Source organism: Rhinopithecus roxellana, chromosome 14, assembly GCF_007565055.1.
Source record: "Rhinopithecus roxellana isolate Shanxi Qingling chromosome 14, ASM756505v1, whole genome shotgun sequence".
NCBI lineage: Eukaryota > Metazoa > Chordata > Mammalia > Primates > Cercopithecidae > Rhinopithecus > Rhinopithecus roxellana.
In genome coordinates, this window is record NC_044562.1 from 100,290,850 (window position 1) to 100,579,207 (window position 288,358).

At 35.2% G+C, this 288,358-nt stretch overlaps 1 protein-coding gene and 1 long non-coding RNA gene across 14 annotated transcripts; one reads left to right on the forward strand and one right to left on the reverse strand.

Annotated features, from left to right (window-relative positions):
* Positions 1–44,975: 44,975 nt before the first annotated feature.
* IKZF2 (IKAROS family zinc finger 2) lies at positions 44,976–201,802 on the reverse strand. 13 transcript variants are annotated; one of them, XM_030916593.1, is made up of 9 exons: positions 200,471–200,777; positions 199,203–199,269; positions 197,614–197,662; positions 196,723–196,827; positions 105,393–105,659; positions 97,582–97,749; positions 67,410–67,547; positions 59,247–59,390; positions 44,976–53,388 (listed from the first exon to the last, which is right to left on the reverse strand). In XM_030916593.1, the coding sequence occupies exons 2-9, from the start codon at positions 199,203–199,205 to the stop codon at positions 52,664–52,666; spliced, it is 1,599 nt and encodes a 532-aa protein (XP_030772453.1). In that variant the 5' UTR covers positions 199,206–199,269; positions 200,471–200,777; the 3' UTR covers positions 44,976–52,663. The 13 variants fall into 13 exon arrangements, with proteins under 13 accessions (XP_030772453.1, XP_030772463.1, XP_030772457.1 ...); XM_030916603.1 differs by having other exon boundaries at positions 105,471–105,659; positions 199,166–199,269; XM_030916597.1 differs by having other exon boundaries at positions 199,166–199,269.
* Positions 201,803–236,629: 34,827 nt separating this feature from the next.
* LOC115893193 lies at positions 236,630–238,187 on the forward strand. Its single transcript, XR_004053141.1, has 3 exons — positions 236,630–236,770; positions 237,328–237,402; positions 238,024–238,187. It is a non-coding gene; the product is annotated as an uncharacterized LOC115893193 (long non-coding RNA).
* The last annotated feature ends 50,171 nt before the right edge of the window (positions 238,188–288,358 follow it).

Below are 288,358 nucleotides of genomic sequence, written 5' to 3' on the forward strand. Positions count from 1 at the left end.
AAGAGAACAGCAATAATTACTCAAAATTCCTGAAGTAGGCCAACCATTTGTCCAGAGGGCAAAGAAATCCTGCTTGACTGGCTTCCACCTGAAACCAGTGTCAAGTTCCTGACCTTATGAACTCCCCAGAACAATATTCAGTGGAAAAGGAGGAGCTGTTCTCTTTAGCTTCTTTTCTATTTTTTTTTTTTTAATATTAAGAGCAAGCAATGTGGTTATGTTTTTATTGGCACTCAAGATTATTTCTGAGAGGAGAATTGCTATATTTAAAAATGGATTTTTATCCTTTATAAGTTGGGTGATATTTTTCTTAGTTTCACTTTCTTAAAAAGGTAGTATTCATTAAGGGAACCCTTCCTTTCCTTACGGTGGGTGGTGCTGGCAGATGAACCAGCCACGATTATGCATGTAGTCAAAGAGTTTGCTTTATAAAATGTTATTCTAGACATCAAATACATTATACACATGTCATTTCAAAAAGCTCAAAGATAAAAATACATTTAGCAAATAAGAAAACAGCCCAAATGAGAGGGAGTCAAGCTTTTGGAAATGAGAAATCAACTTAAGTGTGATTAGTAATCTAACGCCTTTTTTTCTCTAAGTGTCTTCTGAGTGAGTCTGGTGACAATTGGTCATAGACCCATTCTTCCCAGGAGGAAAGAGACTTGACTATCTAAAGCAGTGGCTCTTAAAAGGTGGGATGTCATAGATCTCCTTGAAAATTAGATAAAAGCTAGGAAGGCACACCCTCAGGAGAGAAAAAAAAAATAGTTCATTAGCTTACAACAAAATTTATATAGAATTTCAGGAATTTCATAACTCCCCTGAAATGCATCAATGGATCCCCACCCCAAAGTTTATGAATAAGTCTTGTATAAGGAAGGGGTGGAATTTTCAGCTCTATTTCACCAAGTTTTGGGAGACTGTCTACGCAGCCAACCCCAACCTATCACTGAAGTCTTTAGTTTCCCCTAGTCAGCTCTGTTGCTCTGAGCTTGGTGGCTATTAGAAATGCAGGTGGGTCAGCATTAGCAATGACTGGTTCTTCATTACCACTAGTTATGAAGCAAATGCTCTACCCTATCTTCCTCAAAAGGTTGAGTTCTGAAAACTTCAACCACACACAAGGCATTGCAAAACTCACTTGGAGAGCTCTGGAGGTCACTTAGGAGAAGACACACATGATTTCAAAACTGATTCTAGCTGGGTGGTTTTGCATTTGCCTGAATGAAATGATCTGTCAATTTTAGCTTTGTTCTTAGGGGAAACATAGCCCCATCTTGAAACATTCTTTATAATCAGCTTGGATAATCCTCCTACTCCCAAATTCAAAGATTAAAAGTACCTGGAAAAAGAACTAACCTTTCTCTTCTTGAGACATTCCCTCCAGGGCAGGCCGAAGGTATACTGGGAAAAGCAGTGAGGGAAAGCTTATCATTTTTCTATCCATAGTATCCTGAGCTGTCAACTCAGCAGCTTTCACAAGAACTAAACCTACTTTTAAAGAAAGGAGAGCTTGAAAGTGTTGTACCATTAGCTATTCTGATTCTAGTCCATGCCAGGAAGCAAAGGTTCTTATTATACCATGTTCTATTTTTGATCTAATCCGTATCAACAGCCTGAAGTCTCAGCATGGTAATGCTGGGGAAATTCTTTGATGATAATTGGAAACTGTACTGCCTTGCCCCTTAAGTTATACAATCTGACTGTCACTAGGAGTGTCATTTGTGCTATAAAGAGTCAGGGATAAGAAAAGTGGGCATCTGAAATCTACGTGGAAGGTGCAGTAGCAAGTCAGAGCCTCTTGTGAAATTTCTGTTGGTTAGGTTGGCATATAGAAAGAAGATGTGTCCCTACCCTGATATTTTAGAGCCTCAAGACACTCAGTAAACCAACACTCAAATTCCTGGACTGCATCACCTTTACTTTTTGTGCAGACAACACGATATGGGAAGAAAAGTCATACTACATACCAGTTATATAAAAAGTTTAATGTAACACCAGGCGTTAAAACCTAGTACCTTCTTGTCATGATAAAGATTGTAACAAGAACAGGAAATGGCACAGCACAAATCCGTTTTCATGATAATGATCTCGTGAATGTAAAGAGCATAGGAAATGGAACAAATGTAACCCTATTCCATTACCACCTTCAAACGGTAACCTCCTTTTCCTAGTCACATGCCCTACTTATGGTCCTGATTAAAGCACAAAAGAAATGATAAGACTGACTGGGACTCTGGGGGAGCAAAGCAGCTCCCACTTATTTGTGTGTGTGTATGTGAGCATACGTCTTTCCTGCTTTGAACTGAGTTGCACTAGCAATTCCTTACAGCTGATTCCCCGACTTTGTCCTGAATAAAGCCAGTCAGACATGGGAGGGACAAAGACAGCTAAAAACCAAAGAGTCATCTGGGAATAGATGTTCTCTTTACTACCCTTTATCAGAATGAGGAAATGATGACCTTCCACCAAATAAAGGCAGTAAACAGTGAAGATGACTGAATGCTTTTCTTCTGTCTAGCCTTCATAGCACCTCAGCTTACTGAGGAAAATGGAGCTTCTATCTCATAGTGAGTGTGTTCTCTCTTCTCCACCTAAAGAGGCTGCAACATGATTAGGGCTCATCTAGAAGAACAAAGGAAGATCTCAGGGACACAAGGAAGCCAGAAATAGTTGAGGTCAATCAGGCCAGGTTAGGGTTGGTGCTGCCATACTATATTCCTCTTTGACCTGGGCATGTTTTCCAGGAGGATCTGTTTCCCTTGGAAAGCTCTTTAAGTAACACTATGTGAAATTTATAATAAATCCTCTCACCCCAAGATGACTGCTTCAGATATGAGGGGGAGTAGTGAGGAATGATGGCTGAGTTTGCCAAATAAATACGAGGGAAGATGAAAGCCAGATTGCCTGGAGTACTGTGCCCACACCCTGCCTCAACCAAATGTCACTCACTCTGCCCAGCTGGCTAGTAACTCCTTACATGGCATCCAAGTAGCTGTACTATCCATTTTCTTCTACTGGGGCTTTGTCCAGGCAAGCAAGTCTGAATGCACTTTACATTTCAGGCATCTCGGATATCTGTTCCTTCCAGATGATATCCCAGCTACCAAATGGCCCTGATTGGTTAATGAGGAATGCCATCGTGTTCCTTGCCCTGGTTATTTGTCACTTGTTAAATGATGTTAGGAGATTCCCAGGTGATTTCATATCTGAAGACTGTAATTTGTGGCCTCCTTATCAGATGCCATGCAAAATGTTTTCTGTGGGTCACAACAGTTTCCCAAGTATCCTAGCTTGATTCCCAAGATAGATTACACTGGAATTATCTTTTCAAAGAAAGGAAGGAAGCCCTACATTTCAAACAGTCTAAAGTAGGTTATAAGGACTGAAAAATAATTATTTGGGGACAATCTTACATGAGAAAAAGAATATATTGTAAAAACTGGCTAAGTCAATTCTAATCTATCATGTCTTTTAGAGGTTTTTAACTGTATAGGATTGCAGTGAATGAAAACCACAGATCTGTTTTCACTTATTTCAAAACATTCTGTAATGCTTTTTAAAAATCATATTATAGGATAACTGGTATCTAGGTAAGATGATTATTAAATACATTGCCATTCTCCATTTTGTTTTTACTATGTTTACCTTTGCCTTTTTATTCCCAAATGACTAGTTTATATGTATATTTCCCTTTGCCGCACAGCAATTTATTTTCATTCTTTCACTACTCTACGGGAGACATTGTGTTAGAACAGAAATGGAACTAAACCAGGAATGGTGTGAGGAGGCAGATCTCACTAGCTGTGAGGCCTGGGGGTAGGCCCTCGATATTTCTGATCCTCAGTGTTTTTCCCTTATAAAATAGAGATTGGTTTCATTGATAATGAGGGTCTCTTCTAGCTCTGAAGTCTAAGAGACACTGGATTTTCATAAAATCTAAACCTATGACATAGATATCATCCATATTTGTTGTTGTTGTTCTGTGAATTTTCAATAAATATCACACTGAATATTTTTATTAAAAGGATATTACCTTTTCTTTCCACGAATATTAAAGTTCCATGTCTCCAATTTCTTGCCTATAAGTTTTCATTTTTACAGGGGAGAGTTACTTTTCTTCAATGTTTTTAGTGTCTACTATTAAGAAACAAAGACACCGAAGTAGGGAAGAAGTTATGAAGTAAATGATATGGAAAGTTTTAAAGCATAACCTGGACCTACTGTAGAGACAAGGAAGAGGGAGGAAGGCTATTTCCACTAGGACACTGCACGTGCAATCTCTAAAGTAAGGGACTTTTTCAGAAGTGCAACTGACTGAATGAGAGAATAAAAATAATCCATATATACAAAGTTCTGAATTTTATTTGATGAGGAGACTTTTGACTTCTGCTAAGCTATTAGACCCCCGTTTTTAAAGAAATAAACCATTCCCGGTACATAGAATTAGAAAAAAATATGTGAGAAATCATTTTCCAACTCAGAAGCATGAACCACAACCAACATTCCTACTACAGATTAATACTATCTATACATAATCCTGAAATACACCTAACTAAAGAGCTACTGACTGGCATGCCTGACACTGTCCTCTGCTATCTGCTCTGTTCCAGTGCTCTCTTGGGTAACCCAAGTCTGTTTCAAAGGCTTTCACACTGTGGTACCAGAGATAAGAATTGTCTCAGGCTTTTGCAGACAATAACTACTGACCACAGTAAGGTGGATTTCCCACCCCAGAAGTGGTATCAACTGAAAAGGGAACGCTCTTTGATCTTATCCAGCGACTTCATGCCATTTCAAATTACTTCACTTTGGCATCTTATTTCCCAATTCCACAGTCATCTTAGTTGTTTATTCATTTGAACACTTAAAACTACTTTACTTGAAATTATTTCCTACCTAGAAAAATTAAACAGGGATTTAAAGGACTCATCCTGTAGTGTACAAAGGATAGATATAGAGACTTCCTCATGTGCAAAGACGAACTGGTAACAACAATGTCATTTCTAGCATGCTTCTCTGTGAATCAAGGGATGTCTTCTAATGAGACTTCAGACTTGTGCTTTTATTCCAAGCTAGGCTCTGGTGTCAAGATGCCCTTGGCTAAATTAAGAAACTGTTGATCAAGCAGATGTGACTTTGTTACCAAAGATTAAGAGGACTATGGAAAAAGTAAACCAAACACTACAAGCTATAACACCATCACCTAGCACAGAAACAACAACTAAAAGGATAAAGAACATAGAAAAATAGTTTTCCCCAAGACTGTAATTTTACTGCCTCCTTTGTTAATGCAAAAATAACAGACTCCTACTCATCTGGTAATTCTTACCAGTCCTTTAGAAAGATAGGTGACAGAATTATTGCCACTTGTAGTGGTGATTAGACAGCCATAGACATACAGGAGGTAAATGTTTCCTATCTCAACTACAGATGTATGCACCTGGTCATAAATCAATATATGTTTTATTGTGAACCACCAAAAATATGTTGAATCACGTGTATGTTGCTTATATCCATGCATTTGAGCTATGGGGAGCAGTTTCAGGAATATGCAGGGCAGTCTCTACATTTGAGAGAATCTGATAAGATAAAAACCAGATGAAATACATGTGATCAAATTCATATGCTTGGATATAAGATCTATCATAGGGAAAAGGATACATTGGTCAAATTGAAACCGAGTATGCAATGATATCTCTGAAAATGGCCCAAGGACTCCATTTGCCTTTACTAGGATGGGAAAGGCTTTGTGAATAGTGTGGATTTGGGGCTCAGTATTGAAGAAACTTTAGAAATGAATGCAGATGAGTTTGTGGGTAAATCATGAAGACGCAGGGAAAAATCGAGCTCAGTATGACCATGAGAATGTTGATAGATGATTAAACCCAATTTAGGTACTTGAGGGATTTTCAGAAAAGAATTATGTGATCCCAGCAATGAAAATTAGTTAGCAGTATTTAGGTGAACTTACCAGTGGAGAAGAGGATCTTAAATATAAATGGTAAACCAAGAAATAGTAGCTAAGACCAAAGATACTCAAAACTCACTTAAAGAATGTAACTCAAAATATGAAGTAACAAAATGTCATTCTTACAGTAAATGCTGGCATTATTGGGGAATGGAATTTGCTGGGGCCAGACTACACTGAATTTTCTTGAAACAGGAAAGACTGCTTTTATGGAAGTCAAAGGCAGGCTCTATCTTCAGGACACTGAGTAGTGTGTTCTTCCCCCTTTTTTCTCCTCTCATTTACACCATTGAAAATGAATTTTAAATGATTTTAAATGTGGAAAGTGTAACCTATGAAATTACATGTTATGGAATATAATCCTATCTTTTTTCTGACTCAAAAGGAAATTTGATTTCTTATAATATCTTAGGTTATTATTACAAATGTTGGCAGGGATGAATATTTAACAATTATTGGGGATCTTCTACGTTGGGTGTGCTGCTAAGGGTTTTATATGTGTTTTCCTACATACTAAAATAGTATTCTCTACAGGTATTGCAAGGAATCTCTGTTTCAAATAATAAACTTACTTCACATTGTATATAACATTTTTCATCAGCTGAATTGTTTGAAGAAATAAATGATTAGGGCAAAAATATAGTGTGTAATGGCAGCTACATGAGAATAGGTGTGTTGAGAAAAATTAAGAACTTTATGATTTTTTTAGAAGTTTAACATTAAGAAATATACATAGATCTCTAGATAAAGGTGTTACTAAAAAAGAAAAAGATCCAGCAAAGAAACAATCTTATACTGTTAAAACCAGAAAGTTCTGTAGACAGGTACGCATGGCTGAATTTCAGGGGAAATATTAAGACAAAAAAAAAGCTAATATTTTGAATCATTTGTTGCATTTCTGAGGCAATGTTGCAATGATTTTAATTTACTTCTGTTTCCATGTGGATGATGAGCAAATTTTGCAGACAAATAGGAATCTTGAGCAATATTAGCATAGGTACAAGATAACCTTAAGCAAGGCTCATATTTCTGTACATCACTGGCAAAGCCAGGCCTTTATCTTAAGATAGCCCCTTTGGAAGATTTACTGGTTATAAAGTCATTTTATTTTGACTCCACAAATATTCAGTATTTATAGTGAATAGGTTTCTAAATACATTCTCAAGAAAGCATGAAGTTGAAAGCCCTGAAAATGCAGTTTCTGTAAGGTGTTTCATATTAAATTTAAAGATAGCTGTTTCAGAAGAGAAATGCCACATGTATAACTTACTCTATGTTCATTAGCTCTTTTGGTGGAGTCTCTCTATGTAGTACCATCGAATTAGATAAGATATTCCAAGTCAGGCTAAGTGAGTATGAAATGTTTGCTGTCTTTCAAATTAAATAATAATAGAACTACATTGTCAGGTATTGCAGGTGAGAAAAATATAGAATATCTCAATGCCTGCCCAATATAATACTATATTCTGTCTTAAGTAATAGGGCAAAATGAATTGAAATTTCTAAATTGTTAGGAATAATTATAAAAAATCAACTACAGGTATTTGATATTATGGTATTGTATTACTATTTGTAGAGCAGTAATTTTTTATACATTACTCATTTTATAAAGCAGAATAAATGGTGTAATAATATGTGTATAAGTAGGAAATTCCTCTAAGGGAAGGCTGTAGAGACCTAGGTGTTTACCAAAGTATTCTACCTCATATATTAGAATCAATGGAAACAAAATACAAGAAAATTGTATAGTTATTTCATGTAACATCAAATGATACATTGCCTTGAGGATGACAGAGTGTATTTATAACAATATATCAGCTGGGCAAAGTGGCTCACTCCTATAATCCCAGCAATTTGGGAGGCTGAGGCAGGTGGATCACTTGAGGTCAGGAGTTCAAAACTAGCCTGGCCAACACGGTGAAACCCCATCTCTACAAAATATACAAAAATTAGCCAGCATGGTGGTGCGCACCTGTAATCCCAGCTACTTGGGAGGCTGGAGGCAGGAGAATCACTTGAACCCAGGAGGCAGAGGTTGTAGTGAGCCGAGATGGCAACACTGCACTCCAGCCTGGGCAACAGAGCGAGACTCCTTCTCAAAAAAAAAAAAAAAAAAAAAAAAAAAACTCTATCTATCTATCTATCTATCTATCTATCTATCTATCTAATTTACAGGCATATTTACAACTGCACTCCAGCCTGGGTGACAGAGCGAGACTCTGTCACAAAAAACAAACCAACAAAAAAACTCTATCTATCTATCTATCTATCTATCTATCTATCTATCTATCTATCTGTCTAATTTACAGGCATATTTACAACCAATATCATTCAGTCAAAAATAAAACTTTAACTCAAGATACTCAAACTACAAATGGCATCCCAAATGGGAGTTACTAGAGAAAACTTCTCCAGAAAAGTTTGATTGGGCATTATTGATACTTGGCAGCTGGATGAAAAGTCCTTTAAATTTCTCTTCACTAAAATATATCCCATTACCTTTTTAATGATATTGCCTATGGTCCCTTCAGATTTAATTAAGCATAAATATTCAACATGTAAGCATACAATTTGCGACTTGAAAATGTACAGAAGCAGAAGCTTACAAATTGTCAAAAAAATAGAATAACATCTGGCATTTGGATGAAATGTTTTCCTTCTGTGTACTTTCAAACCCATTAACGCCTTATTTTATTTTAGCAACAATCTTATGATATAGGTGAATTTGATCTTTAGAATTACTCATATTTTACTGTAGGAAATGAGCTTGTTACCTGCCCAAGGAATGCAGATACGGAATTTCTATTCAGATTAAAATTCTATCACCTTGATGTTCTTTCCAAGAAAATTGGTTGCCTGTCAAAAGGAGAAGCAGGATGGACTTCAACTGAAAATTGGAAATAACCCTGGAGAGAAGAAAGAACAATAATAATTTTTTAAAAGATGGCTTGGCAGATGAAGATAATGCAGCATTATAATCCCTTGGAGTTGGTATGGTCAACAATTGTAATCTCACCCCTTGCTTATGCTACTTGGTAAAATAACATTTTATCTTACGGTATTTTTTACATACATTACTTGCTTTCAAAATTATTCTACACCACATAGTTCAAAAAGAAGCTTTAAAATATCTAAATTGCCATGGATGATGATACAAATTCCTCTTGACCCCACCCTCATTCTTTCCCTAAAATCACAATTTTTATCACTTCCAAACTGGAAGTGTAATATTTGACAAATGAGATGACCATATTTGTACTATCTCCTCTGTCCACTTTAGAAATATTGTTCATAGATGACATAACTTCTATGTGCTGTATAGTGTTAATTTGAACATTCCTGTCTTAAAATGTTATGGTCTTTATGCCACATAGGACAGATACCGCATTGTTAAATAGCTGTAGTAGTTTTAGCTAAAGGCCATTTTTGTTTTTATTTATCTGGAGGAAGAAAATGACCTATATGTTAAAATTTTTAAAATTTAAAATGATGAGGCAGTGGTGGATCTTAGCAATTTTTAAGACATGTATTATACTTTTGGTGTGGGTATGTAAGCTCTTCTAGTGAGAGACTAAAATTTCAACTGGCAATGCTTGTTACTTCTGTTTCAAAATTTCCATTCATTGTTTGAAATTTTAATAATTACTGCTACTTACATCGTTTTTGGGGAAAAAAAAATTTCCTTTACTGGTTATTTACTTACTATTTCCAAAGTTTTAAAGTAATCCAGGCAAGTTAAATCTAAGCTAAACAAAAAGTGAACTTTATAGTTCAAGCTCTGAACTATTTTTCAAAATTACTTCAATAGCAAGACTGTAAGTACTTTAAGGCTCACGAGTGGTGATATCTTACATTTCTATGAACCTTCCAATGGCATCTATTAGTGTTCTGGCCAAATAATACATGTCTTACAAATGTCTGATAGTTTAACAAAAACGTGTGTATCATTGACCTCTCCTTTGCCCTCTTGTTTATTTTTGCCAAAGTACACTCATGGGAAGTTATTTCAATGTTTTTCAATTAAAATATTTAATAATTAAACATTGAGCTTAACAGGGAAGGAGAATGCAAGAACTGGCCCATAGGAACAAGTGATGAATACTGAAATAATGAACAGGTGCAGCAGTAGCAGCAACAGTCAGTTTCGTGCTTGCAAGGAAATGATGAGTGGGAAATTTGTGACACCTGAGTTAAAATCAATGCTCCTGGAAGGTGATATAATAGCTCTAAGCTGGAAAAAAAAAAAAAAAATAAGTACAAGGGGAAATCAAAGCTGACACAGTGAAACTGCACAGAAAGAAATGGGTAGAATAATGACAATGTCAAGCAACTAATGGAGCTAATGAGGTATAACGTGATGGTGCTAAAGATCTCATGTCTTCCAAGGCAACTAGTTAATTTAGCTGATTAATTTGCTTACTCACTTTTTCTTCTTAATCTCTTAGGGAGACCCTGGTGGTCTCCTTGTATTATATTTTATATCATGTATCAAAGAATATTCAAACTACTACTTAATATTAGAAAGATACACTTAAAAAGAGGAAGTAAATGCTAAAAATAAGAGCTTTAATTTAATAAAGTGATGATCGTCTAACTCCAAAACAAAGCCCAGAGTTATTTCTCTCAATGAGAAAATATGAAAGTAAGACAAATGAAGTAAAAATGTGCACTACTATTTTTTTCTGGCTCTAAGAGAAAAAAAGAAAAGAATACCTGTAATTTGCACTTTAAGACAAGAAACCTTACCATTTGAGATCTTAAAAGTCTGCGTACTTGTAACACTGTATTTTCTTTGTTAAATTATTTCTGAATTCTTGTCTTGGTTGTAAGGAGACTTGTCAATGGCTTTCTTCATATTCTTCTACTTTAAAAATAGTAGGAGATGGGTGTAAAAGCGGCTAAATGAGAACATTAAAGAAAGGGCTTCTAAAGGTATTTGGACCTGCCAAGCAAACTGTGTAAAGTTGCAGTAGAGTTGTCTTCAAGGTAATAGTCAGCGTCCTTCTCTGAAAGCTGATTTAACTTGGCTAGGTGATAGGCATCTCTTTGGGTAAGTTAAAGGGTCTCAAGCAATAAAGTATGTTTTATCATGGTTAAGCTGATAATTTGTCCTACTTAAGCAAGTAATGCAAATTTCCTTGCAAAGCTCTGTGCTCATTAGCTCACAATTAGGGCAATAAATCTGGAATCTGAAAACATCATAGTACTGTAAATGTGGGAGTGAGGTTTTCTTCTCCTGCAGAAATCAGTAGAGAGTTTGCCGAAATCTATTCAGATTCTGACTGTGACTCTACATGTGATTATCATAAATTTAACTACTAGGAAGAAGAGAAGGAAAGGAAGTCTGAGGGGCATACACATACTTTAACAGTCCAGGTGACAACCAAAATTTTAAAGACATCTCTTATTATGAAGACCACTTATAATCCTAAAATATATTATGTTTATGAATTATATTTAAGTAGGTCTTTCACAGTAATTTTCATACATGAACATTTTTGCAAATAAGCACTTACTATGCTGCTGGTGGGGAAACCAGTGGCCTGCAGGTACTGAGCAATTAGTCAGAATTCACAGAGTAAGCCAAAATATCATGTCAAGTAGAAAGCCCAGAAGAGAACTCTGCAAAGTACAAAAGCCTGCATTCCACCCTTAGTATACAGAATTCTGGTGTGGACAGACAACTTGAACTACTCTAGAGATGACAGAGAAAACTGTGAACTCATAAGAAACCAAACAATTCTGCTTTATTTTTTTTTCCTTTAACACAAAAATGTTAATTCAACACTACTTACTTGTACCACAGCACCTCTTTCATTCCACTTGCAAACTGTTTACAAATACGCCCCTTTCTCCCTCAAAAGTCATACTCCCTGATATTGGTCTAAATCATGCCTGAACATGCTATGTATTTTCTGTTTATTTCTGAGCTCCACCCAACTTGCTCATTTTCCTCATCGCTCAAGATTTAGAAAAAGTTGATTCATGTCAGTACGACACCATGCAGATTGACTAAAACTAACTTTGAGATTAGGGGAGACATGTCTTTCTATAAAATAACCTGGAGTTACCCTTAGACTTTATGTGTTCATCCTATTATATGTGACACTTGAGCTAATAGAACTGAATTTCTTTGTGGTTTACGTTATCTAGTGAGAATATGTTTCTTCTTGTTTAAAAAGTGATATGTTGAGACCTTAAATCTTCCCCGTTTTAGCAGAGGAGACAGGATGGGCTCTTCAGTGATCTATATTCTCCAATCAAATTGTTACTACTAAAGTGGAAACTTTTCTTCAATTATTTAATTGGGTCTCATTTGGGCCCAAAATGCAGACTTCAGCTTAGATGAAACTGTCAGAAATTTAGAAAATTTAAAGTATCCAACAGCAAAAAGCTAAATAAACCGAATATGGCATCTATTTATATGTATTTAATCCTTCGAAGACAAGCTTCTAAAGAAAAAAACCACAGTGGAATCTTAGCCTATGCTAATAAGTGAAGAGGAAGATACTCACCATGTAATATTAGCTAAAACACCAAATGTGCATGGTGGGAACAGATGGATTTTTATTTTGGATTTAACTCATTAAAGGTATTTAGTAGTCTGGCTGCAATTCAGACTATTTAGAATGATGGAGATAGGTATTAAAACTAAAACAACCCAGCTATTGTTAATATTAATAAATCATCTTGGAACTTGCACTTTCTTTTTTTTTTTTTTTTTTTTTTTTTTTGGAGACAGAGTCTCGCTCTGTCACCCAGGCTGGAGTGCAGTGGCCGGATCTCAGCTCACTGCAAGTTCTGCCTCCCGGGTTCAGGCCATTCTCCTGGCTCAGCCTCCCGAGTAGCTGGGACTACAGGCGCCTGCCACCTCGCCCGGCTAGTTTTTTGTATTTTTTAGTAGAGACGGGGTTTCACCGTGTTAGTCAGGATGGTCTCGATCTCCTGACCTCGTGATCCGCCCACCTCGGCCTCCCAAAGTGCTGGGATTACAGGCTTGAGCCACCGTGCCCGGCCCTTGGAACTTGCACTTTCTTCTGGCTGTTATCTTTAAACAATCTATTTAAATATTTCTTTGGTCTCTTACCTTTCTTTAATTTCTCAAAGATATGCATAGCCACTATCATATCCCTTTCCTATATGCAATCCTTAGCACTAATTTACATTTTGCCGATATATTTATACTTTGCTTCTTGGTCTTTCAGTGAAGACTAAAGTGCTATAACACGTAGTAAATATGTTCATCCACTACCTAGAAGTCTCCTAGACAAATTCTCTAATTTAATAACCATCAATTTTTCAAAAAATATCAGATATATCCCACCATTTTCCAAAAAAGCTGCAAGCAGTATTTCACCCAACAGACCCTAGGCACTATCAGTGGTTAAAGGGCTTAAGTCTAGATTGACATTTAACTAAACTGTAATAGGAGGCAAATAGCAATATGATTTCCAGAGATAATGCAATCTAGGAGAGGAATTGCCTTTAAGTGGGCTTAAATACTGAAGGCAAACCATAAACATCAAGAAAAACAAAAGTATAAAGGTGATAGAAATGATTTAGAATTTTTGTAGATTCCTAGGGGAAAATAAATACTTTAAAAGGAAAACAGAAACAAACAAACAAAAACCCCCAAAAAGCAAATAGAGAAAATATCAAGATATTCTGAATCTTGTAAACTTGAGGACTTTATCAGCATTCCATTTTACCACACTTTTGAAGAGACAGCCCTACCTGTTTGTCCAGCCTTCTCACACCTTAGTAGAATATCCTTGAATTCTGAAGTCACAGCCTGTCCGTATTCTAATCTCATCCCTACGTGTGCTCAGGGTTGTTGCTTAAACAAAATGAGGGGCTAAATCCTGAAAATACACCCTTCCCATCATCAAATACCTACCCCATCTCAAGTTGTCTTTCTTCTAGACTTTTATGACACACAGTACATCATAGGAAAACAGAGAGAACACACTGAGTTTTTATTCTAACTTTGGATGCTTCGTATTTATTGTGGGGAAACTGGACAATGAGGTGTAGAATAATATGTTGGCTTCCTACAGATTCTATTAGTAGTTCTTTTGGCTGCCTCTCCATTGCTCTTTATGAGACAAAATAATGCGTAGAATTATTTCAGTTTAGTCTAGAAAAATAATTAAGCACACAAAATTTGTGTTTAGACCTTAGCCTTGATTCTGTCCTCTTTACTCCTCTTGTAATCTCAACCAGAAAACTCTCTTTTCCTTCCTCTCTCATGTATACTTTCCTATGAGTGTCCAATCAGTGTGCTGCTTTTATTAGCAGGATTTGCATTTTAACCCTTGCATCCAATTCTAGAACATTTTGTCCCTAAGACATTTCAGTTATGACACCATGTTTACTTATAAGACTATTAAGTTTAAGACGGAAGAAGTGGTAGTGGTAGGTGATTTGGCCTCTGCTCTTCTTCCCATGCTCTCGTGCTCTCTTTTGCATTAGAGAGAGTGCAAGAGGCTGTCTCAACGGCAGCAGATGCACATCTATGTCCAGGAGTACAGATGATAATGGAGCTTGGGGCTTTTTCAGTACTCTGGGACATGGAACTCATGGTGAACAAATAGGGTTTTATTCTGTCTCTAAATCAGGCCTCTTCCTGTCTGGTGCCCATCTTCCCTCAGATACTGAGGCAGCTGGGTAAGATCTGGAATATGCATGTGTCCTACAAGGCTATATGTCATGAGCTTGTAACAGAAAGAGCAATTTTCTTTTTTATTTAGACCAATTCAAGAAAAATAAACTTGTTTACAGGCCACCTTAAAAAATTCAACATGGGGATAGCTTTATTTGGGCTTTTGAGAGAGTGGATGTATTCATTCAACCTAGATTATCCATTTAGTGTCAGTGAAAAAATTGCAGGCACTTCTTAGTCACCAATATATTAAGGTTTGTAATAATCCAGAGCAATTTTCTAATTGTATCCTGAAAATAGGTCCTTTATCACATGGAAAATATGGGAAGATTGCAAAACTGAGTCATGGGTTGCTCATTACTGACCTGGAATCTTATTCTCTCTAAGTTATTCAAAACACAGAACAGTTGGTGCCAGAGTTTCTCTAAAGGGAGCATTCATCTAGAAGTGAGGACAAATAGCTCAAACTTAAGCCATGTAAAAAGAGTGGGAATTGAATATATGAATCCAACACTTAATTTTTAACATAAGGGCAAATGTCAAGGTGCATATGTGAGAGAGATGAAGAACACACCATCACAAAATAGGGAATGTTAGGGCCGGATGGAAACCTTGGTGATGATCTAATTCCACCTCCCAGATTTTTACAGACAAGGAATCAGATAAGTGACATGGTGTCTTAAGACATTCCATAGCAAAAGCTTGGGAGTCAATACTACTTAAGTTTGATGACTGGTCCAGCAATCACTAGCTGTGGGGCATTAAGTATGTTACTTTACCTCCCTTTACTAGTTTCATCTGTGATATTGGGATGATTCTGCAGCACTAAACTAATAAGTTGTTTCAAGAAACAAATAAATCTGCTTATACATATAAACCACTCAAATCAGTATTTACAACTGACGTGCACTCAATAAATGATAAATTTCTTTTCACAACTGTTCATCTGCTCTAGGTTTTTAAATTGTTCTCCATGACTTTAGAATAATTTAAAGAATATATTGATATGTTCCATTTACATACCATTCCTGGAAAAATAGTATTCCTACGAATTTTATAATTAAAATATAAAATATATTCAATGTTAATTCTTGAAATTAATGCGTAAATTAATTTATAAATGGATCTTTAGTGTGAACTTAGGCAAGGCTTAAGACATGTAGTACTTCAACATGTTGGACAAGCATTTCGGGTCTCACTAAGCCTTGAGGAAAGGGAAAAAAGGAAACGGAATAGCTTTCCCCATTCAGAGATAATACCTCCCCACCCTGCTCATAACTCAGACAGCACTGCACTTTGAAGGTAAGGGGATGGGGCACATACAAGGAACAGATAAGAAAAATAAGACTTCTCACAACTCTACCTTTCTTCTTAGAACTTCTCTTACCATGAATATCTTTCTTTCTCTTTCCAGTTCTCTGCCTATCCATCAAGGACAAGCTTATCCCAAAACTTTCCCAGTGTTTCCAGCCCACAGCCTCCTCTTAGTCCCATAATTTTCTGGCACCTGTCTCTCTACCCACTTGTATGGCTGTTAATCCCAAGCCATACTCTAACTCTTCTGCTGCTTTCATGTTTTGCTATTATATTTCTTGTGTTTATATTTTGTTTCCTAATTAGATTGTAAGTAACTTGAAGTGCCTGGAAGATGTCTTTTCTTTTAAAATTAATTAGTTGACCAAAGAAAGAAAAGGAAAAGGTAATGCAGAAAAAGAAAGTAGGCCGGGCGCGGTGGCTCAAGCCTGTAATCCCAGCACTTTGGGAGGCCGAGGTGGGCGGATCACGAGGTCAGGAGATCGAGACCATCCTGGCTAACATGGTGAAACCTCGTCTCTACTAAAAAATACAAAAAACTAGCCGGGCGCGTTGGCAGGCGCCTGTAGTCCCAGCTACTTGGGAGGCTGAGGCAGGAGAATGGCGTGAACCCGGGAGGCGGAGCTTGCAGTGAGCTGAGATCCGGCCACTGCACTCCAGCCTGGGTGACAGAGCGAGACTCCGTCTCAGAAAAAAAAAAAAAAAAAAGAAAGTAAACACTGTAACTCAGAAGAATTTGCCCCAACAACTCAAATACCAGCTCCACTCCAAAGCTCCACCCCAAAACTAAGCAGGACTGAAACAGCCAAAGCAAAGCCATAACAAAGCTCAGTAAATATTTAGCTTGTCCTGAACTATTCCAATAGAGTCCTAACTAAATTCTTTGCCACCAGTCTCTCCTGTCCTATCCATTCCCCACACAAGTGATCAAATGATCTTATCTACATGAGGCACCCAATAATTGGTTTGTTAACTCAATTTATTAAACATATATTTCGTGCAAGAAGAAAAAACAGTTACCTTGGTGATTCAAGCAATTATATCAATGCTATGTTGTGAGTGAAAAGGCACAACTTTGGCAATTTAACAAGCAAGAAACTCAGAAAGCAAAGTTTGGTACAATGTATGCAGGTGGTTTCTAAATTCAAAGGTGATCCTGCAACCATGGCAAAATAAATATTATTTATCTACATACAATTTATGACTTGATCACTAATTGTCTTACTGGAAAACTGTTGATGTTGAAAACTGTAATTCAGGAAATATTATACATTACATAGATTAATGCATTCTTTCAAAAAGCAGATATTCAGTGCCTACTACATTCCACACACCAAGGCTGATAAAATACAACACAAGCAAAACAAGAAATACTGGGATGTTACAATAACATTGCTTTTTGTTAACCATGACAAAATAAATGCTTATGGGTGAAATCATATCTTTTGAATCAGTCAGGGTCCAAGCAGGAAGTAAACAGCATATTCACATGAAAAAACTGTGAGAAGAGTTGAATGAGCCTTTCACGAGCTGAGTAGAAGGAAACTTCAGGCCAGTGCAGGGTACCAGTGTGATAGGAGGTTTCTACATAGCCCTTAGGCCTGAAGGAGCAATGGGGACAGGGTGGTTACTGGGACCCAGAGACAGAAAGGGTACTTGGATAGAGCAGAACCTCTTGAGACCCCACAGGAATGAAGCCTGAGGAATGCATATCCCCCTCCCTCTCTGCACTCCCTTCTCTGCCTGCTTGGAAGTCAGACAGTGAGGAAACTCTGTGTATGGGGTCCATATATTAATATTTTAGTCTCTCAGGCTACAGAGCAGCGTGGGGAAGAGTGAAGCATAGATCTACACTCCATAGCGACTTAATTCAGCATCCTTTAAAACTTTCTAAGTATCTATGCAGTCAGCGTGGGTTGGTTAAACAGCACAAACCTGTAATGAATGAGTGATTTTGAGTACATTTTTAAAACAGTACCATAATTTTCTGCTGAGCTTCCTAAGGCAAGGTATCAGAGAAGCTGTCAACATTAATGCTGTTTATAGAAAATGGAAAATTAACAAAGCAAGAAGAAATGATCAATTTGAACTTGGTTTGGCTGTGTAAAACTTCTAATTTCAGTCATATATATTAATTGCTTACCATTTATGCCTAATTACCATGTAGCACAATGATATGTATCATTAAACATGTGCCAAATTAACTTTATAATACTAACTTTGCAATGTTAGCATTATTAGCTTTTTTCAAGTTTGGACAGTTTTTGTAGGTTTTGACTCATGGTGCATGCTTCTCCCTCTTTTAACTCAAATAAAATATTTACTTCAATGATATTCTGCCCAATGTTATACTCTCCAAAGACCTAGGAAATGAAAAAAATATTTGTGGCAGATTCTTCAGATGTAATATATGAATTAATTTAGTAGTGCTTAGAGCCAAACCATAACCAAGGATTGGGTTATCAACGAATTCCAGCCATGATATAGAGCAGGAAAAAACTCATGCCAGACCCTTTATAGCTCTTAAGTCATAGGACTCAGTATGCGGTGAACTGCCACCAGGAGGATCAGATGGGCGAGAGGTGTGCTATCTTTAGCAAATGTATCCTGATAACTAAGACCACATTCCATTTTTGCACTTGAACTAATTCTTGATTGTAGTGTAAAGCTTGAAACAAGCTGACCTACCTACCACAAAATCACTAATGATTAGGGTCATCGGGATATGTTCATACTACATATTTGAATTTCCAGTCATAATAAAGAGATCTTATTACTGAGTTTATGCATTCATTCTAAGAATTGATCAAGAAATTTCTCTTTTGCCTTGATGAATGAACATTAGATGTAATCCACAAATTCTAGATCCTTTAAATTGCTAGACAGAGGATGCCTGAAATATATTACAAGTTGGTCTAAAAAGCCTCAGTTTAAATCTGTCAGAAAACCATAATAATTCAGCAGTGGGCCTAATACTGTAGTTAAATTAGACTCAAGGTACTATGGGGTATGCATTTTAAAGGATTAATTTACTTAAAACACATGTTCTCTTTGATTTCAGAAAATAGTTGAGTTACTTTATTTCACTTCTTGATAAGGATTTATATTCAGAAATGTAAAAGTAATACTCATATTCTGGAAGATTGGTCCTATTTTATAGCCTTACAAAATATCCTGCACTTGAGGGATTCCACTGGAGATTCTTCCTTGAGGATTCATCTTCTAGGGTCACAGGACCCCTCTCAGTTACTGACCCATCATTGTGGGCCTTCACTGGTGACAAGAAGGGAGAATGGTGGTATTAAGTCCCAGTAGGCACCAAAGAGAAAGCAACATGCTGATATGGAGAAAGGCCAATTGTTTGCATTCACTTCAGCCTTGCGTGCTGATGTGTTATCTGACCTTTAGTCAGTTTGCCACTGTTGTACAAAAAGGACTGCTAGATTAATCACTGAAATGTTAACAGGCATTAATTGAACATACACGGTACACAATCATGGAATTACAACACTTTGGGGGTATTTTTATGGAAGAAGAACACCTATATATTCACATTAAAATAATAAGTATAGCTACCCTATATTCCTTTCCTATGTTCTAATACATACTTAAATCCATCAGGTTATTTAATTCTTTGAACAACCATGTGAGGTAAACAGTATACCCACTGCATGGATGAAGCAAGGAGATGAATGGGCATAGCATATGCAGGAAGGGGAGGCTGGACTTAAGATCGAGTCTAATTCCAAACTTCATATCCTTTCCATTAGTTTGTAAGCCTTAGCAATGCCTTCCAGTGATGGTTGTTTTGTTTCTCCATGGAGATTTCTCTCATTACCATGTACACATAAACCCACAGTTTATCCCTGACTCTTCTCCTGCCCTCTTTTCCTTGTGAAATGTCTGACTCAGAGTAATCTTCCTGAAACAGCAAGAAACTGCAATCAGCAAAGCAGAAGTGCTATTGTGCATTGGGCTTGGGACAAAGACCTATGGTCTGTGGTCAGCAGATTACAGCAGGGAAAAGTCACATTTGGGGGGTTAGAGTTGATGATTAATGTGTGTTCTTTTGTCAGAGATCAGTTTTAAGAAATGTCAGAATGTTGGATTATCCAGGTTTTCCATGAAGTCTGCTGGCAAAGGAATTTATTATTATTTTTGTCTCAGTGTTTCAAATAATCCATGCAAGGGCTCTGTAAGCTGTCCTTTTGGGAGGACTGTCAGGAGTTAACAATTACAGCTTTCTCCTTTCCAAGGCTCACTCTGGCACCTGTGCCTTAGATCCCATCACTTCCAAATTCCTCAAGAATCTTGTCCCTACATGTTTTACCTTCATCTCTGGAATCTTCAGTTTCTTTTTCATTCCTCTTTTACTTTTCTCTGCTTTCAAACTTCACCAAAAAGCTTCAGTTTACTTGGCTGTCCCCTCTAGCTACTGTCTTACTTCTCTCATTTTCATTTCTGAGCTTTTTAAACAAGGGGTCTAACCTCGCTGCCATCCTCTCCGTTTCACATAGCTTCCCTTCAGCCTCTGACATTCTTGCTGTCACCCTACTACATTTCCACGGATGGCCAGTGGCTTTCTCTTTGCCAAGGACCTTGGACTTCTCTCAGTTGTCAGTTTTGATATCTGTGTGTCACGTTATTTTAACTGCACACTCCTTGAAACAACGGCTTCATTATTTTGGTGGCTTTTTGTCTCTTCTTAAAATTTTCAGTAGCTTCCCTTCCTTTTTTCCCCCTTTTTAAATTTTTATTTTAGGGCTTCTATTGAGGGGTGGTTTAATGTGTTTAATTTTTTAACAGATTTATTGAGAAATAGTTAACATATAATAAACTGAATGTACTTAAAGTATACAATTTGGTGTTTTGATATATTTGCACACCCATGAAACCATGACTACAGTCAACATAGGGAACATATCCATCACCCCCAAAGGTTTCCTCATGACTCTGTGTAATCACTTTCTCCTCCCTCTCCCCAATCCCCTGCTTTTATCCCTAAGCAATCATTAATCTGGTTTGTCACTATAGATTAGTTTTCATTTTCTAGAAGTTTTATAAATGAAATGACACAGTATTCACTCTTTTTTGGTCTAGGTTTTTTCACTCAGCATAATAATTTGGGGATTCATCATGCTATTTCCTGTATCAATAGTTCCTTCCTTTTATTGCTTAATTTGAATCCATTGTATCATATACAATTTGTCCAGGCCTTCGATCCTCTCTGCTCTTTGATGGACATTTGTGTTATTTCCTGTTTGGGGTTATTGTATATAAAAGTTTCTATGAACATCTGTGTGCAAATTTTCTATTGAACAAATGCTTTCATTTCTATTGGGTGGAATGCATATATCATACGGTAGTACATCTTTTAAAAAACTGACGAACTGATTTCCAAAGTGGTGTACATTTTACATTCCCATCAGCAAATGTATGAGAGTTTCAGTTTCTTCATATCCTTACTAACGCTTGGTATGGTCAGTATTTTAAGTTGAGCCATTCTAATATATACGTAGTGATATCTCACTGTGGTTTTAATTTGCATTTCTCTACTGACTGGTGATGTTGACTATCTTTTCATGTGTTAATTTGTCATGTGTATTCCTTCCCTGGCAAAGTATCTTCAAACTTTTTGCCAGTTTTTTTTTAAATTGGATTATTTGTTTTCTTACATTGAGTTTGAAAGTACTTTATTTATTCTGGAGGCAAGTCCCTTTATCAGAAATATGATTTTCAAATATTTCCTTCCAGTTTTTGACTTTCTTCTTAACAATATCTTTCAGAAAAATGTTTTTAGCTTTGATGAAATCTTATTTTCTTCTTTGATTGATCATGTTCTTGGTCTTATATCTAAGAAATTTCTGCCTAATTCAAGATTAAAAAATTGTTTCCTTTTAGAAATTTTAGTTTTAGGTTTTGTAGTTATGTCTGTGAACCATTCATAGTTATTTTTTATACATGGTATGAGATATGAATCAACATTCATTTTATGACATATGTATATCCAATTATTCCAGCATCCTTTGTTGAAAAGACTATCCTTTCTCCATTGAATTGCCCTTGCAACTCAGTCAAAAATCAGTTGTCTATATGTGTATAGATTTTTTAAATATTCTGTTCCATTGGCTTATTTCATTCTATTGGCTTTTTGGTGTAATATATACTATTGGTGTAATATAGGTGACAATACACCAATACCACGCTATCTTCATGACTGTAACTTTCTAATAAGTCTTGAAATTAAGCTGTGGTAGCCCTCCAACATTCTTCTCCTTTCCCTTCCTTTATAAATCCCCCAAATGTGGTTATTTCTGTAGATACTATTGTTGACTTGAGCTTTTCTCTCTAAACATGACTGGCTTAGTGAACTCTGGAAACTCCTACAATTTTCATAAACAATTTTATGATAAAGGCTGTAAAAAAAAAAAAAAAAAAAAAAAAAAAAAAAGCAGAACTGCTAGCCCCAGCTTCTCCTTTGAGTTCCAGGCCTGTAGCTCCACTAATTTACAGACAGCTATCAGAAATCTCATTTCTTCAACCCCTGAAATTCTATGTCATTCTCTTCTGATACTTCCCACCAACTTCCCCTCCTCACTTCATGATGTCAGCCCCATCCCCATTTTTCTGTTGCCCAGACTTGAAACTTCATCTTTGATTTAGCTCTTTCATTCTTTTTCTGATTCAATAAATCACTATATCCTGGCCTTTTATTTTTCATTCAAAACATCTTTCATGTACGTTTTCTCCATTCTCCCATTGTCACTGTTACTAAATTCATACTATCATTTTCTCATGTGTGAATGGCTGACTGAAAGCCAATTGGCCTTCTCACTTCCAGACTTTCCTTTCCCAGACCCAAACCAATCCTTTGATTTATCTTCTTAAAGCAAATTTATACTCAAGTCAAACTCGGGCTGAAAGTTTTCCATTCTAGTTAGGTTTACCCCTCCCTCCCTCTTTGTAATTTGCTCTAGTCTGTGATTTTTTTCTTTCACTCTCATTTGCACATTAATCTGACTAGTTTTAACGTTTTCTGGGTAGAAGAGAATTTTAAATAACATTTATTTAAAGGCTTTTTAGAAAGGCTATAAAATCTATGTACTATCATATAATTTGTTTCCCAATCCCACTGTTGTAATTTAAAGTGTACTTTCCACGTTTTCACTGGACTTTAAAGATACGCCATCATTTGACACTGAATAATTTTATTTATTTAAACCTAACCCTTGCTTTATAGTCATATAAGGATCTACTATAGGTTAAAGACAAACCTAACAAACCAAACAAACAATACCTAAATACCTAACCAAGACAAGATATAGTGAAAATGAATTCCTTCCATGTCTGTAAGACAAGTACACCAGTTCTAATAGTGTCCTATAAAAATGGGGACAAATTCCTGTGACCATAGGCAACTAAGAATTTTCAGAAATCACAGATTATTAGAAATCCCCCTCCTTCAACTACAAGTGCAACAAGTTCAATTACCCCGTGAGTTCCCAGCCCTAACAGAGTCATGGGAAAGATGCATTTATCACAAATGAAACAAGCTTTAAAGATTTACTTGCCTATGATCTTTTGCAGAAAAGATAAGAAATGAAACATCATATTTGCTAATAGAATAAATTTCCTTTAAGGAAAGTGATACTTGAAGATCAATTGTTTTGATAATAAAATAAACCTTAGAACCTTGTTTATGGATACTGGGTGACATAAAACTGAGAAATGTGTGTTCTGCTTTGTGAGAATGTAGTATCCTTAAAATGGAATCATTAATATGAGAATGTCATTGTTGGAGTAAAATATTACAGTTCATTATTCTGGCAAAAAATCATTTCTTTAAAGGCAGGTATTTATTTTTTACCCATTAGTATCTAAGGAAATACCTCATACATGGTTAAGCATGTGATAATGTATTTATAAATTAAATTCAGTGGCACTATTTTCCCAATATTGATAATACTTTGACCGTTAAACAATTGGTCTCTAAGGGTCAATTAGATTTCTAATTTGCCAGAAGAAAATGGAAAATGAAAAGAAGCAGTATAATTCTGGATTCAACCTTTTTTAGGCTAAGAAAATAAAATGGAGGACCTGAATCAAAACACGGTATCTATCAGATCATTTTCTGATGTGTAATGTAGACTTAAATGCTAAAAAGTAAAAGTTACAACAAAACACCTTATATTAGGAGAATGGTTTTCTTACAAGAAGTTCAACTTCTTTTGAAAAGACTCCCATATTTTCAAGGACATGCAGGTTCAAGTGCATGAGTGTGTGTGGGATAAAGGTGTCATAAACCAGATCATGGTGTTTACAACACCAGCAAGCACCCTGTGTAATCTCACACCGTTCAACTTAATAGCTGTCTCAAAATATAGGACAATAGAGTTTCCTAGGATTCGCACATACAGAAGGAACCTAGCTTATTTTTCTTTTTCCCACTCCATATATAAGGAACGAGGGTCAAACAAGGCTAACCTCACACAGCAAGCTAGTCCAAACCTAGCAGTTACATTGCCTGACTGCTCAAGGTCTATATTGCATTAACTTTCACTTGCTCAGGAAAGAGAAGTGCAATGCTTTGTTTGGATGAAAGCACAAAAATTCAGGTATCCAAACCAAACAGCTTAGGTGAGAAGATGATTCAGCTTATTCAGATCTAGGCAAACAAATGAGAAAAAATAAAAGGAAGAAAAAAAAAAAAAAAAAACCCTTACAAAACCTATTATTGCTCAGAAAACCTAATCCCACAACCAAAAAAATAACAACATAAAACTTTTAATTTTTAGGAAAAGATATATGTGGCAGCATAACATGGAAAGAGTAAAAGTTGGAAAAGAGAGATTTAGAAATATATCAAGTTACAAGTAATGCACACAATGTGATTTCTGATAATTTTGGAAAGATATTTTGAATTGACTTTAAAGGGAATGGAGAGTGATGTGAGAGAGTGAACTTGTTCATTTAAGCATGTTTTTCCCCCACTCCTTACTGCTCATCTGAAAACAAGAAGTAAAGCAGGTCAGGAAAGGGGTTATGGTTAACACTGCAAGATGAAAGATAAGCAGCCAGGCAGTTAGAAGCCAAGGCATTTTATCTAGAAGAGCAGGTCTGGCCTTGTTTCTATCTTGATAAGAATTAGATTGGAGAGCTTGTTTGTCTATAGACTAGGATGGGGTGGAGGGGTGTCGGGCTGAAGAAAGGGGACAGGGAAGTCGGGGGCTGAGTTATGGAGTAGTGGCAAACCACTAATGTAATGATAATTCCCTCTTCTATGTTCTATGTCTACCTGAACTTTGAAATTGCTAGACTTGTCTATTTAGATAACATGGCTGTGTTTCTTCCAAATGTGGAGACTTAAATATCTAGAAAGTTTAGGTGACCTGAATAGGCTAATCGTCCATGAAAGAAATGACATTTGAATTTAAGCAACTCTTTAAATGGTGTGTTTATCTTTATTCTGAAGCATATGCACGATATACTCTGACTTGCTTTTTAAAGTTGTGTTTCCATTTCAAGTTTTTAAAAATAGATTACAATTATAGCAGCTTCCACTTTCTTATTGCTCTGATTTGATGATACAACTGATTTAAAATTATCTTTTAAAATATAATTATTAAAATTTGTAAAGTTGTAAGGTCACCAAAATTTGTTCTGATTATGGCCATGACTGTAAAAACAGCAGGTTTTCCTGGGATTTTATTTGCTTTAACCCTTAGAATTTTAGTCCATAATAGAACCAAGAAATCAGAAATTCAAAATGAAACGGGTCATCTTTTTAAAAAATAAGCCCATAAAATTATTTGTGGCTGTGTGAAATGATTCTTAATCATGGTAGGTTTATGTTGCTCACGCCCTTAGTTATTCAAGTAGAGTTTGTTGAATATGCAAGATGATGAGCAGAGGAGGAAGCATTATAGGATTAATATAGTTCATACACCTTTAGGGGCTTATAGCCTCTATGAGAAATAAACCAGAGTATTTTTAGCCCAAATGATTAGATACCAAAACAAATTTGTAAAAATGATAGGTGGGAAGACAGCATCTTGAAACAATATATTTTTCTTATTATCTTGGCCACTGTATAGATTGTCTGGTACCTTGAGTCTTATCTTCTCTGTGGTCCTGAGGTAGTCCCTATATATAGTTAGCTCTGAACCTGACCTGACCTCCAGAAGCAATGTCTAGAATGTGTTCATTACAGTGCCTGGCACATAGGAAGAGTGAATTGAGTGTTTGTTAAATGAATACAGATAAGAATAATCAAAATGCTCATTGGTGAGACTTATTAAAATAAATTATATATCCATGCACTGGGATACTATGCAACTGTGAAAATTATGTAGTTAACTATTTAACAACATGGAAAGACAATGACATATTATTAATCAGAAAAAAGTCATAAATCATATAAATAGAATGATGCCATATGTGAATAAACAAAATGTACCTATGTATTAGATATGTATGATAATTTTTAGAAAGATACATACCAACATGCTTGTATGTAGATGATTGGATTATGAGGGTTTTTTTTTTTTTTTTTGAGACAGAATCTCACTGTTTCCCAGTCACGCCCAGTGCAGTGGCGTGATCTCGGCTCACTGCAACATCTGCCTCCTGGGTTCAAGTGATTCTCCTGCCTCAGCCTCCTGAGTAGCTGGGATTACAGGCCCTCACTACCATGCCTGGCTAATTTCTGTATTTTCAGTTGAGGTAGGTTTTTGCCATGTTGGCCAGGGAGGTCTCAAACTCTGGACCTCAAGTGATCCACCCACCTCAGCCTCCTGAAGTGCTGGGATTACAGGCATGAGCCACCACAGCCAGCCGGATTATGAGTTTTTTTTTAAATTTTACTTTAAAAACTTTGCACATTAAAAAAAAAATTTATATATATATATATATATATATATATATATATATAAAAGATTGTTTTTATAAGTTTTTTTTAACATCCTAAAGGTAAGGATATAGAAATAGCAAGTGATAATTATTCTTTGGTAAAACTTGTCTGTGAAAGAAAGTGGACTGAAAGCCTAGAAGCTACAGCTTATTTATAACCAATGGAGAAGCAGGATGTGTAAAATGCTGTACAGAGTGCTGCTACCTGGGAAGCTTCTGATAAACAAGGGTTGCTATTGTTATTATTGTCATTAAAATGTCTTCAGTTCTCATAGACTTTCAGCACCAGCACACTGTCCACGAGCACTGTCCAGAATGTTCTAGAAGGACAGTTTTTTTTTCTAGAACGCTCTCCTTTTTTAAAGTTTCTTCTCATATTTACTGCTCCTTGGCTACTCAGTAGAGTTGTGCTGGTGCTGAAAGTCTATGAGACCTGAAGGCATTTAGTGTCAATAATAATAATAGCAACCCCCATTTATTAGAAGCCTCCCAGGTAGCAGGACTCTGTACAGCATTTTACATAGTGTTATATGGTTATAAATATGCTGTAGCTCCTATGCTTTCAGTCCACTTTCTTCCACAGAAAAGTTTTGCCAAAGAATAATTACCACTTGCTATTCAATACCCTGACCTCCAGGATGTTAAATTTTTTATCATAAAAATAATATTTTCTATATAATTTTTAAATGTGTAAAAATTTAAAAGTAAAATAAAACATTATTAATCCAACTACCTATACATATAAGCATCTTGGTACAAATCTTTCTAAAAATTATCATACATATCTAATACATAGGTACATATTGTTTATTCACATATGGAATCAATCTATTTATATGATTTGTAACTTTTTTCTAATTAAGAGTCCATCAGTATCTTTCCATATTGTTAAATAGTTAACTACATAATTTTTCACAGTTGCATAGCATCCCAGTGCTTGGATATGTAATTTATTTTAATCAACCTCACCATTGAGCATTTTGATTACTATTATCTCTACTCATTTAACAAACAATTCACTCGTACTATGTTCTAGGCACTGTAATGAACACTTTAGGGTATTTACACATTTAATTACTGTAAAAACCAATTAGGACAAGTAATCTTATAGGCTAACAGATTGCACAACAACAAATGCTGGTGAGGATATGTAGAAAAGGAAGCTCTTGAACACTGTTGGTTGGAATGTCAATTAGTATAGCCATTATAAAGAATAGTATAGAGGTTCCTTAAGAAAACTAAAAATAGAACTGCCATACCGTCCAGAAACTCCACTATTGGGTATTATTCAAAATAAAGGAAATCAGTATATCAAAGAGATAGCTGCACCTCCATGTTTATTGTGGCATTGTTCACAATAGCAAAAATACAGCATTAAACTTAGTGTCTATCAATAGATGAATGAATAAACAAAATGTTTTATATAGATACAGTTAAATACTATTTGGCTGTAAAAAATGTCACATCATTTGCAGCAACATGGATGGAAATGTAAGTCATTATGTTAAGTGAAATAAGCCAGGCACAGAAAGACAAATATTGCATGTTTTCACTCATATGTGGGAGCTAAAAAGGTTTATCTCAGGGAGGTAGAGAGTAGATTCGTGGTTCCTAGAGACTGGGAACAACTGAGTAGGGGATGAAGAGAGGTTGGGTAATGGGTACAAAGATACAGTTAGATAGAAGCATTAAGTTCTAGTGTTTGATAGCACAATAGGCTATATATAATTTATAATAACTTATTGTATATTCCAAAATAGCTAGAAGAGTAGATTTGGAATGTTCCAGTCACAACGAAATAATTAGAGTTTGAGGTGATGGTTACCCCAATTGCCCTGATTTTTTATTATGTAACAATAAAAAACCAATCAGGCTGCAACAACCTTATTAATAGTAGTAATCCTCTTACTGTTCCTATTTTACAGATAAAGGAACTGAGGCACAGAAAAGTAACTTGCCCAAGTTCACAGAGCCAATAAGTAGCAGAACTGAGGTTTCAACTCCGTCTGGCTCTACAGTAGGTGCTCTTAACTAGTGTGATATGGTTGCTATCAGAAATAATGCTGCAATGAATGTCTTCATTTCTTGTTGTTTCCTTAGAAAAATACTTAGAATGAAAATGCACCCTTTTTAAATGCATTGGCAATTGCCCTTCAAAACATTTGTACTTTTCTGTCCTACGACTGTTTATTATCAGACCTTAGATGATATTGGCTGTTATTAAAATTAAATCTCACACTGTTTCAACTTGTATTTCTTACTCACAATCCTCTGAATCTACTGAACTTTTTTCTGTCTTCATCTTTCGTGACCACTCCGTAGCATGGGATGATTGATCACTCCTTTCTCTTGCTGTTCTTTCCTGCTTAGGTTTGATATCACCCTCAGCTACTTCCCTCTAACTCATATTAACATTCCTCCCCTGGCTCCCTCACTGATACTTCTCTCTGACCTCCTTTTACATTTTGGTGTTTCTTCGCTCTCCACTTTATCCTCTTCTCATGTTGCAATCTCCCTGGGAAATCTCATCCATTCCCATGACTTTCACCACAATTTAAATGCTAATGCCTCATAAATCTTTATCTCCTTCCAGACATCTCCGTTAACTCTAGACTTATATATGTAACTGTCTATTAGACATCTTCACCAGGGATATTCCCCAGGCTTTTAAAAACTGAATATGTTTAAAATTGAACTGGCCATTTTTCTCCTACACCTGATCTTCATCTGGTATTCATCATCTGAATTTGATTTTACCATCATTCAGCCAAACACCTAATGAGAGAGTCATTTTAGATTTGAGTAATGATGATAACAAAGGTTTTGAATCTGACAGCCCTGGGTTTGAACCCAAGGTATGCCACTTAAAATCTGGATGGCCTTGAGAAAGTTGCTCAAACTCTCTAAACTTTATTTTTGTTATCTATAAAATCAGAATAAAAATACCTACTTTGCACTGTTGGGAAATTGAGATGGGATGATGTTATGTTATACTGTGTATGTTCTTTTGGGAGTGCTTGACATATTAAAGGCATTCAATAAAGAGTATTGCTATTTTGGCAATGATGTTTCACCTTTCACATCCAATCAGCTTTTGAGTCCTATTGTTTCTAATTCTGTAACCTCACTCCAATAATCTTCTTCTCTTTACCATCCCTGCCAATAATGCCTAATTAAGATCTTGTTATCTCTGCTTTAAGGGTTGCAATTTTCTCTAATTCAGTGGTTCTCAACCTCTTTTTTATTCCTGACATCAACACACAGAATGGATGAAGTTCACATACGTGATGCTCCGTCAGGCATACTCCATGTTAAGTACAATTCTAGAAGTTTAGGCGATAACTCCACCTCCTTGTTTCCCATTCCAGTAGGAAATATACTAGAATATACTGGGGAAAAAAGTAAGAGTGGAATTAGCAAAGAGGGAAACTTTGCTAAATCCGCTTGTTTTTTGTGCAAATGTGAGTACTGTATTTCTAGTAGCAAACTGCTTGCAGTATACCTGTGTGCCAGTATACCATGGGTGAGCTTTGCCCTAGCTAACTTCCTTTACTAACCTTCTCATCCCACACTAATTCCATTCCCTACACTATTGTCAAAGTAAGTAGTTTCTATTAGATAGACGTTACTCTGTGCCCTGAATTTTCTATGAGAAAAAATACAACTCCCATTAGCTTGGCGTTTAAGACCTTTTAGACCTATCCTTTTCAGCTTTTTCAGGCTTTCCTTTTTATATACTCCACCAGGTATATGTTTCTTGAAACAACAAAATAATGGCATTTTCCATCTCCCATTTCTCCCTTTCCTCTCACTCCTCACCCCACAAAAGTTTGCCTTAAGCTCCAGACCCTCCCCTGAATGTGCCCTCAAATATGGGCATCCACGACCCATATACTCCTGAATCCATTGGGCATTTTTCACTTAGTAGCAATGAACACGTTGAACACTTCCTTTCCTCCTAATTCTTTGGCTGCTCCTTTATTAATCTCCCTTTCTGGTGATTTTTCTTCTACTTATAGTTCAATATTCTGCCCCCAGGACTCTTTCCTGAGCAGTTTTCTTTTCTTCAATTATCTTTATATTCTACTAACTCTCTTTGGGATATCCACTCTAGTCTTTATGGTTTCAATTACTATCTATGTGCAAGTACCAAATAATCCTCTTCCAAGCTTACCTCTTTCCTGAACCCTCTATATACAATTGCTCATAAGACTTTCCAACTTAAGGGTCTTGTACATGATATAAACATAGTGTTTTCAGAAGGGAATTCCTTATCCTCCAACCCTCTCTAGCCAACCTCTTTTTCATTAAAGTTGTACACTTGTATAAATGACACCACTCAACCAATTTCTTCAGTGAGAATTGAGGAGATATATTTGACCTCTCCCACTATTTTTGACCCCTACAACTAGTTACCTTATCTTGTTGATTATATCTCACAAATATCTCTAAAATTCATCACATAACGACAATCCCATTGCAGCCATCTTACCCCAGGCTGCCATCATCTCTTACTTAAATTAATTAATCTCCTGGCTCCAATGTTGTCCCTCATCAACCCATCCTGCTATAGGCTCATCTATTTTTCTTCAAATCTGATAATATAACCCCCTAAATCAAGATAAAGTTCAAAGACTTATTATGACTTTTAAGGCTTTCTAAGATCTAGTTCTGGTTCCCACTACCAGCCCAGATGATGTGCCATGTGTACTTCCACACTATATGGTCCGGCTTGTATCTGGACCTCTTGTCTCTCTCTCTCTTTTTTTTTTTTTCTTTTTTTTTTTTTTTTTGAGACAGAGGCTCGCTCTGTCGCCCAGGCTGGAGTGCAGTGGCACGATGATCTCAGCTCACTGCAAGCTCCACCTCCCAGGTTCACGCCATTCTCTTGCCTCAGCCTCCCAAGTAGCTGGGACTACAGGCGCCCGCCACCATGCCCGGCTAATTTTTTGTATTTTTAGTAGAGACGGGGTTTCACCGTGTTAGCCAGGATGGTCTCGATCTCCTGACCTCGTGATCCGCCCGTCTCGGCCTCCCAAAGTGCTGGGATTACAGGCGTGAGCCACCGCGCCCGGCCTCTTATGTCTTTTTTTTCTCTCTGTTTTGCTTACATTGAATGGTCTCTTGTCCCTACCCCTTTTCTTTGCCTGACTCAATCTATTTCAGAGTTCCTGTTCTCTAGGATTCATCATGTCCTCCAATGTAGATTTCCAAGGTCTTAATACTTTCCATACCACAACATATATTTCTTTACTAGAAGCCCTCTTATCTCATATGATTGCTAATATTAAAATAGACTCAAATCTAAGAAGCATAGATATTTACATTTCTTAAACATTTATTTTAATATAATACAGTTATACATTCATTCACCTATTTTTAAATTTAAGGATATAGCCTTTAATTTGGAAACAGGTCCATTGACTGAAGATCCAGGCAGTCTTTCTTTACTATAGTGTACCATCCATAATTTCTAATTTCACTTTCTTTAAACTTAAAAAAAACATATCTGCAAACCAATCTAAATGTGAACTTTCTGGATTATGAAAGGTTTTTTTTTTTTTTTTTTTTTTTTTTTTCTGAGTCTTTGTTCATTGTATCTCCTCCACCTAATTTCATAGGAAAGTTTTTAGCAATTCTCCTTTTTGAGTCTCTCCAAAAAATTAAAGTTAATTTTCAAAGAAGCAACTCTTTCATTTTATACTCTATTTCATTGAATTATTGAAGTAATGTTATTTTTATTACATGTTACAATACGAAGTCAACTGGCAATGATTTGGAAATAAACACAACTAATTCTTTTTTTTTTTTTTTTTTTTGAGACGGAGTCTTGCTCTGCGGCCCAGGCTGGAGTGCTGTGGCCGGCTCTCAGCTCACTGCAAGCTCCGCCTCCCGGGTTCACGCCATTCTCCTGTCTCAGCCTCCCGAGTAGCTGGGACTACAGGCGCCCGCCTCGTCGCCCGGCTAGTTTTTTTGTATTTTTTAGTAGAGACGGGGTTTCAGCGTATTAGCCAGGATGGTCTCAATCTCCTGACCTCGTGATCCACCCGTCTCGGCCTCCCAAAGTGCTGGGATTACAGGCTTGAGCCACCGCGCCCGGCCCTTAAACACAACTAATTCTTGGCAAGCATGCAACAGAACCAATGAGAAAAATGTGTAGGCTTACTGGAGCGTCATCTACTGGCTGTGAGCTTTCCCTGAGCCCTGAATATTAATCAGAGTGTTTTGCAAAGGAAATTGATCATATTGGTTAATTTGCCAACTCAGTTAAATGGAGATCTATTAAGAGCACTTCTGTTAACATAGTTGTTTTTCCTTCACATTGACTGTAAGTACTGTGACAACGGAAGAAATAAGCATGTCTTAGAAAGGACCATCTCTTTTTTATTCATCCCTACTTTCACTACCATGTACTGGGCACACAATAAATATTTGCGGAAGGAATAAAGAAATGAATAAATGAATATATTAAGAAATATCTAGAATAATTACATCCTTCCTCCACTGTAGCTCAAGTGTCAACCCTTACTACTGCTTGATTTTCCTGAATGATTTCTTTATCCTCCAAAGTAAAATGTGTAATTTCCCTTTTTCTGCCTCCAATATACCTGCACTTACTGCCAACATACTACTTTAAAATACTCTAACATCTGATTTTTTTTATTTCCCATTAACCTATTACATATCTCTTGAAGGCAAGAAATCATTTGTATTTTTATATCTTGTTTTAATATATAAATGACACATGCTATTTCCATTCCCAAATTAATTGATAAATACATGAATAAATAAAATAGTTGTGCCATATAGTTATCCTTGATATCACTTTAGATGAGGAAACTGAGGCTGGAAAGATTAAACAGCCTAAGTAATATTAACAAAGCAAATAACTCTTGGGACCTCCTTGCTTTGTATGTCAAAGCTCATGCTCTCTTTCAACTCTATTACGTCTCTTTGAATCAGCTAGTAAGATGAAACCTCTTCTAGGAAGTAAAGACTTCCGGGCCCCAATCAATTCTTTTTACTTGCCACCTGCTTGTGAATATTAATATTGCTTTTGCTAGATTTTAAAACATAGACTCCTAGGTAAACAGTAAACAAGAGAGGCAGAGGCCAGAATGCTCAGAAAAAAGGATACAAACTGGCATAATAAGGATTATGTGGTCTGAAGCAGAGGTATGTGGAAGCTGAGGTGGGAAAGAGATGGTAAAGCAAACCAGACCCAAGGATATTGGTTTACCTTATGGTAATACTTAACCCATGCAATGAGAACATTTGTATGAATTATCCATGCCATTGTCTTCCTCCATAGAAGATATCATATTTTCCATATGTGGTTTGGAGAGACTTCCTGGAGTATAGACTGATTCCAAGTGTATCTTGAATGGTTGGGAAAATATGGCTTAGTGTTTGGTAAAAGGGGTCTAATTTGCAGACTTCAAGGCCAGTGAGATTGAAGGAGCAGATTCAAATAAAAAATAGGCATACTTGAAGGAAGAACAAGCCATTGTGATGTTATAGTGAAGAGTAGAGAAACCCCATAGAATGATGAGAAGGGCAGAACATCTTTTTGTTAATGATTTTCCTGGACCTCCAACTCCATACCACTGAACACCACATTCATCTTTAGTTTTATCCGAATCAGATTGGCTAATTTTCATCTGAGTTCTTCAGATGTCATATCTTGTGCTGAATCTCTTAGCTCTCAAATTCCTAACTTCGTATTTTAGAAAATTCAGACCAAAATCAATTCTCTAGTTTTCCAACCCTTGTCACTGATTTTCTTTCCATACACTTAATAATGTAGAGGTTCAACAACTTAGTGCATTGCATAACATATTAATTGTCTATATCATCTCATTGAAACGCATCCAGGATATACTATTATTCTTCCCACCTCTATTCATTTTTTTGGTTTTATTTGGCAAGGAAATAAGGCCCTGTGGCTACTTTATTCAATATCATTATCACTGCAACATAATTTCTTTTGTTTATTTTTCTTCTTTTAGTATTTATAAATTCTCTTACTGTTCTACAAGTTCAGTGGGGCAGTGGTCTAACTTTTCCAACTATCAAATCACTTTACCACAAGTTTACTTTCTCCTACAACTGAATTGGCTATCTTTACTGAAAAATTATAAATATGAAATCATATAAAAACATAAAATAATAATTTTAAATAACATTTTATAATAATATAATAATTTATACACCGTATTTCAATGTACATATAAATCTTTGTATTTGAATCCCTGGTCTATCAATTGTTAATTCCACAGCTTTAGGCAAGGCCATTAAATCCTTTGAAGTCTCCTGTTATTCCATCTAGAAAATATGGGTGACAATGGAATTTCCATGATAGCTTTGAAGATGAAATAAGAAAAACATGGAAATTATCATAGTGACTACCACATAACAAGGACTCAATAAAAGGTAGCTGTGGTTATTGTTATAAAGCAGGAGTATTTATATAGTTCAATGTAATTATTAGGATAGACCACAGATCTGCTTTCGAGCCCTTGAAATGTAGCCCAAATTGAGATATGCTATAAATGTAAAATACACACTGGGTTTCAAAGACTTAGTATAAAAAACAAAGAAGGTAAAGTATATCACTAATAAGTTTTTATATGCATGCATGCATGTTGAAATGATATTTTAGATATATTGGATTAAATGAAATACATTAAAATTAATTTTATATATTTTAAATATTTTTAACGTGGCCACTAGAAAAATTAATTACACATGCAGCTTGTATTTGTGGTACATATTACATTTCTACTGTACAGTACTGCTATAAATAATAATAATTATAAACCCATGAGTGGGTTTAGTTTTACTTAGAAATCTTGTCATAAATTTTCTCTTATGTGAAATGTTGTCACCCATAATGAACTCATAAAAATTCTTATATAGACATTTAAAATATTTTGAAATCTTTTATTATAGGATATGCAGAAGATGTTATCTCTTAGGATTATTAATTTGTAATGACATTAATATATTACAATTTGATATAAAGGCTCTTTTTATATCATATTTGCAAGATGTCTTCCTTATGTAGCCTGTGAAAATAATAATAAAGATTTACTTGGGCATCATATATTTATACACCCAGTTAATTTACAAATGTGGGGGTAATGACCTGTATGATAATAGATGGGAAAACTTAGTTAATTTTGCTAAAAGGAATGCAGTTTACCAGAAGATCAGTAATAGATTGTGGTTAAAAAGTGGTCCTAGAGAAGTCTGTGTAAGTGAAAGAGATTGTCTAAAAGTTGTGTGGGGATATAGGGTTGTTCTATAACTGTACATCCTGCCTCTCAGTGTGACCTTGAGCATCATGGACTATGATGAAACCCTAGTTTCCAGTCATGTGGACCAACTAGTTGTTAAGAAAACAGGCTTGTATAAATAAATTCACCCAAAGACTCATGCTGAAGGCCTCAGATTCCATTTCTATAAATTGAGATGCTCTCTGATAACCTCCAGCTCAAAAGGAGATGATAATACATGACACATTCAAATAGGTAAGTGCAAATATATACCTACTTTTTACATTTGTATATACCATATTTATAAAGAGAATAATTTTAAATACTACTTTACCCTATACCTCACACACACACACACACAAAACTCTGAACATTTATGACAGAAAAGACACATGTCTAGATTCCTCAGACCCCCGCTGAAGTATTCAGGGACTCTCTGACCCAAGCTGTGCTCAGTGGAAGTTTGGGCTCTCTGGTTCTGCTCTTTGTTTCTGTTTCTAATACACATTCATACTCAAAGGAACTGAAAATTGAGGTACATTTCTCTTAAAATTACTCTGTACTCTGATTTCCACCTAAGTCTTTAGTTGTTTTTCTGAAAACTTCCCAATACAATTTTAGAATCTTTCTTCAATACCCCTGTTTCCATGAGTCTATTCTTTGCCACCCAAACCTTCTCCTACTAGGAGTCCCAGGTAACTTGTACCTCTGGGTTTTTTTGTTTGTTTTTGTTGGTTTTTTAGAGATGGGGTACCACTCCATCACCCAGATTGGCGTGCAGTGGCACAATCATAGCTCACTGTAGCCTCAAATGCCCAGGTGAAAGCGATTCTCCTGCCTCAGCCTCTGATGTAGCAAGGACTACAGGTGTGCACCACTGCACCTGGCTAATTTTTAAAATTGTTTGTAGAGATGGGGTCTTGCTTTGTTGCCCAGGCTGGTCTCGAACTCCTGGCCTCAAGTGATCCTCCCACCTTGGCCTCCTAAAGTGCTAGGATTACAGTTGTGAGCCACCACGTACTGCCAGTACCTATATTTTGACCCTCCGTGACAGCTTTTCTTTATACTAATTTTCACATGAATCTTATTCCTTCTACTGAAGGAATTCCTTGGTAGAACTTTTCTTATACTTTACAAACTCCATGAGTTTGACTTTAATGTTTTCTATGTTAATGTACTCTCCCTAGTTGATCTCATCAAATCTGTAGCTTCAATTACCATAAATATACGTATGTATATATAGTCATACCTTGTATAACAGCATTTTAGTCAACAACAGACCACATGTAGGATGGTGCTCTCATAAGATTATAATAGAGCTGAAAAATTCCTATTGCCTAGTGATCTGTATTAAAATTGCCTACTATATTCCATATAGTAATGCTTAAGGTCTCACTAAGAGGCAGGTTATACAGTTATAGAACAACCCTATATCCCCACACAGCTTTTAGACAACCTCTTTTACTTGTATACGCATCTCTAGGACCACTTTTTTGTACAAGTTTGTAGCCTAGGAGCAGTAGGTTATACTATCTAGGTTTGCATGAGAACTACATACATACTCTGTACTGTTTACACTGAAATTGCCTAACAACATCCCTATCCTTAAGCAACACATGACTGTATATGCATTTATGTATGAGTGTGTGTGTGTGTGTGTGCGTGTGTGTGTGTGTGATCTAAGCCCAGATCTTTCTCTTGATATTAACCTGGTATCTCTAATTTCCTACTAGATATCTTTACTTGAATGTGATACTGGTATTTCACACTCAACAGGTTCAGCATGTTCATCACCTTTCTACTCCTTAAATTTATTTTTCCCCTTGTGTTTTTTGATCTGAGTAAGTGGCACCACCATGCACCTAACCTTCCCAGTCAGAAACCAGGATATCATCCTTAATTAACCCCCCTTCCTCACTGCCCACATACATCCAGCATAGAGCAGACCAGTACTTTCCACCTTTTAAATATCTTTGGAATCTGTATCTCTCCATTTCCAGAACACTCCCATAGCACAAGCCACGATTATCTTTTTCTAGGATTTACTGCAGCAGCTTCTACTTCCAGTATGACATCCCTCCAATCTCATATTGAAGCCCAAGCAATTTTGCAAATCTAATCATATCACTTCCAAATAGGGCCTCTGTTGGTCCTTGTTTCCCTTGGTATGAATTCAAATTCCTTCATTTTGAAAAACAAAGCCCTAATATGCAACTCTGCTCAACTCCCCAATTTCATCTCTTGTTCTCATCTTACACTCAAGCCATACTGAACACGCAATTCTCTGAATGTAACCATTCATATTTATTCACTCTCTGTTTCTGTCATTGTCTCTCTTGGACTCTTCTTTTCTTTCCCTGTCTGCCCCACTGTGTCTTCCAGGACTTTGCAGATGTTCTTCCTCTGCTTAGAACATGTTTTCCATTTTCCTGTTTTATCTTTCCCTCTTTGTGAAATTTACTTTTGCTTATCTTTTTGGACTCAGCTTAGTTGTGACTTCTACCAGGACGTATTTTTCTTAGTCTCAGGCTGAATTAGGTTCCCCACCCATTTGTTTCCATAGTATTTTTCTTTTATATTTATGGTAATAATTATCATGTTTTATGATGCTTAATTATTTGTTTGCTTCCTCACTGTAAGATTTTTGTATCCTTGAATACAGGGATTGTGTCTTATTCGATATTATGTGCTAAGCACCTAGACCAGCACACTGGAAGTACTGAATAAATGAATGAACTTCCTACAGTATTTAGTCAAGGGGCTTGCATGCAATACATACTCTACTTCCTAAATTTTAGATATTTTTTCTTGTGGACACTGTAACAGGAGCCAGTCATTCAGAAAGAAAGAGATAGTATCGAAAGAAAGGACAGAGCTTATGATCTACCCAATTTTCCAAGTAGACTCAAATTTAATGTTGAGAACTAAATCATCTGCACATTCTATCCTCGTCTCATCCTACAGGCTAATTCTGCAGACTTTACTTAAATTTCTCCAAGGACACAAAGTGGCCTTGCTAGGAATCCTAGAACAAATAATGTCACTGAGCCAGAATCCTAGAAAGAACATGTGGATATGTTGTTCCCTACTTGTTTTTTATACTTCTAGTACTACTTACCAGGTAACGTTTTCAGGGTTCTCAAAAGAAAAAAAGGAAAAACCTTACATCTTTAAAGGATAATATTTTACTCCCTTCACTTTGAACTTAAGTTTAAATTAAAATTATCTTGAATTTAGGTTTAAATTTAGGTTTTAAAATGTGTGCATTCTTTCATAATCTTGAGATACTCTATGTTTTATATTACTCAATAAAATGATAAGGTTATTTTTTTACACTTAGGCCCATTATAGTTTTACTTTACTTATAGTAAAATATTCAAAGGCCTTGCTGTCATGAAAGGTGTTGCTACATATAAATCAGGCCTGCTTGGTACATAGCGATAAATGAGGTAGGATAAGTCATTCACTCTTACTGTCATTCAGATGGCCAATGATGGAGCTGTCCTTGTTTCTCCAAATAAGTTTTATTATGGAGTTCTGCCATAATAGTCTTGACAAATGGAATGAATTTAGGTCTCATGGACCAAAACAAATTTAGAAGTGTAAAACTCACTGGGCCAATTCTCCCACCTATAACATTTGTAATTTACATGGTTCAAAATATTGAAAATTAGTCTTACAAATAAAAAAAGTTTAAAAAAAAAGGCTTTGCTTCTGAGAAAAACGAGGGTTATTTATAACCCAGCATACAGAGAACTAAAGAACAAACAGCAGATACATAGAAATAAAAAGTCTGCAGATTTAAAACATAGCAAGTGGCCAGGCGTGGTGGCTCACACGTGTAATCCCAGCACTTCGGGAGGCTTAGGCAGGTGGATCACCTGAGGTCAGGAGTTTGAGACCAGACTAATCAACATGGCAAAACCCCATCGCTACTAAAAATACAAAAATTACCTGGGTATGGTGACGGGAGCCTGTAATTCCAGCTACTCAGGAGGCTGAGGCAGGAGAATTGCTTCAACCTGGGAGATGGAGGTTGCAGTCAGCCAAGATCGTGCCATTGCACTCCAGCCTGGGCAACAGAGCAAGACTCTGTCTCTAAATAAATAAATAAAACATAGCAAGTAAATAAATTATACTAGTTGTTCCCTAATCCTGTGCTGGTATTATAGGTGACACTTGCTGTCCAGTGGTAGGCTGACAGATTGCCATTACTAATACATGATGCTTGGATGTGCCTAATTACCATGGGACACTAGTATTGTCCAAAGCTACTTATAAACTTCCATGTGATGACTAATAATTGTACTTGGGTTATACACACATTGGAAATGTGGCTGGCAAGACCTACTGATACTCATATGAACCATGTGAGTACAGAAAGGAAAATACATACCCTTCATTATCTTGTTCATTTCTGGGAGTTCTCAAGTGCTTCTTTTTTTTGAACGGGGCTGATCATGCCATGTTTATGTTCTAAGAGTCAGATAAAGGAGTATAATATAATTAACCCAAACATACAGAGTATCCTAACATACTTATGACAGATTGCTCATTTAAAAATCCCACATCATTAAGATAATCTACATTGATGGAATGACATGTTAGTACGTTTTTTATATAGCTCAAACTCACTTCACTATGTCAAGCTCTTTAGTGTTAAGATTTTGTTTTCTATAGATTGGAAACTATGAACCAGGATAAATTAATCATTAAAAATATGTTAACACAAATGGGCATTTAGTTAAAGCTGAGAGATATCATATTGAATATGGTGGCTAGTCTCTCAATATGACACTTAATCATAATTTTTAAGAGTCAAAATGACTTTTTTTCTAATTAGAGCAGACAATGTGTCAGCATACTGTAGTGTGAATTGACTATATTATTGTGCACTCATTTTTGGAATTTCAAGTAAAAACAGGAAAAAGCATAAGGGATCTAATACAGAGCTCATCTTTTTTTCAAAAGCATTAGGTGATGACCCATTTCATATATTAAAGACCCAAGAAAGCTACTTGAATTCTTCAAGGCAAATAAAGGATAAATTCTTTCCTTTACCCTTGCCTGCAGCAGAATTTTTCTCATGCTTGTTATGTGATCAAGTGATCACTTTCTTAGCTATAATCAGACTTGTCAAGACATTAAAGAAGAAAGCAGCAGACTCTGGGCTTCTACTTGCAGCTTGGAAAACATATTAGTGTTATGGTATAGCCAAACTCCCATTTGTTAGGATGCCTGAAAAGTAATTTGGCTAAGAGCTTGGAAAAACATGAGTCATTTGCTGCCCCACTTTTTTCCTCTTGAGTGTTATCAAATGATAGTAATATATATGCATTACAATCTGAAACAAATAAACAAACAGTGAAGGGAGGTGGAGTGGGGAGGGGCTGTGTAGAGGGGTGGGGTGAGGAGAAGCAGGGAGACAAAGAATAGACTGTTTGAAGGCCAAAAAAATGTTATTTACTTACATTGGAGAAGTAGGACAAGGAGAACATAATGCTAGGTGTTACTACAGCAACCATCCCTTGAAGACTGAAGAAACTTGTCTTGGCTTTGACCAAATGGTAGTACATGTCTCATTCCTAAGGATAGACAACATAAGGTTGGATTTTACCATAAATATATCACTCATTTCACAATGAACAGAGTTGGGGTTGAGGGTGAATCTTGATATTGCTCTGTGTCACAGAATTAACAGTAGAGAGATAACTTAGTAGATAGGTTTTAGCACCCAAGAAGAATAAGCACCATCTCCAGGCTGCTCACTGAATTTGGAAGACATAATGGCAATGATATCACTGAAAACACTGGGATATCACTGACAGTACTGATAAACTTCCAGTACTGATAAATTCATAGATTTAATGATAAGTCAGGTGAAGGTTTTCAAATGAAGAGAAGGCAAAAAACAAAGTATAAATATTGGAAAGTACATTGTGCAATGAAAGAACTAAGGAAAATGAGTATGGGGATGAGATACAGTGATTTAGAAAACGGCAAAGAATTCCATCAACTCTGAAGGAAATTTAGTAAGTAATCAAAAGCCCACATTTATTTAAATTGGGTCACAAAGGGGTCTTTAGAAGACCAAGCTAGGATAATTTATTCATTTAAAAAATGTCTGCAACAATATTTTAATTTCAAATGATTTTTGCCTTGCTACTAACTGTATTTCTCAGTCCTCATGACAGTGCCAGTGAGTTCATTTGGGATAATTCTATTTAAAAATTAGAAAAACAAAACACTAAAGTATGCCTGCTGATTCTCTTATTAATTAGGTTTATCAATCAAATGGTGGATAAACTGGTTTAGAAATTAAAACACTAAACTAAGTATATGTGGAATTATCAATCAAATGGTGGATAAACTGGTTTAGAAATTAAAACACTAAACTAAGTATATGTGGAATTAGAGTCTAGTTTTAGCATTTTCACTGATTGGGGTGCTTGTGAACAAAATCACAATCAACCTGAATCTGTTTCCTTGCCAACAAAATGAAGATAAAGTATCAGATACCCTACACTTTCCATAAGCATTTTGAGAGTGAATTAGATAAAGTCAGGAACAATTGTGCTCATTTGCAAAGTACTTGTAAAAAGGGGTATGGTTAAAACTCACATATTGTAGTTGTTTTAAATTTCTCACATTGAAAAATATTGTGTTTTATTTAGAGTAATTAGAATTGTGACAGGGTCAAGGAGAACAGATAGATATTGATCAAAGTCTTTTAAGCTTTTATGTCCACAAAACCAGAACCAATAAGTGGGCCTAGGGTATTGATACAATATGAACTCTGTTGCCATTCCCTCTTAGCTAAATTCTCCTACTTCCTGATCAAAGGGTTTCCACTAAGTATTCCCAGTGGAATACTGATCCCAGCTCCATCTGGTGAGGTGAAATGACAACACAGTGACTCCTCCCTCTTTCATCACAGACTTACCAAAGGCCCAATGAAATCCAACACAAATACTCTTAGGTTACTTCCCTTTTACCTTTGGTTCTGCCTCTTGCTTCTTCACAGACATTCCATTTGGTTTGATGATCAGGTTCATGCAGCTCTTCTAAGGATTTCTAGAACAAACAACTCAACACCAATATGGGCAGTATCCGTTTGTACTGCTTTGAGGGATTTGTCCTTTGCCTGACAAATTTCAAGTTAGAAGCACTCGGTCTGATTGAAGACAGTTTAGGATTATAAAGCAGCAATAAGAGCAAGAAGAAAAAGGCTAACACATTAATATTTCTCAGACTGAACACATCTTTATTTTCCCAGGTTTTACCCATTTTTATATGGGATATTGGAAGTCCATATAACTTTGTCTTCTTTGTTGATTTCTCCCATTTGCCAGTTAGGCTATTTTATTGAAATCTCTCCCTTGGGTATAGTGCCAAATAGGAGAAAAGTAGGAAAATTCAAATTCACCAATTGTTACCTTCATTGGAACTTCTAGTGAGAAGTTAAATAAACACACTGGGACATTTCAGTAAGGGTATTAACAAAAAAGGGGATTTTCCTGGACGTTTAACGGGTCCATTTGAAACCCCCTAATAGCAGGAGGGAGGGTTGCTAAAATGCTAGATGAAATCCTTTCACCATGTGGTTCACACCCCAAGAACAGTCTTCTGGCTTGGGCATGCTGATAAAAAGTCTTACAATCATATCAAGATTTAAATTATTTATAATTTCTCTGACCATATTGCAATTGAAAAGTCAAGAGCATATGGCACATTTTTTAAGAAATCCTTTTCATTTGGCTCCTGTTGATATAATACACCAGGGGAATTTTATATTCCTTGCTGATCTTGAAGGAATCCTTTATAAACTTAATACTGGAGGATGATTTGGTAAGTTTTTCTTCTTTTTGCTTTGCCATTTCACTTCTTTACATCTTCCCCTGCCCAAATTAGCTTAGTATTTTGAATTATGATACAGTCAAGGCAGGAAATTTTTATTTGAATTTGTGGTATTTTTAATTCTGTGTGACACGTGGAAGTGAAATTATTGGGGAATGTGATAAGTATCCATGAAAGTCTATAAATGTGTATCAATGAGGAAAAACTCTAACAGCTATCTCAACTGTGATGGTGGAGTTCAAATTGGCCTGAAGGATAGTGGATAGCTAACACTCAATAAAATGAATCTGCAGTCATATATGCCCTTTTGCATTTCTGGTTATGAAGATGTTTATAACAGAACAAACTTCTCATGGCAAAAGATAAATTACATTTGTAAAATCTAAGAAACAAAGAGATATGTGTGACTCACGTAGTTAATGTACTTCAGGAAACAGAACTGGCAAACAGTTTTTGCTAGTGTGACTGAATAATTGCTATGAATTCTTAATTTTATCTTTGTCTGACTTCTAAGAAATGCTGGTTTCTATAGCAGTAGTGTTATTCTAGTAGTGTTATTGACCATATCAGAGCACTCAGACCTCTTGTGTAATTTCAGTGCACTATTATGTGCTTTGGAGTAAGTCACAATTTTCTTTCCTCAGGTCTATTTTCTTCTGTACAAAGGGGATAGGCTCTGATGTACACTCCTCTATTTGTTTTATAAGTGAAATAAGACACGTATGAAAGCTGTCTAAAGAGCAGAGATGTCATTCTTAACAAATCATGTAATACTTTGTTCTCTGCTCTGGTGGACTACATAGCAGTGATGGAGATGACTAATGATTGAGATGTAGATTGTGGATATCACATGTATCCAAACCTCTGGAACCGGAAGTGTGACAAATACACAATGGGAATGGTAATTTAAGCCTGGTATAGTCAACAGTTTAGTCTTCTGTATTTGGAAGACATGTTTGCATACAGAATTTTCACCAGAAAGTTTTTATAGCAAACTTTTTATGTCAGAAGTTTATTTTATTGGTAAAATATTAAATAATATACAGAATTAAAAACTGCACTTACACTTCTGAGAAGAAATAAATCTTGGACAAATTATATGCTTGTTCCTGAGATTCCCTAAATTTATTCCAGTAGCTGTGCACTCAGACAGTACAAACCTTTATAATATAATCCTTTTCACAAAGTATTACAAAGTTTCTGCAGCTTCTTTAGTTGTACACACATACAGACACACACTCACACATGCATACACAACACTCATACACATATACACAGTAACCACATACATGCACAGAACATGTATGTGTGTGCATTAAAAACAAAGAAAATACAAGTCCCACATTTTAGTCTGCAGTGATAAAACTGTTTAGCGGAGGTCTCCAAATCAGTATGTAGTAGAGTGACTTGTCACACAGCTGCAAAGACTGTTTCAGTATTTCCATAGTAAACCTCATTTTCTGAGGTATGGTATTTGAGCCTTAAAAAAACTACATTACACTTAGCAAACCTGACATACAAGGTCTGGAATTTTAACTTTACATATATATTTATATATATATATATATATTTCTTTTTTAAACAATAGTTTTTATTTCCCCAAATTATTAGTTTGAAAAAAAATGAGGTTTACTGGTTTGACCTATTTTTTTTTTTTTTTTTTGTTTCTAAAACACAAAATATCCTAGAAACTGTCAAGCAATTAGTCTTTAAAATAGTCTAATTACCTTTGGTATTGTTAAAGAAAAAATATCTAAAACGGCCAAGACACATACTGTACAAATGCAGAAATGCAGTAACTGCCTTTAAAAGAAATGCCAAAGAAATGTTATCTTTTAAAAAAACATGTATTTATATTACAGCAGTTTTACTACAGGGACACAGGTATAAAAAAAGAAAATTAGCACACTACATATAAATACGTATAAGAAAAATACTTCTTACTTAAATTTGTATGAAAACAGGACTGCTCCAAATATTTTTAAAAAATTTTTCTCCAATAGGTGATATGTAAGTGTTTAAAATTCAGCTAAGTGCTTTGCTTTTGTTTAAAAGTTTATTTCTAAAAGGAGAGAAGTGAAATAAAAATATTAAGTATTAGGTTCTTAATTTAGAGCATTGGGCGAGGGTCTAAGAAGGTTCAATCTGTAAAAAGTTCAACTTTAGGACACATTTTTCAAGCAAAAGATTACTAATTTCCATGGAAATTTAGCCTAAATAAAGATACCATGAGATCAGACTAGTGGTTTCCACATTCTGTAATCTTTTGATTGTGGAGTGTTTTTCTTTTTGTTTGTTGTGTCCCTTAACATACTATGACTTTTATGAGTTTCTTTTTGCCATTAGCTAAAGGAAGAATAGATCAGAAAAGAAAAAAAAAAAAATCACCATAGTTTTTAAGACTTCAAGGGGAGTATTGCACTTGTACAGAAAGAAAAGAATAGGATCTTTTTAACTAATAGCAGAAGCAATCATTCTGGGATTGCAAATAACACATGGTCTAAAAGGTCCAAGTATTAACAGCAAATATGGGGCCTGGAGACCCCCTCCAAACCTGGAATATTATTATAGTAATGTTAAAGCATTTTTCTCCCAATTAGGAGAAAGTTAAGACTCTTTGCTTTACATTTTTAACACCTTTCTAAACACTTGCAAATAACTGTCTAGTCTTTCATGATATACATTTTTTGAAGGAAACCCAAATCAGAATGTAAAATCCAACAATAAAGGAAAGCAAACACACTATAATAGGATTACATAATCTCTGAAGTAATGTTTTAGGTACCCAATATTTGAAAGTGAAAGTAACATGAGGGTTATATAGCTTACTATTTTTAATCCAACCACTTTTCTTTTTAATAGAAAACTACACTTGAGTATAAAAATACGTCAGCAGATTATACAACCAACAAAAATCACGAACAAAAAAATTAAGATTAAATTACCAATGAACTAGAAATAAGAGTTGACCTAATCTTCAAACTTTCAGGAGAACAGAGAGGTAAAGACATCCATAGACAATGACAGAAGGGAGATGGACAAAGAAAGAGGCTGGGGGAGATGTAACAAAATTTAAGAGATAACAGAGAGACCTTTGTTACACAGAAAGGGAAGGGAGTTATGTGTAAAATCAGAATGCTTCACTGTCAAAAATTTTTAAATCACAGTTTCAGAATTTGAGCTACGTTAAAAAGCAAGAATAAAACAGTAACAACAAAACCCAGATCCCTTCCCTTGTTACAGTGTACTCATTTTTTAAAAAAATCCATTTCCAGTAAATTAAAGTAAGTAAAATCTTGGTAAGTGCATAGTAGGGGATTCAGTGACCTCCACCTGCTCAAGAAGCTTTTCTTACTGTGTGTCATTTGAGGTAATTTGAAGGCCCAATTCACTGCAAACTTGCTTATTTGTACCTATACGAAGTTATGCTGTACTTTATGTGGCTTAGCAGAGGGCCTCTAGATTTTATATTGTATTCACAATAAAAAGGACATCTTAGAAAACTAGTCATTCTTGTACCACTCTCTGTATGGGATAAAGGTTAATACACAACACATTTATACAGAAAATATACAAATGCAGTATTATGGGAGGAAAGCCCCATAAACAGAATTATGAACTTATTCCTAAGAGTGCGTGTGAAAAATATCCTCAAACTTCCAGTACAGCAAGATAAAACTAAAAAGCTAGAAATAGAATACTACATAAAAACTTTATGGAAATTCCAAAGTTTAAGGTTTCTGCAATAAATGTAAAAATATTCAAGGTGTCATTATTTGGCCTAGTAATACACTATGATAAAAAGAAACACTAGCATATCACAGCTTCTTGGTCATATGCCATTTGTTTTGTATAACCAGCAGCTCATTTTTTTTAAAAGCTGTCATATCCTAACACGCCCTTTGCAAGTAATACACAACCATGGTATGAAACCATTTGAAATTATGCTTTGGAGAATAGCAATGTGATATGACTGTTCAGTTTTGCTTTGTTCAAGGAGAATTAATTACCTGCTTTTTCACATTATTCCATCAATTTTCAATCTCTATTTTCTAACAGATTAGAAAATACAGATTCCAAGACTAGAACAATACTAGTCTGGAGATGAAAATCCAAATCAACACTGTATTCTATTGACCAAAAAATTATCTAATAAATTCTTGTTTGATACAGGACTTATTCTTCCTTAAAAACAAAATAAAAAACAAATTATAATTCAATTCACAGGTAAAGTTGCACTCTATATTTTACCTGCATAATCTTGTAATCATATTCAGAAATACTATGAAACTAAAAAGGTATTAAAGTCTAGTTTCAAAATTTCCTTTTCCTTTTAACAGCTGAGCTGAAAATTTCTCTATTAGAAATTGCTCTAAAAGATTTGCCCTAAAAACACAGAGATGAATTATACAGTGCTCAATTTTAAGTGATTTTTAAAAACGCATATTAAAAGTATTGTAGAGCTGTGACAGCTAACCAACACTCTCAATGCATTTTAAAAAGGCACCAATATAAAGAAAATAAGTATTCAATACATTAAATTCAGGATTTAGGAGGCCAGTTACTGTATATTTTAATTATTTTGCAGAAACTGGAGAATTAAAAATATTTCCAAGATAACTTTCATATATACAAACTTCAATTTCACCCCCTCCCACATTTTTTTTTTCTTTTGGATTTGGGGAATTTTCTGGTTTAGAATAGTCTTCATTCAGATAGTATTTATTAAAATAATATATAAAATATAATTGATGATCAACACAAATGTAATTTATCCATTTTTGGACGTGAACAATCCAAAGTTCAAAAACAAATCATGTAGCTAGTACCTCTGACAGTTTAAGTTCTGCCTGAAACTAGGGGCACACAGTTTTTTGTTTGTATTTTTACAGACCCTTCTGCTCTTTTTCTACCCTAAGAAATCATTTTGGAGATAGGATGAAATAAAATTTGGAAGATAGTGAGAACATAATTTTCATCTAAATGCCTTAATTTGATGTAAATTTTGTTAAACATTTATAAAATACCAAAGACTGCAGGGTTTTGTGAGTTGTACAACCGAGATAAAAACTATAAAAAACAAAATACCAGGCTCACTAAACTATTCTTGTCTTTCTCTATTTGCTAATAGGTAACTGTTGATAATATTTATTTTCTGTATTTTCTTCCTACTCCAAAATACTTTACATTAAATATCTCTGAATTTACATCAAGTCAGTTTAATCATTGCTTGTTTCACTTTGTTCTGTAAGTAGATCATAAGGACCCAAAGTTTTATTTAAGAGTTGCCACTGGTCCTAAAGACACACTAGTAATTTCTTTAGTGATTCCTATTACAACCTGATAAAGTAAACCCACCTACTTTCTTAGTATTAACTGTCATTTAAATTCTCTGTATGTTTTTGCAATAAGTCTGATCACTCCAACTGCTTTTTTTTTTCCCATGAATTCTCTTTAAAAGAATGTGTGTGTAATACACACACACATATAACCTATGATTCATACATATGTATGTAGGGGAGATACTTTCTACTATGTAGCCAAATCTAAGTCATAGTTTCTTATTTTCCCAATTTTGTCCCTTTAGGAAATCTCAATGGAATATTTCAATGACTTGAAATGTCTTCCAATCTGCCTACTGGTCCCTTTCCCTGTCTTAAAAAGGTCCAATTAGAATGGCTTTTTAAGCATGATTCATCACTATTAGAGAGAGGCTAAGATAAAATTCTGGGCAAAATTAGGGCAAAGCAATGTGATAAAATTCTGAACTTTTGCCAAACTGGGAAATACAGCAGATAACCCATTTTCATGCTCCTCAAATACGTTCTGTAATGTGAAATCTCACCTAAATAAATTGGGCATACAACTGTTACATAAAACTTGATTTATTTGGTGTCTGACTCTTATATTTATTTTTAGATGCTACAACCTTGCGTATTTCCTTTTGTAAAGGCATGCAAATATAACCATCCAGAGTTTCTCCAAAAACACTATGTTCACAAAAATTCTTTCTGACCCACAAATTTGAATTGACCTTGTCCTCATTTATGCCTGCCACACCCTGAGCCATATCCACCTCTTTCTGTTCCTCACGAAGCTAGGAAAATACATGTACATGCTTGTAGCAAATGCACTCTCAGCTACTAACTACCTTCAATAAAACAGATTCCCAAAAAGATGAAATCAGAAAAGCAAAGTGCCTAGCACTGTCTTCATAAGGAAACTACACAACTGTTTAGGGTCCACCTAAATTCAGTTCCCTCCCGGGGCAGGTAGATACATGATTGTTCATATACTGAAAAAAAAATAAGCAGGAAGAAAACTCATAGACAATGCCAGCAGAAATTTGCATGCAGTCAAAATTATAAACATATTGACTGACATCCAAATGTTTCCTTAAATTGCAGTAAAAGACAAAATTATGAACCTTAAAATTATTTACCTCATCCAAAAGGAAAAAAAAAAAGCCATTCCAATTATTATTCAGGAATGGTTGGCGGTGGGAGGGTGAGAGAGTCTCAAAAACATGCTTTAACTTTGAATAGGTTGTATGTTCACAATGTACCAAGGCATGCAGAAAAAAATGTAATGGTTGACATTCTATATATCTCTGTTTTGGTGCATTTCCTTAGATTTAAAGGGGCAGTTTGGACATTTTCCCAAAAATAATTACGATACGGACTGGTAGAAGAGGGCTGAGTTCTAACAATTTTTGCCTAGTTCTAGCTTTGTTAGTGCTTAGAAGTGCTTAGCTGGTGCTTACCATTTAAATAGCAAATGATAAGCTGGAAAATGAGTTAAGAGCAGTATTGGGGCCAAACTTGCTTATGTCCACAATTCTCTTGACTTGGTAATTCTCATACCACACTGTATGAAGACACATAATTTCAGCATCCTATTTAATGATCTTTTAGAGCAGTTATCAGTTACTGCTTAACAGAATTTCAGTATTCACAAATGGTTATCAGATAATCCAGTCACAGTCAGGCCTGTCCTCCCTAAACAGAAGCAGCAAGTTCTGCCTTCCAAGTATGTCCCCCTAAAATGACTTGAATCAATATCACTCGGTTCCTCCCCTCTAATGTGGTTGGACTGCAAAGAAAAAACAGAGCACCCACATAAACGAAATTAAAATCTGCACATTAAATATGGCAACCTATGCCATGTAAGGGGAATTCCATACTAAGGGACTGAGATTCATTTCTAACAAGGGCTTACAGAGTTAAATGTTTTGGAAACAGAAAAATGTGCAGGACCTTCCTTTGGGGGTTCTGTCACATTCTAGACTCCGAGAAGGGTAAAAGTAAACTTTCTTATTTTTTTGTATCTTTTATCTGTTGTCCAATGTACAGGTTACAAAGAAGTCCCATTCCCTTTTCTTTGCAGCACGAGTAGTAAATACTACTGAAGAAATACTAAAATAAATAGCCCTAGTTCTATAACCTTGCAGGGTTCAAGTTACCAGATTTACGTCAAATTAGCAATTGCTCTGAGGAGATTTTGAAAGAAATAGCCAACAGCAAGACTTTTAAGACCTTCTACTCGAAGAGTAAAAGATGAATGAACTATGGACAGAACACTGGGAGGTCACATCTTGAAAAAAACTAGTGAAAAGAGAAATACCAGAAAATGGATTTCTAAGTGGGTTTTCTCCCCCTACTGTTAGCATAATTATATTTTTCTGCTGACTGGTTAACACTGATCAAATGCTGATAAAGTGACAATCATAAGCATACTTTTAGAAACAAATACACATACTATGCTGCCATCACATTACAACTTTAAAAGAAAACCTCTCAAACAAATTTATGAAAGTAGAAGTCCCTCCCAGAAATTACTGACTGCCTTTTATCCACTCTTAGACCATATGTTATTCTGAAAACTACATAAAAATACTATTCATTAAAGGTGTTAAAAGTAAGGCTGCCAGGGTGTCTATAAAATGCCAGTCATCAAAACTATGGAAAAACAGTGCTTACGTTTAGAAAAATAAGATCACAGGACCTCAGATGTATTGTAGGTGGCCCTTAACTACCTGTAGTTGAAAAGTTTTGCTATATGATACAGTGTAAAACATATTGAATTATAAATTCCATAGGGGAAGTAAACATAGAACCCACAACAACAACTCAGCTCATCCTAGGAGTTATCACTGAAAATAACAATGTGTTTTGTGTTCCATGATGTCTGAAGAACAAAAAATTGGTTTACAGTTTGAAACACATTCTTCTTTCAAGAATAAAGTTACTTATATCATTTTAAACCACCAAAGTCCTACCCAGAAAACTCTAAACTTTCCTGTCTTCCATCATAATCCTGAATATCAGTGGCAAATCAGAATCTCTTAGGTGACAAATCTTTATGAATCAAGTGATTTTTTCAAAGCATGATCTGCCTTAGTAGAAATGGACTGCTTTTAAATTCCCACAAAATAAACAAGCCAGTGATAAAGAAACAATATTTCCATCCCTTCTCTCTTCTGTTTCTTCCTTATCGTAATTAGGCAGAGCAAATGACACTGCGTCCATAAAATAAGAATTATCGACAGTAATAATATTAAAAAAAAAATAAAAGGTATGTCAACATCTGAGGGAAGGTGGGATTGTAAGTGCAGTATTTCTTCATGTGCAGTTCTTTACTTCATAGGGGTCCCCTTTGGAATGAAAAGGCCTAGTGGAATGTGTGCTCCCCTCGAACAATGTGTGATGAAAACTCATAACGGTCCTGGCTTCTGTAGCCACAGATGTTGCATTCCAGTGGGTCCCGGTAGCCATGGCAACCCATGTGAATGGTGTACATGACATGGTCTAGGAAAAGGACTCGGCAGTGCTCACACTTGAAGGCCCTAATCTGTTCTCCTTCTCCATTGAAGACCTTGTAGATGTCCTTCAGAGAGCCCTTAGGAGCCTTGGTAGTATCCAAAGCTTTGACATCCTCCTTCATGTAAGCTGGGCTTTGTTTCCTCTTGGGATTTAAGGCAGGGTTTCCTTGGTAGGACTGGTGGTCATCATGGCTGCTTTCTGAGTCAGTAGAATCCAGGCAGCTATTGCTGGGAGAGGCCTCTCTTTCCTGGGGTCGACTCTTTGGTCTGATGAGAGAGATGGGGCCATCCATGTTGTTTTCATGACTATCAGCAGTTTCCCTGCTAATGGGTCTTTCTATCCTATTTGGATGATAGACCTGAGAATAAGCTGAGCTTATAACTGGGGCCACTTCAGCGATTGTGCTTGGCGGGTGCTGCATCAGAGGGTGAAGGGCCTCAGCTCCAAGGTAGGTGATTGCATTGTTGATGGCTTGGTCCATCATATGAGACTGCATCAGCTCAGCCTCCTTCTCATATGTTAAGTTCATATCAAAGTGAATATCTGGGTAGCTGAATCGCATGAGCTTTTCCCCTGGAAGGGAATGGGAGGTGAAAGAAGTAAAAAAAAAAAAAAAAAAAAAAAATTAGTATCAGATTAAAAATATGAAAGGGTACGAAGTGGACTGATTGCCTCCATTTTTCATAATTTGGTATATATTATTCTATAAGTCAAGTATTTGAGCAATTCTGCTGATGCTCACACATCTATTTATTTATGTATTTATTTATTTATTTATTTATTTATTTATTTTTAATTTATTTTTATTTTTTGAGATAGAGTCTCACTCTGTTGCCCAGGCCAAAGTGCAGTGCTGTGATCTCTGCTCACTGCAACCTCCGCCTCCCCAGTTCAAGGGATTCTCATGCCTCAGCCACCCGAGTAGCTGGAATTACAGACATGCACCCCCATACCTGGCTAATGTTTGTATTTTTAGTAGAGATAGGGTTTTGCCATGTTAGCCAGGCTTGTCTAGAACTCCTGGCCTCAAGTGATCTGCCCACCTTGGCCTCCCAAAGTGTTATGATTACAAGCATGAGCCACTGGATCCGGCCACAAATATTCTTGACATGAAAAAAATATAAAAGCAATACAAATTTCATAAGCCCTTTGCATTTGTTCTGATGCCGTCATGAGAATGCATTTAGTCTGAAAGAGATGACTGAGTCTATTATATTTTCATTTTCTTTTAAAATTCTCGCTTGAACAGAGTTCAAGGAGAATAGGAGGAAGAATAAATACCCAGTAAAAATAAGTCAGAGACTATGATTGATTTTGCATATTTTGAACATTAGCGACGAAGCTATAAAGATCATAAAAGTGAGAGTGATCTGGTTATAACAGATGGCACCTCACTGTTGTGTAGGGTTAAGTTGTTTGATTCAGCCACTATTTTAGAAAATATATATATAACCCATATATGTCATTCTGGAGATTTTTTAAAAGTCATTATTAAAATACTTTTAAAAGTTGTACCACCTAATAAAAATGAATGAAATTTAGGGTTATTTAAAAATAAAATTAGGAGTTACTTCAAAAAGTATTTGCTTGTAAACTTGGAAAATCTTGTTTTATTGTTTTGCTTCTTGAAATTGATATTCATTTTTATATCATCCTTTCTTATTTAGACATGTGTATGTGATGGTGCTGGTATGTACACCCACTGCTATCTTCCCATACCTTTTCTTGATTGAAGTATGTTTGTAGTTTTTCCTTAAATATACACCTTAACAAATATAATTTTATTCCAGTATTTTACATCAACATAATGTCTGACTGATAACTATAAAAGTGTTTTGGATGCTTGCAACAGGAAAAGCAATTTTGATTTTTAGCCATATATTGCTGGTTTTGAACAGAATATTTCGTCTTTTAAAAATTCTGTCCATAAGACAATGTGGTCTCTATTTACCAGTTACTTTTATAGGTAAATCTTACAGATAAATGCTTCTTAAAAACATATGTGGGTTTCCTATAAATGGTTAATATGTTGTTGTGGATGGATGCTTAACTTGTAAGCATTTTGATGGAAAAATGTTGATCTACAGGTTTGCATTCTAGAAAAACACATTAAAGTAGATAGTATTATTTCAGATTTGAAGAAATGGCCCCTAAGTGAGATCTGTGTAATGATTAGAGTAATAAAAATGGAAAGATAAAATGAGGAGAAATTATTTCATGGCATTCAATTTAAGATATATGCAATGTCAAACATTTCAAAATTAAGCTAGACGAACCTGATCTATATTCTCAAAGAGTTTACAGTTTGGAAGGAACAATAGCAATTTAAGGATCATTTATGACCTAGTGTGATATGTGTGATGGGGTCAAATAAGAGGAATATTTAGCACATACTAGAGGACTAAAGAAAGACTTCTTGAAGGAAATGGAATCAAGGACAAGAATGTGATTGTAAACATTAGCCAAGTGAAGAAACATGAGGTGGAGCAGCTGGTAGAAAGGATCAGAGGCAAGAGGGCATGGCTTATAAATGAGGAATTACTTATACTTCAATAAGGCTGAGAGTGGAAACAAGTGAGAAAGACAAGTTAGATAAGGCTAAATATGCTAAAAAATTGAATATTTCCCTAAAGGAATACAGATTGAAGAGGATAAACAGGGAAGTGCCCTTAAGGTATTAATTTAGCAAAGGAGTTTAGGAAATTGTTGCTGTAGGTTTCTGGCCCAGGTTTCTGGCCTAGGAAATTTAGTGGATGACAATGAGATAGAAAAGATGATGAATTCAGTTTGGGGAAGACTATGAGTAATAGTCATGTCCAGTAAGATTTAGTCTCAAATTCAGAAGAGAGACCTGGGCTGGAGATGTAGAAATGAGTCATTGGTTGACAGAAAGCAACCTCTGAAGCCAAGGAAATAACTGATATCACCCAGGTAGAGTGTGAAGGGGATGGATCAAAAATAGAACCTGGAATAACACAAAGATTTTTCTGCCTACTCATAGATCAGGGAAAGTGGGGTTTGCACTGGGCCCCCCGTTTAGGGAGCCCTGGGCCCTTCTCAGGAAACGAAGAGCTTGTAGGGCCAAGGGAATGTGCTGATCTGAAGCTCACTCAGACCCCAGAATTCCTTGACCAAATGGTTCTGAGCCTGCTTCTAGGGTCTACACATTCCTCTTCATAAGGTCCATAATACTTCATACCAACTGTGCTACTGGTAAGTACACACCTAGGCCTGATGGCCAAGGCACTGATCTTTATGTACAATGTAGAAAGAACCTGGATGTACAAACTGGGGTGTCCATACATGTGTGTGTGTGAGACCCCCTTTGGTAATGGAGAGAAATAGCAGTGGGTCTAAGAGAGCAGCCTCGCTGTAAGCCAGTGGGTGGTTCTTCTCGTTCTGCCAAGGTGTAGTGTAGAGCTACAAGAAATCTGAGAATTGCATATTTATTTGAACTTAGTCAAGTTGGAAGGGTAGAAAATAAATTTTACAGTTAGATTAATAATGTAAAAATATTTAGGCATATGAATGGGGGCCTCCATTTGGACTTTGCCCAACTTGCACAGCTGTTAAGGATAAGTCTATAAGGAATACTGAGCACAGTCAGAGAGAGAGAACAGTGTTATAAAAAACAAGAAAAGAGTGTGTTTCCAAAGGAATTGACTATTCAATAGTGGCAGACACTCTCTAGGAGCTGTGTAAGACACTGTCTTAAAAGAGTCTACTGGATTTGGCACTACAGAAGCTAGTTGTGACCTCAATGAGAATAATTTCAATGGAGTGTGGGAAATAAAAACAGGTTACATGGACTTGGAAATGAGTAGGAAAAAAATCATATACAGCAAGCATAGAGATTCTTTCAACAATTTCATCTTTGAAGTAAAGGAGTCTATAGGTGTACCTGGAAGGAGACGGGGCTTAAAGGAAGATTTTTTTAAATTATGAGAATTTATTGCATTAAATGCTGATAGGAAATGGCCAATAGAGGGGAGAGGTTAAAATGTAAGTGAGAAAGAGGAAAAATAATAGTGTGAGGTATCTGGGGGGACAGGATAGGAGAATTCCTGTGACAAGAGGAGGAATGAACTTTAATTAGAAAGAGGGATAGTTCTTTCATTGAAATAAGGAAAAAGGATAAAAGTATTTACATGGATGCATACAATCCTATAGAATTGAAAATATTATGTTGAAATCATTTCCAGTGATTTTATCCCCTGTGAATATAGATATAAGATCACCAAGGAGTGAGACAGCATGTTGCAGACAGTAGAGAAGGTTGGCACTGTCATGGTGGAGAGTAGGAGAGATGATTGTTCAGGGATGGGTTAAAGGAGTGCTGCTCCATAGGATGGATGGGCCAGCTGATATTTGGGATCAGTTATTCATTTATCTATATTGATGCCAACTCATCAGCCTGTGGAATTTTCTCCAAAAGTACCAGATGTGCAGGCTGATGCTCAGTCAGCTTTACAAGAGAGTGGGGTTTCACCAGGAGAAGGGGATGACAGATCAGCCAACAAGGCAAGAAAGGCAAGAATATTGGCAAGAGAGATGTAGATGTGATGAACCATGGAATCTAAGCTGAATAAGAAAAGAGAGCGAGAGACAAGTTGATACACAGGAAGTTCAGGGATCATTAGCCTGGAGAATTTGATAAGGTCAAAGAATAGTATTTAACTGAGGCACATGGAGAAGGCAATTTATAGTAAGTGTGGAATGATGAAATTTTTTGTTTCAAGAACAATAATAGAAGTAATAACTGTGGCTACTGTTTGTTATATATTACTAGGATAGAATCCAAATAAAGAAAAATATACTCTCAAATTCTTAATAAGAAATATAATATAAATATTTTAGAATCATAATGTAATTTTCTAAAAATCTGTCCCCTTTTCTAAGGAATGCAGTGAAATAAAATTGAGAGTAACATCTCTAAGTCAGGAAATACGACAAAAATGTTACAAAGAGTAGACTATATAAATTCAGAAGACAGAAAGAATGATAATATATTTTATATTTTTCCAACTACACTAGAGTCTAGTTAGATTTAAACATTTAATGATATCCATCAAAAAAATCAGTATTAAAAATAAGTAAACTGGCTGTTTATTTCTTTTTTCTTCATAGTCACCCACAAGAACAGAAAGAAAAGTTACCTAAAGCCTGAGGCAGTCCTTTGTGTATAACTCAGGGGCTTCAACTGACATAGTATAAACTATGGCCCTTACAGTCACCCTTCGGCCATCGTTCAATGAGTTCTCAATAAATCCCTCCAGCTAGTCTTAGAGTACTATTTTGGTGATGTGTTAGTTCCTCAATTTCAGATTAAAAGGAAACCTTCTTTAAATGTTTATTGAAGTAATGGAATTGTGTTATTCTCTCTTTTCTGAAATAACCAAAGCAAAGATTTTTCTCTCAATCATCATTTAATCAGGATGTCCCACAATGCTGACACTAGAATGTGAGAATCTGTTTGAATATTTTTATCCTACATTAAGCCTGCAAGAATAGATATACTATACATACAATGAATAACAATTCTTTAACAATTCTTTTTATTGAATCTCTATTATTCATATTTCTTTTAAAAAGTCCATGCTTTTTGTATCCTCAGAGACACACTATGACTTACAGCATGCATTCAGAATGATGCCAACATTGGGCGTATCAAAGAATATCTAAGGGTTTGGAAATGAAAAGGGAAAGTCTAAATATATGATATTTAATCTTTTCAGTTCAAAATCATAGGCTGGATGAAAAAACAAAGATCAAAATATAAAATAAAGATCCAAATATGAAACATCTCGAATGTAGGTTGCTGCATTATTTTTCCAATGCAGAATTTTGGGGAAAAAAAAAAAAAAAGAAAAATTCTCTTCGTTCCAGATAAAATACTAAAATAATTAACCCATTTATGCCTGAGGTTGAATTTTTTTTTTAATTTCTGCAATCAGACCTTGGTGATGACCTTGAGCAGTCGGATATAAATAATTCCCACATGCTTAGCTTTCCAATAATGGAACACTACGCATAAATGTTGACAGGTTAAAAAAAAAAAAAACAGATAAAAGCCTGGCACTAATGAAAATTTTAAAACAGATTACAAAACTGGCCAATAGGCTGGACCATTTCTCTTCTGTATGATTATTTTTAAAACAAATTAATATTTTCTATTTTACATGTGATTTCACTGTATCATCATATTTTGAGTGGTGACCACTATCAGTCTTTATTTCTCTTTGTGTGTTTGTGTGTGTTGGTGTAAGTGTGGTGCACATAGAGTGGCAGAGAGTAGAAAAGAATAATGGAGAAAAGAGATGGGTATTGATTTCATGAACTGAAACACATCATATATATTTCTAATATATGGGAATTTGCCTTTTCCTATTAAAATCGCCTTGCAAAGAAACAAAAGCATTTGTAATGCTTACCCACAAACTTTTGTGGAGTGGAGCTTTTACGTTTTCCCATATTCCCCGTGAGCTTCTCTATGACAGCAGGTCTCTCAAAAGGCACCAGAGAAATGTTGTTGTCCATAATAGGCTCTTGTTCCTTACAATCTTCCATAGGAGGTACTATACAAAACCATAGAAAAACGCAATCTGATAATTTCTTCAACATTTTGGATGATACAAAGCTGGATTTGCCATCTCAATATGTGTTATAAAAGCTAGTATGCTTGAATAGAAGCAAGTAGAAAGAATACCCTGTAGTGTGAAAGTATACTCTTTAAATTTGCACACACACATATACACCAGAGGATTTATTTTTATTTGAGTCTCTCTTAAATCCATGACATACACTGTTGCCACTATTGGTGGCAAACTTGTTCATGTGGTTTCTCATCTTATTCCCCTGAAAGTGTTTTTAGCATTGACTAAAATCAATACTACTTTTAAGACTGCACTATTTTCAAGGCTTTTAGAGTTTATTTTTTAAAAACAATTTAAAAACACGTCAACTTGTTTTAGAGAAAAGCTTAAACAGACATACAAAATAACAGCATGATATTTAACTGTTTTTCTTAACCCATGTATTTTCCTGGAGCATATTTTCTATTTGATGGGCTGTTAGCCGTATTGGCAGTAGCTTAAATACCTGTACCAAGCAGCCCTCATGAAGGAGAGCCAATTCTAAACAAGTCTATGCACAGTAAACTGTGGCAGCTTTATGATTGTAATTTATTTTTAAAAGAGTTCTTCAGCAGGAAGAAGAATCCATTTCCAAATTGGCACATTGGCTCACTAAACTACTGCCCTAATTCATTTGACATACACACTCCAATGCTGTTCCCTATTCATCCCATTTGTCTAAGTTGCTACAGGCTAATATGTTAGCCCTTAGACACTGATATTCATAGTGCAAAGAACTTACAACAGTTGTTTTTTGAGTAGAAATACCACCCAAGGATGTTTAATTAAAGATAGGGTAACAACTCAGACACGGCAAATCAGTTGATTAAAAACAGTGTTCTCAGGAAAGAACATAACTTATTACTTGTTGATTATTGTTGCTTTCTCCAGTTGCATTTGTGCCAGTACTGTTTGGAAACCTAAAGCTTTCATTTCTTAGAATAATTTTACTTGTTCAGTATGCACTGTAAAAATTATTTACTCTGATCTTGTCATTTGTATAAGATAGTCCCACTGTGTACAAAAAATGTCTTCTCACTTATAAGGGGATCCTCTTGGCAGACACAAAAATAAGTGAGAAAGCAAGAGATGAAAGTTAGGAAAACTGAGTGCACAATTCAGTTGACGTATTTAATAACCAATAGGTTGCTAATTTTGAAAAAATGAAACATAGTGTGAAAAAATGTTTTCATGATTTGGACATGTTTAAAGAAATCAACATTCCATCCAAGTTTTGATTAACCTATAGATGGGTCAGAAAAATTGAATTGTAATCTACATTTAATAAGAAGTCCTCTGGCTATGAAGAGCAAGGGATTGTGCAATCACTGGATATTAATTTGGAAAAAAATTTCCAAGGTGACACTGAGGAACAAGGAAACACATCATTGTCTACAATATATAATTAATGATGTTATCACATTGAAAAAGTATGTCCCAAGATATTATGTATAAAACATTATATTCTCTTTTAGTAACAACTAAAAAAGTTACACAAAAGCCAAAGAGTCAACAAAAAAGCAAAGAATTTCAAAAACATTCAAGGATGACCATACAATTCACATAAGGGGAGTCAGAAGGATGGCACAGTGGTGGTGGTGTGGTGGAGAACCAGGTAATGAGATACAAATTATGGTCAAAATCTTAACTTTTTGTTTGGATGGTAGATTTTCAAACACTTACTACATTATTAGAAGTAACTATAAAACTAAAAAGCAGTCCAAGTATGGACCAAAGATGAAAATATGTCAGAGACCAAGATCCAAAATGAAAGAATTTGGAAAGAAAAAAAAAAATGTTGCTGTAAATTTTGCTAAAAAACTAGCAAAACTGGTTAACGGGTTTGCCCCCGAAATTGAATATGCTAATTTGTTCTGAAATGAGTAGTCCAAAACCTGGCAGTTTTGTGCTAAGTTTCACCCTGAATTTTCATATTTGAACGCATTTAACACTCAAAATGAAACCCGGGTGTGGGAACTGTCCCACACCACATCCACCTCAATTCAGATGATTTGTCCCCAGTTCAATGAAGCTCATGTGAACTGAAAATGATGACTTTGACAGAGTTCTGATCTAATTTCTACTTTACAATAGCCCTTTTCATGTCAAAAATTGATCTTGTTTCTACCACATCGGCAATAATAATAACTGACGTATACTATATGCTATGTGCTGTTTTAAGGCTTTGCATTTAATAATTTAATTCATCCAGAAACTCCATGAAATAGGTGTAATGCCATCTTCACTGTACAGATGAGAACACAAAGACACAGAGATGTTAAGTAATTTCCTCAGGGTTTACATCTGGTTAGTACAGAATGTTATTACTACTAGGAGTCTGGCTCCAGAGCCTGGCTCAACCATTATGCTATACTATTCTTTGTAGAGGTATTTTGGGCATTGACTTTTTATAAACCAGTCAGACATATTTGTAAGGTCTACCATTGGGTAAAGATCTGATACATTTTTCCTTAATTATGTAACCAATCTGATTTTTTTTGCTTCATGGATCTGGGTGCAACTCATCAAAATATTTCTGTGTATATGTTGCTAGAAATATAAAACAAATTCCGTAGATATCTCAATAATGCATTAATCACACAGACATTAATCTGGGCTAAAAATATACCAATAAGGTAACTTCCCCCGTTTGAACAAACTTCATAACCAAACATCCTCTTTGACCTTATATTTGAGGTTATAACCAAGATAAAAACATAATTCCATTAGATCACTGTTTCATCACACTGATAACCATAAAGGCAGAACCATAAGTGTATTCCCAGTATCCTTTTGAAAAACCAAACAGTTCACCCAAATTCAAATTCCAGGAAGAGCGTCTGAGGTCACATGTCTAGCCCCGGGCAGGAGAGGGCAGAGTACCTGGACTGAGGGTCCCACCACAGCTACATGCAACAGGAAAGTTCTCTAAAGGTAAATGGGCACTCTTGTTATCAAGAGAAGGAGGAAGGGATGTCAGGCAGGCAAAAACAACAGATGTCTTCTATATTGTTGCAAATTTTCTCCATGTTACCCGATCTAAAAAAACACTTTACAGTTATCTTAGTTATTTTCTTGACAGGATTTGGCAGTGCTGACACTTGCTTTGGCTTCTGTGAAATCACTCTTTCCATGTCCCTACTCTGCTCTTACTCATCTTCATGAAATTTTTTTCCTGCTAGTGTGTTCTTGGCCTTCTTGATGTCTCACTCTGTACTTATCCGTACTGCCTTATTAAAAACTACTATGTTGGGCCACTACATAAATTATGATGGAATCCTGCATCTTTGTTTACTACTCAGACCCCTCTCAAGAGTTTGAGATCTATATATTTAACTTCTTCCTAGACAGTTTTACTTGGCTATTTCATAGGGACATAAGAGAATATAGTAAAAGAAGTAAAATCTCCATTTACCTTTCTTTCTTCTATTTTCCTAATTACCATATCAGTGAATGACACTACTATTTACCCCATCAGCCATGCTGGTCACCTGTGGAAAATCCTAGATTTCTTCCTTTCATCCAGACTTCTGCCTCTCCTCCTCCCTACCACATCTCTTTACAAACACACATGGAGGTACCCCAAGTGTTTTAGATGCTACATTGGTAGCTGTTCACACATGTTGTTCTTTCTTCAGGAAACACCCTTCTCCATTTATTAGTTCACATTTTTGCTTTTCAAAACTAAGCTCAAACATAAATTTCGTGGGAAATTCCTCTTGGATGTCCTGCTGATTTAGGTATGTCCTCTCTGTCTCCATAATGCTTATCACATAGTACTATAATTGTTGTTTTACTGGTCTATCTTCCAATAGCTGGCAAATAACCTCAGGGGTTGCATTCTGTTGTATTTGTGTCTCTAATACCTTTTATGATACAAGAGAGATATAATATTCAATGGATGTTCACTGAATGATGTCACCCAATGGAAATAAGTCAAAAAAGCTTACTCCAAAGTTTGGGGGTGCCCAATAATGCCTCTATACTTAGTGAAAAAGAATCTCCCTTTCCCCAACAATTCAAAGCATAAACCTAATAATATATATAGATTTTAAGCTGGCTATCCTTCTGCTTTGCACTTTCATTCTCATCTTTAGGTTGGGGTAAAACAGGTAATAACATAGTTTGATTTTAAAGTTTTTTCTTCAAGCTGAATAGACTTGAAAAAGCAACATAAAGATAATATTGAACAAGATAATCTGCCATAAAACCTAATTAAATAAGATAATTTGCCCTAAATTCCAATTAAATAAATAAGCTCATCAAACCCAATTAAATACTTTAATTATATAAATTATCTTTCATAAAACTCAATTGTTATCATTATTTCCAAAACTGTGAGTCATGATATTCCTCCTTTTTCCTCAAACTCAATCAACTTTTCTAAGAACATTTTATTCTACCTCCTAAATATGTCTTCAATATTTCACCTTGTTCTCTTCTCTTGCTGTTGCCTTTTCATCTTTTTCTTGGCATTCTCATTTCCAGTCTCTCCTCACAGCCTACCCCCTGCCCGAGGTAGGCATTTATCATGTATCCTCATTGGAGACATTTTTCTTGATTTGATTACCTCAATAACAAATTTGGTTACCCTAGTGGCCCCCCATCAGTTACACAATGAAATTCAAACACTAGATTAGCAGAGAAGACTCCGTCTTTGCATCATAACCTACTAATTCAGAAGCTTTATTTCCTACCACTCCTTAAACTGCAGTTACACTCAACATCAGGGAAGCTGTTAATTATCTTTTATATTTCCAAGCCTCTTCTTCTCCCTGAATATACATTCTCTGTATCCTGCCTGATTTATGCAATTTTTACTCATCTCTCATGTTTGGATTGAACACTCCTGCATGTAAGAAGCCTCTCTTGACTTTGTTCCAGAGTTAGGTTAATTCTACATCTATGTTCCCACAGAACTGTGTAAGCATCTTTATTAGAGCTTTTGCTCCATTGTATTTTATTTTCTTAAAGTATGTATTTCCTACCAGACTATAAAGTAAGTGTATTAAAAAACTGTGTCCATTTATTTTTATACCCCAGAATGTTCCATATAACTTGGCACATAGTAAGCTCTTGATAAATGTTTTCTGAGTAAAGTGAAAAATGCCTCTTTTTCTTTAAAAAATTCCATACTAGAAGAACAGCATAGGGAAAAACATGTTTTGGAAAAGACAGACTAGGAAATATAACTATGTCAGATATTTTTTAAAAACGAGTAATAGTTAAATCATTTCATGGAGCTAATGGCAACCAAAATGATGGCAACTCTCATATCTACCACAAAAAAGGAAAACAAATAAATAAGATACAGCAAGAGAAGGGGATAAATATAAGTTTCATCGTGGTTCTGTTTAAAAAGAGACATATGCCAAGCTATTTATATGAGACATATGTTAATGATGAACTCTAGCAGCATTTTACAGAACCATGTTTTTCTCTTACAGTATTTATCAACTCCTACCTCATATGGCCAGTTTCCCATTAAGCATGTTAATAAAAGGAAGAGAATATTAAGGATAATATCAAATTATTGTTACAACAAACCCAGAAAAAGTACGGTATGAAATGGCATGAATATAAAATTATGTGGTTAAAACGATATCCAATATTTAAGAATATTTGGTTCTATAAATGGTATCTATAAATGGCCACCCTCAACCCCTTCTCCTCTTTGGTTTTACCCTCTGCTCTACCTACCCAGTGCCCCTGCCTCTTTCCCACTTTCCTCCACTTGGTTCCAGCCTTCGCATCACCTGTAAAGGGCCTATGCCTGTGGAGGGCTAAGCAATCTGGGGAACAGGGGTTAGGACTGTTAAACTAAACTAGTTGTTTAGAAGACATGTCTTTGCTTCTCCCAAAATGCACTTGTTTAAATTTTTCGTTAGCATTTGATTCTCTAAAAGTTCAATCTGTCAACAGATAATTAAATGTTGATTATAATAATTTATTTACATTTTACCTCCCTATTACCATATAGTCTTTTAGGAGTATGTATGCAATACAGAATTCCATAAATAACTAGGAATGCAAAAATAATAAATAAAGTTGGAAATGCATAACCCCATCAAATGTCAGAACTGTAATGGGAGAACATCATATAGAAAAACTAGTAGCAACGCTGTAAGGTGTTTTGGGGAAGATTTGGTATTCCCCTAAGCTTCCATCAGCTTCCTGCCTCAACTTACCCTTAAATCCAGCAATTTAAATAGTAACAATGTGTTTGGTCAGCAAATGAAACCTCTAATGCTTAAGTTATTGCTGGTAAATAACAAATTTATAGGAAATAGCACATTTACTGTTACTGAGTTATTTAATGTTCTCAAATGTTAGCGGTAAAGTAAACCATTTGTTGGGCATTTATTACATATCCCATCACATTTAATCCTCAAACCCAGCCTGTGAGTGACACACCCAGACACCATGTAGCCAGAGCAGGTTTGGCAGACTCCGACACACACCATTTTGTAATCTCTATGTTCTAGATCCTATGCTATCGTCATCAGCCCAGGTAATGCAAGCTTGAAATATCAAATTTACCAAGACTTGATACACAGATAGGTTTGTAAAAAATGTTAATGATGATAATATAAAAATAAATGGACTTGATCACAACAATCAATAGAATTAGATTCTTTAGATTATAGAAACTAGAAGGAAACACTTCAGTTGTTCAGGATAACAAGAAAAATTTTAAATTAAAAAAATTCCCAATTCAACAACACATAATCACTAGCTATCCAACAAACACAGTTCCACAGTGTATACTCTATAAAACAAACAGAAAACCCCAGAAATAATCCTTGACCTGGCTATGTCTAAGCCAATACATAGATATTTATATTTTAAAAGTGACTGTGCAATCCCCAACTATACCATCTAATACTGGGCAAACCTTTTTAAAATAAAAGATATACAAGTAGCCAGGTGCAGTGGTTTACACCTGTAATCCCAGCACTTTGGAAAGTCAAGGCGGGTAGCTCACCTGAGGTCAGGCGTTTGAGACCAGCCTGGCCAACATGGCGAAACCCCATCTCTACTAAAAATAGAAAAATTAGCCAGGCCTGGTGGCGCATGCCTGTAATCCCAGCTACTCAGCAGGCTGAGACAGGGGAATCGCTTGAACTCGGGAGGCAGAGGTTACAATGAGCTGAGATCGCGCCACTGCCCTCCAGCCTGGGTGGCAAAGTAAGAGTCCATCTCAAAAAAAAAGAATAATAAAATAAAAAATAATTTAAAAAAATAAATAAAATATATACATGTACTAATAAGTTGAGATTTTTGTCTTTGTATAAATAAAACTTATCACTATACAAATCTAATTAGTAAGACAAGACAGACACTACAAATCTTAAGAATTGAAATTCATCATTTTCCTGTATAAGGCTGATTATTAAAATTAACTTTTCAGGAACAGAGAATCCTTCCTACCTGCCACAGTGTAGTTAGAGATGAGGATGTTTTGCTTGGAGAATGTTTTTATGGAGAGAGATGGTATCTAATTTTGGTCTAGATTGTTTTGCACATTGTAGAAACCAAAATCAGCAATTTCTCAGAAAAATTAAAGGGCCGATTGGAGAAATTTCAAATTATATGACTGATCACTTAACTAACAGATATGAAAATATTCAAATAATCAATGCATTCTTTTAGGCAACCTACAAACTAAAGTGGAACCAGCTCTAACTATCTGGTTAGCTAAATGAAAAAGAAGAGTAAACAGCACCTGCCTTTGGTATATTAAAGGTTGGTTGCCATTATTATGCTAAGTCAAATGTTATCAGAAATAATTTGGGAATATTGCAAAATTTCAATATAGATTATTTGCAATGTACCCCAAAGCTCAACTCATTTAAGTTAAAGTGATCTAAAATAGTTTTAAACAGCATAAGATTTTATCTTCATATTGAACTACAAAAGCAGTAGGGGGAAATAAAAATGATGAATCCAATTTCTACCCACCATGGTGACTCATGACCTGCCCAGCAGCCTCCATGCTGACATTCTGGAGATAGTTGTGGCAGCGTTCCTTGTGCTCCTCCAGTGAACTGCGCTGCTTGTAGCTTCGTCCACAGTAGTTGCACTTGTGAGGTTTACCCACTGTGAAGAGAACTCAAGGTCAGTGTGCTGTCAGTCCCATCCACATTTAAAGCAAAATCAATAGCTAACTTTTGATAGTCTAGGGGGAAGCACTCATATAATTTTCAGACTTAAATCTTTTCCTCCTTTACATTCCCATTTTGGCAAGAAAAGAAAATACATTTCTACCAAGACTAAAAGACAACAAGAAGACAGGCGGATCATACCTCTGGCAACAGGGGAAATACTGAATCAAATTCTTGCTCTGACTGTATTCTAGATCTTGAGGGCCTGATGATCAATCTTCAAATTATCTGACTCTTAATACATTGACTCTCAGCTTTGACTCATTAAAAGACAAATCAGGAGTATCCTAGATACATCATAAGTTTTTTTTTCTTTCTTTCTTTTCGGGTAAGGGCAGAGAATTTTACAGAAGAAAACTTAAAATGCAACAACTTGAAATGTCACCGTTTAATAAACAGATTATTCTTGGGTACCAAGAAGATTAAAAAGAACTCAAGTGGTGAGAAAAAGTACAGATGAAAGTAGTTTCCTTTCTTTTCACTTTGGTAACAACTATTCATACATGCAAAATTTTGTGGCAGATAAGTATATTCTCCCTCATCAGCTTTTATAATACCAAGAATTAACCTACTAGGTGCTTTGAGTCAGGATTATTATACAATATGTAGTTATGAAATGATAGTAATAGTTTCCAAAACATCTCACATTCAGGAAATGAATTATTCCCTAATAGCTAGGGAGCCATTATCTCAGTGTCATTATCTCAGTACATCTGTTAAAATACGAAGATGTTCAGTAAAAAAAAAGAACTTTAAAAAACAAAGTAAGAAGAAAAATATAATCTCTACAGAAAGAAGCACGTTTTAACGCATGACTCTTCATAAGGACATCACAGAGCACTTTTGACTCTTGGTTTTGAATGAATATAGAACAACATAAAACCCCAGGTGGTCTGTGCCAAAGCCCTCAGCAGTAAAGCACAGTGTGATCCCCGCCCATGTCTCTATTTGACTCCCATGGGAATTACTCAGTTTTTGCCCAGAGAATAACAGACAACTCTTTTTCACGACCAAAGATAGCATCACTAATTCGTCATCTTATAAACCCATGCTATGACATTGGTCACGGGAGGAAATGAAATACTGTAACAAGGCAAGGTATTCATGGCCGCCTAAAAGTTTCACAGTACTGACAAAAAAGAAAACTACACCAAATCTTTTTTTTGGGGGGGCAAAATTTTAATAGAATGGAATTGAGGTACACATAAATTAAGATCAGTTATTTCATAATCATAATTGTTTGCAAACTATCGTAAAAGCTATTTATGGAGTGATTATTCAGTTTTTAAAAAATGTTTGGCAAACTAGCTTCTATTTTTTGGAACTATGGATTTCTGGGAAGTAGCTGAGAATACTGTGCAGAACTTATATCACCATGTGACAGCATTAAAAATACAAGAAAATAAGTTTTGCTGAAATCATCTAGTGTAAATAATATAAATAAATTTACATGTAATTATGTTCCAAGATATGGGACTACATAAGAAAAAGTATCTGTTTGCGATTCGCATTACTCAATTTTGGGTTGTTCTGTAATATTTCTCTAGAAGTAGTAACAAATTTACACTGAACAAGCTTATTAACCGATTAATATTTATTAAGCACTTACACTGAAGCTAATAGCCCACTGTAAACTACTTCAGCCATTTTCTGGTCTTCCCTGGTATTAGTCCCATCACATTATGATGCCTCTGTTGTACCATGAGCATATTCTCCAATACTTTCTTCCCCTTATTTCTTTAAGCAATCATTGTATCTTCTCAATTTAATTAAAACATGGTTTTTCATTCCTCTGCCCTTGGCTTACAACCCTCTAAAAGTCCCAACTTACCTGATAAGAAAGAAGAGACATGAAGTTTTTACTGTTTTCTACTCATTTTTTACTACACTCATTACTATTGCATCTGCTTTATTTCAGCTTCTTCCATTTTGTCCTCTATTTTAAAGCATCACTCCTTCCTCTTCATCCCATCATTGAATCCAACAGGGATTTGAGTTGGGCTTTGTTATAAAAGTACAACTTTAATTTTCCCAACTCTTCATCTCCATTCTATTCCAGCAACCCAATTATTAGGTGACATGTTGGATTTGGACATTTCTTACAACTACTCTATTTCCAATAAATTTGTTCTGGAGACAATCTATCCTTTTAACTCTCTCATTCATTCAATACGTATTTAGTAACAGACTACTGTGCATCAGTGCTGACGAGGCTAAAATGTAAAGTGGAAAACAAATTCCCATGGTGCCTATCCATATGCAACTGACAGTCTGGTGAGGAAGACAGACATTTAATGAATACACAAGCAAAATATTATAAATTGTGGGCGGTTACATGGAGCAAAAGAATGCTGTCGTAGTATAACATGGGGAAACTAGTTTGAAAAGGCTGAACAAGGTCTGTTTGAAGTAGGAACATTTCAGGTGATAACTGAAGAAAAAGTAGTTATTATACAATTGGGGAGTGGGGGTGGAAAGGCAGGATTTCAGGATTTCTGAGACCTGTAGTCATTTATTTTCTTCTATATACTTAGCTCCTTCAAAGTCTACATTCTGCCCTTACTACTCTTTTGAAAATTGTTTTCAGACATCACCAACAATCCCTGCAAATTCAATGGCTTTACTATCTCCACAAGACCATTTCCTATCCTTTTCATACTATTTCTTAAAAATAAAGTTTATAAAAATATTTATACTTACTCCCTATACATGTATTTATCTGTATGAGTTTATCTTTAAAGTAATACATAATTAATATGTATAACATATATATTCATATAAAAGGACCAATATTTCACTACCTTTATTTTTATAATAGTTACTACATATTGTCACCAACTGAAGCAGACTTTTTCTTGTATTATGGAAACATTTTTGAAAAGTCAATGGTCTCTGAATCATTAAATCCATAGACTTTTATTAATCCTTTATCTTCCTAATCTCTTGGCCACTATCAAACTTTCTTGTGTCTTGGGTCTCCTGTTTTAGTGTCTGAGATCAGATCCAACATTCCCCCCCACTGCTTCTCAGTTTTTTCCTAACTTGCAAATATGTTACATACATCCCTTCAGATATTGTTCTCAGTACAATGCTCTCCCTCTTTGCTCTCTAAATGAAGTGCTCATTTTTATGAAACATCCACATCAGGTCAAGAATAATTTCCCATGTTTGTAAGCTCCAGTTGGCCATGTACATCTTTGAATATCTGAGTGAATCCCTTCCCTACAATGAAAACAAAGAGCATCAGGACACAGCTGTCTCCTCTGCTCTCACAGAACTCTGTTCATACTCTGTTGATTCATTACTTTTAACAACTGTGTTGTAATTATCAATTTGATATCTATTTATTTCCCTAGTCCAAATGATGAGCCTCATAAGGACAGAGATCTTGTTTTACTCAATTTTAAATTGATAATACATATCAAGTTATTAAACATAGGAGACAATATGTATTTGCTGAATGACTACTTCAAATCCATACTTTCAACTGCCCTTTGAGTCTTGCCTCATGGATATTCCCCCAAAAGCAAATCATTCAAGATACTCACAACTATCTTCCTCCACAAAACTCCCTCTTTGTTCTGACTGCCCTCCTTTGCTAGCATTACCACTGTTCTAATACTCATGATTCACAACAGTGCACCACTTTTGTTACCTTCTACCTCTTTTCCTACTTCAAATCGCTGCTAAATTCTATATACTGGACTCATAAAATGATTCTCAATTTGATCCCTTCTTTTCATTCTCACAATCAATATCCTAGTTCAGGCCTTCATTATTGCTCACCTGGGCTGGCATAATAGACTTCAAATAGGCTTTCTCTTCCCATGTGTAATTATTTTATTCCTCTCTCCAACAACCTTCACTAACTGTTAACTTTTATTGAACTAAGTTGAAATCCCTTTACCTGGTATTCAGCACCCGATACAATCTGGTCCCAAAGCACACGTCCCACTCCTACCCCAGGCTCCAGTCAAAATTACTTTGCACCTACACTTCTGAGTCTTGTTTTTTGCTGTAATGGCCTCACATGATTCCTACCTCTTGAAATCGTCTGCATCCTTCCACTTCCAACCTCCTTAACTCTGTTCCATTTTAAAGTGATCTTTCTCACTAAAGAACTATTCCAATATTGACCCTCATGCTTAGAACGCTTCCAAAACTCTATCACTCTATCTTATATTATTTGTGACTTTTACACTGGTATTTACACACCAATTTTCATCTTCATGTTAGATCTTGACCTTTTTGAGAAATTTTAACCATATCTTACGTATCTTTGTAACCTCCAAAGAGTTTAGCAGGGTGCTTTGCTCATAGAAAGAACTAATAAGTGCAGTTTTTATGAGTGATACCATCTTGAAACTCTTTAAACAGCTTTCTCTCATTAGTTTTTCTAAAATCTTTTTCTAATTTCAAATGTAAAACATTCATATAAAAATTTTTTAATCACCAGTAAAATCCATAATTATATCATTTAGAAATAACTGTCTTTGGTATTTTGGTATCATACTCTTATGTTTTTTTTAATGCATGCAAAGATAAATTTTGGTATGAAAATGAGTTATTTTATACACTGTATTTTCTAACCTGTTTATTTTATTGAACAATATATTTTGAACATTTCCCCATATTATGAAGTGATATTTTGGTTGCTGCTGTTAGGTAACATTTTCTCCCAGATTCTAGAGTTATGGTAATGCTGAATTATTCAGTTTGCCTAGCATTCTAAGTCCTTTTCTTTTATTAGTTTAATGATTATTTTTCTTTTTACCATAGTTAGATATGCCTACAAAAAAAAATCAGATAGTCCCAAGTGGCATTTAATGAAATACACAGTCTCTTCCCCGTGCTGCCCTACCTGCCCCCAAGCAATCTAATCAAAATCCCAAAAAGCAACCATTTTCAGCTCCTTCTTCTGGCGATTATATTCATATTTCTAAATAATATATAAGTTATTTTTATTCATCGGGTTTAGAGATAATCTACTGCTTCTGTGTCTTGGTAGTTAAGGATTCAGCTCTTACAAACACCCTCTCAATTCTCACTTCTGTGGTCTTTCAATAGTTACATAATCATTTCTGATAATAGTATAGAAATGGAAATTTCCAGTAGTCACAGAAATATTAATCATAACATACTATTTGGTTCAACAGTGATTACATTTCCTTTTTTGTGCAGCTTTTAATTTTTCCTAGAGTTAATAATCATCTCACTTTTTATTTTGCTTGTGTTTCTGTATCCAGTCCACTTACCCCCCTCCTCTGAGGTTCTCACACCTTACTGATAACTGTTCTAAACACTCAGAGTCCAAAACAATGTCATAGGTCCTTGCCAACCCCACTTTCCTCTTGCCTTCTCACAACCATTGGCACCCCTTTCCCCAGTTGGAACTGATGGTACCCTGGGTTTATTACAGAGCTGTTATCCAGAACTTTCCTTTCTCTCCCTTATGATTAGTCTTTTGCTGCCTGAACCCCATGTTTTCCTCTTTGTTGGGTTTAGAATTTCCAAGTTGAAAGTCATTTTCTCTTAACATTTTGAAGACTTTTTTCCACTGGGCTACTAACCTCCAAAGTTTCTTTTTAAAAGTATTATATAAATGTAGCTTTATATGTGTCCTGTTTGTCTGAAAGCTCTTAGTAACTTCAGTTTGTCATTGATGTTCTGAAATTTCTGAAATATGAATGTATATCTTCGGTCTAAAGTCTCTTATTTGGATGTTTGTCCCTTACCTCTCAAAAAAACATGAGTTTGTACTATATATAATAAGCATATACTATTTCACATATTGCAGAATATTTACATATATACAGATAAAACATATAAATATGTGTTTAACATCTCTTCACATTATTACTATAGTTGTCAAAAGTCTATGGCTATTTCAACTTAATTTTTATATATGGCAGTAAGAGTCTTAGACCATTCTTTTCAAAAATATGGGTATTCAGTTGTTCTAGACCCATTTGTAGAAAACATTATCCTTTCCCCCCTTAAATTATCTCAGTACCTTTGTTGAAAACCAACTGATCAATTTGGGGTCTATTTCTGGACTCTATTCCATTCCATTAATCTCTGTGTCTATCCTTAAACCAACAGAGCAAGTCTTAGGATAAAGTTGGAATCAGGTAGTGCAAGTCATCCAAATTTGCCTTTTCAAAACTATTTTGGCTATTTTAGGTCTACATTTCCAAACAAAGTTTGAAATCAGTTTGCCAATTTCTGTTAAAAAGTCTGTTGGGATTTTGACTGAAATTGCCTTGAACTGACAGACTCAATTTCAGGAGAAACCAACATCTTAACAATACTGAATCTTTTAAATCATGATAATGTCTCATCTCTCCATTTATTGAAGTCTTTAATTTATCTCAGCAATGTATTATAACTCTAAGTGCACAGTTCTTACACATATTACTAAATTTATCTCTAAGTAGCTCATACATTTTGGGATGTTATGATCAATGGCATTGCTTTCTAAATTCCAATGTACAACTATTAATTCCTAGCATATAGAAATACATTTGATTTATTCTCAGTATGTCAAATAAATATTTGCATTACCATGTTTATTACATCATTATTCACAAAAGCCAAGATATGGAATCAACCTAAATGTCCACCTTTTCTTTTTACATTCATCAAATGATAACCTTCATCATGATGAGGAAGTTCTTTTCTTCTCTATTGTTGAGAAATTTTATAATACGTGAATGCTGAATTAAGTCAAATACTTTTTCTGCAACTTTAAAGACAAACTAAAATCTTTTCTTTTTTAGTCTGTTAATATGGAAAATTACATTGATTGGTATTTTTTTTTCACCCAATGTTAAACTAATTTTAAATTCCTAAGATAAATCCCACTTCGTCATGATATATTATCCTTTTTATATATTCTAGATCCAATGTGTTAAAATTTTAAGGACTTTTGCATCTGCATCATGAAGAATACCATTATGCAGTATTTTTTTCTTGTAATGTCTTTGATTTTGGTGTCAGAGTAATGTTGAACATAATAATTTGTTTGGAGGCCTCCCTCCCTCCCTTTTCTATTCTCTAGAGGAATTTGTTCTTTTAATGTTTTTCTTAAATTACATTTTCCTTAAATGTTTGACAGAATTTATCAGTGAAATCATCTGGAGTTTTCTTTGTAGGAAGGTTTTTAACTTCAATTTCAATTCCTGGAATAAATATAGGCTATTCAGAGTATGTATTTCTTCTTGAATGAGTCAATAATTTCTATTTTTTATTTCATCTAGCTGAATTTGACATAAAGTTATTCACAATATTCCCATATTATGCTTCCAATGGCTACAGGATTTTTAGCGATTTCCCGTTTTTATTCTGGATGATGCCAAATTATGTGATCTTTTTATACTGATTGGTCTTGCTAGAGGTTTATCTATTTTATTGATCTTTTCATGTAATCAGTCTTTGATTTCACTGACTTTTCTCCATTATTTTTGTTTCACTCTTTCATTGGTTTCAGTCTTTACCATTTTTATTTCTTTTCTTAACATACTGTGGATTGATCTTGTTCTTTTTAAATCTCTAAAGAAAGCTTAAGATCATTAGTTTGAGATTTTCTTCATTTCCAATATAAACTGTCTAAATCACAAATTTCCCTCTAAGCACCACTTCTACACATCATGTTCATGTTTTCCTCTATATTCTTGAATACATGGAGTATATATATAATGGTTGCTTTATCAACTTTGTCTTCAAATTCCACTATTTTGGCCATCTCTGGATCTATTTCTATTGCTTGAGTATTCTCCTGATTATAAATAATACTGTCTATGTTTTTGCATATCTGTTAGTTTTTTAATGGAATGCTGGATATTGTGAATTTTCCTTTAATTGATTCTAGATTTTACTGCATTTCTTTACAATGTGATTGACTTATCCCAATATGCAGTTGTTACTTGGAATTAGTTTGATCCTTTCAAAATTTACTTTAATGCTTGAAGGCAGGTCCAGAGCATGCTTTAGTCTAAAGACTAGCTTAGCTCCAGTACTAAGGCAATACTCTTCTAAGGACTTTACTCAGTGTCTTGCATATTACAAGACCTTCTCACTTTGACTGGTGAGAATTAATTATACCCAGACTTCTACGTGTTCCAGAAATAACTTGGCCTTCTGCTTCCTAGTGTTTCTTTTCCCAACTTCAGGTAGTTACCTCGTACAGATAACTAGATAACCATTTAGCCAAAGAATCAAGGGAACCCTCTACTCTGCAAAACTCCAGAACTTTTTCTGTGCAGCTTCCTCCAATCTGTTACTCTGTTTTGCATGCACTAAACACACTGGTCTCCCTGGTCTCTGATCTGTCTTCTCAATTCAGCAAGACTACCTGGCTATGGGTTTGATGTCCTTGAGCTATGGCCTGGAAATCGCCTCAAGAAAGTAAGTTGGGGGCATAGGACTCACAAGTTTGGATTTTTTTATTTTTATTTTTCTCTCTCAGGGACCACAGTCTTGCATTGTTATTGTTATTGTCTAAAATTTATCTAATATATTTTGTCTAATCTTCTAGTTGCTTAAGTTGGGAAGATAAATCTGGTCCCTGATACTTCTTCATGGATTAAATGGATTTTTTTAATTGGATTAAATACCAAGAAGTCACACTAACTTTTAAAGTTTTAGCACCAATACAATTCAGATAACTGAAATAGTTTCCTATAAATATAATTTTAAGATGTGTTACAATACTAAGGATTCTACGACACAAAAGATAGCAGTGTTTCTCAATTGCCTCAAAAGTTAACATATAGTCTTTTCTTTGACATATTGTCCCTCACCAATAGCCCTATAGTAACAAAAATGAGAGAATTACTGGTGTAATCTGTCAAAGATACAGACACAGATTCCAGATATGAGGAATGAATTACAAATTAAATATCCAGTAAAGAAAACTTGACAATTTGGCCAACTGTTCAATTAGCAAATAGTTTGCTGGCATTTACTAGCATTTCATCTATCTGTCTTTATGTGGAATCAGAAATACAAAATAATCTGCCCTCATTCCCCTAAGAACCTATATACCTACCAAAAAGTAAGAGCAAGTCAAATTGCTATAAAAATTTTTTGAAATAACATTTACCATACATTCATAGAGTACTATGAAGAAGTTCATAGAGTACTATGAAGAACCAAGTCTTGTTCACTTATATTTTCTTGAAATATGTCACTTCAAGAGTTATCCTAGTGAAATCTATAAAACAAATTACAATAGCACTAATACATGTGGTAAAGGTTTTATTCTTTATATAGTGTATGTACATTTACACATACAGAAACATACAAAGCAATGCATTTATATATAGAAAATATATTTACCATTTTTCATAACATAAATTTAACATTATGCATATATCACATTTATTTTTCTTTAATAAAATTAAATGTACCTACTTTCCTATAAATACTGTAAGGCAAAAAATAGGAGTCTGAAATCTAATTTACCTTATAGAATTATAAATTACACTGAAGAAATATTAGCAATGACAATATGGCACAACAGGCATTTAAAGTTTTTCTGTTCTTAGTACTGGTAAGTTTTACTATGTCTTAGTGGTCTGTTACAGTGCATGAACTCTGTGTATGAACAATTTTAAGGTTTCTGATCCCCATTGCTACATTGCTGCCTCAAAAACAGTGTTGCAAATTCATATTCAAAATAGAAGTGTATAAGAAAGCCATTTCACCATGCTGTCACCAACAATAAATACTACCTTTAAAATAATACATTATCCACTTATGTGCTAGCCTATATCCTCAAATTGTAGTAAGGCACTTGGAGTGCTGAAGCAAACTCTTAGGGATACTGTATATTTTCCATTTTTAGGGAAATAATAATATTTGATACCTCTCAGACATCATGCACATTACTTATTCAGTTTCAACATTGTATCACACTACATTCCTTTCAATTATGTCATATCTTTGTGAAGCTGGGTTTCAGTGGTTGCTGCAATACAAAGCAAGCACTGCATGACAATCAATATGGAACAGGAAAAGAGAGTGGCAGTGTCCAACTTGATTTCAAGGTTGGGGAAGCTGTACCATGCCCAACAAGGCATACAATCCCATTAGTAAGTAACTGTGGCCATCTAAGGATGAAAACAAAACAAAACAAAAAAGCAATGTTTTGGGTTTCAATTTATATATTATAATTTTCCCAAATGGATAAAAAGTTGTTAGGGCACAAATCGTTACTAAGTTGTTTGGACCTTATTACTTAATAAAATGAAACTGTTCAGTATTACTTTTAGCCATAAATGCACTTTGACAAAATTATTAAGACACTAGGGTCACAATGAACCAAGAAAGTTTGGGAAAACTGAGCTAGGTAATAAAATGTAATTTGCATTTCTTTCACATTTGCATTAGTGAAACTAAATATTATTAGTTTCACTAATATTAAAAAATTATTAGCCTTTTGTATGATATCCTTTCAAATTATCTATTTCATGCCTTCATCTATTTTTTAATTATGATCTTACTGCTTTTGTCTTTCTCATCAGTTTGTTCGATCTCTGTATATATTAATGCCTTTGACTTATTTCTTGACTTACCTATTTGACTTATGCTTTTTTTGAGGCTTAGAGGTTTTATATTTTTGTGTGGTCAAAATTGTTGGTAGTTTCCCACGTTGTGATTTCTTTACTGTGTTAAGTTTTAAAATTCTGCCTGATACAGAATTTTTAAGAAATATCCACACCTACTTTTTTTTCTAAATCTTTAGAAGTCTTAATGACTCTAGATTTCTTTTTTTAATGAAATGATTAAGTGGGAAAAGAGTATTTTAGAAAGGAAACAGAGCCCTACCTGAAAAGTGAGACATCTTTCAAAGAGTATCTCTTTATATGAAATCATTTCAGGATAATTAGGTGTCTGTCAAAAATCATTACAGTGAAATAACTTTTATCTCTCTAAGGACAGTTTACTAAAATAGTTGAGGGTGGGGGGATGAACGTTAAATGTTTAAACAAGTCTGTGAGACAGTATATTTAATGCAGATTTCTTAGAGATTTACAATGTACATGAGCATTATCAGAGGTTCTTTTGGATGTTTAGCTACAATAACAAAAAAAGCAAACAAATAAAACTTATTTAACCCAATGTTTTCCCAAAAAACTATAAATATAGTACAATGTTTTTATTTTAGCACTAGTAATTTCCCAAGTAAATAACTGTTTGTGAACATACTGTGAGGAACACTGCATTATGACAATAAAAAAGGCACAAAAAGCCAGCATTCGTACTATTTTTCTTTTTCTTTTTTTATTTTTTTGTTGAGACGGAGTCTCGCTCTGTCACCCAGGCTGGAGTGCAGGAGTGCAGGAGTGCAGTGGCACCACCTCAGCTCACTGCAACCTCCGCCTCCTGGGTTCAAATGATTCTCCAGCCTCGGCCTCCCGAGTAGCTGGGACTATAGGCATGCGCCACCACATCTGTCTAATTTTTGTATTTTTAGTAGAGACGGGGTTTCACCATATTGGCCAGGCTGCTCTCAAACTCCTGACCTCAGGTGATCCACCCACCTTGGCCTCCCAAAGTGCTAAGATTACAGGCGTGAGCCACCCTGCCCGGCCACATTAACACTGTTTACTCTTCTTTAACAGGATATGCCAGGTGTTAAGCAAGGACATCTAGTTCCTTTAATATAAATTTCTTGAGCACCTCCAGTGTTCCACATTCTAGGTGCTGTAGGTACAGCACTGAATGAGACAAATGTCATTCCTGCATCCACAGAGCTAACATTATTAACCATCCAAATATTGCCATTTGTTTTATAATGTAACAACACTATTCAAAGTAAATTGAAAATCTTACACAGGACACAAACACCAGGAAAAATTATATATAAAAAAGTATGTATTGGATCTTTAAAGTAAAATCACAGACATTTGAAAGCAAAAGAAAACTCCTTTTTATTGTTTTGGGCACTCTGGAAGAAAAATAGGCACAATTCAAAAAAGAAAATATCTTATGTAAGATTATTTTTATAAGAGTCTAAGTTGTTGGCATCTACTTTTCTGTCACTTTAAGTAAACATGTTTCCTCAGATTTCTTGAACTTAACACCTAAAATAAGGAAGCAAAATGGGATTAAGCAAAATATACATTGTAACATATTTTGGCAGTGTAACAGTTATGCTTCCCCGGCATTTCCTTATCACATAAAATATTTTATTGCTTATTTTTATCATTGCTAATAAAATAATAAACGGAAGTAGATGTTTAATCTCTCTAAATTTTTCCATTTCTGTTAAAATATATACATATCAATTATTTATTCATATAACATAATTTACCAACTGCCTAAAATGTGGCATATATAATCATAATAATAAACATTATATTCAAAAACCATTTAACTCCTACAGTTGCTCACTTCTTTCACTGTAAGTGTAACATAAATTATTTAACAGATTGGTTGATGAATGTAGGAAAAAGACTAGAGAAAGTATAAAGGTGTAAAAAGTCTTAGCATGGCCAGGAGATGGTACAGTAAAATCTAAGACACAAAAGAAACAGCAGATATATTTGATACTATTTCATTATTACAAATGTGCAAAATATTCATTATGGAGAACAAAAAGTAAACAGAAAGGCTAGTAAGAATTTACTAGGCATACAGATTAAATGAATAATCCAAATTACATAGACTCTTCCTTTCAATAAGATTTCAATTCATCAAACTACTAGCATATCTTGGAGATATTGCAGGTTGAGCTCCAGCCCATCACAATGAAGACTATATCCTGATAAAGTGGGTCACTCAGATAAAAGTTATGTTCATATCATACCATAGTCTATTAAGTGTGCAATAGAATTGTGTATAAAAACAATGTATATACCTTAATTTTAAAAATATTTTATTGCTAAAAAATGCTAAACAGGCCAGGTGCAGTGGCTCTCACCTGTAATACAAGCAGGTGTAATACAAGCAGAATACTTTGGGAAGTGGAGGCAGGAGGATCACTAGAGCCCAGGAGTTCTAGACCAGCCTGGGCAACATGATGAAATCTCGTCTCTATAAACAATACAAAATTAGCAAAACTAGCCAGGGTGTGGTAGCATGCACCAGTGGTCCCAGCTACTCGGGACGCTGAGAGGCTGAGGTGGGAGGATCACTTAGCCCAGACTTTCAAGGCTACAGTCAGTTGTGATTGCATCACTGCACTGCAGCCTGGGCAACAGAGTAAGACCTTGTCTTAAATACATACATACATACACACATACACACACTGTAAAGATAATCTGAGCCTTCAGACTCATAATCTTTCCACTGGTGGAGGAGGGTGTTGCCTTGATGTCCATGGCTACTGATTGATAAGGCTGATGGTTGCTGAAGGCTGGGATGGATATGGCAATTCCTTAACATAAGGCAACAATGAAGTTTGCCGCATCAGTCAACACTTCCTTTCACAAAGGATTTCTCTGTAGCATGTGACATAATTTGATACGATTTTACCCAGAGTAGAATTTCTTTCAAACTTGGATTCAACTCTCTCAAACTCTGCTACTGCTTTGTTAACTAAGTTCACGTAATATTCTAAATCCTCTTGTCATTTCAACAATGTTCACAGGATCTGCACTAGAAGATTCGATCTCAAGAAACCACTTTCTTCGCTCACTGTAAGAAGCAACTTTTTATCCATTCACATTTTATAATGAGACTGCAGTAATTTGGTCACATCTTCAGGCTCCACCTCTAATTCTAGTTATGTTGCTGTTTCTACCACATCTGCAGTTCCTTTCTCCACTGAAGTCCTGGACCTCCTGAAAGTCATTCATGAGGCTGACATCAACTTCTTTCAAACTCCTGTTAATATCTTGACCTTCTCAGATGAATCACAAATGTTCTCAAAGGCATCTAGAATTCTGAATCCTTTCCAGAAGGTTTTCAGCTTACTTTGCCCACATCCATCACAGAAATCACTGTCTATGTCACCTCTAGCCTTATAAAATGTATGTCTTAAGTAATAAGACTTGAAAGTTGAAATTACCCCTTGAACATGGGCTGAAGAATATATGCTGTGTTAACAGCCATGAAAACAACATTAATCTGCTTTACTTCTCCATCAGAAGTCTTGGGTGACAAGATACATTGTCAATGAACTATAATATTTTGAGAGGAATTTTTGTTTCTGAGCAGTGTCTAAACAATATAGGCTTATTCAGTAAACCATATTGTAAACAAATGTGCTGTCATCCAGACTTTGCTGTTCCATTTATAGAGCACAGGCAGAGTAGATGTAGCATAATTCTTAAAGACCCTAGGATTTGGAACAGTCAATGAGCATTGGCTTCAACTTTAAGTCACCAGCTACACTGTCCTACCAAGACAGTCAGCCTGTCCTTTGAAGCTTTTAACCCAGACATTGACTTCTCCTCCCTGGATGGCAACTTCTTCTAATAGAAGGCTGTTTTGTCTACACTGAAAATCTGCTTTTTACCACAATCACCTTCATTAATTGGCTTAGCTAGTTCTTCTGGATGACTTACCATAGCCTCTACATCAGCACTTGCTGCCTCACCTTGCACTTTTATGTTATAGAGATGGCTTCTTTCCTTAAACCTCATGAACCAACCTCTGCTAGCTTCCAACTTTTCTTTTGCAGTTTCCTCATATCTCGTGGCCTTCAGAAAATTGAATATTGTTAGGGTCTTCCTCAGGATTAGGCTTTGATTTAAGAGAATGCTGTAGCTGGTTTGATCTTCTGTCCAGACCACTGAAACTTTCTCCGTAATGAGAAATAAGGCATTTTGCTTTCTTATCACTTGTGTGTTCACTGAAGGAGCATTTTAAATTTTCTTCAATAACAGTTCCTTTGCATTCATAACGTGCTGTTTGGCACAGGAGGCCTATCTTTTGGCATGTTTTGCCTGTTGACATACCTTCCTCACTAAGCCTCATCATTTCTAGCTTTGGTTTAAAGTGAGAAATGTGAGTCTTCCTTTCACTTGAACACTTAGAGGCCATTGTACAGTTATTAAGTGGCCTAATTTCAGTATTTTTGCATTTTAGGAATATAGAGGCCAGGTGAGGGACAGACAGACAGAGAAACTGGCCAGTTGGTGGAGCAGTCAGAGCTTACACAACATTTATCAACACTAACATTTAAGTTTGCCAGCCTGTACAGGTGTGGTTTGCGGTATCCTAACACAGTTATAATAATAACAAGAAAGATCACAGATCACAAAACAGACATAATAATGAGCAAATGTGAAACACTGCAAGAATTATTAAAATGTGACAGAAAGACATGATGTGGGCATGTGTCATTGGAAAAATGGTGTCAACCGACTTGCTTGGAATTAGGGTTACCACAAACTTTCAATTTGTAAAACACACAGTATCTGTGAAGTTCAATAAAGTAAGGCACAATAAAGGAAGTTATGCCTGTATTTCCTTACATCTGACTTTCTATATTACAATAACTCAGGCTTATGAGTAAGCAAATAATTTGGATAGCAAACAGCTCCCAAAATAATCAATTCAGAAGCAAATAGTTTGCTCTAACTTATGGAATATTCATATAAAGAATATATATTTGTAGATCCAGAATGTGGCTTCTTACTTGGATCTCAAATTCTAACCCTAATGCCAGTTGTGTGTGAAGCCTAGGTTAAGTTAAACTAGGAAATGGTTGTACCTAAGTCACAGCATTTCTGTGAAGATTTTTTTTTAAATCCATATAGAACACTCAAGGTACCTGACACACAATAAATGGAAAATTTTTGTTTTTTTTTCCCTGTAGCGGTCAACACCTTCTAACATATTATATAATTTTTAAAAACTGATTCTTGCCTGTCTCCCCTCATTAAAATGTAAGCTCCACAAGGACAGCCTTGCAGTCCACAATCTCACAGAGCTTACATTCAAGTGGGGTGGGACGGCACAGACAACATGTGTATAAACTAAACACCAACATAATCACAGATTCTGATTCAAGCTTTTTATTAAGATAGAGATAGCAAAATAGGACTAAGGGGATGCTTCTGGTAGGTTGCTTATGGATGCCACTATTTTCAAAGAGATGACATTTAAGCTAACATCTGAAAGATAATGAGGCAACTGTGCCAAGATCTTGGGAAAGTGGTGAAGGTATTGACTCCTAGGATCATCCATTAGTTCAAAAAGAGTAGGAAAGAATAAAGAAACCTCGGTTGCAAAGAACCCAGAATAAGGCGTAGAGTAGAAGAAGATCAGACAGGAGAAGTGGGCAGAACCACCAATGGCCATGATTAGTAGTTTGATTTTATTATAAAAGCAATGGAAAACCATTAAAATATTTTAAGAGGAGTGACATGATTTAAATCAGATGTTAAAGTAACATTCTGGTTGCTATATGGAGAATAGATTGGGAAGCAGGAGTATAGTGGCTGAGAGCAGAGACCCTAGATTCAGATAGACCAGAGCTTATTTCTCAGCTTTCATGAGTACATTGGAAGTTGGATAAAATGCAAATATATAGTCATAATGGTATGGGTTTTTTTGCTATATCAGACCATAATTTTTTAAAGTACTCTCACAAATATAATTTATACTATTGCTAGATTTATTTTGTTCTAAGCTGCTATATGTCTTCAACCATCATGATATATTTTTGTTTATAAAAGCATGATACAATTCTTGTTTTATTGTGCTGTGGGTGAGTATGTGTATGTTTGAAATCTAATGCAATAATACATTGTTGCCAAACCACGGAAAATAAAAGAAAAATAAGGTTAAAGTATAATCTTTATAAGCTGAGGAGGCATACATGTACTATGTAAAATGACAGACTGTGTGAGGACATTAGGTAACATCTCTTTCTTTAAACTTGACTCTGCTTATCTGCAAAATAAGGCCCTTAAAATGACTCTTGCCACAAAATAAGAACTTATTCAATATACCCATAATTTTTAATTTTTTTAATAGACTAATATTTATCATGTACTAGGAAACATACACAACGACCACTGACCTCCATGAATCTTTAAAACCTTCCTAGTTAATATAAGAATATTCAAAGAAAATAATCTGTCCATTAATTCATTCAATCAATATGGTATATAAGGGATGAAGATGCAAAACAGAATAAGCTCTCTTCTTTGAGATGCTGAATTTAAGACCTTTTATTCTTATCCAGATGCTTATCATCATCATCATATTTCTATACAATTTAAAGGGACTCCATTCTGATAGATGATTCATGATACTTTACATAAAATTGTATATTCTAAATATATTTTACATGCTTATGATGAATGATACTTTGTTTTTATTTTCCTTATTTGTCTGATTTTCTACCATTTGAGAGTTTTCTTACAGTATTTGGCAAGATAGTATAGGCTGTGGATGAACAGGTTTCTTTGACTCACATACACAGATCAAGTAGGAAAAATTGAAAGAAAGGGTAAAGGTTAGGTTAGAAAAAACCATCCAAATACCCACCCCCCGCCGCCCCCCTCACCCCCACACACACACGTCCCAATGTGTCATACCCTTCTGGATACTGGGTGAGTAATAAAGTTTGTGTGCAGCCTCTCCACTTCTGTTGTGGAGTTGCAAATATGCCAGGCCTGCAGACTCATGGTGTGGAAGGGAAAATGGTAAATGACCAAAATTAAGACTATCCACACTAAATCCAGGCAGGGTACAAAACTGTGGTAGCAAGCTTTGGAATGAGGACAATGTAGAATATTTAAAATAATGAGAAAGCACCCAGGAATCTTGTCCATTTCTTTAGAATTCCTGAAAATAAAGTAGGAAGGAAAGCTTCCTACAGTAAATTGATCTTCTAAATGACTTGCACCGAGGTGAAAAGAGCTACATAGAATTATAAAAGAAAGACTTTTAATTCCTTCTAGAAATAGGTTCTGAAAGAAGCATGACTACTACAGTTCATAAAAGATGAGATTGTATATGCTATTAAAAGTTTTACTTTCTTTTATAAGAAACATATAATGATTATTGGTCTGGGGTAGGGGAAAGAGGTGTTCTACCTGGTGGAAATCAAATGGGCTGTCTTACAGCTGGCCTGACTGAAAGTGGCTTTTACCTTCTGGGTAAATTTCAATGAGTAGGACCTCAAGTGTGTGTTTGAAGAGTCAAGAATGAAAATATTAATCCCATCTCCTTTCTTCAGTGTTTATCGCAAAGCATACAGTGAAGCAACAAGGGCATCAGTATCAGGATTTGATGGATGAAATCAGCACAGCACAGTTATGCAAATCATGTGTGCAACTGACACTGCTTGTGTAATTATCAGTATAATCCACCTCTATCAACCACCTCCAGGAAGGAAAGGAGGGGCTGAGGGTGGGGAAAGTTCACACTTGGGAGATCACCCAGAAAGTGGGCCAGGTGCCAGGTCTACAATCAGTTTAAAACAGTTCCTTCTCATGAGAAGCCTGCAGGACAAATTATACTACATTTAATGTACCATCACTATTATGAATGAGCTGCACTGGATTCAATTTCTAAACCAGCATAATTTAATTCAATGTGTCTACCTTTTGTTGTTTTTTAAGGATAACCTTGGAAAATCCGGTTTAAAAAAAAAAAAAAAAAAAGTCATGGTGGTCCGGTTTTTTTTTTTTTTTTGAGAGACAGAAGAATCTCACTCTGTCACCCAGGCTGGAGTGCAGTGGCACGATCTCTGCTCACTGCAACCTCCGCCTCCTGGGTTCACGCCATTCTCCTGCCTCAGCCTCCCTTAGCTGGGACTGCAGGTGCCCGCCACCATGCCTGGCTAATTTTTTGTATTTTCAGTAGAGACAGGGTTTCACCATGTTAGTCATGATGGTCTCGATCTCCTGACCTCATGATCCGCCCGTCTCAGCCTCCCAAAGTGCTGAGACTACAGGCATGAGCCATCGCGTCTGGCTGGTCTGATTTTAAAATAATGTAAACATGAAAACAACTAATTATCATAATCTTCTGGCCAAGTACCTAATTTTCAGAAATTTTTTGTCCTCAATCATTCCACACAACTATCAGTAATATTAATATCCAAAGGTTTATAACTTGCAGCAATCCCATCTTATACAAAACATTTTGCATGATACATACACTGAAGAAAGTTATTTATGTACTTTTTTTCTGGTAGTCATTACAAAAAAAAGTGAAGTAATGTGGAAGCAAATGGTTGAAGGATTGGGGGAAAAGACTTATAAGAAAGACAAGAAAGAGCAGACCACAAAACTCAAAAGAAGAAGGGAAGATAATTTAAATAAAACAAAATAGAAACTGGTGTATTATAAAAGAGAGTAAGTGATGACAAATGCTACAGTACATTAGAAAATACTTTAGCTTATGAAATCACTGATCAGTTGTCAAATTAAAGAAATGATGTGATCGTGATAATAAATTCCTTAGTAAGAGAGGACAATATGTTTGAGGGTATACTACTCTTGTGACAAATCAAGAGACTATTTCTATGAGATTTAAAACTAGAGTAACTAACATTACATTGTTTCTTTAAACAATATGGCAAAGATGAGCTCCATCTTAATCCAAGCCACATGGCAATTTTTTATTTTATTTTTAAGAAACTTGAAGATGTAAAAAAGACTATCTTGTCTTACCAGTTTCTCTGAGGGCATGTAGCATGTACCTTAAAAATGCATGTTAGTTTGAAATTCTATTAAAAATAAATGTGCAAATATATTTAAATGCAAGGTGAGTCATAATACTTTACAGTAATTTTCTCATAATAGGTAAAGGCATAACTGAACAAAATATAAACTAGGCTATTTAACCGGAATTTTTAAAAGCCAGTATTAGGAGCTAATATAAGCATTCAACATTTCTGAGCTATTTTTGTGGACAAAATATAGTCCTTGGAATTACAGGGACTTGAAAAGTAAAGATAGTCCTTACATAGATATATCTATATATAGACATACACACACACACACACACACACACACACACACACACACACACAGACACACAAAATGTTTTTTAGTTTGGAAGAAGTTGTTGTTTTAACAGATGGGGATTTATATGGTACATCTGGTCCAGTTCCTTTTTATGGAACAGAATAGCTTTAAACTGACAATTAGACATAAACAACAAACTTCATAAGCTGAAAACTGTCAAACACTGAATAGATCACAAAGTAGTGTTGTGAAAAATCAACATTCCTAAAGTGTTTGGAAATAAAAGAGATCTATGTTCAGAATAGTTTAGGCATTATCAACCTTAAGTCAAAAGAACTTTGACATTGTAAGGTTCCTCAAATCTCTCTTACTCCAAAGTTATGTGACACAGATAACTAATTTTACAAAGTAGTCATTTTTAAGTGATATACACAAATACATAATTATATCATATACTAAATTCTGGTTCAATTGAAAGCTAAGGTTTTACTTAGAATTTAAGAGCATTATTGAAAATACGAAATAATTATTTTCTTAAAATGAGGATGAACAAAAATACTAGAAAACAATTCCTTTACTTATTTGCTTACTTAAGGACATTTTACTTATAAATCTTTGAAAAATAACTTAGTTTTAGAACTAACAAGTATCTTAAATATATGGTACTCAACAAATACTTGGCTTTTTTAGAATATAAGAGACAACGAATAAATGTCCTTGGAAAATTAGGATTTTTAATTTTCAAATGTATTTGGACGACTCCATTTTTGAGCAATAAATAATTTTTCATAGTACTCTGAACCAGTATAATTCTATTGCCAAAACTGAATTTTTCATCTGGTATAAAAATATTTTGAGACTCTATGAGACAAATTCTGTTTTTTTAACTTTTATTTTAAGTTCAGGGGTACATGTGCAGGTTTGTTATATAGGTAAACTCGTGTCATGGGTTTTTTTTGTATAGACTATTTCCTCATCCAGGTATTAAGCATAGTACTCATTAGTTATTTTTTCCTGATTCTCTCCTTCCTCCCACCTTCCACTCTCCAGTAGGCCCCAGTATGTGTTCTTCCCCTCTGTGGAGACACATTCTTACTCATCGTTTTTCTCTTTATAATTTACAAAAAGAAATGTATAATACATATATGTTTCTCATATATTAACATTATACACTCTTCTGTTTTAAACCTTTAATTTGGGTACAGCATAAGAGTATATACAAAATATACCTGAAATGCTAATGAGAAAAAATATGTAATTCTATTTCCTCCTAGATTTTTTAAAATAACAAGTATGCCAAATACTATTTTGACTAATAGGGGTCCACAGCTTAATTTAAACACTATTTCCCTCAGAGTATTAGGTATAATAAATTAAAAGGTATAATATATATAATGTACAAACCACAGTAATCAAATTTATAAGAAAGAACTATACTCACCTACAAAACTGAAAAATCTGAGACAAAACTAATAAAAATCATTTTTTAGCAGAAGCATTGATTCATCATTAAAAAGTCACTTAAATACTATGTTATAAGTTTACATAAAGCAAAGTAGATTATTTGTATGGTAAATCTCAAGATTACTGAATAGCAAGAGTTTCAAGTATAGACTAGTACCTTTTATTTTCCTATAACTTTATGTAATGTATCTCTGGGACATGTTTTTAAAAGTGCAGCTCACTTTCTCAGTGGGCTAAAAACTTGACTGTAATCTTTCTTTTTTTTTTTTTTTTTTTGAGACAGAGTCTCGCTCTGTCGCCCAGGCTGGAGTGCAGTGGGGTGATCTCGGCTCACTGTAACCTCTGCCTCCTGGGTTCAAGCAAATTCTCCTGCCCCAGCCTCCTGAGTAGCTGGGACTACAGGTGTGTGCTATCAAGCCTGGCTAATTTTTTGTATTTTTAGTAGACACACGGTTTCACTATGTTAGCCAGGATGGTCTCGATCTCCTGACCTCATGATCCACCTGCCTCAGCCTCCCAAAGTGTTAGGATTACAAGTGTGAGCCACAACTTGACTGTAATCTTTAGCTGATCTTTGTTCATAATACATTTTAATTATTTATTTGTCTCCCCTTTCCCTCTTCTCCTTCCCCTTCTTAAAATGTCATTTAAATTTCACATAAAAAAAGTTATTTTTTTTTCTTTCTTAGACACTTCAAGGCTATCAGATGTAGGATATCAGACAGTAGTAGACAAAAAATATTGGCCCTGTGAAGATTCAATATAAACCTTAAGATGTTAATTCGGTTTCATGCAAACTTATTTTAAAATAAACTAGGGCAAAATACTAAAAGAAAGAAGTAGTAATTTGGAGGGAGTGGAGACTACTCTTTAAGGTGTGGTAGTAGTGACTGATTAGCAAAGTCCAGGGAGAAAAGATAATACATTGTAGTTTGCATCATATAATAGCAGCACCAGGAGATTTAAAGAGCAAATTGAGTGACTTGACAAAGCCCCATAGCTAATTTGCAGCAAGCTACCCTAAAACCCACATGTCTTGATCTCCTGACTTCTAGGCAGTACATTTTTTTTTTTCAATCATTAGGAGTTACTTCAGTAGAGTTAAAGCTTTATAGAATAAACATATGAGCTGTGTCATTTATCACTTAGCAGGGTGGTGATGAGCACAAATTGTGGAGTTTGCTGCCTTGGTTTAAATCCAGGGTCTGCCTGTGTGACTTCTTTTCTGCCTCAGTCTCTTCACCTGTACAACAGGAATAACCAAAGCGAGAGGTTCTTATAATGAAACTGCCTCTCCATTCTCTTTGTAAAACATACTAATGGATAACCAAAAACATTGAATTCTTGGAGCTCATAGGTTCTTCTTTGGTATATCCGAGTATACTCCTAGCAGTTGAGCTGTATGTATGATCACTAAGAGTCAGGTATGACTGTAGCAGAACCTATATATGCCAGTTTACCTGCTATAATTATTTCCAATGAAATAATTACAAAAAGAACCCTGTTTCTATGAAACCAAATTATACCACTTTGAAAAGATTCAATAAAGATGAGCTGATAAAAATATTTCTAAAGAAATGAATGTGAGCAAAAATAATCATAAAAATTAGTGAAAAAATCTTTAAAAATGAATAGAAGTCTGATTGCTTCACAGGATCTTTAAGTTCTTAAAGAAACTGAAAATGTAACTAAAGATGATGTGTTATGGGTATGGTTTAAGCCAGAAAAATTACATGTTATTCAACAACCAAATTTCTCACTGAAAGAAAACAGCTTGGACTTAAATAAAAAGATAAACAATAAAATATATATTACATTTATAGTTTTTAAAGTAAAAACTTTTCAAAAATGCATTTTCCATGTTACTAGACTTATTGCTATTAATCTACAAACAATCTCTTTTTGCTTATGTTGGATAAAAAGGTTTTTTATTAAAGAAACCATGGAAAATGCTTAATATAGTGTCTACTGTATAGGGAAAGCTCAAGAAATTCCAGATAAATAACCTAACTACCAGGCCTATGCAATAAAAACCAAGACACTACTTGGTGTCCTCTAGAGGACAAGTAGTGTTCCTAAGCAGAAAAATACCACCTTGTACAGGGATCATGCAGGGCACACATACACCCCTAGTATTTACTTAATACATGTGTCATATTCCAGATATTTTTCAAAGTATTTTTCATTTTTTTTAAACTGTAACATTTATCACAGTAACGTATTCATGCACACCAATGCTGGGCTTGTTACCAACCTACTAAGTGAAAACCAAGATGAGAAATTTTTAAGTCTACAATATACGAAGCAGAAATGTGGTATTAATATCCAAAATGATAAATAACAATACAATAAAACAATGGACAGTTTTTACCTGGAGGAAAAAGGGAGGCAAATACTTTCTACCAATAATAATATTCAAAAAAAAGAGATTAAACTTAAAATCTTTATATTCCCCTTAATACTTTATACCAGCAGTTCCCAACCTTTTCGGCACCAGGGACCAGGTTCATGGAACACAAACGACGGGTGGTGGGGGAATGATTTCAGGATGAAACTATTCCACTTCAGATCATCAGGCATTAGATTCTCATAAGGAGCACACAAAGTAGGTCCCTCGCATGCGCAATTCACAATAGGTGTGTGCCTATGAGAATCTAATGCTGCCACTGATCTGACAGGAGGAGGAGCTCAGGCAGTAATGCTTGCTCACCTGCTGCACACCTCCTGCTGTGCGGCTCAATTTGTAAGAGACCACCCACTGACTGGTACTAGTCTGCAGCCAGGAGGTTGGGGACCCCTGCTCTATACTAGTAATTTTAAGCACTAGTTCTTAAATTTTAGTTAATCTGTGGCACATTCTCTGTTTGGCTGCCATAGCCATTTTCCACATTTCTTTGCTCTGCTCCTGCAAAAGCTAATTTTTACTGGCTTTAATCAATAGGCTCCCTTGTCCTCTGGCTTCTGGTTAAGTTTAGTCAATGTGAGGCACCAGTAAGAGACTGGAGGGTGGAAAGAGTGAGGTCAGGGTATTTATTTCCCAAGTCACAGGTTAGCAAAGGCTACATTCTTCTACTGAAGGTCAGTGCTCAAGACCCTATCCTATTTCTCTTAATTCCAGTGACCTCTAGATCCCCTTTCCCTTTCAGGCTAGAGCTAGTAATGGCTTCCTACTATTGTAGACCCAACCATCTTTTGTAGACTACCCTTATTCCTAACCATTCTTTTGTGAATATTTGTCTTTCATGCATGTCCCCAAATTTTCCCCATTTGTGTGTCTTACTCTTTTCTTGTCAGGATCCTGACTGATAAGAGTTATTGGTATCAGGAATGGCCCAAAGCTCCAGTCAAAATGGAATTCAGGGATAGCAGGATAGCCTCCTTACCAGGGAGTTAAGGGGACAGTAGTGATCCAAGGCATGTGCTGGCAAGATGATTATTCAAATTGTCACTGGTGGTAGCAGGTAAGGATGTATGATGCAGGGTAAGGCTTTGGGAGCTGTGGCATTATTTGCTAAAGCAGCGATGGCAGTGTGTAAAGGTTATAGCATGGTATGGCTGATGGCCCTAAGGAGCACACAAAGGTAAAAGACAAACTGCATGCCTTGAATACTCAAGTCAGAATACAGACAAAATACCAGAAAGTTTATATCAGTTTTAAAAGGGTACCTTATCCACTTAAGCCTCAGGGCAAATAAGGCTGAAGACCAACTCCAGAATCTGATTTGACAGGTTATAGAATTGCAATGCTAAATACAATGGACAATACTAAGACCACTAGTTTTTGGTAGTGGGGCAATGATGAGAAAGAGAAACATGGGATGGTAGTATCTTCTCCCTTCCCCCCAACAACTTCATTGAGGTATAATTAACATACATAAAACTGTCATAAAAAACAAGAAGAATAAAAAATATTATTTCAACATGTAGCACTAGCCATATTTAGGTGCTTAATAACCACATGAGGCTAGTGGCTACCATATTGGACAGCATAGCCCTACAACTATCACCTCTTCCAAGACAGCAAACTAAAAGAAATAATAATTCTATGGGTGAATAACAGACATTAGTGAAACCATCAGAAAACTGAAAGATGTTAGGGGTGATAATTCATACTATACACCCATTTAAACTGTTTATTAGGCTAATGCACGGCATTGATGCAGACTTAATCATTTCATAATACTAACTCTAGATGCAGTTTTAGCTACACAATCTTTACTGGAGCATATTAATATAGCCCCTGACACTAGGTATGAAGCAATGGACTTGATTTCTGGTTAAGGTAATTTGTATAACAAAGATAATCAGAAGCAGTTTTTTCCCTTCACACTGCAGGAGCAACATACATTTACTATCTTACCTTAAGGCTAAGTCAACTGTACTCTCTTTGTCATAACACAGTCTGAAGAAATCTTGTTCATCTTGACATCCCACAAAACATCAAGCTGGAATATTATATTCATGACATTACATTGATCAAACTTGGGAGAAGGATATAGTAAATATTTGAGATGCCTCAGTAAGAGGTATATGCTATAGAACAGGAGATAAACTCCAAGAAAGTTCAGGGACTTTCCGCACTGGTAAAATTTTACGGGCCAGTGATCTGGGCATGCTGAAATAGATCCTCCATCATAAGTGAGAAATTGCTGCACCCTGCACCTTCCTTCGTGAAAACGAAGCACAAAATATGGTGGCCTCTCTAGATTTTAGAAGCAACATAGACCATATTTGGGTATACTTCTGTGGTGCATGTACTAGGTAATCCACAGGCTGTCCATTTTGAGAGCAGTCTGGGGCAAGAAAAGGATCCACATCATACTCCTGCCATGATGAAAGCTCCCTGTACGTTTGACTCTAAGATTCAGCAGATGCAATGATTTTTGGAAATGTCTATGGCAAATGGAGATGCTGTATGACATCTCTGTCAATGGAAGCCTCAGTGTGTAGATCCCTCATGGTTTTATAGTAAAGACATGCAGTCTTCTAACAATAACTAACCTCCATTTGAAAAGCCACTCCTTACTTGCAAATGAACTTTGGTTAAGATTGTGTACCAGGCAATAGGACTCACAATTACAATGTGGCCCAAACCGTGCATCATGAACTAGGTGTTATCTAATTCAACATATCAAAAATGTATACAACAGCATTTCATTGGTATATTTTCCTTCCCTGCAGCCTTCTTACACTGGTTGAGGAAGCCCAAGTATACTGTATGAACAAGTAGCTCAGAGGTCTCTAATACCTGCTACTACTATTTCTCAATCTTTTTGCTTCAATCCATCTGTATGGCCTCTTGGGGTATTCTCAGTGACCAGCTGATGAGGATGAAACAGTGCAGATCTGGTTTGTAAATAGACTGCCTAGTATTCAATACCAGCTGTGACTACAGTGTTTACAGGTCCACTTAAGGGAGATGGGCCTGAAATACAGTGGCTATCCCTCCAGCAGCCAGAATTTCATTCAGCTAGTACATTTAACTGTACTTTGCATGGAAGAAGAGATAGTTGAGGTAATGATATATGGAATGGCCATACGGTCAAGGATTTCAAAGAACAAAATTGGATGACTGGTGACAGAAGGTCTAGGGGAGAGTTATGAGGATGTATCTTTCAGAATTGGCAAAAAATATGATGATATGGTATTCTATGTAAATTCTCTCTAGAGGGCATTCACTGTAGAGAAGGCCCTTAGTAATCTGGACAAGGTAAGCTCATGAATGTCAGGCTCTTTACCAGGCTTACCTGGTACTTGCTCAGTGGGCCAATGTACACAGAGATAATGGGAGTAGGGATACAGAAACTATGAACAGATTCAATTACATAGACTTCCTTCTTCTTCATGACTGATTTAACTACCACCACTGCTGAGTTCACAATTTTCCAATGCTGAGACCCTGATATGGCGCCATTCCTGAGGGAGAGCAACCAAGCAAGTAGTGGCAGGCAGGTTAAATCTGACTCTTTCAACATGGAGGAAGCAGAAATTTATCCTACTGGGATGTGCCTTCCCTTTCTCTTCAATATTTTTGGAAGCTCCCTCAAGTATGGATTTAACAGAATGCCTTACCAATTACCTTGGTATTCCTGGTATTCCTTGCAACACTGCCTTCAACCAGGAAACTCCTTTTTATGGCAAGACAAATACAATTAGCTCAAATCTATAGAATGCATGGGTCATACCCCATGTATCACCCTCCAGAATCAGCTGGCTAAATGGAATGGTGAAATGGCCTACCAAAGGAGTGGTTCATGTATGGTTGCCAGCTGGGAGGAGTTTGGGTGTGTGTGTTCTACAGGATATGATATACGGCCAACGTCATCTCCTCCATAGCCAGAAGGCATGAGTCTGAGAACAAAGAAGTTAAGGTAGAGGTGGCCACTCTAATAACATCAAATAACCCATTTAAAGGCTTTTTACTCTGTGTTCTGAAACCTTCTGACTGGTGGTTTTGGAGACCTCAGTTCCCAAAAGAAGAATGTTTTCTCCAGGTTTCAGAGATCTGGTCCTGTTGTATTGGAAGCTGAGAATACTCACTAGCTATTTTGGGCATGTCAAGCTGCTAAACAAACAGGGACTGGCTTACAATTTTTCCAGACTACCAGAATGATTTGGAGTTGTTGCTATACATTGAGGATAAGAACTACGCTTGGAACTCAGGGGATTTACTGGGGCATATCTTTTGAAATACTTATCTAATAATTTTGGTTATTGAAAAACTGTAGCAATAAAAGAAAGACAGGACCACCAAAGACTCAGAACCTATAAAATTTGAGTCACCTATTAGATAAAGAACCTTATTTAGCCGATGTGCTAAAGAGAGTAAGAGTAAGAGGAAGATGTATTTGAATGGAAGAAGAAAACTATAATGATCAATTTTGAGCTTTCTGGCAAATTAGAGAAGCAAAACCTATAGCAACTCTGTTTTATATTCCATCTATTATGAAGAATATTAGGGATGACTAGTATTTTAGATTCCAGCTGAAAGCATGATTGAATTGGTATCAGCTCTTGGTGATGCAGTAGCTGGATGCCCCCTCTCCAACAGTGACTACATTAAACTCTCTTGAATTACCCAATTTGAATATATCTATTTATATATCTGCAAAAATCATAACTTGGTATACTAAAATTGCAAAATGAGCATGATGGCATATAAGGACCATGTCTTTATTTATGAAGACAGATTACATAATATGCACACACAAAACCATGATATTAAAAACAACACAATTTCAACAAAAATAAGATGGATGTGTACAGTTATTTATTACATGAAGTCGAGGCAAAAATATATGTTCATGAAGATCTATTCATTATATAATCTTTGGACAACTCAGTAATAATTTAACTCTGGCTAGAGTACATGACAAGTTAAAGGAAATGCCTGTCATGTCCTAAAAATACTTTCCAATAAAACTTTTCATAATAAAACACTCCTTTAAGATATAGTTTTGATAGCATAATTTTAAAATAAGACATAAAATGTTGTAGTTGGAAATAAGTGAATTCCTTTAACTCAAGGAGGAAAGAAAAATATATACTTAAAATATTTTGTTTTCATGTTTGCATTAATTTAATTTTTGTAACTGCCCCAAATTTAAGAGTTAATGTTTAAAATAGTTTTACACAATTCACATTCATGTTTAAAAACTCAGTACAGCCTTAAGGATGAAAAGGAAAAATGTAATACGAGAGATAATACAATAAGCATTATCTCACAACCTCAGCACTCTCCAATACAATTTGTCAATGTAGATTAAAATATCACTTCCATCATATCTTCATATTAAAATTAAAATTTAGTATGTCATTATGAACAGAAGAAACAAATAAAACTGGCTTGAGAGTATTCTGTATTAATTTTCCATGTTTAACTTCTTAGTTATGAAAATTTATGCTAAAAGTCAAATGAGATTCATTTGGATTTCTGATCATTCTTTCTCTTTTATGCGTTATATTCTGGCATTTCTTGAAAACATTAAATTTATTTCAGATTTTTTTCTTTTATTCCCAAGAACTTGTCATATTCTAGATTTTTTTAATGATTTATGAAACACAGCAAAGTTTCAGAGTACCCAACGACTATAGTTTGAGAGCTAAAGATACAAAGAGAGTTAAAATTAGAATATAAAATACTCCAACGGCCAATTTTCTGAGGATATTTTCAAGTTCAAAAGAAACCATTTTATTTTCCACAGAGATCCCAGCCTGAGCACTGTATCAGTCAAAAAAAAAAAATCAGTTTTCAGTTCCTCTATATAGTAACTCAAAACATAACTGATATTATAATGGATCTTCACTTATGCTGGATTAACCATAATGACTGCATTCTTAAAATTTTAAAATCATAGAAAATATATAACAGCTGCTTTCTTATTCTAATATATTGAAGTAAGATACTCTCCAGTTGACAGTGCTCCTTTTTGCCAAGCCTGAAAGTCTAAAGATGAAAGACCCATGCATCCTGATAGATTTATCAATTATCTAATGTATACCAATAATAATATTGTCTTGGTCATCACTAACTACATACCAAAGCCATGTTACTATCATCCAATAGTACTCTTCTAAATTTTCCTGTTTTACTTTTCTTCTCAAGGAGTTGCTGACACTTACCAGAATGGGTCCTGAGGTGTCCTGTGAGGGCGTCCCTTCTTCTACAGGCGTAGCTACAGAAAGGACATTTGAACGGCTTCTCTCCAGAGTGTAACTTTATGTGTCTCAGAAGGTTGCCCTTCTGAGTAAAAGAAGCTCCACACTGGTTACAGTGGAAGGGGCGTTCACCTGCAGTAAGGAGAAAAAATGGGAAGGTTCAACTAGGGTATGTGCAAGTAACTAATTTGCCATCCACTGTTAACCAAAGCCAGTTCTCTATGCTAAAAATGTTCATCTCCCTCATAAGTTTTTTAAACATTTATCTTCGTAGAATTTGCTTTGCTAATACAGTTACCAAAGTCTCAAGTTTCACATCAAATGATCTTTTCCCTTCTATGTATAAATGTGACAGAAGTCCTATCATTGACTCATAAGAATAACAATAATAGCATTTACCATTGGTTGGACAACGAGGTGCTGTCACTTTACTGCCTTACACACAATTGTACGCTTTCCATAGAATATTTCAATCCTTTCTTACAATGACAATAATTAGGTAGTATTAATTTTAATTAACAAATGAAGAAATTAAAGTTCATAGATCAAAGTATTTTATTACACAGAACTAGAAAGTAGTCAAGGTGAGAAATGAACCTGGTCTGTTTGGCTACAAAATCTTGTTCTCTTTATTTTACCATGCTATCTCTTTAAAATTGGCAGAAAAATTGAACTGAAGGAGACCTTCAGTCTAACTCCCTCATTTAGCTGATGCGGAAAGGGGCAACTAAAAGGTACAGCAAATGAACCCGCTTACAAAGCTCATTAGCACAAAGAAATCAAGTTTCTTGATTCTCCTGGTCACTAATAGTAAAAACTTTAGCAAAATTTCCAAATAAAATTATTCATCCAGACATTTCCTATATACCTGTTTTGTGAAAATTATTGTTTGAAAGGAATCTTTTCTCCCTGTTTTTCTATTACCGATATTGCTATAAAGTTTTTAAGCCTCAATTCTAAGTTTGGTCTGTTGCCATCAACTGACTCACCAATGTCATCAAATATAAAAACATGTAGGCAATGAAGCAGTACAACTGGCAAGTAGGATCAAATTGATAGCATTATCAAACCATAAAGAAAATGCTATTATTTTAAATTCACCTACCTCTAAATATATACACAAAATAAAATATAAATTCAAATATAAGTAAATAGTAAAAATGTATCATACTAAAGCTCTAAGTTTAGAATAAAAAGAACATTACAAAACAATTCCCTTTTGGTTGAACTGGACCATTTCTGTACCTGAGGCTAGATGATGATTGTAATTTTAATAGTTTTTCAAAAAGCTTACATTGAAATGTCATGTTTCCTATATCTTTAACTGAAACACACATAATAATAGTGAATAATAAAAACTCAAGATTTTTTGGCCCTTTGACGTAATGCAAACTCAATGATTTCTTTAATAAATTAAAGAAAGCTAAGAGGTATAAAGAAGACAAACTATGGTCACTTTCTGGCAGCAGCTACCGCAAATTCTGTCATATAGATTTGTTATAAAACCTAGATAAATTTAAAAATTGATCAGGTATATCTCAAATTCTGTAGTACTTAGTGTTTTGGGAACTTAATGAGGTACATACCAAAAAGATATAATCTGTGTCTGTGGTGGGGGTTAAGGTTTTTTCTTTTCTTTTTTTTTTTTTTTTTTTTTGCAGTTGAAAAATTTAATAGTAAATAAGGCTTAAATATACAGTGATAAGTGATAAGGTATAAATATATGAGAACCTATAACAGAGATTTGGATAGGGTGGGGAAAAGGGAAGCAGGAAAATAATCCAAAATCTTTAATCTTTGAAGAATTGAAAGCCACCAAACTGTTTTTTTTTTTTTTTTTTTATTATACTTTAAGTTCTAGGGTACATGTGCATAACGTGCAGGTTTGTTACATATGTATACTTATGCCATGTTGGTGTGCTGCACCCATCAACTCGTCAGCACCCATCAAGGTTTTTTCTTAAGAAATCTGGAGCTCTTACGAGCTACATGTACAAGAGTTCCTATATTGATAAAATTGGATTGAAAAAAATTATCTATAATGTTAAAGTTCCCTTAAGTGGTATCTTCTTTAGTTTGATTAACCTGGTAAGATCTATATCTCCTCATATAAAGTCTTCCAACATAAGGTTTTAAAATAAATCAAATTTTGGCAGATCTTTTTTATTTTACACATAATATACAACTTAATTATTCGATTCTCTTTCCTAATGGAATCACAGGCTGCATCTTTTTAAATCAAGAATTTTCCACTCCCTACCCCTGCCACAGAATTACATAGTATTAAAAGGAAAGACGGAGGCACTTCTTTCACAAATTAAATTTTTAAAGAAAAAGGAAAATAGCAAATATATATTATACTTTTCACTCCAAATATTTGATTTTACTTTTAAAATCTGTCTATGTAAGGTTTCCCAAGCAAGTTACAAATTCGTTCACAATAACTTTACAAAAGGGCTAAATTACTAAGTGTGGTGAACAATTTGAAATCATGTCTACTTTTAGATAATACTCCTGGTTGGTCGCAGTGGCTCACGCCTGTAATCCCAGGACTTTGGGAGGCCAAGGCAGGGGGATCAAGAGGTCAGGAGTTCGAGACCAGACTGACCAACATAATGAAACCCCGTCTCTACTAAAAATACAAAAATTAGCCAGGCGTGGTGGCGGGCGCCTATAGTCCCAGCTACTCGGGAGGCTGAGGCAGTAGAATTGTGTGAACCCGGGAGGCGGAGGCTGCAGTGAGCGAAGTTGCACCACTGCACTCTAGCCTGGGCGACAGAGCGAGACTCCATCTCAACAACAACAACAAAACAAAACAAACAAACAAAAAGAGATAATACTCCTATAGCATGCTGACTCAGATTTCCTTTAAACCTCCTACAATGTTTGGGTTGAAATATTTCAAAATCCCTAATTTAGAGTAGTTCATTATTCAAAAATAATGCTAGTCTAAAAATGAAACAATAATATCTTTTTTAAAAGGAATTTTAACATTCAACTAATTGAGTTTTATGAGATTAATGACAGGGTAATTTAGCTTTTACATTTACAAAATACTACCGATATCTTCAAATCTTTTTAATAAGAAAGTACTTCTGAATTTATATGATCATCCCCAAATGGGGTAGAAGAAACAAAAGGTGGTCTAGGTATATCTGGAAATATTGTCCGGTTGCTCAGTGTGGAGGTCATACTGTGGAAGACTTTGGTAAGTTCCCATGGACATGGGAAGTAAAGAAGAACAAGGCATGATGAAAATAACTAGTTTTCTTCCTTTTTCTGGTAAGAGAAAAGGGGCATTGAAAATAATACATTTTAATTTCAATAAGTTAGGCTTTGGGAGATATTTATTTGAATTATAAGTCTTGATAGATGCTTTTTACATTTGGATACTAATTTTATGGCTTTCCTCATTTTATTTGCCTAACTCCTATTGATGTCTTGATTGTATGAAAAGATAATTATCATTTCTAGAGTCCAATTGTTTTACTGTGCTCCAAACTAAAGTTAGTTGGAATCATAATGAAATCCTCAATGACAATACTGTTAGAAACAAGGATTAAAACAGAGGGGAATTTATGAGATTTCTAAAAGTATACATAGTTATATTCCAGGAATAATCCAAATATAGAAGTAATATCCGTATCTGTCTAATAACAAATAAAAAGTGAATTGACTCAATTTTTGATAGTTATTTCTATAAAACATTAGCAGCCCTTTTTTTCGATGTCGTGGGGTATTTCCTGGCCTAGGCATTACAGAGATAAATGTAAAATTATCTGATAATTAAGTAAAAGGTTCAGTTAACTATCTTTTCTCTATGCAAATAGTACATATGCAAAAACTCCATACTGTCTATGTCACTTTAAAACAACATATCTCAATTATTTCTTGTAAATAATTTGTTCTTTAAATGGACTGCATCAATGGGCCCTTTCTGAGTCAGTTTAGAGATTGTCTGAAAAAAATATTAACCATGTTCTTCATATGTATATCAAAGCAAATTTTAAGAAAACCTTACAAATTTACTAACTATATTAATGGAGCAATCCAAGCTGAAAACATTAAGTAGTTTGTTATAACCGTAATGACTAATCTTTCCCCTGGTAGGCACAAAAATCTAGACTAATAAAACTGGATCCAGGAAAACAATTAAGATATGGTCATGTGTCCTTCATGTCCATATCTGAATCTGTTGTTTTGTTTTTATTTTTAAATTCAATATGCCAATCTACTGGTCCATTTTTATTTATTGACTGGGTGAGATTATATATTATTTTTGTTATGGAATATCTTATATTTCGATATTTTATGTACCTTCATAAACACCTATTTCTAGATCTGTGTTTAAATATTCAATTAAAATGCAAATATACATGCATCAATTTGCTTTGGTGAATCAAAGACAGGGGGTGCTCCTATGTTGGGTGGAACAACCACCTACAAATATGCAGAATCCCAAGCATCTGTTGAGTGCCTCTGAGCAAAAGGATGGCTGCACAAAACTGCAATGTACAGAATATGGTGCTGAAAACTGAGTTACAAAGATGGGAGTAGATTAAGGAGAGGTAAAATTAAGGAAATTCTACATTTATAATGTCCAATCTATATGTGTTCATGCATGAATTGATTCAGTATCCCTATTTTTTTTACTCTTCTTTCTGTATTCCCCGTGAAGAGTGCCTGGACTATCCGATGACAATATTACCTGATTACTTACTAAAGTAGCAACATCAAATAAATAAAATGAAGTCATTAATAAGACACTGCAATTGGTACTTTAGTAGAGTATGACAGAGAAAGAAGAAGAGCGGATTCAATCTGATGCTCCGTGATGTTGTAATGAAGTGGGTGGTTCTGCATCATTTTTCACCATCAATTTTATATTAGAGGCCAGGTGCGGTGGCTCACACCTGTAATCCCAGCACTTTGGGAGGTCAAGGTGGGTGGATCACCTGAGGTCAGGAGTTCGAGACCAGCTCGATCAACATGGTGAAACCCCGTCTCTACTAAAAATACAAAAATTAGCTGGGCACAGTGGTGGGCACCTGTAATCCCAGCTACTTGGGAAGCTGAGGTAGGAGGATCGCTTGAACACGGGGTGTGGAGATTGCAGTGATCTGAGATCGCAGTGATCTGAGATCGTACTACTGCACTCCAGCCTGGGCGACAGAGCAAGACTCCATCTCAAAAAATAAAAAATTAAAAATTACATTAGATATTCTATGAACTAAAAACACTAAAAAATATGTTTCTCAAAGGCATTATAAGGTTTTAAGACAGTGCCTTTAATATTAGAGATAAACAACTGGTAAGAGTGGGAAGTTCTAAAATGCAGGCTAGTTCACGGTATTAAGGAGAAAACATTTGGCTAATGACTAGATTCTGACTACATTTTTCTCAATCTAGTTTAAATTAAAGAAATGTAAATAGACTTTCTAGTCTTAAAATGATACTAAACTGGTGTTGAAAATGGAAGGACACAATCAGATGTATAAACTGGATCATCAGAAATATGTTTAAGTGTTTGTTTAAAGATATCATATCCACAATTTCAAAGTTGACAAAGCATGACAGATATCACATTTTCTCCGTAAATGGCTATTAACTTTAAGAAAAATCTAGATCCGAAGAAAGTGTAATAATTTGCACAATACTCCAATAAACACTGATTGACAAAAAAGATAGTGTTGCAAGTGTACTTTAACATACTCCTTGCTGTTATTAGCTGAGTGAGTCTCGTATTCCTAGGATTTGTGGAAATCTGTATAACTGTTTATAAACTTTATTATGCCAATCAGATTATTTTCAAAAATAAAATAATTCAACTCTACCACTCGAGTAAATATCAAAAGGACAGTAGAGTAGGTATATAATTATTCTTGTATTTACAAATTAACAATCTTCATGAATATTATTGTATCACATTGAATCACTGATTAACCTAAATTTTCTAAAAACTGTACTCTGGTTCTCTGACTTTTCTTAATTCAGAACATAAAAGATTAATTAAAAATCTTCTAAATATTGTTTTTAGTTTATTTTTTAGCTTAAAATTTAACATTGCGTGCAATTCAACTGAAAAACCATTAGACTGACTGTTTTGTTTGTATTTTACTAGATAGGAGAAGTTACACATTTGAATGAGTATTATCTTCCTTAATATAATCACTCTTACATAATGAATATATTATAACTTTGTGAAACTTGTTTTTAGAAGTGTCGTTAGAATTAGCTCATGAGCATAGATGAAAAGTAGATTATTTTATAGGCTTTTCCCTTTTCTTTTTATCAAGTAGATACCAAGCTTGATCTTTCAGCCTTTTCTAAGATACTTTTAAAAATTAAAGAAAAAAAATACACTAGTAATATAAATATCTTTAAAAGATGGTGCTGTTTAAAAAGGAGATAAAGAAACCGAAAAGCAAAATGTAATTGACTATATGATTGGAATAAGTAAATATGTTCTAAAGCTGATGATTTTGATTATGATAACACTGATTTTAATGTATAACTTCTCACTGTAATGTTTAAAATATCAGTCTTAGTTTACAGTTATACCTTATAATAAATTATTGGTATACTGACATACCAAGCAATAGTGTGTCTGAACAAAACCAGTATGGGCATCAGAAAACCCTGGTTCTAGCTTCAGCAATGCCTTTACCTATATAAGGGATAGTGGACAAATCACTTGACTGTTTCTTCATGTGTATTATGAAACGTTCAGATTAATAAAGACTTTGACCTACCTTGTATCTTTAATGCTTTAAGTATGTAATTATTAAACTATTTAGAAATAAAACTTTTAAATAAATTTATTGTGATTTATATTTCTTCCGAGTGTTTTTTAAAACTCTGAGAATATTAGTTATTAATATTTTACTGTACACTACTACTTTGCATTATAGTGAAAGCCATGATTACCATTAAACCAATTTTCACATGAACTTGAAACTTTTTTTGTTAAGAGTCAATGATCCTCCTAGCTTACCACTTACTATCTCATTTCTGTTGGTTTTTAAGAAAAAAAATTGGCAAAGGGTTTAGAAAGATTTAAGTAAGGCCTTCTCATTTGGTTAGTTTTCATGAAAAACTTTTCACCTCTCAAATGTTTAAAAATATAATATGAATTAATCTGAGGGCTTTTTCCTTACTCTGTGCCAGAATTACATATTCCAACCTACACATCAGCCACTATTTGTCATATTCAATCCTATATATATCCTTGCAGGAGTTATAACCAACAATTACAGAAAGATGGTAGCATCCCTGAACTACAAAAGCACCTGCCTGCTACTGAGACCTGTGGTAGGCAGAGATTGATTAGAAATTGTATTCCAAGGAGTTAACTGGATAAAGTGAAAATTATTCACTTATATAAATGCATGAGTACCATTTTGTAGTATAAACTCTTATCTAGCAAACTATATTACCTGCCCATGGGTATGGTAAAATATGTATAGAAATACAAAAAAGTTAAGTTACACAATGAAATTCTCCTATACCTTTTGAACCCTTATCATATTATTGCTATATTAAGAACTGTGGAAACTGAATCCCAAACTTCTTTTCTGATATGCTATTCAGATTTGAAGGCTGGAAGTCAAGACCCAGGCTACTCTCTGTTTTTCTGCAATCCAATACTAGCAGAATTCTGAAAAGGTAGTTTTCACCACTGCCACCCCTGAATAAAAAGGAAAGAGAATAGATGTCAGGTAATATCAACATCAGATGTCACAGGCAGTCATCAGGTTATTCTTTCAGCTGCTTACCAGTGTGACTCCTTTTATGTACCATAAGCACATTGGGCCCAATGCAAACCATGCCACAGACGTCACATTTCAGTTTACCATTCGGAAGCCGGATTCCTCCCTCGCCTTGAAGCTCCTGGACTTTCCTGTTGTCAGCCACCTCGCTGCTCTCAATTAGGGGTTCTTCTAGGCTGCTACCCTCATCATGGCCCCTGATCTCATCTTCACGGCTCAGGGGTTTCCTGTCACACTCTTCATCACTCTGCATTTCTAGTTTTACTGAGTTTGCTGTAATTTGAAAAGAAGAAAATATATTTTAAATATATGTTATGTAGTATCACCTACATCTCTTTTCCACTCATTGCCATTCTACTAAATGGGTGAAAATGATATATAAAGTAGAACAGGGTTCATCATCAAATGCCATGTTAATACATACTGTGTTCTATGATATTTTAGTGAAATGTCATGGAAGTGAAGACAGCTCAGGAAAATTCTAGGTAAACAGAATGACTCTTTATTTCTGCATACATTTGTTTCTTTAGCTTAGACATTTGCTTTTTAACAAGTTTTTTAATAATCCTGGTATTGGCTTTTGAGTCTGTCACTAAGGTTACTAAGACTGAGATAGGATTATGGAAGAAACAAGATTAAATATTGCTTAACACAGTGAACTATGCCTCCTCTTAATTTAATGATCATTATATGTACTTCATATTCTCTGTTTCTCATCAGAATACTTGTATAAACCTGCTTCTGAACACAGGAAGAGAAACAATTCAGGATCTTAATCCAGCAAATGTCTTTGACATATGAAGATACACTGTCAAGGCAAATGTTCTAAAATCAGACTAAACACATACATTCAGTTTAGAGCTATATAAATGTAGTACACAGATCTCACATGCTCTTAAGTTACTCCGCTTATTTTTTCTATCTAAATATTACCTATGGAACATGTTTGAAAATCAAAGTATTCCAACTCTAATCTATGCACACCAAAAAGCAGCTAATCACAGGAATGGCATAGCATGCATGTACACACATGCCACTGTTAAGAAATTTAATGCGTTCTGTTTGCTGTTTTTGGATCATCCCACAGAAAAGTTGGAATTTTGTTAGCACAGCTTTCATTCTGGATTGCTGACAGTCTTTTCATAAAGCAGAAACAAGGTTTTAGTGAGTATCAGTTTTTTATCCAGTAATATTGAAAATTTCTTAAGAAGTCATATCAAAGTTACTAAGCAAAACAACTTATTTGGTACTACTTGAGTAGAGGAAATCTTTTCATAAAAAGGAAGTAAGTTCTTTTCACTGCCATTGTTTTCTTAGAGAAACCACACAGTCTGTGATTTGTCATTAGTACTTATCACAAGAGGGTGCACTATCAAAATGGCTCTGTGGCAGAAGAGTACTGGCATTATAATCTTGAACTAATTATTTAAACTGAGTCTCATGTTTGCAAAGTAGACATGAATTCAGATAACTGAATAAAGTTCAAGCAGAACAGTTTAGGTATTAAGAGTGAGGACAGCGAGGAACTTAGGTTTAATTTCACCACGTCCTTTATAAAATGGGGATGATAATGGCACTGACTTCCTATGGTTGCTGTGAGCATTAAATGAGTAAGTACAGGAAATGCTCTTATCTTTTAATTTTTTCTGGACATATAGTGTTCTATTTCATAAGATTTTTGTGAAGCTTTATCAACTTATAGTACATAAACTACTATGAGATCTACAAAGTGATATGCATCCTTCCAGGACCCATTTCTAACAGAGTACCAACTATATTGAGTTTTACCCTACTTACAAATTGGTACTGCCTTACTGGTTTTTAAAAAGAGTTGGGACAATATTGTATCCATCTTTATATTGCCAGTATGCTCAAGAATGTTGTGGTATATAGGAGATGTTGAAGTAGTATTCACTGAGATGTTCTACTAACTTAAGAGTTTTATTGCTTCAAACTTGCTTTGTATGTTTAAAGAACCCATAAACATGGCAAAGAAAAAACAAAAACCATAAAGAATAAAAATTAAAAATTAAGTTCTTTTGTAATCAAGCTCACTATCTTTCAGGCCCTTTCTCAAAAGCAACCATAATCATAATTTTCAAATTCCAAATAGTCTGAATCCATTTTATAAATGTAATGTAATTTGTTCGTCCAGTTCATCATTGGAAATTCAAAATTATTTCTTGCTTCTTTCTATTACAGACATTCTTTTACAATACCACATAGTTCTGTCAATCTGACAGATTAAAACTGGTATTTTACTACGGTTTTTAAAAAGCATTTTAAAATTATGTATGAAGTTAGACATCTTTTTCTATGTTGAAATGTTCTTTATTTTTTCTCAGAATTGTTTATCAAAGTTGTCTGCCCATTTTTCTATTAGGTTATCAGTCTTTTCTCACTGAATTTAAATGCTCTTTATATACTAAGGAACTTAGCCCTGTGTTTATGATGTGTTTTGCAAAGGTTTTGGTTTATCTCTTTACTCAAGGGCATTTTTTTGGCATATATGCTAATTTCACATGTTGAATTGTTAAAGCCTTCAGTTATGGCTCTTGGATTCTATATCTTGCATCAATAGGTTTTTTCATAATCTAAGTAATTCTTCCATGATACTTTTTCCGGTAAGGGAGACTTTTAAAATCAATGTAAAATGCTATTGGTTATCCCATATAATGCTATATTCCATTCACAATTGTCATCTAAAATTAAACTTAAGAAGAAGGAAAATCATCGAAAAGTGTAACTTTATACAGCATGACTTTATACCACCTAGTGTGCATAAAGTTTATCAGAATTCCATTTCAGGAATGAAGAAATACATAACTGAAAGTGTAGTTTTAGAACCTGAAACTATGAGTCTATTAAATTTCAAAATAGCTCAGAATTATGAAGAATATGACTGACATTACACTACTAAATTATCTTTTTACCTACTGAGATTAAAACATAACATGAAACAGATAAAATGTGATTTTTAAAAGTATGAGATTATAAATATAGTTAGAAGTTTTTCTCTATAGAAGAATATACTTCAAATAAATACAGAAAAAATGTATATTTTGCTAAAACCTAAATAGACAAGAAATAGTAAGCTGTAGTAATATCTTCTCTAACAATACTATAAGGAAATACATGTTTATAATATATGAATGTATACAATTTTGCTGTACTGATATAGTAAATCAATAAAGTCCAACACATTTTAATATACATATGTCATAGATTAAATTTTGCATTTACATGGTGTGTATACGCAAACAAAATCCCAGTGTAACTAATCTTTAACCCATCTCACTACAATTAGGTTGAAACTCTAGAATAAAAAGCAATTATTCTTTGAATCTTAACTATTAAATAGAAAAGTTTTCTTCACTCATAGAAACTCTCCCATGGTTTATTTTCACTATTTAAGATGTTTTTAATTAATGTAGAACACCTTAAAATATTTTAATTTATTAATGATTAAATGTAAGTGGTAAACTTAAGTGTACTCTAAATTATAACTTATATATGAAGACTTTTGTTATATTTGTAGCTATACTATATGATGCTACAACTATTGAATTACAGCTATTAACCACTGTACAATAATATTCAGAGTCCTTTAGTTTTCAAATATTTGAAATTAGACTTACATGAAATTTCTTTTACAATTTGGTAACACAAAGACATTCTCATATATGGGCTATAAAGATGAAAACTTGTTCATTTGAGTAAAATGAAATCTCACTGTTACAATTCTCAATATCAACAGTTATTTTTCAAGCTTGCTTCTCTGATATGAAATAAAGAATGTAAAAGTTGGGCATATTTGTGGAAATGTACACATGTTATCATATGCTAATAAACAATAATGACTTAAGTTAAAAAGAATTTTGCCAGAACAAATTGTTAGCAATGAAAAGGGGATATGAAATAAGATTTTAGTTTTGATGATAAAGATGTTTCTTATACTTCATTTGTAATGGCACTTCCATTTAGCATTTATATTTATAACTGTTATGTCCATATTTTAGTAGACTCAGGTTTGTGAACACACGGAAAGAGTAAGTTAATAGAAAAAAACTGTTACAATCAAGTTTATGTAGAAAAAGCTTTGAATATATTTCAGGATAAAAAGTGCCACATATTTTTCCAAAAAAAAAAAAGCTTCAGGATATAAACATTCTTATGAATTCAAGCTTTTCCCCTCTTCTTCTTTATGCTTTCAAAATATAATTATAAACACTAGAATGTAATCTTGATGCCATAAAAACAACTAGTTTAATCAATTCCATTTACAAATAACAAAAAGTAAAGATACTTGTACAGATACTCTCTTTTTTAAAGTGACTTTCAAGCCAAACAATTTTCAATTACAAAAGTTTCTTCAGTAACCATTCTAGGCTCTCTACAATCAAAGGTTTCACAATAGTCCTTGCTTCCAGATAGGTAATAGTGAATGGACAGTTACACTAGACTTGCCTTTAATTCACTAACATGGTAATAAAAGGATAAGTGAATAAAAGCCTTTACACAGGTAAACAGGTATAGATCATTGTGGAAAAAAAGGTAGAATATAAAACCAAATGGGGCAAAATCATGTTATTTTGTGAAGCTACTAAAAACAAATTAATTTAATCCAATCAATGCTATGATGGACATTTTCTCTGCCACCACTGTACTTGAAAAAGTTAAAAAAAAATAAATCAAATCCAAATTTTACTCACATAAGAATGAAAAGGATAATAAAATGCACAACAGTCATTACATACATTTGTAGACCTTACGTTCATTCATAGAACTCATCTACCTTAGCCAATAAGGAACAAAGACAGCACTGAATTCTCTTTAAAAATCATTAAACCAGTAAATATTTATTAAGTATCTACTACTTGCCTAATATTCTGTCAATAATGATAGTAAATGTTTAAAGCCTAAAGCAAAAAAATAGTTTTAACTTAAATAAGAAACCCATATTAACAGAAGAGTATGTACTCCAAAAATGGCCATAAAAGAGTTCATGAGTAAGGATACAAGAAATATTTTACTAACATATGTAATTTGGTTACATAATAAATCTATTGAACTGAACAAGATGTAAATGTGAAAAGGCACTTATTTATAACTTGGACATTTTACTTTACTACTTTTTACGCTATAACTTCACAAAGTCACCCATCTGTGCAAGACAGCATATGATTTTGCAGTCTGGCAATTTATTTCTTTAATTATATGAATTCTCAATTTTTAAAAATTTTAGGAAAGAGATCACTTTATCTGCATGATAAATATATTAATTTTGAATTTTCAAATTAAGATAATAAATTCTACCCTCATCATTAGAATTTGATTTTCACAAATAATGCTATAATTTTTAAATGTCAAGTTCTGGAAACACCATACATAGTAATCAGAACTGAAAATATCAGTAAGACTTTTTTAATATACATATTAAACTTTCTACAACTTAAAACTTTATTATTAATATGACCGGATTCTACTAATCTACAAACAAGTTAGTCAAGTTTCCTAACCAGGAAAACAATGCAGAGGGATTATGGTTTATTTTCTCTACTTAAAGTGATATATTTATTGATCTGATAGAGTATAAAATAAGCTTTCTAGTTTAATTTCTATGGAATTAGTGACTTACATTTGTTTAGTTGCCAAAGTGTATATTTTAATTTTAATTTTTAATTTTTTAAAGAAGTAAATATTATGGGAATTAAAGAAATATTTTTTTCACAGTGTGGAATAGAAGATAGTAAAATAACATTCTTACTTACCAAATGAAAAAAAAATGTATTTCAGGTGTGACGTGTAAGTGGACATTTTATATGCTTTGTTTCTGTTCCCTGAGAATTGAAGTGGGCACTTAAGGGATTTTATAACTTATAAGCATGAATGTTTCCCAATCTATGCCAGACACTTGAAATGGTGTTACGTACACCAACGGAACCAATATGGCTATCTAATAATTTATTGAAGTTGCTTCTGCACTAATATAACTCTCTCCCATTTAAACTTTCTAAACAGAAACACCAAACATTATTAAATCCACGTTAATATCCCAACAGCTGTTCAAATAATGTGTTAGGAAAACAAACTGCCTTCAAAACGGTGATATAAAGCCCAATTATTTACTAAGACTTTATCAACAGTCTAAACAATTAAAGTAAAATCATATCACAACAAAGGTATATGCAATCATTTTTTAATATCCTCAGCAAAATTTCACACAATATATTTGTTCCTTTTGACTGCGGATAGGGAAGTGGATGAGTCTTGAAAAACAGCTTCTCCACAACATCCTTAAAGAATTCGTTTTATAAATGGTTGGACATGTCCAGACACTGGTGTCACTAAGCTGCAGTTGAGCCACTTCTGGGTAGCATTCTAAATCTGTATATCACATCACTTCACTTTTCTCTCCATTCTCTTTCTTCTCTGTTCAATATAGCTATATTAGGTATTTCTTAAACCCACTGGAGTTACTCCAGATCAAGACAGTACTGATTTCTGAAATACTGTTATTATTCCAACAATAGTGTAGGAAAGTTTCCCTGCACCTAAAGGCGGAAAACCAGGGTCTCTGCCACCTCTTCTGCCGTTTAACTTGTTATGGGACCTTGGGGTATTTGTTTATCCTGACTCAGCCACTAGTACCATCTAAACTATGGGGGGAAGTAACACTTGATGTTCCTGGAAACAGCAGGCTAGATAAAATAATCTCTGGTAGACTACAGATTTAGAATCCTTTTAATGATAATAGTAACACTAATGATAATAATAATAGAAAAATAAGACAGTTTTTATGATTTATAAAATACTGACAAATTCTTTTTTGATCCTCAAAATGACTGCATTGTAGGAAGGGCAGCCACAGACAAACACTGAAGCATGATTGTTAAGTGGCTATCGAAAGAATACAAGTTAGTAAATGTGAACCTGACAGTAACTCAAGATCTTTCGACTCATAGCCTATCCATCCTTCTATGACATGATACTGGCTCTCCAATGAAACAAGTAACTGACATTAGTATTATATTCAGGACAAAAATCAGTCATAGGCAAACAGTTCTTTTGGTAGCTCTAAAACTATATCCACCAGTTGAAGAGGATACCAGAAATTTAAGTCCAGAATGGTCAGATCAAGAAATGTTAAGTTTCCATAAACCAAACTATTGAATTACGACTTTCTATCAAAACTGGGATGCATGTCTCACTCAAAACAACTACCTCCTAATTTTAAAATTTGCTTTGGTGTTGTCAAGGGTATGTCTATGCAGTACACCTAGTTGCTGAAGAATCTGTCAATATTCAATCTTTTCCTCCTCCTCTCTATTTTTTAATATTAATTTCTATATTCCTTGTCATGCTATGATTTACCTCCTAGGTCAAGGCAGCAATTTGAGCAGTAAATCAGTATTATCAATTTTAATCTCTAAACCAATAGTTTATGAAGGATAGCATTCCAGGATTTCCTTTGTGGTCATGTTTGACAGTCTCGTGTCAATTACTGATAGAATGATAAATCACACCTGTGAGTCGTTAATGTAAAACAGATCTTGGCAACAAAATAAAGACCAAAAATTTTCCTCCCTACTTTCATGGGAAAAAAAATGTAAAAGAATGGAGAGCAAAATATCTGACTTCCTGATGATCCTCCACAATGCATGAAACCTTATATAGCATGCACATCATTGAAACACACACCTTTACTACCTAGCACAGTAGCAACATTGTGGCCCATGGATGGAGTTTCTATTTTTTGGCAGACAACTAGTTCATGAGAACTACACAATGCAGAGAAAATAAACCTACTTTAAATAGAAATGCCTCAGCCAAACAGCAGTCTATTCCTTTATCCATCCTTCCAATGACTGATTTCATTTGCCAAGTCCTAAAGGTTCAGTATCTTCTGTGTCTTGCATATCCAACTGTTTTTGCATCTTCTTGGGCAATACAACTACTTTAAGATCCCCATGACCTTTCACCTGGAACAATATCAAAAACTTTCTAACTGGTCTCTTTTCTTCAAACTTTTGCCACACTCTTCTCCCCCAATTCATCTATATTCAATTGTTAAATTAATCTTTCTATTGCAGAGTTCATATTACTCTTCTAAATGTCTTCAAGGACTGCCTACTGCCTACACATTAAATACAAAGGCACTGGTGTGGAATTTAAGGACATCCAAAGTATAGTCCCATCATATCCCTCAGCCATATGTCCTATGAGTCTGTTAGTTACTCATACCTTTTCCAGTCAAACCACTGTCCCCAGTCTTTGTGAAGCACATTTATACATCTCTACTTACTGGTTTTTGTTTTTGTTTTCTTTTTCTCCCAAGCACCTGCTTTTATTTTCTGGGATACTTCCCCTATTTCTATAAAAATTAGCACATCATTAAAGGATCACTTATCTGTTACCTTTTTTCATGAATGTTTTCTGAGCAAAAAGTTCTTCTCCTATGAAACTTACGTCACCTTACATTTCAGTGATTTCATCCGAACGTTTGCCTTACCTCTACACTGCATACAGTGTAAGGTCCTTGAAAGGTAATACTGCCTTTATTCATAGTTGTAAAATCATCCTATCCTTACATATATGAAGCACCCAATATGTATTTATTGAACCAGTGCTGCCGATTTACGTATTCCTCTTTTTAAATTATGGAGACTTCACATAAATCAAACAGGTGTGATGAATAAATATAACAACACAGATTTAGGTTTTAAACACAAATCACCAATATCAACATAACATTAATTAAAGAACCACTAATGACAGGAAAGAATTTAGGTGCATTATATATATATATATATATATATATATATATATATATATATATATATCAACTGAATAAATTACAACAGCCACTCTATGAAGTACGTAATTTTATCCTCATTTTACTCAAAATCAGTGAAGTAACATATTCAATTCGTATAAATATTCAGAGTCAGAGCTGTGACTGGAACTCAGAACTGATGACCAAATTCTTGCTATTTCCTAATGACGCCAAAAGCACAGTAGCTAGTAGTAGTTAGTAAAGAAAAAAACAGATGTCAGTATGGTAAAGAATGATACCTTTGAATCAGTGTATACAATCTGATATTTTTTTATTCTACAGTGGAATACAGGTGTAGTAGATTGCCAGTTTGAGGTAAAGAGAAATTTGTCTGAGTAAGTCTGTTTTGGAAGAAGACCAACTTATACTGCCAAATTTTCTGAGCGTGGATTTTATTTCATCTAAGAGCAATCTACTTTGAACTGGCATTTGGCAACCATCTGCTTAACATAACAGTGGGAGGCTTGTGAAGCAAATTACATTGTGAAATTATCTCTTTAATAAGAGAAGTACAAAATTCTTAACCTAACTTCTGTAAGAAGTAAAATAATTACTATAAGATCCAGCTGAGTGGGTATGTTCCCAAAGGGACCCACAAGGATTCCCAGAGGTCACTAAGGACGCTTAAACGAGGTCAGAAGGCAAGGCTGCTGGCGGCTAAACAGAAAAAGATAAGGAATGGAGCAGGGTTTCTATCACTGGGCACCGGCAACAGAGGGAGGAGCCAAAGCAGTGCAACACACTGTAGCAGCTTTACTGGGTCTCTGAAGTGAAGCAACAGGGGAACCCAACAGCTTTCCATACCCCAGGTTCAAATATCCTTGGGTCATATACATTGATATCAAGGCTACAAAGTTTCTTTCCCTGCTGTTCTTCCATAAACACTGTACTATTGGTCTGAGTCAAACAAACGGAGTCTGCATTTGGCCCTGAGATGCAGGATTGGCCAGTTAGAAATTAATAACCAATAAGATCTATCAAGTAGTGAGAAAGAGAAAACTTGTGGTGATTAAGGGGAATTAAAGCAAATTTTGACTGATCAGTGCCAGATACTTATTTTCCACAACGTAGCAGCAGCAGTTTTTGTTGTCGTTGTTGTTCTTTACAGTGCTCATACCTAGCTTCCTACACCTAATGAATGAATGAACATTTTAAGTAGGATTATAGAATGCATATAATTAAAGGCAAAAACATTTACAAAGCATCCCATGAAGTATTTAAATCATGGAAATACCAGATTATAACATCTGTGTTTAAATGCTTACATACATAAATGTTAGGAAGTCACTTGCTAGCTCCCTGCTTCCTACTGTATAAAGTGAAGATAATATCCTGTACATTAAAACTGTGAAGACTAGAAAAGCATGAAATCACTTAAAGCAAGCAACACAGCCCTGTGGTTAAAGAGCAAGGTCTCTAGGTCCAGCGCCCTGGAGTTTAAGGCCAGGTTCTTTTACTTATATATGACCTTAGGAAACCTAAGTTTCAATTTTCACATCTATAAAATCAAAATAATGACATCAGCTGCCTCCTAGGGTTGTCCTGAGTATTAAATAAAATTGTATAAACAATACACTTGGAACTTTTTGCTTCTTATTAATATATCTATATGAAAGCATTTCATAAGTATCAACATCAAACAAACATAAATCTGGGGTTATGTTCACTACATGGAAGTACAGGGAAGATGCAGAAGGCTTTATGAAGGAAATGGCATGTAAAATAGTACGAATAAGTTGGATATAACTTATATAGAAGGAGAACTAGACAGCATTCAAGATAGGGGCAAGCATGAAGAGAGGAAAACGGCATGAGTACATGTTGGTTGTGAATGACACCATTTTTTCCAGAATGGATACAATCATTGGATAATATATAATAGAACATATTCTAAAACCACAGAGCATTTAAAATTGAGTAAAGCACAAGAGAATTAATGCTAGAATGGCAGTACTTTCAAAAGACAATGCTGTTAACATACTAGTAGGACAACCAAGTATGAAGAACTCTTAAGAAATCATTCAAAATTACTCACTGAGCACCTGCTCTGTACCAGGCACCATGAGGCAGCAGTGAACAAGACAGATATATTCCCTGCTTTTATGGCACTAGTGAAAGGTATGCATATAGATATATATGTCTATCTTTTTATATATATAGGCAACTATGCACTGTAAAATATTTTGATGAGAAATACAAGGACTCATAAGCCTCACACCACTACATCAGAATATTCAGCTACTATAAAACCTCAATGCAAAACATAGAGCATAAAAAATCAAGAAATATTCTCACAAGATCACTAACTCAAAAAGATAACTTCTCATTGTAAGTAGTTGCTTTAAGCATGCCATCCTTGTATTTGTGAACTGAAGTCTTGATTATTCAATGAGTTATCTGTCTCCATTTCTAAATCACCATCTAAACAGCTTTCTAAAGCTCATAACTAAAGTATGTGAAACATATTAAAGTGATGACTATGCACCATAGAAAGCAAAGTAGACAGACATATGAGGTATAGTTGAAGGGCATATAAATGGCTTTCTTTTAACACTTGTGTATGTATGATATTATATTAATCAGATGTAAGAGAGTTCCTTATCCATTTAAAAAATACTTCTTTTAGAATACTTGATGTTTTCTGGTCAGGTAAGTAGATCAAAATTTATACAAACTGGGTTTTATTCCTTCTATTACCTGGTGATTTAGCACTGAAGATCACATCTATGTCACCTGGAATTGTACAAGTTACCTTCTAAGAAGCTTAGCTTCCTTTTCTGTGAAATAAAGGTAACGCTACTGATTTGTGCAGGTAAAATGTTTAAAAGCCTACCTGCCTGAGGTTAAGGATCTTAAGATCCCTTCAGTCTATGGTAATCTATGATTACAGAATACAACCAGATTATTCTTTAGGTTTTACATAAATATTTGTATAATTGGTAACAGTTATTGGTCACTATTATAAGTAATAGTATAAATTTATTTATACAAAATCTGTTCCTAGGTTTGGGGTTTGGGTAAAGATCTACCTTTTAGATCATATATTTGAAACCTCTGTGCATGCCTAATTTTATGTGTTCAGGTGTTTCTGAGGGTCACAGGTAAGAGCATGTTTAAATGTTAATGTACATTTATACATATGCATAGTAATATACTGGACACCTAGTTGGTATGTGTGCAGGATGTTCTTTATTAAGCAATAAATGTTAGCTACTTAAGCAAAAGATAGTGCAATGTGAAAACTGTGCCATCCCCATGTGTTTCCTTCAGTTGGATGTTGGCTAGCATCCAGGAGGGAGAAAAAAAAAAAAAAACATACTCAAAACTTTAAAAAGAAAAAAGAAGTGCTACAACCTTCACAAAAAGCATAAAGTCCTTGACTCAAATAATGTTATGAAGACTCTTGAATTTTTCTTTTTTTCTACTTTGTCCCCGTCAGGATGTGAACCCTGCCATTATGTATGGCTTGTGGCTGTTTGCGAGTTTCCTCCCCATCTGGGACTAAGAGGCAAATTGCAGGTTTCCAGGGAGGGGAATGCTGTTACAGTAGGGATCACCTCAGCACTTCACATGGATTGTGCCAAGCCCAGTGATACCAGCTACCTTGCTCCCTGGGACAAGCTAGCCACCAGGTTTTGTACTCTTTGTTACTGAAAATATGTAAGGCATTAGTTTCAGAAGCCTAAAATCTTTCTTTTCTTAAAGGCTATAAACATACGAATAACCATTAAAAGTTATTTTAATCTTCCACCTTGAAAATGAATGCAATTATTTCAGGAGCACAAGAATGCCTGAATCTACCTTTTTGTCACTCTCATCTTCCAAAGCCCACTGTCTTCTTTCACGTTCCTAGCAGGTTGCCTTTGTTCAAGGCAGCACATGCTTACTAAAAGCACCTCTCATTCCATGGAAGCTGTCAGCAATTACCGCAATGAACTTTAAATCTTCTTCCTCTAACTACTGTAGTATTCTAGAAATAATGACACAACTTCTCACTGCTTTAAAATGTCAAGCTGACCACTCAGAAATTCAAGCTATGTTTCTCCAGGAAGGTCCAAATGATAAGACATTTTATGTGCCTTCCATTTTATCTCCTGTTCCATTACTACACCGCCTAACACCTTCACAGTATAGCAACACCTCCTGGGACAAGCTGAAACCTAAATGAAACACAAAAGCAGCAACCTGAACAAAGTTAGCAATATGTTTTTGGCAACAGCAAGCTGTTTTTGTCTTTTCTTTCCTTGATCTAACACTATCAGTTGAATTAATTTTATTTTCTTCCTGAGAGTGCTATTTCTAAGTAGATTAAACCTATTGCATGACTAATTTACCTAGTGGCAAGGTAGCCTGCCTTTAAATGTGCAATATTTTTAACAATAAACACCTAGCATACTCCATTATTTTCATACATTTTGAGATTAAATTTATATTCAAATGTCTGGTTTGACTTTTATACTCAAAGGAAAAAAAATACCTTTCAGAAAGTTGAACTAACTTCCTTAAACTCAGGAAGCTTTAAACTTCCAGCCGACAGAAGAATTATCAATTTACAAGGTTAATATGAATACCGTAAAATCCTGATGGTTTTTCAAATAATATGGAAAACACAGGACATATTTTAACTATGCTTAATTATGGGAAAGAGACATCCATTATTAAGAAAGAGATCAAGTAAGTCTTAAATGGCATTATCTTTAACTACATAACAGAAAATTAAATGAAGGAATAGAATCCCGAAGAATAGCTTTTACAGACAGAAAACTTAGCTTCTTCCTTCACATATTAAAACTCCTGTTACTACTACATCTAATATAAAAAGAATGTGGACTTGGGAACTCACTGAATTGTATTCCAGGATCAGGGAATTCACTGATTTTCAGGATACCCTCTTCCCATTATCACTTTCCCATAATAACAGAAAAACAAATAAGCAAATCAATTTATCAAATACCAATTTATAGAGTACAGTATACACACTAAACACTGCTAAGTATTGGAGCTATAGGACTAGACAAGACAGGCATGACTTATAGTCTGGTTGGGGACAGAGACAATCCTAACAATGTAAGCAGTTCTCAGACAAGGACAGTACAGAATGCCAGATGGGAGCACGGTCTCAGTGCAAAATACAGTGTTTGAGGGGAACTAAAAGGAAGAGACAGTAGAGTAAACGAAGGTGTCCAGGTCTCTCAAAATAATACTGCTGGAAAAGAAAGGCTTAAGGTCCTTAAAGGTTAAAATCCAGGGCCAATGGGACCACAGGAATTTATTATTCTGTGGGCTAGTTTTGTGAAATTGGTAGTAATGGAAGGAACAAATGAACAGAGGGAAAAGTACTAACATTTAGTGAAGGTGCATTTACTTGGGCATCCTTCAACATTAGCCATTTAATTACCAAATAAATCTTTCCAGAAAGTAATAGTTTCATTTTATACAAAAGGAAGCTAAGGATCAGGACCACATCACAATGTTGAATAATACTGTGTGTCTGAACCAATCAAACACCCTCATAATGTATATCATTGGCTATAAAGGAAACCAAGTTGGGGGAAAATGCTTCTACAAATATGGGAATTCAAAGTTTTTTTCCATTAATGGGGCCATTTATATTTTACTAGATACTATACAAACAAATATGTATTAGTAACTGATATGAGAATATTACGGAATAAAAATATACAACATTAAAAAACACAAGCTCATTTACTAAGTAATATGCAAACGAGTGAAATGCAACAAAATAAATAGAAAAATGCAAAGAATCTGCAGAGAAAAGGGAATGGAATGCAATGAGTGAGCCTAACAACGGCTTTTTACACCCAGTTTCAAGGTGATAAAATGTGAGTGTTCATTCATTCACTCAACAAATATTTATGGGGTAAGACTTTTGTACCAGACACACTGCTAAGCACTCAAGATACAGTAACGATCAAGCCATAGTCCTAACTTCACATTCTGTTTATATTAGGTGGAGACAAGAGGAAGTCACAATCCTATTACAAGTATCTGTCTGTGTGGAAGGAGGGGGTTAGTATAAAGGCAGAAAATTGGGAAGAAGGAAAGCTCCCAGCAATTCACTCAAATTCCTGAACTAAGGACTTGTAGCTCTACCATATATCCCTTTATCAGAAATAGCATCATTTCATTATGGCTTTATAGATCTGCACTTTTGTTTTTATTATGTAAACAACTAACAAAGCAGAATATTTACTGTTGAAAATACACATGTCAGTATCAACTGGTATTCTCACTAATAATTGCTAGGTTGTTTCCACCACAAATATAAACAAAATTATATAACTGTCTTTTTTTCACTATGAAGGTAGCCCTACAATGCAAGCAAAACCTAAAAATATTAAAATGAAACACACACATACACACACACACACACATACACATTTTTGAATGAAAACCTAAAATGAAACCTCTTCAACCCATTATATTCACCATCATTAGATACAAGATCGCTATGACAAGTAATAGAACATTGGTCAAAAATAATAGCTTGCTTAAAATTTCTACATGCTGATAATAGTTGCAAGCTTTCACTATGTTGCCATATTATCAGTCTTAATGAAATTCACTTGTCAGTTCTGTTTTCAAACAGTGAATTCTCGCCCTGCATGACAGGGGTAAAATTAAAATCTCTTTTCCCAATCAAATCAGCTAACGACGAAATATAAGAAAGGAGTAACTCAGAAATTTCTGTCACTAATTGGTCAAAAAAAGATTAGTTTTCAGATTCCTTTCCTTTGTTTTTTTTGTTGTTGTTGTTGTTTTGTTTTTTCTGGTTTTTTTTCTGTTTCAACTGATGATCTCCCTAAATGTTACGAGTCAGCTAATTCTTTTCTTTAAAAACTCACTTTGTCATCAGCAAATATATTGAGTAAAACTCACTGAAAATACATAGTGTTATACAATAGTAAGGAATAATGCAGTAGACAGTCTACAATCTGCAGGTTTTATTATCATTATCACTCACTGGGTACTGAACTTATCCCTGTAGTAGAATATGTCACCAAGCAGTTCATCCAAAGACAGAGAAGGCAGAGATACCTTTCTACATACCGACTTTAGTAACAAACTTTTATAAGCCTTAGTGTATTTCAGCACTCTTGAAAGTAAGTCTGTTAAGAGAAATGACCATATTTATTTGTTTCCCCATTTATAGGGCACCTTATCAAGACTTGCATATTAGGTACATTAAACTTTATATTTTCCAGTGTTTTTATTTTAACTTTTGTTGAAAACTGTTAAACATAGCAACTTAATAAAAATTAAGTATGGCCTAAAAGAAGAAATAAAAATTCAACGAAAATGACACATGAACACGAAATGTAAGGCACTGAAACCCATTCAGTTAGAGACTGAATTTATGCTGTTTTATAAATTTTATTCTGCTTAAGCTTCTTCAATACTCTCAAATGATGGCCAATCAATGTTTCCTTTTTTCATTCATTTAATAATGCATAAATTCAGTAAATATTCAGACAGAATACTTATCCAGTACAAGTACAGTATTGTCTCGGATGCAAGAAGGCAGAAGGTTTACAGGAATAGATGTAAACATTTTACTTAAAAACCTTAAGGTCTACTTAATATGTCATAAGTCCACATTCTTCGTGATTTGGGGGAAGCGGAAATGAAGACTGTTTTTCCACTCCTTGAAAAAATCACAAATAAAAGTTAATACAAGAAGCTACTATAGTTAATCCGGTACTAGGAACTGAGATACAAGAAACCAATCACTGAACTAGAAGTAAGATTTCTAGATTCTACTGCTGGTTAGTGATGGAGTTCAATGAGTAAAAGTGGAGGTAAATGTTAGTGTCTCAGTTTCCCAATAAATAACCAGAAATAAACTAACTCCATATACACAGAAGAAGTATATAAAAATTAAACAGAAAACACTTCCAGGGAAATATTAAACAAATGATAGTATCCATTACTGACATGATCTATTTTTCATAAATATAAAAATGTAGAGTATGACAGAATTATTCAAATGCTTGATAGCATGTTACACCTTTGAAAGATGTAACAGTACAAGAAAAACAGCCGAAAAATCAACATACACTTCACCTTTCCAAAATGTAAAGCATATATTAAATATATAAAATGAAAATCAGGGAAGTGAAAGCCATGTTAACTTCTAATGAATCAGAAGTCCATAAAAACTTATAAATAACGTAATCTTTTTTTTTTTTTTTTGAGATGGAGTCTTGCTCTGTCACCCAGGCTGGAGTGCAGTGGCGCGATCTTGGCTCACTACAACCTCCGCCCCTCCACCTCCCTAAATAACCTAAATTTTAAAAATTCAGAATGATGTGAAGAATTATCTGTAAAACAAAATCCAGAAGTAGAAAAAAATAAATTTCAATTTCACAATCCCTGGGATCCAGAAACTTGTACCTATTTGAACCAGCTCCTATAATCGTTTCCCTGGTCCCTTGAATGTATTTTACTAACTTCTCAAACTGAGAAAAGTGACAATATTCATTATTTTGTTGTAAATATCCAGAGCATTGATTTAAATATACAAATGAAAAAGAGCGAAAAGAAAAAACTTTGAAGAGACACATCCATCTCTAACTAAAAACATAAACACAGTAGCAGTATTTTGCCCTTTACTTTTTAACCCCATATAATACTAAGTCAAGGAAAATATATTATTCTGACATGCTTATAACTATCATATAAAATCAACTATCACCTAACTACAGGAATGTGTTCTCAGCAATGTGTCCTTAGCTGTGAACATTACCAAGTGTACATCACAAATCTAGATAGGATAGCCTACTTCATACCTAGGCTGTATGGTATATATTGCCTGTTGCTCCTAAGCTACAAACCTGCACAGCATGTTACTATACTGAATATGTAGTCAATTGTAACATAATGGTATCTATATATACACAGAAAATGTACCTTAAAAATATCCTATTTATAATATTATGGTATCACTGTTGTATATGTGGTCTATCATTGAAAACTCATCAGGTATGCACATGACTGTACATATTTATGTCAAATATTAAAATCCAGATGGAACATTAGTTAGAATATACAAAAGCCTAACAAAATTCTTAAATCAAATCAATGGATTATGCTTACATACATATTTCTTAGAAGACTGACACTGCATTACCACATAGAAGCTGTGATTCAAATTTCACTAAGAATCTAGGTTCTGTTCTGTACTTCGGTTTTTGCCAAGTTTTGCTACAGCAATAAAATGCCAAATTTTCTGCAATTATTTCATTTAGGAAAAGACCTCCTCTTATATATTCTATAAAAATTTGATTCATCAAGCCTTATTACTATGATGATGAATTTATTACAATAGTATTTAAATGGTTATTAAATGTAAGCCTAAATTATTCAGGCTAGACAGACAAGCATGGATCCGGAAAAGGCAGTTTGTTTTCTTAAAACCAATCTTCAGTTATTTCAGATTTCAACTATGTGTGTACTTTTCTAGCAGACAATTCTAAAGTGGCTTTCAAACTGTTCCTTAGCTATACACTATACAGATACTGAGACAGTCTCACCAAAAGAGAAATGCTGAAGTCTGTACTATCTTATTTTGTTCAGTTAAAGTTTCGTTCTGTTCTGCTGGCTTAATATGGCCTTATCATTATTTCAACATATGTCCCGTTCCCATTTATTAACATTAAATATGAAATAGTAAATCTCACTGGGGAAAGTTTTCTAGAAGCTAATCCCTGCTTTAGAGAAACAATCTATTGGCACATGCTGTATGTATTTATGTTCATTAGCAAATTGGCCATTGCAATACTTAAAATTAGGGTATCAGCTGAAATATTAGGTTGACACCAAAGTAACTGTGGTTTTTGCCATTGATATTTAAAATGAACCAGGAAATAAATACAAATTCCAAGTACTTTCAAGTTATACTCAGTAGAAAAAATATGTATCTTATCCTATATTTGAGCTCCCCCAATGTGGATGTTGTCACAGTGTCATTAGTAGAAGTTTATTTTTTAAAGTGACACAGTTTGCTCCAAATGTCGCCTAAATAAATATTATCAACTCTCATTTGAGAATCTGAATACAAGTATTAATTTTCTGAGGTCACATAGAAGTTTTCTTTTAATGAAACTAGTATCCTCAAAGTAAACATTTGATTAATTTTTCATTAATTGATACATACTGACATAATAACCATTAAGTAGTTTATATTAAACACAACTAGTGTATTTTAACCATGCTCATTTGGGTGAGAAATGAAGATAAAACATTTTCATGTGACCTCTATCTTGATATAATTCAAGCATTGACATACAAACTAAAGAATATGGAAAGAAGATTTTTTATTTTTCTCTGCCTGGGAATAATATCATCAAAGAACTAATAAAATAATCATAAGCAAATACTAAGAATACACCACCACCAGACTTTACCAAATTTAAGTTAACGGCACACAGCAAAAAGCAGAGCAGATAAGGCATCACAGAAATTCATATACATATTTAAAACACAGATACACTAATGACTATGTTTTTAAAATCACTATTTATAAAAAAAAAAAAAATGTTTTCACAATGCTTTCCTACATATCATTTAAACTAAAACTGGATTTTTTTTTAAACAGGCAAGGAAAAAGGTGAAGGAAAGTAAGCTTCATGAAACGCCATTACAAACTAATAATTTTCCTAGGGATGAAGTCATACGCACCATCACTAGTTTTCCACTAAAAAAAGAAACTAGAAAACTCTTTTTATAGAAATTCCATTTATTCTAAAACACTGAAACAAAACTACTATATAATCTCATTTTCTACAATAATAAACACAAAATTCCTAAATATGTAATATAAACAAGAGAAGAATAAGACAGAGAACAAGTCAAACACAAATAATGTATAGTAGGCATAGAATCCTAACACAAAAATTAAACATGGTGGCTTGCCATACAGTTATACTGATATAATATCTATCGATCTATCTTCAGCATTTGTGCTTTATTTAAATTAAATGAAATATGTATGTGAAGTGCTTTTTAACTCTAAAATTAAATTCGTATATTAACTGCTGGTTATTATAATATTTTTGGAATTAAATGTTTAATATGTAAACAGGAATAAATGAGATACTGTCATTTACCTATACTTAATACCATGGAATAATTATTTATCTTCAACTGTTTAGGATAAATTATTTGGAAGCTTGAGAGATGTCCCACTTCCAAATTCTACATCCAAATTCTACAATTCACTATTAAGAAATAAAAGTATATGAACTTGTGAATCAGAAGACATGCAACTAACATACAAATCATTTCAAGGAAAATTTTGGTTTCCTCGGAATAAAAGATTGTTACACATGGGTACAAATTTACCTAAAGGACTGTAGAGAATCTTTATGCAAGCTGCTTAATAATTATATAAATATCCATTTTATGTACATGATATTCCCTGAATCTGGTATAGAGAAGGCTTATTTTAAGGACTTTTCTTCATTTACAGAATTCCAACACCGAATGAATATGATAATGTGAACAAATAAGTGTATTAATGTGTCACTTGTTTATATCAGTGGTTCTTAAAATGTATCCATGAAAAGCATAAGTGTTATATATATTAAATTGTATTATTCTGTAGCTCAAGTAAAATAATACTAGTCTTTTTTCCATCAAAGAAATATGAATTTCTTGAACTTTCTGTATTTAAATTTTCTCTAATAATTTATATTAAACCACTGCCATGAACTCTTATCTATAGTGAATGCTGTCAATCAACAAAATGAATGAAAATAGTAAATAAGTATGAACTACAAAAATGGGAAACAATCTAACATCTTTGTCAATTTGTTTTTTAAATTTTTTTAACCTGACCTTTGGGCTTCCAGTTCTGATTTTATTCTATGTACTTATTTTTTAAAATCATGTTCACACTAGTTTGGAAGATAAAATTCTATCTATATTTCTCTCTGAAATCTATAATCTATAACACAAGTGGGTTAGATTATAAGATTTCATATTCCTTTCCATCTTAAGAGCTTTACAATCCTACTAAGGATCCCACTGATAAACCTACATATCCCTGTATCCTCAGCTCCTCAAATGGAAACAGATTGTGTGTCCTTCAAAAACAAAAATTCATGAATACAAAGATTTATGTTTTGCTATACTATTTTAGAAGGGTAGAGAAAATTGGCTGAACTTGCTAAGAAAACTTAAAAATGTAGACAGTAATACTTTATCTTCTGTTGAAAATGTTAAAAATTGTACTTTCTATTTTTAATAAGCGTTTTTTCTTCCCTTTACTTAATATTAAATTAGATCTCAACTCACAGGAACAATTACTATATTCTTTCCAGAAACAAAATCAGTATCCTACAGAGATTGAGAAACTCTTTTGTTTATGAGTTATATTATAATGTAACTCATACTTAAATAGTTCTATGTAGTTCAGAGTGTTTTCAAATCTTCCATCTCAATAGATCTTCACACTAGAATATGAAGTAGGTGCCATTATTATCCCCAGCAAACCTACAAGAAAACTGAATCCCAGAAAACTCAATTGATTTGAGCAAAATCACACAGCTAGTAAGTAAGTTGAAGAGTTGGGCTTAGGTTTTGTTTTTTGCTTTGCCTTCTAAATATTGTGTTTCTCCATCCCTTTGAAAAGTGAGTGCAGAGGGGTAATTTTACATTTTAGTGAAATAGAGTGAGTAGCTACTTAATTTTGACAGTTCTCATTTATCTGTCTCTTCAGCGTGGACAGACCAGATGGACAGCCCACTATATAGAATGAAATTCTGCTGTCATTTCCTGCCAAACCAAAGTCATTCTTCTCTCCCATGTTAACCAACTGTGTTCACAACCAAACTGCTCTCTGAGTTTTCTGTTTCCAGACTTATGAGAAACAATAGCTGCATGGTGAGTACTAACTTCTGATATGTCAGGTTGATATGACAGTAGTACTAGCCCATCATTGTGAAGTTAAATCTATTGAAAAATAAACCTTGAACACAGCATTTGCTATTGCTGCTATATGTTGTTGTTGTCGAATTTTCTTTTTGTTGTTGTTGAGGGAGAAGGGGGAGAAGGTCTATAAAGAATAGTCTTGGTTGGGTGTCGTGGCTCATGCCTGTAGTCCCAACAGTTTGGGAGGCTGAGGTGGGTAGATCACTTGAGCCCACTGGTTTAAGACCAGCCTGGGCAACATAGTGGGATCCCATCTATACAAAAAATTTAAAATGTAGCCAGGTATGGTGGTGTATGTCTGTAGTACCAACTACTCGGGGGACTGGGACAGGAGTATTGCTTCAGCCCAGGAGTTCAAGGCTGGAGTGAGCCATGATTGCGCCGCTGTACTCAAGCCTAGGTAACACAGTGAGAGCGAAGGAGGGAAGGGAAGAAGGGAGGGGAGGGGAGGGGAGGAGAGGGGAGGGGAGGAAAGGGAAAGGAAGGGAAAAGAGAAAGAAGGAAGGGAAAGAGAGAGACAGAGAGAGAGAGAAAGAACAAAAAGAAAGAAAGAAAGAAAGAAAGAAAGAAAGAAAGAAAGAAAGAAAGAAAGAAAGAAAGAAAGAAAGAAAGAAAGAAAGAAAGAAAGAAAGAAAGAAAGAAAGAAAGAAAGAAAGAAAGAGAAAGAAAGAACAAAAGAAAGAAAGAAAGAAAGAAAAGAAAAGAAAAAGAGAAAAAAGAAGAAGGAGGAGAAGGAGGATGAAGGAAGGAAGGAAAGAAGGAAGGAAGGAGAAAGGAGAGAGAGGCAGAGAGAGAGAGAGAGAGAGACAGAGAGAGAACAGAAAAGAAAAAAAGAAAAGAAAAGATCTCCATCTATAAACCATCACCATAAATTTCTTGTATACTACCAAGAGAGAAAGCTTGTATTGTCCCACCACAGTTGGGCAGGATACATTTGCCAGCCCAAGTAAAAATATGATTAAAAGAGGCAAAGCTTGTCATCTCCTGATTTTTACTTTCTCTATTTTTTCCTAGGAGCAACTTCCATTTTTCCCAAAGCGCTACCCACCTTAAGGCATCTAATTAGTGCCCATTGGTTTTCCACCCTCCAATTTGATGCCCAGCTTTCTATGACATACCCTAAATGAACAACACTTTGTATTTGGTTTTGTATCACCTGCCACAACTAAAATTTACTTTTCACTTCTCCTATCACCTGGAACCCTGCCAAAAGCTTTTTAAGAAACCAATCACCTAATCTGATAAACTGCTAAGCAATATTTAGCAAGAAATTTGACTAACACTTAAAAACACATGTACCCAATTCCATTTCCCACAACTTACAACTACAAAGTTCAAAGGAACAAAAGAAATAAAAATACTTTCTTAGGAGAAAAAGAGATAAGCTTGAGCTTCTATTTACCCTGAAGTGTATATTTAAAAAATCTATATAGAGATAGATAGATAAATATGGATATCCTGTCATATTCTGTTATAATGTGATAATATGGAAAGGGAGATTCTTTTGCCCACCCATAATTTACAAATACTGTATCAGTGAACTTCTAAAGTTGGAAATTACTTTAAAATAATTTGGGAGGGAAAGTATTTTGGGATATGGCTAAAAAATATTGACTAGAATTGATAACTATTAAAGCTCATTGACTGGAGGCACAAAGATTTATTAAACATCTACTTCTCTATATATTTAATTTTCAACATCAAAGGAAAGAAAAAAAGAGGAGAACAAATCAATCAATGAATGGGGGAGCAAAAGTTACAAAACTGCAACTATTATAATTCAGAAAACTTTGAAAATGGTTGAAATAGAAAATAAGTGAAAAAACCCTCTAATAATGTATGACAGTAAGAGACATGGGTAAAATGCAAGTGATTAAGACTAGTTCAAAATAAATGAGAACTAAATGTTCAGAAAAGACTTTTAAACACTTTCTTACATCTAGTAAATTTTGATGTATCTAGTGAATATTTTTAAAGGAACAACATTAATTTTTAAATCATTGACAAATTTAAGATAAAGGACATGGGCTAGCCATGGCAAGAAATGGTTTAATGATACCACACATATCACTGACTCAAAATCCTAAATATTCTAATAGGCTTGACAACTGTAACACATATGGAAGGGAAAAGAAGGCTATTTACTAAGCTACTTCTCTAATCCATTTAATAAGGGATGAAATGTTTGGCACCATCTTGACCTATTGTTAAATTAGTCCTAATCATTAAATATCCCTTTCATAAAGAAAAAAAATTTGGTGTTAGGTTGAGTTTTTTTAGTATAAATCTATTACAACTAATAAAAAAGCAATTAGAGTTTCTATTTATATGTCCAACATGTTAGGACATGTTAGGTCGGTGAAGGCCTACAGTCTAGGAAGATGAGTAAGGCAGAACCCTTGCCCATGAGGCTCAAGTGGAGACATACCAGGCCTGGGAAAAGTACAGGAGGTAGTTCAGGAAGACTTACAGTATACAGAGCTGCCCAGTGGTTATCCCAGCAATCAACAAACTGGAAGATGGCCCAAAGGTACACTGAAATCAGGATATTAGCCAGAACGGAAGAAGAAAAAAAAAAAAAAAAAGGAACAGGTATGTGAGTATGTCATTAGTAGATTCAATTAAATCCAGTATCTATAACATCCTCAAAGTAGATGCAGGACAGGTGATTGGCAATGATCCAAATCAAAGTCACAGAAGTAATTCACTCTCTTAAACATTTATTGAACTACAAAGAGCTCAAAGTCCAACATAGACAGAAAGTCAACGAATAATGAGAATATGGCATGATGAGTGCACTAATAGATGTGTGGACTCAGGTGTAAAGAGAAGATACCAAAGAAGCTTGGATAAGTTGGGGAAGGTTTCTCAAAGAAGATGACTGAATTACACCTTGAAACATGAAGAGGACTTCACCAGTCACGCTTGGTGGGAAGATATCCCAGAAGAGGGAGTAACAAGTACGAATGCAATGGAGAATGAAAAATGGAGTGATCATCAGGTGCCAGTCATGGGGAAAGTGGGTTTCCAGGGCAAGAAACTCAAGACCCTGAGAGGAAACCATAAACTCATGCCCTGAGGAAGTGAGGTACCAAGGTCAGACCAGAACTGACATTAAATGCGACTGTGTACTAAACTAGTGAGCTACTACACCCCTCCTAATATCCTCTGGGGGTAGGGTCCAGAATCTGAGTCCATTAACGATATTCAGCTGTAAAGGTCAGAGGTCTGGCTGCAAAGTCAGGCAGGTCTTTAAATATATTTTAATAAGAACTAAACTAGTTATATTTTAATAAGAACATTACAGACCTAAAGAAAGGTCTCTGAAGAGCAAGTGGGATTCATGATCAAGTTAAAGGCAAGTGAGGTCGACTACAAGTTACCCAACAGTGATGAAAAATCTAGGATTTTGATAACATGTCAAACAGAAATTTTTCTAGTTTTGTTCTATACAGTGTTATGTGCTATATGTTAAAACAGTTTTTCATGAAAATAAAGCAGCAATAAATGTATACTGAAGGCTTACAATAGAAAAATTATTGTGCTAAGTTTGGGGAATAAAAATAATGATAAAGAATGATCCTTACTCTCAAGAAGTTTACAGCCAAATTAAGGAAATAAAACAGCTATCTAGAAATATGAACAAATATACAAGGTACAGCAAATGTCAATAGGTCTCTTCTTTCATATGCCAATGTACTTTTTACTAGCTTATCCTATGATGTTATATTCATGCAAGAAATGGTAAGATTTATAATGATAAAAACATGGGTAAAAGGAAGAAAAGGCCCATTTACACAAAAGAATCTGGGCTAATGTTGGCAATGAAGCAAACCCTCTGACTAAGTCAACTTTAAAACTCTAAGTTTGTTGGATTTGGAACTTAACACATATATAGTCAATATCCCATATCATTCAAATTACTCAAGACACTCAGTATACAGAATATGAAGAAATATTTAGATCATCTGAACTTGCCTATTATGAAGCAAGGGTTAAAAATAATCTTCTTCAAAGTTTGGAGAGTGTGTGAGTAAGAAACATCTGCTGTCAACTCCATACAGATAGCAAAAGGACTCATAAATTTCACTGACAATTCTTTTAAATGGGGTTTCAGCTAATTAACTCATTACATCCATAAACACTGGGGACATTTCACTACTTTTGACAGTTCAAGTTTTCCTTCTAAAATATGTTTGCAAAATATAATTTCAGAGGAGAAATGTTGCTTTGCTTTGCAGGGTTTTTAACAATTCATTTAGAGGTCCAGAAAAGCATTTTATATTTCTTCTACTTCATATGTCTGCTTATTTGATGGTAATTTTATACCTCTGAGACAACAAAATGACTTTTTAAACCTTCAGTTAAAATGAGCCATATAATTGAAAAGTCTATTAAAAACTATAGCCAGAAAGTAAGACACACTAAAATTAAACACTAAGTAATGAAAACACTCTGCTTTTACAATGTTTGAAGTTCAAACATAAGTTCTAGTGCAGGCATCTCCAAACCTCAGGCGAGGGACCAGTAGGAACCAGTAGGAAATTGGCCACACAGCAGGAGATGAGCTCCATCTGTTTTTACAGCAAGCACTTCCCATCTCTCATACTACTGCCTGAGCTCTGCCTCCTATCAGATCAGCTGCAGCATTAGGGCATTAGATTCTCATAGGACGGCGAACCTTTTTTTTTTTTTTTCTGAGACGGAGTTTCACTCTTGTTGCCCAGGCTGGAGTGCAATGGCGCAATCTCAGCTCACCACTACTCACCACAACTTCTGCCTCCCGGGTTCAAGCAATTCTCCTGCCTCAGCCTCCCAAGTAGCTGGGATTACAGACATGCGCCACCACGCCAGGCTAACTTTTCTTTTATGTATATATATATATATATATATATATATATTTTTTTTTTTTTTTTTTTTTTTTTTTAAAGCAGAGATGGTGTTTCTCCATGTTGGTCAGGCTGGTCTCGAACTCCCAATCTCAGGTGATCCGCCCACCTCAGCCTCCCAAACTACTAGGATTACAAGTGTGGGCTACTGCGCCCGGCCTAGGATGGCGAACCTTATTGTGAACTGCACATGCCAGGGATCTAGGTTGTGTGGTCCTTATGAGAATCTAAAGCCTGATGATCTGTTACTGTCTCCCACCACCCCTAGACTATCCGGGACTATCTAGTTGCAGGAAAACAAGCTCAGGACTCCACTGATTCTACATTATGATGAGTTATAGAATTATTTCATATATATAACAATGTAATAATAATAGAAATAAAGTGCACAATATATGTAATGCACTTGAATCATCCCAAAACCATCCCCCACCAATCCCCAGGCTGTGGAAAAACTGTCTTCCACAAAACCAGTACCTGGTGCCAAAAAGGTTGGGGATAGAATACAGATTATTTAGAGTAAGTCAGGCCTCAGTTTAAACACCCAAACTGACACTTGTTACCTACCAATTATTCAAGTACACCTGTCTAATCTACAGTAAAGTGAGCATATGATGTGGAATTCAACCACCTTGATTTTGCATCCCAAACCTGTCACTTACCAGGTATATACCACAGAGCATATTAGTCAGCCTCAGTTTCCCTAGAATGCTTCCCTGGCTTAGAAAATTGAGATAATAACTTTCTAGGGATGCTTTAAGGAGTAAATTATATAGAGTATATGAAAGTACCTCACACAGTACCTAACATATAGGGATACTCAATAAATAATAGTTCTGTTCCCCACTCCAAAAGATTTTCCTAAACTACAGTTTACTCACAGCAATATTAATTTCATTCTTATGGCCAGTGTTAGAAAAGTGCTTAGTAATCATTTTTATTATGGATTGGGGGTAAGGAAATGAACATATATGAAATCTCATAGAAGTAACAAAGTCTACATAAAGATTTTTGAAAAAATCATTAAATGATAAAATATATCTATGTCACTCTAAAAAAGAAATTGAAAAAAAAAAAAAGGTTCCTTCAACTCTCCCTTTCTTAAGTATTTTCTGTTACTACTAAGTCCCAGTATCAGGTGATGAGCATTATCTTCAGGTCTTTTACACACCAAAAAATATTATCAGCCCTTCTCTAATCTGAAAGAATACAATAACATTAAACCCTGTTGAAGTTGTATTTTGTAAACTTTACAGCCCTTCCCTGTTTCCCCATCACATACATACAAGTCTCTTTGCTTATGTAGTATCCCTTTGCATTGGATGTCCTCATTTGTCCTCGTTTTCTAGCTTTCATGATTCAAGGTCCAGCTTCAATGTGATTTCCTAAAAGAATATCCCTTTCTGACCAATTTTGGTGAAATTAATGGCTCCTAACAGAATAGTGAATCTACACTGCAAATATAATTTAACTGCTGCTTCTATTACACTGTACACTATGATCTAAGAACAATCTTATTCATCTCTGCATTCCAGGCACTTAACACAGTGGCTGGCACACAATAATGTTCAAAAAATGTTTACAGAATCAAGCTGAATTCTTTCCCAAGTCATCTTTCTCTTTTAAAACACTTAGAAACACTTAGAAACAGATGACGTTAAAAGCAATTTTTAGTAAGCATTTTTTAAATCGAAAGGTGAGCTCCTTCTTTTATTAAAATGCACTAAAGAGCAACTAAATGTTTTTCAAATTATGTATGTTTTTAAACAAAAAGCCTTTTGGACATATGTTCTTATTATGAGAAAAATTTGCCAGCAAGGCAAGTCAGACACTATTGACATCTTAGGGCTTCTATAGTAACATACCAACACTAATTATATTAACATATTTCAATGGGATTCATTTAAATGTAGCTTTGTTTAAAAATCTAGTTAGGACTTTATTCACTGTGATCTTATTCCAGAAACTATTTTTAAAGTTTTATTTATAAATGCAGTAAAATTAGAGTTTATTCATCAACTCATGAGAGTTGGCAGTGCTGGTTTCACCATGGTGTAATAAAAGAATGAGAGAGCGGATATCTACTCAGCAAAGGTGTTGCAGCATTAATGATAGGGAAACTGACCTGAGAAAAACACCTGAAACCCATAACATAATCTGTAGAATGAAGGAGGCAACATGATGTTGGGTCAGCCTGCCAGACAATACATGCACTCTATTTAAGAACTATTGTATCCTGCTGTATAAGCTCGTCATGTTTTGCTATACATACAGAAGAGCAGGTCTCTTTTCTCAATTATCCTTAAGGAGGTTGCAGCCTTGTTAATGATAGGTGTCAAGATCTCCAAAAGAGATGGACTTTACTCACTGGAAAATGCTGAGACTTTCCGGGATCACTCTGGCCAAGTTCTTAAACTTGAGAAGGTGGTGATTAAAAGTTAGCAAGTGGTTCTGTAGTGGTGAGACGTGGGGTAAAGAATAATTCCTAACCCAAACTGAGGGCAACACCAAATGCCAACTTCACCAAATTAAAGAACACAAAACTGCATAGGACAGGAATCATTATTCCACTCAAAACAGAAATCATTTGGACCTAGAAAAAAAACTTTTGAATTTTCACCTAAACACTGTACTAGTGAACCTTATGTTCGGCAATATTCAACAATACTTCTTAGCATTTAAATATAACTCCATGTGAGCATGTAGAATCCAGGGAAAGAATCTTTGGAATGCTGTAACTGTTTTGAATAGTTCATATCCTGCAAATACCTACATCCAAAAAGAAAAAAGGGTTGGAAGAAAACTGCAAATGTTACTAATTTACCAGTACTAAACACCCCCAAAATATAGTTTTAACAATGCAAAATAATATATGATATGATGTACGATTTACAAAAAACAGACTAAAATAAGCTCTAAATTTCTGTGGACAAGATGAATGTGTGTGGCTGAAGGGAAGCAAAAGCGATCTTGATCCCATGGTATTAAGGTAGTTCAGGTGAGTATGGTTATTTTTCACACATAAACACTAGCCAGGAAGCTCACCTTTACTGCATATCCCTAAAGATGTCCAGAGATTGCTAGGCTTCCTCAGCAGTGACTACAGGGACTAGGAACTCTTTCAGAGAGACCCTCTACTCTCCAGCCTCCAAACAGTCAGGCACCAGTCAAGCAGCCCCTGGCTGTGCTCAAGCAAAGAATTTTAGGAATGGGGAAAGGAATGGCATATTCCCTAGAGAGGTTAGTGTGGAATGGGAGTGGAGGGGGGAGGAAAAGAGGGCACCCTTCACATCCCTGTCAATCAACTATTATTAACTATTATGCTGATGGAATGGAATCTAACTTTATACTAGCTAAGTAAGACTGGCTTTCCTCCAGGTTCAACACTATTGCCAAAAAACAAACTGTGGTTTTATTAAGTGATCTGGCCTTTGCTCCATAAAGATCTCTTTGTTAATGCAATAGGGAGAGTATCAATATAATATTCTCTAATATATATTTGCTCTGTTCTGAATAAAACCTTCCACAGTACCAGTACACTTAAAGTGGTCATCTTAGGTTTTGAAACAAAAGGTAGGGGAAGTCAAATCAGTGGAAAACCTGAGCAAATCAAAGGTCTTGATATGCAATTGTACAGTAAAATTGACCCACGCAGAGCAGAGAAAAAAATGCTAATTTAAATACTGCCTGTTGCTGTATTTGACTCATTATTTCTGTGGGAACTTTGATTTGCATAAAGGCATGGCAAATCTTAAGAGGCAGCAAACACTCATGTCACTAATCACACGTGTAATTCAGAAAGTTCCTCACATGTACGCATAAAATTCAAAATCCTGATTTTAATACTTTGTAGTTCTGAGGATGAAAATGCAACTCATTTAAAAAGAAAAAGTTGTTTTATTTACATTAGTGTGGTGTATATATATATATATACTGCACATGTGAAATGACTATCCATTACTAATTATTAATTTATATCCTATCTCATTCCAAAGCTGATATTTAAAATCAGCTTTAAAAATAATGTTCCTGGCCAGGCACAGTGGCTCACACCTATAATCTCAGCACTTTGAGAGGCCAAGGCAGGGGGATCATTTGAGGTCAGGAGTTTGAGACCAGCCTGGCCAACATGGTGAAACCCCCTCTTCACTAAAAACATAAAAATTAGCCAGGCATGGTGATGGGTGGCTGTAATCATACTACTTGGGAATCTAAGGCAGGAGAATAGCTTGAACCCAGAAGGCTGAGGTTGCAGTGAGCCGAGATTGCGCCACTGCACTCCAGACTGGGCAACAGAGCGAGACTCCGTCTCAAAAATAAATAAATAAATAAATAAATAAAGTTCATGTTATGAAAATTAATAACAATAACTGAAGATATTTATTAGGTGCTAATTACTTGCCAAGAATTACCCTGAGTTTCACAAACATTATCTAATGCTACCTTCAAAGAACCCAGTGAAATAAGTAATATATCCCCACCTATAAGTGAGGACACTAAATCTTAAAAAACTGTTTGGCAGCTTTGGTTCTCTGCTGCATTTTAAGGGAAACCTTAATTGCACTACACTGCAGGAGCATCCTGGCTCTCGAATCCTTTGGCTAAGACATTTTGATTAAGACTCATCTTCATTTGAGATTCTAGGAATGAATCTCAAGCTTCACCTGTTCAAAACAGAGCTCTTCACTTCCCCAAGTCCTCTCCTGCCCCAAATCAGTGACATCACTATTCACCAGGCTACTTAAGCCAAACACTAGCAGTCACTCCTTAGACCTCTTTTTCCCTCACATGCTGCTTCCAATCCATCAGCAAGTCCAACAGGCTCTACTTACAAAAGACATTTGGCCACTTCTCACCATCCCCGCTGCTCCTGCTCTAGTTTAGTTGGATCCACCACCATCTTTCACACAGATCACTTTCACGCAGACCTTCTCACTTCAGCACAGGCCTCTTCACATCCGCGCAGGTCTTCTCACAGGCCAGCTTGCTTGCAGTCCTCTCTCTTTGTCCATTCTCCACATAGAACCCAGATAATTTTTGAAATATATGATCATCCCCTACGGATCTCTCCCCTCCTTCAGACCACTATAACCAAACCAAACTGATAGTCTTGTTGTTCCTCAAGTACATCAAACATGCAAAGTTTTACAATTCCCAAGAATAATTCTAACTAGAAAATCTACTGCTTTTGTAATAGAACATTTTTGGCTGACAGATCATGGGCCAAAAATTTAACCTCCACTCTCCAGCCCCAATCTGGTTTGTAACCATGTATATGTATGGCAACCCTTATTCTGTTACGGGGAGAAGGAGGAGGAAATTGAACTCAGGGTTAGTAAAAGGTAAGTATAGAGAGAAAAGTAGAGCCTAGCATCTGTTCTTCATTGGACTCCTTGCCTGAGATTAAATGCTTATAGTAAAGGAATGACAGCCAAAAAATGATAGAACTAAAATGAAATTCTGGAAAAGAGACTATGACCAGAAACTGATCAAGAGACACTTCCTGATACTCTGGGCACTAGCAGAGCTTCTTTAAGGCCCAGACAATATAACATCATACACAGCTGGGCAGAGACTTCCTGCCAAAACACCCAGAAGCCACACGTGGCATCCTTGACACAAGCACTGGTTTTCTCCTGATAGGGAGTAACAACAAAAGGTCTTTGCCAATTGACTTCCTGAACTGTGGATGCAAATATTTGGGAACTAGGGGAGAAATGGGGGCAGTGTGTGCTAGTGACAGCTGAGAGAATGGTTTCTGGACATATGCGAGGTGACAGTGGATTCCTAGAGGGTCACAGGAACATGGTGAAGAAGGTGAATTTATATGAATCAGGCCATATGATTGGGGCCAGTAGTAGAGAGTCAGAACTATCTCAATCTGCTCACTAACGTATATGTGTCTTTATGCAGAAGTCAAGGCTGGTAAGGTCTGTAAACATCTTGGTTCTGCCTTTAGGTTAAGTCCAATTTCTTTTTCTTTTCCTCTAATATTTCTAAAGGAGACTAAACAAACATGGTCTTTTCTGTCACTAACTCCAGGTTCATTTACTTTGGCATTCACATTTCTATCTGATGCTTTGGCTATACACAGACAGACAGAAGATAATTATACAATAAGATGGTTTTATATCATACTCTATTTTCACCAAAAAATAAGTCAATTTAAAAACTAGGGTTCTTTAAAAATTGCAGATGTAATGAATTAAGGTAAGATAAAGTTATAGTACAGTAGGGTTAGCCCTTAATCTATTGTGACTAGTGTCCTTACAAAAAGGGAAAGTTTCGACAAAGACATGCATACGGGGTGAATGCTGTGAACATGAAGGCAAAGATGAGGGTGATGCAGTTACAAGCCAGGAACACCAAGGAATAACAGCAGCCATCAGTAGCCAGGGGAGAGGCATATAGCAGATTCTCCCTCACAGCCCTCACATGAAACCAATACTGCTTACACCTTAATCTCAGACTTCCAGCCTCCAGAACTGTGAGGCAATTGATTTTTGTTGTTTAAGCCATCCAGTCTGTGGTAGTTTGTTACAGCAAACCCAGGAAGTTAATATAGGCTCAGATGAGATATATTTTGGGGACCAGAAAGGAGATGCAGAAGTGATCAGGACACTACAGCAAGAACATTTTGAAGTGCTTCAGAGGAAAGGAAAGGTGCCAGAGGACCAGAGATGGGCTAATTTTATGATTTTTAAAGGCAAAGGATGTGAATTTTGCAAATCTAAGATAAATATGCTTACAATGAACCCATTAAAATTGGAAGGCAAGTGTTTGTGTAACAACTTTTTAAAAAGTATGATCCAATATGGGTTCACTAAAAATAATATTTTTATTGTTGATGGAATTATTAAACTGATAGTTTAAAAATGTGGACTTTGTTCATTATGAACTTAATTCCAAATCTGAAGAAAGCTCTCAAGTGTTCTTGAGGTCAATATGGAGAAATATGTAGGAAATAATATGAGAGGTACATTTATAACAGGTTGAACAACCACACCCAAAGAGTATTGATTAATGAAAAGATGTCAACTTGAAAACAGATCTGAAGTTGTGTGCCACAGGGCTACTTTAACAAGATTGAAAAGAAACTTGCAAGGCATGTTTATCAAACCTGTGCATGACACACAGCTGACAAGGATACCTGATCCCCTCAATGGCTGAGTTTCGATTCCAGAAATCATCTGTCTAAAGAAAGAAGGAATTAGAGATGTTAACCAAGAGAAAAACAACAGGGAAAGGTAGATATGAGATCAAGATTGGATTTAGGGAAGATGTGGGACCAAAGCAGCTTATGCAAAAAAGATGTGAGATCTTAATAAAAGAAAGAATATTCTATTTCTCTGTATAACTGTCACTCTAGTGCTAATATATTTTACTTAATTATTGCTGGTCCTCTCCATGGCCACTAGCTTCCCTATTTTTTCCCTTACATTTTCCAATCCACTCTGTGAAAGACAGTATAAGCTATGTGTGTGCATGTGTGTGTATGTGTGTGTGTTTGGGTACACATACTATTTTTATTTATTTTTATTTATTTATTTTTAGTTTATTATATTTTTATTTATTTATCTATTTTATTTATTATACTAGTATATGTATACATACACATACTATTTTTAAGACAGGGTCTCACTCTGTTGCCCAGACTGCAGTGCAGTAGCACAATCAAGGCTCACTGCAGCCTTGATTTCCTGGGCTTAAGTGATCTTCCCACCCCAGTCTCCTGAGTAGCTGGGACCACAGGTGCACACCACCACACCTAGCTAATTTAAAATAATTATTTTGTAGAGATGGGATCTCCCTATGTTGCCCAGACTGGTTTTGCACTTCGGGACTAAAGCAATTCTCCTGCCTTGGCCTTCCCAAAATGCTGAGATTACAGTACGAGCCACTGTTCCTGGCCTATAAGCTCTCTTTTATAAACTGTAACCATAATAACCTCCTCTACCATTTCAATGTACAATTATGGTCATATTTAAATTTTTACTTCAAATATAGCTGGCTAGAGTTCTCACTTTCCCCAGAACTTCAGTCTACATACCATGCCATGCAGAGAGTTGGTAAGCCATAATTAATCTGCTACTCACAAGGCTAATGGTCTTTTATCACCTAGCAATATTAGTCCCCCCTGTGATGGTACCATCCCGCCACCCTGTTCAAGCTACAGTGATGATCCTATTTCCTTTGGTGCCCAGCTCAGTCAAGGGTGCTCTACTTCTGTGTTTGCAACTACCATTACCAGCTGTTCTCCCCTAAGGTACTAACTACACTGATGACAGCACATACATAATTTTCTATCATCAGCCCCATCAGTTCAAAAGGGCTTCTCTTGAATCTTGGTTGCCAGGTGGGGTCCCTTTTTTGTCCTCAATGTAACTTCATTTCAGGAATCTCATTGCCCTTTCCAGAGACCGGGATTGAGTCAGTTCCACACAGCTCTATGTCAACAGAGACTAGATATTAGTTCTTTCTCTCCCAGAAGGCACTGGGCATCTTGTGTAAACTGATCTCCTCCCCAGGAACCAGCTTTACAGAGCAGAATACAAGTGCATTCTCAGGGAGTGGCAGACTTTTATTAATGAAGTCAGAAAGTTTTCTGCTCTATGACAATGATTGCGTACCTGCTCTGTATTTGCTTAACTAAGAAAGTTATTCAAGTAATACAGAAGATGAGCATTTCTAGATTTAAATATCTGCTCTTCTTCCCACCCAACACCTAAAAAACTCATAAATCAAATTCTACCAAGTCAGTGTTCAACACTATTTCAATAGTTGTTTGTTGCTTTTAGGATAAAAATCCAAACTTCTTCCTCAAATCCTCAAAAAACAAAAATGTATATAACATGGCTCCTTCTCACCTCTCCAGCTCCATCATGAGCCACTCCATCTCCCTCTATAGTAGGCTCACAGGCCGTCTTTCAGTTCTTTGGTGAACGTATTATAAAAGCCAACTTTGTCCTGCTGTAGGGCCTTTGCACATACGCACTGGTCTCACATACTCTACTGCTATCTGAGTAGCCCCCTCCTTACCTCCTCCATAGTTTAAATTTCACTTACTCTAAATTGTCAATATAAAACTAAGGACCTGATGTTCTTTTCAATTATAATGTCCTATTATCTTTATTTTACAGCATCTAATATAAATTATTACATACTTACATATGTGCTCACATTTGTAATGCCTTCTTTCACACTGTAAGCTCTATAAGGACAAAGCCTTGTCTGTTTTGTTCACTGCTGTAGAGCAAGCTTAGTGCCTGACCCCAAAGAAGCCTCAAGCAATATTTTATCAGATAACTGAAGGAATAACTAGAAATACCCAATAACAGAACCACTAGCTTTATTGTCTTGGAAGAAATCTTCATTGTAAACCACGTTTTGCACAAAGGTTTCTAAGTTGGGAAGAAAGATGAACTACGTGGCCTTGAACTTTCCAGTTCTGGAACTAATACATTGTAAGACATAAGCTGCTATATGGATTCTAAGAAGAGAAGGTCATTCTTATTTGGGAAGTTAGTAAAAGTTTCAAGGAGGAATTACTTGAAATATAATCGAGATATAACTTAGAGGAAATGTTTGATTTGAAACTGCACAAGATAGAGAACTTCAGAGACGTGACCATGCGAAAAGGGAAACATAAAAAGGTAAATGAGAACATCTTGTGTGAGAAGATAAACCTGAGTTCATCTGAGAAAGATATGGATTAACAAGTTAAGCAGACATGGTAAAGTGAGTTGATTAAAAAGTTTGAACTGGGTTCAAATTTCCATCTCTTGGGGGAGTGATAAAATTCGGGAGATTCATCTGGCTCTGCTGAATATGTCAGATGGATAAGTAGACAGGAATAAAGAGTAACTAAGGGGCTACCAATCTACCATAACTGTTATGAAGCTTGGAGTAAAGATAGGGTGATATCTATGTATTTAACAATTCTATAAATTGGCACACAGCAGAGAGGCTGCAGTTCCCACAAGCAATAGCAGGAGAGAGCTGGCAAGAGACTACCATAGCTTCAGGGGCCCATGTAAGTACTATTTGCTGGTGTGCCAGCACTGACACCAGGATACCATCTTTCCTGGAAGAATCTGAGACCCCCCCTAGCCTGGTAGAGAACATCCATAGGCACACTGAGGCTGAGATGCATGGGCTGGGACACAGGCTGGTTAGCCAGTTGACAGCATATTAAGCAGGGTACCCACAAAGCTCTTGGGATGGAGTATAGGGGCTCAATGGACTTGAGGAAAAGTCTCTTTCTCTAACCTATACAAAAGTATTTTAATATTTTAGCAATCAGTATAATTATATATATAAGTGCTGGGTGAATATCAGCTGGGTAAAGAAGGGCTAGATAAGATGTGGACCAGCAAGAGGAGAGAGGACAGAATCAAATCAAAAGAAATCTTAAAGGAAAAAGAACAAGATACCAGATGACAGAGTATGAGAAACAAAGAATATTAAGTAATTTGATTCCAAGATTTCAAATCTGAAGAACCATATAGGTGACAGTGTTATATTAATAAAAGACATTAGGTATTTTGGAAACAGAATAAATTTGAGTGAAGTGGTATATGAGAATTATGAGTTTTTAAATTATTGAGTTGCAAATGTTATTTGTAATTGTTCATAAACATCCATAAAGACAACTAAAAGTACAAACCTGAAGTTCAGATCTGAACTCAAAGTTACAGACTTTGGGGAAAACTATGGAAATATCAGTGTAAATGTGATAATAATAGATAAACTCTTTAAGTAAGTAAACATTAAAATGAATTCTGAATAAATGTGCATATAGATAGCTTTCTTTTAGGATAAAGTAAATTAAAATTGACCAAAACATATCATTAAATTAAAAATTAGAATGTTGTAAAATATACTAAATAAATCATTTTTAAATATCCAAGATTCATCTTAAAATGTCATCCCCAAACTGGGGTGCATATTAGACTCTTTGGGTAACATCATACTGGTGCTTGACCAATTAATGGGAATCACTGAATTAAAATAGTCTGTACAATGAACATATGTAAAGTCAAATCTCTTAGAAAAAAATAATAATCTTCAATGAAGAGGTTTAAAAAATAAAGATTTATCTAGACACTGAAAAGAGTTTAAACATAGAAGAATCAAAAATTTAAAACCACGCATATGTTATTTAACCACAGGTATACCATAAAAATTTTAAAGATTAAAATGTTTTTGTAAAAATCAGTATGTCTTTCAAATTTTTTAAATCTAGTTTTACTAAAGATTCTTATGGTAGAAATGTGTGTTAATGAAAAGTTGAACAAATTAACATTTCCGTTTATGCTAAGAAGCACACTTCACTATTTCACTAGATCTAAAGAAAAATAAGTTATTAAGTTTCTACAGAAGCAAAACTCGGGGAAAATTCCCAATTTGGTGTTTCTAGCTCATCTAAGGATATTGTTTCTATCTACTAAAGAGGTAATTATAGATATTTGAAATAAAATTTAAATAGTATGGATTGGAGAAAAAAATTCCCATTTGTAGTATCTTTAACAGTAATTGATAGTCATAAGGAACCCATCTCCGGGTTACAGTAACCACTAAATATTATACAGCTTATGAGAAGGTAAGCCAGAAGATATGTCCAAAAGAGCCTGGAAGAGGTACTGGAGAAGAGGGTATAGCTGAAGTCTCAATAAAATAGCACCCATTCACTAAGGATATGTTACCTGACCAAGAGAGCATCACACTCTAAACTTGATGCGAATTTCACATGAAAGAAACTTGATAGCCAGAGAATCAATACAAAATACTGACTCTAAAAATGTCTTAGAATGTCTAAGAATAGCAAATCAAGCATGGCCCGACCAAAATAAAGCTGCTAACTATATGTAAAAATGTTGTTTTCTATTCTTTTTCTGATTATGAAAGTAACAATGCCTCACTATATAAAAACAGATATTTACAGAGATATTTAAACCAGTACCTAAACCTGCCCCTACTTTTAACATTTTAGCATGTTTCTTTTAAAAAAAGTTGAGATTTTATCTATCGATAAACAAATAATGTATGGACATATATATAATACACTATAAAGTATTTACCTGTCTATAACAACATGTCATGAAGCATTTTCATGTCATGAAGAAATTCTTCATCAGCATAATTTTTAAGACTATATATACTTCAACTTATGGAATAACCATGATTTACCTAAGCACTGTACCGAAAGTATTTTCCAATAATACCACTCCAGTGTCCACTTTTGTGGATAAACCTGTCTGTATTTCTAATAGGTTTCTTAAAATTGAAGTCTTAAAGAAGGCATTATCAGGTGAAAAGAGAAGGCAGGCTATATAAAACTGCCATCCAAAATGAGGTGTCAATTTAAACTTGCATGAGCACTGTGTATAAACAACATTACCAAGGTAATCAATAAAACCAGCACAATATTACTGATGTTAAACAATCTTAGTAGTTTTCATCATTTATAATATGGTGAGTAAAATATGGTATTTTATTATTTTAAAGTGTATTTCATTAATTGAAAGTTGGGATGAACATTTCTTCTATATTCTTATTTTTATAGCATTTTAAAGATGAATTTGTTGTGTTAATTATTAATTCCTGAGATTACAAAAGTTTTTTTGAAAAATGCCAATTTAAAATCAATTATTGAAAGACTAAACTATTATTTTCTATATTTTTAAAGACCAAGAGATAACACATCAAATATGCAGTAAAATCAAGGCTGATGGCATGCAGTTTAATGAGATAATTAATTAGCTTTTTATGCTAATTAGTACAACTGGGAATCATTCTAGTTAACTATGGTGATTCTAAAAAATATGCAGCAGTTGGAAATATCGGATTTATAATAATATAAATTGATATAAAATATTTCAAAATGTTTTAATAATCATAGCTAAAGAATTAAAAACTTCTATGTCTGTCATAATTGAAAAATAAGTAAAACTAAAACTCAACACCATTAAGCAAACAGTTACACTGTATAACTTGTATAACATTTTACCAAATATCTCTCTCTGGGCTATTTTTTCCCCATACTTCTTGATGACATACATTTAAAATCCTAACATTCATTCCTGATTTCATATTTTAAAGTATTCAGAAACCTTCACATTTAGCCTTTATGTGCAGTAGATGAGTTATTCAAATGACTTTTAAGATCAATCATACCCTTGAGAATCTATGACTTACAAAATATGATTAAACTTAATTAATAGCTCTTTAAGTACTGACTTCGTCATATACAAGCAGAAATTGTGACTCCTACATTAGAAGTGATTGTATCATAGAACCTGACACATAGCACATAGAAGTGTTCAATAAATGCCATTCCCTTTCCCCTAACTTCCAGCTCACCCCCTCTGTTCTCTATCAATATGTACTTGCTGACAAATCAAATTTTTATTTGTAATTAAAAAGTGAAAAAATATAATTACACATTTACAATATCTATTGTCAAACATCCTTACCTTAAATTAATGGTTGAATGTAATCTGGCAAGGAACAGAAGTATATTAAAGGACCTTCTAATTCTACATTTTTGAAAAAGACCCTATAAATTAGAAGAAACTTTTTATAAAAGTGATTAACAGTTAATATGAATTAATCAACCTCAAAAAAATCACAGAAGTTAGGTCAGTGATATCATTCTATATCCATGACTCTAGATCTTCACTGTGCATCAGAATTATCTGGGGAAATTAATAAATCATTATAAATGCCTGAGCCCTACCCCTATTTTTATTAAATTGGTATGGGATGGAGTCAAGATATCAGTATTTTTTAAACATATCCAGATGATTCTAATGTGCAGCCAAAGTTGAGAACCACCATTCTACATATTGAGAATAAATAAACTACAGAGTAGAGTGACTTGCAAAATGAGACTAGAATCCAAGTTTCCAATTTTAGGACTTATAAGAAAATCTCCTCCTGGAATCAAAAGAGGTTTGAATATGTATTATATAATATGAAGATATTTAAACATATTGAGGTACCCATGACATTTAATTGGCATTCAACCTTACACAAAATGATGATAGTCAACAAATGATCACCCTTACTACTGCCATAAATGATCCTTCCATCACACCATCTTAATTTCAAAAGTAACATTTCTTTGCTCCTGAATCTGAAGAAAACAAAAAAAATCTCGAAGTCTAACATAATTACTTTGCAATTACCTTTTGCCATATATAAACAGAAAGAAGTCCTCATAACTAATCTTGTCTACATAAAAATGAACAGAGAGCAGAAAAAATATATAGGAATAGAATCACTGCCTTAGGTGATGGGCAGAGAGTTTCCAAAGCAAAGCATTCTCTCACTCTGTCCCGGTTAAAACCTGTTTGTCTGGGGATTGGCTCAGCTGCTCCAGTTCCAGCTTCCCGGCCTTCCAAGGTGCTGACGTGACCTCAGTTGTCACTCTGCTGGAGCTGGATCCAACTAACAAAATCCAACACATGCAAGCACTTGTTTCTCCATTATCCAGTGCCTTCAAGGGCAGAAGAGAATCAGGGAGTCAGTCACCTCTTTTAATCTTGCCCTTGATAGTTTTTATCCTCAATCTTTAAACACGTCCAAAGGTAATTAGGCAGATGAATATCAATGATCAGCAATCAAATGGACCAAATGAAGAAAACAAGATATAAATTCAGTTAAATATTAGCTAGTTGATTTACAGAATTTTACAGAAGTGAAGCATCTAGTAAACTGAGTTTACTCATATACTGATGAAGATCTGAAGAGGGAAGCTACATGACAAGTCAGCCTCCTCCTCCCACCCTCCTTTCTTTTATAAAGATAACTGAAGAGATCGAAGAAGGAAACAAATACTGTAAATATTACTGTAAGATGCAAATATCATAGACATGCTTTCTGAAAGTTGAATATCTATGTACACATGAAGAGTAGAGAGATGCCGTTTAACAATCACATCTCATCTGCTTTTTTCAAAAAGGGATTCTATCTTATAAGCTGTATCAAGTGTAACTTGAACATGTTATCCTTAAATTTTTGTGCTCATCAACAATTTGTGGTAACAGACTCTGAGATCAAGAGCAACGTACGTGATGAAGCCTCATCTTACTCCCTATACCAACTCAGCACTGAAGATTTGTATGCTTGAGCTTTCCCCTTCTAGCTCTAACTAATTCCTGATATACAGCGTGGTACACAGCTTTATGTACAAGCACAAAACAATATTCTTTACCCAGTACATGTTATTACCTCCTCATTGAAAAGAAAAAAACGTGAAGCACAAGATGTGTAATCATATTACAAACAAAAGCATGTTTTAATGTTAGCTTTTTTAGTTAGCTCAGTGACCATCAGCACATTTTTAACCTCTCTGACCCTTAGCTTGGCATCTCTAAAATGAGGGTAATACGGAACCTATCCTGTTGTGCTTTTAGAGGATTAAATAAGATAAAAGACACCCTATTGCACATTGTAAGCACTTAATAAATGATAGTTATTACTAGGTATATGAGTAAAGGCTCTACTGCTTTAGACTCATTAAAGAATTAGCTTTCATTTTCATTTAAGGTTACTTTATAAAAATTATATGGTTATCTACATAAGTTACTAAGTGGCTTTTAGATATGTTTATATTTTAATGTATAGCATTTAAGCTAACTGACACTAAGCACATGGATAACTCTTCTAATGTCATCTAAAGTGATATTTCTTAAATGAAATATCCTTCTGTGGGAAGGACCAATTGATTTTTTAAATTTCTAATTCATCACATTCGTATAATAAAGTCAAATTTGACAAAAACAAAATATAAGCCCCCAATTTTTATTACTCTATCAAACTTTTGTGACAGTTTTAAGAATTTACTCAACTTCTATATTTAATTTCAAGGCAGACTGGTAACAAATGCTTTCCAGGCTACAGACTGCATATGAAGTAGGACTGTTATAAAGAATACTTGATTTTAAGAATGATGGATATGGACTGTTTTATAATAAAACAAACTAAAATTTAAAACCAAAAATCCTTATTAATGGTGTTTCACTTACATGAATCTCAATTCAAACTAGGTATGAATTTTAAAAAATAGTAAAATTGCCAAATACCATAGGGGCCCCTTGGTGAAAGCCACGTATTTAACATACTGTCTTAAAAGGCTATTTAATACAACCACTGAATTCTAACTTAATGTTGATTTAATACAAAGCATTACTGTGCAATAGTCACCAAATAAACTATGAAAAACAACCAATTAAAGTAACCTTACGGGTTTACACTTAAATTTTTTAAGGAAGTTCCTCACACTAATCTAACTACAGTATACTTAGGAACACTTGTCAACTTTAACAGTACCTGTAGCTACTCTAGGTAGTATTTCTTTCTAAAGGCCAGGTACTTGTATAAAGAAAAGTCCCAATATTATAAATCCAACAAAGTCAATAATATATTAAAATGTTTAGTTTGCTGTTTTTCTTACAGAACAGATAATACTTTCTAGGTATTTACTTTTCTAGTGCTTTAAGATTTCAACACAACGTTTTATCAGTTTTGGCATAATGAAAATTAATAATACAGATCCTACCTACACAGTTGAACCCTATTTGGGCTGCCATGGTAGAGAGAGAGAGAGAGAGAGAGAGAGAGAGAGAGAGAGAGAGAGAGAGGAAGAAAGGAAGAGAGGAAGAGAGGAAGAGAGGAAGAGAGGAAGAGAGGAAGAGAGGAAGAGAGGAAGAAAGAGAGAGAGAGACATCTCTTTATTGATTAAACAAAATCCCCTATTTTCCCTATACCTAGGAGAAAAAATATTACCATGAAACAAAGTGAGATGGACAGACAACATTCTTATGTCTATAATGTTAAAATTTGGCTTATCAGTAAATTACTTCATATCTTTCGAGCCTGCTTTAAAAAAAATCTCAGAAACCATAAAAATGTTTTCATTAGTTATTTAAAACACTGGACTAGGTAGTGACTAAGATTTGAGAAGAAGGTAAGAGGCAGTCTCTAAACCAGCATTACTCATTATTTCTCCAACCTGGAAAATTTTTTTCTTCTTTTAGAGGTCAAATTAAAACTACCTTTACCTATGGTTATCCAGAAAAGGAATCAGAATTAAAATAGAATAGATAGGTTCACTGTAGTCTGCCTAAAGATAACACTAGGAAAGAATTATAATATATAAATTTCCTTCACATTGAAGTTTTTCTGGCAACTGACACTACCTACTATTAAGATAATTCTGAGATCACACACAAAAAAAAAATTAGTTCAAATGAAGAAAATCCTCACCTAGGCTCAAAATTAAATTTATATATAATTTTAAAAAGCAATTATTAAAAATGTTTATGTCCACAAAGGAAAGCCTGACCCTAATGTCTTATAACAATCAGGTATCAAATGAATAATCCAGCACCTTTAAGAGTATTTTTAATCAGTCTCTGTATTCCATCATACATGAAATATAGTACAGCTTGTTCCATGTTTGGTCCAAGATGCTAATGATAGTAGCTGTGGCAATCAAATCCGTAGCACAAATGATAGTACGTTCACACCTAGACTTCAAAGAAACATTCTTTCTTACCACTTTATTCTCACTTTAGCTCTGTCTAAAGGACAGGAGATAATGTCATTCCTCCCATAACAAATAAACCTGCCCTTGCAGATAACTGATCCATGACAGGTTACTAGTATTCAAAACTGGCACTTAGAACATTGTCACCATGCAAGCAAACAGGAAGCAATTTGCAGGCTATAGACCTGAATCTGCTACATGGATCTTTTTTACTTTTTTTGGTAAAACCAGGAAAGAAGCACATACAATACACATTTTTAAAGAAGTGGTGATTTTCATTTTTTCAGTCATACTGTACTTAAATTACAATTTGTGAGTGGCATCTTTCAGACGGGACAGATGTGTAGTCCCAGAAATATTGACTACTTTCTGTACCCAGGAAAGTCAAGGCGTGGTGCTGTTGGCAGTTGTCAGGGTATCTGTTTGCCCAACTTTTATTCAGCTGGAGCAAAGGTAATAAGCTCTTGAAGCAGAAAAAGAAAGTGGAAAAAGACAAAATTTGCAAATTGATAATTTTCAAAACTGAATTAAAATGCATAGTACCATACAGGACTTGTTCATTAAATGTAATACAAACAAGAATAAACCAGAGCAATTCACAATTCACCAAGACAAGCTGGGAGGTTGTTTTTGCACCTCTTCTTGGTTTGCTCCCAATGTACAAGCAATAGGAAATTTTTAAAGGAAATAAGATGTCAATCTCATAAAATCTCAATAATTCTTCATTAGAAATTAAACAAAAACAATGAATAAAAATCCACAGCATATAGCAAAATAAATTTTAATAAGACTAAATATAATATTTAAAGGAAGGGGGGTCTCGATTTTACTGAATTTACAGAATAATATGTTGATTTAACTAATAATCAATTATTCTATTCTTCTTGCCATATATCCAGCTGTACTATAAATTTTTTTAAAAAAGAAGTGCTTCCTCAGTAATATTCTGCTGCTCTACAACAGCAAGCAAAACAGCATGCATGAAGGCATCAAGATGAAAGCACATGTGAGAAATGGGCAGCCTTTGGTTGTAAAAAAGTTCCTTTTTACTCTCAAATATTGTGAGATAAGCAGTAATGGAAAAATAAGAGAGGTAAGATGGCATGGACCCAAGGAAAGAATTGGAGGGTCAAGTCCATATAGTGGTCAGGATAATGGCAATATAACCAATAATAAGTAACCACGCTCCTCACATGTTCTAAATACTATAGAGGGGGCTTAAATATACAACTAATCTAACAATCTTAAAAAATATAATTATTCTCACTTTGTACAGGTAAGTCAACTGAGGCTCAGAGATATTAATTTATTCACACAAGGTCATTCAGTCAGTAGCTAGTTATTCCTTTGGGTAAACAATGATAGACTGTGATAAATGATGATAGAGAGACCAAAAGACATGTATACACATATATCACAACTAATGGCAATGCTTAGATTTGAAGGATTGCAGACTGTCTTCAAAGCTTGGACAGACAGCTTAATAATCACAAAAGGATAATAAAAAGTATTATATGAATACTTATCAAAGATAACCTTCTGATTTATCAAATCAGCAGACTGAATGAAAAGAAAGGCTTAAGAAAACTTTAGTGGGCACTTACTGAATGTATAGTGAATGAGAGAATGAATGAATGAGTATAAGATGGCAAGTGATAAATAGGCCTTTTTTCTTTAAGGAAAGGATAGGAAATCTCCTTAACCTTCCTTATTTCTATGTTCACTCTCTGAAAGGAAATGTCTTCTTACAAAAAAACTATGACATCTCTGATCTTCAATAAATGTTTGTTTTGTAAACTTTGAATAATTAGGGGAAATACAAATATAGCAAAATATTTGAAGATAGTTTAAACTACAAATAAGCTATTTTAAAATCTATACAGATGTGTTAAAGATGTTTGTTTTTATAGCTTAGAACAACTCTTACAGAAATAAACAAAGCTCAAATAATCTCACCATAAAATTCCTTAGTTACAAATATAGTGATACCAGATTTACAAGAAAATGTTAAAAGGATTTTGAATTTGCTAAAAAGAGTAGTATATTTTGAAATGTATTGAATAAAAGTGATGATACTTATATTACATACATGATACATTAAAAAGATTTTTAGTGTTCAAAATTACATATTTCCTGGATAAAACTGTGTTTTGTTTTCATTATTTTAATGCTCACATGCCACACCTCAGATTCAATTTGCAATATAGATAAAAAGTAAGGGGGAAAAAGACCTCCATGTCTAGAGGTATTACAAACTTGCAAAAAACATTAATAGTACAGTTGAAACAGAATGTGTTAACCTGTCTTCTGAGGCTACCACACAAGTGTTTTAAAAGTTTTGTTTTGCTGTGGTTTTAAAGCTTAGTGTGTAATCTCTCTACCACTGCTTGTAACGGACAAAAAAAAACAAAGAGTTACAACTCAAATTCAGTAGTAAACCACAGGGCAGAGGCAAGGGGTTCTCAGCCCATTCCTTAACAGACATGTTGCTAGTCCTGTCTGCACCATCCTAACTCGCCTATGTTCCTCAGGCCTTGAGCCAAAAGTATCATTTTACTGAGTGAAGAAAAGAGTTTCATTCTTCCAATCTTGTACTGCTTTCACCTCAACCTTGCAATCTTGTTTTTCCACATTTTCTAATTATTGAAATGAAAGCATTCCCCCAAAAATATTAATAAAGAATAGGGAAAGGAAGAGAATGAGAAGGAGATGTTCTCTTCCAGATGGTACGCAGAGTACAAAGCACTATTTTAAACAATGATAAGGGCATGCATAGAAGCAGGGACTCTGCTTGCTCCCAGTGAATTCAGGTAATGTATCCATTGTTCCAAATTGCTATGGTCTGGTGACAGGAACCCAACTAGAACAAGCTTGCCCTGCATTTTCTTTTGCATTTAGATGCCAACTTTGATAAGGTCACGCCTTAAAAGATCCACATAGCATGCAACACACAGATAGCAATAAAGCCTTCAGCCATTCCCATACTCAAATAAGAATGTAAAAAGAAGAGGAAATCAGAAAGACATTCACATATACAAACAGATTTACAGGGACAACCCGTTTATAACTACACCTATCTAGATCATTTCACACACCAGGGACCTATGTGGAGCCAACAACAAAGGTACTTTAGAGATTCCCTCCCCTCCCAGGCCCCCATGCTCCTATCCCAGAATTTTCTCAAAGGAGCTCATTGCTTTCCCTCACTGGCTTCCTTTAAGTAGTGTCGAAAAGACTTTCCTTAATGCTTTGACTGCTTCTTTCAATTCCAAGGACTCCCTGAAATGTCCCATTTATTCCCCTGACCCTCCCAAAAGGTCTGACTCCTCTTCTACTGCAAAGCTCTCCCTCATGAGCTACCCACAGAAACCAATTCCCTAGACTGCCTTCCCTCCCAATCATTCCCTGAAGATCCAATCCTCTTCTGCCTTGCTGTTTTCCTTTCCAACTGTTCCAAAGTACCTAACCTGATATCACTATTAGTGAAAATACACCAGAGGTTTTGGGGGAAGGGAGGAATACCATCAGAGCAAAGGAAAAACACACCAAAAACACACATGCACACACAGTGCAGGAATGATGTTCTAATTCCTGGACTGGTTTTCTCTTACCTTTGTCTATACACAATACATCACCTCTGACACACTCAAACATTCCCAAAACGCTTGATTAAATGATTTTTATCTGGTACATTTAAAGAAGTGTAGTGGGGGGGAACGGGGGGTGGTATGTCAGTATATTACATTTTTTTCCTAACAAAAACAGCAAAACACACCAATTTATAAAATTGTGACCAAAATCAAAACACAAGTGCAAAGATCCTTTTTAAATTTGTGATTATCAAATGCTACAAATCAGAATTCTGCAAACAAACAAAAACCAAAGAACTTCTTCAGCCATAACTATTGATAGGTTAGCATCTTGCTTAAAACTCCTCTCATGAAAATGCTGTGCTCTAGCTCAATGCTTAACCAGACCCTTTTGGAAAACTTTTGTTATTTCGTTGTAATGTTTTCAAAAAGATGTAAGCGTTTCCAAACAACTTGTTTTACGCTGACTTAAGTTTTACCTAGCTCAGATAAAAAGAGATTTCTTGGGCAAAAGATAAATGTACAATTTGTTTGAAAACATTTTCTTCAATCAGTATATTTTTATGACCTAAAATACAGTAACAAAATTAAGTGATTCAATTTTTCACTTTTTAAGATACAAATTTACCTAAACTGTCTTTCTTTAAATTGTTAGACTTCATGATTAGCTATTTCTCTTTTTAAAAAGGCATTACCATAATGACTGATAATTATAATCCAAATAATTAGTATTTAAATATCTTTAAAATCAATCTTTTTTAAAAAAATTTCTTCTGTGGTTGAAAAAAAAATTATGGAAAGAGGGCACCAAACTATTTTTCTGTTTAAGAGATCCTTGCGTCTGTTTTTCAAAGGAAGAATTGGTCTAACTATTCTTACGGGGAAAAAAAAATGGTTAGGCACGGTGGTTCACGTCTATAATCCCAACACTTGGGGAGGCCGAGGCTGGAGAATCGCTTGAGCCCAAGTGTTTGAGACCAACCTATGAGACACAGTGAGACCTCAGCTCTAGAGAGATATTAGCCAGGCATGGTGGTGGTGCATGTCCCTAGCCCCAGCTAGTCCAGAGGCTGAGGTGAGAAGATCTCTTGAGCCCAGGAGTTCGAGGCTGCCACACAAGCCATGATCATTGTGCTACTGTACTCCAACCTGGGCGACACAGTGAGGGAAACCCTGACTAAAAAAAAAAAGAAGAAGAAGAAAAGAAGAAAAAAAATGTGTTTTTTTTTAGTAGGTTTTCCATTTCTGAGACTAAATATCTACAAGTCTCTTGCCACTTGAAAAATCTAAAAGTGAAATATCTCAAGTCTCACTCATAACTCTATTCTTCACACTTTGTACTATGATGAACACATTAAGTAATACATATATTTAAGATGTGGTTAATATGCAATCTTGGGCAAAGGTACTAAAAACTATCTCTCCGATTTACAGCAAAAGACAAAAAAAAATTTTAATTTTAATTTAAAATATTTCTTATGCCACCCATTAAGAAAGTCATTATATGATAAACAGCAGATACATCATGCTGCTGATTAATTATAATGGGAAAAATCATAAACCTGGAAATCAATTATATCACATATAGAATGATGGAGTAAGGAGAATGTACCTGTTTATCAACAGGGCCATTGTCTCTGATGAGCAAATTAGCCTGCTCAGAGTCAGAAACAACACTTAGGGTTCCCTCAGACACACAGTGAAAGAAGACCATCACAAACCACTCAGGCTGTTAATAAAAGACAATCAAACAATGGTCCTCAGAAGACCGTTTCTCATCCCTTGCCCATGAGAACTTTAAGGCTTAGCAAGAAAAACAAAGAATTATGTATTTCTTGGACAAGATTTATCACATTTATGTCAACAAAGAGATCATCACTGTGAGGTCTTACAGCTTCACAGTTGTAGCTTTTAAAGGGGGGCATCACTGAACTCCCAAAAAATTGTATAGCTCATTTTAAGGATGTGTACATATGCGTACTTTCCATTAGTATCACAAAATTCTAATTGTAGAATTGTCTCTAAATGTTTTTCTCATTGTGGAAAAAGCAGATTTGCTCATCTGTAGTGAGAACCTGACTGGCACTTCACAGGGAAGGTATGTAAATCATGGTTCAAGTTCAGTCATTCCTGGAACTGTGTAACTACCTTCATGTACTAAGAGTTTTCAGTGAAAATTTAGATAATTTATCTCAGGAATTCTTACAGGAGGAAAAACAAACAACACATATACACACTTATAAACTCTTTGGCGAGATCACAAAGATCTTAGGCCCTTCTTGACAACATTTTAGAGAATTATCAAGAATACTGCAACAGGATAGAACAAAATACATGCTGAATTAGAAGTCAAAAAACCTGAAGTTGACCTGTGTTCTAACTGTGCAGGTCAGTTTTCATATCTCTAGAACAAAGGGAGGTGTGATAGATCTCAAAAGTTATGATTAAGTGAAATGTAAACAATCAGGGAGCATGATGCTAAACTGGGCAAAAAGAAGCAAAAACAGCAGTGACACCATATTGAGTTGTCAGAAGAACGGAGTCAATATAAACTGGGGAAAAAATGATTGAAATTACTATAGAGAAACCCACAAGGCATTATCCTTTTCAGTGTTTAATGAGATTTCCTGAAACATTCAAAATGGGTGCTTGCTTTGATGTCAACTAGGATACCCTGTGAAAAAATGAAATAAGGACTATAAGATGTAGAATTATCCATTGGAAAGTAGGTGATTTTTATTGAGGGGGGAAAAAAGGTTTTCTGACAAAATTTTACAAATTTAAAAAAATTTCTTCTACATGATGTAATATTTTACACAATGCTATGCTTACATTAGCTTTATGTACCACTTCTGCCATCCCCAATGACCTGTGGTCATAATAAGCAGATTTGTGTGCATGAAAAGACATAGGGACCAGCTTCCAAAAAACCCTTCTCACTGTGCCCCACAACTTGAGAGAGCAGAGCTACAAGCTGAGCTACTGAACTGATGTGACCTGAGATCTGATCCCACTGCAGTAGCCATCGGGCTACAGTGGTAGTGTTACTTTACCAAAATAAACCCCTCCTCAATAGGAAAGCGTCCAAGAGTGCTTCCAGGTGCCAACTTCTACTCTTCTGGATTAAAATTCCACTAACAAAGTTGATACAGCTTTAAAGCGCTTTTCTTTAAAAGAAGGTACATATTTAGATTCTATTCATCCTACAATTCAATCTCGAAGAATACATAAAAATGTATTGCTTTTTTTGCTGATATAAAAGTAATACATGCTCATTGTAAAAAAAAGGTAAAATCTAGAAAAGTATAAATCAAACAAAAATCACAAAGAATCCCAACACTCAAAAATGACCACTATTCATATTTGGTGTATATTCTTCTCATCTCTCCTCTATGAAATATACATCTATTTCTATATGGCAGGCTTTTATTTACATATTTGAGATCCTACTATATAAACTCGTATAACCTTCTTAATGTATGTATTTAAAAAAATGTCTATGCCATAATCATTCTTAAAGCACATGGTTTTTAACAGCTCCATTTTATTCTATCCAATTAATATATTATTTTTTAAATAACTGACTACTATTTAAAATATTTCAAATTAGTAATTAATTCTCCACATTAAATAATCACTTTGGGGAGACTTATTTTAGAAATGCTATTTTAACAGTTGATTCTACCAAATTCTCAGCAAGTAAAAAATGCAAGCAGACACAAAATTATAGCAGTGAAAATTTTACAATCCACCTCCCCTTTATTTTACTCAAATAAATCAAATCTTATAGGTAGTGGCAAACTGTGCATATTGTCTTGTTAATATTCATCTTGAAATTTTAGGGCTGCACATCATAATTAACACAACCACAGGAATAATAAATGCTTGCATTGAAGATACTATACTAGGTATTATAAAGACATTCACTCCAACCTTGACCACAACCCTAACGCATGTATTAGTATCACTTTGTTTTTTAATAGATTAAGAAATTAACTTTCTGAAAGGTTAAGTAATTCACACAGCTATTAAATGAATCCTACCAAAACTTAAGATGTAGCTCTTGAATCCCTTTTCTAAACAGACATTTAGTGTTCTCATTTACATTTATGTGCTATATATTTATATTAACTGTACTATGATCACTAACGAAAATAAATTCCTAACACTACCATTATTATCATGATGTTATAGTATAGCAATTTGGCAATGCTATATTTCAAGAAGAAAAACATATGCAAGGTAAAATATATACAGAAATTTTAAATAATATTATCATTTCTAAAGTTGCATGTTATACAAAAATGATAAATTTTAAAATCAACACTAGTCTTGATTTTTGTACAACTGGTGTTTTAAAACTACCCACTTAATTAAACTGTTAGAAATTAATTGTTTGATGGACTTAATGCATAGGAAACAAAGACATAAAATGCAATTAAAATTATTAAATGTACACAATAAATAAAGCCATCAAAAAATGGTCTGAATATAAGGAATCTACATCTAAATTGTGTGTTGGAGAAGCAAATTAATGGATTATACCAGTTTCTTACAGTTCCACTGGCAAAGAGTTGAAGGGCTGACACTTTCAGTCTCACCCTATAGAAATGTTTACTCAAAAAAAACTAATATTTAGTGTGGTTTAGTTGTTATTATTAGTGTTTTTTTCCTTTTGTTTTGTTGTTGTCAAATAGGTAGATATTTGAACGGTTCAAAAATCAAAAAGTATAAAAGTGTATCTAGTGAAGAGTCTTGTTCCATCCCAGCCCTTCATCTGCTCAGCTGTCATCCCTCCATCTATACACTCCCAAATAAGTAATTATTTCATTACCTTCTTGTATATCCTGTGAGTTTTTGAAAATAATTATTAGTAAACATTTCTGGGGTTTTTTCTGCTCAACTTATTTTCTTCTGCCCCTTCCTTTTTTTTAAACTTAGCAATATATTTTGGAAATCTTTCCATATTCATAAGATTTTTATTTTTTATATACCTGCATAATATTCAATTATTGGATATAGCTAATTTATTTAATCAATCTGCTACTGATGGGCATTGTTTGTACAATGTTTCCCATCTTTTGATGTTAAAAACAATGCTGCAATGAATAAATCTGTGCAGTCAACATTTGACAAATTATTATAAGATAAATTTGTAGAAACAGGAGTACTGAGTCAAAGCTTATAAGCATTTGTTCCAATTCACATTTATATAAATTTATGCTCCCATCAACAATCCATAAAAGTCCATGTTTCCTTGCAGCCTTGCCAACACAGTGTGACATAAAACTTTCAGTTTTTTGCTAATATAATGAATTAGAAATGCTATGTCAGTATAGTTTTATATACCTCCTATTTTGTGCACTTGAGAAAAATTTTGTATGTGTAGAAGCCAATGGTATTTTTTTGTGAACTGTGTGTTAGAATAATTTAACCAAATTTCTATTAGATGGTGACTGTACTTTGGCAATTACTAGGAGCTGTTATGTATTAGACAGATTAGCTCTTTAAGTCATCATATGAGTTGGAAATTTTACCTCCAGCTCGTCATTTATCTTTTGGACTTATTTATGTTATTTTTTGCCATGTAGAAATTTTCATTATTTAAAATTAATTAATCCTTTGAAATTGACTTTCAGATATTGAATTTTATTAAAAAGAGCTTCCCATAGTAAGATCATAATAGACATTCATATTTTCTTCTATTACTTGTATGGTTATCTCTCATGTATATATCTTTGTTCCAAAGAGTTTATCCTGAAGTGTAATATAAGATATAAACAATATTGCATCTACCTGTCAAAGAATACAGTGTCTTTCCCATTTTCAGTATGCTTCTGCATATTCCTTAATACAAATATTACACATTTAAATATTTGCATGTTAATTTAAACTTCCCTATTACTAAATTATTTTATTGTTTATAAATTATTTGTCTTTCAGCTGATTCTCTGCAATTTATGGATACAAAACGTATCATCTGTAAAAAGTGATCATTTTATCTCTGCCTATCAAATTTTTATAATCCTATTTTTTATTATCTAAATACATTGGCAGTTTCGTCCAGCACAATATTAAAAAAGAGTAAAGAAAGCAAACAAAATCTGCCTAGTTTCTGAAATTACTGAGTGTTTTCCTATGACTCATGATGACTTTTGGACTCACATACATACATTTTATCACTCTGAAGAAGTTTCCCTTTATTTCTATTTACTAGGTATAGAGAATGGTTGTTAAGTTTTGTCACATGTTTTTTCAGTGTCTATAGAGAAAATCATACGATTGTTCTCTTTAATAGGATAAATATTAGATTTCCTATTATTGATCCATCTTTGCATTGCTGAAATAAATTTATTTTGTTAATAACAAATTATTGCTTTCAGGGAATTCAAATTGTAATTTTTTTTTTTTTTTTTTTTTTTTTTAGAAATTGCCACTTCTATCAAATCATTACTTGATATTGTTAAAGGACAAGAGGCCAAGCCTTAAAGCAATAAAAAATTCAACCAGAAAGATTTGCAGAGGAGAACTTTGGGTTAAGGACTAGGTATAAATTAATAGATTATGTTTGACAATTACAGTTTCATTGGTTAATGAAGCATTTTATCCTAACATTGTTTATGGGTTATTTTTTATTTAACAATACATTAATTCAACTTAGTACAGATTTACTGAACATCTATTATTTTCAAGGTATTGAGATTGTGTAGTTCGGTGGCTTGCAAACTATTTTTGGCCCAGACAATAGAAAATATATTTTTATTGTATTTCAATATATACATATGTCTATGTATGTCTAAATACATATTAATGTTTATGAAAAATGACTTCATGAAACAATACTATACATAATCATAGTTTTTTTCTTTTTTTTTTTTTTTTTTTAAGACAGGGTCTCACCCTGTCTCCCAGTGACAGATCGTGCAGTGGCATGATCACAGCTCACTGTAGCCACAAACTCCAGGGCTCAAGTGATCCTCTTGCCTCAGCCTTCTGCATAGCTAAAATTACAGGTGCAAGCCACTGGGCCCAGCTCAATATTTCATATTCTATTATTTTCTATTCCTTATCATTTTTACTAAAGCATTGGTTTCTATACAGTATATTGATTCCCCAACCCATAATAAATTGAAATTTACAGTTTGGGAAATATTATCCTATTAGCTAAGGGGAAGGATTCTGGAACTAGGCAACCTAGGTTTGAACCACAGCTTTACCTCTTAATGGCTTTTAATTGTACCTCAGTTTTTCATCAGGCAATACTAGTATCTACCTCATAGGATTTTATTGAGATTAAATGAATTAATACATGTAAATATATGTTTGAAATATTTATTTGATTTGTTTAACAAAACCTTTCCCTTGATCCTACAGTTGCTAAAAAAACAAAAACAAAAACCTGCATCCCCAAAATACCAAAACTGTGGAGAAATCATTAAATATACAGACTTCCTATCATCTCATAAAAATAATTATGAGCATGCCAATGTAATCTAAGTATCTGATTGTTTTTAAAAGTGAATCTGGGCCGGGCGCTGTGGCTCAAGCCTGTAATCCCAACACTTTGGGAGGCCGAGACGAGCGGATCACGAGGTCAGGAGATCAAGACCATCCTGGCTAACACGGTGAAACCCCGTCTCTACTAAAAAAATACAAAAAAAAAAAACTAAACGGGTGAGGTGGCGGGCGCCTGTAGTCCCAGCTACTCGGGAGGCTGAGGCAGGAGAATGGCGTAAACCCAGGAGGCGAAGCTTGCAGTGAGCTGAGATCCGGCCACTGCACTCTAGCCTGGGCAACAGAGCAAGACTCCGTCTCAAAAAAAAAAAAAAAAAAAAGTGACTCTGAACTGGATCTTCTCTTTCAAGGCCTTGGAGATAACAGTAAATATTAGCTAAGTTAAATAATCATTAAGGTGTCTCTTTTATTCCTACTTTATGTGGATGCTCCTTGCTCCAACAGCTATCAAACAAGTTGATAACACTGAGACATAGTGGAGATCTGTAAGGTATAACTCAAACTCATTCTGAAATGGTATATAGAGAGTAGCCTAAACTTTACAGCATTTAGGAGTTTAAACATCTCAAAATCAGCCTGGAGGAAAGAATAATCTTATTTCTTCCGTAACTCAGTTTTTCGGGGCCTCTTCAAAGTTAACTTTAGAGCCCAAGAAGAACAGCTTTTTCTTACCATTTTACTATTATACAAACTTGCTAGGATTTATCCCTTGCGCATAGTAGATGGTATTAAAATGTAAACTACCTCTGGCAAATATGCTACCCACTTTCAGGTACAAGCTCAAGAAATCCCCTAACTATGCAAATATCTGTTTCTCTAAAAAACAAAGAACCATGTTCTAAAGTTAATTTACTTTGGAAGTAAGAAGTTTGGTTGTTGCTCAGTTTTTTTCCCCTTATCTCTCTTTTCTTAAGCTGTACCTATTGATACTTGGTACATATGTTTTTTCTAATTGTTGTAGGGAAGGGGTGGAGGGAGGTGTTTGCTTTGTTTTAGCATGTTTCTAAATGTGCCTGGGATTATATTCTTAAAGTGGCACCTATTGAGCAGGGAGGGGCAAGGTACACAAGTTTGACAGAAATAAAGGTAAATAGCTACTTTTATACTCATCACAAGGATGACAAGTGCTAACAATGGCCAGAATGCCTATCTCCCACTGCAACTGCAATCCGAAACTCCTCCTAATATAGCTGTAATAATCAGTTATGTCTAATACATCTCTTGAACCTGGTTCTCTGCCTTAAACATCTTCCTAAAATCTCTAACATTGACACCCAACTCCAAATTTTAAGTTCAAATAATAGCTGACTGAAAGTTTTCAATATATTTTCAGTGCTTGTATTTGCTAATGATAACAATAGGTTTTCTTCGAAAAAAAAGTATTTTCTTCCTCAGAGTAATCTAAAATGAAATCTTCCTCCATAATAAAAAGGTGTGTATGTGTGTGTGTTATAGGTGCAAAGGTGCAAAGGGTTTTTTTTGTTTTTTTTTTTAACTCTGACAAGTATTCTGATAGTTTTACTTTGAGAGATCCTAAATGTAAATGTTACAGAAACATCTAAAATGGTATTTTGAATTAAATAAAATATTTTTAAAAACCAAGATTTTTTCTTCCTTTCCTATTTCTCCCATTTATTTACTGTTGGATGGAATTGAGAAATTGAATTAATAGTGATTATTTATTTGGCCATGTGATATATGACACCGAATGAACCAAATGCCTTCCCAAAATAAAGTGTATGAAAGAGAATGTGAAACTCAGGGTAAGAGATTTTCCAAAAGTCTTCCAAAGAGTGTGAAGATGTGAACCTGAACAGCAACTGATTTAATATGATTTTGATCAGTGCAAAAACTTCCTAAGAAACAAAAGCACGGCCAGGCACAGTGGCTCACGCCTGTAATCCCAGCACTTTGGGAGGCCAAGGTGGGCAGATCATGAGGTCAAGAGATCAAGACCTTCCTAGCCAACATGGTGAAACCCCATCTCTACCAACAATACAAAAATTAGCCGGGCGTCGTGGCACGCACCTGTAGTCCTAGCTACTCAGGAGGCTGAGGCAGGAGAATTACTTGAACCCGGGAGGCAGCTGTAGTGAGCACAGATCGCGCCACTGCACTCCAGCCTGGTGACAGAGCGAGACTCTGTCTCAAAAAAAAAACAAAGAAACAAAAGCATAAACCTATTTCTAGAATGAAGGCAAATGCATGTTAACCCTTAAAAGTTACAACACAGTAGTTTTATATCTGGCTCAAAGAAGGCAGAATCACAGCTATAGTAGGTAATGCTGGACGATGGCAGCTGTGAAAAAGCTGAATAATAAATACATACAATCGCATACATTATAATAAAGCATACTGCATGTTCCTACACAGATCTAAACCTAATTCCATTCATTCAGTATTCGATATGCTTACTGAAGTTTTAATGAATGTCAGGCACTGGTCTAAGAAAATAATACAATGTATTATGAAACAATCCTAATTTGAGGTATGAGGAAGGAAAACAGTGACTAGAGAGTAAATAACACTAGTCTGCTCCTGAATAAATACTCTACACTATTAAATAAAATTCTATAGGCTTAAAACAATGGAAGAATTTAACCACATAGCGAATATTTCCTTTATCTCTCTGCCACCCTGGGAAAATGTCGGTTTTCATAGTGAGGTCTCTCAAAATGATAGCCAACTAATCAGCAGAGGTTCTTCCGATAATGGGAGCTTGACTGGCTAACCAGGCAGCCCTGCCCATCAACTTCAGATCCACATATCTCCTGAATTACAATCAGAGACTGATGTTCACACCCTGAAACCAATTCATAATGTGAACTCCTGCCTTAAAAATAAATTACAGGGATAGGTAAAGGCAATGCATGACTCAAACCATGTGAATCTCAACAAGTATGTCCCATTTACCATCTTGGAACAGTCATAATTGGTATTAGACCAAGCTTTTCCCATCAAAACCAAAAGACAATGGAAATGCTAAACACCAAATGTCAATAAACCAAAAAAGTCAAAATATTGACATGGTGTAATAAATACTTAGATTTTATTGTACTTCAAAGCATTTTAGCAAATAAATAGCCATCACATTGTTACAATGTATGGGTGTACGACAGAAAAAAAAAAAACTGTGTAACATCAGAGCTTTCTTATTTTGTATATGAGTAAAACAAGGAAAACAAGGCAAAAACAAGGTAAAACTCTTAGATATAGCAAAGCACTGCCTGGACCTCTCTTAATATAAAGGGATAATAGATTATAATTTATTGACCTTCTACTTAATAACACTATTTTTAGAAAAACAAAATCATATTACTACCATCTTAAATGTTAAACTCTTTCTTGGTTACAGGAACACAAAAAAGAGATACCGGTTAGTTCATTACCAGAGAATGAATTACTCTGTAGCTGTTAATAATTATAATATATGCATGTGCTTAGAAACATGAAACAGTGTTGAGGACATACAATGTTAAAGAAAAATTAATTATGTCATAAATAATTTCTATTATATAATCCCATCCATTTCCATGTTTACATGGTCACAGAAAATAATCTAAACAGTTATACTTTGAGTTGCTAAGTGAATTATATGCAAAGCACTTAGAACAATGTCTAATACACAGTAAATGCTCTTTAAGAATTTCTGCAGGCTGGGGGCACAGTGGCTCACACCTGTAATCCCAGCATTTTGGGAGGCCGAGGCGGGTGGATTGCTTGAGTCCAGGAATTCGAGACCAGCCTGGGAAACATAGTGGGATCTTGTCTCTACAAAAAATTTAAAAATTATACAGGCAGGATAGCCTATGCCTGTAGTCCTAGCTACTTGGAAGGCTGAGGTGGGATGATCACCTGAGCCTGTGAGGTCAAAGTTGACACTAGCCACGATCGCACCACTGCACTCAAGCCTGGGTGACAGAGAGAGAGACCCTGTCTCACACACACACAAAAATCTGCTCTTATCATTTTGTAGGGTAATTGGCTCTGAATGTACAATTATGACTGCTTTAGCCCTGACTTCCTTTTACTTGTGCATGTTCTCCTTCTCGTTAATTAACCTGCATTCATTCTATCAAAAATGTTTATTTAAAAACACATATCATTAAAATATATTTTATAAAAATCACAATTTTCACATCCAATAATCACAATTTGGAAAAATTAACCCATATTATAAAAAATTCACCTAACTCTTGTACCTCATAATTTGTACTCAATAGCACTTAAGGTAAATTCCATAGGTAAAAAGCCCAGAATTTGAGATATATAAGGAAGAGAAGAAATAAACATTAAAATGTTAGACATCTGGCCGGGCGCGGTGGCTCAAGCCTGTAATCCCAGCACTTTGGGAGGCCGAGACGGGCGGATCACGAGGTCAGAAGATGGAGACCATCCTGGCTAATACGGTGAAACCCCGTCTCTACTAAAAAATACAAAAAAAAACTAGCCGGGCGACGAGGCGGGCGCCTGTAGTCCCAGCTACTCGGGAGGCTGAGACAGGAGAATGGCGTGAACCCGGGAGGCGGAGCTTGCAGTGAGCTGAGAGCCGGCCACTGCACTCCAGCCTGGACGGCAGGGCAAGACTCCGTCTCAAAAAAAAAAAAAAAAAAAAAAAGTTAGACATCTGACTGTTCTGTGCTGAACAGTGAAAGAAATTAATTTCACAAAAACTCCTGACCCCAATAAACAAACCAACATTGAAAGGAGCAATTGTCATTCAACACTACCTCCCCAACACAAGCCTTACGATACTGCCATTCAACCCACAGTTACTGAAAAATCATATCTCACATTTATTGGAACACTTACTATGTGCTCCATACTTTGCTAAGAGATTTAAAAGCTTAATCTCATTTAATTTTCCCAACAGTCTTATGAGAGAGATGTTCTTCACACCCTTTAGGGCTGAGAGGAACGAGGCATGGAGAGGGTAAGTAACATATCCAAGATCACACAGCTGGTAAGTGGAGCCAAGATTTGAACGTAGGCCCCAGAATTTAATCAGTAGTTGTTGAACACCTACTCCAGGAAAAATGCTAGGCATAGCAAGGAGCTGTTAACTGTGCAATAGTCAAGACCTCTGCCCTGCTAAGGGCAGGGGCTCTAACAGTTACCCTAGGTCTACCCTCTTCAAATTCTGATCTTGAGCCCCTACATCCATCACTGCAGTCTCTACAACAGCATTTATCTCCACTTGCACCAGAAGGCTAATTACAATACTTCTGTTTCCCACTCTTGACAATGAACAGAGGAAAGTGTATTTCCCAAATTCTGATTTGTGATTTAAAATGTATTTCCTCATAGTGTTAGTTTGTATAATACTATTAACCCCACTACAATTGTCACATTAACTAAGCCTTTTTATTGTTGTTTTTTTCAATGAAATTTAACCACCATTTTTAGCAGTGTTTCAAATGAAAAGTACATACTTTAATCCCTTCATTTTATTTTGAAAGTTGTCATACAAAAAATACGAGCATTTTCTTCCTTTTGGCATTCAGTTCTACAACATGTATAGATTCTTATAACCACTACATATAATCAGGATACAGAACAAAAAGGCATTCTTATTTAAAAAAGAAAGATGACTTACAAATGGACTTAAGAGACATCTCTGTTACATTAAGGACTTTTTACTCTGTCTTCTAACACACCAGGCTTTCCTTCTATCCTAGAATAAGTGAATTGGACACCATAATAGAAACACTTGGTATATTTTTGCAAAATATATTTTTTATACCTGTGGCATTTCCATTTTTAAGGATATTTAGAAGCTGTGGTGTTATAGGGGCTTTATCAAAATAGTTGAAATTCTTTTCCATGGCAGAGTTTTGACAACTGTGGAAATAATTAAATGAGCACACCTTTTCAACACTACACATGACTGAGAACTGCTTATCCAGAAGAGGCTAGCTAGGTGGAGGGCTCTGTGCTAAGACTATCGACCATATATTATGCAGTATTCAAAGACATTTGTAAATGTGTTCTATATTTGTAAAACTATAACTAGAAGTTCCTTATATTAAAACACAACAGAAGTTTAAAACACTAACTTAACAAACTAAAAAGGTAGTTGAAAGAACATTAATCAAAGTTCTTGTTTAGCTCTACAAATGCCACGTAAAACTTTTTTCTCAAAAAATTATTTGGAACAGGGTCAGAGAATGGCCAAAGAGTCACTTTCAGATTCTAATATTCTCTAACACTTTGGAACTACAAAGTCAGTCATTAGTGTTAATATTTTGTGCTTGTGAAAAAAAAAAATCTCTACTCAGGTCTGGTACTACCTTCAGGCTGCAAAGACAGTTGCTTTAATGGTATTAATTTGACAGAAAACAAAAGAATAACATTCACTCTCCCAAACTTCTTCTCCAAACCCTCCAGCATAATCTGGTACCTGAAATCTCCATTATCAGAAATTTACTACTATGGCTTGGGAACCAATTTCTAGAGACATCTCTATTAAGGCATTTGTGCTACTATAAAACAACAGTAACCTATTAAACTATGTCAGTCTCAAAAACCTCAGCCTGAATTTGTTTACTTGAATTGTTCTATGACAGGATGGAAAGCTGGGGAAAGAGTTCCTAGTGTCCACAGGCAGGTTTTGGTTTGGATACGGAAAGATTGTGAAGACACATACCAGAATCACGCAACCCTGAAAGTCAGGCAGGACTGAGCAGGACAGCGAGGCAGCAAGCAAGTACCACAAAGGAAGTGGGTTTGCAAATGGGAGTGCTAAGAAAGAAAAAAAGAATAGTAAAAGGGGCCCAAAAACAATTCATAGGTAATTCTCTAAAGCCAACCCTATCTGTATAACCTTTGCTAGGGCACTGGTGGTGGCATGCCCCTTTCCTGCATTCTAAGTACTCATCCTACCACAACCTCATTTTTTTTAATGAAATAGGTCAGCTTGACAAAGAGCAAATGACTGAGATGAAACAAATTTCCCTAAGTTTAGTCAGAAGAAGTTTCATTAAAAATCTAAAGCTGCGAACCAGCACAAACAAGAGAGATGAAAGTGTGGGAAAGACGAAACATGAGAAGGAGAAAAAAAAGAAAGGATGTACCACTGTTCCTGTTGTTATTCTGTTACAGATGACACATATAAGGAAGTCCCTAGGAATTTTGTGTATTAATACTCTACCCTACTATGAGACACAGCTATAGACATATCCATCTTGGTCAGCTCCAAGTTATAAGAATAAGCCTGAAGCCAACCTGAATGGACTTGGGTACTGAATACAAGGCTTTCTCTATAGACTCGGGTTCAGAGGTCACCATCGTATATGGATCCCTACCACATCCTGTGTGCATAAGGGCATGTGATATCAGATCAAAATTGGCCTTTACTAGCAATCCTGAAGGAGAAGAAAAATAATTAGTTAGTAGTCAGTAAGTACCTGGCAAAGAAAGAAGCAGTCTCACTTATTTTGACTTCAGTGAGATAGTATCTGTTTGTTTGGAGAAAAGAATTTGCTGTTGAAGGTAGACTACATGTTATGTGAGCCTGGGTCTCTCCCTCTTTTCATTCTCCAGGTAAAGAAGCCAACTCCATCTCTCTTTCTTCAAGGGCAGTTCCTACTGCCATCCACTTCATGAAAGTTCATTCATCTCCTTTTAGTCATTTGTTCATAAAACAATGGGAAGTGGTACACCTATTCTCTGCCAGGTACAGGGGCAAAATTAGAGGTACACAGATGAACAAGACACAGTCTGCCCCAGAGGAGCTCAAAGTCTAATATGGGAGACAAAGATATAAAACAATAACAATATAATGTGGTGAATACTATAATAGATACATGTACATACTCAGTGCTATAGAAATATGGGGAATTAACTAAAAATTCAAATAAGCAGTTACACTGCACCTTTAAAAAGGATTAAGAGTTTGCCTGGTTGAGAAAAAGTACAGAAATCCAAGGTTCATGCAAAGAAAAGGCAATTTGAAAGAATATGTTATGCTGAAGACATGGCAAGTATCTGTGGCTGAAGGGTTCATGCAAAGAAAAGGCAATCTGAAAGAATATGTTATATTCAAGATATGGCAAGTATCTGTGGCTGAAGCACAGTATATGTGAAAAGGAATTTCAGGAGATGAAGACAAAAAGATAGATTGGGCTGTTTAATAAAGGCTGTAGTACAAAATACTAAAGAGCTTACTAGACTGCATTCCTTAGGTAAGGGGAGTCATTCAGGTTATCAGAAAAAAGAATGGCAAACAAATTTTTATAACAGAAGTAGGTAACAAAACTACAGAAAGACAATGATTAATTCTATAAATCTAACTGCAAGGCAGATGACCTACAATTCTTCCTAAGAAATCACTTTATCCTGCACTTTATATATTTATTTATTTTTTAGACAGTCTCATGTCGTCACCCAGGCTGGAGTGCAGTGGCAGGATCTTGGCTCTCTGCAGCCTCGACCTCCTGGGGCTCAAAGGATCCTCTCACCTCAGCCCCTCAAGCAGCTGGGACTACGGATGCATACCACAACACCCAGTTAATTTTTTGTATTTTTTTGTAGAGACAGGGTTTTGCCATGTTGCCCAGGCTGCTGTACTTTAATTACATGAAAATAATTTTACTATGTTTGCCTGAATGTCTCAAACTCACATCTAAAATATTAAACTGCTATTTAATTTTTTAATTTATGTATGATGTAACTGTGAAATCTCATTCTTCTGAAGAAAAAAATGCATTCTTCTTCTCTGTCCTATATACAATATTTTTCAGAAAGTACTAAATAGATACTTGCTGACTGATTAAGATGCATAATAGTTATCCTATAGGATCTTTTTTAGAAACTAGTTTTATGCTTTCTGATTCCATTTCTATTATATAATATTTCTACTGATTCTATTATGTTGTCTGATCCTATTTCTGATCTATTTCTTCAGACTGTTGGAGAAATATAAGGTCAACCAGGTAAGTATTTGTACAAGCGCATTTAAAATGTGCAGCTCTTCTTTCCTTCTGGCTCCAACTCATGGAGATATGGCTTCCTATCTTAGGCAAATCAGTACTTGGGTGCTACACTGATACCATTAGCTATATTTCTTACATTCAGTAGTAATTCAATGTGGAAGCTGGAGTTCTGAAACTGTTAGCAGATCATGTAGGATATTCCTGGAATTCTACCAATACTCTTTCTAACATTCATAGAGTTGCTATAAATATAAGGACCATTATGAAATGTTTGTGATTACTCCTGGAATACTACAACTTGTGGAATACTGGTCACTAAACATTTTGATAGCCTCTTTGAGGTATAATAAAGAAAAACAGAACTTTAGCAAAGGCCTTTTATAACTATAGCATTGGTTTAAAACGGCCATTACTACATATTTGTACAAAAAACCAAATAGAATAATATCTGTTTCCATTCTTAAGAATTCCTTCTCAGTTTGGTTAGAACAGCACACTAATCAGCTGTTGAAATCTAAACTGATTATTTCTGAAGTGTCAACAGATGCACAAACTCCCTGGCTGAAACAGGAACATGTGTCTATTTTGTGTAAACAGGCTGAAGGAATACAACTGAGAGAGAAGTACAGACATAAAAGAGAGCGTAATAAAATACAGTGTAAAAATATTCACATGATTTCATAAAACATTCCAATCAAAAAGACCTAGAAAGCCAAGCAAAGGGAAAATTATCAAAGGCAGGTAGAGGAAAAGAAAAGACAGACAGACAGACAGACAGACAGAGAGGGCAAACCACAATAAAATGATGCATATATGTTTATATTTTTAGTTTTTTCTTGAAAAGAGCTACAACTGTCTCTGCCTACCACCCAACTCTAAAGATACAGTTCAGTCACATTCTTCTATCATCTTCTGAAAAGTAGGGAATATTTTAGTGATTGATGGTAAAATGATGGTAAAATGCTGTAATATCATAGCTCCTTGGAATTAGCTCCTTATATTATCATTGCACAACCACTATCTTCTTTCCTAAGTCCCTGTATATATACTATTTGACAGTATTTCCTAAACTTGCCTGATTATCAGAATTAGAGTCACAGGCTCCTCCTCCCTTGAACACTTTGATTCAGTATACTTGAGTTGAGGTCTGGGACTGTTTATTTTTTTCAAGTATCTCAGATGATTCTTATGATCAAGCAAGTTTGAGAAAAAGGCCCTATGACATAACTATTTTTAAAATAAATTGGTTTTAAGGATTATTCTTTCCTAAGAAATTCATAATGTCTCTTGCCATGATGGCAGACCACAAAAGTACTACGTGATCTTGCTGAAACACTCTCACCAAATCTGCAGCGACATAATTAAATGGGCTAACACAGCTCTTAAATTTATATCCAATCATTTGTCAGCCAGTGATTCTCCTACTTAGATAATTCTCCAAACTAAAGCAAAGAGATGAATGACAAAATCTAGACTGGATAATCAAAAGAAACTCCAACCCTTCACATGGCTAGATTTTGCCACAGGTGACCTGGAACACTGGTGATATTTCTGCAGCTAGGGTCAACTCCTCCCCAGATGTTCACACAAAGAGGAAGCCAGCTAATTTCCCTGTTAAATGTGAGTGAGTCACCATCCTAACGATTTAGATTGCTAAGGTGCACATATTGAAATATATGCTTCCCGGCACAATTTCATATCTAATTACAACAGTAAATCCAATAAAGGCACAGTAAAACTGCCACTCAGGCAAGGGAGAAATAAGAAGTCATAAGCTAATTCAGATGTTGCTAATGTCCTCAGAGGAACAAATGTGGATGCCTATAACCACTTTCAGTAGACTCCATATTATCTTTTTCACCTAGGAATCTTTCTTAAGAAATGTCAGCTGGGAAACCGTGGTGAATTTCCACAACCTAAGCAAAGTAAAATCCTGAAAGATGATCATACTTTCTTTATGTGAGTTTTGTAACATCTCCCTATAGCCTTCTTCACTTTATGTCCTACTTTTAAGTCTCAAAGCATCAGGTTTCATAGTAACTGCTCAAAATTCTATGCACAAAGTCAAAATTGTATATTTAAATGCAAACACAAGCAATGGATTTCTGTTTCCAAAATAGGCATAGTTTTGGAATTCTTCAGGATTCAATATTCTTCAGGAACAAAATTTTATTTTAACCATAAGTTATTTGAATTGTCGAATAAAAGACTTAAAAGTTAAGAGTAAAGTGCTTAAAAGTAACATTAATAAGATACAAGTTATTGAAAATAAATTCAGGGTTTGGTTTGGTTTTGTTATTTACCACACTTACATGGTTTACTTGCAGCCGTTTGTGCAAAGGTGGAAAAAGACATAATATATATGTTAAGCACTACACCGAGGGCATCATTCCTCAGAAGAAATGATGATAGTATTCTAAATACAAGGGCCAATGCAAAACACTCTAAAAACCTACATGAAAACCTACTCTACAAGCACTAATACATAACAAAGCATCTAAAACTCATGAGATACTTAGCTTGAGTTTTAGTAAAAAAAAAAAACAGAAAAAGAAAAAAAAGCAGTGACATTTCAGACAGGCAGATGAGGGCTCAATATAAGGAAGAACTTTCTAAGACTTAGAGCTGATCAGTAATGGAACAGTAAACTTCCTTTCCTCTAGCACTTGAAGCGGTCAAGCAAAATCCCAGAGACCACCTGTCACGCGTGCTGTCAAGGATATTCTTGCTTTGTTTAGGAAGTTGTTCTAAATGACCTTTGGGGTCACTTCCAAGTAACTGATTCAAGGATCATTTTCAGTGAGATGAATGGTATGGGTGCATGTCCACGTGCACACGCACACACATGCACACACACACACACATAGCCACAGAAAAGAACTTGGAAGCCTGATATTTTAAAATGTGATTTTACAGGCAAAAAGCAAAGGAGATCGATCAGCTCTGTACTGAAACTGCCATTGTGCAGAAGGAGGAAAGGGATACAGGTACAAGCCTTCTGCCTAGGGATTCTCTTTAGGTCAAAGAACAAACCCAGGTCCTAGGTAACCTTCAGCAAACTCTCTAACAGTCTGCAAACCATCCAATTCCTGGGACAGACTAGAAGCTACAAAACTACATGACACACTTGGATGCATAATTTTTCATGTACAAGTGTATATGTCATGCAATGAACTTTCTCTGCTCTCAAGGGTATTTCAGTTTCCCATGTGTAGAAAGTATAGGGTGAGTCTAAACCTGGTAGTTTCCTGAACAAGTATACAAAAAAAAAAAAAAAAGTACCACGTTTCAACTTTTCTCAAGAGTAGGCTGTGCCTATGTGTTTCCAGGGAATTCAACTTGCTAATCAATTGACAGACTCAGAGTTCTCTACCAGTCTTGAAATAGGAAAGAAAAAGAAATCAAGTCCTTATCCCTTACATTCTGCATGAGGTATCTATTCCCTTATACCTCACCTAGCAACTTAAATGTAATTAATTGTATAATTTTTAAGTAAAGACTTATTTTTCTTTCTGTATTCTTTGTTTGCTACTTCTTATTAGATACACACTCTTTTCCCCTAATAGAATGGCTATATGGATGGCAAGATTTCTTGATATAACAATTCAGATTTCATTAACCCCTGAACTTCATTGAACTGCTATGCTAAATACTTTGGAAGGGTTTCTTATGTGATTTACCAAGATAACTAGTGAAATTAGAGCAGATACAGAAATAAGAGCCACATCTTCTGTTCTAGAGTGTATAACATTTGAAAATTTCTACTTAACATCAAATCATCCATTCCCTCCCATTATCCTTTAATAAATATGCCTCAAACTATGAATCACGAATAAAATCTTTTTTTCTCCCTTTCTCCTAGTTCCTAATAGAGTTTTTAATTATAATTTCTCTCAGACACTGAAGCAACAATATTCTTCAGGAACAAAAATTAAATACAGAATTTCCAACCAACAAACATTTGAAATTATGTTTAAAAAACCATAATTAAGAAATGTCAAATATACCTAGATACCATTTTCCCCCATTCAGATTTACTAAAATGGATAAAATGCATTGTTGTCACAGTAAGAAAACAGACACTCACATATTACTAGTTGTAGTGTAAATTGTTATACTTTCCAAAGAGCAATTTGGCCACACTTTATCTATTAAAATATTGATTGCAAAGACTTCTTGACATAACAAATATACAGTTAAGTTATCCTAAGGATGTAAGGAAGGTAAATGAATGAACAAGAATATCACTGAAACGATGTCTACATAATAACAAAAATGTAGAAACAACCTAAATGTCCAACAGTGAATGAGGAGCAAATTAAATCACCAAGTATCATCAGTGTATAAAGGTATTATATGCACCCAAGAACAATGTTGGTATTAAAAAAAATCCTAAATGAAAAATTGAGTCATAGGGCAAGTATGCACCACGCAACCCTATTTGTATTACTAATAGGAAAGGAAACAAAATACGTAGACACATAATTGTGCTAGTATATACTAAAAAATTATGGAAAAATAATGAAGGGATTGGTAGCACAGGAAACTGAGGACTAGGGTTACTTGAGTGGTGGAGCTTTTTTCATTTTATATCTTTCTCCACTGTTTTAACTTTATACTATGTTCCTATATCATTTTTATCTAGAATCTCTATTTAGACTGCTCTTTAGCCCCACACTATGTCAGAAATTTGTAATGCTGGCCACATCCCCTATGGGATGAAGTTTACCACCCACACCCCATCATCCCTAGCACTATCATGCCATAACACCAAAGTTCCAGTTCAGAACTTACGTAATGGATGGTTTCAGGGTTGACATTTCCCCTACCACTTTTCCCATTTCTTCACATCCTTATGTTATGTGTGTTGATTTCTGCCTTTCTTTCTTTAAAATCTAAGCTCCTTTGAGAGGAGGGTCAATGCTGCTTTAATCCTAACTTCCCACAAGGGCATTCTAGCAGGTACCAGTAATAAATAAACAATAGATTTGTATTTTTATGAGATTATAGTTTTAAGGTTAAAATTGTATTTACAAGGGAAGAATTTCCTACTTTCCTGACCGTATAGAGTTGGTAATAAATCACCTCAAGACTAGAGAAACACTGAGGTACTTTACTTTAAGCTTATAAATAATTTGTCATTATTAAACAACAAAGTAAATGATGGTAAAAAGGAGACAGAAACATTAGAAATAGTTCTAAATAAAAATTTTAAAAGAAAATATGCAGACTTGCAATAGGTATGTCATATGGTACAAGGGAACACAAAGAAAAATTTGATTGAAGAAAAAAATTATAATAATTTCCTCATTTCCAATACTGTCAACTACAATTTCAAAAAACAAAGCAAACACATTGGTTTCAGCTCATGGTACACATTTATAACAGTGAATAAGAACTACACATCAGAATGGAATGATTATTGATTTCTTAATGGATTACTGCTACACAAATTTACACTCACCAAAAACCCATCAATCTTTGGGTAATAATTATAAACCTATCACAGCCCATACAGCATTCTGACTGAATTGAAACTTACTGCTATCTGCCGGGAAATGACCAATTTTCTACTTCTCCAGCTCCAACCACAATACAGAATGGTGAGCAGCTACTTACATCAAATGCTATTATAGGACATGGTTTGTAACAGCCACAGCATACACCATTTGTAAATTGCTATTAGAGAGGTAAACAATCAGGTCCTGGTGGACTTTTCTTATTATTCATTAGCTATGAAAACTGTAAATAAAATGGGTATAGGGCAGTTACACTTATCAAAGACCTTTCATTAGTGGCAGGTTGTGGAGAAGGGGTCAAGGGCAAACAGTACATTAGTTGAGGTCATGCTATTCTGACTTTACATCCTAATTTCAAACCTCTTCCCAAATCAGCACCAGAATCTCTGTAACTATAAAACTACATAGTTCTCTTTCTAAATCCTAAGGATGTCCTCAGTAAATAGCATTTTTACTACATATCCAGTGGAATACCAATACAACTAAGATATTATTTTCCAAAAAGAAAACCCCATTATGTCAGTTTCACCTAGCAGTCCTTAATCATTGAATAATGATGTGAAACAGTATTGATCAATTAAGTTTGTAATTGTCATATTTTCCAGCTGTAGTAGTGTAAATAACACCACTTCCTTCCAGATAGTTAATCCCATTCTGAACACCTTATTTGAGCTATATTACACACAAAAAGTCCTAGCATAAAGATAGCTAATCCAACCCAAATAAAAGTAATTTGAAATCAATAACACACTTGTTTGCATTTTCTCTTTAGGTCCTAATCTATCATCAAAGTTTTTGGTTAGATATGTCAACATTCTTTTCTAAAGAATTGTAACATGCAATTTTTCCACTCAATTAACTAACTTAAGAATACATGTATTTCCAAAATATCCTAGGAACTAAAGAATGAGATTTGATTGTTTTTATAAAGCATTCCCCTTCCTAAGAGGCTATTAAATTACCATGATGATCAACCATAATAATTAAAATACTATTAAGTATAATATAAAAGCAAATAGAAAAAGCTAAATAAAGTTACCATTATAAAATAAAATAGATTTGTGAAATACCACAATAAATTTGTGAAATGGTGAAATGTGAGGATGCAAACTTGTTTTGTTTGTCTGTTTAATAAAAAAGGATATTCTAAATCTTAAGGCAAAAAAAAAGTATTTCCTAGAATGCTAGTGGTAACTTTAGAATGGGGTTGGTATTCATTAATTTTCAAACCCTAGAAGCCTTATCTAATAAATACTAAAAAGCTATATGCAAATATTTGCAGTCTATAAATGACAACAGCAAATGTGCCAAAAAATGAGCTAAGTGCTCTATGCAATTGTTGCATTTATTTCTTCAAACCTTAAGGCAAGTATCATTATCATACAATTTTACAGCTGAAGGAACTAAATTTAGGAAATCTAAGGAAGATCCCTAAGGTCACATAGCTATTAGGTTGAAAAACAATGGAGTATCAGTAATCCCTTATGGGTTAACCCAAAAGTAGGGTGCACAGCCAGGACTCCAAACCAGGTCTATATAATATGAAAGTCAGTATTCTTAACTACTTCTACAGGGCCTCACCCCAAAACATAAGAGTGTATCATGTAAAGCAAAGAACACCAAGCCAAGAGCCAGAAGATAAGGTGGTGTTGTTGCTGTTGTTGCTGTTGTTGTTGTTGTTGTTGTTGTTGTTGTGACAGAGTCTCGCTCTGTCACCCAGGATGGAGTGCAGTGGTGTGATCTCAGCTCACTGCAACCTCCGCCTCCCAAGTTCAAACTATTCTGCCTCAGCCTCCAGAGTAGCTGGGATTACAGGCGCAGGCCACCACACCCCACTAATTTTTTTTTTTTTTTTTTTTTTTTTTTTCTGTATTTTTAGTAGAGACAGGGTTTCACCATTTTGGTCAGGCTGGTCTCAAACTTCTGACCTCAGGTGATCCACCCGTCTCAGCCTACCAAAGCGCTGGGATAACAGTCGTGAGTCACCGTACCCGGCCAAGATAAGGTTTTTTAATCGTTGTTGTACTACTCTCTCCCCATGTGACTTTCACCTCAATGTACAGATTTCTAAAATAGAGGGTTTAGAATGAATGCTACAGTGTAAAATACTTTATTTGCTTTACAGACACACACAGAGAATTCTGTTTATGGAAGGGAAAGAACAAGAAATCAGTTCATTTGTGAGTCTACACTTATTGTCTACTACATTCCTGGCCCTATTACATGAATGAACAAGCCAAATGTTCCTCAAGTGTGTGTTGGGAGAAGAGATAAATACATAAATTAAATACATTCAGATACTATTAAGTATAATAAAGAAAATAAAACAGGATAATATCACAGAACACCTGGAGAGGGGCTTATTTATCTAGGATGCTCAGGCAAAGCCTTGCCAAGGAGGCGACAGTTAAATGAAAATAAGAAAAGAAGGAGGCTTTCATGCAAAACCAGGAAGAAAACGTGTCCCAAACCAAAGAAACAGCAAGTACAAAGGTCCTTAGGCAGGAATGAACTTGCCATGTCCAGGAAAAGAAAAAGGGAAGAAGTATTAAAAGTTCAGTGAACAGGGAAAGAATAGAGAAGAGGAAGTCAGAGATGGAGGCAGGGCCACAGCCTTTAGGACCTTACAGACTTTGGAAAGGAATTTCAGTTGTATTCTAGTTTCAATGGAAAGCTTTTGTGTTTAAAGCAATGAATTGTTATAATCTGATTTGGGTTTTAGAAAGTCAGGCTCTGTCTATTGTGTGGAAAACAAACTATAGAGAAGCAAGAATGGAGGCAGGAAGACTGGTTAAACTGTTGCAACATTTTAGGCTTAAGGTACTAGGAAATGATGATAGACTAAAGTTACAGTAGCGGGCCTGGTGAGAATTGTTTAAATTCAGGATGTATTTCAGAAGCGGAGCCAAGGATTTCTGATAGACTGGATGTGGGATTTCCTTTGAGGAAAGAAACAGTGCTAGATGCAGAGTTGAAAGTCATCAAAGCATCTATAGTATCTAAAGAAAGAAACTGAGAAAGAGAGAAGAGGACCTGTACATAGAGATATACGGGCTGCAAACAGACGAAGGTGAGCACCAGATGTTTTCTGATCACTGAATAATTGGCAGCTATTGACTATAATCAATAGCTTCTATGGAGACTTCTAATGAAGCCACAACTTCTCTATTTCTTCTCTTTAGATAGGGACACTAGATCTTACTGTTCTATCAAAAGTTTCTAGTTTTCTGATATCCTCTAACTGGATCATTTCCTTTAAATAGTCAGTAATCTAGAAAATAAAAACATGTGGTAAAAACAGAAACTCAGAAACAAATACTAATCACTAAGCTAGGGTCTCTGACAGGCAGGAAAGAAGTCAAAATACCAAAGCATGAGAGCATTTTAGAGCAATAAATGCTTTGTTATAAACTGATAAACACAATTAATAGACATTAATCATCAAAGCTGTGCCTACCTAGAGACATGATCCTGAGAACACAGTAAGATCCAAAATATTCATAAACTTCACACTTGAAAAGGAAGCAGTGGGGAAGCACTGAAGTTCCCCACCATCCTTAAGACCCACCCAAGTAGGGAAAAATCAATTTTAATTGTGATTTAAAATAATCCTACTAGTAGCTGAAAGTGTTTTACAGTAATTCAAAGGAACAAAAATGTCAAACAGAAAATTACAGATTGATTACCACAAACAGTTCGTTTTGGCACATAAATGCATATGACTTGATTATCATTAAATTGCTACTAAAGATATATCGATACGAGCTTGAATTTTCAGTTCAGTTCAGATTAAGTACACTGTTTTCGTATATATGCCAGTTAGATATTATGGTCTTAATTCACAGAACCGTATGCCAAGCAAATTATATTTCATGAGCTTCCAAATAACACAAAATTTTGTTGTAATGTTAAAGGAAAAAAAACAAAGTGAAAGACAATAAAAGACTACTTCTTAAGAAGATGATCTCTTACAATGTAAACAAAGAGAATACATAGTATTCTTCAAGTTATTAAATATACTGCCTTATTTCTTGCAGCTATAGGAATGATTACAAACAAATGCTTGCAAAACTAGATAATGATTGCTCATGTAACAAATCGCTTGGACATATTTAAGCAAATATTTCTAGTAAGAATTAAACTGAGGGGGAATGTAAACGTTGAGATAAAACTGGGGGAAATGTCTTTTGTAAAGACTGTGTATACGAACCCAGGTACTGTTACAATAATCACAGACAAATGTGATAATTATCACAACTGCTCTAAGAAAATGGAGGTCTGGCTCACAATCTGGCATAAACAGAACTGTCTTAACAGTTTTAAGGAAGAGCCATTTGATTCACAGGATTCTAAATAATCTTTGGAATTTAGCTACTGGATAAAAGTTTATTGAAAACAACATTAGAATTACATGCCATTTTCATGTATATCTACTAAATGAGTGATTTATGACTTGAAAGATTTGGATCATGAAGATCAGAAATATTCATGACTCAAAATAATAATAGTAACAATAACTTTTAAATTGTATCTTTCAGATTTTCCAGTAATACCTCTGACCTGCTTGTATATACATTTCAAGAATCTCTAGGTATCCCTTAAAGTGTTTTATAAAATCTATCTCTAAATTTTAGAGTGACACTGGCTGAAAAGATGTATATTTTGAAGCCATGTGAAGATTTTGAAGCCATGTACTTGAGAAGCTTTTAGTCCAATGTAATATTCTGCTTGAATGAGTATTGAGAAGAGAGTTAAAAGTTGTCTATGCTAGAGCCAACGTTAGTACATTTATTTTAAAACTGCCTTCTGGGTAAGACTAGCTGAGTGATTTGGTCTCTGGTATCCTCAACACAGATAGCATAACTAAAGTAACCTATGGGGTTAATCTGAATAATAATGCCTGGAATAACTGAGAGATGTCTCTAACGCATTCAGTCAATCAGATAGCCAACACATAGGGATATTAACTCATAATATATTTTAAAATAAACAACCAATCTTCTTAATTGAGAGACTACTATGTACAAAGCACTGTGTCAGCTTCTGTGGAAAAGATAAATGAATATTTCTTAAATTATTTCTTAAAATGTATGAGGCCCTGTGATAAAAGCTTTACTAAGTTTATTAACCCTCATAACAACTCCAAGAGACAAGCACTAACTCTCCCTATTTTACAAATGAGGTCATGGAAACTAAAACACAGCACAGGCAAGATACTATCCCAGTTGGTTAGGTGCTAAAAGTCATATTCTGTCTGCTACCCTCAGGCTGCAGAGATTACAAAGTCATTTTCCCTGCCCTCAAGGAGTTTCCAGTCACACAGAGGAGATAAGATGTACTCAAGAAGATGGCCGGGCACGGTGGCTCAAGCCTGTAATCCCAGCACTTTGGGAGGCCGAGACGGGCGGATCACGAGGTCAGGAGATCGAGACCATCCTGGCTAACACGGTGAAACCCCGTCTCCACTAAAAAATACAAAAAAAAAAAAAACTAGCCGGGCGAGGTGGCGGGCGCCTGTAGTCCCAGCTACTCGGGAGGCTGAGGCAGGAGAATGGCGTGAACCCGGGAGCCGGAGCTTGCAGTGAGCTGAGATCCGGCCACTGCACTCCAGCCTGGGCGACAGAGCGAGCCTCTGTCTCAAAAAAAAAAAAAAAAAAAAAAGATGTACTCAAGAAGTTAAGTAATGATAAAAAGGACAGGAAGTGATAAAGGCATCCAAACTTTTAGAGAAGGGATTCTTGGATTAAAATATATATATATATATATATATATATATATATATATATATATATATATATATCATTTGGAATTAGGGATCGACTGTCCTGTGCCTATGACAATAGTAACTCTGACCCAAAAAAGGTGAAACTTCACTCATGAAAATGTCTGTTTATATATACTCTAATGTGAAATCCTTTTAAACTGAATATTCTGTTTTATCCTTGATTCTACACAAGGTAAGAGGAAAAAAAGAACACTGCTGGGGTATGTATATGTGGTTCTGAGAATTCCAGATATGCAACAGAGACATGAATTTAATATAACATATAGCAACATAAGTATGGAAATTCATAAAATTTCAGAGCTATATACTAGGAGTTCATTCGCCAACACATCTAGTATACAAGTAAATAAGTCCATCCTAAAAACTCACTCTGGACAAGGTCACCTAGGGAGGTACACCATGCAGCCAAGACCTGCCAGAAAACACATTTTCTGAATTGCCATCCTCAAATGAAATGCATTACTACCACTTAATTACCATTTCAATTATACCCCTCACAAACAGAGTAGGTTTATGTGTGATTCACTTTAATTAGGTAATTTTACTTTTATTTCTTCAATAATTGATTTGAATACAACAGAATTAATAGTCTCATATTGCATACACATTTCTTTTCAAACAAAAACTCTGAGTCTGTCTACCTGACAGCACTCAAACAGATGAAAAGCAGAAATATTCAGTAAGTGATCCAGATATATTGTGTTCCATGCAATGGTTTGGACTAATTTTTAAAATTATTGTTGATTAAAAGCAGACTAAAAGCATGTCCTTCCTAGAAGACTATTTGATATATGTTTGTGGGATCTGTCTCTTAGTTATTATGCAATTCAACTTTTTTTTCATATTCTTTTATCTAACAATAAAATAGGAGCTATCATTCTGGCTAAGTTACCATGAGCCAGTCACTGTTCTGGAAGCTTTAAATATATTGTCTCTAATGCTTACCACTCCTCTGACAGAGAGCAATAACCACTTTTTACAAATAAAACTGAGATTCCAAGAGATGAAATATCTGTCCAGGGGCCACATATTTGACATATTAGGTCCCACTTCTTTATATACCACAAAGGGAGAGAAACAGGAAAACTTGCTCAATTCTGTAATTTTTAAAAACATGTTTATTGGCCAGGCACGGTGGCTCACGCCTGTAATCCCGGCACTTTGGGAGGCTGAGGTAGGCAGATTACTTGAGGTCAGAAGTTCAAGACTAGCCTGACCAACATGGTAAAACCCAGTCTCTACTAAAAACACAAAAATTTGCTGGGCATGGTGGCAGGTGCCTGTCATCTCAGCTACTCGGGAGGCAGATGTTGCAGTGGAGCCGAGACCGTGCCACCGCACTCCAGCCTGGGTGACAAAGACAGACTCCGTCTCAAAATAAATAAATAAATAAATAAATGTTTACTATTTTCCAGTAATAAAATGCTAAGCGCTATCAAAAAGAGTAGATTCCTCTGACACTGGTTGCATAAATGTTAAGCTCAAGTTTTGATGAGCACATACTATGCTAGATGTCAAAGCATTTTGAAAAAAGTACCTTACAAATAAAATGGTATTCTTAATAGACTTAATTAAAATTTGTTTTTTTTTTAAGCAAGTTAAATATATACTGATCTTTTTATTATTGTTATTATTATTTATGGGCTTAGTAAACCTTTTCTTCAACAATGAAACACATGTAAAGTTTATCTCACATCTGATAAATTTTTACTACAGTATTAAAACAGATTAATTTTTTAAAAATGTCTCAATGGGTAAAAGCCAATCTGAGCCTTCTAAATCTCTAACAGAGTATGATCTCAAGAAAGTCTTCTGGAACCCTCAGTGCCTGTGTCTTAGACACTTCAAGAGGAAAATGGAAAAACCAGAGATCAGAGGACAAAAACTGGATGCAAAACCCCATCTCATCTGCTCAATATCAAGTTCCTTCTTCATTGCCACCTCCCAAGAGGGGCAAAAAAAAAGGCACAGAAAGTTCTTTCTGGCAGCCTTGCAGTCTCCCTAACCCCCTACCAATCTCCTTTCCCACTAAAGTAAAAAGACAACTGAGGGGCAAGATCAAAGTTTACCGCATCCGTGATAATTCAGGAATATGACCAGTTAGGATATCTCTCACACACACAGTATAGTACACAATCATTTTTGCAAAAGATAAAAGCAATAGATTAGTCCAAGATGGCCACTGGTAATAGCACTGGTTTATAACTAATATAACTTAATAACTAGGCACCACTAACTTTTATCCTGCTTTAATTGGCTAATTGTTCTAGAATCAATCCCTTAGGACACAGTTCTTTTAACCAATCTACCCCCATCTCCAATTCCCTGGCTTTCAAATATCTGAAGAAGTATGCTTCTTTCTACGGAATCTAAATGCTTATTCATTTAGATTCTACCAGAAACCATTCTAATCTTATTGCCACAATTCCTCATCGCTTAAGCAGGCAGCTTCCTTGATTCACTTATAAATTCTGATTTATCTTTATTTATTTCTTTGTGAAGAAAGCAAAAGGGGAGGAAAAGATGCTATTTTTCATTTGCTCTATTGCTCTCTCCAGCGGATCTACTAACTCAAGTGGAGTCTGTGGCTTGTCCTCCACTTTTGAATCTGTTATGCTTATTTTCTTTCTTCTGGCTCCAGCTTTCTTCTATGCTCTCTATACTTCACAGCTCTGCTCTTTCTTTCATAGGCCTTAAGTTATCTCCACAGGTTCTACCTCCATTAGCAACATACCAAAGTTGTCTTGCTAAAAATAGTTTCTCTTTAATAGTTTTAATGTAAAAAATTAGCAACATTCAATGGAATTTTAAATTGATGAATAAGAAAAACAGACTAAGGCTCTTTTTTTTTTTTTTTTTTTTTTTTTTTTGAGACGGAGTCTCGCTCTGTCGCTCGGGCTGGAGTGCAGTGGCCGGATCTCAGCTCACTGCAAGCTCCGCCTCCCGGGTTTACACCATTCTCCTGCCTCAGCCTCCCGAGTAGCTGGGACTACAGGCGCCCGCCATCTCGCCCGGCTAGATTTTTGTATTTTTTAGTAGACACGGGGTTTCACCGTGTTAGCCAGGATGGTCTCGATCGCCTGACCTCATGATCCGCCCGTCTCGGCCTCCCAAAGTGCTGGGATTACAGGCTTGAGCCACCGCGCCCAGCCGCAAGGCTCTTTTTTAAAAGTAAACTTGTTTGTTACATACAAGACAGAATTGAAATTCTATGTTTTAACTCATTCTACTCAGATTTCTTTTGCCGGCAGATGCCACAATGTTTCCTTAATATTGATATGTCATTTTAATATTTATATGTACATTATTTAGTGTATGACATTTCATGCTAGGAATGAATATTACTCATAAAACAATTCAGAGTATGTAACATTTGGAAAGTCCACTGGAAACAACCTAGCCAAGTGTGGTGGCTCACACCTGTAAACTCAGCTACTCAGGAGGCTGAGGCTGCAGGATCACTTGAGGCCAAGAGTTCAAGACCAGCCTGGACAACACAATGAGAGAGTGAAACCCTGACTCTAAAAAAAAGTGTTAAAAATTAGCTGGGCATGGTGGCATGCACCTGTAGCCCCAGATACTTGAGAAGATTGCTTGAACCCAGGAGTTCCAGGCTGCACTGAGCTATAATCGTGACACTGCACTCCAGCCTGAACAACAGAATGAAACCCCATCTCAGGAAAGGAAAAGGAAAGAAAAAGGAAAAAAGGAAAGGAAAGGAGAAAGAGAAAGAAATGAGAGAGAGAGAGAAGAAAAGATAAGAGAAACAAAATGAAACGAAAAGTAAAGTATGCCGGGCGCAGTGGCTCACAAGCTCAGGTGTACGAGACCAGCCTGACCAACATGGTGAAACCCCATCTCTACTAAAAATACATTAAAAAAAAAAAAAATTAGTCGGGCGTGGTGGTGCGCCTGTAATCCTGGCTACTCAGGAGGCTGAGGCAGGAGGATCGCTTGAAACCGGGAGGCGGAGGTTGCAGTGAGCCAGATCGCGCCACTGCACTCCAGCCTGGGTGATGGAGAGAGACTCCATTTCAAAAAAAAAAAGAAAGAAAGAAAGAAAAAAGAAAAGAAAGAGCTGGGCGCAGTGGCTCACACCTGTAATCCCAGCACTTTGGGAGGCTGAGGCGGGTGGATAGCCCGAGGTCAAGAGTTTGAGGCCAGTCTGACCAACTTAGTGAAACCCTGTCTACACTAAAAAAATTTTAAAAATTAGCTGCACATGGTGATGGGCACCTGTAATCCAAGCTACTCAGGAGACTGAGGCACGAGATTTCACTTGAACCTGGGAGGCAGGGGTTGCAGTGAGCCAAGATCACACCACTGCACTCCAGCCTGGGTGACAGAGCAAGACACTGTCTCAAAAAAAAAAGAAAGAAAAAGAAAATACCTTATATTTTGAGTAAATCTATAGTAAGATAGTATTGAATAAATCTGAAGATAGCATTTATACATGGAAATGCCCGATTTCAGTATTTATCATTGATGACAGCTGATCATTTTTATGAGTCTATAATTTCACTGAAATTTCAAAGTTAAATGGATGTAATCAGAGCTACTATCAGTTTTCTGGCTCCACACTTTCTTTTAGAGGATGGCTGACTGAATTCATTTGTCTTTTCTTTAAATTACACAAATAACATATGAATTTATTTTTTGTAAGAGACTTAAAGAATGTAGAATTATTTAGAATAAAATATAAAATACCGTTTACCCTCCTATAGTCCAAAGTAAACTATATCAAGTTTTGACGTTTCCTTCTTGTTCTTATTCTTTGCTTTCACACATTCACATGCATACACATGCACACATATGCTTTTAAAAACATAAATGGCATTATCATATACATAGAGTTGTATGAAATCAATTGTCTAGTTAACTACAGCTTCTCTGGCTGAAAAAAAAATCTTTTCAAATTTGTTACAAGTATTATACTCAAAATGTAAGACCAACTAAAACTATGCAAATGTATCCCCCAAAATTTATGCAAACAGCATTACTGTGATTATTTATGTAAAAATAATTTATTTTAAATTGTGTTTTGTTGCAGTACGGGGGTGTTTCTTTTTGTTTGTTTTTATTTCCAAAAAAAATTAAACCTAAAACTATCATTAGGTCATTAATGTGTCATAATTCAGACAGATGGCAGTGTGTAAATTCATGCTTTGAGAACTTACAAACAGCAGACTTACAGAAAAATCTCATACTTATTTTTATAGTTCTCAGTTATGTCCAATCACAATCTATTGCTGCTTTCAAGTAGTTTTCAAAAATGTAATAATGTAATAGAAGTCATTTTATATTTCCAAATACTACATTCGAGTCCGTGTTTTTAAGGTGTAAATCATTTTAAAGCAGTACACAGAAATGATTAGGTACTGCCTATTTTTAGTACCTAAAAATTATTGAATAGCTCAGTTTTCAAGCTTTAGATGATATATGGGTGATCTGAGCAAACATTTCCAACAGAAAGAGACAGACCTTTTACAATCAGAAATTAAACATACATCCTCAGCCCTAAAAACTATAGAAATGCCACTTTTCAGTCTAAAAAGCAACAGATGTGTTGAAAATAAAGTGATCTACTTCAGACCATCTGAATAATAAGTATATTGGCATAACTCTGATTAGAAGACAGATAAGATATTTCCATATGTAAATATTACTTGTTAAAATGTGTATTTTTAAACAAAACAAGGACATTGATGAAAATGGCCATAAAAGAAAATGTTTTATATACTTGCAGAAGAAATTAAGCCTCTTTAGAACTCAACCAGAAATTCTCATTGTCAATTCAACTGAAAACAGAGCAACATAGTACCCTAGCACTTCAAAATATGATCAAGCCCTGCATGTTGATGTCTTAGTAAGAAGTAGGTAGAGCTGACATAGACAAGTGTAAGGAGAACTACAGCTTCAATGATAATGAGAGCAATGACAAAAACGTCAAAAGTGTAGACACCCAGAATGTTAATTCATTAGAACGTGACTTCACACTGATTAATTATACACTCATCAAAATATCTGGAGTGCATAAGAAAAGCTAATTGAAGCATTCCATCTTGTATATGCTACTAAAAACAGTTTAAATAAGTGATAGAGAACTGGCTTTAAAATTACAAGTGTATGGAATTAAATCTGTAACCTTAAATGTGCTATATCAAGATATTAATGGTAGTAATGAAGATGATGATGGTGGTATCATGGAAACATCTACATTAACATTAATGTGGATTCCACTAAACATGGTTGTACAGAATCAGAAAACATAAAAGCTGTTTAGAAACTTAGAGATCAGCTTTTGGGACCAATTTGAAGATTACAAAATCTTTTTCAGAGTGAGACATTATAAAAATAACACATTCCCAAACAGAAAAAAATCACAAGTAAATTAGGATTTTGGATTATTTCAACAACAAGAAATCAAGTTTCCAAATTTTTTTTCAAGTAGGTCAGAAGCATATTATTTAAATAGACATATGTAATATACTAATCTTAAGTAGTTCCTTCATTCAACAAATATTTACAGGGCTCCTACAATGCATACAATGCTTATGCTAGGGATGAAGAGGCATGACCATTTTCCTCAAAGATTCACATCTGGAATCTTCCTCGAAGATTCAAATCTTTCCTCAAAGATTCACATTCACACCTGATTAATTTCTTTATAATCAATGTATGGCCCCCAAATAAATCTATATGCTTTGAAAAGTTACTTAATTCACACTCAGTAATTAAGACAGCTTTTCTACTAACTAACATGAAATACAACAGTTTGCTATAAAATCTCATTTACTGTGGTCAGATCACTTCAATAATTTCAAGAGACTGGTTTGGTGTTTTTTTTCCTTCTGACCTATAAACTGGAAGTGCCTCTATATCAACAACTAGCTTAAGGATCTTTCTCAGGTGGTAATGCTATTTTCCATCTCCATCTAAAATAGATATTAAGAACTCTTAAACTGCTGACCACATCACCTATCGAGATTTCTGTGAATGGAAGTTTGAATTTATGGCAATAGTAGCTGAAGGAAGTATCCTTTATGGGCATTATAAGATTGTCTTCATCGAGTTAGGCTGTAAAATCAACATTTTACAAATTAAAGCAGAAATATAAATCACATTAAAGAAAATGAATGGATCCCAGGCCAGAAAGAACTGGTCGTAACCTGATTGTATGTATTAATATAGGTTAAAGACTGAATATGGGGGGTTTAGCCTAGGAAGCCAAGGGGGAAAAGAAAACGACTCTCTGAAGTATTTTGGTTGAACACTGATGTAGGGAATCTAAATCCATGTCCATTCAAAGGAGAGAGAACTGGACAAAGGATTTCCACCATAATTATCCAAATAGCAATGCTATCTCTATTGTGATGCTGAATATATTAGGCTCTCTTAGTCTAATGCCATTAAACATTTGAATTATATAACTAACTCCCTTTATTCAGATTCCTTGCTCAGTAAATGACCTTTACTGATTACCCATATAGGTCAGTTCACAAGAACAAAATGATCTGGTGAAGCCAACTAGAGTGATCCAGCTCCTATGTTTGTTGGTTGGATGTGTGTGTGTGTGTGTGTGTGTGTGTGTGTGTGTGTGTGTGTGTTATTTTTAATCAATATCTAAACATGAATTGGCATTCTGATTTTAAATATCAATTTCGTAAACTTCTTTAATGTCAGTCAACCTTGAGATACAGATCTACTCTAAGTGTGCCACAAATCTAGTTTCAGAACTTGCAAAAATGAGTGCCAAATCCTGCATTATAAATAATTCTGTGGGGAAATGCTAGCCTGTGAGAACCTATCTAAGTGGCTGGTTGCCCTTTTGTCTGTTTCACTGTACATCCTCAAATTTATACACATTTGAAAAACTCTTGGAGGTAAAAGGTGATAAGCAGTTCATTAATCTAAAATGGATGTAAGTCATAGTTAGCATATCACACTCATTTACTTCTAAATGTAATAAGCATTATTACGATCTCATACAAAATATCAATTCGTTTGGACCCTTGAAGATAACATCCTTCTCTAGAAAACACCCAAGCCTATTTTTTGAGCCCCAGCACCAGCAATGCATCATACACAGTAAGTGCTTAATAAATGTTTGCTGGATCAATGATCAAAAGATGAAAAATACCTCTCTAGGGAGTTCTGACTCTCCACATACAGGAAGTCTCAGAAGAAGTGTTTCTAGCATTAACATTCATTTGGAATTCTATGGTGTCTTGGATAGTCAGTGCTTACATTTTTAAGATGGAATTCTATAATAAATATTTTAGAATAAGTATGTTAACTAATATATTATCTATACTATACTTTCCCATCTAGGTAACCTCATCCCAAGGGGTATGACATTATATTTTTTAAAAATAAATTATATACAAAATCATTTTAAAATAATATATACTGTATCTGCATATTTATCTCAAAGTCTTCAAAAAGGCTCTGGTGAGGAGTATGAAATTCTTCAGCTATTAATGTGGCAGAATTGACCAGTATTTAGCTAACAACCTGTAACAAGTATGTAATATTTTCAATAGCATATTAATTTATAAAGAAACAGGTTGCAGAATAAAGACAGAGCATTAGAGTAGAGGCACTGGAGTATATGGCATACATTAGTCTTATGATTTTTTTAAAAAACATAGAAGTTATGATATTAGATATACCACAAAATGTTGAAGAGCTTTTTGTTTAAAAATCAGTGAGTCAATCACATCAATTAATTCAACTTCTGAGACTAGCATAAAGGATTCCATTAAGCAAAGAGTTTATTAAAGGCTGTGTACATACAATTCAATATAGAATTTTGATTTAATGGGGCAATTGGGGAAACAAGGCCACTGATCAAATACTGAGAATTACTTAGACATGAATGTTTTCAAACATGGCATTAAACTACTGTTAAAGTAATATGGGCAGAAAAGCAACCAAAACATGGGCTAATATTAGTTTTTTCTAACTAGGAAAATTCATACTTTGGTCTATATCCATGTGCCTAATTGCTATCCCCCTCCCAAATTGAACCCTATAGGTGCTTCAAACCAGAACTGAACTAAGCTAAATCTTTTCCAGGAAACTTGCTCCAGTATTTGCTATCTTCACTGACAGAACCTACCACCATCTATCCAGTAATTTAGAGGCTGTCATCCTTGACTCTGTTCTCTCCTTAATTCTACTACCCAAGTACTGTCTACTTTAAGCTGCTAAATATTACCTAGATCCTTCTCCTTCTTTTTTATCCCACTACTACTACCTTGCATGACTTCTCACTCAATCATTGAAACAGCCTGTTAAAGATGCACCTGCCTATACACTGGTCCCCATCCGCAATCTTTTTCCCCACATTGTAGTCAAATTGATCCATGTCAGTCAAAAGACTGAAGTCACCTACCCTACTTTGTTAAAACCATTGACTTCCATGAAAATAAAAGCCAAGTTTCCTCTCATACAAGATGTTCCATTATCCTGCCTTGATTAACTCTCCAAAATCATTCCTTGCCTCAAATTCCTAGACTCCAACTTTATAGTCTAGAAATACCAATCGGCTTGTATTTCCCAGAATATTGCATGCTATTTCTCACCTCTTATTGTGGATACGTTATTTACTGAAAAGGTCTTCCAATTCTCCCCTAAGTCCTATTCATTTAATAAGTCTCGGCTCAAGCAGTCTCTCCCTCTAAAAAATCTTTCCAAACGAGCATCACCTCTCATCCCCCATAATAATCAAGACACTAAGTTTACTACAGTAAAATGCCCTACTTAATGTCTGTCTGTCCCACTAGAGTATGAGTTCCTGGAGGAAAAGGACTCTATACTGTTTATTCACCTTCGGATTCACCTTACAATACCTGGTACATATGAGGTATCCCACAAATATTTATTGCATTGATCAACTAGAATTGAACAGCAAAATGTCAAATGCTTATAACTAATAATTGCATTTAAGCCTACTTCAAATTTAAAACACCTAAACTACTACCCCCAAAGTGCACAATCAACAATTAAACTAACAATTTTATTAGGTATCACTAAGTGAGAATTTATGGTACCACCAGAAGCATCAAATGAGGTTAGATTTTAGATAAGGACTCTCAAAGAATTGATTCTCTGTAGGAACAGGTTACCCTATCACCAGAATTGTTTTCTTTTGTCATTTGTAATGACTGGTATATCTGGAACACCAATAATATGCAGTGATGCGCTTTACATATAATCAAAACCACAAAACTATACTCAGGAACATCGAGTGCCAGCCCCCTCCCCAATTCTGACATATCAACATACTCTATTTCTTTCTTAACCAAAATCTTCATAGATGCTTTAAATAATGGAGGGTTTCTGCTTCAATTTTTACCCAAAATTATCAGAAATCCCTATCCTTCTTCCCTGGACCTGTGCAACAAACAGAAAAGAGCAAAAGACCCAGATTTCAAATAGATTTGGATTTGAAAACAAATCCTTTTTCTTATGAGTCATAGGTCCATAAAAAAGTAACTTGACTGCTCTGAGTAATAGCAGCAGTGATTATTTATTGAGTCTTAGCATGTGCCAGAAGTTGTGGTGAGTATTTTGCATATATTGCCTTATTGAAATCTCACAACAGCCCACTGAGGTAAGTATTGCTTATCCCTATTCTACAGATAAGGAAACTGGAGCTCAAAGATGTCAAGTGACATGGCCAAGGTCACACAGCAAAATAGGAATTCTAACCCAGGCCAGCAAAATTGCAAAGCCCATATTTTTAACCACTCACAATCTACTGCTTCTGAGCCTCAGTTTTAAGTATCATAAAATGGAGTAATTACATGCCTACCTCACAGAATTGATGTGGAGACAAAGTGAAATAATAAGTAAAGCATCTAATATACTAAGTGCACTCAATAAAGGATGTCCCTCTTCCTTCTCTAGTTCCAGTGGTGATTATAACATTTATAATAAAGGGAACTATCCCTAAATGTGCCTTACCTATATCAAAACAGAGATATATTGGGTCTCAATTAATTCACAAAAGGAAAATACTAACAGGTCAATAAACACCTTTAACATAAACAGATAAAAAGGAAAAAAAGTGAAGAAAAACAACATATTCTACCTCATTTTAGGACTGGAACCCTGCTACTGATATTTCCACATGTGATAAAAATATGTAAATATTCAAAATATATCAATACATCAAAAGTTAGGAGAGAAGAGCACGGAACCCAGAGACGAAAATTCATTGCGGCTTACAGGAAGACTATCAATAGTACATATCCAATCATATCACCTTTTTTTAAAAAAGTACTTCTAGTGGGAAAGACAGATTTTGAACAAAGATAGAGACAATAAGGATAATCATTCTGCCATAAGTTGTTTTGTTTTTTGAAAACAGACTTTAATTCTCAGTACTAAGCAGCCTAAAAAGATGGGGAGTTGGGAGTGGAATGAGGTGCAAAGAAAAAATTACAGCACTTTTGCTGTTAATTATCCAACAAATCTATACATCCTTTACTTTCTTTTTTTCCCTTTTTTTCCTTTTTTCGTACATAGTTATGACATTTATCTCTGATACCTGTAAAGAAATTAAATCAGAACTATTTTTATTTAATTCCCTAATAAATAAAAACTAAATGTAAAGTACATTGGGTATATACACAAACCTAAGTACTGTGACTTAAAACAGAACAAGATTTTACATCAAGCCCATCTGGTGTTACATTAGGGTGTGTCCTATAGCAATCCAACCAAGGGTGACCGCCAAACTAAGCTACAGAAGACAACTCAGAAAGCTGGTGACTCCCATAATATAAGCTCTATTTCAAAAAGTGCATTAGAACACCCACTTGAAAAGATTATCTGATATCACCCCACCCTCATAGTAACTCTTCTATTTCTGAAATATTGTTTTCGTCACAAAAATATGGGCCAGTACTGGACACGGCAGACACCCTGAGAAGGTGACATTGTAGAGATAGCAGTTATCTAATTTACCCACAAGGTAATGTCACAATTTTATGTCCCAATCCTGATAACTTCATCTTTCTGCTAAGTTCTCTAAGAGGTAAATTGATTTCTTCAAGCCTCAATTTCCACATATGAAAAATAGAAATCATAATATACTTCTGCCTCACTAGGTTCCAAAAATGGAAACTAGCTAAGAAAAAAACTAATGTGAAGTACTCTGAAAAGAATAAACTAGATTCCCTGACCTGATTATTGGTCAGAGCCTTGTAAAACTAGACTTACTACTTCTTCCGATTCCATACATGCCACTTGGGCATCAGACTGATAAATAGCATTGACTGTACAGTTGATCCACTTAAGAGCTTTAAAGTAATAGAAACAAATTTTGCATCATGATGTATTTTCATACCCATTTAAGTTACTACTTGCAAAGTAAATTTATACATAAACATTATAAAAAATAGATAAGGAAAATGAAATTAATTTAAAAATTTTGAACTTTAAACAATTTTCAAAATAGTCAGTTGCCGGTATAGAACAGTCTGAAACCAATACTGAACAACTATGCAAGAATAGGAAATGAGCTAACCAAGAAATAGAAGGAATCACAAAGTAAGTTTCATCTGATGGGCCGAAATACAATATGGAGTATTTTTATATTGTTCTATCTGAGATGCCTGTCTCAGATTCTTAACTCCCAGATTCTATTTTTAAAAATCACTTAACACTGTGTATTTCCAATAGCCATCAAGGCATATACTGTCATCCCTGACACAGAAGATTGTCAGCAGACTCAATATGTACACTAACGATCTCAGGCAACAATGCCCATCTTCTTATCAAAGAGATCCTTATTCCAGAAGAAAAAGTTTAAAGTTCTCTAAGAAAATTCATTCGAAACCATAGGAAGTAGTCATTATAAAATGTTAGAATCACTAATATCTCTTACTTCTTCTTAAGTTTATCTTACATGCTAAATTTCAAAACCAAAAACTGTCAGGCACTATAACATTTTTAGTTTTCTCCCAAGTCACCAGTGCTCTATTCTAGCACTGTCAAATAATGATAGCTGCTGTCATTATTTTTATACAATAGCTGGCAGCAAGTTGCACAGAGACCCTTCATCTTAGAAGAGTTACCAAATAGCTCAAACAAATGCTGGGACCTTACAGTAGTACTGACCACCTTCCTAAAGTCAAAATAAGTGAGCTCTCATGCCTTATTGATACTTTTTTGACCAGAGCGTTAGCTGTTTTATTTAAAAAAAAAAAAAAAAAAAAAAAAAGATTTTACTTATTTTATTTTTTTAACTGTTTAAAAATAACTTTTTTTCCTCCTTACACATATATTCCCATCCTCTCCTTCCTGCTACTAGAAACTGTCTTAAAGGTTTTCACATTTACTTTTAGCTTTAACACTTTCAATCAAAATTGCAATTCTGTTTTTGGAAGCAGCCACCCTCCAGGAAGTATACTTGAAGATATTAAAAAATGCAGAAAATAAATAAGTTCTTTTCATTTAACAAAGTCAACAATGCATGTAAAGGGATTTAGGAAAACCAGTGATCTCAGACACAAGCGATTTGACAGGCCAGATGCACACAAAAATTATTCCAAGTCACAGAAAAACATCAGAGTGACCAATTCTAGGTCTCTTGTACTAATTAATAGACAAGAGTTCCTCTCTATCACTATTTGCTTTGGCAATCTAAAATGCTGATATTCTCCTAGATCTAACAGAGAGGAAAAATGGGTATCTTCTCCATCTAACACCTAAGTGGGTAACCTAGATACTGTAAATAGAGGCTACATAAAGGATGCAAGAGACAGCTCTGAAGTGAGAGCCAAAATATTTAACCTGCAACTTTTTGGAAAAGAATCTGAAAACACGTGCATCTTAGCCAAAACCTGTACTAACATGGAATTGCCACAGGCTAGTAAGTTTAAAAACTCTCTACCAAACATAAGTTTACTGTTGTTGGGTGAGAAAAGCTCAAATGTCAAAAGCACAGTTCTTATTTGTTCAAATTGATCATGCCTACACTCTGCACTGTTTATTTAAAAAGATGAGTGAACTGCCTTTCTGAAGCAAGTACTTGAAAAACCAGAATCAAATTCACAAATAAAGCAGTCAATTAACCAATTGACAAGCATTTTCCTGTGGTTGTGTCTAGGGGATGACAGTCGAGTCTCTGATTAACAGTTACTCCCTACCCGATACATGCAATGTTTCTAAAGCCAACAGCTAACTAATAGAAACTACATATTAATCTCTTTTTACTCTTTGGGAAATTGTGTGAGCTATGTGAGAAATAAAAACATTACACCAAATAACTAGTATATTGAAATGTAAAAATTCTATTGCCTAAATTGTAGTCATAGTATATTTTTTATCAAATCAACTAGCAAAAAAAAGAATGCAGAAGATTCATTATGAGATTAGCATGATAATTTAGTATACATTCACTCACTAACTTTACTAGTTTTTTCTTTCTAAATGATAAAGGAATTGTAAGGACTGCTTCTAGAATTAAATTTTCTTAGGAAATGCTCATTACTTAAAAGAACTACAACTTTTAAATAAATAAAGCAAATTCAAATAACTTAATCATAATTTCAAGTCAATAGTTAAAATTACTTAAAGTTAATAAATTGCAAAATGTGTTCAATAGTATTCTATATAAATTGCTTATAATTCAGTAGTCTTTACTAATTACTAAGCTCGTAGCTTTATAATAAATTAAAAGTTTCGAGAGCTGTTAGAAGTAAAAAAAAAAAAAGTTGCCCTCTCTGGATAGTCAGAATACATTTCTGAATACGCTCACAATTAAGTAGATGATTCACTTTTCTTAGTTATTAAATCTTCAGGGGGGAAAGAAAGGAAAGAAAATGCCTTTCCTTCACATATCGCCAAAACAGAAAACTTGTAAATTTAATTATATTTACATGTAGGTCCAATGTCCTCTCTATAACATATAAGAATAAAATATAAATCAAAAGTATAAAAACAAGATTTCAAATTACTTTTGAGTAAGAGTAGTAAAGCACTTGTACTTGATAACTAAACTGATAAAACGGTAATTAAGAAAAAAGCAACCATATTCTTAATAAAGGAAAGTATTTTGTCTTCTGTCACTGACAGCACATAAGTTGCATCTTATTACACAAAAACAATGTATATTACATCAGCAAATGACCCTTTATCAAAAATAGTACCCAAAACTGTCTTTTCCTACAAATTCAAAACATCTTTCCAAATTTTATCAGTTCTTCTCTGAACAAAAGACTTTCAACCTTGTTAGAGAAATGGATATAAATGAGTTCTATAAATTTTCAATTACACTTCACTTCCAATGCTTTGGAGAAGAAACTTTCACATTTTTTAAAAGCAAGTAACACTATACTTTTATCACTGACAGTTTAGCTTTCTACCAAGGCAATATAAAATTATTTCATTTATTAAATGTGAAGAGTCCTTTGGAAGTGACGTTTCCACATTTTTTACCCAACAACAACAAAAAATCCAGTCATAAACCTGGCAAGTCAAAACAATAACCAGCAAATTCTAACCTTTCTTACCTGATACAGGTAAGCACCAGCTCCCAAATGCCACCTTGGGATAGTTCAGACTAGTAAGCAGGCTCATGTTTTATAATACTAGAATGAACAGGAATAAATCTGTGTTGTTCTTTCTTTAGCAAAATCTATAACAGTAGCTATACCACAATGTGAGAGGACCCCACAGACCTAACAAATTCAAGTCTGTTGCTGGAGAAATAGAAAAAAAAAAAAAATCATAAAACAAAGACTTACTGCTTGTCATGTGACTTGGTGAGGCATGCTGTCCATTGGGTGTGCTTGAGGTGAGGTCAATTGCCATATTGGAGTGTTCCCTTTCGGGTGAAAGCTCATTGTCACCTGCTTTCACAAAATATAATCTTTTGGTTTCTATTCATTGTCATGTAAGATGCAATTACTAACTTTGCTTTATACACGCAATGGCATGCATAGCCTTCAAACTGTAAGGTAATACTTTTTTCCCTTAAAAAAAACTATAAGGAAATACCATTAGAAATATACAGTTGAATGAAAGGATGAAAAGCCATAATCAACCCACAATAAAAAAAATTAACAAAACTTCATTATCTTAATATATAAGTTGTTGATTTCTAAAGTATCTTTCAGTTGAAAGAAATAACTTTTCTTTTAACATCTAATTTAATTGTTAAGCACACAGAATATATAATGAGCATTTTCCAAAATGCTGGCTATCAGAGAGAGGATGGAAAAGACAGGTAGTTCAAGAAATGTCAAGTTAGGAAAGCTAATTCTCTTTCACATAGTATGTCTGAAAAATTAGGTTACAGAGAAGTAAATATTTAGTACACATCATATTAATAGACATATATGAAACCTGGACTATTCTAAACTTACAACAAAGTAAATTATAAAAAGCAGGAAAGTGCTGATCTGCTAGCTACTATTGATTTAAATATACTACTTAACTTAGTATATTTCTATATTTCCTTCTTATTTCACTTCAGTGCTGTTATTTTCTCAAACTCATTTAAAGGTGAAATTGTGAACAGATAGAAAAAAAGAGTACAGAATTCTTAATAAAGTTTCATAATCCAGGAATTAAAACACAGGTAATACAAAGGCAACTTTATTACCAATAACAAATTAATGAAAACTAATACTTACACGTTATATAGCCATCAATAGCCTCTGTTTCCATAGTCAAAGTGCAATGCTGCAAAACAAAAGATTATACCCTTAATACAATGATTCCTTTCAGTATCTGCCATCAAATTCTTAACTTATTTGAAGCTCCAAGCAGTTGGTCCATGTTGCTGCTGCAACCTGTGCCCAGAAACATACACAGTGTACTGTATGTGCTCATTTGCAAGTCACTGAACTCTTTCTGCAAATGATCTGATTCCTGCTGGAGATAGGATAGGAAAGATAAGTGTGCAGTGAGATGGGCTAGAGCAAAAAAAGAATGACTGTCTTAATCAAAATTTACTGGGTTTAAAGAAAAAATAAGGGGTCCACCTCAAATGTGTCAGCTTTAACTGGGATTTAAGTGTTTTACCATTCGCTACTTCCCACAATCACACTGCAGTTTGAGGACTTCCCCAGTATACAGATAGCTCTATTCACAATTGTTGCAAGTTGGTTCATCATGTTCTAATAGGGAGGGGGAGGACAAACAAACATAAGAAAACAAAACAAAACAAAAAACTTAGTGCCCAACGGTGTCTTGAAGATTTCTACAGCAGTTGGCCAACTCCCTAACTTGTATTGACATTTTAGCCTACCCCAAGTTCTGTGTAAGCACCTGTTCAATGTAACCTTAATTTCCTGCCAGACCATGCTTGGATACAAATGCCAAGCCTACTTAATACAGTCTGATTTTGAAAATTTCATAAACTTTGGTTATACTAGAGAGAATCACTTAAAAAAAAAAAAAACTTTGCACAATTATTCTCATGCACAAATGACACAAAACAGAACATAATTCTCAGAAATAAAAGTAAACTATATGAGATGACACCCCCTAGCTTTGATTCACATAATGAAAAGATCGATAATCTAACTGTATTCTGTGGGGAAAAAAAAAGTTTAAGAATTGACAAGTTCTGTGAAGATTTTTACTTTTTCCCCCCTTCGGCCTTGGTCCTTTTTGCCTTTAGTTTCAAAACTCTCACTGCACCAGCAGCTAAATTATTCACAATGAGCCATTTCTGTATTGATCGCCAAGTATATTTAGCCCTGGCTCCTGGAATTTCTCCATTACTTACTGGAAAACAGGCAGCTTCACTTCTTGTCTCCAAAACCACTTCCCTTCTCCCTCCCCTCCCCTTTTTCACCACCACCCTCCCTTACTACCCCCACCCAAAAAAAAAACTTTTCTTTCTTTTTTATGGAATAATCAGATCAAATTCCCAACTCAGTCACTACATAGCACTTAAATTTCAACCTGCTGTACTGTTATCACATTCTTTTAAATTATGATTACATAAGGCTTTTAAGAAAGAGATCCGTAAAGTTTAAAAGAGGAGCAGTTTCTTCGGATATTTTACAAATGAGCTTATCTCTTTAAAAATGTACACATTTAACACACACACATTAAAAAGAAAGAAACGTCAGGGAGAAGAGAAAGAAGGCTGCCCCATCAATGAAATGGTTATTAACCCTCAGAGAAGGAAAGAAAGAAAAAGAAAAAGGAGAAAGAGAAACGAAATGTACATACAAAAGAAATTGTCCTTTGATTAAAAAAGATTCATCACCATTTCCAGCTCTGTCGGGAGATCTCAGCTTCTTCTAACCCCTCAAAGAGGAGGTGACAATGTCGGGCTGAAGATAAACGGAGGGAGAAAGAAAGAAGTTTTTTGTGTTTCCCCCTTCTCTCTTTCCCTCCCTTGCCCCCTCCAAGCCAAGCCCCCTGCAGAGTTCAAGGGGAGGAGGAAGGAAAAGCACTTTACAGGTGGGTCATTCCAAGCCCAAATCCAGCAAACAGATCGGCTGATAAACAAAACCAAGAAATGAGAGAGAAGGAACACCCCCCCTTCTCCTCCTCCTCCTCCTCGTCCTCCTCCTCCTCCTCCTTGTTCCACCCCTCCCCCTCGTCCCTTTGGGATGGTCTAGTAGGAAAAGTCACTCAGGAATGGCACCACGTACTTTCAGGAAAGAGGAAAAAAAAAGAGAGAGAGAGAGGTCAGTCAGTGCTATAGCAATGCGATTAACAAGAGAAAAAACTTGATCCACCGGTTCCTTAAGAATCGACCAAAAGCTAAGACAAGAAAACTGAAAGAAAAGGAGGGGGGGGCGGGTAGAGGGGAGGGACAGTCAGGCAGAACCCAGCTAGGAACCTAGGCCAACTTCACAGGACTGTTTTTGGCCCTTGGCAAAAAAGAAAAAAATTAAATCTTAATTCCATCTCTTTCGCCCATACTAGAACCTGTCAAAGTGATTTAACTGCTGCCTTTTTACATATGTCATACCAGGGGTTTTTGTTGTTTGTTTTTTGTTTTAATTCCAACAGGATCTGGATATTACCTTCTATCTGGACAGCTGCAATTTATTCCAGCCTACCCAATCTTTCTTCTTGGAATTCAAGTTAAAACAAAGCAAAACAAGTCCAAATTCATGACAGCTATAGAGATGAGAACTGATTAATCGATTAACATCCCAGAAACAGATTACAAGGAGGGGACGATAAATTAAGGCAGAGGACATCATCTTCAACCCGATTCCCTGAGCGTCCTTTACAAAAATCATTACCCTAATCAGAACCACAATCCATCCCTCCCAGAGAAAAATACCTATATTATTATTATTATTATTATTATTATTATTATTATTATTATTACTGGTTAACAGCAACAAGTCATTTGATCACACCACAGTGCAAAACGAGATGCTATATAATTACACTTAACTTTGAAAACACTCCCCCCTTTGCAAATCATACACATATTTATATATAATCTATGAATCAGAAGACAAATAAAACAAGAGCTGTTCTTCACCACGCAAAAGCCAAGCGGAGATTTACCTCAGCAGTGCATGCAGTAAAATAATCCCATCACCCTTTTGTTTGTGTTTACTGTTAATGTGTCCTCTGTCTTTCTTTCTTTCCTGTGCCTAACGTGTGTTTGTGCACTGCAGTTGGTGGTGGAAACTAAGGCAGTGGATCTGTAGCTAAGGGTAATCCTGTTTTTACTTCCTCCATCTTCAGCGAGGAGCAGGGTTAGCCCGGGACAGCTGGTCAAACCCCGAGAAACCGATCCGGTGGAGCCCGAGCACATCTCCCCCGCCGGCCGGGCTCGCGCAGACGCCCGCGGGCGGAGGGCGGGCTGGCGGCGGCGGTGGCGGCGGCGGCGGCGGCGGCGGCGGCGAGCGGCGGGCAGCGGAGCCCCGGGCGCGGGCGGGCGGACGGACGTGCGTGCGCGCGCGTGCGTGTGTGCGGGGCCCGAGCGCCTGTGCGTGTGTGTATGGGAGCGCGTGTGCGCGCGCGTGTGCGCGTGTCTGCGCGCTCAGCCGCTCGGCGCGCTCGGCAATCGATTACAGGACAAGTGCTGCCCCGGAGGCTCCGCGACGCGCGCACTCCCTCGCGCCCACCCGCGCGCCCGTCCGCGTCGCCCCCAGCCCGTTGGTCCCCGGACTGCGGACCCCGCCCCCAACGGGGGCCAGGTAACCCACTTCCGAGTGTGCCACGGCGACCCCCTTCCCCCCCTCCCCGTGTCATAATACATCTCACGTTTTCTGCCGGCTGGAGGCTTGGAGCGGTGAGGGGACGTTCATTTCGGCCGCGTGAAGTTTTCTTTCAAACTGGGATTGGTGGGGAGGCCGGGGGAAGGGAGCGGGGCGGCGATCTTGGCGCCCTGCGCGGAGTCTGGGAGCCGCGTCCCGGCCCGAGTCGCGGAGTGCGCGTGGAGCCTCCCACCCACTGGTCTCCGCCGGCAACTCTGCGGCCCCATTTCGGAAAACGCACCGCATTGACCGGGACATGAAGCGGCATAAGAGGGGTCCTGGGGAATAGACTGAGAAAGACATTCACGTCTGAGATGAAGCTCAACTATTACTATTTTGAAAGTGCTTTAACAGCGCAAGTTTAAAATTAAAGTGTTTACTTGCTTTTTCTCCCCTGGGGCATGTGCCACGTCCCCCAAAGTCAACGGAATGGATGAGAGTCCGAGAAGTTGCTACCCTTGAAGTACCTATCACTATCAATCACAGTTTGTTTATTTGGAAAGAACTTAGGTGAACCGTCAAGAGAAAAACAAATGCATATTCTTTCTGCAAATAGTAGCATTTAGTATCTTTCTTGACCACATTTGCGAAAAGAGGGAATAGAGACTTGTATAATTAAAGGGAAAAGGAAAATGAAAGGAGCTGAAAATAGTGAACTGTGTAGTCTGGGTGGCTGAAATTTGAAAACACATGAAATTATCAGGACTGCCAAACGGTGTTTCTGAGAAACCATATCACAGATTGTGAAGAAAATCAATGCTGGAAGAGTCGGGACAGGCACCGTACTCCTACTCCTTTGAAGAATTCCAGAAATAGTTGTTGAGGTTTTTTTTTTTCTGCTGAGAAAAAAAACGATATATTGAAAATTAAATCGTCAACGGTACCTTAAGCACCACTCTATAGGTAATTTTGGATAGTGTCTTTACATTTTGATATGGGGAAGGAATTCACATCGACACTAAATAATGGATACCATATAACTTGTATGACACTGTAGCTTTTATAATGAATTACTTCTTGAAAGGTTTTTTGCCGTACATTGTATTATTAAACAATTATAACGATAGTCTCCTTTTGTTTAACTATAGAAAATGGTAGATGGTGTGATACAGCAAACAAGATTAACAAATTTTCGTTGGAGAGAAATTATTTGGGCTCAGGCTTGCAATAACATTATGATGATTTTAAGGAAAATTGCAGTTCCTGTGAGTTATATATTGGTAAGGCAGATTTTTAAACACTTAGTTGCCAGTTATTTAAATAAAATTAGTTTTCCTAAAGTCATATTTGGGAAAGTCTGAGTAGACAACCAGTAAGTCTCTCTAATTATCCCAACAGACAGCAAATATTTTTGTCTTAAATTACCTCAAAAAATATGTATGTCGTTTATAATATGTAAATGCCCAATATATAAAGGATAACATAAGTTCTCTAAATTGTCATAAGTCCTTCCTAAAAACTGAACCTAAGTGTTTAGGTATGTGTACAGTTATAGAGATCCTTGAAAATATGAAATAAAGGTAATCGAAATTAAGATGAAATGTGTTTGATAGTTTACACAATTTAATTATTTGGTAGTAGAGGATCCATTGTGAAATCTTAAAGGTACATCCTCAGGTTCCCCAAAGTTACCAAGTTGATGTAGCCCTTGCACCTGCTTTATTGGAGCTTAATTTAGCTTCCTTGAAGCCTGTCCTTTTCAAGAGTTAACTTTCATTGGCTCCCTAGTCACCAGAGGCACACTTTCTCCCTCTAGTGGCTAAGGCGTCAGACACTACATTCTGTCATCCTGCCTTCCCCTGATTGGATCCCAGATTTTAGAATAACAAAGATCTCATGACCACCTGGGAGAACTGGACCATCTTGGCAAATGTTTCCCTCTTTTTAACATCCTACATTCCTTTCTTATTTGCAGATTATGGTGTATCTAACTCATCGAGAGAAATCAAGATTATGTTTTCATACCAAGATTGGAGGTTTTATTTCATGGCTGTGGAGTCTATAGTCCTGAGATTCACAGTGCAATCCCCTCAGGGGAAAGAAGCCTTGTATAAACTGTGATTGACTTTGTTCAGAATTTCTCTGGGTAGTTTTGTTTGTTTGTTTGTTTTGGTTTTGCTTTTGTTGAGACAGAGTCTCACTCTGTCACCCAGGCTGGAGTGCAGTGGCACAATCTTGGCTCACTGCAACCTCCACTTCCTGGGTTCGTGTGATTCTCCTGTCTCAGCCTCCGAAGTAGCTAAGATCACAGGCGCCCACCACCACACACCTGACTAATTTTTGTATTTTTAGTTGAGACGGGTTTTCACCATGTTGGACAGGCTGGTCTCGAACTCCTGACCTAAGGTGGTCTCCCAAAGTGCTGGGCCTCCCAAAGTGCTGGGATTACAGGCGGGAGCGATTGCGCCCGGCGTCTCTGGGTAGTATTTTGATAGTTAGAGGGTGCATTTATTTCTGTCCTTTGCCAGAAGACATAGACTGTACTTTTTTTTTTTTTAAGGTACACATATAGCTATACCGTGCATTAAAATATACCACTAGGGAAGTAGAGTACCATGTTCTTTGGCCACTGTATCCAGTTGGAGAGTTAAGTTTTTACTTTAGGGAAGAAGTGACAGGATGGGGAGGAAACAGACCCATCAACCCTTACCATTTTTGACATAGCTGGTTCTTTCTGATCCTTGCTGTCCCAACCTACCCAAACATTTTATTGCACCAATTCCTATCGTAGCAGCTTGAATATTTCCTTCATAACATACTATGTAAATATTTTATTAATGTGTTGAGTTTTAAAATAAAGTCTGTCTTTACCACTAGGATATGATCTTTCTAAGGCCAGGGATTATGTCCTGTTAATCATTGTTTTCTCAGAAGTAGCATAGTATTTGGTACAAGTTGGTACTCAATAAACATTTATTAAATGAATGAATCTGGAAGAAATTATATAGTCAGCTAGCTTTCATGTATTAAACTCTTTTCAAAAGACAAAAAAGGTCAGATTTCAAAGATACATGCTGATTTCATAAAGAATTTGGTCTGATCTTGGCTCATAAGTCATATTACAAATATCCTTAGCAGGTCAGCTCTAGCTTACAAGCCATACAAAGGATCTGAACCTCTTGGTAGATAACAGTTATATTTACAAAATGTATATAAAATACAATGTTATATAAATTAAAAATAAAATTATATATAAATATATATTTTTAACATTTGTATATTAATTTTGCAAACATAAATGTGAAAAGTGGCTAAAATTGTATATAAAATGCAATTTGGAATAAAATACATTTATGTAACCCCTCTGTTTCAAAAACAAATTATTTCCTGTTACTACCTGACAATTCATGAACCAGGGTGACTATCAAGAAATGCAACAGGTTTAATTTTGTAACCACTAAGTGTGATCAGCAAAAGAAACATTTTATAAGTCAATATAGCTAAAAGGTACATTATGGAGTGTTGGTTTTGTTTCTTTGAGTAGTCTGTTTTATCTGTTTTACATTTAAAAGCCCTAAATACCCTTTAAAGGAATTTGGATAAAATCCCCTTTTGTTTGCTCAAGGAATTAACTGTATGTTTTTAAGTTTTGGTTTTGTTTTTAGCAGAAGGTGGGAGGGGACAATTTGGAAAATTGTAATTCTTTCCTTAAGACATTTTTGGAAATGAATTCTATATTAATTTTTTTATTTAAGTGGCTTTATTGTGCTAGATATAGAACCAGAATAGGTACAATGAACCAGAATAGGTACCCTAAAATAACTTGAATCCCTGAAAAAGTTAAGAAGAACAGGCACACATAAGCACAATGTTTTAAAACCGATAACTTGTTTTATTTTTGTCAGGTGATGTTGTTCTTGTCTTTGAAGTAGTGTTCTCTTTTTAAGCGGAATATGGAACAATGGTCTCACTTACTCCTGTTGACCTAGATTGGCACTATGAAGAAGCAAGAAAGCCAAAAATGGAACTACCTTTTCAAAGAAAATATTCTAAGATACCAAATCCAGTTCATAAGTAAAGCATATAAGTACTGTCAAACTTTGCTTCCGTCACTGCACTGATAATCTGGGGTCTGTTCAGCTGGCATGTAAGTCCCACATGGTGAGGGTCTTCTAATTCCATCTACCTTGAACAATAGTTTCTTTTAACAGTCTCAAGAGTGTCACTTTGCAATTAGAGATAAGGCTCTTATGCAAATACTCACGTCCCTAAAAAAGGTAACATTATGACTTAAATTCACACATTGATAGAATACTATCAGATTTCTTCCAGAGAGCATGTTTTGATGTAGAGCAGGTAATAAGCTATCTCTACCCCAAACGAGAATCATAAATTCTGGGACTTAAACCAATGGGGTGAGGACCAGAGCAGTTCCTAAATAAAATGAACGCACATATTTTTAAAGATGTCATTAAAATCCACCATAATTGCTTTCAAAATGCAGATTTGTTTAGCATTTGATAAAATGAGTTCCATTAATGCAAAAACCAGGGAACTTTGAGCTGGCTCAAGTGGTAATGCTCAAAGTCAACTCTAAAAAGGATTGGGAAAACCATTCTAAGAAACCCTAAAATTTTAGAGCACAAAAAGTACAGGGAAGTTATTAGAATCCTCAATAAAGTGTTAATTCAAGAAATGAAAGAGATATGATTCAACTTTGTACAGACATAACTTACCAAAAGAGGGTAACAAAGGAGAAGACACCTAGTGAGCATTTATTTAGATACAGTACAAAAAAATGACTCTTATTATTTGGAATATTTTTTAGCAGCTACATGCAAAAGATTAAAAAGAAACTTACTTGGCTGGGGACCAGCAGGAAAACCAAACATAATCATTTGACTTTGGAATTGGGAGGTGAAAATAGGACAGACTAGCCTAAAGATCTGTGATCTCAAAGGTTGGATTCTGCAAGAGAGATCCATACTCTAAAGTAGAGTGATGACAGGTTGCATCTCAAGGGAAACATTTGGTGGTTAAACCAGTGCCAATAACAGTATGATACTGTCTTTTTAATTCTGTGAAAAGCTTGTGGAAGTACATAGCCAGTGTTTGTGAGAAGCTTCAACTCTTTATAAACCAAAATCCTTTCACAGTAAAGCAAAGTCTAATCACTTGCTTAACATCCCTGTATAGACTAAAAAAAAACAACAAACAAAAAAAAAAAAAAAAATAGAGGAACACATTACCAACAGATAGTAAAGGAAATAATTCAGAGATTTCGCCTTCCCCATTTTTGTAGCCAGGTGGTTACAACCTAGGGAATTGAGAACCATATAGGGATAGGACTGGGGAGCCATTTTCTGTTTTATAACTCTGAAAGAGGGCGTGTGCTATGGAAAAGGGAATTGAATCAAAGAAAGGTCATTTACAAGTAGTAAAGTCAAATGTCACCTCCCCCAATTTTCATGACTGTGGTTTAGAAAAAGGTTAGCTTAATATAGAACTTAGTGTGGCATTTTGAACTGTCGTAAGACATGATAGATGAAGAAGAGAGTAACACCATCAGAGTATCTCCCCCAGCAGCTGTGCCAAAGCTTCACAAAAGTATTTAAAACCTGACGTCATGGTGAGGTACTAGACACCTGGGAAAGTCCCACTCAGTAGACTAAGAATATCACTCTAAGTCCTGTAAACTATATTGCAGAAATGGCCACATTGGAAGACTGTACTTTTGAAGTGTACTATTACTGAGAAATGAATCCATATGAAGAATCTATAGCATTTTAAATTGATGATATAACTGATTTCAATGAAGTTAGAGTATCAGTGGGACTAGGAAAGTCACAGATATTTTTATAATTGTGTCAATTTATTTTGTGCCAGATACCATGGTAAGCATGTTACATGCATTATCTCATTTAACACCCATTGTCGTTTTAAGAGAGGTAATATTATCCCCATTTTTCACATAAAGCTTGGAGGAGACAGCATTAACTTGTCCCTGGTCCCACAGTGTCAGAGTTAAACAGTATCAAACACATTTTAAGTGTTTTAAGTTCTAGAAAGCCCATATTCATAACCATCATACTATTGTCTCTCTAAATTGCCAATGATTTTCATCAGTCATACAGACATCTTACTGTAGTTAAATCCAGCCTTATGAGTAATACACAGTCCACTGTTGAATCTCTTGAAAGCGTAGTGAATATCCAGGGTGTTTTAAGAAGGTTAATTGAATGTGATATCAACATAGAACTTTTTACCAAACCCAATACTTATCTATATGTGAAACATTACCTATTTGGCATTTAGTATGTTAATATCAGATGTTTATTAATACCTACCTTGAGCTCTTCTGAATAAGTCAATGACATGAGAGAATCACTGAGAGTGAATTGAAAGAAAGTCACCCTATAAAGAATTGAGTAACAATCAATGGTGACAAAGAGATCCAGATAAGAACATAACTTTAAAGTATGGGTCACCAAGTATATTCGCACATTTTATTTCAAAGGGGACCATTTCAGATTTATTACTCTCAGAAACAGATGGATCATACATCTCCCTTTTGTAGACATACTTCACCTACATGTGTGAATAAAGAATGCATGGCTTTCTGTGATAAACACTGTAATTTTAAATGGTTATGGCATTCTTAAACGATATTTTAGATTTCTCAGGAAACAGAATTTTTTTCCAGTGGAGAACAGCTCTCAGTTTATAGTAAAAGTCAAGTTGAACATTTTGCTAGGGTCTATACATGAAGCTTGTGAGATTAGAATGTTTCTCTCATTTTTAATTTACAAATACAGTGAATACTGGAGTAGAGAAACGTAACTATATTATTTTAATTAGGGTTTCCCATCCCATGCATGTAGAAATTACATATTTGCTCTCTCATAACAGGTTATTTTTTCTAAAAACAAAAAGAAATAATGCTTTTATTTGATAACAAAGACACTATTGATTTGAAAAGCCAATCAGTGATTTTAGGAGAACTCTGCTTAAGGGTATTTTGAATAACCTAACCCAGAAGAGCTTCCTAAAACATCAGGTAGTAGCCAGCAAATAAAATGAGTATGGTATCTGGTAGGTTCAAACTATAATGTTTAACATTATCCCATATTTATATTAGATGAATATTTGGTATCAGACTGGTTGAATATTTAAAAAGGAAGGGATGATGTTCCTTCACAACGTCATATGGATGACAGAGGAGTACCCTACCCCCAAGTCTTTGGAAATATTGCCTTCAGAGGTCATTCCTGACGTGAGGGGGACACTGCAGGCTGTCAGGCCTGGTGCCATTAGGCAGTCTATCATACACAAAACTCCTTGATCAGTTCTAAACCCAACATTAGCAACTTTCTGATATTTTCACTTTCCGTGTGATTTTAATATGTGAAGGGAATGTACATGATCATTATATTTTTCTTTATAAACAAATGATATTTCTGGGGTTTTTCCACCTATTTCTTATGAGTTTAGAAATGTATGGTTTTCCTTTCTAAGAACAGTACAGTAGTGTATCTGTAAACTTGAGTTTAAGGCTAATGGCCAGTCACTTGAAAGTGGAGCTCACTAAGGTCATGCCATTCAGCACTGTCCCTGTCACCTGGCCAGACTTCTCTCCTGTCCCTCGAGAATATGGCCACTATCCTTCTACCTGCTTTAGAATGTCAGTGGATTCATAAGCAAGCCAGCCTTCTTAAGTCGATTCATGAGGGACAGCAGTATTTTTGAGACAACCTGTCTCAATGGAGCCCCGCAGAGATCTGAGAGGAAACCCAAAGGATCTAAGAATGAGAAAAGGAGAGATTAACACCATCAAATTCTGCCTGTAATAATGACAGCAGAGTTGTTGAGAAAAGAATAAGCAAGGGAATGGAGGCTGTCGGTATAGACAATAATTTCAAAAAGTTTGCTATAAAAGGAAAGGTAGAAGCTAGTAGCTACAGGAAGATGTGGGGTTGAGGGAAGTTTCTTGTCTGTTTTGTTTTGTCTTTTAAGTAAGACCTTGACATATCTCAGTGCTAATGAGAAAATTGGTAAAGTGGGGTCCCTGAGGGAATAGGAAAGAAAAGGATCTCGTGCAGTTGGCATGAGTAACTTCAGCTAGAAGAGGACATACCTCATGTGCTTAGGATAAGTAAGAAAGGAAGGTTGAAGATGTAAGTAATTTTGTGAGTTGTCATGATGGGAAGTTTAGGAAAGGTTTGAAGAAAGTATCAATGTTATTTATTAAGGGTGAAAGGAAAAGCCACTGGATTGAAAATTTAAGACTACTGAATAAATTTGAAATAGTTGCTTTTATAAAAAAAGTGAGAGAGGCTAACTGAAAAAAAAAATGTAGAAAAATAGGCAAGCCGAATAGAGGACACAGTTGAGGCTGGTGACCACAAATAAACCATCAATAAGCTCAATGCTGTAACTATAGCTGGGCTCACAGCCCAGACAGAATCTTGAAAAGAATGAACCACAGGATTGATCCAGTGTAAAAAAATTTCACTGGCTGCGGAGCTGGAAGACATTGAATCAAAGAAGTTGAGCTTGACTTAAAGAAATGAATTGGAGTAATGGATCATCAAGTAAGCTATACAAAGAACACCAACAGAAAGGGTACTGACAGGTAGAAGTAGAGGGATACAGAGACCTCGATTGGGTCCCAGTGAGGTTAAATAATTTGCGTAAGATGGAATAGTGAGCGATAGGAAGGTATAGAAGATTGTGAACAGAAATTTCTGATGGAGAACAAGGTACCAGAATCCAGAATGGAGGTTGAGAAGTCATGGCCTCTAGGGGATGGAATATCAGAAACATGAAAGGATAATCAGGAGATGTAGCTCTTCGGGAAGAGAGGGAAATACTGAACTAGGTGTCAAAGTCTGTGAAGAATGAATCCCTGGAAAACTGATAAATAAACGCAAGGAGGAAGAATTGTGAGGTGGTAGCTGGAAAGAATGAGCATCAGAGGAACTGGGGTTTTACATGAAAGTGTATATGTTCTGAAAATGTCTTTGGACTGTATAGGGGATGTTGACTCCTTAATCTAAACTTGAGCAAGGTGAATCAATAGAAAATGAAAAGCTTTCACTTGAGAGGACTATGGGTGAGTTGACCATATGAGCTGGTTTGCCGAGAACGGTCTCAATTTATACCTGTGGTCCTGGCATAATTATTAGTAGTACCCCCTTTTATTCTTTAAGTGTCCTGGTTTCTGTGTCACATTACATATTCATCCTAGATGAGAAGTACTGGCCTCAAAAAAGACCTCTTTCATTTAGGCAATGTTGTTTTTATGAATGTTGTTGTTGTTGTTGTTTTTGAGACAGAGTCTCACTTTGCCACCCACGCTGGAGTGCAGTGGTGCAATCTCGGTTCACTGCAACCTTCGCTTCCAGGGTGCAGAAGAAAGGAGTTGACCTCAGCTTTAGCTCCCATCTTCCATTTCAATCTTTGTGTCAACTTTCTCATTCTTTCCATCTGGAGTCAAGTGGACAGTCAATAGGTGAAATATGCCTACTATTATTTATATCTTTGCATTGTTGCAAGTGATTATAGCAGTTACTGTACTGCAAACTGATAGACTTAGGTAAGAAACCTTTATAAATGTTTACCAGAGTCCAAGTTCCTCCAGATCACTGTCATACAATGACTCCTAATTGAGATGATAACCTCCTACTATTTGCTTTCTTTTGCACTTATGTTTTGAGTGTTCTTTATTCTGAGCTTTGGCAGATTCAGCTCTATCTCTGCCAACTCCATTACTTGCTTCAAAATCAGGGTAAGAAAACAAGGCAGCTTAAGGCCTCTGGATCATATGAAGACTGGTTTATTCATCGAAGTCACTAGATTTTGCCAAGCATTGTACACTGAGAGCTGATGACGAAAGAATTAGAATACTCAAGTCAGATGCCAATGCCAAAAAGGAAGCAGAAATTACCACCCTTGCTAAAAGCAAAATATTCTTGTGTCTCTAGTCACAGCGATAGGCTAAAATGCACCTTCAAAGGCCAGTAACGTGTAACCAAATTGTAATTGAACATTCCCTTTTTAAAATGAAATGATCTCAACTCACTAAACACAGAAATCTTCATTACAACATCATCACAGAAGATCTTTAAGTCAATGAGGTCATTTGTATTTTAGTCTGCAAATAATATATTACTGTAATGCAATGAAGGCATAAAGCTTATTGATGTAATTTATGGAAATGTAGGTAAAGCCATTTCTCTGAGTTAGAGGTATTCTTCAATGACCGTGACAAATAAATATCAAATTAAAATGGGGGATTTTTATTCACTTTCTAAAAAATATTCTTTCCAGTTTACAAATAGACTGTCCATAGGAATTCTTAAAGTAGTATGCTAGCAACAAGAATTCAAAATGTGAATCGTTTGTTTAAAAATCTACACACATTTTTAAGAATTACCTCATAATCAGCCTCACTGCTTAAAACAATGGTTCAAACTTGTTTTCTGTACCCAAACGATCCACATGTTAAAGATATTCCTATTTAATTCCATATTTCATTGCCAGAAAAAGTTCTAAGCTGGACTCACCCCCAACTAGCTTCCCACTATGTTTAGCAGGAATATCAGAGTATTGGAAATGTTATAGCAGTTTGAAAAACATCCCCCAGAACAGTATTTTTCAAATGCCTGGTTATAACCCATTAGCAGGCTGTGTATATTTAGTCAGTCATAACCAGCATCTAAAAAAAAAAAATAGATTCAAATAGAGTACATTTGTCACACACAATAAAGACAAATAAAAGGTAAATTTTTGTATCAGAGGTCTATCTATTTATTGACTCACCATGTAAAAGCTGTTTTTACTCCCTATGAATTACATGATCAAAAGAAGACTGAAAGGTACTGGCCAAGAGAATGGATAAACAAATTGAAGTGTATCATTTCATTGAAATGTTGTACAGCTACTAAATACTACAACAAATACATATATATACACACACACATATATATGTACTACATAAATCAATACATATATAAACACATGTACACCACCACAAAAATCCCTAAAATATTATGCTCGGTAAGATAAGTGAATTGTAAAAGGATTCTTACATAAATTGTTAATTCTTAAAAAAGTAGAAAACAATATGTATTGTTTTTGTACATGTGTATATGTAGTAAAAGTATTATAAAATATAAAAGAAAGACACCACTTTCGGAATAGCAGTAACCTCCAGGGTCAGAGAGAGGAGGATGAGATGCCATCTGCAACGTTTGATTTCTTAATAAACACAATTCTAAAAGGCAGGAGACCTTTGTTCTAATTCTGGCTCTGCCATTACCTGCCTGTTTTACTCCGATTTGGGTGACTTCATTACTCTTGTCCTTGTTTCTTCCTATGTGAAATTAAGGGATAATACCAGAGAGTGATCAAAGAGTCCGGCTGGAAGGAGAAGTGGATTTGTGTAATGAAAACATTTGCTCATCTAATATTTAACTCATAGAATTTAATTTATTACTCAAAGTTAACCAGCTAGCTAGTGATAGAACTCAGGCTAGATAGAGAGAAGTCATCTGGAATCATAGTGTTTCATTCTCTACCCTGTAATTATGCCTTTGAGGAAAGATAAAAGGACATGGCATCATTTTATGTAGGATGGTAAAATCAAGAGATTACCATTATCCTCATCTTACTATATGAAGTGGGCCTTGTGACCTATGGTTCTTCTAATGCTTCTGAAGGAGAGAATGAATATTTTGAAAAGGCCAAGTATAATCGAATGTGTGTATGTTTTTCCTGTTAAATTTTAAAAGCAGTGAAGATCACTGTCAAATGAACCCTTAGTTTAGCTATGCTTTATCTTAAATAATTGATAGTAGCCTCTAGTCCTTTGATTTATAAATGGGAAAACATGAAATAGTTCTTTCCAAGACTGATTTGTGGCTACTTTTTGAAGTTGGTTGACTGATTTATCCACCAGTACTTCCTACAGGAATTCGAATTCAGGGTAAATTCAGAAAATAATAAGAGAAACTAAGATGCAAAGGGGAAAGAAAAATATCAAGAAATCTTGGTTATGAAAAAAACACAATTGAACACAAAACTTACTTCTGCAAACATTGTAATCAGGTTAAAAAGGAAACACACTATTTGTTACATAGCTCATGTTCTCTGGGAAGCCTGTAAAATCATCAGACCAGATTTAAAAAAAAAAAAATCCCAGCTCAGTACTCCAAGAGGCATTTGACCCAGGGGATACTGGCAAAAGTACCATTGGCTGTATAATTATCAAGATCTTTCAATCCAGAAGAACTGCTGTCAAATCCAGGCTCCTATGATTTACTGTGTTACTTAACAGTTGAACAAGTTTCTTAATAGTCTCAGTTTTCTCATCTGTTAATAGTAGATGGAAATAATGAAACTTACCTAAGTTTTGCTTTTAATACAGTTTACATGAGTTAATATTTATCGTTGATCACATCAAGGCTTAGAGCAATGCCTCATTCATGGCTAAGGGTTATATTTGCATTTCTTTGATAAGCAAATGAATATTCTAAATAGCAGTTTTACAAAGGACATTCTTAAATTAGTGTGATTGAAATTATTACAGTTAATTATTGCAGTGACATAAAAGCTGATCATTGTTTCGTAACTTAATTTTCTTTTCTTTCTTTCTTTTATTTATCTTTTTTTTTAAGAGAGACAGGAAAGCTGTCTGTCGCCCAGGCTGAGGTACAGTGTTGTGACTATATAGTTCACTGCAGGCTCGAACTCTTGGGCTTGAGCAATAATCCCACCTCAGCCTCCCGAGTAACTGGGACTACAGATGTGTACCACCACGTCCGACTACTTTTAAAAAAATTTTTTTAGAGATAAGGGTCTCTCTATGTTGCTCAGGCTTGTACCTTAATTTTGTATTGATTTCCTTCCCAATAGTTAAGAACCTTTTCCCAAATGTCTGATGTCATTTTTTAAAAAGAAAAAGTCAAACTAATGAAAACATATTTTCTTCCACATCAGAGTACCCATTTCTTATGCTTGTTCTTCAAAATGTAGCACCCCAAATAACATATATCAGATTCCAATTTTTCTATCCAGACCTCAGTCAACTCTAAATTAGAGCATTTGTATAATATAAGTGCCTAGAAAAACCTCACATAGCAACAATCAGCTGAACTAACCTATGCTTACATAGGGAGTACAAAGTTTAGGACAACCTGCCAACTAAGTTTTCTCCTCCAAAGACTAAAAATTGCCTAGTTTTTGTTTGTTTGCCCTCATTGGGAGTCTTTAAAATGAAAAATTTTGGCTCCAGCATTTTTAAATGAAATCAGATCAAAAACAGTAGAAAAAACTATAGACAAAAACCTATGTATATGGAAAGACAACATAGTCTGTTACACTTTATTTATATACAGCTTTAATTCTGTTAAATTGCTACACCACATTTTTATTTTTGCCCCTGAACTATGCTGATACCATATATTATAGATGAATGCTTTGTAATTCCCTTTAGGTTAACTTATTTAGCACTTACTATCTACATCAATAATGTTATCATTTATCTCAATAAAATACATTTTTTCATGTATGTGTATCATATCTACACTGCTATGTTAGAGCAATTTAGAGAAAGACTCAGTCAACTGTTTTTATAGTGCTCTTATTTCTTAATACAGTGCTTTAAGCAGATTTGGTACTATCTTGTAATAAAAATTATCATAGAGATAAAAGCCTTCATCAATAAAGTGTTATAAAATATTCCACTGCTGTCTAGTCATTCATTCATTAAAAAGCACTTTTAATGCAGTTTCCTTTCTCTTCTTCTAAATTCAAATACGAATGTTCTTTTTAAATTTAGGCCTTTGCACTTTGTCTAAATTGACCAAGCTATTATGGTCTTCTGTAGTTCTTAAACAAATATCTCTTTGGTGTCTCTTAAATCTTTTCAGTGTTTATAAAAAGGCTGTCAAGTGTTTTTAGTCTCTTTTCAGAATTTATATTATCCTAGTCTTTCAGTTCCTAATATACAACTCAAGAATTGGTGTTCATTTAGAGTACTGTCTTCATACTATGTACTTTAAAAAAGTGAGCTTATGTCTTAAAATAGTATATGACTTCAATATGATAGCAGAACTAAAACTAGGATTAAAGTCTAGCATTCAGAAACACCTGTTAACTTATTCTCAATTTCTTGTAACTCAGGCTACAGAACATAGTGAACTTTTACTTTTTTCTTCTTTGTTTATTTTTACTTGTTTTTCTTTCATATAATTCTCATAATATTTTTCATTTCTAAATAAAAATTAATTTTGACAGTAAATTGAATATAAAATTGGATATACATACACTTAAGAGTAATGCAGAATTGTAGCACAATGTGTCTTGGTCTTAATGTTTTATGTTTTCATGTAAAAGGTTATTTGGTGGTAGATTTCTTTAGGAGCAGGGTCTTAGGAGCCATCAAAATAGTTAACTTGTCTCATTTTCACTCAGTTCAAATCTCTCATTTAGTTATAATAGAACTTAAAAATCTTATTTGCAAATCCATGATGCAAACTGGATGGAAGTTTATTTTGTAATGCAGAGAGTGAGAACTTGACTATAATTCATTCATTTTTATCATTTAAACTTTGATTAATTCTAAGAATAGTTGAAGTTACTGTGAGAAATATTTGAGAATCTAAAGAATTAATTTAGGAGAGTCTCAATGACCAAGAAGGCATATAAGATTAAATTCGAAGTGATGTAATGAAAACATTGTAATATATTTTGACACAACCCATTCATTTGATATATTGTTTATCATATCTATGTATTTCAGGAGGTCATAGTCATAAACTTTGAATATCCTTTTTTAAAATCTCTAATAATTGAAGTGAAATTAATTGTGATATGAAATAATAAAATTGTAAAAAATTAGTGTAGCTTGCAGATTATTAATTGTTATGGAACTTTTTGATTCATTACTAAAAGCTGATATGTCACTACCCATCTCCATAGACATAGTAATATGTGTTTTAGAGAAATCATCCACTGTATCTTGTAATAAGAGCCAAAAGATATTTTCAATAGAATTAATAAATTATTGCTTAGATTTCTTTTTAACAAAGCAATTTTTATCAAGACTTATCTAGCGAAGTACAATAACAACAATAGGAAGAAATTAGAATCTCTCTCATTACCTGCTTCTGTAATTGTGCGTACATAAAGCATGCCTGAAGGCTTTGGAAAGAGAGATTCTGCAAACTGAATACCGATTTTGTGAATATTGTAATTTCATGTCTGCCATCCATGTTCAAGCTGGTTGTGTCTTGAGGAGCAGCTGAGGCTTTATGGAAAACTTTGTAAAACATTCTATTTAGAAGCAATTCTTGTTCTTTGCATTATGTGCTCTGGGTATTTTTCTTCCTTTGTGTTTTATTTTGAGAGCATTTGTATGAAAACAAGATCTTTGTTTCTTACAAGCACATCTGCTCTTGCTGCTTATAGATTAGGAGAAGTCATCATCCTCTGTGACATCATAATCATTTCCATGGCAACCAGTTTGGCTTACTTTCTTTGAAAATGTAATAAAAAGTTACAGAACATTAGCAGCAGCAAAGTGTTTATCTCAAAACAGATACATAATAACTTCTTAGTGATCTGCACCCACTGTGTGTGGCCCTTTCATTACAAGGCACCAAAGCTTTAGCCTATTGCGTTTAATTCTCTTAAAGTTCATGTGACTGTCAATTCCTGTTACCCACAATTTAGAGAAAAAATAGAATGCTTGAAGAAACAAATTCTGAAGTGACCAACTTTATTGTACCTTAATGCCCTGTCACATGGCTTGGCTTAGTTCACTAAGGGAAAAAAATGTGTGAGACCTTGGTGTTTTATGTCCTACTGTAAATAATTATACAGATTTGAATAACATCTGGAAAAATCTTGAAGCCCTTTACTTGAAATGATTTTATGAACAGGCACTACATTCACTCAACCACTTTAGTGCTGTCACTAGTGTGATGAAATGTGGCTATGAAAGACCTCAGAAAATAATCATTTGGATAGCCAGCCAGCCAAGGCTGCTAAAAAGCACTGGAACTAGGAACAGACTTCGTAGCATGTTCTACTACATCAATATTTGTTAAAATTATGAATTTTTAGACACAATAGTCAAGCAATCCATAAAGAAATATTTATTGAGTGCTTGTACTGGGGGTCATGTGTGAAATAACAGTGGTATAGACACAATATCTGACCTCCTAAGCCTTTCTTTGAGATTAATGTCTAATTATTCCTGTCACAGTTTTTTTCCAGCACTACCAAAATGTTTTTAATTAAATCCTTATTCCTTTAAATTGTTCCATTTTATTTTTAAAAGCATACATGTTTGATATGAACCACAAGTAGTTCAGGAGAGTTGTTTAGCTGGGCCTCAGTAAGCTCTTTTGTGTTGAATACTAAGAACATTTGGAGATACAGAACTCAGAGGCAGCTGTTGACTGGGCGTACTTGCATTCAGAATGGCAGCAATGGGATATGTGATCTTGGACCTGGCTATGGGATAACGGAGCATGCATATGAGAAGAGATATCTGCAATACGTATGTCCTCTGTTCCTTGCTGTGCCATCCATATATTAGCATTTTTAATGTCCCATGACACAGAATTCCAGTAGACCTATGATGTTAGGGAGTTTAGCAAATGCAAACCACGGTCACTCACGCCTGTCATCCCAGCACTTTGGGAGGTGGGAGGTAGGAGGATTGTTTGAGCTCAGGAATTTGAGACCAGTTTGGGTAACATGGTGAAACCCTATCTCTACAAAAAAAATTTCAAAAATTAGCCAGGGGTGGTAATGTGCGCCTGTTGTCCCAGCTACTTGGGAGGCTGAGGTAGGAGGATTACTTGAACCAGGAAGGTGGCGGTTGCAGTAAGCCATGATCATGCCACTGCCCTGTCTCAAAAAAAAAAAGGAGTAAAGGTATCCATGTTACTTCTACGACTCAGTGAGCAGGGCACTGACAGCTTCTAGAAACCACGTTTTTCCGCTGGAACCAAAACATGCTTTGGATACAAAAAGAAGTCAGGAGCATTCTAAGAAGCACAAAAGTGCAAAGAATCTTACCATATCCTTTTTCTTTGGCTATATTTCCCTGTATTTGCCACCATTTACACTAAAATGATGTCATGGAAAGAAAGGGAATGATAGAGCAATTCCTTCTCCTTTTATTCCTGCCTTAGGAAGGAATAATGTAAGCCAAAGGTAGAGAGCATTGCTAGATTATGCACACATTGAGAAGCAAAATAAAAATAGCCAAATTATTTGTGTGCAGCATCTCCACTGTTCTGGAAAAAAAGAAAATGCGTAGGCATGTATAAGCTCAAGAAATACAAATTGTGTAAGTTCAGTAATTCTGCATGCAAGTTAAATACTATTGTGTCTGTATTTAAAACTGGCATTGCACAAGATAAAGATGAACGTTAAAATTAGATTTTCCCTTATTTAGAATGGCATTAAGTAACAAATATAAAACACCATTACCGGTCAAAATGTACCACAGAAGATAAGAGAAAGTTTTGTATTTTAGTACTTTTAATGGCACATTTTCCTTGCTTTTTTGAACTAGAGTTCTTACATTTTCAATTTGAACTGCAAATTATTTAGCAAGACCTCGATTGGGTGATCTATATTGTCTCCCCAGCATAACTGCAATAAAAGTTTCCATTCAGAAAAAGGAAGAATAGGATACACAGAGCAGTCAATGACCCATAGAAATTATTAAATCCTTCTGGGTAGGCACCGCAACTACCCAAAATGTAAGGTAGTTTCTCGTCTGTTCATGATTCTTCTTTCCGTGGCTCTTGGCTACTGTCTCTAAGTTTCTTTCTTAACCATTACTGCCCTCCATGGCAATATCAGAAATAATTGTTGGGAAATATTATCTTCTTGGGGCTTGCACAGCTTTCATATGTCTCTTCCTTCCCATGGGTTATTTTTAAGGCCTTTTTAGCCTAACACATGAGTTCTTTGGCACTATAATTTCTTCAAAAATTTCTTAGTAAGCTTCTGATCTATTTGCTTCCAGTTAGTTCCCTGTGCCAAGGTTTTTACTAGACGTAGTTTTTCAACTCTCCTTACTCTTTGTTTTCTAGTCCTGTTTCTTCTTCAGCTTGATGGCAGGTACCTTCAGGCTATCTGAAACAATATGCTACAGTGGAAAGGTATCTCTCTTAATCTGATGTTTACTGAAGGGCTGAGTTGTTTGAGAAATCTCACTGGCTCTTTGTCACTCAGGACCTTTTTTTATTTGGGGTCCAAAAGCTATCAACTTTTCAACCATGTAAGGCCCTTGATCTCTGAACTTCATTCTGTCCATTCTCTGCTTGGAAATCAGCCTGAGCTCACCTGAGTGCATATATTTCTTGCTTAAATTGTGGCCAACTCACTATCACTCTGACAGTTCCAACTGCTTGCCCTAGAGCCACAGACTCAGTAGATGTGTGGTCTGCTTTCCAAGCTCTCCCATGACAGCTTTACTGAAAATCTGCTGAGACACAGCAGAACACTCCAGACATCCAGACTGCTCTATCATAGCCTCACTTTCTGTTGGCCAGCCGCTAAACTAATGCCACTTATTTCTGGATATTGTGATTATAGTAGCACATGTCAAAGTACCAATTTCTGTACTTAGCAAGGTGGGATAGCTACCATAACTAAGCACCAAAATCTCAACGTCTTAATATACTAAAAGTTAATTTCTACTCACATAACATTTTACTGTGAGTTTATAATGAGTGACGCACCACTCGGTAATTCAGAGAACCAGGCTCCCTCCATCTTTAATTATTTTATTTTGAATGAACAAAACTTTTATTTTTGAAAATCTTGGTTTAAAACTTTTAGTTGCAGCAATTAAAAGATCTGTTTAGAAGTTTGGTTTGGCTGGGCATGGTGGCTCAATCCTATAATCACAGCACTTTAGGAGACTGAGGTGAATGGATCACTTGAGCTCAGGAGTTCAAGAACAGCCTGGGCAAATGGCAAAACCTGGTCTCTACAAAGAATACAAAAATTAGCCAGATGTGGTGGTGTGCGCCTGTGGTCCCGCCTACTAGGGAGGCTGAGGTAGGAGGATCACTTGAGCCCAGAAGGTGGAGGTTGCAGTGAACCGGGGTCATGCCACTGTACTCCAGCCTGGGTGACAGAGTCAGACTTTGTCTCAAAAAAAAAAAAAAAAAGTAATTTGGTTTATTGTAATGCTTGGATTTAGTGCTTGTCATAGTTAAAGACTTCTCACAATCAGACGTAGAACTAAATGAAAGAATTATATATTTGTCTGCACTGAAAACATCATGATACTGTTTTCAATCCTACTCACCAATTTCTACAAAGATAATTTTGAAATTTTACTTATAAATTTTAGTTTCCATCTTTATATGTTAATAATTCTTACAAAGTAATTAAAGGATTGGATATTTTGTTTTTGACAAATGCACTTCAAACACACTGTAATATTTTTGGCATGTCAGAAAATTCCATATTTAAATTTTTTAGCTATCAGAATATGAAAAGTATTTTAAAGATGGCAGACTTACTTACATTGCGTAAACTGTAAAAGAATGTTCTAGTAGAGACCATCCCCAAAATCTCTTTTCAAAATGTATATTCTTTTTGAAAGTAATTACTGTTTCACTTATTGTTAAAATATTACCTCTACCATTAAGGAATTGATTATTTATATTTTTGCAGGTATCTATTAGCCAGTATAGCCGCTGGCTACCACAGAAAATGTCACCAACCAAAAGCTGACAGTCAAGAGAGCCCTTTCTCAGGGCTAAGAAGAAGAAGTGAAAAATAAATCTAGAGGGGCCAATGAAAGATATCTGACACACATAAAATCAGTCACACATGGGTGAACTGTAAGAGACTGAAAGTAAATAAATGAATGAAGGTGCCATTGTCAAGCCCTCCAGTTATGGACCTCCTCCATTTCCCTCAAAAAACCTCATATAATCATATGTGAAAAAAGACTATTAGGGTCTCTAATGGGGCCTCTTTTCTAAACAAACTGAGAAATGAAGGAACATGTAGCATATGAAGGCAAATTCTCGTGTTTAGTATTATGAAATCTAGATTAAAGAACGTAGCTTAATGTAAGTGCCAGATAGGCCTGCTACAAAGACCCCAGATATAGCAAACTTACTCAATCCATCTAGGTGTCGCTATAGAGAGGCAGTGTCCCCCAGGGAGAGGACGGAATTCTGGTAGTCCAGGGAGAGGACTGACAGTATTGGGTTGGAGGAGTGGAAAGACCAAGACTTTGCCAGGAAAGTCCCTTCTAATAGACATAAGGTTTGTGAAAACGATGTTCCCTTCTACTGAAGATTGGCTAATGAGCAGATCTAGTGAGGATACCAGGGTCAACTCAAATACTAAATATCAATAAAGTATAATGTATTTCTTTTTAGATAAAAATAAATATAAGTTCTAATATTTTCTTTCTTTAACCCTGAAAGATTTTTCTGCAGACTTCTTAGGGTATACTGCTTTTGAAGCTGTTGGGCTGAAATGTGCACTATTGGACCACTATTGGCAAGTTTTGTTCTAGTCCAGTTCCTGGTAATCATCCTGGCCAAAGGTGGGAAGAATTTCATACTGTGGGCAAAATTTGCCTCAAACACTATTTTGACTCTCATCCAGGTGCACTGGAATCTGACTTAGTCCCAGTACCACTTCCAACCAAGCTCCAGGCCCATCTTCCACTGAACATGTCTTCTAGCTCTTTCTGAATAGCTCAGCATCAACATGTCATCACTGCTTAATTCAAAACTGACTGCTATTGACAGTGTGTCAGCCTTATGATTATATATGAAGGACAATATATTATGTCAATGTACTTAAGTCTTTATCTCTCATGAAGGTTGGAATGGGTTTTATTTTTTATCTGATTGACTCTCAGCAAATCAAGCAAGAGGTCTTAAGAAGAAAAAGTAGAAATACCTTACAATTCAGTTTATACAATGAATAGAATTTTCTGTTCCTACTCCAATGGCTTCATAGTAAGAAAAGAATTTGAAACAACAGAAAGACTAAAATGGGAGACTAATGGCATTTATGCTGTCTTCTATCCTTTTTTTGTTGTTAGAATCTATTTTTTTAAATAAACTTTTTAGTTTTAGATTAGTTTTAGGTTTACAGGAAAAAAGTTACAAAAACTGTACAACTAAACTGTACAATTCACTGTCAGTTCCAAAACTATCTTTAAAGTTTTTTTTTTTTTTTTAACTTGTTTGGCTGTTCACACTCAGTTCCAAAACCATTTTTAAAGTTTGTTTGTTTTTTTGTTTTTTTTGCTTGTTTGGTTGTTGGGATTGGTTTCCTTTTCATTTTTTGAAATCACATGCGTTTAATGTTACTTCAGGGCAATAATTCCAAGATTTGTGTAGGAAGATAACACTGCCATATTCCAGAGATGTGGGGTAATAAAAACACCCTACTTAGTTAGAATAAGAATTTAGAGCCATGACCTCTGGTCTTCTTAAGTAAATACAAGAGAGTTTAAAGCTGCCCTCTGGGCAAATATTTTAGGGGCTGATGAGCATTTAGCTTCACTTAAGATATAACTTGTTATCAATATACCGAAGTGACTGACAATTTCTATTTACTGTTTAACACAAATGAACCCAGAATCCACTGCAGTTCCTTGTCAACTCCAGGACAAAAAAGGAGGTACATCTTGAGGAGTAAGTAGAACAACATTTGAAAGTCTAAGAAGGTCACCAGTCTTTGGATGAGTCTGTAGTAGCTTAGACACTTGCTGCCCAATAACCCAAAGAGGAGAATGAACAAATTCAAAATGAGGGAGAGTGACTGCCCCTTTAGCACTTAAACCCCATGCCCTTGGAAGCAGAAGTCCTAAATCTCCACCAAGAAACTACGCTGGTGCTCAATAAGTATTTGTTAACTAATTGACTCTGAAGAAATTTGGTAATTTTTACTCTGTATAAAGAGTGAGAAGTGGCCACTGAGTTGCCAAGAACACAGAGAAGGCTTAGGAAGAAGAAATTCATTCTCTAGCACTGTATTTACTAATTGGCGTTCTCCAGAGAAACAGAATCAATAGGAGATCGATATATTGATTTATTATGAGAATTGGCTCACATAATTATGGAGACCAAGAAGTCCCTCCATCTACTGTATGCAAGCTGGAGAACCAGGAAAGCTGGTGGTGCAGTCAGCCCACTGGGTTCCATGGATGCAACCCACCATGGATAGAAAATATTCAGAAAAGAAAATTATTAAAAACAAAATACAAACTAAAAAAATACAGTATAACAACTATTCACATAACATTTACATTTTATTAGGTAGTATAAGTAATCTATAAGTGATTTAAAATATTCAGAAGGATGTGCACAGGTTATATGCAAGTACTACTCCATTTTATAGAAGAGACTTGAGCATCTGTGGATTTTGGTACTTTCCATGAGTCCTGGAACCAAACCTCTGCAGATACCAAGGGATGACTGTAATTTAGTCTGAGCCTGAAGGGCTGAGAACTGGGGGTAGGAGGAAAGACTGGTGTAAGTCGTAGAGTCCAAAGGCTGATGGACCAGAAGTTCCAGTATCCCAACAGAAGAAGATGGATGTCCCAGCTCAAAAAGAGAGAGAGAGAATTTGCCCTTCCTCTGCCTTATTGTTCTGTTTAGGCCCTCACAGGTTGGTGAGGGTGGTCTTCTTTACTTGGTCTACTTACAAAAATGCTAATCTCTTCCGGAAATACCCTCACAGACACATATAAAAATAAAGTTTTACCAGCTATCTGGGCATCCTTTAACTTAGTCAAGTTAACCCATAAAATTAATCATCACAAACACCCTATTTTTAAACTTGTGATTTTGCAGGGAAAATACATATACAAGCCAAGAAGCAAACAAAAATCTCCTACCTTAGAACCAAGTGTTTTCTTTTTTTTAAGTAAGTTTATTTTATTCAACATCCTGTGCTATGACTCTCTCATATACTTAGCACTGTATGAAAAACACAAAGATATAAGACACAGACTCTGTTCTCAGGGATCATATATTCTTAAGAATAAGAGGCCATATATGCATACGACAACTTGCATATAAAACCTGCATGATAAAGTTCCAAGTGAGTTATACAAACAAGTGCTGTGAGAATTCAGAACACAGAGGAACCGCTGTGTGCTTGATAGGCAGAGAAAATCTTCTGGAGGTGGAAGTTGAGTGATTCCTTAGAAATTCAGAAGAATTTGAGTAAATACAGAAGTAAGAGTAAACTGTTTCTACACCTACATTTTTCTACCAGAAAGACTGTAATCAAAGAATACAACATGAAAATAATCACTGATTTGTCCATGGGGTTGCAAGTAAACCAATTGAACTTGAATGTATAATTCATGCTGAGGAATAGTGAGGGAGAAATTAAAAATTCAAAACAGATTACAGAAAGCCTGGAAGCCTCAGCCAAAGCTTTCTGTGGAGTAAAGGACAGGACCTGGGGCTGATTTTTAGCAGCCCCATTCACTAGATGTGGAACACTAGGCAATCTTTTTTTTTTTTTTTTAATTATACTTTAAGTTCTAGGGTACATGTGCACAACGTGCAGGTTTGTTACTTATGTATACATGTGCCATGTTGTGTGCTGAACCCATTAACTTGTCATTTACATTAGTTACATCTCCTAATGCTATGCCTCCCCCCACTCCCCACAATAGGACCCAGTGTGTGATGTTCCCCTTCCTGTGTCCAAGTGATCTCATTGTTCAATTACCACCTATGAGTGAGAACATGTGGTATTTGGTTTTCTGTTCTTGCGATAGTTTGCTGAGAATGATGGTTTCCAGCTGCATCCATGTCCCTACAAAGGACATGAACTCATCCTTTTTTATGGCTGCGTAGTATTCCATGTTGTATATGTGCCACATTTTCTTAATCCAGTCTGTCACTGATGGACATTTGGGTTTATTCCAAGTCTTTGCTATTGTGAATAGTGCTGCAATAAACATACATGTGCATGTGTCTTTATAGCAGCATGACTTATAATCCTTTGGGTATATCCCCAGTAATGGGATGGCTGGGTCAAATGGTATTTCTAGTTCTAGATCCTTGAGGAATCGCCATACTGTTTTCCACAATGGTTGAACTAGTTTACAGTCCCACCAACAGTGTAAAAGTGTTCCTATTTATCCACATCCTCTCTTGCACCTGTTGTTTCCTGATTTTTTAATGATGGCCATTCTAACTGGTGTAAGATGGTATCTCATTGTGGTTTTGATTTGCATTTCTCTGATGGCCGGTGATGATAAGCATTTTTTCATGTGTCTGTTGGCTGTATGAATGTCTTCTTTTCTACTTTTGAGAAGTGTCTGTTATATCCTTTGCCCACTTTTTGATGGGGTTGTTTGTTTTTTCTTGTAAATTTGTTTGAGTTCTTTGTAGATTCTGGATATTATCCCTTTGTCGGATGAGTAGATTGGAAAAATTTTCTCCCATTCTGTAGGTTGCCTGTTCACTCTGATGGTAGTTTCTTTTGCTGTGCAGAAGCTCTTTAGTTTAATTAGATCCCATTTGTCAATTTTGGCTTTTGTTGCCGTTGCTTTTGGTGTTTTAGACATGAAGTCCTTGCCCATGCCTATGTCCTGAATGGTACTACCTAGGTTTTCTTCTAGGGTTTTTATGGTATTAGGTCTAACATTTAAGTCTCTAATCCATCTTGAATTAATTTTCGTATAAGGAGTAAGGAAAGGATCCAGTTTCAGCTTTCTACTTATGGCTATAGCCAATTTTCCCAGCACCATTTATTAAACAGGGAATCCTTTCCCCATTTCTTGTTTTTGTCAGGTTTGTCAAAGATCAGATGGCTGTAGATGTATGGTATTATTTCTGAGGGCTCTGTTTTGTTCCGTTGGTCTATATCTCTGTTTTGGTACCAGTACCATGCTGTTTTGGTTACTGTAGCCTTGTAGTATAGTTTGAAGTCAGGTAGCATGATTAGGCAATCTTTCAAACCTCTCCCAAAGCTGTGGTTTCCTCATACTTGTGTGTCAGACTCATGCGTTGTCAATAATACGCATAGTGTGGCATTCACTGAGTGATTGCTCAACAAACCTAGTATCATTTTAGGTAATGGAGAATCACTATAGACTTTGGATGAGCAAAGCAAATTAAGCAGTACTGCCCATGAAACAGGTTTGGTATATAAAATGGAGTCAAGAAATTGAGATGGGAAAAAGAAAAACCGTAGTGATTTCAAGGTAGGGGGTTGCACTGTGGAAACCTAGTTTCTTTAGATTGAAGCATTGAGGAGTAGTTTACAAACTTAGGAGGTTGTAGCAAGAGGTGTCAACTGACTATTTAAGTTTTATGTGGAAAGGATGACATGATGGAAGCTCTGTATGGAGAGGGAGAGCAGGTACAGTGAAAGAGAGACAAGTGCTAAGCAAGTTTATGGTCAAAGAGGAAAGGGATTAAGGCTTAAATCTTAGTGAATCTGAACCTTGTGAGGATACCATTTGCAAGGAGTTGGTCATGTTGCTGGAGAGACATTATGGAGAAGACACATAGCCTTGTGGATTTAAGGAAAGCCAAGAATTTTAAATTATTTGTATCATGTGAAGATTCAACCAAGAATTTGACATTGTTGAGAATAGCAACCAAATTTTAAATACCAGGAGAAAAACATGAGGCAGATTATGAAATTCCGAAAATAACAAAAAGGGGCCAGTCTTTCCTGGGGGATGAAGACAGAGAGAAAGGTAGAAATGCAAAAAGGCTGAAAAGTGGTATATCGTGATAGCTAGACATCAAAGAATAAAATGGAAGAGTAAGTGTGAGTGAAAAATCTGGAGATACAAGAATCAGTTATTTTCTCTTCTTCCCATCAAGTAGGCATGAGAAAGGCAAGCAAAGGTATAGTTTCTATAAGACTAGATATATACTGTAGTATTTTCTGAGGAAATCCAGTCTCACTTAAGGAGAGTGAGTAATGAAATAAGGTCAGAAAATGATGACTCCAATCTATTTAACATTTATTTTGTGACAATTATAAATAAGGAACTATGCCAGGAGTTTAAGTAAGTGAAATAGAAGTTTTACAAAACGTAGTAGAAAAACTGGACTCACTGTGGGAAACAGAAACATAGAAGGGTAGACTCAAACTTGGAAGTTGGGAAGCAGTAGCAGGGGAGTTTCGGAACTCTGCTAGAAAGAGTGAATAACAGGAATTTAGGAGAAGTTGGTTCAGAAGCCTCTGCAGAACATCAAATATGTTTCCAAACAAGGGATATCAAGCCTCTCCACAAACATGGACATATAAATCCATTTCAATGTTTGGAATAGACTGTCTCACTATGAATTAAGCACCCACCTTCATCCATGAAACTGATCATGTTTCAGTTTTGAAAAATTGACTTTCAGATGTTAGTTGGGGAAAGGGGTGATTCTTCATAGAATGTAAGAGCGAAAACAACTTTGCTTCTAGAAACAGCTTTCTCTATTTGAAACAGAATACTTACCTGGGGGATTAGAATAACCAACATTTCATTGTTTCTTCACTTCAATAAATTGAATATAATGATGTCCTTAATTTACTAAAAGACCTTGAAATGCCTCTTGAAATCACAGAGAAAAGTGTGAATTGTATGTTTATTTCCTGTTCAACAGCCACCTCAAATGCCACCTCTTCCAAGAAGGCCTTTGTATGGGAAGGAGGATATGTATGGATGCATGGAAGGGGGCTGCAGTGGACATAGTTGGTTGCCTGCTAGTATCCCTTCTACATTACCCTCACTGTCAAACAGCCGCATATTTTGGGTAGAATTAAGCCAGTCCAGTTACCCTAAGATTGAATCCTGATTAGCTGATGCCAATCTGACTGACACAGTCACAAGCCCCCTTACAGCAGAGATAAGTTCATAGATAGGGCATGTGAATCAGGGAATAAGCCAACTTAATACACAGAATTTCCCTGGTTAAAGAGATTAGTCAAGGGTCAGCACAGGGCTTATGTGGTCAAGTTAGGAGGAAGCCCAAGACTCTAGTTGATGCTTTGGGTAAGAAATTTAGTCTATCAACCATTTTCTCATTCCCTCGTGCCCACCCACCCTCTTATCATGGTTGTCATTCCAATATGTCATTGCAAAATTGCATATTCCAAAATACTAGTCATTCTACAACCACAAGGTTAACCTGCCTTGTAATAAACTTGCCACAATAGAAAGAAACTTAGAGAAACAAAACTGCTCCTTGGTGAATACCGTAGAGCTGCTGGATCAAGCCCTGCCTGCAACTTCTACCGTTAATGAACTTTTGAGTTTGTAAGTTCATAAATTACCTTTCATTGACTTAAAACCAGTTAAATATGATAACTGAGACACCTTTCTGAATTACCTTTGTACTCATATTTTATTTCATTTTTCTAAATATTTTATTTTTCCCATTTATTTCAATCTTACCACATATTGTCTTGCACTAAATCTATTTACCTACATTTCTTATCTTTTCTCACACACTTTGAACTCCTTGAGGGCAAAGACTGTAGTTTATGTATTTTCATATTTCTCCCAGCTTTCGTGATGTCGCTTTGCATATAGCCATGCTTAATGAATATTTGTAGAATGAGTAAATCAAACTTGTAAACTTGTGCATTTGATCTCACTACCACCATGTTGTAAATAACACATGTTAATAATTTAAAACTGTTGAATCAACTGAATATAAAACCATCATTGTTTTATTATTTAATTTTATTATCTTGAGTAAGGGGGGATTTGCATTAAGATTTGGGTACACTGAAGATAGTCAAAGGCCAAAAGAAATTTACCGACTGGGCGTGGTGGCTCATACCTGTAATCCCAGCACTGTGAGAGGCTGAGGCAGGCAGATAACAAGGTCAGGAGTTTAAGACCAGCCTGGCCAATATGGTGAAACCCCATCACTACTAAAAATACAAAAATTAGCCAGGCATGGTGGCTGGCACCTGTAGTCTCAGCTACTGGGGAGGCTGAGGCAGAAGAATCACTCGAACTCAGGAGGTGGAGGTTGCAGTGAGCCGAGATCACGCCACTGCACTCCAGCCTAGGCGAAAGAGCAAGACCTAGTCTCAAAAAAAAAGAAAGAAATTTGTCTTGCTTTTAATTCAAGTCTTGACACTTACTATGCTTGATCTTAATATACTGTGTCTTACTATATTTACTTTATATATCATATATATGCATCTTACTATATTTGATCTGGGCAGAATTATTCATTTCTCTTGTTCTCAGTTTTCTTATCTATAAAATGGTGATAAAAAATATCAATCTTATAAGATTGTTATAAGGTTTAAGTGAGTTAATAAAACCAAAACACTCACATCAATGTCAGATATACTAAATACTTAACAAGTGCTGGCAATTTTTCTTGTTCTTCTATGATATTGTTGTGATATTATTATAATTATCATCCAAGTTGAGAAATACTTGTAGGGTTTTTCGTGTTAAAAACGTAGATTTTTTAAGAATTAATTTGATTTTTATTTTAACTCACTCTTTAATACAGTTAATTTAGAATTATCTAATTACTTTTTATTGTAATTTTCATTGAGATAATTGTACATGTACTCACATGACACTGTGAGAAATAATACATAAATGTTCCTTGTATACTTTGTTTGGTTTCTTCAAATGGTAACATTTTGTAAAACCATAATATAATATTCAACCATATTGATGCAATCCAGCAATCTTATTCAGACTTCTCATTTTCATTTGTACTCATTTGTGAGTTCATGCATATGCATGAGTGTATAGTGTACATGCGTGTGTGAAGTTCTTTACAATTTCATTTCCTGCATTTTTGCCTGTATCTGACAGTCAAGATACTGAACAGTTCCAATACCACACCCACCTCTCATCCTTTCTGTACTTACTTTTTGAGCTCAAAATTAGTTGTGTTTTTTAAATAAATAAAAAACAAACCAAAAACATCCTTATGAATCAAGCACCCCTACTGCTTGCTATTTCCACTGCTAGCTTACAAGGGTCCAGGTTCATTTGCTAATGGTCATACACTTTTGATGCAGATTTCCCTGAGCAACGCTCATTAACATGCACAACCGACTGTGTATCTTTGTGCATGTATATATATATTACTGTAGTATCTCTATACATATTTATCTCTCTGTCTAGAATGCAATTGAGAATACAGAGTCTCATTAATTTACTTATTCCATACTCCCTAGTCATTTATTTGAATTATAAGAATCTATTCATTATTATTAAAGTCAAACTCATGACTTTGCTGTCTGGCTCAGTCACTCCAAGATTTAATTTCACCATTTATATATATCATTTTACCCATGTTCATCAGATGTATATGACATTAAAGTCCATTTGTGGAAAATATTAAAATATAAGTACATGTGGTGTTTTATTTGTATTTTAAATATGAAATGCTAACATAAATACAAATATTAAAAATAAAATTATTTCTAGATTATTAATGTCTTCTAAGAGTAAAATTAGTCAGAAATGCCTATCAGTCAACAAGCGTATTGATGAAGGTATAAAAAATTACAGAAAACTGAAAATTTAGGATAACAAAGGGTAAATGTGGCAAGACGAACTCAGAAGGTGTGCTGTGCATGCTTTAAATAATCTCAGTGCAAAGGGACTAGGCATTCAGGAACCACTTTGGAGATACTTGACCTAGCTATGTTCCCTTCCCAGTCATCTGCTCTGACAGCTGACCAAATCTCTTGAGGTTTTCTCACCAGGAAATGGAAATAAGCCCATTATTTGCAAGAGATTAAATATTGATCAGAATTTTATATTTATTTCATATTAAAATCTATATGTAAGAGCTTCATTATTGAGTTCAATTTCTGTATGATTGTTCAGTTCAAATAGCAACACAATAGAATTTGCTTCTATTGTAAATTCTAAAAAATTAGTAGTACATCATATGCAATGACAGAGATGAGTCTTTGTATGAGATTTAGCTCTAACCACAAAATAAATGTTAAGTGAATGGCCAACATGATAAAATATTGGAAGCAAAACAACTGAAAAGAAAACGATCGTAGGTGCTGGAGTCAGAAGGCAAGAGCTTCTGGCTCTGCCGAGCGAAACATTCAAACTCTCTGGGTGTTGGCTTTCACATGTGCAAAATGACAATAATAATAGAATCTACTTTCTAGTTGTTGTGTGGGTTAAATTATTTGATATGTATATTGCACTTAAAATGTTCCCAAGTATATAATAATTATTTCAATAAGTGTCAGCTATTACTCAATAATACGTATTTTCAATCGTAATCTCAACTTTTATTCTGAGTACCCACCCTGATATATAAAACTATATTGAAAAAAATCTTTCATAATTGTTAAAGCAGCAATATAAGAGATCTTGCTATAATACTCAGAGATAACCATGGACAATTAGCTGATTTTGTCATTAGAATTACTGCTTTATCATGAGAATTAACAGTGAGCAACATGTCTGGTTATGTACAATAGAATGAAACTCATAAAAGTTTGCTACCTAAAGTGGGTTTTTAAAATGTATGCTGAGAAGGGCAATCTACAGAGATTTCAGAGTTTTGCTAAATTTTACAAGTAAATGTTGAGTATAGAGGGAAAATCGAGGAGAATGGGTATATAAGCTGTTAGCTTTATATGATATTTCATTCCTCTTTTATCTCTGTCATCATTCCTCTACTAGACATTTCCCAGCACCTTGCTATCTGTTATTGTTATTGCTTATTTATCATATACCACATTTAATACCAAGCATGACATTGTATTGATCAACCCATTATGCCTTTCCAGCTTGTCCATCTACTTGATTCTGATGGCTTTACACATTAGCTCTTTTGAATGATGTTGTAATTGGATTCAGAGTCTCCTGGTGCATACTACTTCTTGAGAATATATTAGGCACTTCAGTAAGTTGCTTTAGTTTTTTCTGGGCAAACAACAGTAGATTTTGCTTTTATGCAGTAATTACTCATTCTTACTCCCTTTTGCAAGCTTTTCTTCTTCTGCCTATCTCTTACCTGTTTTCCTTATGATTCTATCTTACATTCTTTTCAATGCCTAATCTTCATGGTCTGCTTAGATGAACTCTTCTTCAACAGCTCCAACTATAAGTTATCTACTGAATAACTAAAAAGGGTAACGCGCCAGACTTTAGATCTCTGTATTGAGTGTATCTAGCTGGCCTTAGGATACTTCTAAGTGGGTATCCTACTGACATCCAAACTCAACATGTCTACACTGAACTAATCGTCTCTCCAAACCTGCTGGTACTTAGAGCAGAATATGGCACCTGTGAATTACCGTTAACTCCAGTCTGCTTAATCCCCACAGTTAGTCAGTCACCAGTGCTTGATGAATCTATTTTATAAATAACTTTTTAGTGGCCTGTCTTTCTAATCTTTGTAACAATCCAATTCCAGTCCACCAGCATCTCTTTCTCAGGTTATTGCAAATCTTAATAAGTGGTTTTCCTTCATCCAAAATATTTTCCTGGATGCTGAAAAAACAATCTTTCTTAAGTGTGAATCTAATTGCACCATTATTTCAATTAAAACCCTTCAATAACTGCTTGCTCTGAGAATAGAATTGAAACTCCTTGCTGTGACTCCTAGCACTATCCTAGGAGTCAACTTATTTACCGGCAAAAGCATAAGTTTTGAGATTATATGCCTGCATTTAAATCTGAACTCTTCATTCATCCATCCATCCATCCATCCATTCATTTTTGAGTAACCACTTTGTGCCTAGCATAGTTCTTGCCTCTGTGGATACACTGACAAAGCCTCCCTTCGGGAACTTTTATTTTAGAGGCATAAAATAATTAACAAGAGAAGAAGTATAGTACTTCAGATGATGACAAAATGCTCTCGAGTGATGGTTGTGATGAAATTGATGTGCATATTTAGTAGTATTCAGAAATATGGAAAAAAGGGGGTAAGTCTTCAAGGTGGAGGTGTATTAAATAGCCTTTTCTTTTCTGCAGTAATATCATTGCAAAGCTAAGTATTTCTGGAGCACTTTATGTTTGAAAAATGTATTAATTTTTATTATCTAAAAGAATCTCTAGTTGCTTTGTGGAAGAGACGATGAGAAAGCTAGAGCGGAAGCAGGGAAACAGTTAAGAGAATGATTTGCAATTCTTGAGGGCAGATGTAAAACTAAAGTTGTAGTAGTGGACATGGTGAGGAGTTGTCTGAGCGTATTTCGAATGTACAGCTATAGGTCATCCTAATAGATTTGAAGATAGGAAAAAGAGAAGGATGACTTCAAGGTTTTGACTTGAGAAACTGCACCTGCTGGCATTATTTTTTGAGATGGGAAAGAATTAAGGAAGATCCTATTAATATTTGGATTTCAAAGGAGAGAACCCAGAACCTGTTCTATTTCAGATGGCTGGTACATGTCCAAGTGAAAATATCAGACAGGAAGTTGGATATGAAAGTATAGCATTCAGCTGAATAGTTTGGTGTTGTCCATCATTTGCGTATGGTTTTAAAGCCATGGGCTAAGTGAGGATACTCAGGACCAAGTGTTGATCAGGGTATGCTAATAAATGTTTAAGGAATTACTCTCTTCTAAAAAAATGTATACATACACACAAACATACACACACATACATACACATATATGTATATATATCAGCAGATTAGTCTATCCCTCTAGATAGGACTCGCTCAGTCTAATTTGCCAGCGTCCCTTCTACCCACTCAGCTATGCATCTGCACTCACATGGAACCTTGTCACTCATCTATATTACCAGTCTCTTCCTTTGACTTTGGAGTTTGTTAATCAGCAGTAGCCCTTCTTTCTAGGTCCTGTCCATTTTATTTATTTACTCCATGCTCTATTACAAGCTATTTGTCTCAATGTCACATGGCAGATGAAATCATGTATCATTAGTCCCAGCTTCCTTAGATCCAAGCCAACGTCAGTCATGGCAGAGAAAGGACAAGCTGGAATATACTGCACTTTCTAAAGATATTTCTCAATGCAAATAAAGATTATTCTTCAACCGCTTGAAATTTTAAAATTTCTTCTTGTTAAACTGTGAAGCTGACACACTGCATATAGCTGCTGGGTTGTGGGTGCTCAGGAATTATGTTTTCAAGGGAAAATTACCAGGTTGCCTTGAATAATAATACACATGTTTGTGGCATCTTCTTAGAGAAGGCAATAGCAGTATGCAATGAATATCAGTATATTAGCTTTGATCAGTCCTCAAAGTTGAGAGCAACAGGTCAAAACATTTTCAAAATCCTTTTCAAAATATGGTAAAGAAGACTCATTTTATCTTAATTTTTTAAAGTAAAGTGATAATTTCATATATAATAAAAAGAGCCACAAAATTTATTACGGAAATGATTGAATGTGGAAAGATAATACACTGAATAGCCCATGAACCAGGTTTGTCAGGAAGGGATTATAAGGGTCAAAGGGTTACAACTGGATGCTAAACACTGACTGAATTAATTGCCCCCTCAATGAGGGCATAGGGTTAGCTTTCAACCATATGCCATAATTTTTTAAATGATTTTTTTCTTCTCTGGAAGATGTATAGAGAATAACTAAAAAGCAATAAAAAATTTCACATTAAAACCAGAATCATTACTTTGTAGTGAAATAGCAGTCATAATTTCCTCTTCTAAAATTTTTATCCTTTTCTCTGTTCTCTTTGTTCTCTCTGCTCTACCCTCTTCCTTTGCATGAGTTTACATGTCTTGTGATATTTTTCTTTTTCCCTCAGAGCATAGATACAATTTTCTGTGTGGCACTCAGCATCTCCAAGACCTAGGATGTGCCTTGAGAGGTATGGTACTATTTTGAGATAAGTTATAACATAAAACTGCACTAGCTGCCTCGTTTGTGAAAAGTATACCAAATTCTCAGATACGTGGTAAGCAGTTACTGGTAAAAACACAATCCTAATGGTTTTCATAATTGATGTTTGCAAAGCCAGAAATAATTCTGATCATGTTGCATCCCAATTATAGGACTCTAGCAGTGAGAAAGGATTTTGTACTTTATGAGGTTTAGTAAATATTATATTTAGACTTTTTTCTGTAGTAGAAAAACTACTTCAGAAATTTTTTCTTGTACTAGTTTGTGGAACATTAATGAAATACACACACACACAGTTTTACTTTTATTGGTAAGATTTCAAGAAGGATGTGACAGATGATTCTCATGGAATATAAAGATTTTTCAGCTAATCTTTAAATTACTTTCATTTTTAATTTTTGTGGGTATATAGTAGGTGTATTATATTTAAGGGGTACATGAGATATTTTGGTACAGGTGTGCAATGTGTAATAATCACAGCACGGGAACTTTAAATTACTTTTAAAAGGAGACATCACTTCTCCATTTTGTTTACCTTTCCCAATAAGGTGTAAGACTCAGTGAGCACTCTCTCAGTTATTTGAAAAATTATTTTGTCTTACTTTGGCATAATTTTTGGAATTAGCTTTCTGCAATGCTCATTGGCCTACACATTAATTATAAACTGCTTGACCTTAATTGATTTCTCATCCATCTATTAGTCCAAATCCATATTTCAGGTTTAAATAACTTAAGGAACATGATCTGACTCATGAAAAACTTCCATTGACTTTACTGGAGTCTGTGAAATTTTGTCAGACATCCAGAATCTAATTCATTGCTACATCCCAGAATACAAACTACAAACGAGAAACTGATGAACTTTGTACCATGTAGCAGGGTAATGTTCTTTTAATGTTTTTCCTGGTTTCAATAAGATTTCTTTATAAATACATAGCATTTATAATGACATTTAGATTCCTGGTAGATAATTATTCACTTATACTAGAGACATAGGCTGAATGATTTTCTTACATAAAATATTAACATTACCACTTGTTATTATCATTATTCTTAGTTTCCTTTAAATTTACTTTTTAGGCACCCCAGTTAAGTGCAGCCTATGTACAGAAATAATACATTTTTGCTGGTTGTTTATTCTTAAAATATCCAGGCCTAGTTTTAATGGCTACAGTGGACAGCTGAAAAATTTTCCTCATGTTGTTGGAATGTAAGATGAATCAAAAGGAAGTTAACAATTCCAGAATGATGGCAGCATAAGGGCACATATTCTACTCCCGAACAAAAACGTACTTCTGTGATCGGAAGTCAACCAACGACAGGTACAGTGCAGTGGGATGCAGAGTGCACAGGGGAGTAATACTGACCAAACACAGACCACAAATCTTAAAGAAGTTCTTCCAAATATGGCAGCCTTTAGAACCCAGATACCATTTTTTTTTTCCCTAGGGTAGCACAGACTTATAGGAAAGTGAGTAAATTCTGGGAAACCATAACATTAGAGAGACAAAGGTTGGCACTGCAGGCAGGCTCTGAGGAATGATGGGGACTCGAGCTTCTTTCCCACCAGAGTTCAACAACATTCCTAGGCCATGCTGGCATCTCTGGAATGTAAAGTGAGCACTCTGCCCCTCCTCACTTTGCTGCTCTGATCTGACATTTTCGTAGTTACCAAGTTCCCTCAGATAAAGGAGGGGAGAACCCTAATTTGAAGAGGGGAGGCCTGAAGTGGACAGGAACAGTACCAAGGAGACCAGAGGAGGCAAAGCATTAAAAGTTGAAGAAACAGCATAAATAACAGAAGACTGAAACTAAGGTGAGCGGGGAAACTCGCACTCTGCAAGCAATTAGCCCAGGTTCCAGTCCTAGTGCACTGTTTACTTACTTGGTATGTGCTACCAAGCAAGTTTCTTAACCTGTTTGTGCCTCAGTTTTCTCATCAATAAAATGAGGATGATAACCTACATGTAGGAATTAAATGATAATATGTTATTTATATAACAAGAGATTATGACAATACCTGGCACACACCAAGAGTTCTGTAAATGCTGATTGCTTTTATTAAATTAAGTCATTTAATACATTTACTTTAAGTTATTAAATTAAATATTGCTATTACTAAATCTAAATAAAAAGGAGATTAAACAACTTATTTATTTAATAGACAAAATCTCCAATGACATCAAAAGTCATCTGTATGATATGTAAAAGAGAGCTAAAATAATGCAATGTAAAAGGTAATAGCAAAGGACATTATGCTAGAAACGCTAATCACTATTGCCTAGTCACATTCACTCCTTGTAATAGTATCCCAACAATAGGAATAAGGGCCGTGTTCTTTTTCCTCTGACTCTAGCCCACCTCTGGCTACAGCTGATTGGATCAAGGACAGACACTTGACTAAGGACAGTCACACTGTGCTTTATGTCCCGACAGAAAAAGGCTCTGGTTAAGATCAATTTTTTTTTTTTTTAATTTGGGTAATTAAATCAATGAGCTGAACAGAAGTGTGAATCAGTAACTCCTTGTAGCCATAAATGAAGTACAGTTGAAAAAGGAACACAGGAACTCAAGTTTGCCCTGGGCTGCCTGGTGGGAAACAGATCTGGATCTGCAAAGGTGTTATGTATCTCTGCAGAGGAAGCCTTCTCTGCCCCTGGTTTTGGCCCTCAGAGCCCTCAATGACAGCAGTAGAGTCTTCTACTAAGCTATGTTTCTATGGATAAGGTTGGGATCCTGACAGTGAATAAGGTTATCCTGCAACATGGGGAGCTGAGAATTCTTGGCACCCGAGCCTCTCTGAGGCAGTTACCAATGCAAGCTCCCTCCCACATGTGAGGAGACATCCCTTTTTAAGTCCATCCTGTGACCAAAGCTTGGAATGCAGCACTGGCTTTTGGAAATAAGCAAAGACAGATTAAGGAAGAAAAGACCTTTACTGTGAGTTCTGACTGATATTTCCCTTCAGGGCCTTGAGGCTTAAGCCTTTCTTTCTAGAAGAATGGGGAGGGGAGGAGCTAGTCCCATTTGTTGCTAAGCGACTAAAGCTTTCTCGGGTCACGTTTGCAGCTATTGAGAATCAGTGACAAGGTGGATGTAGCGATGCAGGGAGAAGCCTCTCATTTCAAGATTTCTGGTTCTGTATTTTAAACCATGGAGTTCCCAAGAACAAAACTGATTGGAAGCCTATCAAAGTTCGAGAATGGTGTTTTTAGAAATAAGCCAAGCCTTAGAAGGAGGGATAAGTTTCAGACTTAAACCAACACAGCAGGGCATCTTATCTTCCTCCGCAAAGTCCAGGCCCAATACAAAGGATGCTAAGAATAAATTTAACAAAAAATATACTCAACCCGTATGAAGAAAAACACACAAACCAACCAACCAAATGAAGGGCCTGAAATAATAGAATGAGTGGAGAGTCATGACATGCCCTTTTTGGAAAGACAGACATTGTAAAGATGTAAATTTTCTGTAAACTATTTGTAAGTATAACAGAGATCCCTTTTGTATTTGACATGACAACATAACTCTCATTTATTTGGAAGACTAAATGTAGGACTATCCAGAAACACTCTGAGAAAAAAAGAATAACAAGTAAGAATTTGCCTGTGGTGTATTAAATCATATTGTAAAGGTGTGACAATTGAAAATGTGATAGTGTTTGATACCAGCATCAGAGTAAACAGGCAGATCAATGGAAGAGATTAAAAAGTCCAGAAGCAAACCCAGCTGTAAGTCCCTGGGAATTTAGTATGCACTATAGGTGACATTTCAAATCAATGTACTGAATGGGTTTTCCAAAAACATGTTTTGGAACAAATGGCTAGTGTTTGCAAAAATATAAGAGAACCCTGCCTCCCACTAAATTATATTTTGAAATTTAAGGCTGGGCACGGTGGCTCACACCTGTAAACCAGAAAAGCCAGCACTTTGGGAGGCCAAGGTAGGAGGATCACTTGAGGCCAGGAGTTCAAGACTAGTCTGGGTAACATGGCGAGACCCTGTGTCTACAAAAATATTTTTTTAATTTGCCAGGGTGATGGTGCCTGTCTGTAGTCCTAGGTACTTGAGAGGCTGAGGAGGTAGGATCCCTTGAGCCCAGGAGTTCTAGGCTGCAATAAGTTATAATCACCCACTAGACTACAGCCTAGGCAACAGAGCCAGATCCTGTCTTTAAGAAAAATAAAACAAAACAGAACAAAGATTTGAATGAAAAGAATAAGATTATAAAATATGAGGAGAAAATTCAGACTAATGATGTTACAATCTTGAAATGGGGAAGTATATTAGTCTGCCAGGTCTGCTATTAATATAAAAAAAAAAGCCCTGTGGCTAGATGGAAATTTATTTTGTCAGTTCTGGAGGCTGGAAGTCCAAGGTCAAAGTGTCAGCAGGGTTGGTTTCTCCTGAGGCCTCTCACCTTTTCCCTATGTCTTCAGATGGCCTTTTCCCTGTGCATGTGCATTCCTGGTGACTCTTCCTCTTCTTCTAAGGACACCAGTCATTGGATTAGTGCCCCACCCTTAAGACTTCATTTAACTGTAATTACCTCTTTAAAGGCCCTGTCTTTAAATAAGCTACACTGGCATTCGGCTTTCAACATATACATTTTGGAGAATGCAATTCAGTCCATAACAGGAAGTATTTTCTAAGTATCACCTCAAAGACAGACCAGTCATTGATCTTACTAGAAATCAAAGGTGTTTAACAAAATACAAATCTCATTTTTTATTGATTTGATGTTTTTTAAATTGATGTCTTAGCATAAGTAACAGTATGGGGATACAGGGCATTATAAGTACTCTCCCACACTGTTGGTGGGACAGGACAGGGATATAAATACTGTGCAGGGCAATCTGGGTTTTGTAACATACTAAAAGAATGTGTTTGCTCTTCATTTCTTAGATTTTATCCTAAAGGAGTAGTCCAATGGGTGAGTAAAAATGTGTATACAAGAATGTAAAATTGTATCAGATCATGAAAATAGGAAACAAATTTGGTGTTAGTAAATAGGGAATGCAATCGGCCAATTAAGATACCAGTTACCTAGTAGAATACTCTTTAGTCATTAGGGAAATACACAGTAAATCAGTTTTCTGGGAATGGACCTAGGATCTTTAACATGTTATGTTAAGGGAAAAAAATAAGTTATAGTATGTTCCCATTTATGTAAAAAATATAAATAGAAGTATACATGATGAAAAGTGGTAATATATGATCTGAATTATTTACATTGAGCATAGAATATTTTGCTAATCAGAAAGGCAAGCTATTTTCATTTTTAAAAACAACCATTTGTAGAAATGAAAAGCATATTCCATATATAGAAATACATATTTAAAAAGATAACATAAAATGGGAGTAGATAAAATATGTTTGCTTGATGAGGGGGCTCAGCAAATGGAGGAAAAAAAGTCCTATAATATCTATCAGCTTAAACATTTGGGAAACATGGACTTAGAACTTTCCTGGGAAAGTTTTAAGCTATCTGAAGATGGAATGTCATAAGTAAGAAGGGCCCCTTGACACTTGATGAAGAAAGAGTTTAAGAAACATGGATAGTAGAAGAGGAACACCCTGTCAAACTCAAACTTTGTCCCCAAAGTGTTTGTCTTAAAGTGGAAGTCTATCCCTACTATGTGCAGAGTTTCAAAACTGATAAACAATTTAGGATTAAAGAAAGTTTTAAGTAATTTCTCTCTTTTATAATACATGAAGTACTGTTTTCTTACTACTTAAAGCATTGCTTCTGAATTGTTTCGTTTTTTTTAATGGACATTTAATTTTTTAATCGACATTTTAATGGACATATTTAAAAGATTAAATATGTTCATACTACTTATGGCACAGGAAGTTCTTTGTTGACAATGTGTATTATACCTAATATGATGTGATTTTTTTTTAAATTTCACTTTTTGTCTTTTTACTTCCTAACAAGTAAAAAGTGTATTTTAAAATATGCAAAGTTCAATTTTTACAAACTCAATACTCAGTCTGTTGTGTTGATCCCACAACATACTCATGATGCTAAAAATTCTATGCTGGCATTTCAAATGGGAGTGAAACAGCATACTGCACAATTTCAACAAGCCTAGTGCCAAAAGATGAAAAAATATATTTTCATTTATCCTGAGTCCATTTAAGCACCAACATGTATGACTTTAACATTTAGTGTCGAGAACAATATCAACAAGTAAGGGATGATTATTGGATTTTGTTTACATGTCCTACTCCCTACCATCACATCTCTTTTGTTTTCCTTTATAAAAATGGTATATGCAGGTATGGAGCCATACCTTCACTTTGCTTTTGTATCTGTCGAATGAAGAGTTTTAGCACTAAGGGTACAGAAAGAAAGGGCTGAGAACTTTGTAAGACAGAGAATGAAGTGCAAAGGGAGTATAGGCTCTGTGGAAAGTGAACTTCCAACCCTGGAAGCCAGAAGAATTAAAACAAACAAAAAATGAAAAAAAAAATGTTTTAAAGGTGAAAATTGCTAAGTATAGGGGAAGTTTTGTATTCAGATGCTTCTTAAAGGCAACCACTGCCCTTTTCTTCCCCTAACAAACATCCAACACAAGGGCTTTTTTTTTCATAGAATGTATTATTTAATTCATGATATTATGAGTCAAGCACTGCACTGACAAGTTCCATTATGTATGTATATCACTTTTAAGAAAGAAAGAAGTTGTCCTTAAATACATTTTGTATAGATCTAAAATTAGTAAAAGTACTCAGGAGAAATCAAAGCAATGTTGGCTATTGAAGCATTAATATTAAGAAACTAAAAAGGATGCAAATTTAGAACAGTAATTTAAGCAACCAAAAAATAATTTAGTATGATAAAACATACATACTTTTAGGTTATAATTGAATAAAATTGGAAGTGAGCGCTCACAAAAATTTTGTGAATATTTTGGATATATGTTTAGTCAATAAATTGAATATAAGTTAAATGAGCATAAGATTCAGATTACTTTGCCTGTTTCTTAAGATATATATTAGTGTTTAAATAAACCTCACCACTAGTAAAGTTATTACAACCATTTTGCATTAAAATAACTGGAAATTACAAAATAAAATTTATATTATATTAAGACAAATGTATGTAAAGAGAGACATTTATATATATTTATATATCTTTATATGTATCTCTTAAAGTGGAATTCTATTCCTAATATGTATATCAGAGTTTCAAAACTGATAAAATGATAAATATATATATTTATAAAGGTATATAAATATTATATATAAAGGTATATAAAGATATATAAAATATATATATATAAGTATATATATTAAGATATACCTTTATATATATCTGAAATGAGGTCTTGCTATGCTACCCAGGCTGGACTCAAACTCCTGGGTTTAAGTGATCCTCACGCCTCAGCTTTCCAAGTAGTTGGGATTACAGGCATGAGCCACTGCACCCAGCTAAACGTATTTTTAAAGAAAAATACTTAAATGGAATGGCCTTCATAGATCAGTTTGGTACATTTTTTAACATAAAAATTTGTCTTTAAGTTTTAGAAGATCACAGTTTCCGAATCCATTTATAAACTGCTTTTTAACGAGTCGCTTAAAAAGCTTTCCACTGAATGCTCTTTTTTTATGTGGTAAGAATGTCAGCAACTTTAGACATTTATGATTAGTCTTTCTGACTTTTACTACACGCATTTAATATACCTAACTTGTTATTTAGGATGCACCCTTGCCCTTTAAAGGCATTCTCAAGTGAATATAGATATCTACGGTTTTTAGACTGTAAAAAAAAATTATGATTTCTTCTTTTAAGATAGTTGATAAAACTGCTTTATAAAAGTGGTAAAATATAACCTTTTAACAAAAGAAAAATTTTAAACTTGAGAATGTCACAAAATATAAAGGTTAGATAGAAATAACTGTGATTATGTATTATAAGCACATTTCCAAGTACCAATGAAAAAAATCCCAAATGAAATATTTAAAAACTCAAAGTTGTTCCTGAGTATCACTGGGTTAAACAGAACTCAATATGTAAATCACTACATTTTCTTCTTCAATCTAGGAAGTAAAAGCTCCATGACTCCGATCATTTGGGAATGTAACTTTTCATCTTTGGTTCTCACTTTGTATTTACATATCAATTTACAGTGTTTAAAGCCCTCTCATATATTTATCTGATTTTAGGATTATATAATGTTCATTTGAAATATTGTCCTCATTTTTTATGTGTGGATGCTGAGTTATTCATTCCGTCTATCAGCATGTGTTAACCATGTATTAACTGACCTTTATTTTTATTTATTTATTTATTTATTGAGACAAGGATTTTCTTCTGTCATCCAGGCTGGAGCACAGTGGCACAATCACTGCTCACCGTAGCCTAGCCTCAACCTCCCAGGCTCAAGTGATCCTCCCACCTGAGCATCTCAAGTAGATGGGACTACAGGTGTGCACCACTACACCCTGCTGACTTTTGTATTTTTTGTTGACATGGGGTTTCACTACGTTGCCCAGGATAATCTCAAGTGATCCTCGGCCTCCCAAAGTGTTGGGATGACAGGTGTGAATCTCTGTGCTGGGCTTTAACTGATTTTTTGTTATATGACAGACTTTAAAGATTCGGTAACAGTGGTTCTGGAGTATGAGCGTTATAAAGATAGCAGTAAATATGGGGTGTACAGAGAGGACATACGAAAGAAAACACATAGGCTGGGCTCGGTGGCTCAAGCCTGTAATCCCGGCACTTTGGGAGGCCGAGACGGGCGGATCACGAGGTCAGGAGATCGAGACCATCCTGGCTAACACGATGAAACCCCATCTCTACTAAAAAAAATACAAAAAACTAGCCGGGCGAGGTGGCGGGCGCCTGTAGTCCCAGCTACTCGGGAGGCTGAGGCAGGAGAATGGCGTGAACCCGGGAGGCGGAGCTTGCAGTGAGCCGAGATCGCGCCACTGCACTCCAGCCTGGGCGACAGAGCGAGACTCCGTCTCAAAAAAAAAAGAAAAAAAAGAAAGACATCTCAGAGAAGATGAGGCCTGATTCAAGTATCATAAATAGACATTAGACAGATAAAAATGAGCAATAAAAGGATGTGACAGTGTTTGCAGAGCAGCCTGGGCATGCCACCAAAGACAAGCTATATTACCCATCCTGGGAACAACTAAAGGACTGACTGTAGAGGCCCATTTGGAGTTGGGGTGGGAAAGCGCAGAAGAAATGACAAGGGGTGAGCTAGCAGAGATATCCAAAAGGCTAGATAATGAAGAGCCTTGTGTGCTATATTAAATGGACCTCACACTGAAGAATATGGAGCACCAGAAAAACACATCAGACACATCAGATTTGATTATTTGAATGGTTTGGAGAGGGGGCATTGTGGGTATTGAGCCTTTTAAAGATGATAGTGTAATAAACCAGATATTAAAATTCCAAATAAACAAGATGCTAAAGTTCTAAAAGAAGGTAGCAGCAGTAGAAATATAAAGAGACTATGTTGGGCTTATTCAAGAGATTAAAATACTGTTTAATCTGGAGATATATTCTATAATTCACAATGTAAATAAGTCAAAATGAAAATGACATGTGAACACTTGTGTCAGCTATCTAAAGTAATTGCTAAACTTCAACAAACTAACAGGATTTTTAAAAGGATGACTGTATAAGAATAGCCTTGAATATTTCTTAAAACAAAGCATATCAGATGACTGTAACTGTGTAAGAATAGCCATGAATATTTCTTAAAATGAACAAAGCATATCGGAAGCCTGCATTATATTAAAACATAATGACCATACAACTGTCATCATAAAATAATATGATTCTCCTGTAGAAAGAGCCAGCTTTATGGGCCAGATATCCAAAACAACAGAAACAATAATATGTTTTTGTATGTCTAAAAACATTATAAGCAAAATTAGAAGGCAAACAACTGGAAAAATACGTTCAACATGTAGGAAAGATAATGGGTTTCTTCATAACTTTAATTTAAAAAGATCTTTTGGAATTACATGAAAACTGGATATAACAATGACAAAGCATATAAACTTTTCTAAATATAAACAAGTGGGCAATAAGCATATTGAATAAAATTCAAATTCATTCTTAAGCAGAATAATAAAAATTACAACAGGATTATGTCATTTTAAAACATACTGAGTTAAAGAACAGTAAAAAAAAATGACACCAATCATTAATGAGTATGTGGGGAAATGGCCACTTTATATATTCCTCATGATAGCAAACACATTAGAGGGAACTGCAAAATCTTTCTGGAGAGCAATTTTGGCAATATGCATCAAAGCCTTAAAAATGTGCTTTGACTCAGCAATTCCAGATCTAGGAATTTATCCTAAGAAACATACATTTGTGAAGAAATTTAGCTTCTTAGCCTGTGTCCTCCAAAAGCCAAACCTGAAACGAAGCCGCATGGGTGAGTCCTTTATTGGAATGTCAACCCCAAGCAGCAAGCACGAGGATAAGGAAGCAAAATGAGGAAGGAGAGATCCAGAAAGGGTGCATTATCACTTCAGTCACCATCATGGGCAAGAAGTTGCCTGCTATTGCAGGATGGTCGGGGAAGTCATAGGAAATGTGTCTCAGGCTTTCCATCTGAAGAAGGGGCACATTTATGTACCTTTTCTCATCCCCCATTGGAGAAAAGTTAGCACATTTCCTGGTTACACAGGAATGGCTCCTCCCTATCCCTCAATTCACAGCATCCCACATCTCTGCTTGAGGGCCATTCTGTTGGATTCTGATGTGAGGTGTTGTCACTTTGCACATGTCTAGAACGGATCAATGCCTTTAAGGTGTCTGAAATACAAGACTGAGAGGATCTGAAGTGGTGCATAGGAGATATCCAATAAAGTCCATCCCATCCAACACAATGATCCGCTATGTCCCTCATTTGTGTGCATCTCCCTTACTATGTAATGGAGACTTTATTTTTGGTCAGAATAAGTTCCTTCACTTCTTCCCTGAAAGAGGAGAGGTACAACTCAAATGTGCCAGAGTCTCCTTCAAGGTGGAGGACAGCCACAGCCTCTGCAAAGACTTAACATAAGATGATGAGTGAAAAATGAAACAAAACAGAAACCTACCATCTCCACAGATACAGTTGCTCCTGAGATTGTAATTACTATTTATGGTTTACCTCCTTCAATATCAATTCAAGATTTTCCTTACCTTGGCCAGCACTTGGCCCCTAGAGTGGAGGAGATCCAATGTAATCAACCTATCAAGAATGGCTTTCTTATCTCCTCAAAGAATGATGCTGTAGCATGTTGATCTCTGCTGCTGGCAGGTTGATCATTCAGCAGTGGCAGTAGTTAGGTCATCCTTGCTGAGAGGGAGGCTATATGGTTGAGTGCATGTACAGATTCCAGCATGACAACTATCTTTTTTGCACTACTATGGCTAAGAAGAGAGAGTCAGTCAGTTGATATCCACAGGAAAAGTCATACTATTCTTTGTAGTGGATATACTCTAGTATGCACAGGTGTTAGACACAAATCCTCATGCTTTGTGCCCAGTGTGACAGGTCCAATCACATACCTTTTTCACAGATTTGTCATTGGTTTTATAATCTTGTTCTTTTTAAATCACCAAAAAACCAGCCTAGCCATTTGCCAATGCCTAGGGCTCCATCTATATCCTTATCCTAGATCTCTTTTCCTTCCGTATGAATTGAATGCCAAATGTACCATTCACAGTCTTCCCACTGGAATAATTTCCCTTTACCACTGGGAAATTTGGGTCATCCCCGAGCCATGTTATAATGCAGCACCAGTGCATTCTTAACTAACACTAAAATATCACTGTAACCTAATGATAAAGTACTGTTGGTACAACAGAGTGGTTGACATGGAGTGTCTGGGTCACATGTTCATATCTTTATTTCGAGAGGATGCTCCACCATGCCCAGGTCAATGGGCCCCTACAAACTTTACTGATGTGGTAGGCTTCTGAATTTTTATGGAGTTTTTCTGGCAATCTTTGACATCCATGGTTCTTTCTAAGAAGTCCAACACACTTGCCATTTGCTGCGCACCTGGTCCAATTAAAGTGACGTCATCTCTATAACAGATCAACCAGTGACCTAACCTTGGAAATCTTATAGTGTCAATTCTTCTGTGTTATATTCATAGAAACAGTCAAACGCCAGCAGTGGGAGAGGAATTAGACTCCACTTCTTGAAGAGAGAGTGGTAAGTTTATAGAACAACTTGTGAGGTAAGAGATGATGTTGTGGCTATCTTTGAAAAATATAATCATCACATGCATTCTCTGGACTCATAATAAATATCCATTGTTACATTCCCACCTCCATGAACCTTTGGACCACTTTCTCAATGTATTCCAAGAAGTTCCGGCTTCTACAATTATCTCTTTTGCTCTAGGTCAAGTTTCAAGGAGTCATCCCAGAAGAGTATTAGGACTCGTCTCAAAAAAAAAAAAAAAAAAGGTTGTTTCATTACCTTTACTATTTCTAAATTCTGAAAGTGCACTACCCAGCTCCTTCTGAGCTTTAGGATATGTGACTCTCTGAGGTGCAGAGTCAGTCTCCTCAAGGGTGTTAAGTAAGACTAAGATCTGCTCTCTGCTCCCATCCTGTGCTGCACACATCATACACCAGGCACATGCATATATGCCTATGTCTTCTGATTCTCTTTTCCTAAAATTTTTTGTTTCACTCTTTGGAAATAGTATTTAAGACTTCTTTAATTTCTTTGGCATCATTTCCTTTCTGCATTCCCCCTGGAATGCAGTGCCTTGTTGGGGCCGACTCTTTATACATCCATAAGTTCTGACACGGCATTGAGTCCTGAGTTTTGGTTGAGAAGCCTCAGATCAAAAAATTCTCCCCTACCTAGACTTTTATTCCAACACTCTGATCTACACAAACTGACCATTCCTACATGGTCTCCTAAATCCTGCTAATATTATTAGTTAGTTCTTGCAATTCCATGCTATTTAAGGTATTTCTTCCAAGAGCAGAGACTGCACATAGTAATTATTCAGAGATTTGACCTTGGTCATTGGCCTGGAGGCAGTGAGGTATTTCAAGGGTAAGTCTTGCATCATCTTGCAAGGCACTAGCCTCAGATGAGGTCATTGCAAGTTCTCCATGCAAGGGAAGCCTCCTCACCTCTGGCAAAGAACCTACTTCAGCAAAATGGAAGATTCAGGAAAACGCTGGAGTTTGTGATTCTTGGGCTTGTCTACCCTAAAATCCTCATTTCAGTTCTCAAGTCCAACCCTTTACCTATAGGGCACCTGACTCTGATCTAGAAGATCTATCCAGATGCTGCATCTTAATCCAGTTTAAGCTCTGCCGTTCTTATGATTATATTCCGAACCCAGTGTTCAGTCAACTCTGCCCTGTAGCTGAAGGAGACAACTTTCTCCTTCAAATCTTCCACATAGGCCCTCTGGGTTTCACAGTTTGTTAGCCTTGATGATTGGCTCTTCTGAGACTTCATTTTCTTTTTTTCAAGGCTTCCAACACACTTAACAAAAACTAGCCTATACCAAAATCCTTATAATCACTCTAGTTATCATGGCTCCCATACCATTCAGATGTCTCACCTTCTACCTATACCTCATGTTAACCAGCTGAAGGAGAAAGTCTTAGTAATTGTGATGCTATTGAATAACAGAGGTTCTTACCACCAGCAGGGGAGGAGGGTGTTCTTATTAATGTCTAACCGTTAAGTAATCCAGTTTCAAAACCCTTTTCTGAGGGTCTGCTTTCCAAGGCTATTGCTGGTACCATCTTTCATGATCTGTTTTCCCCAGAGAGAAGAACCTGAAACAAAAGTTTTATGTATATGTTATTTATGTGGATAAGTAGAAATGAGAGACAAGAGAAGCAAGGCAGAGAAAAAGGGAAACCACTATGGATAATTGGCTGCTAAATCCATTGGGACCATCTGAGAAACCATATAAAATGCGTATCAGGTCTGTCCATCCTAGGAGAGAAAGGTAATAAGCATGTTTCCCCCAGTTTTCATTCCCATTGGTCAAAGTTCCACCCCATGGGCTGTGGACACCAACTGGTTCCCTAAAGTCTAATGTCTTAGAGTCAATGGAGAATTCCTAGGATGAGGGGAAAGAGGTTAATCACAGGTACCTGAGCCAAGAAGGTGGTCAGAGCTTTTGCAGTATTGATGGTCACAAAGTGTCTGAAATAAAGACATATACGGTCAAGAGGATCTAAAGGAGTACTTAAAAGGTGTCCAGTATTACAGTCATAAGAACATTCATCTCATTAAACTAATAAAAATGATGTAAATTTTCATCAATTCAGGATTTGTTAAATAAGTTGTGGTATGTCTGTTCAATGAAACACTATGAATCCCTAACCAAAATAATAATAATAATAATAATAATAATACAATAGAAGAATATATAATGATACCAAAATATTCACAGTGCATTTAAAATGGATGAATCTGGCTATATTGCCAATATATGACCTGATTTTATAAGGCCAATTCCTTTTTGTCTAAATCAATGTTTTCCTCATTATTAGGAATGAGTAAATTTTATATACCTCTTTTTATCTTTTCTTTTTTTCTGTATGTCTCACTATATTCTACCGGAGTTCTACTCAGGCTATAAAAGACATTATTTCCTCACTAGGGATTATTCCTATCTTCCTACCAATAGAGAACTCCCATCATAATGCTGATTCTTCCTTTTTTTCTCCTTCCTCTTCTCTCTTTCTCCTCCTTTTCCTCCCCCCTCCTCCTCCTTCTTTATAGGTATTGATTCACAGAAGATGATGAATAAGTGTTTCTTCTGGATTAAAGTCTCTATTTTTGAAATTTCTGATCAGTTACCTTATTTATTATAATTTATTTTACAGAGTCTATAAAATCAAAAACTGTTAGGATGAATTTAGAGGGAATCCAATTCAACCTTTACTCAAAAGAAACCCCAGCTATAAGGTTCCGGACAAATGATGGTGCTACTTTACACTTAATTTATTAGTCTTCAGACACAAGAAGTTTACTATCCCAGGGGAAGTTTTTCAAACAATATGTTTGTCTCTTAAAGTGAGGACAATCTTGAGTACAAAGTAATTTAAAAACCTTAATAATAATGACAGCAATCACTTAACATTGCTCTTACAATGTGCCAGGCACAGTGCTGAGCACTTTTCAATTGTTAATACATTTAATCCTGACTCTAATGCTATCACGTAGGCACTATTCATATCCTTATTTTACAGACAGTTTAAGTAACTTGCCCAAGGTCACATGATTAGTAAGTAGCAGAAATGGGGTTTGAAATCAAGCCATCTGGCTTCAGTGTCTGCCCTTTTAAACGTTACATAAAGAAAATAATTTCCAGAGCTTCCACTTTTATTTCCTTTTTTCTCATTTGCCATTGCTCCTTTATTTTCCATAAGACTTCTGTGATCTCTGGGCCAAATGAGATTCCAAAAATAACAATTTTAATTTCCAAATTGAGGGCATGATTTCTAAATGGACCAAGTTATTTTTGTGAACTCTACATAAAATTCAGGAACAGAACTTTGGGAAGGAACTTCCAGATGGCAGTAAATCTTCACAGTTCAGTAATTAAGCCTTTTGAGAATGTTATTCTGTGATGGAGCCACTGCCTGATTAACTGTACAATATCAATTATATCAAATGGCACTACTTTAATTCTGTCAAAATTTAGAGAAATCTGACATGCTGACACGAGACTCTGTGAAGTGTGATAATGAGCTGCCAAGTGTCATAAAGTGCCACAGGGGGGAAAACACCCATGCTTTCAGACTAAAGATGATTTTTTTTTCTTTATTCACATTAGGGCATGCTTTATTAAATCTCATGAACATCCAGATGCACACACTTGTCCTGTTTGAAACGGACACCCTAATCTTTTTTAGTTTTTATGAATGAAGTTCAAGTCATATAAGCCAAATTTACAGAAGAAAATAAATACAACATTTTTGGTGGAGAGAAATTATAGGTCTAGGAAATTAGGGCCTTATCCATTTTGTCCCCTCAGTCCTGTGAAGCATGGTTCTCAGGAAGTTAACTTGAACTTTCCAAAAGTTAAAAGTTTGACTTGCCTAATTTTACAGTGACAGACACTTGTCTGGTCATTAAGGACAAATCCAGGCTGTTTAAATAGCAAAACTGGAGTTATCAAGTGACAGGATCTTTCAACAAAGTTTGGCTTTCTTGAAAAGAAAGGCATGTCCTTTTCATAAAAATCAGGAAGCTTTATTATAAATATAATACCTGTCATCAAATATAATAGTTTAGTGTTTCATTAATGAAGTAATCAGAATAGTTAAAGGGCACAGGCCACTGTGTTTTGATTTTCCATCATTACTTTAATGCATTATTTAAATTTTTTAATTTTCTGAAATATCCTAAAGGAGACAAAAGGAACTCTGCATTATGACTTGGAGAGATGTCTGAGTGTGCTTAATGAGCACCTTACCATGAAGATTTTATTCTCTTTTATATTTTTGGTGATCATCTCTTTTTGAATGTCTACCATATATGTCCTTCTTGACCTCTTTTTTACCCCTTTTAAAAGTACATTTCCAGTTACTTTCTGGATACTTCCATTAGGAAATATCCCAGCACTCCTTGAAAGTCAAATGTCTAAAACCCAAGTTTTTCCAGTACCTTCCCAAGTAGGCCTCTCCTTCCCTCTCCTTTGGTCAGGAGAATCATCATTTTCCAAATCACTCAAGTATGAATCCTCCAATTCTTTTTTATTTCTTCTCTATCTCACTCACTTTCAACATTCTATAGACTTACAACGTATTCGCAGAATCTTTTGAAGTCAATTTGGCACAAACATTAAAAAAAGAAAAAGGTTTTCTTTTTGAATCACTGCTTTCAACTAATGGTCAAAACTTTGCTAAGTGTTAATGACATTTGGAGAAGTTTCCATCCTTCTGGAGCTCCTTGCACTGACATTGGTCAGTGCCCATGGTTATCCCTTATGACTGCTTTCTGCTAATATTCCCCCCTCTGGCAGGTTTTCTTATATACCAGTAAGATAAGTAAGATAGTTCAAACCTGGTTATCTTCTATTTGTGTTTGTTGACTCAGGAAATTTAGGCATCCCTGCCATGAAAAACATTAAAAAGAAAAAGAAAAAAAGAAAAAGAAAAAAGAGAAGAAATGAAAAGCTGGCTGCTGATATGTTGCCTCCTTGTCTCTGACTTATTACTATTATTTTCCAATAATACTTTTTCTTGGTTCTGGTAGGCTCAGGGAAAAACAACAAATCCATTGACTAAACTGGTTGAGATGTCACTTTCTACTTCCAGCAAGTACTTCTGATTTTGTATGAGTGATTTCTCTCGAATTCCTCTCTTGTTGGTCTTTGGGAAGGGAAATGCCCCTCCCATCCCATTGTATTCTTCCACCTATGGTGGGGGAGGATATATGAAAGCCACCATACTTCATTCCTCCTGTGTTTTTTGTTTATACAGATCATAAGGCAGGGTGCAGCTGGGATGACAGTTGGGTTGAAGAGAGAGGATTGCTGGTTCATCTGCCTCTTATCTTCAAAATAGGTATTTAGTTCTTATAATATACTCAATTATTGTTATGATATTTAGAAAATAAGATTACTTAAGGCTTTTTTCCCCCTAAATTTTGGGTCCTAGTTACCAGTTCTGGGGCAACAGAGAGGGTACCACTTAAGATCTTATTACAAGTTACCAAATTGTCTCAATATTTCCTTTGAGGTATTCTTCACATTAATAACAGGGTCAAGAATGCCATCTTAAGAGCGAGCATCAGACTGTGTGTGCGTATACTGGGGTCATGGTACCTTGTAAGAAAACTCTCAGGTGTCTTAAAATATAAGATGCATGTCTGGTGTTGGCCATCCAATCTGTATCTTTGCTTTCTCTTAGGTATTTGTACCTATCTAGAACTTTGAGATCCCACTATACCCTTTGAAATCAGGAAGCACATTTCAGTGATGGCATTTACACCGTTTTCCCAGGCCTCCATAGGCCAGATTTTACAGAGCTATTCAAAGATGCTACTGATCTCCTCTCTTGCATTTCTCAATGTCTTAAAGAAAGGAGCATGCTCTGGGCCCTCCTGTGAGAAATCACAGGAAGGTGGGTATGCAAGACACATATGACATATGTACTTCCACATCCCATCTTCCTAAGCTTTTAAATCATTTCCTCTATATTATGAAAGAAGTTCTAGAATCTCACCCTCATTAACCATAATCCATCAAGGATTCAAGTTTCAGTTAAGCAAAAATAAAAATTAAATTTAAGAATTAAAAAAATCTGACTTTTAGAATCTGTTGTTGAAGCTTGTACATTACACTCAGAATTTCTGAGACATATACCATACTGATAACTTTGGTCTGGTCCAGTGTTTTGTTTCATTTCATTTGCCTGACGTTGTTAGAATTTGTATTCCTCAGAACTTTGTTAATATAAATTAGCAAAATGTCAGGGTTTATTAGGTGTGGTTACACTTTGTATTTTCCCCTGGGACATGCTTGGATTTGACTCTAGTTACAGGTCTGGAGGCGATGAAGACTATTAGAAGGTAAGTGTTGAGAAGAATGGGCTTTATTTTGCAAAGAAACTACCCTAAAGATGTTACTAAAGCCTACAAGCAAAATAATGATTGTCTTCCCAGACAGGGGAGAAGTGAGTGTTTCTGCTGGGAAGAGAGGTTCGGAGAAATTTGACAGGGTCCAAGTTCCCAGATTTGTCTGAGTACACCAAGATGTGTTTATTTCATATTCCAGGGTTCATTCATTCCCTACATCTAACTTTTGCATAAAGAAGTTTGCAGTGTTATGAATTCAAGTTATGTTTTAGTAGGTAGTTAATGGTACTAAAAATGAACTAATTATCCCCTCTGTATAATGATTACCTTTAAAAATTATTAAGCAAGTAAACATGTTATATACTAAGAATATACATTAAAAGTATAGAAAAATAATACACCTCTTGATATGGTTTGGCTGTGTCCCCACCCAAATCTCATCTTGAATTGTAGTTCCCATAATTCCCACATGTCATGGGAGGGAACTGGTGGAGATAATTGAATCATGGGGGCAGTTTTCCCCATCCTGTTCTTGTGATAGTGAGTTCTCACAAGATCTGATGGTTTGATAAGGGGCCTCCCCCTTTGCAGGGCACTCATTCTTCTGCAGCTGCCATGTGAAGAAGGATGTTTGTTTCCCCTTCTGCCATGATTGTAAGTTTCCTGAGTCCTCGCCAGAAGTGTGAGTCAATTAAACCTCTTTTCTTTATAAATTACTCAGTCATGGGTATAACTTTATTAGCAGCATGAGAATGGACTAATACACCTCTAAACAGTAAGTGGAGAAAAAAAGAAGAAATAAAAAGTATCAGCCCACTAGAAAACAAGAAGGGTGGAAAAAAGAGGCATAAAAATGCATGGTAAACAGAAAGTTCAAATAATGTATTAGAAATAAATCCAAATACACTGGATAGCATCATGATGATGTATGCTAGTAAAATTTTTTCACTAAATTATAGGTTTGCAACCTAGAGTTTCATGAAAGCCCAGCTGTATTCATGATACTTATAAGAGAGTCACTTAAACTTTGATTGCATAAACCATTCACTTAAAATATAATTGTACAGCAATAGAAAGGGAGATATCACAAAGTAATTATCAAAAACAATCTGGCACAGGTATATTAGTATCAGAGAAAATAGACCTTAAGAAAATAAATTATTAGGGTTAATAGGATATGTAATTATAATAACTTCCTTTTTTTGTAATTTAAGAGAGTTTAATTGAGCGATGAATGACTAGAGAATTGGGCAGTCCTTGAAACACAGCAGATTCATGAAGACTCCAGGGGTGCCTCCTGGTCAGAATAAATTTATAGACCAAAAAGGTAAAGTGATGTACAGGAATCGGAAATGAGGCACAGACATAGTGAGATTGGTTACAGCTCGGTGTTTGCCTTATTTGAACGCAGGTTGAGCATTCCATCTATGAGTGGTTGAAGTATGGACACTGGTGGCCAACACTCAGCCACTGGTACAGGTGCATAGTATTAACTTAGGTTTTTCAATTTTTGTCTGACTATTAAGCTAGGTTACAGTACATCAACAAGGACTCAAATATAGAAGTATGGAGTCCTTTTCAGGTCATATTTAGTTTGCTTTAACAATTCTCCCCTTTTGGTCATTTTCTCAATTTTGAAAGACTGAAACTTCAGTCATTGATGTTACTATCACTATTGTAAATGTACTTATATGGTTTTGAAACTCACTGGGAAACAGTAGAACAGTGGCTTTTGCAAGGAGAGAAGGACTGAGTAGAGTACCCCCTTATGCTGGAACATTCTGTCTACAGGAGAAAAACAAAACCTGGTCTATTCTAGGATCTATGTGTTTTCTTAAAGCCTTAGTTTGATTAATGTCACATTTAGCACGAGTGACTCCATTTTAGTTTGGTTTGGTTTGTTGAGGGCTAGCGCATGAGCTCAGTCCAAAATAAACGCCTCCCATAATTTTGTTTTTTAAAAAATTCCCCCTTTTTGGCCAGGTTCTCAGGTGAGAATCTGATCAAAATTTAGGGCCTTAGTGTCACTCTCAGTTACCATAATTTTGGATTTCCAGTCTCAGCACATTATTCATAGGTTATGGTGTCCTTGTGATCACACTTTTCTTTCAGCTTTTCTCATTCCAGTTGGAGACCATCTGATGTTCTAGAGATGGCTGCATACAAACATTTAAAACCATTGATAAAATACAGTGCACCAGGGAGAGTATTATGACTATTGGGAGGATAGTACCAAGAGTTTGGCACATGCTCATTAGCTAGAGTCCCTATAAACCAAACCATATATAATTAAATAGATTAAATAATGAGCCAAATGAAGAGTCTACTCGCTTGACTAAGAGATCTTTTCATTAATCCCCTTCAAGTGAATTTTTATAATCTACATTTGATGCATTTCTCCATAGGCCACAAGTGTCAGTAGTTGCACAGGTACTTTTCTGTTCAGCCAATTCTATTATTTAGTATAACTCTAACAAGAGAATTTAAAGTCTGTTGTGTATCGATAGTCTTTAAAGTAGAATTTTCTGTAGAACCTACTGTGAGGGTGACATTTCTAATTATTGCCTCTTTTATTCTAAACCATGATGTCCTTTTAGAAGAGTGAAGGCCTCCTGGCAATGTTCTCTTTAATCCATGATGTGGGTTAAGAGGATTTTTGACTGATTGTGAGGCAATGCATGTACCACTAAAGTTTCTCACCTACATTGGGCATTCATCTTTTTTCTATTAAAATAAAAGTTTAAGCCAGGCGCGGTAGCTCATGCCTGTAATCCCAACACTTTGGGAGGCTGAGGCAGGCAGATCATGAGGTCAAGAGATCAAGACTATCCTAGCCAACATGGTGAAATCTTGTTTCTACTAAAAATACAACAGTTAGCTGGGCGTGGTGGTGTGTACCTGTAGTCCCAGCAACTTGGGAGGCTGAGGCAGGAGAATTGCTTCAATCCACGAGGCAGAGGTTGCAGTGAGGCAAGATCACACCACTGCACTCCAGCCTGGGTGACAGAGCAAGACTCCATCTCAAAAAAAAAATTATATGTATATATATATATATATATATATATATATATATATGAATAAACTTTATATATACTTAAATAAACTTATACATGAACAAACATGTATATGTTTTATATATGTATATAAAAGTTTATTCATGTATAAGACTGTCTGCAAAATTCTTCACAAATAAAAGTATGCCCTATAAGTGTACATAATAGACCCCCTTTTCATTTCTATTGTTCATAGACACATAAACAAGGAAAAATATTCAAAGATAAGAGTCTGGTGATAGTAGATCTTGGGAAAAGCTGTTCACATCAAGGATGTCATCTTCTCCTGGGTAAAAACTTTCCTGGTTAGTTTTAACTTAAGGGTTCCAATGGGTTTACAGGTCCAGGAAGGTGGAGGGACCCATCTCAGTTGTGAGATTATGAACCCAAGGTTCAAGACTCCAAAGTTTTACTGTAGTGTGGATGGTAAGGACAGTCTTTCTCTGATGTTCTCAGAAGATCTTTGGATTACAGATTGAAAGGACTGTCCTCAGTGGACCATAGAAAGCTTTCTTTACCTGGTGAAAATACACTGTATCACAATAATCTGCTGTTATAACATCAGCCCTCTTGCATGAAAAAGCTTTCATACAACCAGAAAACATGCACTGAAAATGATAATTGAATGAAATCTCTTTATAAATGTTAAAATGGCCCATGAGGTAGTTAAATGTACCTGAAGCTTTGATTGTCTTCCCAGGAATATGGAACCAAACATTAGTTTTAAACCATCTCTGCAATTTATAAGTCACCACATCAATATATTCAATTTGGATTATATTATCTTTTCCATGACAAGTCATGGAATGTAGAACCTTTAATAACAAAAGTTTTAAGGACTCAGGAAGGACAAGGCAGCCATCCTCATTCTTCATGAGTCCATGCTTACCATTGGACTTATATCCACTTGATATAAGCAACTTGAATACCAGTTGCTTCTCCAATTTAGGTGCATAGCACTGATAACTAATGGGTTATTGTAGGTAATTAGACTTAGACCATGGAGTTCATTCAAATTGTGTATTTAAACAATGTTTTGTATTAGCCGAGTTAGCATGATAATCTAGAGCTTGATTGTGAAAGGTTTGTTAAATACCAGAAGTATAAAACATCAGATATTATAAAATATACTCTTAAGTTACCAGAAGTCATTCATTTATCCAAAGTGATAACTCACAAACTTTTCAAAGGAAGAAAACATTGTTCAGGTAGAGAGGAGACTCAGCTTTCTAAATAAGACCCAGTGGAGATAGCCACTGACTCTGTCTCCTTTCTTTCCCTTTCCCCCTTTTTCATTTTTAGTTTACTTAAAAGGTAAACAAAAACTTTTCATTATCTTTTAATATTACATACAAATCCTTTTTAAAAGAGAAAACCAAATTTTGTGTTTCCATCAATGTATTTTTCATGTTAAAGCTAGTTTTTAAATAACATTTTATAAATCGACTCATTTTAATTAGTTTGACCATAGGTAATATTTTTATAAACCTTTTATAAACCCTTAATTTTTTTTTTCTCAGAGCAGAACAATATTCTAAGAGAACTCTGTTGTGCTTCTATTCCAATTTCCAATTTAAGGGAAAAAACCTGAATAATGCTACTTTAACTTTAGCCAATATGTTCATACACAGAATCTCTTATAATTAATTTTTATAAGCCATCCACAACTTGTCCAAACTTTATTTAATTTAAAACAATAACTCTCTAACCTAAGCAAAAATTTACATTTCTCTACTTTCTTATAATCTCTTACAAAAACCACAGTTCATTCTCCTTATACTCCTTGCATGTAAACCTATTTTTTCAGTAGCCTCGATTACACATTACAATGTTAACTCTTAGCGACTTTTACTTTTGGTGAAAACTTTGGTAAATAATGGATTTTAATTATGTACTAGGTGTGGTGCCTAGGAACCAGACAGAAATGTGGATAAGGTCTGACTCTTTCCAGCATCTAACTCCATGTGTCCCAGGCCTTACCTAGCTGTAAATCAGGCAAGTTGTATAGTTAAGACTCATGGCCAGGCACAGTGGCTCAAGCCTGTAATCCCAGCACTTTGGGAGGCCGAGATGGGCAGATCACGAGGTCAGGAGATCGAGACCATCCTGGCTAACACGGTGAAACCCCGTCTCTACTAAAAAATACAAAAAAAAAAAAACTAGCTGGGCGAGGTGGTGGGTGCCTGTAGTCCCAGCTACTCGGAGGCTGAGGCAGGAGAATGGCGTAAACCCGGGAGGCGGAGCTTGCAGTGAGCTGAGAACCGGCCACTGCACTCCAGCCTGGGCGACAGAGCAAGACTCCGTCTCAAAAAAAAAAAAAAAAAAAGACTCATAGTGGCACTTTATGAAGCATTTAGCATAATCGCCTTTAAATTGTACAACATTTCTGGGATACATTTCTTTTCATAAATTGTTTCATGACTTACACAAACCATGTATGACATATTTAGACTTTCTGACTTGCTCTAAACATCCCTCATTTTAAACAACCAGTCATTTTATTTTAGGACAAGAATTTACCATACAACATCCTTTCTTATGTAGTATCTCTTTGCTTTATAACCTTCTTTGCATAGCTAGGGGCCATGGCTAATCCCATATATCCCCAGGACTTATTTAGAATTTAATGTCTCCAAAATAAATTGAACAATTTTCCAAAGTCAAAGCAGTTTATGACCTTAAAGCATTCAGCAAACCTCATATCTGACCTGAATAATTTGGATAAAAATGTCTTTATTTTGTCAATAATCTTTAAAGCTGTTTTTATTTCCCCAAAATTACTGAAGTTACATGAACTAAAAGGCATTATAGTTTTATTTTGCTTGCAAAATATTTTATTTAAGGGCTTATTTTTAAGTCAACTAATTAAAACTATTTTATATAAACATTACACACAACAATATATAATTACCCAAACAGACTGAAGAAGATTAGTACAGTAATTGTAAGATTTTTCATTTGCCAGTTTTTAAGTTTCTTCATTGGTTATTGGCTTTTGGGTGGAGCCCTTGGTAGAACAAGACTAGGAAAGTCTTGTTCTACCAAGTGCCTCCTGTTTTTCCAGGAAGTTAGAGCTTGAACATTCACTTTTAATTAAGCTGACTTTTAACTATAGCACTCTTTAATGAAGTCCTTTCAAAATTTCTTATTACGTGATTTTAGCCAGGCCAAACAGCTGATATTTCTGGCTTTTGAACTTTACCAAAGGTAACCTTCCAGGTGCTCAGAGAAAGGAAAATTTAAGATAGTCTGTGGAGGAGAAGAGACTAGACAAGGCTATGCAGATACTAAACCAAAAGGGACTTACTTCCTAAGCAGGGAACCAAACCTGGTTTGGTATACAAACCAAAATCACAGCTACTGAGCTATAGCACAGGATCATGTCCATTGCCTTTCCCAGAAGGAGTCTAGAGTAGTTAATTTTGAGCTTGCAAAGGCTCTTAACTACTTAAGATAATTTTTACATAAACCCAAAAGTTCCTGTGCCCTGGAAGGTGAATAACAAGAGAAAATACTGCCACATGGTTACAAGGTCAATCTCTCAAGGACATAAAACAAGATGGAGACCCCATCCAGTTCTTTTTTTTGTTTCAGGGACCCGCAGAAAAGTTTGTTATTGACCAGCTTGCTGAGCCGTCGTGATCAGTGAGCTTATGTGGTCCTAAGCCCATGTTTTATCCTAAGGTACCCCTCAACCAGAAAAACGAACACAAATACATCAGTTTAAGGCTCGCCTTAGAATTATTTTTTGCATTAATCAAAACTTTACAGAAGAGATAAACAGTGATTTTTACCATTCATTCAACCACTTGCGTGGAGAGAGAGAAGCCAGAATCTGACCGGCAAGAAATTCTTACCCTTTTGCCGGCATGCCAGGCTTCTGGGTTCCCTTTCCATGAGTAGCCCCGGTGACTCAGCTTGCTACACCATCGTGCTGGGGCCAAGTTGCATCATAAAGAAAAATTACCTTTTCTTTCTTCTGGCCAGAGTAAAATATGTGTGATAAGACACAGACATTAGCCACTCTGCTTAGCACCCAATATGAAACTTGAAAGGCTTAAATTTGGCCCTAGGCTTAAATAGGCCCCATCATTGTTAACCCAACCTCTGACCAGGAGCTTCAACTTGAAGTGTCTATGGAAGATGGTAGCCCTAAGTAATAGAAGAGATAAGAAAGGGAAAGGTGAGAGAGAAAAGCATTGCCTGTGGCAGGGTGGGGAAGGCAAAGTGATCAGGGAGGCCAAAGAAAGACCCACTCATTGTGGCGACACTGAAAACTTCAGGTGGTTGCTTCTTGGTAGCAAAGGGGTCTTTTCCAGCAGTCTCATCACCTCTCAAGTTTCCCCTTTTAGGGAAGAAAAAGCTCCCCATGTCCCATGATCCTGTCCTTGCCTAATCCTGTCACCCACAGCTGACAACAACGAGTGCAAGGCAGATTATTCCAAAGAGAATAGCAGTTGACATGCTGTAGTGCCAAATTCATTCTTAGCCAAAAGGGACTTTACCGAGTACCCTCATTTGTCAAATGTACTTTAATGCATTGTTGTTAATTTGGAACGTTTCACAGTAAGTTATCTTTAGTAGGATTTTTCTGTTTCTGTAAGACATTCTGCCTCCTAGGCCTAATGTATAAGCCAGAAAGAACTCAGTTTTCCAGAAATTATGGGTCCAATTTTTACCTAAAATACTGGCTTTACTCTCAGGTTCTCTCGATTAACTTAGCCAATTATTTTCCCTACCTAAACGTGCAAGAAAAATGAAACAAAGGGGTAGAACTCAAAAATCCCTGTGAATTTTCAAAAGACAAATGTTATAACCCCTGCAATATTACTACTTACTACCAACTCCTTTCTGACCCAGTCAGACGTAACAGGCCTCTAACTCCATCCAAGCCAGTTAATTCCCAGATCAAATCCATTCCTGGACCCAGTCCAGTTTCTGTTGTTACTCCAAACCCAGTTTGGATCAGAAATTTGCTCAAAGAAACTCAGAGAGCTCAAAACAGGAATCTGTGGAGCTCCGAAATCCACAAGGGAGCTTACCCATGATCCCCAGCGGCTCTGAGAGATCAGTGGACACCAGTGGGTCCTGCAGGTGCCTTGCGTGTTCACTCAGGACTTCCGGGGTCACTAGAAGATCAGACGCCGCTTCTGACACCCTCTGATTAAAAAAAAAAAAAAAAACTTCAGCCAAATTAATTTAAAGGGGTTTAATTGAGCAAGGAAGATTCCAGAATCACAGCAGATTCACAGAGACTCCTGTAATTATAATAAGTTTCAAATCACCAGAAAGATAAAATATTTCTCAGTCTGTAGGCACATAACAATGTTGGTTCAAAATATATAAAGTAAAAGTGGGCAGGTTTATATGAAAAAAACACAATTGGATAAATTAACACCTTGCTCAAAATCAATAAATTATGCTAAACAAAAGTAGTAATGATTAGGAAATTTTAAATAACACACTTAAAAGCTTATTCTATTGGTCAATTTATAGGCTCTCAAAAGAAATAGAGAATACACATTCTTTCAAGTGCATATAGAATATTTATAAAAATAATCTACCCATCACCCTCAGAGGAAATCTCTATATATAATAAAAAATCGATAAAAAATGATGTAGAATGATTTTCCAGATCAAAATGCGCATAATAAATAAAATAAGTAAGGAAAGAAAGATCTTACTCTTATCTTGGCAAACTAAAAAATTAAATTATAGACAACTTTGGATCAAAGAAGAAATAGTAATGTAAATTATGACATTAGAATTGAATTTCAGTGAATACATTATTACACTAGAAATTTGTGGGATCCATTATAGAATTTCTTTTTTTTTTTTTTTTTTTTTTGAGACGGAGTCTCGCTCTGTCACCCAGGCTGGAGTGCAGTGGCTGGATCTCAGCTCACTGCAAGCTCCGCCTCCCGGGTTTACGCCATTCTCCTGCCTCAGCCTCCCGAGTAGCTGGGACTACAGGCGCCCGCCACCCTCGCCCGGCTAGTTTTTTGTATTTTTTAGTAGAGACGGGGTTTCACCGTGTTAGCCAGGATGGTCTCGATCTCCTGACCTTGTGATCCACCCGTCTCGGCCTCCCAAAGTGCTAGGATTACAGGCTTGAGCCACCACGCCCGGCTTAGAATTTCTTAATATTTAGATCATTATACATATCTAAGAGAAAACAAGACAGAAAAATATGAGTTAAGCATTGAACTTAGAGAGTTAGATTAAAAGCAATAGAATAAAATCAAGAAAGTAGAAAAAATGTACAAATGCACAAATTAATGAACTGAATGATGAAAAATGAAGATTAACAACAACAACAAAAAGCTAATTGAGACTGGCAAAATTTATTAAGAACGAAAAACAGGAGGTATTAATAACCAGTGTTAGAAATAAAAATGGGGACATAACTAGAATAAATAAATGATGTGTGTTTGTTGACTTATGTGAAGGTACCGTTTAAAAATAATCCTATGTCTTATACTAGATTCTTCAATGCTACTCATTTTATTCATGTTTGTTTTGAAGCTTTGAAGAACTGTCAAGGTCTCTTTAAATGGCACTGCATCAATGCCCTTGAAAAACTATCATAGAGGCTTTTTGGACATACACATTAGTGAGGTATTTTGATATATCTTCAAATACTTTATATATTTCAAAACTTTAATGTGGTATAGTTGAGATTCTATATTGATATAGGGACAGTTGTCATTATGAACTGAATGTTTGTGTCCTCCCCTCTCCACCTAATTCATATGTTGAAATTCTAACTTATGAATTGGGTGGAGAGTGGAGGATGTTATAGCATCCTGAACTAAGACAGTTGTGAGAGGGTAAATTCCTACTTTTCTTTCTGGGGTCTGTAGAATCTTCCATGATGCCATTTATCCAGTATTCAAAGACCAGTCCATTGACTACTGTTCTCAATTTCCTTTTCTCTTAATCTCTTCCTTAATTGACCAAAGACTTCTCTGAACAATTGCACGACTGAAATAATAAAATAAACAAAATTGTTCATAACTCACCATAGCTTAATACAATACCTCTTCCACGATTATTTGCATAGAAATAAGAGCAAATGGCTTAAAGTCAGATACATTGTGTATCAAATATAGTAAATTTGGTGAAGGATTTTTAAACAGATTTTCTCAAAAACATCATGAATTGTTTTAAAAGTTGAGAGTACATCTACAAAAATAATTTTCATAAAGTTCTTATGGAAAGTTTCTAACTCATTCTAGCTCAGATTGTGTTGTTACAAACCTATATAAGTTGTTTGTGTGAGAAATTGCAGATGAATGAGTACAAATTCATTTAGATAACTAAAAATAACAAGTGTAGTCTAGTAAAGAAATCAAGACCAGCTTACTTTGGATTTGATTTGCTAATGCAGAAAAAGGAACAGCCAGAACCAGTTTGGTCAAGTTCAACTGCTAAGTGAGTCATGAGAAGCTACAATATGATTTTTTTTTTTAAAAAATAACTGGTTGTTTTCCATTCCATTTTGTTCCAGGGTCAAATAGAGTTTTAGCATTCCAAGAAGCGAGATGGAATTACCTCCTGGTTGTAGAACATTTTGTCTCGATGTCACATATATTGATGCATATAGTTCAATCATGTGCTAGGAATTTGTTTCAAGACTATTTTCTCTATTACCTTTCACGTAAAGAAAACAGTACTATTCCTTGAGAAAGCTGCTTCATTATTAGAACAAGTTCCATATTTGATCATTTTGTACAATGTGAAGTTAAAAAACAAGAGCAAATATGGAGTGATTTTGTGCAGTAGAGTATTCAAAATTTCAATAGGAGTTCCTGAAACAGAACTGAAATTAAAATTCAAGTATATACACACATAGAACATTCCATAGCTTGAGGACCAGATCTTCTATTTTTTTCTATTCTGTAAAATATTGTTGTTGATTCTTTGGTAAATAAAAACAGTATTGATAGATAATTTTGTTAAAATAGTGGAAGAATATTAAGTAACTGGGACTTGTTAATTTTTTCTGACAAAACACAGATTAACAGGAGAAAAGGCATACACATTTTATTTGATGTTAATATTTTAATTTTGATGTGCATAGAGGCTTTCACAGAACGCAATAATGATCAAAAAATGTGGCTGAAATTGAAGGGATTACATAACATCCTAACAAAAATCAATAAATTATGGAGAAGTGATAAAATAAAGGAAAATAAATTTGGACTTTTACAGGCAGTAAATTGTGGGTGGTAAATATATAGCAGAAATTAATGGAAGACAAAGGCAATTTAATAAGATTTTGTTTATGCAAATTTTCCTTGGTGCTGTTTCCTTCTGTGGTAATAAAAATTATTCTTCCTTTCCTAGTATGAGAGGAAGACACACCTTCCCAAGGGAGAGGTATACCCAGATTTTAGGCAAGTAGGGGAAGGGCAGAGTGCTTTTCTGTTGCCGTTTCTTAATTGCCTTCAACTCAAAATAATCATTATGCTAAAACTGTATAGATTGGAGTGGCATATTCTGATTATTTATAGCATCATGTCAGTTAATCTTCATATAACCATTATAATTATCAACTAAATGCTACAGATGAGAAAAGCGATACTTAAAGAGGTTAGGGAGCAGGATGTTCATAATAATGGAAGAAAGTCTCACCATGAAAACAGTTTAACTGCTGAATAGTATAAAATGCATTCATTTTAATCTCTGGAAGTTGTTTTACAGACGTCCAAAAAATGTAGAAATATTCATTTAAGAAAATGCACTAAATCTAAATAAGAACAATAAGAGTATGTGGCATTCGAACTGTGACTTGCTTCATTATTCAGCTTGGTGTTGTGGAAGCTCTACCTCAGCATATGCACCTAATACGGGAGCTCCCTATTTCTCCAACTCCCTGTCCAGGGCTATAATATCTTTCCATGAGGAGTAGGCTACCAGAAGTTCTCATTCCTTTCAACTTCATGTTGTAAAAGCAGGTGTGGCTGAGTGGACTGAGAGTCTACTCCCCATGCAGGCCCCATCTGTAAGGCAGAAGCTCTAACCCAGGCACACTAAACATAGAATACCAGGGCCTTGATTGCATACCCCTCCCCAGGCTCAGCTCACTCATAGGGGTGAAGTTCCCTATTGAGAAGGTCAAATCAAGAAGACAAGGGGAAGCCACCATCTGCCCCTATAATCACTTGTAGAGATGTGATTTAAAGAAACAAAAACAAAATCAAGATCAAATTATATGCTGTCAACAGGAGACAACGTTTAGATTCAAAGATTTAAAAAAGTGGTTGGATGGAGAAAGATACTCCATGCAAATAGCAGTCATAAAAGAGTTGGAGTAGCTATGGCAATATTGGACAAAATAGACTTTAAAACAAAAAATGTTACTAGACATAAAAACTGTCACTAAATAATAATAAAAGGGCCAATATATCAGAAGGATATATATAAATGTGTGTACGTAATAACAGAGCTCCAAATTATATGTAGCAAACTGGTATGTTGGAAGGGAAAAAATAGAAAATTCAACAATAATAGTCAGAAACTTGACTTCTCCTTTCAATAGTAGAACAACTAGACAGAAAAATAACTATTACTTAGTAATAAAAAAACACTATTACTCAGTAATTTAAAAAGTGACGTACTGATAATGCTACTATTTGGATGAAACAAGAAAATGTTATGCTGAGTAAAAGAAGCCAGGCACAAAAGTCACGTATGATTCAATGTATATAACATATGTAATAGGCAAACGTGATATGATTCCATGTGTATGATAGATGTGATAGGCAAACTCATAGAGACAGAAGGTAGATTTGTGGTTGCTTAGAGCTGCAAAAATTGGGAGGATTGAGGGAAGAAATGGGGATTGACTACTAATAGATTGTCTTAGGGGGTGAAAAAATGTTTTACAATTAGATTGTCAGATCTACAAAACTCTGTGAATATATTTAAAAACATTGAATCATACTCTTTCAATGTTAAATGAATTGTAGAGTAGGTGAATTTTACAGTAGGTGAATTGAATGGTAGGTGAGCTATATCTCAATAATGCTGTTTTTACAAAAGGGTACAGTTTCACTGAAACACACAGACACAAAAGAGATTAAGTAAGGTTTCTAGGGTTATTTAAATAGCAAGTGGCAGAGTTGAGTTCAAATTCAGCTAGACTGAATTTAGAGCCCACTAGTATAAACACGACAAAAGTAATTTAGCCACAGTCATAGAAAAGAGAGGTAATTCAGATAGATTGTAAGATTAGGAACCACCATCACTGAGACAGGTAGCAGCAAAGAGGACTACAAATTGCTCCAAGTGTTAACTAGTAAAAATGTTGTGAGGAAGAAGAGGCAGGAGAGCTCTAATACCTTCATTTTCTATGAGGAAATTCTTGAACTAAAGAGTGAGCTAGTGAAAGCCCTTTAACATAACATACTCTGATCCCACAAACATACAGAACAGCAGTAACCTTTAGTCTGGAAGGTTACTATGCAACTGTCTCTAGCATCCCTTTTTAGTGCTGCTCCTTCTTATAAGCAATTTATATATATATATATGTATATATGAACCAAATATGTACCCAATACTATGTTTCTTCCTCTGCTTAAATAGCTATTTACTTACGTATGAGGAAACAAGTTTCAAGAATATGAGTAAATTGTACAGTCTAAGTGGAAGAGTTGTGGTTTGAAGCAGATCTGCCAGTCAACAGAGCTGGTGCTTCTTAGCACACCACATGAATCATCACAGCATCACAAAATGGGCAATTTAATATTCTATTTTTGTCTACTGCAAAAAATATGACCTTTTAGTTAGTGAATAAGCTTTGTCTATCTACAGATATTTGCTGCTTTTCATGTGTGATCACATGCAATGCATTTTGAGGTATTTTGGCATCTATAATATATTGCCTAGTAATTTCTGTGAGCAGTTAAAGTCATTACTCAGGACACACAGGGATTGATTCTAGGACCCCCTGCATATACCAAAATCTGCATATTCAAGTCCTGCAATCAGCAGGCTAAACCCAAGTATATGAAAAGGCAGTGCTTGGTTATGTGTGGGATTTACATTCTGCATATACTGTATTTTCAATCCTAATTTGGTTGAAAAAAATTTGTGTACAAGTGGATCTGCACAGTTCAAACCAAGGGTCAACTGCATTTGTCTTTGAAAGCCATTTGACTAGAATTTTGGCACTATCTCAGACAAAGACATATTTCTACAGAGTCCAAGAAGTATGGATATAAACAAATGTAAGTTGGGTATGGGACAGCAATCTTGTAGCAGAAAGAGCCAATGTCTGCACAATAGCCATTGTTGCTTTCAACTATAATAATGTATATTGAAATTTTACTCTGATCACATAACTCCTTGGAATAATGCCTTCTCTTTGAAACTTCCCTTGTATTTAGGGATTGCTATATGTTAGTTATGACAGTGAATTGCTAGAGCTGGCTAGGCTGGCAGAGTCACTTGTGCACATCTCTCCCCATCACTGTTCAATGAAGTCGAGTTGGTAGCTTGAAATCAGCCATAGCAGGCATATTTACACAATGAAGATTTGAGGACTATTTGTCAAATCTTTCTAGCACACTATTGGTTCTGCACAATGAACCAACTGGAAAGTGTTATCCTCCTTAAAAACAAACAAACAAACAAACAAAAATCTTGCACGAGTCCCTTGCATCTTCTCCCCTGCGTCTTCCTCCACACCTGCTGCTTGGAATGAGGAGGAGATGGATGCTGCCAAAGCAGCATTCTTATGCCATGAAGCTGAGAGATGACTGGGTTCTTCATGACTTAAAAGAAGTGTAGTATCTGTTGACTGCCACATAATGCTACTACTCATCTGTGAACCCTACTTTGAGAATGACTCTTACCTTGGGTTTTCTGTTACATGCAGTTGAATCAAATCCTAACTGATAGTGTTAGGAGATTCTGGTGAACTAGAAAAATAATTCCTCACCTGAAGGCATTCATATTCAAGTTTTTAAAATACTGAGCTGGCCAACGATGCATATCTCCTGACTTTATTAAGCAGTGGAACAGAGAGGAAGGAATTGCAACCTTGGTGCCAACCTATGGTGGCATTCTACTGCTAGCCTTTGATGTCCCAGGACCTCACCCCCCCCCCCCCACCACCCCTGCAGGATGCACACAGGAGTAAAGGAGAAGAAAATGATGAGTAAATAAACGGAAAATGATAAAGACGCAGGTGTTAGGAAAATAAGATTACACTGTGACCAGTATGTAGATTAAAGCAGACAGTCAGTGTACTGCCATAGTTTGCTTCAATCTTTTTACGTTCCCAGACTCTCTGTCTTCACATGTGTTTTTATTCTCACATTGACAGCACTGTCTCTTTTTATTGGAGGATTGGCCTCAGACTGCCGGAATCTACTTTGCTCCACTGTGGTAGAAGTATTTGGGGACTTATATCCTTCCAGGAGTAGTTCTTACCCAATCACTGATAGGTTCAGGGGTTTAAATATTCCAGCCAATGTGGCTTGATCAGGATAAATCTGAGGTGTGGCCCACACTGTTTTCAGATATCCTCTCTGGGACAGAGACAAAGTTACCCTCCTTGAAACTTTGCTTTATAATATACCCCTACTTAGCCTTCTTACCTTACTAGTCCTATTTGCTTCCTACACACCCCATGCCCTGATTTCCCTGGGAAAATTTTCTGTTAATCGTGTTCACATGAGTCGTCTTCTGAGAGTCTGTTTCTGGGGAATACAGCTTAAGGCAGAGATATAACAATAGGATTTTTAATCTTCCCAGAAAGCAATGGGAAGAATAAAGGGAAGATCAGTCATCCTGTTCTATCTTCTTAAATTTGAGCTTTCTCCACTGACATGTCTCAGATGTGCTTGGGAGGAAAATGAACTCATTTTGGACATCCAGGTTCATTTAGGAAATTGGCAATATATATCTGGACTACAGGAGAGAGGTCAGAGCCAGAGATATATTAAATTAAAACAAGCTGGGTTGTAAACTCATAATGTATGAGTTATGCTGATTTACTTTTCTATGAACTACTTGCCCATCCTCACCTAATTTTAAAATTCAGTACAGCTGTGATTTTCATTAAATGTTTATGATCCTATTATAGGATATATTTTTAGCCTTAATAAAAGGAAGCTGATAAAGCTTCATTATCTGTCGTTTCAGAGGAAGAGTAAAAAATCCAACATCTACCAAGTGAGTCTATAATATGTCATCATAAATCTTCTATTTCCCAAGCCTTTGTCTCTCTCTGACATCAAAGATAAATGACTATTACTAGAATTAATATCTCTTAAATATATCATGATTCTTCAACATTATTACCAAAAGGCTGTTATGAAAACTTCACTAAAATAGAATTTGATTTTCTTTCTATGAACTGTAAGGGTGACTGATTTTTAGTACTTGTAGTGGAAATGTCTCCCATATTAACTCAGCAGGTTTTCTTAGAGGAATAAAATTATTTTATATGTGAGAAAGGAAATTATAAAATACAGTGGCAAAATTATTCTAGTTTTTTATTCTTCGGAAAGTATGATCATTTAAATAACTTTGAAGAGTTAGTGTCACTTTCGGGCTCTGGATCTTGCTTTAAAATAACATGAACTTGGGAGCAAAATAATACAACTTAATTGACCTAGCGAGAGCTCTTAAGAAACTTCCTTGAGATCTTTGAAGTACTCCTATTTCTAGTACCAGAAGCAAAAGATAATTTTAGTTTAAGTTTCTTTGTACTATTGTGAATTACAAACATCATTTCTCTAGAAACGTGTGTGCATGTGGAAGCTCCTATAATAGTTGCTATGGAACTAATTTCTGACATTAACATCATTAAGGCTTATTTTGGATTGGAAGGAAATGCATCTGTAAGACCTTGAAAACTGCTCCCAAAATTTGGAGCCGAGGAAGACAAACGTTGGAGAGTGGCAAAAAATGTAAGAAAATATTTGCAAGGGTCAGTTATGCATGAAGATTTTACATATTTTATTGATGATAGTATCAGAAAAGCAAATATTTTATAGGATTGTTTCCTATGTCAGCATCAATGAAAAGATCTTTTAACTTCTGGAATTATGATGTTTTTATATTTATTTTATGTATGTATGTATGTATGTATGTATGTATGTATGTATTTATTTTGAGACAGTCTTGCTCTGTCATCCAGGCTGGAGTGCAGTGGCATGATCTCAGCTCACTGCAAGCTCCCCGCCGCCCACCAGGTTCATGCCATTCTCCTGCCTCAGCCTCCCAAGTACTGGGACTACAGGTGTCCACCACCACGCCTGGCTAATTTTGTTTTTTTTGTATTTTTAGTAGAGACAGGGTTTCACCATGTTAGCCAGGATGGTCTCAGTCTCCTGACCTCGTGATCTGCCCATCTCGGTCTCCCAAAGATTATATAGTGGCTTGGTTACATAGCCAGAGCCAAACAATACTGACCCACTTTAAATTTTAGAAATCATCTTATTTATTTTCAGGTATGCTCTAGTATAGGCAAAACTGTAAAATAATTTAAAAATGTACACTAATCCTATGTGCCTGAGGTAGTTGGGGTTTTTATGCTTTCTCTACCCTTTCTCACTATCGACAGCTTGTCTCTGACAATGAGGACATCAATTTACACTAACATGACAGCCATTGGTTATGGAAAAGCTAATATTCAAATAAAAAAATCATGTAAACTGTCTACCAGTCCTTTCCCTGACTTGATTTTATATTTCTCTCCTTACATTTCCTCTTGTTCTGATCTTCCTACTTAACTTTTTAACCTAATCTTTTCCCCTTTATTTTAGAAGCTGTCCCAAATTTATTTTCAGATGAAATTGAGGTATGAATAGACACATAAAACTAATACAAATGATCAATTAAGACTGTGCAACAATTAGCATCATGTCATTTTCATAGGTAAGAATGCTGTAGAACAGGGAGTTTCCTCAATTTATTAGCATTTTTTAAGTTACAATTTAGGGCCTAGAGCTCAAGCACTTCTAGTTTAGAAATATTATTCTCCCTGACTTTTCTGAGGATGGCTGTGAAGCCACGTTGCTTGTTGTGACCGGAACACTATATGTGTTAATCCTGTATTTGAAAAAGTAAATTGTTCACTTTTTGAAACACATCCCTTCCTAATTTTGTGATCATAGGTCTGAAATGCAGATGAGTCACTTTAGACAGCTACCAGTCTCTTACTTACAAAGGATAAGCCTCTAGTGGAACAGGAGGAGGAGGTGAATCCTACGTATCATGTGGCCTACAAGGAGGAGAAACTTGGTAGAGAGACTGACTACTATTACAAAAAAAAAAAAAAAAAGCACACAGAAAAAAAGCTGAAAAGAAATGGACTCCTTTGTGTTGAGATCATTACTTCTCCATTATATCATTGTCACACCACCCCAAAAGCCCTCATCTGCAAATTTGTATTCTCATAAATGAAGTATATAATATATAATGAAATTCAGTTTCCACATTATCTTTGACTTTTATTTTTAATATGAAGATCAGATGTATGAAAGGATATGAGTTTGTTTATAATTAAAGCTAAATCGCATTTGAAACTTCTGAGTTTTTCCACAATTTTTAATTTTCTCAGACTTCCTGCATATCCAGTTTGACTACTCATGCAGATTTTTATCATCAAATTGTAAATTTTGAAAACTTTTTCTTCATAATGCTCCACTCTTTTTTTAAAAATAATGCTTATGTTTAAAACCAGAATAGTTTTTATAACATATGTCAGTAAATAACATTTATGGCAAAATAATGAAATAAACAACAACAGATAACCTCTATATACTCATCAAATTCAGTGTTACTAGGATGAGAGAAGAAATCTATTAAATATCTGAGGAGAGAGAAAGAAAACAGAGAAAATGTGGTTGTATGTTTCTCCACTGAATGTATATTTCCCTGAGATTACTTTTATAACCTGTACACAATTTTCATTATTTTGACACTTAGCTGGTGTCACTAATTAAGACACTTCATGTCCTTGTCATTATAGTTTCTGGTCAATTTTTTTTATATTTTACATTTTAGAATATTTTCTTCATCAGAAATACTATAAAAATTTTTGTGTCCAGGCTATCACATGTATTTTTCAAAATATGTGCTGCCTGAAGTAGAAGTTTTTACATAACAATGTCTAGTTTTCTGTGTATTAATTGAAATAACTATAACCTCCGTAACTAAAAATACAAAGCGATAAAAGGGTGTATTTTAAGTTTACCATATATTAAATTGGGGAAAGTTAATATAAATAAGTTTAAAAAGAAGTACCTTTTTCACTAGTGATTACTTACTGAAAGCATTACTATGGAAAAAAGAATATATAAACTAGCTGTCTTAACTGTAAGCAGATCATTTAACATACAAAAGCATCATGTTTTCAAAGGGAAAAGGAGGTGTCAAATTAGATGAATTCTAAAATCTCTTCCAACTTTAACCTTAGAAATAACCCTTCTTTTATTGTTCTCACTTAAAAACTACCTAAGTAATGGAACTATATGGGTGTGCTCCTCTCTGTATTTGTCAAAATCTCATATGCTTTTGAGGGAGGTAAATTAGATTAATTTGGTCAGACCATCTGTTTTACTTGTACCTAGGGGTCAAAGTAGTTGAAAAACATGATTAATAAACAAAATGAAACTGAGGTTGTGACATAAGGAAGTTCACATGAAGTGAGAGGGTATGAATGAGGAAATTCACTACTAGAATACACTATGAAAGGATATGGTGATCCCGGGTTCAAAAGAAACAGAACTATTATTAAGAAAGGTATTGCAGAGCAGTACGGTGGAGATATATTCCTTCATGAAAATCTATAGAATTGTGGAGGGTATGTGTGTGAGGCTAAAAGGAGATTAGAAACAAAATTAGGCAGTATCTCACCGTGGTTACCAGGCTGAACTTTAAAGTTGATTGCCTGGGCTCCTATCTTGAATATGTCACTTACAGCTGTGGAAACCTGGACAACTTATTTAATCTCTTTGTCCTTCAAATTCCTCATCTGTAGAATGTGGGTGATGATAATACTTAACTCATAGGGTTATTGTAAGGATTAAATAAGATTGAACACAAATCTCCAGGCATAAAGAAGGTGCTCAATAAATATTAATTATTATCAGTGTAGAAGAGTATCAGAGAGGACTTGACCAAAGAAAGTGAATAGATAATATTCACCTGGTACAAATGACAAAGTTGGACTTTAAGTGCACATTTAACTGAAAATCTAATTTCTTGAAAGCTGAGCATTTCATAAGGTCTTGTTTTAGCTCAATGACAGTTTTCATCCAGTAAAAGGTAAAGAAAGTTATGGGAAATTGGTACTGTTGGCCTATACATTTTCATATTCCTGGAAGAAAAACAACACAGAGCAATGTACTGAAAGAAACCAGTATAACTTCCCAGGAAAGAACTGACAAGGTCAGATTTTAAATTGGTGAGACACAAGAAGAAAGGCTACCTATTAAATATTACAATGATACTGACTGTCAGGATAATGTCAAAGGTACTAAAGTCTAAAATGAACTGTGATGTATGAAAAATGTTAAGGTTAACAAAAATGGAAAAATATATAAAGGAGTTTCCGGGGAAGTGGGATTAATGTATATAGTGTATATTCTTTGGCAAAAGCTACTGCTAATGATGAAAGCTTGAAGCCTGCTGGCGAAGGAGATGATCAAACCCAGTTGCTATTTAGTAGAAAAGGGATAAAGACCCTGAACTTCTTCCACATTAGATTTAAAGTTGTGGCAATTGCTGGGATTAGCATTATCCTGTGTCTTTTAGCCTACAAAGGCAATTTTTCTCTAAGATAAAGTCACCATAAATGTAGGAAGAAATGGGGCTGCTGGGCTGACTCCTACACCAGGTCATGATGGTGAATTCGAATCATGATTCTGAATTAATGAGGCAATATAATCCATGAAGGATACAGAATAGATGCTGTCTCTATTAACCAGGGGACAGGTGATGTGAGGCAATCTAGTAAGTTCAAACACTGCAACCCAAGTAACATGAGAAAAGGGTATGACAGTTAAGGTTTAAGAAAACTATAATGGGAAGAAATGGTATTTACCATTGGCAGCCCTGGAAAAGTTCAGCAGACAAGGAAAACATACCTTAGTGCTAGCCATGTGGAAGCAAATGAAGTATGTTTTCTACTAGCCAGGTTTCCTGTGAACACCAGGCCTTTGCAGTTGGTGACCACACCAGGATCATGGTCTCATGCAAGAGTGCACTTGCCATCAGGAAGTGATTATGACTCCTCCAACCTCAAGGGAGCAGGTATGGGTCCTGGCATGAGTGTTGGGAAACTAAAACTAATTCTTCTTGAGTATAAAAAAGCATTTGGGAGAGAATCCAGCACTGGAGAAGAGCAGAGGAAATGAATTTACTATTTATTGAGATAAATGTAGTCTGGAGCATGTTCCTCTCTAACTATGTTTAAAGGACCATTTTTCCCCCACTTCGTCATGGGAAGTTACCTTTGTAAAATAATAAGAATGAATTATTTGAAAAATAAACAGCAAATCCAGACATATAAAATAAAGCCATAATTATAAATTGTACCAATTGTTCACTGAAAGTATGTGCATAGGTGATTAATATAGACTCTACTTATACATTGAGAGCACTGAACAATGTCTTCACTGGTATTCCCCAACCTTAGGACATATGGTACATATTGAAAATTACAATGTATAAGACAGTACAGTGGATGGAACAGATAAGAGTACTTAGGCCACCATAGGCTCCTCCTGGCTGTCCCAGGGCTGGGGCATACTTTTAAATTTGAGGGGCAAAAAATGAGGCTGAGGCCTTGTGTTTATGTAAAGAACACAGTGTAAGAAAGCTTTTCTAGCTCTCTGTCTCTCTCTCTCTCTCTCTCTTTCTCTATGTGTGTGTGTATGTGTGTGTGTGTCTGCACATGCACGCATGCTTCATAAGAAAGAGCACTTAGTTATAATTTTTTTTTTTTTTCTCTGTCACCCAGGCTGGAGTGCAATGGTGTGATCTCGGCTCACTGCAACTTTTGCCTCTCAGGTTCAAGTGATAATTGTAATCTTTATTCAGAGAAAGTCTTACTCTCTATGATCAACAAACTGCAGATAAGATTGGAAGTCTTGAAACAAATCTTGTCCTACATAAGTGGCTGGAAATTTGGATTACGTTGCAGATATGGAGCACTCTTTCATGGAGAATCTGTACGATAATCCTGGTGAGGATGCCCCCATACAATCCAAACAGGAGCCTGACTTGTAATGTTGAAATTCTTGCATTGTATTAAAATACACACACTATTCTTAATATATTACCCTTCATGTCAAAAAGAACACTAAATTTTATTTATGCAAGATTTTCATTTTACATTTAATTTAATGAGCAGTATCACATTTTATGGTCACTGTTTTTCAATTTTTAATACTCAAGGAACATTGGTAATGTGCTGACTTGACATAAGGAGCACATAGCTGCAAATGGTGGGATCAGGTGTTGAACTCTGGAATGCTATAATCCCAAAGCAAAGGTCCTGTCAGGTAATAAGAAATCGGGTCTCCCTGCATCCTATTTCACGACTCAGCCTAGATGATGCCTATCCATATCACAAAAGAACTCAAGGATTTAAAATGCTGGGAATGGGGAGTAATAAAGCAAGTCTTAAATGACTTCTGTGAAGCAGAGTTATGGGAATAAAATAATCAAATATATAGCATAGTGAGAAGCACTATAGTAAAATGCATAAGTGAGCACTATATGGCCAGGATATCTGGATCTGAGTCCTGGCTTCACCACCTGTTATCTGTCATTTGTTAAATGGTAAAGTTATACAACCTCTTTATGCATCTACTTCCTCTCTGTGATGATAGTGTCTTTCCTCATAGCAGGATCTGGAGAATTAAAAGAAATAATACACTTACAGCCTGGATAATAGTAAGTGGTATTTTAAAATGGTAGGTATTTTAACAACTCCAAACCAACTTAGGCCTAAACAAAATGAAAATCTCTTTTTTTACGGCATTAAATATTAATATACTATTTGGGGAAATGTGATTGCCCAGAGACAGTTTTGTGATTGGCTGTCTGCTGTTATTGATAACAAAGAGGAATATCAGAATCAGTAGCGCTGGGGCCCTCACCAGGGTCTCAAACAGTGTTAGCCTTTCTGGAATAGCAGTGGTTGATGTTTATTGAGCACTGGTTCTGAGCCACGTGGAAAACTAAACATTGAAATGCATTGTTGTCTCTTTTTATCCTTAAAAAATTCTGTGAGATAGGAACAATTGGTATCATTTTTAAAGAAGATTAAATAATAGAGATTTAAGGAATTTGTCCAAGGTAAAAAAAAAAAAAAAAAAAAAAAAAGGTGATAAATTGCAGAGCCAGTGTTTAAAACTGGTAGTCTAATCTCAGAGTACCTATTAATACTTTGATACTATATTGCCTTTTGATGAATTCCTTAACATTTTCTTCTCTAACATGTGTACAGCAGTTCCTCCTTATCTTCTGGGGATACGTTCCAAGAGCCCCAGCGGATGTCTGAAACTGTGGATAGTACTGAACCCAAGCACTGTGGTACCATAGCAGTCGTTCTGACCACTGAGGCAGTTAAACAGTGACTAACAGGCGTATAGCATAGACAGTGTGGAGATACTGAACAAAGAGATGACTCACGTCCCAGGTGGGACAGAATGGGCCCATGAAAGATTTCGTCACACTACTCAGAACAGACCATTTCAAATGTATGAATTATTTATTTCTGGAATTTTCCGTTGAATATATTTGAACCATGGATAAATGACCATGGAAAGCAAAACCACCAAAAGGGAGAACTACTGTATTAAGAGTGAACCTAAGGGTGACTGAGTTATCCTTCCCTTCCTTATCTGGCTGCTCACCTGAAGTAAATTGAAAGAAACACAAAATCAAATAGAAAAAATTGAAATATCAGTTTCTCATTGCCCCCACGACTGTATCCAGATAACTCAAGTTTTCATTTGGTAAAACATGGAGCCTCAATTTCCTCCCCTGTAAATGGGAGTAATATCTACCTTGTAGAGTTGTTATGACCATTAAATAAAATTTGTGTCAAGTACCTAATGAGGTGCCTGGAACACAGAATGAGCAGCGATTCTTGTTATTGTTGTTATGTCTTGGAGAGAGCTATGTTTCCTTAGAGTAAGGAAAAGTGAGTTGAGCTTAGAAGAAAAAAATAACAATTTGAAGGGAGGCATGGGTAGTTTAAAGAGAGGACCTCAATAATGCTTATGGCAATGCCATGCAGATTTTTATTCATTTCTAGGGTTATTCGAATTCTCTCTTTCCTGCTATTCTCCTTGTTGAAATCTGCGTCCTTTTAAAGCATATGGGTAAGTATCATATTGTGTGTGAAAATTAAAGAGGCACTAGTCTAAAAATACGTAACCTGGATTCTATTTCTGGTCTAGCTATAGGCTTCTGTGAGTTTATTAATATGTGTATACCTTGATTTTTTATATATAGGTGTAAAACTAACTCCTTATAGAAATTTTGGAGTGATGATTTAGCATCCATAAATCTCTGAGTTCTCTTGAATTAAGCAGTGCATTTAAGAAAGGTTTATATTATTAGGTCGTATATGTTTTAGTTAAAAAAGTGCTTTGGTGACAGAAAAGCTATGCTTATAAACAGGAAACCATGTTTATTAATGGAAAATTACTTTTTTGTGAATTTTTGAGTTTTTAATATGTTTAACATTATTGTTTAAATGATGTTTAACTTTTTTAAAATGAAAAACTATTGAACACTGATAAAAGAAATTTAGAAAAGATCTACTTTACATCACTATGTTAACTTAATGCTAAGGCAGACATGAGTTAGGTTAACATTATGTAAGGACTTAAATTAATTGTTACATTTGTCTTATTAAATGCATTTTATTAATGATTAATGATCTTAATTCTCAAATTTGGAATTAGATAAATGCGCATAGATTTTTACATTATCTTACAACTATATTATTTTACTTTTTATTATCCTAGGTTTCTCTACAAATATTTGATAATCAGACATTCTAATCACCTGTGGAGGTTTAAATATAAAATATATTTAATATGCATATGCATGCTAGGGCTTCGTCCCCATAAATTCTGTTCAGTTAGCCCACCCTGGGAGCTATACATTTAAAATGGTCCCTAGGTGATTCTAAAATGTGTCCCTAATTAAGCTGTCTTTTTGCTTTCATAGATCTTTTAATTCTAAGGGAAAGTTTAGCTTTTCTCTAGTGTTAGCAGCCACAGCTGGAGAAAGCACATGCTATTGATTCCTCAGAAATTCGTTTTCCAATCTCATGTGAGTTTGGCTAGAGTAGAAAAATAAGAATGTGGGAGAGAATTAATAGAGTATCTAGATTCAGGAGGGCCCATCACCATGACCACCTATGTGCAAACTAGAACTGCTTTTGTGTTCTCTTGTTCTGTTTGATCCTTACAACATTTGCCCACCTGCTGAGTGAATTTTTAATACAGAAGTGCTAGCATTTACAGTTCTTGTTAGAGTGATTTGACAGCAGTACATGATATCTCAGTTCAATGTGGCAAAAATATTTGTGTTTTATGAAGTACTTTCTTGAACTTTGATATTTTTAGGTTTGCTTTTATTATATTACTCCTTAAATATAACTCATTGTAATATCTTAATGTGTTATTATAATGTAACAAAAAATGATATGTTCTTGAGAGGGGGTGGTGTTGCCTAACATACAGTCAGGAGTGAGGAAAGCACTCTACAATCTGTAAATAATAAGAAAAGTTGAATCAAATTAAAAATTACATTCATGATTTAATGAATCATAAGATGTTGATCCTTGCAGAACAATTTGTTATGTGTATTTACTTCACCTTTTGCAAAAAGTTAAGTTCGCTTTCTTAGAAAATGTACATAGTTCACCTTCATCCAAGGAGATGGTTCAAAATAACTGTGAAAGCAAGTTTTAAAAATAATTATAAACCTACCAATCAGTGATTGTAACAAAGGCAAGCAATGCAGAAATATGAAAAATAAGAGGAATAGTCCCTCTTCTATCCTATACCTCATGTTACAGAGAAATATATTGTGTGTCACTCCAGGACTGTATTTATATAGAAAAACACACATGCGTATGCGCGCGCGCACACACACACACACACACACACACACACATTCTCTGTCTCTGTCTCTCTCACCAGAGGCTTATTTATCTTTTAACAAAAATTGTCCCTTTTTACATGTGAAAAATGGTCCCAACAAATGTTTTAAGGCACTTCTTAGATGCCTAAAGTTTAGGAAACACTGTGCTTGGGCTAATCTTTGGACTCTGAGGATATGAAGAGTGAAAAGCTGTTCATACCCAATTTTTCTGAATGTCAGGGAAAGGTACACCTGTTTTCAAGTCTTTACAGCTCTGTGTCTCCCCAGGGGATAAAGCTTTTACTCAGGGGATTTCTGGTTGGGGGAAGAGGGTCTGCACCACAGTCTTACTCTAAGTGATTATTATCACACCGGTAAGTTTCCACTGTGGCTGCTGCGTGCAGGCTGTGAACACATTTGAAGTCAGCAGGGGACCGTTAGAAACCTCCCCTTTGCTGAGACGGAGCTGTAGAAACTTCTGCTTCACTGAAGCATACTTGCAACCTGCGGTCAGTCGCTTCTTTTTTCATGCAGTGCAGTTTTAAACTGTCTTCTATCCCACAGAGCAAAAACATACCCAACAAAAAACAGTACAAACAATCCCCATGAGTGTTTTTGAATTTTCCTCTGCTAATCTCATTGTTAATGGTATGAGGTCTTGCCAAGAGCCATTTGTGGTTTAGACACACTAAATGACATAACATTCACACGGTTAAAAACAATTAATATTAAGCATCAAATCAAAAGCTATTCGATGAAAAACATAGGCTAACTGACTTTTCTACCTATCTTATAGAAAAGAATTTCATCTTTTTTACAGGTCTCTGACTGCTAGATGAGGAGGCATATTTAGTAATCTGCAGAAGACATAGGATGTTACATTTTAATAATGACATAATTGCATAAATTGCACACCAAGTTTGCATGTTAGATTATCAGCCAAAGATTATCCTGTTTAAAATAAATATGCTCTCCATTAGTTAGTGGAAAGTGATTCAAATCAACCTTGCCTTATCTATGGTTGTCCTTAGCTGGCAGTGGACTTAGCAGCACTTAAATCCCTATTTGGTATGAATTGAAAAGACGTTGTCCTTGGTTGACAGCACTGATTTTTCTATCAAAAGGAGTTTAAGTAGAATTACCATGTATAGTAGAAATTTCAGGAGGAATTTAAAAGTCATGCAAATAAAAAGAATCCCACAACCATTATCTCTAATCTACCCAGGACTAATTAAATTTCTGTTAAAAATACTTTGAAGTTCACATTGTATGCAAAACAGGATATGAGAAGTTTATGTGGTTACAGGTATTATTTGTCTTCCTAAATCATTAAAAAACTATATAGTAGAGCCAAATCAAATCCCACCGTCAACTTATTATGAAAACAGTGGTAGGTCGTGGTGATGAGACACATCCAGAAATTTATTGGCTTTATTTATTTACTTATCTTTTGTCTTACTAATATATGATAACATTGTTATAAATCATAAGCCTTCAAAAATGATTGAGATTATAGAAAGTAATAATCATGATAATTTTGTTACTTTTATTAGTTTAAAAGACATCAGAACCACTGGTTAAATAAAGAAATTGCTAGTTTGAAAACAGACTGAATAAAAGCACATATTCTTTCAATTTATGTTGGTTATGGATGCTGCCATTGGATTAATTTCGTCTTTGGCATTTGTAATTAAAAACACTGACTTTATTATTTAGAGTGCTAAGGTTGATTACGGGGCTTCAGAATTTTGAGATCTCCTTTATGTGATTTGGGGCCAAGTATTTATCTTTCTGAGCTTTGTTGATCTCCCTGTGAAGAGGCACAATTATTTCTACCTCATTGGGTTTGCTTTAAGAATAATGAAGAGTACTGGGCAGGAGAGGAGAATCCTATGCTCCTTTCCCTTCCCAAGGGAAAACAGCTTCCGCTCTTGCTTCTGCCCACAAGGAGCAGGGACAGTGCTCTGATTGGCCTGGATTTCTCTTTAATTCATTGTTGATATTCCCTCTTCTTACTCTCCAGGTATTCTTCCTGTTTCTTTCCTACTTTTCCCTGCTGTTCCTCTTGTGTGTCTGGCCCTGTCGGGTCACTGTGAGCACAGCCTGCCAAATACTTACAAAAAAAGAAGACTTGATGCAAGAATAGGAGATGATTCTGACAATCTTAGCAGGCAATTTGTGAATAATATAGTATTTAGGTTTTTCTGGTCTGAGGCTCTGCATCTTTGTTGTAGGTGTGTTTGGTGGCAGGGCGTAATGAATGCAGAGGGAGAAATCTTATGATTGGCTGATCCTCATAATTTCTCAATTGTTTTCATTCATACTGTACTTAGGAGTAATTCCTTCAAGTAATTCCTGCTGTTAGCTGATGCAGCTTCTTTATTTTCTTTGCTGATGAGAAATTATACTGTTTGATTTCTATTAATGTTTCATGGGAAAATATTTCACTGGAAAGACAGAGGAGACTGAGTTACATATTGTTAACTAACTGCTAGAGTGAACCTAAAGGCTCTAGAATGAAATGGAAAAGTGTTTTTACACAAGTAACATACGTTTATTGAAGAAAATTAGGAGACAGAAATGATTCAAAGTCATAAATACATCCTCACTGTAAAATTTTATTGTATATTCTTCTGGAATATGTTGTTTATAGAATAACAGATGATATTACCTATTTAGATATTGTCATATGTAGTATGTTATTTATATATTATGCTACATTTTACAATATTAAAACTTTTATAATTTACTTTAAAAATTTAGTATAATCTTAACATTTTTCTATGTCAATAAATGCATTTTAACAACAGTATTTTTAGTTATTATAGGACATTCCAATTTCCTGTTGTTTTGTTTTTCCTACCTTAACATACATTTTTTCAATGTATTTGTTATTAACACTGCCATTTGGTTTAGTGATTGTAATTGAAATTGTAAAGTATAAAAATATTATTTTTAATATTTGAATTCTGTTTATAAGTACATGTCATTTTCAATATCACTACTTAATACTTTGTCCAGGTTTTTTCTTTTTTCTTTTTCTTTTTCTTTCCCTTTTTGTTTTTAGTGATATAAACATTTGCTTGTCCAATTTCAGTAAAGTATAAGGTTCACCCATTTGTCACCATGGGTCTTCATGTTTCTCTTTGCTTTTTCAGTTGAACCATTCTGACCTATAGGTTCCTAAAGTCTGAGAGTTTCTTTTATGTTCAACTTGAAGATCTATTAAAATGAATTGAAATCCTAAAATATACAACAGAGAGAAAAAATAAATGTTAATTAAAACTACTTCTTTTCACAACTAATTGCTAACGTAATATAATTAGATAGAAAGGTATTTTTGCTGATTCAAGCTATTATGAATACAAATACATATATTTCTGTCTCAAATCACTCAAGTTCATGGTTTTGCACTTGGTTTTTAAGATGAAACTCAGTAGATTAATTACATGAGAGATAATGACAATGGTACTTCTTGCAGTATTTTGAGATAGCCAAAGAAAGGGCTCTATATCCATGAAACGTCCAATCTTGATTTATTCTCATTCTGCTCAGTTCTCCTCCCTCATAGCTCACTGAACCACAAGAGAAAGAATTTCCCGACATGGTAACTTTGGCTTTTAAGAAATCACTTTGAGTCAAATCATTCATTATTCTGAGACAACATTTGGTCTTATTCTTCAGTCCTATTGAGGGACTCAAAATCCAAGTTTATATTACTAGGAATAATTCTGAGTAACTAACCAAAAAATTGGTAGAATAAGTGAGTTCTTTTCTTTTTGGAATAATTAGTTGCTTTAAAAAAACTATGTTCCTATTGGAAGGAGGAATGGAACTTGAGGAAAAGGTAACAAGTATCATGATTTTTTTGTGTGTGTGGGTCATCAATTAGATTTATTTTCACATAGGGAAGGTAGTACCATTCCCTGTTCTTTTTTCAAACGAAAGAGTTAGAGTGGCCAGAGGGAATCATCTGGAAATATTTGATAATGAAAACTGGGACCCAGCTGGTCCTCTCAGCTCTGTGTTTGTACAGTTAAGTATGAAAATAGATCATAAACACACAAATGCCTTTTGTTTCTTTAGCTAATCTAATTTTATTGGTAAAGAAATCTTTCAATGCATTGTGATTTCTTTCACATGCTGATTAGTATACTCTCATATCTTCATATTCTCTTTTTAAATGGGGGGAAATAGCGCCTCACTTACACCATGATGTGAGAGGCTCTGATACAATTAAAACGATCTAAACAGCTGTAGAAATATTTCTGAGCCTTGTTGATGAAGAAGTAATCTCGTTTGATGGATATCTTCATTTCTATCTTAATCACAGCATGCAAGATTAGCAATACATGTGTTTCACTTCACTTAATTGCTCAGAACACATGCGCAAATACAGGGCTTTACTTCAATTAATTATTTTGAAATTCAATGAACTTAAGAGCGACCACATTGAAAGTATCTGATGGTGTCCTTAGATAAATGTAATGAATGTTAGAGAAACTTTATATAACAGCCTCCTCCGAGTCTTGATTTTCTGCCATCATAGTGAAAGAATCTGAAAATATAAACATGTAGAACATATAACAATAAATCAGATAATTGGATGACCTAATGTTCTGTCTTTAGCTATAGTCATTACCTGAGGGTTCAAAGAACACTGAAAAACTATTAGATTAACTGTGCCGTGGTTATAGGAAAAAAAGGAAAGGCATATGTTCTTACGCATATATTGATCTACCATATCTGACCCTTATCATAAATTTATTAGTGACTACTCTGTTGTGCTTGTCTTGGAAAAGATTCTAGATTTAAGTCAAGATTGTTTTAAAATTTTCATCATATGTGCTAAAACTTCATGTTCTAAACACTTTCTAATTACTGCATATGCAAAAAAGCAATTAGAGTTACTTTAGAGTTAGAAACTGGAAATAATACTTTGACTCTGGATTATAGGAAAATGTTTAAAACTGAGAAATAATATTAGAATATGGACTATAAGGAATTAAGCTACAAAGAGCACAAGTGTAATAAAAGGCAGTTTAAGCCTCAGGTTTGTTTATCAAAGACCAACACTGATGGCTGGTTCAGAATACCGTGGAGAGAAGATAGCAGGCTGTCATGGATGCTGGAGTTCACGAGAAAGGTACCTTGTAGAAACATGATACCCCAAATCAGCATAATTACGTGAAAGCCAAAATTTATTAGAAAGAATGGTTTCTGGGAAAAAAAGAAAAAAATGACTGGGAAGGCAACAGAAAATGTGTATAAAATTAGGCAGAGAAATCTGTTTAAAAAGTACAGAAAAATCATAACAGAGAGAAAATAGTTTTTTGGCTCGGGCAATGTTAATTTACTGTAACAACTGAAGTTGAGAATTGTACAAATATAAGTCTAGTAAACTTGTATTCCTAACCAGCTACACTACATGGGCAGGACTGTAGATGTCTCCATGAGAGAAGAAAAGTTAAAAATATTTTTATCTATTTTATCTTAAAATTTATTCCTATAGTGAGGAGAAGTGCTGAGTCTGCCAAATTGGGAGGAACCCACCAACAGTACTACACAGAAATTAGTATTAATTTACTCCTATGTAAGCAGTAGGCATTTTCATGAGAAATAAAGATATAATATAAATAAATTTATTATTACGTACCCAGCAGCAGACCTCCATTGAGGTTTATTTCTCATAGAGACTTGATTTCTGCATTTTGACAGCTGATATAGCCTAACTGCATTCGTCTCATGACTTAATGGCAAAATTTTTGATTTTCCATTAAGGTCATAGGAATTTTAATTTGGACAATTTTTTTTTATTTTAAGAATTGCCTTCCTGGTTCCACTTTGACTCCTTTACTGAATGAACATTTAAATATTTTCTTTAAAAAAAAGCAAAAAAGAGCAAAACAAAAGAAAAACAGAAAAGCCCCTGCGGATTTCAAACACTCTACTGAAGAAAAAAAGCAACAATTAAAGTGCTCTACTGATAACCAAAAGGGAAAACACCAATTTGCTTGAGGAGCAAAGCTACAGTATAATACAAGCTTACGAGCCCCTTCTAAAAAAACTGGTCAAATGAAAATGCTTCAGAGATTGCTGGTGTATTCTTGAGGAAAAATAGTTTGGTTGAAAGAACAGTTGCTTTCTGACTTCTGCTAAAAAAGCTGAATTCCAACATAGTTGTCAGATGAAACTGTACAATCCAAATCTCCTCTTATTGACAATGGAATTTGGTTTTGGGTAAGTGACTTCATTACTCATCTGTTAGTTATTCTTTGAACAAAAGCAGTCTTGTTGCTCAACCTAAAATCAGAACAGATAAACGTGTAATACCCTTTGCACTGGAACTTGGGGTGTTGCCAAAGCCATGTTGAGAATTCAAGAGTATGTGCCATAATATTAAAGGCAGAATATCAAATTCGTTCACACTTAAGGTTCGTAAGCTGCAAAAATACACAAGTAATTCCTTCTCCTGAGATAACTCAATTTTAAACTTTTCTATAGTTACCAAACTGGAAAGTTTACTTTTTCTAAAACGAAGCCATCATGTGCCTTATTGACACAAGAACAGCCAGAAATAACTCACACTAGAAAAATGGAGATTGTTCCCGGAATATTATGAAATGAGACAAGATGGTCATATTTATTACACAGATTAGAGTGAACTATCCAGATAAAGAAGAGAGGCAGTTTGTTCTGAGTATGCACGTGGTCAATAAATGAAAGAAACAGATGCAAACGCTAAGTTCTCACACAGGTACAAAACCGAGGTGGATTTCTTACTCTACATATTTTGAAATCAGGAACAAGTATGAAGGCTTATTTTTATAACAGAACAATATTAGTTACCAGGATTTTAGTTTTGATTTCAGAATAATTACACATTTTAAAATGGAATAAAAAAGACAATTAAAAACTATTGGTTAGTTGCTGGCTTTATTTTTATATGACTTGATGTAATAACATTCAGTTAACTTTAACTTTAATTTAACTTAAAAAAAAAATACTGAGCCTGAAAAATAAAAGAGTGTTCAGTAATCCCAGCACTTTGGGAGGCCGAGGTGGGTGGATCACTAGGTCAGGAGTTTGAGACCAGCCTGACCAACATAGTGAAACACCGTCTCTACTAAAAATATGAAAATTAGCCAGGTATTGTGGCTCATGCCTGTAATCCCAGCTACTTAGGAGGCTGAGGCAGGAGAATCACTTGAACCTGGGAGGCAGAGGTGCAGTGAGCCGAGATCCCGCCGCTGCACTCCAGCCTGGGCGACAAGAGCGAAACTTTGTTTCAAAAAACAAACAAGCCAACAAACAAAAAACCCTCCTTTGAGAGAGCATTGTTGAGTACTCACAGCCTATTCTTTTTGGACATTTATACTTTAAAATATCGTTACTTTTGTAAGGCTCCTATTTATCTATATTGCATAGAATATACAGATATGCATCAAGACATCATAAAAACATATAATTGGAGAAACATTTGTTAGGTGAAAATCAATTGTCATTTAAAAGTGAAATAGCTACACATATGTATACACACAAATATTATATATTTATATACGCTCCCAGTAACCCAAGGGAAATTAAAAATAGCATGCATTTTTCATTTGAATTTGTTTTGTCACACTATTTGGTTATTGAATCTCTAAAAATAGTAGACACTCAAAAAATGTTTATTGAATATTCAAAACTCAATAAACATACTTAAGTTTGACATGCTAAAATAATGCCTAGCATTTGAGAGTGATTATATTTATTTTCAGATCTCATGGATTAGTGTTAAAAAGTGTGCTACTTTTATTTTAAAACCATTGTGCCAATGTAGCTCAGTCTATCTATAATTGAAAACATTTTGATTGAAAGATAATCCTTTATTCTTTTCACAGTGGCCTTTCCAACTTTTGGAGATCTCCGGAACATAAAGAAAAGAAAGCTTAGTTTAATTAAATAATATAAGTCAGCACAGTACCTTGACTGCCTTATTTGCTTAGCGTCTTTACAGTAGCAAATTCCAGTGCCTCTGCAGCCAGGCATGTAAGTAACCTCTGCAGTTGCTAAGTTGGTGTGGGAATTGAGATAAGAGATTGGTATACTCTGCTTACAGGTATTTACATTTAGTCTTCATTTTTCTCAAACACTGTTCACCAGTGTTTTGCTTTCCTAACATTTTAGGCAGAGGGGCGAAATTAAAACAACAGTTGTTCTACAGTGACCTCTGTGAAAGATAGGAACAGAATGACTTGGTTAGTTTGTTAATGCAAATTCTCATTCATACTTGGATATTCTAACTCTGCAGACCCAGGAACCCATATTTTTAGACACAGACAAGTTTATATTTCTTAGAATGTATTGTTAAAAATATAAAAGCAATAAAAAAATCAGATACATACTTTACAATTAATCAGAAATGACTGGTGAGTGACTGAAGATGCAGGATTTGCTGCAATAAGAGGTATCAGATGTGAAGCAATCCTGATGTTTTAATATTGGCTTGCTATACACATTCCTATCTAATGTATTTATTGTTTATGGCTTATGCTTTTGTAAGATATAGGTATAGTAAACAGTAGAGATCAGGAAAAAAGTATTTTGAGTAAGTGGATTAATGTGAATAAATCCTGAATGGTCACTGCTGATGCGTTTCAGTTCTCTTGATGT

Coding starts and splice junctions, on each gene's coding strand:
- IKZF2 (XM_030916593.1), bottom strand. Junction 59,391..67,409: donor GCAGGTCATGAGTCACCATG/GTGGGTAGAAAT, acceptor GGTTTTGTATAG/TACCTCCTATGGAAGATTGT. Junction 53,389..59,246: donor CACTCCACAAAAGTTTGTGG/GTAAGCATTACA, acceptor ATTCCCTTCCAG/GGGAAAAGCTCATGCGATTC.